This window comes from Chiroxiphia lanceolata, chromosome 3 (genome assembly GCF_009829145.1).
Source record: "Chiroxiphia lanceolata isolate bChiLan1 chromosome 3, bChiLan1.pri, whole genome shotgun sequence".
Lineage (NCBI taxonomy): Eukaryota > Metazoa > Chordata > Aves > Passeriformes > Pipridae > Chiroxiphia > Chiroxiphia lanceolata.
In genome coordinates, this window is record NC_045639.1 from 55,112,743 (window position 1) to 55,338,345 (window position 225,603).

Consider the following 225,603-nt stretch of genomic DNA (forward strand, 5'->3'; position numbering starts at 1 on the left):
ATGCCAGGGTTCCCTTTTGCAGAACTCCTTAGTTTTCCCATTCCTACTAAGCACAAGCTCTCCTTTACTACGATGGGCAGCATTCTGTTTTCCACATGACTGCTTAGGTATGTGCTTTCACAATGACATCACGGTTGGCTGAGGAGATGATGGAACAGTACCTAAGTTCATTGCTCCCTAAATTCAGGGAGGGGGCCTGGGAAGCAAGGGCAGGCGGTCTGCACCCAGATTTATTCTATTTTGTTTGGAAGTCAGCAGGAGCTAATGACACCCCGTAATGGCTCAGGCTGAACTGTTGCTATTTCAGAAGGTAGAAAGTGCCATGCAATGTGCGACATTATCTTCATTATTAAGGCGGAACATTTCCATGATATGCTAAACAGCATTCCAAGATGATCTTACTTTGCAGATGACAATTTTTTGGGGATGTTTGGTTTTAAATCAGTAATTTTTTTGAAAAAATAGGTGTTAAAGTTACATGGAAAGTAGTTTTAGGCCCCTCTGACACCAAAGGCAGTCACATACTCTCATTTCAGAGCAGGGACGTGACTTGTATTAAACAGAAACAGCCCTTAGGAAAACTTGAATAACACAGTCCTTTTAATTAGATTGGTAACCCCACAGAGGTACTTCTCTGAATTAACTTCTGTAAGGACTTCTCATTTAACTGTTCCTTACCTGCTCTTGTTAAAACAAAAGAAATCCTTGTCTTGCTAAAGCAGATGAGTGACTGCTTTTGTTTCTTACCTTTTCCTTAGGACTTTAACATACTCTAAGGCACAGAGTTAACGTTCTTACAGTGTTTCATTGATTACAAGAGCAGAGGAACAAAGTAATTCTATAACTTTCAAACAAAGGCAATAGAAAAAGTAAAAAATTTCTTTCCCCTTTTGTTCCAAATCAACAGCTGTGTCTGTCTTCCTCTGGCTCCCCCACCTCTTTATTCTTTCTCATCCCCTCAAGGTTTTGACTGATAGAGGAGCTTTTTTTTTTTTAGAAAAAAAGGACTTTGGGTACAAGCACAGTATCATTGAATCAGCAATGAGAAATCTAGCAAAGAACACACGCATCGTCCTTTTTGGTAAATCAGAAAATCACATTCCACCCAAACAACTGAACAGCATCTGTTACTCACTTGTTCCATTTAACTTCTTTCCTCGTATCTGATTCATCTCAACAGAATTGCTTCTCCATTTCCTTTTCTGTGTTGTTGTCAGGAGTCACGAGCACTAGGTGGTCAGTATTCGTTACTCAAAAGCTCACCATCCAAGTTACCACACAATCAGCTATTACATTAGCAATTACAACATAGGCAGACCCTGCTCGAGCTTGTGCAACACATGAAAACTAGTACAGGTAAGGGAAACCAGCTAAAGGAAAACTCTGAAACTTTTTCCTAATCTTACAGATGATTTCTACTGATTCAGTTAACACAGACAATTCTAGAAAACAAAGGCTTAATCTAGATGTGCATACTGCATTGAAACTTTAGTTTTCTGAGAAGTGATCAAGAGACTTGTAGATTCAAATACCTCTTTATTCCCTTCTCCAAAATCATCTTACTTTACCAATTAGAATGTATTATAAAAGTCTCCCTCCAGTAAAACCAAGTACATTGAATTGTTTCTGTACAATAAACAGCCTCATCAGTCCCTCCACAAGTTTGTCTCCATTTAGTATTCACAAAACTGTTTAAGGAATATTTCAGATGCTTTGAATTCAACAGTAGTCAGGCCACTCCACTGATGCGTTGGTTCCTTACAGTAAAACGGTTAACTTTTCACCTAAAGGCAGAAGACTGCTCAGTCTGTAGCCCAAGGACCTAAACCTGAGGGTTTCTTATTAATACATAAGGATTTATGACTGACTACAAATACTATTCATTTTGTTCACACATAATGGACTGGTCACTACCAAGATAACTCATGTGCACAGTACAAACATTTAAGATCATACCGAGCCTCGATTCTGGGCGTCTGCTCATCTTCAAAAATTTGTATTGGGTCTTAAGCTTGTATTTCAATGAAACCAAACTGAATGCAAGACCTGAGGAATAGTATTTCAGGAAAATCAAGACCCTGACTATACAACATTTTCTAATTATCTACAACATTTTTCTAATTATCTCCTGTTTTGTTTGCCACACTACTCAGAGTGAATACTTTCAGCAAAGCCAATTCCAATAGCAACTGTAAGGGGTCACTGACTACTGTAACTGCAACACTTGTTGAAACAGATTTTATTTGCCATGAAACATAGAAGTCAGGTTAGGTAACAAGGATGTCTAGCTTACACAAGGGCTTTTCAGACACCTCTGCTTAGGAAAGGTTGTTCTACAGCTTTTGTAATAGTACCAAACCAACAAATAACCTACCCAGAAAAGAACCAAGGGGGAGTGGCTGAAAAATCCTTGACTTACAAAACTGTGCTATATCAAGGCACTATATTCAACCATCAGTATAAGGGAGAGAAGACATAAATGAAAATATTGCTATGTAAAATGAAATAATTTAATAGAAGAATCTAATCAGATCAAATCTGTAGGATTCAGCTGATTTGCTGAATATATTCAACAAATATATATATATAAAAAACTCCGTTCAGCGTGTAACAAAAATATTTTTAATTATTTTAATACATTTATACTGTAATGAAACTTTGCAACAGTTGCCTTGTCATTCATGACAGAATAAACATCCCTAACACATTGTTTTATGTAGAATTTCATTTCAGAAAGAATAACAAGTTACTGTGGTCTTGTTACAGTGAGATCTGAACAACTCCCTTTAAGCAGGACTGGCAAGGTTCTCCAGTTGGCAGTTCCCTTCTCAATACAAATCAGAACTTAGGGATGTTTCCACAATAAGCTTTTCAGTTTCATCAAGACAGTTTCAGTCCTTGAACGTTTTGTTTCAGATTGAGCAATTCTTTTTCTTGCCTCGTTTTCTCCAATTTGAAGGCAAGTTTGTTGGCTTTCTTCTCCATTCTGCGTTCCTATGCACATGAATAATTAGAAATTTACAAAATAGGAATTAACATGCAAAATCAAACAATTCTAATTAACTGTTCTAGATCATGAGAACAAGAGCAATCAGGACAATATTATCATTTATGGCACTAATTAGTAGAAGTCAAATTAATATGTGTACCACCAGGATTAACATCTTAAGTTACCTGAAGCTTCTAATATGCTGGCTATTTCTGTTTCTAAGAAAAACAGCTAGTATTTAATTGTGGGCAATTAGATTTTCCATTTTTTTTCCACTATTCCATAGTTGCTTTCAGATACTTTTCACTTTATGTAATCCGAAACATCATAAATGTTTCCTTTGCTACTCTAGATTGTAAGGAAATCTGAAGTTCCTTCCGCAGTTTTATCTGCAGTAGTGGCTACAATAACAAACCCAAAGTTTTGACATTGGAAACCAGGATGACAAAATTATCTTAACTTTCTCTCTAGTAGATTTTTTTTTTTAAGGAACAGTAATTAGTCCTTTGAGACCAGCAAGTTTTTTCCCATTACTTCCAGACATGAAAACAAGTGAGCTTTAAATAAAGTTCATAAGACAGATAATACAACATGGTTTTGCAAGGTCTTACTTAAAATAATAAGTACCTTTCGCTCCTCTTTTATTGCCTGTTTTCTAGCCTTGCGATCCTCTTTGCTCTCATCTTTGGAACGAGGTTGTGTTGATGCTTTTGGCAGGTCACTGCCATTAATCATTTGCATGCGTTCAACCTGCTTAGCGGTAAGACCTTTCTGAGGCAAGATATGTAGTGGAATTCCAGTCTTCTGAGAAATTTTTATTGGCTTGGGCTAAAATAGAGAGTGCATATGTATTAATGGTCCCTACTTTTCTCTACAAGAAGTGCACATCGCACTGCGTTAGCAGTATAAAAACATTAGATTCAGATTTGACAGTAATAAACATGTGAGTTTCCCCCATACTATTTTGTTCCTCCAGAAAAATGCACATTAATCCCAAAGTAAGAAATCAAATACATCTGTGAACAGAATCTAGCCTCCCAGAACATGAAAAACAATTTTCCCTTTTATTTAAATATTACTGAAAAGAAAAAAAAGAAAAGAACTTCAGTAGGCACTTAGTATTCCTTTATAAGCTTGCAAGAAAAAGGTTTCCTTTCAAACTTTGGAATATTGAGCTGTGCTCTAATGATGGGGAACATCTGGAAGGCCAAAGAACTAGAATAAACTGTTTCAAACTGCAGAAAAAAATCCGAACTAATACGTAGTTGTGAGACATGCATTATGCAAAGCTATATCATAGATAACAAAAAAGTGAATTCCTTGCTCTGTACGTTTCTGCCTAGCTATTACAGACATTTTGAACTGACTCAATTTTCCTTCTAATAGAAAAAAATATATCCAAACCCTTCTTTAGTGAAGAAATAATACCAGAGGCTAACACCCTCCCCAACTCTCTTTTCTGCTCCTTCTTTTAAAGCAGATACCCATTGAGAAAAAAATGCACATTTGTGTCAAGTTTTCCCAGTGTTATTCATTAGAATAAGTTTAATAATTTTACCTTTGATGGCTCCTTAATAAGGGTCGGATGATTATATAAGTTTGAATATGTACCTAGGGCACAAAGGAAAAAGAAAGCAGTGAAGGAGGGTTTGGAAAGAGAAATGAGGTAAGTTTATTATGAGTTGTATTACTACTTAGGCTTTGGAAATTCCTGCTGTTGTGCTCAGAGCATAAACTGTTTTACCTAAAGCACTGCTAGAAAAGTTCTGAGATCACCTATCATTTACTTTGAAGTCCTAGGAACAAACAAGCAAACTCCAAAATACTTACTCAAGATGGATTCACAATCCCATTTCTCTTTTGGTTCCTCAATAACTACAGATATTATTTCTTCCTTTTCTTCCTCACTTTCTTCATTTGCAGGAGAGTCCAAATCTTCACAGGGTTCAAGAGCATCCAATTTCACACAACTTTGAAGAAGTCCAGAGAAGAAAAAAATACAATTTATCTTTTCTTGAAAATGTGTAATTATGTAAAACCAGACTCCCTTCAGTAAAACTCCAAACCCAAGAAAGCTATTCCTAATGAAACTGGCACAAAAAATTAAGTTTCCTATGTAAGCCGCCTCAAAATAAACTAAAAACATTAGGACAACAGACACAGTCAACAAAAGAAATAATTCTGCATTTCAAAAGTATGTGGCACACAATACTTGTGACTGTAGGGCAGAAAGACAAGAGTTTGTAAGCAAGGCAGCAGAAGGGATTACCATGTCTTTCAATCAGGAAACACAAGACTAATGTGAGAACATTTAGACATTTATCTTTGGGACAATATCACCTGCTTTAAGACAAAGAGAACATACCATGGAAATGCAGTCTTACATTGACACAGAGTTGCTTTATAAGCACTGATTTTTGCAGGGCTACAAATACTGGTACGCATGCAACAGTTGCCCATGAGTCTATTATCATGTAACTAAGCATAAAGAAGAATCAGCTGCATACCAGAAGGACAGAATATACTTGGCTAAAGAGTCTGTTACAAACAAAAGTAAAGGTATAAGGAGAAAAATAAGTTACACTAAAAAGGGAAAGGAAGAATGCCTCTAGATACTACTTACACTAAGTTCAATACAATTGTAAAAAAAAAAGCATAAACTCACTAAAACAAACAAAATTCCTCCACTTAATTTTATCACAAAAATGGATAATACTCATATGCAGCTGCTTTTGTTGTGGGATGTAATCTTTGAGTACATGAACTTGGAACAACATACCCAAAATTTCAATATAAACACAGGATTACTTAATGACTTATGTGAAGCAGTACTTCTGGGAATACATACTTCTTTGCTTTTTCTTTGTAGTAATCATTCAGGACTTCTTGCAACCGAGCATTGTCTGTGTTAATATAGCCTTCTAACTCCACATTATCTAAGGCTCCAATTTCATCTTCATCAAATTGTTCATAAAACTAAAATAAAGAAGTGGATATCTGTAATTAGATCACATCTGTTGTGCAACTTCTTGACAGTTTAAATAAGATCCACACATTTCTTTTTATTTGCCCATTTTTCCTCTCCCCTCTCATTAGCTGAACAACTGCCAAACCCATCCGCAGTAGGATTTCCTCCTTACTGTCCTTAAAGCATGGGAGCCACAAAGTTATCTTATGATGTTAATTTATAAATCAGATTCTGGAAATGGTTCTTATTCATATCTATTATTTCAACCTGTACCTTAAGAAGCCTGTCACTGCTCAGTTCATGAATGTGTACTTTACCAGGCACCTGTACATGATTTGCTGTGTTGAGTCCTGAGATTAGCTCAGCTGGTTAGAGCATGGTGCTAATAACACCAAGGCTAGGGGTGTGACCCCCTATGGGCCATGTACTTAAGAGCTGGACCCTGTAATCCTTGTGGGTCCCTTCCAAGTTTGAATATTCTGTGATTCTATGAACTGAGCTTCTCAGACAAAGTGTAACACTAACTGTGAATGCTCATATAGCAACTGGAGTAATTTTGTTTAATTCTATCAGTGTTAGACCTTTCAAGAGCAATAACCCAGGTAACACAAGCCTCAGTACACAGTATTAAATGCGGAATAGACGCAAAGAACAGATGTTTGATGCCCTGACTATTGAAGGCAGCAAAAATTTGCATGAGACACCACCTGATGGAATGAATCAACAGACAAAGAAGCATTTAACACCCTTAACAGTTACACTCTTGAGCTGCCTCACCTTCTCAAATCTGTCATCCAAAAGGGTTAACTGCTCATTCCGTCTTATTACTGAAGATGTCATAGAATATTCTGTGAAACGACTCCTGGTTTCTTCTTGCATAAAAAGAAATTCTTTTGCCTGTCCATTAACCCCATCATCTGATAAAGGACCTTCTGAATCATAGTCTTTATCACTACTGCAACTATCCTTCTCATCACTATCATCCTCCATATCTTCCCATTCATCTTCATCCTCAGCATCTGATCCCCTTGAACAAAAGTACAAAACAGTTTTAGAATAATACATGGACCTTTCCATAGCTCTGACCAATGCTGAGTTACCTGAAACAATTTGGCAATAACAAATTCAAACGCTGAGAGGGAAAGATAAAAAGTGATTATCTTGAAGCCAGTAAAAGAAAAACAAGTTTAGCAGAAACTGTGTTGCCAAAGTCAGCATTACACTACTTTTTTCTGAAAGCTGAAAACATTTCTGGTAACTGCTGGATCACAGATTTGTGTACTATGAGTGGAGTTACGCTTACATTCAGCTGTACTTTTTGAAGCAGAATAATATTAGCTGCACTCTTGAATACTAAAATGAGAAAAATTTCTCATTGTTCATAAAATTATGAGATGATATCTAAACCTAAACAAATAAAATGCAAAATCTGTAAGGTTCCAGAAACAACAGATAGCCTTTATCCATACTATTACTGATGTATTTTACATGTGATAGATGGCAATGTTTAAGTAGTTTAAGAATACTATTATTACAAACATTGCATGTAAACAATGAGCTCAAAGTAACAAATGAAACCCATCTCCTGGATAACATAAGAAAATTTGGTTTTTTAAGCTACCATTCACATAATACAAGGTAATGCTTTTATTCTTTTAATACACCAAGTATTCAAATTTGAAATCTGAAACCATTCTGGTTTCCTATACCACCACATGAAATAGCAAATAGCATCTTTCCTATTTACATATGTCAAACAGTTCAACAAAGTTCTATCTACCGCTTCTGTGGTTCATTTGCTTGTAGAACAAAATCATCTTCCAGGATATTTTCAGGATTGTCAAAGTCAAAATCATCATCAAGAGCTGCAACAATATCTGGGTCAAAATCTAGTCGTGGTCCTAGAGAGTTAAAAAAACAGAACAATACATAAGTATGTAAGTTTTTCTGCCATTACAAAACCAATCCAGCTAGACTGTTAATTTGCAATAAGGAAGGCTCAAACGAAAGAATCACAAAATTCCTCATGAATATTTGTAGATTTGATACAAGCCAGGGCAAGTCACCATCCTCTTGTCAATTTTTACCATTCAGAAAAAACATTCCTCAGAGATCTTAAGCTTCCATAAATGCATTTTAATATAGAATATTATAGTAGAAAAAATATCCAAGTTAAAGTACCACATGATCAATTAGCAACCCTAGTTCCCAATCCTACAATTCTAAAAGGTTAGAAAGTGTTTCTCTACTGCAATTAACAGATGTGTCTTTAGCACCCTTCTGTCAGGACGAGAGAGAACTGCCGCAAATCCTTTCTGTTATAAAATATGAAGACAGCTGTAGACTACAAAAGTGTATTCACAGTCTGTTAACTGAAATAATACTAAGGAAGGAATGTAAACAGTCCTCAGCATTTGAAAAGAAATTTTGAGTGAAAATCCAGTTCCAGACTTGAATTCAAACAGTTGGAGTAATAAATTAATAGTATTATCTACAGTTTTCCCCTTTTATTAGCTTATATTTTGCTACACAATAGTAAGTGCTCATAGATTCTGCCCTCTCCAAGCAAAGTTAAAAAGTTCTTACTAGTGTATCACAGAAATAGTCTCAAATTGTAACACAGGTCTCTCATAGATCATTCTTTATGTCTCCTATTCAGCCTGCTCTAAACTAACAAGTATGACACCACAATCAAAGCCATAATTATCACCTATTTCCTACATGGCAACTCACATAACAAAAAGGTAAACGATACCTGAAACAGGAGCAGCTTTATTTAACAAGCCCACATCCTCTTCAAACTCTGTGGCAAATACTGAGGAAGGTAACTTAATAGATGGAGCCTTAGAAAAGGAAACAAAATAACATCATCACAATATATTTGTTCTCAGCTTCTCCTTTGAGCTCATGTTAAAAAAAAGGTGCAGATACTCATGTGACCCAAAGAAAGTCTGTGAGTACTACTTAAATATTAAGACAAGCGTTACTTGATCAGTGGCAAATTTTCAAAGTTATGCAATGAAAGCTAGGTAAAGTGTTGGTAGCTTTAATTCTCACGTCAATATTCTCCAGGTATAGAGACAGTATTTTTTGCTGTACATCAGGCACATTGAAATTTGTATTTTTTTTTGTTTTGGAAAATACTAACAAACATTTGGAATCACCCCTTTATTGAAAGGCTTATTAAAAGCTTCATAACATATCCATCTAATCTAACTTTAAATCTTATGTAGTATCACCAAACTGTACCTGAAAGGTATTTCTGACTAAGAACATTGGTTTTGACTAAAATTACAGTATTTGGTTAAATTAAACTCCCTCAATTAAACTGTCAATGGCACAGATCATTCCTTCAAAGTAATTACTGATTTTCCATTCCAATGTGATTCAGCATCATGAAATTCTACACGTTATTCCAGCAACTGAAACGTTTGTTTTTTATTCCCTCTGGGTTTTGCTGCATTCCGCTTTAAAAACATGGTGTGCTGGTAATGTAACCTGGCATATTCATAACTCCCAGAGCATTCAAAAGTTCTAAAAACCTTAAAAACAAACACCCACCCCAGAAAAACACGTGACTTGTTCAAACAAATACCTTTGTAAGCCATCTCTGTAAAGAAAAGTTTGTCAGGGGTACATGAAGTGTTTAACACTGCACTAGCAAAATAATGTTCATCAATAAACTCTGGCTTGTCAACTTTTGGTTTTATTTGTAGGAAAGTCTGATCGTGGGTCAAAGGGATCTTTTTATATAGAGGGAGATCACAGTCACAGTAACGTTTGCTGAATACGGTTATTGTGTCTGCAGGATACTAAACTCCAAAGAACAGCATAATCATTAGCAAAAATACTACTTACTGAAATTCTCTGAATTTCATCTTCTATGTGCCCCTCATTTGTAACAATGATTCTGCTTTGCTGTCCACGCACAGAAGGGACCAGCTCAGAGGGACCAGAGGCTTCTTTCAGATGCTGCAAATAGTCATAGTCATCATCAAAGAAGACGCCGTACTTCCGCTGCTCTTCCCTTCTTTGCTCCTCATGCCCCTTGGAAGGAGGGCAAAAAGAAAATAGAAAAAAGAAATACATCTAGTTAATGTATAATTAATAAATAAATGTATAAAAAATAATAAAAATAAATACATTACTTAAGTTCATTTAAAACTAATTAGCAAAAAGAAGAGTAACATCAATTGAGAATGCCTGAATTCTAAAGTCCTGGTAGTCCTCTCTCCACTCATTACCTGCACAAAAACTAATTAGAATCTTGTAATCAGCTGGTTCAGTGTTTGGGTGCTGTCTGAGCAGGACCTTAGACAACTTTTTCCACCAGCAATAAAACTTACAAAGCCTGTTTTACCAAAGTGGGTCAGGTAAGTTTTGTTGTTGTTTTTAAAATATATTTATATCCCTAATGCCAGTTAGTCATCCTTCAACCACCATGTAGTAACTCACAACTATCAAACTCCCTACAACATCCTTTTCTTTTTAATAAGCTGGACTAAATATTACCTTCTGTCAGAGTATGTTTTTATATTGTACGACTGCAAAACAACTTTTTTCTCCACAGCATTTCTTATCTGAATGAACCTCAATATTAAAAGTCAGTATTTACTTTCTGTGTAGGCAGCAGAACCCTCTGGGGAGCAGTATCATCAGCAGCAAGTGGATCCCTCTGACTTCTGTGCACTAAGTGAAACGTTACTGCCCTCTTCTTCTCTATGAAGGGTTTCTTCTTCTTGTGAGGCTGCAAAAGGGTATTTGGTTAACCATTAATACAAAATGAAAAATTAAATGCACCTACAAAGAATATTTTGTCTAGAGTGTGCTATTCATTTTAAAACAATACTTTACAAACATATGTTTGGAGACAAAGCAAAAGAGACTAGTGGTGGCTTAACTCATCTCACCAAATGCACAACAGATATTTCATAGGTTCCAACAGCACATGCCGCTTATTCAGCTGACAAAAGGCAGGTACAATAAATATTTGCTAGTACCCTAAACAGTTTAACATATAACCCTAGAAAGGAATTCTTAAGTAACTACAACAAATTTCATCCAGGAAACACAGGAAACCGACATGAGGAAATTCATCGAGACACACCTAGCTTCTGGAAAATTGTCTGGACAGTGTTCCTACGCCAGCAATTCAACACCAGCCAGGAGGACTAGAAACAGACATGGTTCTAACATCGAAAATATAAGCCTTTTCTACAGGCTAGCACATCTGACTCGGGGAAATGCTTTTATGAAGGTTTCTGGCTTTACTTACCCACCAAAACGCGTTATAGCAGATATATGCAATCTAGGGGCTGCTCTAACCTGCCTTCCTCACCCGGTAGCTCCGAGCACACAACACGACCCACTCACCATGGCGCTGCCCCCCGGTCGCGGGGACCGTTCCCGCCACTCCCGGTGCCCCCAACCCCGCTCGCTCCACGCAGTCCAGGCCTCAGCTCCGCCAAGCCCCGGCCGCCATCTTGGAATAGACCACTCAAAACGGGGGAAACGCGATAGGCAGCCGCTCCGGGTAGGTTTGGGGCTTTTTCTTCTTCACTGTAAAAAAAAAAAAAACGACGGCGTTTTCTCAGACTAAAATAGTATTTTATTAAAAGAGAGGTTCTGAGAACGCAAGGGAGGTTGCTTTTTCCCGCCCGCCAGAGACACATTTTCCCGTTTCTCCCCCCAAACTAGTGGTTCCGCCCGCCAGCGGCCTCTCTGGCAGAGCCGTGTGCGGGAGCCAAGGGACAACGCGCATGCGCAGAGGCCGTGCCGCCGCTCGCAGGAAGAGGCGGGGGAGGGCGGGGCTTGGTTAGAGGAAAGTGTGGGGAGTGGGGTCTGAATTTGAAGGGTGAGAAATAAGTAACACGTAGTCATATTGAGAGTGTTTTGCCATATTTGAGTTCTTATTTCTTACGAGGAAAGGCTGAGGGAGCTGGGCCTGTTCAGAGAAGAGACGACCCAGCAGGGGACCTCATCAATGTCCATAAGTATCTGAAGGGAGGGTGTCAGGAGGATGGAGTCTGGCTCTTTTCGGTGGTGCCGAGCAATAGGACAGGAGGCAATGGGCAGAAACTGATGCACAGGAAGTTCCACCTGCGCATGAGGAAGAACCTCCTTACTGTGTGGATGACTGAGCACTGGAACAGATTGTCCAGTCTCCCTCCCTGGAGATACTCAAGAGCCGTCTGGACACAATCCTGTGCCGTGTGCTCCAGGGTGATCCTGCTTGAGCAGGGAGGTTGGACCAGGTGACCCACTGTGGTCCCTTCCAACCTGACCCATTCTGTGGTTCTGTGATATGACACATTAGCTGTAGAAATTTTACCTATGCTGCACAGTGCACAGACAGTGCTGTGCACAGACACAGGCACGCACATACAGGCTCCTTGCTGAGAAAGAGAAAAGTATGCTTGGTATTTTAGGAATAGGATGTAAACCTGTTTTGTTACATTTCAAAAAGAAAGTGTAAAACAGAAGGGACAGGGTTTTTTCCTATGTTCATACAAGCAAATAACAACAGCTAAGAAGAGCTTGTTACTGATAATTCAGAAAAATTATCCAAATTATGCGTGTATATGTATACAACTAAATATATATGCATATGTGTACCTTAAAATATTAGCTTCAGTCATATTTGAGTGGATTTCACTGGCTCTCAGTAGGTGTCACTAAAGCTCCGAAAGAACCCAAATTTTCACTGTTCTGGTTGTTATTTTCTGAAGTTTTGCATCTTTACCATCAGGTTTCATCACATCACTCTTAAGGAAGTGCACAAACTAATCTGATCAGCTCCATCAGTTGAAATTAGCTCTGGATTTATCAATGCAAAGGCTAGAGTTTCCTCTTGCAAAAAGTACATGGTGAGCATCTTGTTGCCATCTGAAGGTTGTAGTAGGCACTCAGGATACAAAAAGGTGTCCTTTGACTGCATGCTGCAAATTTACAGGTTTTTCAGGACTGCACCTCACTGCAGAAACTCCTCCCTATAGTGTGTCTGTACTGTAAACCCAGTGACAGGTAGAATAGCAGAGCTGGCTTTTCAGAAGGTAATTAAGACCAGAATCACTCAGCTGTTGAAAACACGGTGCTTAGCATTTATCTGTGGGGTAATGATGTAGATTAGATTAGTCCTTATTGCTTCCAGGTCCCAGACATAGCTCTGGCATACACAGAAGTGCAAAATACTTGTACATAGACTTGGTGACAGGATTACACTTCACAGTCCCATAAATCTGGTGACCTCCCTATCTAATAATGGCAGTACTGTCATTCCATATACCCCAAATCTGGTCTAGAAGCATTGTATCAGTTTGGAAGTGGGAAAAATGAGCTTTTGCTCTCAACTGTGTGGCTAATCAGCTGTTTCATATGTGTAAGTTAAGTTTACCTGTTTCATTAAGTCTGAGGGTTTTCTGTCTTGCTTTCATTCGCATCCCCACCCTGAATTTCCTGGTTGGATTCTAAGCATTTAGGGGGAAGGATATGTTTTATATGTTCACACAGAGAATAAAACAACAGGCTCCCTCCCATATCACAGAAGATTGATAATGTATACAAACAGTAATACATCTGGAAATCAGTTTTAAGATTAAGGATTAACAATAATAAGCATCACGTTGCCTCCTTTGTTGATCCCTAAGGGTGAGTCATCTCCTTCCAACTGATTTATGATACATCAAAATTCAAAATTTAGTATCACATGTATTTGAAATGTATATGAGAGAGTCTCTTGGAGACTCTGCTTAAGCTTCTCATTTCATCCAAGCCTTACAGGGTCATCCATCCGACTGTATTCTCTCACTGGCTTCTTTGCAGAGACTCTTCACACTTTAAACTCAGCAAAGAGCATCTACAGAGACTAAGGGGAAAAGTGCTCAGGTTACTAACCATTTCTTTTATGCTTGCAGAAGAAGAATGGTCAATATTGAAATGGTCTATCAAGGCAGACACTTAAAAAATAATATGCTGGAAGCATATCCTTAACATGATCATCAACTTGCCTTCCGTGTGAGGAAATTTATGATAATATTTTTGTCTTAGTTCTTGCAAAGCAGAAATTATTGCAAAGTATTGTCAGTCACTTTGTAATGTTAAAAAATTGGCAGACACACTGCAGACTAGGTTGATCCCTCAGCTATGCAGATCAGTTTTGTCCATGTGCAGTGAGTGTAATTCTGTTGCAAATCTACTGTCAATGACACTTGAACTAGTGAAAACCACTTCTTGATGATAAAAAAAAATTGGGAAACTGGAACATGGATTAGGTCTCTGAACCACTGAGCTATCACTCTTTATTTTTATACCAAGTATCACTTCACTGAACACACCACTACACAATACACCATTCACGAGGGAGCTACCAGATATGTTTGAAGGACCTCAGAAATCCAAAGGAAGATTTTAGGAACCTTTCTTCATCTCAATTCCATGAAGAGGGGTTTTTAATTTAATTTGGTCTCTTAGTTTAAGTCTTTTATATATGTCCATGTACATGCTAAAGATTCAAGAACAAAATATTTTCTGTAAAGATTTTCTGAACAATTTTATTGAGGCAATTTTCTTAATTTTCTATTTGTATATATTAATTCATATATATCTATCATTCAAAGAGCTAAACAGTTGTCTAGGGCACTTGGAACTGTGCACAAGCAGACTATCCTATAGTTGTGTACAACTGATTAGCACGCTTTTTTTTCTTGTTAAATAAAAACACCATAATGCAAGCCTAATATATGTACTGTATAAAAATCCCAATACATATTTTATATTTTTCAGATGATGATATTGGAATATATTTGTGTGCATGTATATATATATATATATAAAATAGTGTATGTATATATATACACTACATTACAGATAAAACCTCAAGAAGCAGCTATCATTAATTTGTAATAATTCCAGTATTCCAGTTACTTATATTCTCAGATATCAATACACCTGTGTAAAATGTAGTATCAGATCAGCCAATTCTTTATAGTTACCATAATCAATCACACTGAGTCAAGTTGCCAAAGTATAGGTAGATGCATCCTTTTTACAGTTATGTGAAATATGCCCTCCATAAGCTGAAAAGTTATTGGTATTGATTCTCCACAGCTTTACATGTTTTGAAAGTAATGAAATGTGGAAAGTACACTTTAAAGAGACAGGAATTCTAAGCTGAAAATGTTTCAGATACATTTTGTGTAGTTACCAGTAACTATCTAGCATGCCAGGCAATGGGGAACCAAGGCTTGAATTTTGTTTGCCTTAGCTTACTTGTAAATAGGAACATTTAATGAAATTCAAGCAAGTTACTTTGAGCATAGTTTGTTTCTATTTCCAAGCAAACTAATAGAAACAATAAAGTCTAAGAACTGTCCCAGTGCATATTAATAGGTGATACTCTCCATTACATGCTGCAAAATTTTAATTCCAATGAATTCACGTGAAAATTTCATTTTAGGTGATTGTGCTGCCTTACAGTATATTCAACTCATAAGAATCTTCTGGTTTTACTGGACCCTCCAAAGACACTACTGGAACACTGATGTGGAGGGGTTATCAACCTTCCTTACTGGAGTCGTCTCTCAGAGGTGTCCATGCGGACTTGATTGGAAGAGACATGTGTACAACAATTCCTACTACTGAGTAGTACCTTGCCCTGGCAAATTGCAGCTCTACCAAAGGCATACATGTTCTTGAATGGTCCGTGTTTAAGGTACATTTGGATCTACAAAGCATGGCATACTAATAATGTCTTTATTTACTGTTTGAGCTATTCTGTAAAATCCTGGGAGAGGACGCAATTTATTAGCTCCTGAGCGTAAAGCAATGTGGTCTACAGCATTCTTGTGCCTCTCTCAGATTTACAGTTTGGTTGTAAATGGAATTCTATTTCTCTTTTAGGGAAAAAAAAGAAGTCTTAAAAGCTATTTAAATGGTTGCAGGCAATTAAGCACGTGCCATCTCCACACCCTTCCCACCTTGCGTACGCAGTCCCATTCAAACAAGTCATTTATATATTTTTGTTTGAAATCACACCCGCTAAAATAATAATCCAAAACACAGTATTTCTTTAATTCCAAAATTTATGCAAGTTTACAAATCAGTATACCACCACACAAAGTAGTGAAAGAAGAGAAGATTTGTTCAGCAACATTTTACTATATCATAACAATGTTCAAATATTGTTGAATTTGACATAGTATTGAAAGACTTTTTTAATATAAAGAATTAATGACTGAACAAGGAGATACAGGGAATAACATTACTTTCTTCAGTTCTATCCAATGCAATATTTACCTCCTAGAAAATATTGGTGATATGCTGTATCTAGTTCATATGAGCTCTATTGCCATTAAAAACCTGAAACAAGGTGGGAACTGACAAAGTGAAACAAGAACTTATTAATTATTAAAGTTAATAAATAGAAACATTACAGCAAAATATGTTCATTTCACTCCTTTTCTCCCTTTCTCTCTATACATATGCTTCCATGAGTTTTGGTGGGGTTTTTTTTTCCAGATTTCTGTTAAACAGAAGCTTTAAGCTATTCTGGAGAATTTACTTTTTTTCTTTTTTTTAAATTTGATCCTCAAAATATTTTTGCCTCAAGCTAATAAAAGCTTTCAGAATCACTTTTTCTATTAAAATCTAGGTCCCAGCAGTGAGCATTGCACTGAGCTTTGTACAGTAAGAATACGGAGAGAAACAATAATGGAACTAAATGTGGCCCGTAAAGGCAGGAGGCAAGTTTATCCTTTTTTTTCCCCCTGAGTATGTTTTTATTTTAGTTTGCAGCAGTGGCACAGGTCTTAACTCCTTAAGAAATGACCAAAAAGAGATGATGTGAAAGCATTAAAAGATGCAGTTCAGGTGTGCCTGACAGTTTCATGCAAACGTAGGCTTTTAGCTTGGTTTGCTTTATCATTAAAGCATTAACAGACATTAAAACATGGGTGGATATTCTAGTCCCTGCTTAGTATGCCAGCAGTGTTCACACAGAACACTACCTGTCCTGCTAGGTAGCCAGGTGACAGTGTGGCTCTTCCTACCCTGGCTCCAACCCCTGCCGGCTGCAGCCGATGAGGGGATTTCAGCTGATTCCCAGGCTGCCAGACTAGATTAGACATTTTTAGGCTGTGCTGGCTGGATCTTCCACTTTATGATGATACAAAATTAGGGCTCAGATTAAATTTATAGTCAGGTTAATTGACTGCTGTTTTGAAACAAATTCTCTGATGTAGCTGTAGCAGTACTTGTTACAGCTCTGAGTTTGAAGCATTTCTGCAGGAAACAAAGCACTAATCTCACCTGGAAGGAGTGGTCTAATGGTCTAATTTCTTAATATCAGGGATACTTTAATGCCTTTGTTTCACAGCTTTCATTTCGTTTTCAAGTTAAAAAATAAGAAGTGGTCACCTGATAAGGTTTTTACATATCAACACTGAGGCTATGGTGCTCCTCTAAGAGGTACTTAGTGTGGCCAGAGCAGGTGGTGGGTATGCCCTGCCCCGCACCACATCAGAGGTCAGGAAAGGCCACCACAGCAAGGGACATGGACAACTGTAGGTAAATGATAAACTCAACAGATAAATGCAGTCTTGTAGACCTACAAACAGCTGTGAATACTTTCAGTGATTTTGAAAAGATGGTGCTCCTGGTCCTAACGTTTCAAATCACCAGATGAAATGGTATTTAGCTTAAGTAATCATTAGCATTTAATTTTTTTTTGTACTTGTTGAGTCAACATATATATTACAATTTGAGAAAATTCATGTAGACTGTATTTCAGCTAAAAAGACTAATACGTATTACCTGAAAGGAGAGAGACAAGAGACATTGTAGAATCATTTACATTTTTTATGTGAAGAAGAAATTAGGATTTGATTAAGCATCCATTCTTTTGCACCCACAGCAACATGGTATGATGCATGATTCTACTGATAAATGTGATATATGAGGTAATTTCAGAAACCACTACTTCAAGCTACTAATTTTCTCTTTGTATGGCTGTAGACATCTGAGTTCATATATGACTCTGTGGAACATTAGGTATAATACGTGTAAGGTTTGTCATATGTTGTGGATGACATTTAAATGATTTGTCCAGTTTGATAAAAATTAACATACTGCTCCCCATTAACCAGCTGGACTGTACTATGTGTCGCATGGAAAGTGTTATTTTTATTTTGCCTTTTCAGCATATTTTTATTTTTTCCTCAAGGATTACTCACTTATTAATTTCTCAGGACTTATCCTGATTTTTATCTTCTAACAGGCATGCGGCCCCATAGACAAGTATATGGCATATTATTTCCAATGGGCTGTTGATGCAACTTGAAGACATTTCAAATCACCGATACGGAGGGCTAGGAAATGCAGCAGAAACAGACTTCAGACAGCTCAATAAGGTAAAGCAAACATGCTTCACTTCTCATAGTGACATACCAAATTCTCATTATTTTTTATTGCATGGATAACACTTTCCAGCTGTTGTTTTTCTGCCAGTTGATCTTTAGAATATAAAAATAGTATATACAATTCTATGTCTGTGTGTGGGTATAATACAAAATGGATAGTTTATAGTTCTAATTCTGCAAGCATACTAAATTTTTACATAAGTTTCAATAAAGGCAAATCCTTTTGTCCACTTACATAAATTTGCTTAATTAGTTTGCTGAATTGTGGGTCAAAGAATGCATCTGATTATCATAAAAATAAAAAGAAATTAAAAATTAACTCAGCATCTCCATCGAGGCTAGTGTTCTGCCTCTAGCAATGGCTTGTAGTGAATACTTTAAAAAAACCTCCAACCCCAGAAGGAGGATAGGAAAAGCCTAAGTGATACCTCACCTAAGTATCCTCATTTCTTATGACATATTGCAGCTTGAAGAAGACTAAGCCAGAAGTGGTATCCTCACCTTTGCATTTTAACTATTAAAATGAAAAGGCAGCACATAACTTTCCATCCATGCTCCAGGCCTAGAATAGAGGAATACGTTCTTGCAAAGTCAAGTATTTAACTTCATCCTAAGAGTTTAACAAGTTTTACTTTGCTTGTGTAACCCATATGTACCCTGGCATGTGAGAGGAGCTACTGTCTTATATAAAGTATATATAATCTTACCTTACTTTGTTCAAGTTATTCTGCCTGTGCAACAGCTATCCTTCTGCCTTTAGTATCATGGCTGCTTTCAAGTGTTTTGATGGGATTAAGGCAACACTGAGGTCTATTTAATTGCTTCACTTGTTTCCTTTGAAGTGAAATACTGTGTTTTATACTTCAAAGTCAACATAGTAGACCTTTATATGATTTTGGACACACATTTCTAAATTTGGCAACATCAGCAAAAAAAAAAAAAAGTTTAAGCAGAACTATTCCAGTGTAAGTTTTAAGTTTACTCATCAAATTCTAAAAATAAAAATTAGCATTGTACCAGAATTGCTGACAAACCTTAACTCTAATGGCTTGATAATTCCTGCAGGATTTAGTGCCAAAGAATACATTTGCACTGCTTCCTTGATGTCAAAATAGTGTTTCTATATTTTTAAACTGATGGGCCTCCCAGAAGCTAAACTGTTTTCTGCAAATGGAATCCTAATGGCTCTTATTGATTCCATTAAAAAAGGAAGGTGCTGCTTGCTTTTCTTTGCTACAAGCATGTAGATGGTTATTTTATTTGGTTATTGATATTTTGGGCCTTGTACCTCATTAGATTTTTTACTAAAATGTAAGGGATCCTAACGTCATAAAAATCTTCTTTAAAAATGGTTTACCAATCTCTTTAAAAAGAATAGAGTGATGGCTGTTGGAATGCACTCTCCTGTTATTAGAAGTGCTCTTTGCTAAAATAATCCACCCCATTTATGCAAACCTGGTCTTGTTGTAAATAGCACTGAAGAGGGATATCTAATTTTAGCCACCAAATCGCCTTTCTGCCTTTAGGCTGACATCTAAAACAACAACCTTCAATTTTATAAACTAAAAACATTCCACAAGAATCTATTGCAGATTTACTGAGGTAAAAATCACATCTACACAGATCTTTTATTGCCAGAAAGGAAATACTTACACTTCATAATTAAAAACTGAACAGGGCACATAAAAGACAAAAATAAATTGTAATATGTACACACATTAGAAAGGATAAATAGCAAATATACTGTAATACTGCATTAAAAGTATGCATATGTGAATTCCAGACCCACCCCCCAAATGTTGTGTACATTAATCAAAGGATAAATAAGTGCTAATATAGGACAGAAAATTTCTTAGTGTAAACAATGCCACGGGCTTTTTAATGGGCCTTTGGGCCAACTTAGAAAAATCATGTATTGCCTTTCACACTCCATACCACTTAATTTTAATAGTACTGTATTCACATATACTATTTCAAGATCGTATAAAAAATTACAAATCTAAGAAGCATTCTTCACACTGAACAAAAGCAGGCTGCAGACACTCCAAGGATTTTCCTTCACTTTTACAGGACCACTGGCTGAAGACATACTGATCATCTGGGAGTTCTTCCTCAAAGCAATGCAAGAGTCCTTAAATGGAAAAAGTCACATTAGTAATCACTCCTCAAGCATACTAGCAAAGACTTCTGTGCCTAATTTTATTCTGCTTTTGGATTCACGCCGGCATGATGTCGAAGTCACCACTGCCTGCCATGATGAGAAAGATAATGATCCCTCTGGTTTGAATGGCAAGTGACAGAGAGTGTTTCTAAACATGAAGCATTTCACTGAATGTTATCAAACTTCAAATCCTCTTTATGTCTTTCTGAGGATCCAGAGTATGTTAACATTAAAAACCAAAAAATATGTGGCTTGTTCAATGTATTTTCCTGAAGCATGCACACTGGGATTTTAAAAAAGACAGATGAGTTATACTAGGACTAATTTCTGGCAACTGTATTTACTGGCACCAAAGAAAATTACAGTTCTTCACTAAAGTACTGATAACATGAGGTCTTATGGCTTGCTGTCTTTTTAAGACAGGCTGCAGCCACTAAAAAAACCCAAAAAAACATGCACAGTTGCTCACACACTCTTTTTTTTTTCTTTTAAATAATTCTCCCCACTGTGCATCATTAGGCAGTTCCATCCATTCCACTTTTCTCTGTGGACTGACAAGCGAAGACTCTCTTCCCCCAGCTCTCAGTCCTTTTCACACACCCCCTCCCTCGTAGTTACCCTCAGTCACAACCCTATGAAATCTGATGAGTTCCTGGTAGCAGGCTCTCAAGCGATTGTCTTCAGCACTTCCTGACTTGTGGAGCTCTGATGAAGAAGTCCACCAAGTTGTCTGTGTGGGGTAGCCACAGACTGTGGTCTGGCTGAACACGGACAAATGCTTCACGTGAGTTCTCCTCCTAGACAAATCATTTGTCCATTGATAAAGACGAGGGCCACTTTCTTCATTAACATGAGGGTAAACTGTAGCACACACTCATACTTAAGTTCCAGTGCAATATCAGGTCTTCAGGATGCGATGATTTCCCAAAAGAAAATTGTTACATGAAATATGGGATGTGGTCAAACTGTTATGGACGATGAAACCTGAAAAGATAAATTAAAAAACCTGGAATTATATTATTTCAACTGAAAATGAACCTGATCCTCATCCTGCTCTCATAGCTGTTTACTTTTTTTGCCCAAACAGAATTATTCCTGATTTTCCTGGTCTATGTGGGTTTAGAGGCACACCTATTATCACTTGCTGTCCATCTCTCTCTACTTATAAAACCAAACAGGGATTTGGTGTGGCTCAAGCACTGGTGTATCACTGTCTGTCCATACCATTAACCTGTCACTGTGGTCTCTGGCATGGTTTGGCTTGGGTCAACCAGCTCTTTCAGGTACTGCCTGGGCATGTTTGGCATCAGCACAGGACAACAGGCAAGCTGGGTATGGGGGGATGTTGCCCTGTTTTGGGGTGAGAGGGATAGGTTAATTGTATGAATTCAAGCTATGCCAAGCCTGCCTCAGGGCCAGAGAACAGTGTCCAGTCTGTTTTGTTTGCCAGTACAGATTTAGCCATAATTGCATCCACTACTTGGATGACAGTAGCTACTATGGGAAAAGCTTTGATAAACCATAAGACTTAAATTTCTGGGTTTTAATCCTTGTGCAAAATAAGGCTAAAAAAGGTGGCATTTTTTTAAAGTACGCAACAACTTTTATAGCACTGCAGATGCTTTCTTCCTATTATCAGCTGAAGGCCCAAATATATCCAACTGTTTTTTAGGCTTTTAGGTAGAGCATGTACATTGCTCCAGATTGCCTGTATGATGGCTAGAGAGATGGATTGCTCCAAAAGGTGTCACCAACCTTTTCTACAATAAGTTAGGAACCTACAGCAGTTGAAATTCTAACTCATCTTAAATGTAATGAATCCAAGCAAAAGGGTAAGAAGGACACCAGTATCAGGTCTCAATGTATCTATCACCAGACATAAATATCTCTTTAAATGGCTTATAAAATGTATCTGTCCATGAAGTAGTAAAATATGCAACAGCTTGAAAAAAGGCAAAGGTAATGATGCACGTAATACAATGGATTTACCTAAATTTTTGTTTGACACATTTTCTCTTAACAGTTCCAGAGAAGAGAAAACAAGCCACACATTACCCCACATTACAAGCTGATTCAGTATAATACAGGGATGCATTTCTCAAATAAAGGAGGTGCACACAAAAGCTGACATTCACAAGTATGCAGCTCATCTGCTAAGTGAAGGTACAGCGGATTGCAATAAAGACATAGGGGTTTTGTATTTGTGTTGAACGATATAGTGGACTACATATAGCATTTCCATTAGAAACACTTCATTAACTAATATCCTCTTTCCAAACTTCTATGTATTTATTTTTAGAAACTTGGTTTCTTGGATTCTCTCATGAAATAACAGAAAGGATCAGTCTAAATTACTAGAAGTAGAAAAACAGTTAAACTGACAGTCATTGCTGTAAATGATGAACAATTTTAATTTTCTATGTTTAAAATAAAATTTTAACAATTCAAATATGTTGTAAGTACTGATTAGAATATTAAAGCATCTTATATTTAATCTGTAATAATATAGGAAACCATATCCTATAAACTATTTTTTGTTTAGTAAGCAGCTTCGTTGTCTCATTCTATCACAGAACTTTATGAATAAGGCTTTGTTAACCAGCTGCCAGTGCAAGTGCCTTTTGGTTTGCATTATTTCAGTGATCTTCTTGGAAAGAATCAATCTCTCTAGCTAGAGGCTTCTGTCTATGGTTTTCTTAAATCACTTTTTTTATCAATCCAAATGTAGCAGAAACTACATAATTTTTAATGAGAGGTCCCAGAGGAAATGGGATCTCTTTTTATTTTCAAAATTGCAATTGACTTAAAACATCTGCACCTTATTTTGCTCTTAATTAGCTTTTTCTAGTGTTACTCTTCTGACTTCCGTGCAGTGACTCCACAAAATGATCAGTGAAACAAAAGAGGGTGGAGAGGGAACAGAGAACCTGATTTCTCTCATGTTGAAATTCTTTTGGGACCCTATGGAACCACTGCCTATATTTACCATTATTTGGCTGTGTCTATTTTTTGCTCCATTTTCCAAGGCCCTCCTCGAAAAAAATAATTCACTTTTTAACTGGTTTGTCAGTCCACTGGATTTCTGGTTCAGCTTTCAAAAATCCAATTGTAATAAGTCTCAACTGTTTTCGAACCTCCTGAAAAAATATCCAATTATTTTTGTATGACTCATGCCTATCTGTTACTTATGCGTCGATATTGCAGTGCAACTCAGGAAACACAACAATGTAAGCAGGGAGTTGGTTTCTATACCTGCTATTTTTATTCTCTCCCTTGGGATGTCCTTTTTTTAAAAAGCAGTATTTTTATATATTCTGAAAAAGATACACTACCTAGTAGCTGAAGAGACAATTACATCAGAAGCCAAATGAAAATATACATCTTCATGTTTGAAAAGAACATTTTCTAATGGTCAGAATGTGACACTAAATTAAAACCTTGCCTCCTGGTTCATCTCCTGGCTTAGGTTTGCTGCCTGTGAAACTGGTTTGATTTTCTGAAAATGAATTTGTTCATGTTGTATCTACAAAGAAGTAACTTTACATTATTATTAAAAAAAATATCCATGTTTTGGTGAGAAAGGAATCACTGAAGGTGTGAAATCAGGCAATGAAGCAGATGAGGCATGAAACATCCATATCCCATTTTGAATTTTCCTGTTACACACTCTTAAATTAGAAGGTTCACACTAGGATCCCTAGCTTGGATCCTGAGTTTGGTTGAAACAGTAACAGGAAACAGAAAGGATGCAGTCTTCGGCAATTATTTTTATTTGACTTAATTCTCTGTAGAAGCAAAGGCAACAATACTGTGTACACAATGTTGGTTGATCCTAACATCAAGTTTTGCTTGCTGGTATCCGTTTTCAGCCTTTGTAACTTCCAAGAAGCATGAACACATGCCACGGGGATGACAGGAAATGTCTCCCTCCCCCTAGGAATAACTGCCAAATTTTAAGGCCTGCTAAAAACTATGGACACTTCAGAGCTCTTGAAAACAATAATGCTTCAGACAACAATTTGGTGTTATCCAAAGCAGAGAACAAAACAAATCCAGATTAACAGATAAGAAGTGGCAAAAAGGGAATCTATCTTGTTCCCCAGAAACTGCTGCCAGGTGCCCAGGTGACCCTTAGAAAGCTTGCCAAAACACTGGCGAGCTTTTCTGAAGTTCAACACATCATCTAGTTTTCACTTAGCAAATGCATCTACAAAAATATATACTTTCATGAGCAAGGGAGCGCTGCCACAGAAGGAAATGCCTTTATTTTTGTGCGCTTGAGGACTACTAACTTTATCTGTGAGAACCACCGAGTTCTTTCAAAGGACTATTTTTTAGATGCCCCAAACAATCTTTTTCTGTGCAACCAATCCATTGCAGTCACCTTCACTGCTGTACCAACTAGAGATGGCATCAGCAGCACTGGGAATTCTAACAGAATCACTGGGAATTCTAACAGAATCACTGATGAGATTCAAGGGGACTCATGGTAGGAATCCATACAAATCATGACACAACTGCAGAGGACTTGCAGAAAGGCAGAGGGTTGCTGTCATGTCCATGTCTCACACTTATGCAAGAAGAGGGATTCACCCACCTGGTAAATTGCCGACTTTCCTCGTGTACTTCCATTTCTGTGCTTTTAAATTCATTCAGCTCTTTCCGTATTGCTGCCTAATAAACAATAATGATATATGCAACTGTAAGAAATATGAATTTTAAGGAAAGTAATGAATATGAAAGGAACCTTTTGCACTTTCCTTACAGTTCCCATTTCAAGTCTCCCTTACTATAATCCACAGCTCTCACACATTTCTGATCATCAACAGGAATTACTTTTCTCAATTACAGCTGTTTGAAGCAGTCTTACATTACAAAGAAACCCAAAGCATCAAGCACCAACAATAAACAAAGAAACACCAAATCTACTTCAACGGGTGAACCAAGCCCCCACCGAAATACGAAATACGGCACTTCCTAAAGACAAAAATGGGCAAGGGATTGGGTTACTTTGCAATCACTTGATGAATATGCAGCCAGGAGGGGGTTGTATCTCCAGGCACAGCCCCTGAGGAGCTGGTGAGTCACTCCACCTGCACAGGCACCGTGCACACAGCAGGGGCCTTGTCTCTGTCTCCCCACTGGAGACAGGTCTTCAGGAATGCAAGATGAACAGCAATTTTTTTTTAAGTGGAATTAGTCATTTAGTTTGATTAGTTTTATGTAAAATGACATGAAATATTTGGACATTTCAGGTTTGTGGTTTCAGTTGGCAGATACTGAGGAACAGCAAAAATTCAGTGCATTTGTAAATGCTTTGTTGCTTATGTTAAGAGATTGATAAGCAATTTACTTCATCAAGTAATAAATATAATTTCTGAAATATTCTAATATACTACAAGGGGTTTTATTTCTATGCCACATGCCTTCCTACCTTTACTGTGAAAGGAAATGGCAGTTTATTCTTACTCTTTTCTTTCACTATTTTAAATAAAGACACTATCATTTCATTAAGCTCTAAAGAAATGTCATCTGGTGTGTATCTTTTCAATGCAGAACAGGCAAGCAGCATGATAGAATTATAGCATCACCAGACTGCAGTCTCATAAATGAGAAACTTCATTTTAAGCAGGGGATGGTTCTGTTTAGCCACAACAGCATGCTTACATGAAACTGCTGTTATAGCTAGGAAAGGGGCAGCAATTTCTGAGCACCAAATCAGCAGGAAAGACATTAGAGCTCCAGCTTCTTAATATAGTTACAGTACAATTTTCTGCTCCCGCTGGAATTAGAAGAATGACTTCCCTGGGAAAAAAAAAAAGGGTGAGGGAGTTTCCAGGCAACCCTGGGTATGCCTTTCTGCTAAGGCCAACAAACATGGGGCTCACAGAACCAGCCCTGGGCACCTGTTCATTACAAAGTTAATTGAAATTAAAAACTGCTCTACTGAAGTAGGTAGAAAACTCCATTGTTTTTAATAGTTCAGTGTACGCTGGCTGGACTCAGGTCAAAGTGGAGGAGCTGGGTGCTCTAATCTCCCACACACTATGTGAGGATTAGAGAGTGCTCAGCACCTCCCAGAAACAACACATACAAACACTTCTGGCTACATTTTTAATGTCTCCACCTTGACTTGATACGAGATTCTCATTTGATTGTCAGATGAGCTGGCAGTTTTTTAATATTAATATTAAAAAATGCAAGCTGAAATAAAATTAGTGCTTCACCATGTTGAGCTAAAAGACAGTGAGTGCTTGCACATATCGCTTTTCATGTCAAGCACATCTCATTGGACTTCCATAAAAGTAGGTTCAGATCCATTGCTAAAAGGGCCAGTACTTTTTGCTACCTAAATCCTACAGCTTTCCTTTTTAAGTTCCTTTCCTATTAAGTGGTATAGGATGGAAATGGAAGAGTATTTTATGGTAATCTTTGATCTCTTTTTAAATGAGAGTCACAGTATCTTTTGTCTCATTCTTTGTAGTTAGGTAGAGGAACTATAAGCTGTACATTTTAGGGGCAAATTTCCCATGAAGTTGCACTGCATGCACACAGTCAGCTCCTGCACTGGTTGTTGTGGCCAAGATCCCTGAGGATCCCTGAGGATGAGACAGCTTCTACCTTTTTGCACTCAAACAAGTTGCAAAAGTAACTCTCAGTGGCAGAATTCGCCTGAATTCCACAAGTCAGGGCCACCTTTGCTAAGCATTTTTCTGGCTTAGCAAGGATTTAAAAATTAGAAAAATTAGGAAAAAAGATTAGAAATTCTAGGCTGAACTGTCATAACAGAGGTGGCAAATATGCTCTTAGTGGGCACCTGAGTGGGTTTTCTTATCTGCAAGCAATAGTACCATGACAATCTCGCTGTCTCCAGCAGATGTCATTTGTGATGCCGGCATCAAGAGAATGTAAATCAGAGGAAAGCTCCACAGAAGTAACAGATGCAAGCATTTTCTTATAATCTACATTTGTCTCTTGCCTTGTCTGCAGGAGTTAACCTGGCCCAAGGCTTGTCAGCACGACGGTCATAATCCGGAGAATCTGTGACTTCCACATACTCGTTAAATCGAAGGATTCTTCTTGCTTGAAGTTCAGCCACTGTAGGCCTCAGACTGAGCTGTAAGCAAGAGGCAGAAAATAATACACTTAATAAGATGAAATAAAGTAAAATAAAAGCCGAGGGTATGATGTAATCTCAAGAGAACTTTAATGGTATTTCTAAATAGGGTCACTTTCAGGTGTCTATAAAAAGGCACCATCCCGGGAGTGCTGCACAGGAATGGAGAGGCAGCACAACCTAATTTTTTCAATTATAAAAATAGTCTTCGTCAGGCAGGTCACAGGGAATCATGACAGTTATCCCTGGAATATTAATTGTGACTTTGCAACTGTCACAGCATTTACTCCACTAGGCCATTTGCATCAATGATTATACAGTTTGCTGTGTTAAACTGTAGTACTGAAATAAGCAGGATTAGGAACTACCTGCCTAACTAAAAAAATTGGTTTTGACCATCTGGGGGTCGTTATGATGCCAAATTGTTTCACTCCCCTCAAACAATATTCACTTTAATTAACTAAAGATGATCATATTCAGGAAACTATTTTTGCAGAGAAGAGCAGACTAGAGATACTTATGAAAACTCCCCACATCCTGTCCCAGAACAGCAGACCCATAACTGCTCCATTTCCAGGGACAATGAGCATGATCCCACCTGCAGAAGCTTGGACCACCAATGTGGTTAGAAGATCGGTGAAGGGATTTTGTAGAGCTTACATTGCTTTGCTGCCCCCTTCACTGCTCTAAGATCTACAGGTGTGGCTGCCCTCCAACATATGTGACAGCTCACAGAGGAAACGTGTCACTTATTTCCCCTGCTTACACAGACAAATATTAAGCATGGCCAGACTCTATATGCTTTTCCAGGTGTGGGAAACTGGACAGGATGGAGTTTGCCCCAAGATGGATTTGGCTTGTACTGCTTTTTAAGCAGATTTCTAATCTGGGGACATGACTGATGGACATCTGCAGTAATGTCTACACAATGATTTTTAGACTCTTATAAAACATAATTCTATGTGCACGAATACATAATACAAAAAACACATCATCACCTTTCTACTGAGTCTACGTTTTATTTCTCTTTTGGCTTCCTGTTCCTCTTCTTCATTCTTCTCTGTTTTCAGAAGAGATAAAAAGGAGTGAATATTTAAGTATTATAACTGCACATAATGTATATCTGTTGGTTGAAAGCTTCAGAACTTTAAGTCCTTGGTCATATTTCCTCATATTTCTGGATAGTGCTGCATGTGTTGTCTGCTTTTTGGCTTTTGTTTGCTCTCATTCTTTTCCCTATCCGCATTTCCCCTGATTCTGTAGACATCTCAAGTCAACTGTGGATCACGAGCACAGCAAAGAGGAGGTGCCTGTCATTTCCTTTCTGTGCATCAGCAAGCACGTACCCTGAAAGAGCTGCCTAATGTTTCAGTTAATTATTCTAACAAATAATTGTTAGAATTGTTGCTTTTACTTCCAACATGCCATCTCTTGACTTTAGAGTGAGAGTCTAGTTATTCATAAGTGTCAAGAAAAAAGTTTGCTCTGACTATTTAAATCAGACAAGTGTCTTCTACTGCTACAGGACACAATGAATCAATGAGATTTGTTTCACTGTCATTTGTTAGGGCAAATTGGTTTTATTACTTAAATTTTTTTTCTGGTTTTATAATGGGGGCATAAGATTCAGCACCCAAGCCCTCTTGGTTAAGGGCCACTGGCTATACCAGATGAATGAGTACAGCACAAATATACACGTGCATTTTTGGAATGTATTTGGGCATGTGACTAAAATGTGGTTTTAACAAATTTCTGTGCTAACCAAACTTGATTTCTTGATTGTCAGTGAAAAGCACACTTACAAAGACATGTTCATATGGGCTTAGCATGTTTCTAGATTGATGTACAGTTTGCAGAATATTATTTGCCCTTTCAGTCCACCTCTGATGGTTATATTCTGAAATATCCTATCTAGAGACATCCCTAAAATTTTGATCCTGTTTTAATTCACGGTTTAGGATTACGGACACCACATTATAGTTCAAGGGTAACTATAAATTTAAAGGAATCAATTTGCTCTGGATACAGCCAACCTTTATAGATGAAAAGGCAGTTTTAAATCCTAGTGTAGTCGTATTTGCCCTGTTTCCCATGTCCAGCTTGCTATGTTACTATAGGTAACCTGGCTACAGAAGAGTTTGTGTATCATGACTTACACACTGAAGGAAATGCTACAACAGGATACCTTGTGGTACTTGCAGATTTCCTTTGCTAACTCAAAGGCTTTCATAGAAGAAAAATACAAGGGAAAGGAGAAGAGGACAAATTATTAAAATGAAAAAGAAGAAAGATACAGTAGGAAAAAGGCAACGCCAGCCCAAGATCTGCTCTGTGAGAAGCGTCCAACACCAACCCCAGGTTTCCAAGAGCAAGATGCAATCTCACAGTCTTGCTGTCAGGATTAGGCTGGATCTCATACTGGTGGTGATTTTACTGAGATACTGAAACATGGATGTAATTTATGGTTTATTAATAACTTTTCTCTTAAATGGAAAAGAAATTGATGGCCTGTTTCCATAGAGGAACTGTAAATGGACTAAACCTGAAGAATGAAGAGTTATAGATTAATCTACATTTTAATTTTTTAATTAATATATCTATCAATAAACAAATTGGGTGTATTTAAGGACTTTGTACTCTTTTCATAAAATCCTCACCTAAAAAAAAAATCGAAAGCTCTCTAGCTGTTTTAGGACAGATAAATCATCTGCAGGCTTTTGTTTAAACATCCTGTCTTTGCAATCAGTAGACATTGTAGCTGAGGTAATTAAACACAAACTATTAATTTGGGGTTCCATTCACCTGGGAATCATCTGACGTAAAAAATTTTGTCCCTTCATGAATGGTCTACCTTGGAAACTCTCCAGTAGCAGACATAGCAAAAAAAAAAGCAGCTGAATATATACATCACTGTACTGTCCTTTCCTTAACTTAATTCATAAAATAAATTGTGCCTTATTCATATCTTGACATTTCTTTGCTATCTAAACCACAGTGTCTCCTCAGAAGCAGCAACAAGCTGCTTCACGTAAGAAATAGGGGCTCAGACTGCTTAATGCATACCTTAAGGAACTACCAACAGCATGGTCACCTGAAATACTGTTTTTCTATATTTTGAGGGAGGATACAATACCGTAAAAGAGTTAGTCTGGACATTTAGGAAGGTTGAAGGTTAGCTGCCTATCCCAAGCTGTAAAGCTACCTCCCTGTGGGTACCAGATGACTGCACAAAGGGACAACTGAACAAGGGAAAACACCCAAAAATAGGCAACACGCAAGGCCGTCATTATAGCTGCTGGGCAGAGGTCGAGGCAGGTCCTGGAACAGGCTGTCAAGAGAGCTGGCAGCCCATCTTTTGGAGGACAATACCAGCAGGAGGCATCAGGCCCTTCCTTCACTCCTGATGCAAAGCAGGAGGGATAAAACCCATGGGGAACAGATAGTCTTCTGTGTGAGAGGTCCGGGGACAGGATGTATTTTATACATTCAAGTTGGTTTACTTCTAGGAATAAAACTCAAGAGCTAAAGGAAATGGACTGAAATCTGATGGTTGCTGCTAATCTACTGAATCTGTTGTTTGGCAAACAAGCCTCTGTCTCTGGCACTGACTCATGCCTAAAGCACCAATTTCCCACCTCTGGCCCGCTGGGCAGAGCGTTGCTTTAAGCCTGGTGCTACAGAAACACTGCCTGGATACAAATTCCTACAAACAGTAAAATCTACAGTGTATTTTTGGTCTTTTAGGGTAAAAATTTTGAAAGTTGCTGTAATGAGTTAAGAAGATATGTGACGCTAAAAATAATGGGTCTGGTGCTCCTGGTTCCTTCAGGTATTGTGGAAAATTCCAGCCAGAGGGCCAAGATCTGGCTGCAGGTGACTCACTTGCCCAAACAGGAACACATTAATGCACAGAAACACACTTCTGCTTTCCACCTTAAAAGCAGATCTAATCTGTGTAGCGTGGAGAAAGAAAATATAAACACAGCATTCCCAGCTGCAAGTCCCCTCCTCAGATGTCCCGCTGCTGCCTTATTGGCAAAGGACCAGCCTAGCAAGCGCCCTTTGCTTCCAGAAGTCTCTGGTTAGATCCCAGCAAAACTATGGCTTCCCTCCTTCCCTGCCTGCACCTCCTAAGAGGTCAAACTGGGTTCTGAATCCTAACTGAAACAGTTTTGTTTATCATCACTTATTGTGGCCATCAAGTTAAACAATCCACTCTCCAAAGTCAAACCAGCAGCCTCCCTGGCATCTATACCTTATTGCTCGTGCAACTTTTGCCATATTAAATTTGGTCACCTTTTGTTCTTGGGGACATTTGTTTTGCAGCAGAAGGGGAAAAGAGAAAACAGAATTTTTCCTGCCCGAGGACTGTTCTGTTCTTGACCAGAAAGTACTCCTGGAGTACTGAACTTTCCATTGTGTCCCTATGGGATTAGCTATGTTTAGACTTCTCCGTGGGCTTGCTAGGGAAAGAGAAAGAAAAGACAAACAAAGCACTTGCTCCTCGCAGTGCTCTGAAACACACACAGTGGTTTCTCTTTCCTGATTTTACATTAATATTTCTTAACTAGCACTGAGAGCTAAAGCCAGTTTTCTAAAAGCCAAACCCTGTCTTCTACAAAGCCACTACTGGCAGGCATGCAGATGCACTGCACATGAAGTTCACTGTCCTTTACCAATACAGGAAAAAAATACAGTTATCTTAATCTGAAATTCTTGGAAGACTAGAAAGTTTCTTTGCCATACTGCAATACTATAAATACTGTTGGTTCAAAGCCAGTACACAAGAAACCTGTCTTTATAAAAAACACAGGGCTTTATGTATTCCTTCAAGTGGACTCTTGAGTTATCATAACTTTGTTTTAGTATGGGAAGTCTCAGAAGTCTGGATAGTTTTATTCAAACACTTTTTATAGAAATACGCCTGCAATGCCTTGTGATCATACTTGGAAACAGGATTTTCAGTAACTGGTTTATCTGGTAATATTATCAAAACAAAACTTCTTGCAAAACAGACTTCCTCACTAACTGGATATACAAAAAAAGAGAAAAAAATACGGATTTTTTTTTTAACCTCTTAGAGGATTTGGGCTGAACTTAATTCTGAAGTAAACATTTGGACCTTTACCACTTAATGTAACCTCAAAGTCTATGATAAATATTACTCAAAACAATACTTCCCCTTAGCTGCAATTTATATACATGCAATAATATAACCCCTCCTCCCCATCCACTGCTTAAAAATAGGAAGAAGGAAACTTTATGAAAGAAATCCCAACTTACTCACAAAAGCTGACTACACCAACAAAGGCATTTAAGACATGTAAACATTTTCAAATGATCCACAGGAAGGGAATGCAATAATTTTGATTTAAAATATGAGTGCCTTAGGGCTGAGAGAGAACTTGCACCCTGAAAGGGCTCTGAGTCAGACTGTCACCACAAATCCTGGCTTGCTTTGGTTCACTTTGCTTTTTACAGATCATTTTCAACTTGAAATATTTTGTATCTCAGAGATGAGCAAAAAGCAGTTTTGTATTCTCCATGTGCTCGCCAAGGACTCTGTGACTTTTTGTGATTTATCATTCTGCTCCCCAGCCTGTATTTTTTGCTCTCCCTTGCCTATTTAAGACAGCCCCTCGGCAGCAGCAGGGGAGGACAGCGGGAGGCACTGAGTGTAACGCTTGGTACACTGCCAAAAGCTTAAAGTAAACAAGTTGAAACAGGAGAAGAAATCTATTAACTGCTTTCAGGTCTTGAGCTACTTATTGCAAAATCAGTGAATAGAAAAAACATTGGCAAAAGTGATATTAAATACATTGCAGGTTCGCTACTAGGTTAGCTACCTTAAGGTAAACGAGACCGAAAGGGCAATAAGGGAGCCCAGCTGGTGCTCCCAGCTCAGTGGCCGTATCTTGGCCCACCAAAGATGTTTTGGAATTACCTTTCTCACATAGTCTAGCATGAGCAATCTGTGATATAAAAAAATATTCCTATTTCAAATTTTATCTTTATTTATCTATGCAATCTATAGGTTCAGAAATTACAGTTTTAGGAAGTCTATTCACATTATGTGCTGGATGGGAGTCCCATGACCCCTTTTTTGTGCACACATGAACTGTAGCTTCCCTCTTCAATAAGACATGGAGCTATTTGGCATCTGAGAGCTTGTACAACAGCAGTAAGATTTTATTAGCACGGATGGTTGCCTGAAAGCCAATAATTGCTGACTCCTCTGATTTGCTGGCTTGATAAAGTGACCGAGTCATCAGTCCATGGATGTTGTCAGGCAAACAGCCCATTTTCTTTCCCTCCATTACCATGCTGCACATCAGGGTTGCACAACTCTTCTGAATGATTGTTGGAAATAACAGCATTATTCCTTCTCTTTCAGGAGGTGTGAAAAGTTCTCATGTGCTAAGAATAGATGAATTTTTTTATTTTTTTGGTATGTGTGAAAGCCTTGCATGTGCATTTTCTTCATTTATTTCTTCTACTTAACCATCAAATACTAGCTACTCCCGTAGAATGAATACAGGGCTAGATGGAGCTGGGCATGGCAACTGCTACACTATGTGTTTAGGTAACACCCATATTATGGAAAGATTCATAAAGGAAGACAAAAACTTCCTGTTCTGAAGAGTCTGCCAGCCTAAGAACAAAACCAATATAAGTAAATGGAAGAATAGGTATAAACACCTAATGTACTTCATTCCTCTGCCCTTGACTATTTGAATTAAAGACTTTTTTTTCAGCAGGGATATTGAGGAAGGATTTAATAAATGGGAAGATATTTGGTGAGAATGTCTCATGAAGGTTTCAGTACAGAAGACATTTATGTCAAAAGTGAATATGAAGGCAAGCATGCTGAAGTACTCGGCACATACCTATTGTCTTTCCTCTGAACACTTTGCCTTACCTCTTTCTACTCCTCCTTCCAACCTCTGCCCTTACATCCCACCTTTGCCTCCTACTGATATTCCCTCCTCCTCCTCCTCATAAAAATTAGGTGGAAAGTCAACCAGCCTAGAACTACTTCTAAGGGGTATCTAAATCATTCCTGGTCTTTTGGGACCACCTTCAAGAAGTGGGATTGTGACAAGCAAAATTTGGCATATTGAATATATGTTCTTTTCACGGCCACAGTTACAGGTTAGTATATAAATCTAGTGTTGACACATTATTTTCTAGAACATAATTTCTCTCCGGTCATGGATCTAATACTGCAGCAACAGTTATGGGCTTCCATATGAATCCAACACATGCTCATTTCCTAAGTAAATACTAGCTGAAGCCTGAATAAAATACTTACGCTTCAGGATATTTCTTTGCTCTAGCTCTTCAGTTGTAGGCCTCTGGCTAAGTCTCCTGTGAGAACAAAGTAAATGACTGATTTAAAACCAGATTCAAATAATAAATTCCAATTTGTAATACAGAACACATTTTGTAATGTCAAAAGGTATTTCTCATATGGCTGTGCTGTCCTTTGCCAGCACAGGTAATTTCCAGACAGTTACAATAACTGCTCATGTAACCATAGTGGTGAGTGGCTGTTTGTTTTAAAAGGTGTACTGCTGCCACTTGAACACATAAATAACTGATAATTGAATAATACTACAGAAATTGCACCACAAATTAAAATTCCTCACAGATGTAATTTTATGAAAGAATTCATAAATCTTCTTTTGTTCCCAAGCACCATCTTTATGATAAGTAGTGCAATTGTAAGACTATTATCAGATATTCTGAATGCAAATCTTATTACTTTTTAAAAAGAAGAAACAACAACAAAACCCGTAAGCTGTTCATTTGTCACTGAATTGTACATACAGTACAATTGGGAGCTTTAACTGAAACTTAATTTTATTTAGTTACCTGTATATAACAACTGCTCTTACAAAAAAAAACAAATTGAGATTTTAATTTTCTGGTTTGTATAGTAAAGAACATGGTTGATGTTGCCTCTATGTTTACTAAACAAGTTCACTTGCTCACTTGAGAAAAGGAGCATGAAAAATTCCAGCAGTAAAACTTATTTTGCAGATTTGTCAAAGATAGGTGCTCCTCTGTCCAGCAACACTCACACAGTTCACTACAAACTGTCTTCAGCCTCGTGAACCTCATCCAGTTCAAATCATGCCTGGACTTCCAGATGTGTCCCAAAGGAATGGCAGACCCTGACCCTGGCTGAGCTGTGGAAAGAGATTTCCCACCAGACCTTGATGCTGCCAAGTGTTGATCACCACGCTGGGAATTTTTAAGGAACTCGGTGTCAAACTTCGTTGTGATTTTGGGTATGAGCACAGCCCTGACACACACAGACATTGTCTCCTGCCACCAAAGCAGAGCTGTATGGGGAGCATGTCAGCTCTCCAGCAGAACCCACCATGTCCCTGTGCACGGCGATCAGGGGAGGAACCAAAGCAGCTTCTGCAGTTCTAGCCCCCGAGGGAGCACTGACAAGCAGGATCACCAGAGCTGGGATTTGGTTAGGAAAGTGGTGATAACAACCACACCAATTTATTAGCAAAAGAAAAGTGACCCTCGGGTTCTACACAATAGATGTATCACTCTTACTGTTAAGTAATTAAATAGGTGCCTTATCCAGCCTCCCAGTTCACACACAAACTCAGCTTCTAAATGTTAATGCAGAGCTGCTTTACTCTCTACTGGAGCAGTACCAACAGGACTATCCTATATCTGTAAATGTCCAACCAACACAAGACATCCTCCAGATCTGTCTGGACAACATTCCTGAGCCCAAGAGAAACAAGGACAGATCTGGCAAAATACAGACATGCTGTAGTCTATTCTCAGAGACCACAAAAGCCAAAATTAACATGAAGATTTTAAAAAAAAAAGCTTGTAAAAAGGCAAGTGAAATATTTTCATGCAATGTTCTGAGGTCCAGAAAGAGAAAGTAACATATATCCCATAGCAGTTTAACAGCATGAGAAAGGCATGCCTCAGAGGTGGGCACAGTAAAACAACAGACACTGACCTGCAAAGTCAGCCTCCTTCCACTTCTTTTGCTGGAACCAACACACGAATAATGAAGGAATTAGAGAGCAGGAGGAGGATAGGGAGACTCAGAAGGGACAAACATGCACAGGCATGCTCTGTATGTCAGGAACTATGACACTGTCTGAGATGGGTGTACATACAAGTGAAAGTTCCTGCCAACCAATTTGAGAAAAAACCTGAACCATAGCACTGATTATTGTGGACTCATTGTTACCCTCTTCTTCTTTCCTTTTTTTTAACCCAACAACCCAAAAACCCAGGACCTCTCACATTTGTTCCTTGCAGGACAAAAAATGAATTATTGACATTTTAAAGTTCTGTGAAAAATAAAGCTACTGTTTTCCAGACAGTTATACCACAAAGATCCTGTAGTGCATATTGGGCTGCATTTAAAACATGAACCCAATGTTCTTAATTCTCTTCCTCCACCTCCACCCAGTCAAATCACATTTACCCTGAGACTGATACCTCACTAGCTTCGTTCCAATCTGATGTCTGATCTCCTGCCTTTCCTCTTCAGATGTACGCTGCAAGATGTTTTTGTCCTCTAATTCTTTCTTAGATGGTCTGTTGCCAAGTTTGATAGCAAGAGTATCCCTACGACGGATTTTACTTGCCAAAGAGCCTGAGGAAAGGAAGAGTAGGGTAGATTTAGTTCATTTATGCTTAGGTTACAGATGCAAACTCTGAGTAAAAACTTTAATACCTCCTCAAAGCGACCTTGTTCCCACATGCAGAAGAGGAATTTTAATTAACATCAAAAGAAAAATTTTAGCTCAGTTCACAAAAATAAAAAGCTAAAAGGCTTGGAGGAAAAAGCTACCAGCCAAATTGATACAAACATCACTTGTCATCTGTGAAGTGATAGGATAAAAATGACAAATCTACACTTAAGTGTCTTTGAAGTCTAATACATTACAGATTGGCTTATTTATCTACTTAGTATATTTAGCAACCTGCTGCTCTTTCTTCAGCCTTAAATGGTTTAGTCTCATTCAATCATCATTTCCCTCATTCTTTCAATTTTTTTTTTCCAATCAATTACCACTGTCATCTTAAACTTATTTATAAATTAAAACAAAAAATACAGCTTAGAGAAGTGCTCTGAGTGCTTGTAAAGTAACCTAGGCAGGAACCCCAACACATTGAAGCAACCTGTTTATCCATAAAACTGACACAGTACGGACAAGGGCCATGCAGCTTGGTCAGCATTAGCTCCAGCCAGCTCTGGAAGAAAGGGTATTTTTCACACCCTTAATAGTCTTTCCCTTGTGTCTTGACATTCTGACCAAGGTGAGCTACATATGTCCTAGGCTGGCAGATTTTCACCATGTAAGGCAGTTTGGTAAGACCACAGGCTCTCAGCTCACTTCTCATAAGACATCATGCTGCTGCCTGAATACATGAATTTTTGGTTTCTATCACACTGGATTTTATTCAAACCCAACACAGAACTGCAGAAGACTTCAGCCTCTTGAGCTACCTGGCACTTCGCCTTCTGCCGCACCCATGGCCAAGATAAAAAACATACGTTCATTTTCGTTCACCCCACTTTGCTACACAGCACTTTGGTGTTCAGGACTTCTTCCCTGAGCACAGAGAAGCACCTCCTCTGGAACACCTGTGGGGAAGGCTCTCAAGCAATGGTTCAGTAGTGATTTTATACTGACATATGGCCACCCTGTAGGGAGTAGAGGTAGGGCTGCCTTCCTCTCCATCCCAACAGCCTGCTGCTGCCACCTCTTTGCCCAAGCAAAGGAGCAGCCATTGGGTGAGCTGGATCAGGGAACCACCAGTTATATTGAAAATCAGCTCAACAACAGCCACTGTTGCAAACATGAATTTGAGTGCTGGCCTAAGGGAAGAGCAAACAGCTGGGAGCAGGGATTAGGGAGAATGGGGGTAGGACAACTCCTTCAGCAGCTGCAGGGCTTCTGCCCAATTAGGGTGATGATAGAGTCATGAGCTCAGATGAAATTTCAAAGCTGTAAAACTTAGATGTAAACTACTGTGATCTGCTCTGTCTGCTAAGGTCGCTCCAATGCTTAAAACATCCTGATCAAAGAGGAACAAATGACTTTCAGATAGTGAAGCTGACAACTGATGGGCTTCCTCTGTCATCCACCACACATGTAACTCACACAAGGAATTTGTGACAGAGGTGAGCCAAATCAATGGCTTGTGATGCCCTAACATGGAGGCCTTGTTCCACCCTCATGTTCTTCTGAACCTTCTCCTCCCACCTCTACTCCCATCTGTGCACTGCTCTCATCCATGCACAGGCCCCAGCAGGTTTCTGATCACAACTGTCTGTGAGAAGCAGGACACTCATTTCTCAGTAATGACAAAATACTAAATGCCCTAAAACCAGCCCCTGCAGTCATCTCTCTCTTTGCTTCACACTAGCATGGGTCAGGCATGCTCACATAACGCAATGCAAAAGGTAGCCTGCAGCTAAGAAGCTAAGCAGGATGCTTACTTTCAGCACTTGCATTCTCATCATCGTCGTCATCATCATCATCTGTGTACAGTATCGGCCCGTCTGAGTCTGAGTCACTGCCATGGCTCTCTCTGCCACTTTCACTCTCATGAGGGGCACCAGTGTCAGCAGCCTCCTCCACTGGTTCAGAGTGTGCCTGGTCTGGAGCCTCCACTTCTTGGTCTCCTTTCATAGCCAAGCTGTTAATTTGTAAGCAGACACAGTGATACATTAATGCAAGCAGAACAGAACACAAATGGGAGATTGTATAAGCAAGTATGAAAAGTTCTGTTATTCAAACTAATACCTTTCTAAAAAATGTACATATGTAAAACATTTATAAAGTATGCAGATGTGTGTATGTACCTATGTATGTATGTTAGGAAAAAGGATTCAAATAATCTGGAATCATGTGCTGCAAAGACTATATAAAGACAAATCCTAATTGTTTTTTATTTCTTGTGGGATGGGACCAACAGTGCATAATAAAGAGAGAAAAACAGTTCATAAAGTTGGGGGTGAGAGGAGCGAGTTGGAGAGCAGATGGGAGTGCAAAGCTTCCTTTTCTGGAAGCCTAACCCTATTTATTGTAAATACAGTTTCACTGCAGTTGAGTCCAAAATGTTCATGACCATCACTGACAACCATGGAAATTGGCAGCAGACTGCCCTTTGCCTCGGGAAAATCTTTGTGTAAAAGAAGGGTAGAGCAAGGGGAGATGTAGCACAGGAATGTAATGCTGACATGTACTAACAAGAATTCAAAGGAAGGTCTCTAGGCTACTGGCATCTAGACTAAACTCTCTCAGGTTTATATAAAAGATGCTGGTTCTTGAGGCAGGGAAAAGATAAATCATTAAGCCAGTTCCATTTTGCTGCCAACTATTTTGCTTAAAAAGTGTAATTATGACCTTTCTCTTGACTAGTTTTTACAGTACCTGAGATTTATACAAGCCACTACGCAGTGACAGACCAAAGACCCACTAATTGGAGCCTGAAACTCTCGTTTTTCAAGTGTGCAAGTAAATTCAGCCATTGAATTAGAGCTTTAGCAATGAGATATTTAATGACATCCACCAAAAAAAAAAAAAGTAAACCCCCTTATAATTCAGCATAATTTCTTGTTTGCCTTTATGAGAGAGAAATAGAAGTGTCACCAGCTACTAGCTGAACTGCTGACAGCAGTGTCAGCCAAACGATGTAAGAGGCAGGTTGTGAGTAATGACCTTCTGGGGAAACATGAGGTACTGCAGGTGAATGGCTCAAAGGCACTGGAAAGGAACAAATTGTGCTGGGATGCAACACAAACTATTATCGGTCAGCAGAAGAAACAGAAGAGATTCCTGTGTGCCTACAGCATCCCTTGCAAAGAAACGTGGCTTCCTTGTCTGTGGGTCTTACCACTCACCCAGGACAGCAATACTGTCTTACCTTTCTGTGTCTTCTCCACTAGCATCTGGACCTCTGCCTAGGGCCGTACTGCTCAGACTCTCATCTGTGCCATGCTCAGTCTGGAGAAGAGTTTTAGTATCTGATCCAGGGCTGCATGGCCCTGCCACACAGCTGTCTGACACATCCTGGGCATCTGAGGAGACAGCAGGCTGACCAGCTGCAGCAGGGAAAGGAGGTGGAAGTGGAGGTGGAGGAGGGGCAGCAGTGGGAGGAGGGGGGACAACAAGCTTGCTCGATTGGTCTGTGTCCTCCATTTCAAAAGTTACTATGGAAGGTTGCTCAGCCTTGGTTTTTTCTGTCTTCACTTCCAAACTGTTGGCTGTGGCACCTGAGGGGGAAGAAGCAGCCCCATCTGGTGCTGTTCGTGGGGTCGACTGTTTCCCGGGTTTTTTCTTGCCCCTGGGAGTCCCTGATGTGCCCAATTTGCTGGAAGTCTCCTTAGAGGCTTTGGGGTGAGATGATGCGGACAAAGGAGATGGTGATGAAGAAGACTTGGAGTCTGGTGGTTTTTTTGCATGAGAGGAACCAGCTAAATAAGAAAAGAAAAAGGATTTTACAGTCTTGCAATTGTATCATTTTTGCATTGTATTTCCTGCATGGATTGACTTGTGCTGGTATTTAAAAAATGAAAAAATTACACTTGATACTTCTACAGTCCTTCATCTAAGTGCTTGAGATAAGTAAATGTTGCAGTTCCAATTTCACCTTTGCAGTGGGAAAAACTGAAATGATGAACAGCTGAAAAAATCAGCCTTACAAACCGGTGAGAGTTTGTTTCGAGCAGTCTGCGTTGGCTCACTACAACTTCCCTGGACATCATCTAAAAAGTCCACTACCTATTCCAAAATTGTGTGGTGTCCCATTTAAAAAAAAACACTCCCTGACAGAGAAAACTGCCTGACCTTTTCTAGCACATGAATTTTGGGTCTGAACAGCGGGGAAACCCTATGATTTTCCTTATGCTTTTCAATGGACATCTGAGGACTGTTACGGGTATCAATTAATTACCCTTCACAATATTATTGCAACTGGTGTGCTCCTACTTAATGGCAAACAGCAGAGGGACAGCAAAATGATGTACTTTCAAGTCCAGCTGGATATATGCATAAAACAGAGGTAGAAACCACCAATCTCACTCTTCACAGATGACCTTCAGAAGGCAGGAGCCACTGAAGGCCTCCTGTAGGTACTGGAGGTCTTTGTCTTACCAGTGATCAGCTTGGGCAGTATTGAAAATGTTGTGAAACAAGGTTTTGACACTAGCTGTACAAGCTGGCCAGTGATGCTGCTGTTTAACCCTGTGATACTTACCATACTGAAGCATATATGTATAATGCCCAAGTTCACAAGAGATTTCAGCTAGCCTGCTTGCTCATGTGTATTCCATCCTCTGAGCTGGGAGCTTCAAACTTCTGAATTTCATTTAAAAAGCAATAAAAATGACAACCATCTTATGGTTCAGTCCTTTTCATCAAATTGCATCCAACTCAAACACTTCTGCAGTAGTAAAAATGCATTAACCTCCAGAGAACAAATGAAAACATTATAAAGCTACACAGCAGCCTTGCAGCTAAGCTTACTGAGTAAAAGAGAAAGCCGTAACAGAAATCTGCTGGAAGGCCTACTTTACTTACAAGCATTTAAATAAAAACAAAACCCTGGCAGATTAGGAGAGAATCAAAATACAGATACTGGCCATAGTAAGTTCATGATATAAAAATAGCTTTCACAGTGAGACTGTTCTCAATCTCCAAGATGGAAAGTAATTCAAAAGACACATTATACCATTCTCTTTTGTAGCTGAGTGTTATGGTTTATAAACACTTAGCGTGCTTTAAGGCTTTCAGTACATCTGGAAAAATCCATAAAAACTTCAAGCAAATCACTGTTCCTCTTCCTGCTGCAAGGTGACTGCAAAGGGCAGCATCCCGAATCTACTGATACTGCACTAATCTTCCACATCAGGTACAAATCACTGACTTAACATACAAGCAAAACAAAATGAAGCAGAGAAATTGTATAGGCAGTAGTTCATAATTGCAGTGGAAAGAGATGTTGGTTCCAACCTGCATATTATTCAGCAGAAACCTTACTGAGAAAGTGGATGGTTGCAAGAAAAGGCTCTGGTTCTGATCCAGCAAAGCACTTCAGTGCAGGCTGGAGGTCAACAGAACCATTTACATGCTTACACTTAAAAACTGCAGCATAATACAAATATACAGCCACACAATTGTTGCTGGAAAATGTCAAAAGATGTTTCCATTGTAAAAATCCTTACATTATTCTCAGAACCTTTCTGGACCTGCAATTAGATACAGAAACTTGAAAGATTTCTCCCACTGAAAACCCCCCTACGTTTCCACATGGGTCAAAAGTGCTATTGCCATTGTTGCTTTTGTCTGGGCTGGCTGACAATTTTCTGTCATGCTTCTTTTTAAGTAGAAGGTTTGAATTTTGATTAAATGAAAAATTTCATGGCTTTTATTTGCCTTTTGGCACATGTCCATGCCTGCATTTAAGTCCCATTCTCCCAGTTCCACTATTGCAGTTTGGAAACCTACTGTGTTGCCCTCAGGAGAGCCATGGCTCAGGTTGTTACTCATATTCCTCCTCTCCTTCACAGGACTGGATCACTGGCTGCATCATATGGTCACTTTCACAGGGATCTGACAAACCTCTTCTACTAATACTGTTCCAAATCAGGTATACTTATTAAGTATTGCCCCATTTTGAATGAACACAATATTTTTAATGTCAGAAGAAACTATCAGTAGAATAAGGGATATGTGGATATATTTTACATCTGTACGGTCTCAAGCATTGCATGACATTTCAGCAGGGCTACTAAAAGACAAATCTGTAATCTGTATGCATTTTAATTTAAAAAGTCAGATACCTGACAGCTTGTTACCACCCATTTGTATACACATTGCTTTATGCGATGGATTGTTTTATTTCTGAAAGGTCTGCTGTTCATTCACTTAGGAAGAGCTGAGTTTTCCAGCTGCATGTGAAATAAAAGCAGCAAGTTCTGGATTTTCAAACTGTTTATTCTTGTAGTCATCTGATGTAGAAGGGACAGTTAATACCAAGTTAATGGATATTTTATGGAAAAGTTATTATTGCAACTCTAGAAGTCTTGCAATGTTTTCAAACAGTCCTCTTCTGTATGCTTCAAATACAAAATGTGCCAAAATGCACAAGCTATGAAGCAGCATATTTGCAGAGAAAACTAGAGGGACCGAAGGACTTTCAAAGATGAACAGAGGATTGAAAACACAAGGCTTGTATAACTTTGCCAATGCGTATATGGAGTCCATTTATCACAATACCACTTGTGTTCAAATTACATCTGGATGTTTTCATTTTGGTTATTGTCTACATTGCAACCATTCAAACTCTAGATCAGTACCTTAAGAACACCTACCTATAATCTTTAATCTAGCATTACTGCCGACTTTTAGTTCAAAAGTGTGATGGTAAATACATGTGGGATGTGGCTGATGATTGACATTTTCCATTTCCAGTGTGTATTTAGAATCACAGCAAGCCATCAGCTAGCTCAGGGAGACCTGTTCATTTCTAATGGTTATAATTCTTTTCTTTTTCCTTTTTTTTTTTTTTGAGCTAAACCGATTGCTACTTTACAGTCTTTTAAGATGTCTTAATGGTTTTGTCCTTTACCTCTTTGTGATCTTGTAATATTGTCAAATTAATTGGAATAGTTGATATGTCCAGCAGAAAGTTATAGCAACACCAAAGTAGTTTTACTTTAGAGCAACTCATGTGACAAAGAAGTCACCTTTTTTCTACTTGCTCTTCAGCAGTTCTCTGCGTCATTTTGTTGCCAGCTTTCCTGAAAATTCAATATTGTCCCTGATATGCTTGGTGTTGTGCATACATTCATTAAACAGTGCAGTGATCTGTCTGGGGTTGTCTGGGGTGTTTGTAGACAGCAGAACAGAGCTCAGTGGGAAGCTAGCTAAACATCCGTGGCACGCTCTTTAGTAACATAACAAAGGCAGGAGTTATCATAAGACCAAGCCAAGCATCCCCATGCACATGCACCCACCATAACTGGCACTGCATGGGCAGTACTCACCAGCTTCTTGATTTGCCCTGTGACCTGTTGGCTTGGGCGGCGGGAGAGGAGGCTGCTTAGCAGGACCCTTTCCCTTTTTTTTTAGCATGAGGTGCTTCATTACCCTTATGGCTGGTGGTTGTGGAAGCAGCAATGGCATTTTTTGGTGGCAGTAGAGCTTTTTTAGATTTAGGCTTAGGCTTGGGTAGTGGTGGAGCATGGGATGTTGGTATTTCTGGGCAGTGACCAGTAGTGCTCTCTAAGGATAAGAAAGTGAACAGAAGCCAACTGACACAGACATACACCACGTAAATTCAACAGCAAGCCCCCAAACAGTGACTACTTTTGCTGCTTGAGCTCTTGGGAATCAGGAGAGACTTAATCTTCTGCCTCTTAAGGAAGTATTACCTCAGAAAAAAAAATACTGTCTGTCTCAGTTCAAGTCCTTCTCACAGAAGATATTTACCTGGAACTTCTTTCAGTCTCATTTATTCTAGACCTCCAAGGATCATCTTTACATCCATTATCCTAAACCAGACTGCTGGCTGCAAACTAAACATGGGAAATGCCATTTACTCCTCTAACAAATTTCCTTGGCTTCTTTCCAACCCTACCCACCCCAAGATCAACAGGCTATAAAACTCAGATTCCTGTGAATCTGAATGTGAACATGGCCATTCTGTCAGCCATGGGTTCAAATATGGCTACACAGCTGAAATTTTCCCCTGAATCAACCCATTCTTCTAAGCTGCAGATTGCTTGCTGTTAGCAACTTATTTTGGGTAACTTCTTCAGGGTATTTCTACTCTTCAGAAACAGATGAAGCTAAATCAGACAGGATATCATTTGGCATGGGAATGCTCTCCTCTCCTGCAAGTTCTTTGGGTACTGTTACATGACTGCACTTTCAAGAATCAACAGTTCATTAGTCAACAGGAATTTGGACTTTATCTACATTGTGTTGTGCAATAGGAATGGCTCTGTAGAGTGAAAGAGGTAGCACTCAGGACTCAATGTCCACAATGTGCATTCCAAGAGACTTGACTTTGTACTGTCTTCAGGCTAGTTCTGTAGATTGCATGACTGGTGGTGGTGGGAGCAAAAATTCCTGAGTGCATCTTTTGGCTTAGTTTCATCCAAAAGGAACCTGGTTTATGTGCCCTGCAAACCAAAGAAGGGTAAGTGGGGATGACTAGGAAATTCACTTCAAAATGCATGCCTAATGCCAGCTGTAATGTTAATGTACATAAGCCATTTATAGTCAAACATAAAATTTTGGAAACATAATCATTGTGGTTGTAAGACTAGGTGTCCCCACATGGGAATCTTTATCTATTCAATTACACCAATTCTGTGCCCATTCAGTCTCAAGATAGCCTTCCCAAACCTTTATGAAAAGGTATGTTATAAAAGCAAGAGCATACCATCAGAATCATATGCGATTTATTTGTTACTAAAACCTAAAATGGTTGGGGAAGAAAGGAGACAAAATAAATGGACATTCCCATCTCTCTTCCTTCCCATGTAAAAGATTCCCAAGAGATAAGCAGCACATTTTAATTTTAAGATTAGTAGATGAAAAACAAATAATGTGTTGGACAACAAAGACATTTCTTCATCCAGAAACAAAGCCTTTCCAACCTCTAGCTTAAGGCTTGTTAACACGAACTCAGTGCATTGCCTGCATTATTAGTAGCAACTTGCATGTCTCTTCATGAACTGAAGGAATTAACATTAACTGTCCAGTGTCTTCCTCCTTTATTTCCAGCCTGTTATAGACTAATATGTTTTTGCTAAAGTTTTGAAAGAACCATTTCACAGTGACCTTTTACAGCTTTCAAACAAATTCTTTCAAGCACAGATTCTTATACTGTCTCTTAGTTTTTCAGAGAAAGACTCTGGATGGAGAAAGAAACATGCTTATTTGTTACATTTTGGTCTCTTCTTTTATAGCAAAAATGTCTCCTTGTGAAATTCTACCTACCTTCATTTGAAGTTGAAAAGTTGATTTAATTCTGAAAAAGCAGGACATTTTAAAATTTGAATTCCATTAATAAGATACATCTTTGTATTTTGAAGATCTTGAAGGACATGATGATCCAAAATAATTTTAAGTGTAAACAATTCTTTGATATACCTTTTACTTATGGATCCAGAATGCTGTAATTTTACCTACTAATATGAAAAAATTTAAAACTTGTGTACTTGTACACTATTACCATGTTTTGTGTCCAGACATAGTAGTAGAGAAAATATGAAAAACAGATTTATAACCCAGTAAAAGGTAATACTCTATGCACCATATTCTAAAGTAATACAGTCAATCTACACTAAACTATATAACTGATTACATAATGTATATCAGAATTTATCTTCTGATTCAGGAAAAAAAGTACAAAAATATAACAAAATATAAGGCTAAAGCTTTACTTAGTTGCAAATACACACATCTTAGTGACAACCATCTGATAATTTTGGATTTTTCTTTAAAGAAATAACTAAGAACTACAAATGAAAACAAAAATTAGAACAGTTAATTCCCATCAAAGTACTTGCTTGCAGACTTCAGTTGTGATTAAAATTGGCAATTTATATAACACTGATTTTAACAGAAATGCATTGCCATCACTGGGATATCATCTTTACCTAGGACAGTTCTTTTCATACTGTTATGTACATTGTACTGAAAACTGGCAGACTCCGGCACAGCAGCATCCTATCTCCTCAGATAGTTAGAGCTCTCATGAGTCTTGACTGTCCCTTGATTAAGTAATGCCCTGTCTTGGCCTTGACAAGTGAATCTTCTTTTTGCTCATAGCCAGGATGAAAGCTGTGGTGAAGACGATTGCCTTTGACCATATCATTCCTCTCGGCATCTTATTAGCTTTACTGTGTTTATCTTTGTTAGCTTCATCTTTTTTTCTCAGTGTCACTGTGATTTTGACCAAACTACTGTTTCTCGTTTACTTGAGATACAGATTTCCAGTTCCTACCTGACCAGTCCATTACACCAGCTTTTGCCAATGACAAGCTAAGTTTTGAAGCAGACACTTTTCACTCTTTTTCTTCTCTTGCCCCTCAGGCTCTTGTGAATATTCACTGACTGTCCTCCCTCAAACTCCCCTCTACTGTGATGCCAAAGCTGACAATGTTTAGGCTGCCAGTACTGTGCTTGTTTTCCTGGTCTGGTGTCCTCTGGTTTTTCAGTGCCTAACCATAGTGTCCTTTCTTTTACTGCAAGTCCATTGGAAACTTTTGTGGTTTCCTGCATCTATTTAAGACACTATAATAAATTTCTGGTATATACAGAAACAAATAGTAATACAAATAACTCATAACAACAACAGTGGCTTGATCTTGAACAGTGACAGGGATGGTCTGATGTCTGTAAATGGCTCCAGACACAATTATGTTGTAATTGTACCTCCGTAACATGATTCTGCTTGAATATGGACCCTTGGTCTTCATGCCTGCTCTTTCTTTTGCCAAAATAAGGAGGCATCTGAATCAGTTCAGATCTCACTATTTGTTCAATCCAATCCCCCAGATACCTCAGTACCAGCTGCAATGTATTTTTATTGCTGTTTCATTTCTCAGTGTAGACATCTGTTCATTAAGAACTGACCTTTTAAGAAAAGGTCTCCAAAACACATCAAAGAGGATTTCTGCACTGCTGTCTTGATCAAGACATCTGCTGTAAAAGCAACCCACCTATAATTTACTCTTTTATCAGGAAAGCAAAGCAAATGTTAGTATCTCATTAAACATTTGGATCAATAATATGTTTATGTTTAGAATAAATTTTCCAAAGGTCAGATTTTTAAGAGACTCATTTGGAGACCAGATTTTCTTGATCCCAGAAATTGTGATTTGGGCCAGACTCTTAAGAAAGCTCTATTCTCATGTGAACACTTAAATGATGGTCAGAGTTACAAAGTTCTCAGTATATAACAGCTCTTGTGGGGACTCACCACGTCTCAATGACTTTCAGAGAGATGTCATATGCACTGGAAAATCAGATTTTTGCAAACTAGAAGTGGGACCTTTTGCAAACTCTGGACCAAGTGGACCAATGAAGATCCTGGGCATAGTTTCAGAAGCTAGGTTGTAAAATACAAGACTTTTTTCTTTACTTTTTTGAACTTCTAAGGAACAGAAGGCCAAAGCTTTTCTACCTGAGGATTTTGTCATACAGTACTGGTATTTTTGTTTCTCCAGCTAGAGCAGTGTCATGAAGCTACCTCACAGCAAACCCGTAGTGCTGAAGCACAAGCATATCATCTACATCAACCGCAAAGCACCCTTCTCCTGGAAGAGGAACAGAACTCAGTGGAGCAAAACTATGTAGAATGAAAATTGGAAATAATGTATGATTTGTTGTCTTTCACAGGATGACTCCCTGCACAATGAAACTCAGTAAGAATTTTGCAAATCATGATTTTCCTTTCCAGACTATGCAGGGAGCTGTGTTTTGATTCACCAAAACCCAGGAGCTGTCATTCAGAAACACAGGACACAGAGCAAGACAAGGTGTCTTTTGTCACTTTTTTGGACTCATTGATTGTGCTGATGCAGGTGGTCAGCTCAGACAAATTTTTCATAAACTTAGATTCAACCAGCTCCATTTTTTGTTCCTATTACTGCTACTAAAATTCTGTTCAAGAAAAGACCCATTCTAATTGTTAGAAAGCTTCCTTTAATTTCCAGTCTAACTGTATTTCAAGCCACAGTTTATTCCTTTCTACTTGTGCCAGCATTGTCCTTTAGCCATGTTCTCTCCTGGCTATATACCAGCTTGCTACATTCATCAAATGCACTCAGGCTCTCTCAGGCTCCGTTTTGCTAGACTGAACAAGAACAGCTGTCTCATGATGCTGTTTGTAGTTCTCTCTGCAGTTTTGAATTCATCTTTCTTGAAGATGGATGAGCAGATCTGCACGTCTACAAACTTCTAGAACTTACTAACTGTTTTCAACAGCACTGTGCACAAGAGGCCTTGTAACAGAGACAGTGTAGAAAACAGGAGAGGGGAGAAAGGGACAGGTATAACAGCTGACCTAAAGCCACCATGTTTAGGTGTTTTGCATTGGTTTCTAAATAAAATAGGGAAAGAACCCAACTGACTGTCATTTTACAGTGTTAACTACCCAACCTGTGTGTTAGAAGTAAGCTGTTAAAAAAAGAGAGAACACCTAAAATGTATTCACTGTCAGCTGCATACTTATATCATTTCTTGATCAATGGGAGACTTGGAAGGTGAGAGGTATGTATATTTCTATATTCCCTTATACTTTCTGTAAAGATATGCCCAAATAATTGAATAGTTAGTTCATTAACATAATGTATATAGTCTTAATTCTGGAGACATATAAGGATATCTTTCTCATAAAAAAAAAAGTTGCTTTACAAGTCAAGAGCTTCCTCTGGCACTCAACTTTTGTGGGTGAAAGCCCATGCCTCTCACATCAGCCTACTGGCATGAGCCAACCCAGCTGACTTAACAGATAGGCTCTGCCCAAATACAGCTTTATATAGAGTAGCTTTCCTTTTAGAAGACTTGGATTCAACCTCATTTACATAGTTCAGGTGATGAGTCGAAGATATACTATTCTTAGAAGAACTGGTTTTAGCCAGCAAATAACTCTGCTGGAGTGAGAGATTCTTAGGGAGTCAGGCAAAAAACCCTATAACCTTTTATGTATGCTGCTTATATCAATGATCTACAGAGCTCAGGAGTGTAGGAAGCCAGCTAGGCACACAAGGGAGGAAAGTCTGCCTCATCTCTCACAGTGACTGGTTTGCAGGATTAATCTGAGACAAAGCAGGCTCTTGACTGAGACCCTGGGAGATAAGGGTTACTATCTTAAATTCAACAAGTTTGGTCTCCTTTGGGGAAAAAAAGAAAAGACCTCTGAGAAAAAGAATCTAAAAAATTTGACTTTCAAGACCATTCCTTGGTAGACAAACTAAAGTGTAGTCAGCAATGATACATGCTCATAAGACCAGAGTTTGTACCTCCAACCTTCTTTTTTGGTTACCCATAAGAAAAAGAAAAGTTTAAGATTTAAGGAGAGCAAACAAAAATATAGAGAAAGGAACCTCTGAGCCCAACATACTGGAACATTTGCCAGCTCTCATGAGAGTTCTCCTGTTGGGAAAAAAATTATGTGCAGGTAGCCCACTAATTCATTTGGAAACAGGACTACAAACTGTTTCCTTCCCTTAAAGACATGAGAAAACCTGAGGGGATCAATTTGCTATAAACAGTCCAGAACATTCCAGACGCTTATGCTCCATGTCACCCACAACACCTGCAACACAGCTCTGGCTTCCTGAAATGCAATTATTTAGCAAAGCAGTACCTAATACACCTGACTGATGGTATGCAAAACAAAACTTACTACTTTTTTCCAACCATCTTGCTAAAGGTTACTGAACCTTTCACTTCTTCAAGCCCAAGTTAACAATGCAATGTGGAAGCATCTACCAGAATCGTTAAAAGAGCTAGCTTGCTGTGATAAAAATGAGTAAGACACAAGTTTAAAAACTGAACTCAGCTACAAATCCAGGGTTCTCTAGTACGTCTGTGTTCCAGAGACATCCTGGGAGGGCAGAAAGGAAAAAAGCAGCTCTGACATAGTGTCAGGAGGCTTTACAAGGAACATGCTGCATCACCGTGCTATGCCTCCCTATACCAAGGGAGGCAAACATTGAATATTTTGACACCTATTCTACTGATGTGGCTTTTGGTCTTCTCCAACACTGCTGTAGGGGGCAGGAGGCAAAGAGACTCCTTGGATCCCCTTTGTGATGCTTATATCACACCTGGAACCTGGAGCTCTGGGGACTGCTGGGGCTGCTGCAGACTGGTGCCATGGGTCAGGAGCCCTGACACAGTGGTACAGTTCAGACTGCTGCCCAGACAACCAGGGTGTTCTTTGATATGCTACCTGTCTACTTGCTGCTCTGTATCCCTTGCAAGACTCACAGATAATAGCTACAGTTTAGCTCTTTATTTTCTGCAAAAGATGCTAGCAATTTTTCTTAGTCAAAACAAAAGAATTCAGAAGTCAGCCTAGCACAAACATAATGTGAATAAATGATCTCAGAAAAAAATTTCTCTGATTTCTCATCGACAAAGCTTTACCAATCAATTACCTGTTTTCTGTAAAAACTGTCACTAGTTTCTTATCATTCTGCAATAAAGGAAAAAATTTCTTTTAAACACCCTCCTTGGATGACTGTCATCATTACTATAAATAGTAACAGTTACACTATTAAATTGCCAAAGGGAATTTTTCACCAAATACAAAAGGGACCTGTGAGCTGAAAGGCAGCAGATGGGGTACACAGTTATAGAACTGCCTAGCAGCAGAGGGAACAGCGTTCAGGGGTTGTCTTCTTACTTGCTTCTGCTTAACTCATTTTTATATTGCATGGCTGAGCCTATTGTTTGCCCTGTTGATACTGTATCCCATAGCTCATGCTGAAATACTTTGTTCCTTTAACTTCTTTTAATTCCTAACATATTCCACATTGTACAGCATGTTGCTGCCAATTCTCACCATATTATCACAATTTGCCTATATTGCTTGCTCTTTTTAAGATTCTGGCTCCAGCAGTCATCATATATAGCAGAAGCCATTTTCAAGACCCACTTGAACAAGAGAGCATGTAAAGAGCACCATCATTTCATAAGACCATTATAAAATAACTTCCTAAATTTCAGGGGCTGAGATGAATTTTGGAACCCTTTGATTCGTCAGAGTTGGAACAGCAGCACAGTGTGCTACTAAAAGGCAGGAATTAATCCTGTTTTCAGGTCTTACAAACGTGTATATATCTTACTTCAAGATTTACACATTAGAGTTGATGACTTTAAGAAGCCTAACATTAGGCTTACTAAAGATGAAGTCCTTGCAGCCACTACTCCTGATTGTCAGCTAGTATTCACTCCTATCTCAGTTCTCATGATGGAGGGTTGTGATCTGAAGTACCAGCATGTTTTATGGTCTTAGCAGAAGACAGTGAGTTAGGTATGTGTGTTTCAGCTCTGATTTTGATGCCCTGTGAGCATAAGCAAACCTGTACCTGCCATTGGGTGTGTGTATAATGCATACCTACTGCATCTGCCATAAAAAAATCACCCAGGACTAATCTGCAGGTGAGACAGCTGTGAGATGGAGTGGGCCTTACTCTTACACTGAGTTTAACAGGCTGGCTCACCTTCTTGCTTAATGTGCTATAAAGTAAAGAATAACTGAAGTGTATTCATAATGACTACCTGCTGAGTTGTACTGGGTCTCCACAGTGTAACACGGTTTCTGATGTGTGGAATTGCTCCTTAAACACGAAAGTATACTTGAAGTGTTTTGCATCTTCTGTATGCTCAGATTGACATTCTATGAAGCCTAGAATACCAGGTTGGCTCATTTGTTGTTTTCCTTCTCCCTCCTCCATATATTCTTCATTTTCTGAGAGGGACTGGAGTGATTGCTACACATTCTTCTGTACTGAGTCTAATCCTGTACAGCAATCATTTTTAATTTCTCTCTGTAAGGTCAACACAATGTATAAGGAGTGCAGAGTCTAATTTGAAATAGATATTGAACCTTTCCTGCTTCACTGGAGTTCTGCAGTCTGCAAAGTCAGCTAGGGGGGATTTCAAACATAGTTAAAAACGTGTATTTCTCTAATAAATAGTACCTTAGAAAATTTCCAAAACTGAACATTCCAAAAGGCTGTATTTAATGGTGCATAAAATAAGAGTGGTCTGATCTAACCTCAAAGTTAAATTGAACCATTTTAAAGGAGTTTTCCATGGCTTTTATAACTCTTTTCCCCGACCCAATACACATCTGGTTCTAGTTGGCACCAAAAGATAGATGCATTCAAATGTCATGACAAAGGCTAATCTTGTATTTCTGTCTTTTTGGGAGACAGAAGTACGAGAAATCTCATAAGAAAGGCTGTCTCCTTGGACATCTAGCCACTTTTACATAGTCAAGTGATTTACGTAGCTCAGAGAGGAATTCAAATTTCTATGTTAGCCTAACCGATCCTCTCAACTCCAGAGGCTCATTCATCACTAGGTAGAGTTTAACAGAAGACATTGGAAAGGCTGCTCAGTCTAACAGCCAGCCAAGAAGGTCTTGATCTTTTGCATCCTTGCTCTTTCCTCGAGAAAAATCCAATAAATCGAATAGTATTTAAAAACACTTTTGACAGGGAAAATAAGTGGTGCATTATTCAAGATGTTAGAGAAAGAAAATAAAAGTGGTCCAAAAACTATGATTCTGCACTTATCTTTACATTTCCTTTATGAGTCAAACTCTTGTTACCAAAGTAGATCTGAGTAAAGGTAACAAAATTAACATGGACCCTGGACTTCTAAACATTTAGCAGTATTTAACACATTCAATCCACAGAAAACCGTGTAGTTATAAAATACATTTTCCCATAAATAGCCTAGGTTCAGTCTGAGGTAGTGATATAGCCCCTTGAATGTTTCTGCTGGACTGCAGGTGTTTAGATTCAATGAAAACCAACAGGAACGAGTTGCAGAAGTTGCTTACAAAATTATACATGGTTTTCAAATGGGTTAAACACCTTTGAACGTTAAACCATGAGCCACTTCTACAATGATAGTGCAAGGTGATGCATATTCACTTAGTGTGTTCTTTCATAAGAGGAAAATTTGAAATCAAAGTTTGCCCATGGCTACAAGGAAAGGCTCACACTGAATTTAGAAATCAAACATCCCTGCATGCATTTTCATGCTCAGACCATGCTTCTCTTTATGACCTTGCTATAGGTACGTAAAAGACACGCCTACCAAGTCTTATTCTCTCAGCAGATTCTGCTGGCATCCTTGAGGTAGAACAGAACTCATAGCATGTATTGGTGCTAATGAAGAACACATTAATATTAAAGCAGCCCCCCCCAAAAAACAATCTGTGAAGAATGCATTAATTTACCTTTTTGATCTTCTTTTTTCCTTCCAATGACGTTGTTTTCTCTGATAAAATACCATTATTTCCACTAGCTTTTACCACATTTTCTTCCTGTATGGTTTCTTCACCAATGGCTATGGTGTGTCCATTTGAAGTTTCAAAATTTACTGTTACATCACCATCTGAAATGAAAATTAAAAAGCTATTGCCTAACTGCTTACTTAGCACCCACTGACAACATACGGCATACCTCTGCTTTCAAGATCCCGTGGAAGCAAAGCAGAAAGACTTACTGAAATGTGAAAGGCTGTAGATCTGCTCTAAAAAGTAACTGTAAAGAAACTCTGTAAGCTTCCATGTTCTTTGGGTGGACATCTCTGCAGTAGTGGGCTTGCAAGTCCATGTCGGTTTTTAGGTACAGCTTCATGGCTGTACACATAAGCATCCTGTTCTCTCCCTTCCAACATGTCCCAAAAATGGACAATTAGGGGGCAGATTTGCAGGACTACAATGGTGCATCCCAGTAGGTAAATCAGCCAGGAATTCAGACAGAAGTTCTCAGAACGTATATGCCCAGTTAATTAACAAAATAGTTCACAAAGACATTATCCACTCTTAAGAATCCAAGTGAAGTCTTTCTGTATCACATATCATACCATTATTAAATTCTGCAAGTTAAGTTCTTTCCTTGATGATACTTTACTCACTTACCCAGACTACCTCGGTTTGAGGGGGTTTTTTAATCCTGAAAAAAAGTTCTTTCTCTTCCCTATTTGTCTTTATATTCCTGAAAAGTGCTACATACATACCCTTGCTGGCTTATAGCTTTCTCTGTTCCATGCATTTTGAAGTTGCTGCTGATTTTCTTCTCTGGTAATTTCTTTCTACAGGATTCTCTTGCTGTCAATCCAAAAATTACGCAAATCTACAGGGCATCTCTTCTGATTTCTCCATTGATTCTTCACTAACTGTGGTGATTCCACTCCTCTTCCTTGCTGGGTCTTATCAGACTTGGATGTTTGGCACTTCCCTGGTTTGAACAAAATTATGCAGCCCCTTTTCTATCACCTTGGGTGCTCCATGGGTTAAGATGATTGTTTCACTGTAATCCACACACTAACAGCAACCTGATGTGTAAAAGGTAAGTTCTTCCTTCCTAACCTTCTCTTTCACTAGATCTGACAGTTGCACTTACCTTACTGCAACATTCAGTTTCTTCAGCTTCTCTCTTCCAAATATTCTTAAATTCACTCTCTCCTCTCTGTCTCCACATGTGACACTGCCGCCTCTTATTCATGTTTTGGTTCTGCAAACACCTCCTGCCTCCAAGTGGCACTTGCCACTTTCCAATTCTTTTTCATCCCATGTGACACACTGTCACTTCTTCACACTTCTTACCTCTCACATTTCAAGACTCCATGTAATTTCCTCATTTAGTTTTCATCTCCATAGTCATTACCTCTAACTACCTTCACACTTCTCAACCACCTTCTTTCCTACCCCTCCATTTTTAGCACCTTAAAACCAATCCCATATTCTTTCAAAATGGTCCTTAAAAATTATAATTTTCATCAGACATTAAGCACAATGTAATGAAGGGAACACAGATCAGATCGATATAGGAGGAAGAGGATAAAATTGTTCATCTTTACATCCTTTTCTCACTTCGCTCAATCCCTGTAAGGAAATCCAGAGTCCCATCCCCTTTTAAGGATGGAAGAGAGAGCCAAGGACACCTGTGACAAAAGTACTCATACTTTTGGTACAAATTATAGGATTTAAGTTCAGACTGTAACCCATCTGAGAAGTTAACACATTTCACTAAGTGAAATGCAATTTACAACCTTGCAATTTATTCCCAATAAATGCAATTTACAACCTTCAATGGACAAAGTCACGCAGCTCCCCAGTAAAGCATGTAGCAAAAACCACAACAAATTCTCAGATGGACAAATTGAGGTATGGAGAGTTTACATGTCTTGTTTTAAGACAAAGACAGCAGAGACAAGTGCAGAAGCCAGCTATGCTTAATGTCATAGTCTGGTAATTAGCCAAACACTGTACAGGCAAGTGATGCCACATGTCAACAAACAAGCCCTTTACTTCTAAGTATCTATGTGCACAATACAAACCATACACATTGATACTTTCCTGATTCTTCAGATCAGACAGAATAACAGAATTTCTAGGAGAAAAATATTTTGGGAAAACATGGAGTTCTTAGACTCCTTGATAAAATGACAAATGGTTTAATTTTAAGCTACAGAAGATTATTTTACTCACTTGACTTTTATTTAATCTAGATTTATAGAAGATGAAGAATATTGGAAAGAATACCACTAGAAACACAATCGGATGTAGCACAGAGGTATTAACTTGGCTTACTCATGTTTTTCAAAATACAGATTCTGTCTAATACTGGTTACTAAACTTAGAGCATTTTGATACAAGTGATGTTTTCCCCCATGGTTTTATGCTTGTGCCATTGTGAATATGGTCTGTGTGATAGTGGTGGGATCCATATGATCCCAACACTGGTACTTTTGATACCTGAAGTGGATTAAAATGGATTATACTGATTTGTTTGGGGTCCAAAGCCTCTAATTTTTCAGCCAAAATTTCTCATTTTATATTTCAGTGGCTTTAGACAGCAGACTTTGACTCAAAAAATAGGTTTATCATCACTTCAAAAGAATTCTGGTAAACTAGGAACCACAAAAGTCACATTATTCACAGGGAGCATTAAAATACTTCAGGATATGACAGAAGTCAGCTGCTGTAGTTCTTTGTCAGCTGGCCCAAATCACCTCTCACACTCCTCAGTTTGTCTCCTCATACCTATTTATACTACATGGAAACAATGCAATAGTGGCTTTATCATACGTGTTTAGTGCTTAGTAGCTAAATTCTAGTTAATGTGTTATCATATCACCTTGCTCAGGCATTTCCTTCAGCACTCCCCTTCTTATCAGCTCCTCTCTGCTTTGTCTTGTCGAAATCTTCCTTTCCAACACTAAAGAAAAAAGCACAGTTAAGAATAGATTTATTCTCATACTGCTGATGCTTGTGAAAAAAATTAGGAAAATATTTTTATTTTACAGAAACCCTGAGAAATCTGTTTCCTCTGATTCTGCAGGAGAAGTGGCCTGGGTTTTCACGGATGATCTCTGAAAATATCATCCCACAATTTCAGGCACAGAAAGTGGGGACTCGTTTGATCAAATATCTTCAACTGAGCAAGGCTCCTTGAGGCTTCTTTTACAGTCAACGGAAAAAGGTACTTCCAGACTGAAATTGAACTCATCCTAGAATAGCCATTTAACATGTAAAAGCACCTCTTTCCCACTGACTGGGCAGACCAGCTCAGCTAGAGATACCTCCATCTGCTTTGTAGAACTTTTGAGTTGGGAGAGACAAATCCTGCTCAGAACAAGCAGCTCTGAGTAGCCTTTGTGACATGCAAATGTTTTAAAGGAAAAAAAAAACAACAAACAACAAAAACAATCTTTAACAGAAGTCAGAAAGTTGTGTTCTAAAAGGAAATAACATCCTCATCAATGCTGGTGGGCTTTCATGGAAAAAAATGCAGCATCCTGTTTTTAGGTTAAAAAAGAAAAAGTAGCATACAACACACACACACACACACACAAAAGACTGTGACATGAAGTATTTTAATTATTATGTTTATTTCCCATGGGAAAAAATGCTAAATAGTTTTACAGGGAAAAGAATTTATAGATGTCAAAATAGAATAGCTCCACACTGCAGCCCAGCCCCAAACCAATACAGTGATCTGGGAGATCATTGTAAAGATCCATGGGACCATGGCACATGGCCTATAAAATGTGAGCATCACTTGTAAAATCTCATCTTTGCTGTTAGGAAAAGCTAGTCTCCCATCCTGATTCTGTTTACATTTGGACATCAAAATCCAAGTGACATTTGCAGCTCAAGCTGAGGGCATGTGGCAAAGCTTCAGCCGTGCTGGACTTTATCCTATTAATGCTATGGGATAGGGTTATTTATCTCATCAACTAATTCAAACACTCTCTAGGGTCAGTCTAATTGCCGTATGCAGATTAAATACTGCAAGAAGTATTATCAATCTCATTTGGGCCAGGCCAGTTGGAGTGAATCAGCCATACAGTGAAGTGACGGCTCTCGAGAAAGCAAGGAGAGAGCAGTTCAGGTCTTCTAAGAAAGCCACCCTCCACACATGGCAAAACATCTTTCCCAGCAGCAGGTAACTCAGGCTGCTGACACAACCAGGCTGGTTGACCTCACACACCTGCAGGCATCCCTGCTCGCAGCTTCCCACTCCCCTTCTCTGCCAGGGAAGGGGATGGTTGAACAGAATCACAGAATCGTTTGGGTTGGAAAGAACCTAGTTCCAATCCTCTTACCATGGGGAACGCCACCTTCCACTAGACCAGGCTGCTCAGAGCCCCATCCAACCTGGCCTTGAACAGCTGCAGGGATGGGGCATTCACAACTTCTTTGGGCAATCTGTTTCAGCACCTCATCACCCTCACAGTAAAGATTTTCTTCCTAATATCTAATCTAAACCTGCCTTTCAGTTTAAAGCCATTACCCTTGTCCTACCATTACATGCACTTGTAAAAAGTTACTCAGATTCTGCACTTCCCAAATTTATAGCACCAGGTTTATTTTTCACACTACAAAGTTCAGGGATGCAGCAACCGCTCAACATTTCTGTGTCAAAATAGCACCAATTCCTGGCAAAAGAGCTGGAGGCAGTAAACATTTTGACCAGCCCAGTTCAAGCTACTCATGCCTGTGAGATCAAGAGCTCACAAATGCAAACAGTACTGGTTCAAGAACATGTAAGTTGGCATTAAGTCTGTGTCTATATACTCAGGTACTTTGTGAGATCTGCCCATTAAAGGTCAAACCTCTGCCGCATTCAAACTGCATTTGACAATATAAAGGAGCCCTTGAGTGTGGCTATAAACTTTTGCAATATAAGCCAGCCTACTTGGGGAGAGTGTGGTAGCAGGAACTCTGATCAGGTTAGACTGCCTGGGGTCCCAAACCTAAATTACTCACAAGTTCTTCCAGTTTTTCCCCACTATTTTTTAAGGTTTATGCTTTGCAACTGTGTGTCACACATTGGCACAGGAGCATGCCCTAGTCTTGCAAAGAGTTTTTTTCATGTCAGGGAACGCTCAGTCCCACAAAGACTCTTTTAAAAGAGATTGGAAGTCATGAAGACAGAGGACTACATGGGCAGGTATGGATGGAGTGTCTTAGTCTTTCTAGAAAGCAGATGTATTCACAAGCAGAATGAAATCTCCTTAGACAGAGCCCCCAAGGAGGAACACTTTATGCATATACTTTACACTTGTTTTCTTGCTGGCAATATAAAAATTCTTTTATTATTCTTTCAGCATTACAAGTATAATTTAATTACTACTATTTTTTCTCTCTGCTTCCTTTTTAGAACTGTTTTTTGGTGACAATGAAGTTATCTCTCATATACTAATTTGTGGGACAATCGAATGACTCTTGAAAACAATAATTCTTCTTCCATGAATCTTAAGAACATCGAATCAGACACCCCCCCCCATCAATGTGTCTCTCTAGTTTTCAGGATTTTTTTTTGGTTCTACAACACTGAATTAACAACTGTATTGAATTAATTATCAAGGAAAATGTCAATCAGCATTAAAAGACATGAACTCCTCATACTTTTACTGAAAGACCTCAAAGCATTTTATAAATTACGTAGGTTTCATAACATCCCTGAGACATAACTATCTCCATTTCACAAATTAGAAAATTTGTGAACAGATAAGAAGCTTAAGCCCCAGTCCTCCATCATCTAAAATGCTAGCCATGAGTGGTATTTTTATTTAAACTGATTAAGCTCAATTAATTCAGCTTGAAAAGGTAATTTATTTTAAACATTATTTGGCCCATGGAAAAAAAAAATAAATTAGAAATTATGCTAGTATTCACTACGAGTATCATAATTTTAATTCCTACAAAGAAAAAGGCAGAATTTTAATTTAAATCAAAATCGCCAAAAGTATGTGCTCCTGTCTAAGAGGAATGAGTAGCCTGTCAACTTAGGAACTTATACTGGGTGCTATTTAGCCAGCATGGACTCATTGTTATAATTTATTGATGATTACAGACTTTAGATTAGGCAATATATTTCACATTTATACAGTTAAGTGTATTGTACCATCTGCACACCCAGCAACCATCATTCAAACATTTCCTTCCCTCCCTTCCCATCCCCTCAAAAGAGTCTGCTTAGTGATGCTCAGCAGCTACAAACCTCAGGCAGTCTTAAAACCCGTTCTCTGACTCAAAGAATACTGTGAGATTCTGGATATTTTCCAGTATTTAGTTTTGTTCTTCTAAGAGAAGCTTGAGATAATTCCACTTATTAATTTTTCTCTGACCTAGCAATAGCTAAAATTGCCTTCTGCTCCCTGTCTGCATATACTCTTGCAGCGAAGCTTTGAAGTGGCATCTACTTTGTGCCAAGACACAAACTGATGCTTTCCTTTCCTTCACAACAAAACACTGCAGAGAGGAGAAACCCTTGATATGATACCATTTTCTGTTTAGTTTTACTTAATTTTGAAAGCCCTCTAGGCAAAAAGCATACAACCAGTGCCCAGAGAACAGACTTTCTGAGATGGAGCATGGAAAATATGTTGATAAAGGAAAAAAATTCCAACCATCGTTCCCACAGCAGCACAGATACTAACATCTAACATCTAAACCTCCATTATTTTTTTTATTTTTGTGGTATTTGCTGTTTATGAACATCTTTCAGTTGCTCATAAGACAAAAAGCACTCCAAGATATATGGCCTGGCAAGGCTGTAGCAAGAACCTATTTTAAAAAGCCTATTGAAAACCCAGAGAAAGCTATAAGAGTTCTTTCCAACAGCCTACATTCTGTCTTAGAAGAAAACTCATTCTTCAGCTGCATACAGACTTATCAAGTTGTAGCCCTGTTAAGAGAACAGGCAATAAATGAGGATCATCATGCTCTCTCCCACAGTCTCAGGCCAGGAAATCGGCTTCCTGCATATAAGATGCACATACACATACACACAGCCCCCGTTTGGTAATGTAAATACATCTCTGATGGAGTAGTCTGAGGAAGAGGATATCCTGTAGAATTTTTATTTTGTATGGATGTCTTCCCATTTCTCTCTCAAGTCAAATAAGCAAGTTTCTTCTCCTGTGTCAGTAAGCACGCAACAAGGGGCAACTTGCCACGTAAACGTGTCATCGCAGCCTCCACTGGTCTATTTCCTCAAGAAATACAGGGAAAACTAATTTTTTCCTCCCTGAAATTACCATCTGAGGCAGGATGAATGCAATCCAAACTACTTTTCATTTTAAATTCCAGCCTCACATGAAGCACATACACAATCATAGGTGACCTCACACACAGTTTAAAAGCAAATTGCTATCTTGAGGGATCACATCATCATAAACAAGATCAGCAAATTAAGTACTAGCAAGTAACTAAGGAGGCATTTTTGAAAAAGCTGATCTTAATTTCTTTGTGCTTAATTTCCTCCTTCTGTAAAAGAAACAGGAACACATATTTTGCCTTGGTATTATAAGAATTAATGTGTCATTCTTGTAAGACTGCCAAGGATCAAACTGTTCTTTTACATGTAAAATATCATGCCTAAATAATCCCTGCCACCTAACAAGCTCAAAGAGCTCTGCAAAACCATCATAGCATTTCCTACTATTTGCCACCAAAGGGCCATAGACATACCTGCTGACGTTTCCCTGAATTTGTCACTTGTCTTCTTCTTCCGCCATTTCCAAGGTTTAAAGATTTTGCCAATGTTGGAGAGTTTGCCCTTCCTCTTGAAGGGGGGAGTTTGGGATCCTGGGGCTGGTCCTTCTGAGTTAGCAATTGAAGCCTTGTCCAAACCATCAACTGTATAAAGAAGAAAAGTAAGGGTAACTGAAAGATGGAAAACAAAATGGTACCCATAAACTAAACACCTCCACTGTCAGATTGCAACAAGCTGTGTGTGTATCTGTGTGGCTTTTTTCCTGTTCCAGAAGTGAGCCAAGGGGCATCTGATCTCAGCCTGTGGTCACCAGCCAGTCCCCACCCCAGCTTGCCCTGGGCTTCACTGCTTCTCAGGATCTCAAGTGCAGCTGTCCAGAACTTGCTTCTTGTGATCTGGCACATTTGCACAGTCCTGTGGTTTTCCATCACTACTGGAGAATTTCTTTCAACATATATTTGGGTGACTTTCTCCCTATCCTTGGTAAAGTTGAATAACTAGCTATCATCATACAGAAAACAGAACCCTTGTAATGTGAAAACATAAACTATTTTTGGGATGAAATGATTCCTTTCTTAAACAAGCTCTAAAGTTAGCTGTTCTGGCAGTGGAATGGAAACAGGTCTGTTCGATATCCCTGGTAATCAGTCATTCACAGTGCAGCCTGCCATGAGTCAGGCTTCTTATTAACAAAATGTATTTAACAATAAGCTTTTGAACTGTACATAGAATTTAAAGAAGGATTACTTTTCTGCAAAAACATACTGATTGATATGAAAGCCAATTTTATCATCAATGGTTGTAACATCAAGTTTTGTGAACCAAATTAAGGCTCATTGCACAATATGCCATAGCATACAGTTAAAATAAATTTCCTGGATATTTTTGAGACATCTACTATCATTTATTTCTATTTAAGAACTAGGGTTTCTTAGAGTGTTCCACTTGTAGTCCTGCAAACACTTCAAATGTCCTGAATTTTACTCATGTGAGCACTGAAGTAACTGCAATTACTCACAGACATTAAATTAATAATGGGCTTAACTGTTTGTGGCATACAGGCACTGTAATTGCTTTCATTCATTTAAACATTCTCATTATAGTCAATTCAGAACAGAGTTGATGCTACTCTGAACAGTAGTAATGATAATCAGAGATCATTAAATCAGAAATTCTATTGAAAGAAAGAAGTATCACTGTTCCCATTTTACAGATGGAAAATATGAGGCACAGAATTGCTAAGTGCTTAATTCTGTGTTTGCCAAATGGCTTCCTGAATCCTGGTCCTGTGTCCTAGCTGCTAAAAAGATATATATTCAGCCACATAACATCATGGTGCAATCAAATTCTGTTTCTCAGACAAATGGCATTTAATGAGTCCTATATTTGTCCTAGGCTTTAGATTGATCCAGGATGCTAGAAAAAAAAAATCTTTTCTATGAGAAAGCTGATGTAATGCAAACAGAGTCCAAGGAACTTTATTTCCAGTGTTTTGAAACAAAGTATGGGAAGAAAGATCCATTGTATAACCTCACTGAAGTCTATGAAGTTAAAATCAGAGATAAATTTGTATGAGAACAATAGCATTTAAATCAATAAATATGAACAAGTTATGCCATAAAATTTAACAAATTTTGTACTGCCTGAGAGATGAAAAACTTCCCCAGGATAAATTACTGTTAGTCAGATACAACAGGGTTTAAAGCTTTTCTTACCCAGCTTAGGGTATTTTCTGGTCCATAACACGAAGAAAAGATAGAAGGAAGGCATGCAAATGGATTTCGAATGTAAACTAGCAAGATTTTGCTAAGGACTCGGCTATGTTTACCCCTTGCAGGAGTACAAAATCCCAGCTTCCTCACTTGTGTGCCCTAGACAACAAGTCAATCTTTAGGGCGGTTTGAGCTAAAACTCCTTTAAAATGAACCAGCTGCCCCCCTACACACCCTGAGAAGCCAGGAGAGAGGTGAGGGATGAGGAGAACACCAAAGGTAGTGAGCAGCTCTGTAGAAAGAGAGAAGCATAAGACACCAGAAGGAGCCCTGCAGGGATGCCTTGCCTGAAATGAGGGATTGCACTTTTGTCTGGGCTTACAGACACTGCCTATGGAGTGCAGTCCCCTGTGGAATACAGAAGCCTCTGCTGGAAACTATGGATCTAAGGGAGAAGTACATTTACTTGAAGGGTACTTACAAAAGACAAGAGAGCAAAATTTGTCCCGGCAATTCCAGTTGACATAAGAAGGAACGAGGGCCACAGCTTGCAACCAGGAAGAGTCAGGTGAGAGGTAAGAAAAACACTTCCAGGAGGTGGGTGGTACAGAACTGGAACAGGTCCTGGGAGGCTTTGGAGGCTCAACCAGGCAAGCCTCGAAAGCTCTTTCTGGGGCTGACCTCACCTACTCTTTGGAACAGTCCTGCTCTGAGTGAGGGCCTGGACCAAGTGACCTCCTGAGGTCCCTCCCAGTCAAGATTCCTATGGGTGCTAAGGGATGCGGACAGACATGGTTTCTCTGTGAAATCCACACTAGTAAACCCAAACAATCAGAAGTGAAGTGGTGAAGAAAAGAGACTAGGATCAGCTGGCTGTAGAGTTCTGTCCTGGGACAGCAGCCAAGCATTATCTCACTGGTAGAAGCAGTCTATCAGCTCAAAACCCATGTTCTTGCCTCTGATGGCTTAAAAAGGCTGGGCTATTGGTGTGAAGAGCCTGCATCCCAGTGATAGACAGCACAGTCTTACAAACACTATAACACCAATATTTTCAAATCCTTCTGAGTCATGGAGTGTAGTGTATTGCAGGCAACCACTTCCACAAAAGCCTCATCTAGATTTCTTCCTCCTGTGTCTACCAGCAGAAATGGAGGAGGATTAGGGCTCCAACAGCTCCCCACAGAGACATATGGATTTGCATCAGTCCCTGCTCTGCCCTCTGCTGAAAACATAACTCCAAAATAATGACCCTAGCTACAGAAATCTGTCTGCTTCAAATGAGCTAAGACGTGAAACTCATGGGGAATAATTCTGCTCAGAAAGACTGAAACTTCTGAAAACAGACTTCAACATTAATTACTTCTGACAATAAAAGATGAGGAGTTGATTTATAAAGCAAGTTCAACAAATGCTCACAATTGGGAATTTACTAATCTACTGGCACCTTGTAGCAGTTCCTTCATTTGAAAAAAGGACCCAAATATGTATCTAGCAAGGAGGAATAAGCATAGCCAAGTATCACAGACTGATTTCAGAAATAATGTAAGATAAAGTAACATTTCCAGGAAAAAGAACTTATTTATATTCAAAAGCACATATATTACATATATTACAAGTATATTCATAAGGTAGTACATTTTACCAATTAATAAACTACTTAGAAAAAAACACGCAATTTCAACAATAATGTTTCAGAGCATTTATGGAAAAATCTGTACAAAAGCTATTGCTCTTCTTCCTTGAAACATTCAGCAGGAAATTGATGTTTAAGATTTACACTATTTGCTTTATAGGTCATGTACTACTTAAGAATAAAGCAGTGTATTTTTCACCTCAGATTTTTCACCTCAGAGAGCTTATCTACATTCTATTAATCATTATAAATGTTACACATATTCATTGAGATGAAAAGAAACAACTTCTCACCACAAGGAGCCTGGTCACTTGTGTTATTCTTTATTTTTACAGTGTCTTGAAGTCATTCTTTCTTCCCACCATCTCCAAAAAGCCAATGAGTCCTTCATTGCCTTCATTAAACTTCATTATTAAGTTAGACAGTAGGACTTTTGACTGTACTACCTACATTGTTTATCCAGTCCTTTGCCCTAAGTGAAGATTTTACAGCTGAAGGATAAAACGCGTACACAAGGATAAGAAGAAGTCCATGAATCGTGTATGTTGATGTAACACAAAGAGGAGATCTTGTTGTAAAAGACCAACAGCAATGGCAACGGAGACGCCGAAAAGCCAAATCATGCCGCATGAGCCATGAGTTAGATGATTAGTTTAATTATATTATTCTTGTCATAGAGACTCTGGAGATCCTGGAGTAAAAAACACTTAGGATTACATAGAAGAAAAGAAATAAGGCAGAATTTAGGTGCGTATGTCAAAGTTTTGCTATTAGGAGCCTGAGAAATTCTCATCAGATGCTCCCTGACTCTGAAGGTACAGGTGCCATTAAAACTATCTGAAGTCTCTGCTTTTCTGTATGCAAACTGCATCCTATACTGAAATTTCACAGCAGAGTGGTTCTGGTGATGAAGGCAGTCTGGGAAGTTTCTTCCTCTGCACCTTTCTTCCTGATCCTAAAAAAATTTGCCATCCCTTCAGTTGTAAAAATACAGCTGTTCATTGGGCTTCATTGCAAGTAGATCTCTGACTGATCCAGACCAAAAAGGCCTCCCCCTTTCCCTTTTTAAAAAGTTATTTTAAATCTGAGCTTTTTTAGTGATCAAGTCTTCAGCACAGTCCTACAAACACTTGCAGTGTCACGGTTGGGCGAGGAGCTGCTGCACAGGGCAGGAGCTGGGGACTGAACTGGGGAGACAGCATAAAGAAGCTCTGCAGTTGCAGCCAGGGTAGCAGGACATTCCAGCCATGGACCCAACAGTGCTGCACAGCCAGGCATGTGCCTGAACCTGGATGAGCCCACAAAATAAAGCATGCTTTTGCCTAGAGCATTCACAGGGTAGGTGGAAGACTTGGGGGTTTCCCCCTTCCTGAATAAATAGTGTTGAAAGGTATTACCCTTCACTTGAATCTGACACTAAAAAAGAAGTATTACAGGATTGTAATGCTATTAAACCTTATGAACAGTTACTCAGAAGTGTTTTTTCAGAAGTATTCCTTTCTTCTGTCTTTCCACTCACCAGCACCCTTCTACAGAACTGATCTAACCCTGCTGGAGCACTGGGATATACGCTTAAGGGATTCTTCTACCATCAGGGTTGCTAAGTACAAGACGGTACCAGCAGAGCTACAAGTTCTCTTTCCCCTCTGTACTGCACCTTTCATGCTGCATTTCCTTCTCCCACCCACATCTCCCAAGGCTCACCCACCTGCACTGCAATTCTGCTCTGGATCCTTGTCATACAGCAAGGTGTAGAATGGCCAGATGAAGGAAAGGTCTGCCTCCAGCCCCTCCTCCTCCTCATCGCTGGACAATACAACCAAGAGGGAAAAAGGCACAGAGTCAAGCGCTCCACTGATATCAAGGCACTAAGGTAGCATTGGCACCTAATACTTTCACTAGCACTGGTTCTCTTGCAGTATTACCATGGTATCACCACACTACCCTTAAAGCGTGTGAGAAAAACCTTTTTGTCCTGTGAGAATACAGGTGACTCAGGGTATTGCCACATCTAACCATACATGAATTGAGAAATGCAACAGAAGATGCCATGGCCCCAGTTAAAAGCTACCTTATATGTGGATTTGGATCTGATTTCTGTGCTTATTAACTACCAGTTAGCTAGGACAGTTATTTTTTTCTTTTCCTTTCAATGCACCTTGCTGCCTTGCAGAGATGTGCTGCAAAAGTCATCTTGGTTTACTGAGACCTCAAAACCTCTTCTTAAAGTGCTATGAAATTCTATACTGTCTTGCCAAAGGGCACAGAGTTGGAAGTCATGGTTTTTATGCCAGCAAAATCAACATGTTTATGCAGCTGCATATTATCCCCAGTTAGCAACAAGAACAATAAGTCATCAACTTGCTAGAGAGTATGATAAGCTGCTTATTGTTAGAACTTATTGGCAAAATTCAAGATACTGCATGGTAAAATGTTTGATGTGGTCATTAAAAATCGGAAGTCATTCTGACACTAAAAATGTCATTTTCAGTATGGATCTCAAATTCTGTAATGTTCTATCTGTTTTTCCTGACCAGAAACAGATAGAAAGATGGGTCTTTTTTCTTTTTCCCATTTTTGTTTTGTGGTTTGGGGTTTTTTTTCGTTTTGTGTTTTGGTTTGGTTTTTTTTAAATCTACTTGGAAGGGGAAAAGTGCAGCTAATCCCCAGTGGATAAACTGGCAAATGGAAGAGCTATAATCTACCTCCAAGCAGCACAATGACTTGGCATCTGCATGCTTGTGCCTTGCCATACATCTGGAGTTTAACTTTGGAGAAGCTGTCATGAGCTAATTGACTTGATTGTGTTTTAATTAAATGAAAGGAAAAAGCTGAAGTTCAAATGTAGGCAGCTGAAACGTAGTTTCCATATGGAACTGACAATATCGCAAAATGTTAATTGGACCTCCTGCTGGCAATGAGCTAAACAGGCTGGATAGAGGCTACTTCATAGGGAGGATAGCTGCTGCCCTGAAACAGCCAGAGGGAATCCTCCTGGAAAAACTACAGCAGGGATGAATATGACTGCCTGCATACCTCCAGGTTTCTACAAGGATACACACACAAATGCCTTTTGGGTTGTTGGAGTCATACTTGGATCAGCAGTGCCAAATATTCCAGAAAGGGCTTTGGGAGCCCAAACCCTGTAACTCCCATATCTCCACAAGCAAAATTACCTCGCTGCGGAAAGTCAATCACCACAAGGGTGAAAAATTCATCTCAAAAGGCCATATTCTGTTCTGCCCCTGTGATGAGCCACTACCTAAGCTTTGAAAAAAAATTAAAAAAAAAGGTACTTACAAGGGAATGAGGGAAACCTGTGCTTCTCCTGAAAGCAATAGCATGGATGCCCAGGGGTCCATGTTTCAGACAAAAACCACGTGGCTCAGAGGGATGCTCAGTCACACTGTCCTCTTCTACAGTGTGCAGAGGAGGAATATGACCAGAATCCCAAACAATGATGCATTTATTCTAGTTCTCACTCTCTCACCTGCACACCTGGGATTAACTGGCTGAGGGCCTGGAAAAGCTTATTTAGCTATCTGTCTCTCAGGCAGGCTGCCCCAGCCCTGCAAGACATTGATCCCCAGCAAGCAAGGGGGGATCTTACCTTGGCCTCCCACTACCTTTCACAAGACACATGACCTAAACCAGAGTTAACTTTAGGGCTTGAGACATGCTTGCTGCATCACTAGGGTAAAGCACAAAGAAACTCTTTGCTTTAGAGTTATCTTAAGTGTTGCTCTTTTTTTTTTTTTTTCCTAATATAATACCCACATCAGCTTAAGTGCAGTTGGGCAGTTTGTCGAGTTACAGGCTATCACATTAGTTACCACATGTTGTCTCTTGCTAATGCAACCCAAATGCAGATAACACACTTGTAACCTGCAGCTTCACTGTTACTTCACAGTACACTGTTACTTCACAGTTTTCACTCCCACTGGGTTAATTCTAAAGAAAATAAAAAAAGGAAAGTTATGGTTGTAGAGCACTCTGTAGAGACACTGGAAATGCCACAGGCAATACAGCCAGTCAGGGCTATCCAGCCTTACTAAATTACACTTCTCATGCAGGAACCTGCACAGAGCTCTTTTCTGCTACACCTACACTGGCACATGAGCTGGGCGGGTTCTACAGCACAGTAAGCACTGCAGTTATACCACCTCTCTTCTCATCTATTTTTTGACTCAGAACACATTAGGGATTCGCTTCAGGTCTGAATAAAATTAAGGGTATTACCTTATGTCTGCAATATGCCCAAAAGCATGTGTTTGTAAATTAATTATTTAGACTTTGGCATCATGCAGTCCTTATTAGAACACCTACACAACTTCTTCCTTCTCTTCAATGAAATGTTAACTTCCATCCTTTTAGCTTTCTACAGAAGTAAGCAAATGCTCAGCCATTCTGTTACAGAAGTTTGAAAGTGATCTGGCTGAAAACCTTGCTACCTCCTCTGTAACCCTGAACACAGGCCCAACCAGAGGGAAAAGGATCACAGGTTTAATGCAGGCTGTTTATTCCTTCTTTTCTCAACCTCAATACTTGAGCAAAAAGTAGCAAATGGAAAGTTTCCAGACAGTTACATTTTCCAGATATATGAAACATCAGGTCAAAGGTCAAAGCAACTCCTCCACAAAAACAGGGAAAAAAAAAATCCAGGCACAGTAACAGACGTGGGACAAAAAACAGCTAAAAGCAGTATAAATAAAAAAGCAACCAAACTACTTTGAACAGTTGAACACTGAAAATGAACACTTCTTCTGTTATTAAGGGATATTGTAATATTAAGAGATATATCTCCTTGGAGGTCAAATAGTACGTATTTCCATTTATAGTTTAATTATTTAATTTTTTTTTTATAATTTTGTAATTTCGTGTAAAAGTAAGATGCATGTACATATCTTATTAAGTTCTGTAATGATATATTCACTGGCTAAAGGACCCAGTTGCTGATCCTTCTCTGATGCCTTTCAGACACCCCTCCAATACAGCTGGAAACATGGGAGGCATTTCCCTGCAGGTCCCTGGCTATGTCTCCAGAAGCCATTGCGACTACCGGCGGAGGCAGCATGGAGGTATAGTTTTATAGAGATGCTGCCCATACAAGTGGGCTTCCAGTCATCTCAGCATGTGTTTTCACACCACCATGGTGGAAATATCAGCTGAACAACCAACCATGCTGGTAACCATTTGTAAGGCTGCACCTTATCACCACAGGGAGACAAAAGAAAAACCACCTTTTGCCTGGGCTTTTAAAACTGAGTTAGGTCCTACTACTGACATCAGAGGGCCAGGCAAATGAATTTGCTGACCAGACTGGGCTGGATAGTGTGCCACTGAGCTGGGGCAGGAAGAGAACAGAAGTGAATGGGAGAGAAGTCTGAGAAGAGAGGGAGACTTCTGCTAGGAAGCGATTACCCGAGCTCACCACCAGTGGGTGCAAAAGATGCTCTGACCCCTTCACCATATCCAGTCCTAAAGTAAAGACCACATGAAGTGCTAACATCATCAGCTATTCTCCTCTTCAACAGGAAGGGAAGGAGGTACACATCTCCCTATTCCATCCTATCCCACTCTATCTCATTCCAGACTACCCAGCACCCTTGCTAAATACAAGGGTTCATTCTGTATGAACATTACACGGTTTTACCTTTATTATTACTATCTTGAACCAAATCTTTCACAATTAACATTGTGTTTACACATCTGAAAGCAGGTTTAGTTTTGTGGACTCCCATCCCAGTGCTTCCCTGCTCTTAAGTATTATGACAAGGAGCTTCTGATCTACAAATAACAGAATGTTTATTTGCCCAAAGCCTTAGGAGCAATTTGATCAGTCATGTAATTAAATCCCTGGGACGGGACAGCCCAGAGCTCACTGTGCTGCCTTTGAAGAGCAACGTTTTCTTCTGTACTGGCACCACTTCAACACCTTTTTTCTAGTACAGGAAACAGCATATTGCACTTGTCCAAATGCGTGTAAGGCAAACCCAAAGCAAACAGTCTCTGTTTATGACCTTGCTGGCCCCAGAACCCCACCAGGGAGGTCAAGGCTTTTTAAACCCAACTAGCAAATTTCTGATTGTTGCTGTCATTGCAAATGTTTGTACAGGCTTTTAACTCTGCCGCCTTTGTAGAGAAAACTGTTTATTTTTAAGTTCAGTTTTTAGCTGTCTTTAAAATGTTTGTCTTTGTTGCTAGATACCAGCTTGGATAAACAATAATAATAAAACTCCAAAATGCTCAGAAGAACCTATTAATGATTACATACAGTTCCTCTCAGTCAAAATGCCAACTTGCCAACTCTAAAACCACAGCCTGTAAAAATCATTCATATCATTCTATGCCTACAATATCACAATTCTGAATACAACCTAAGTCATCTTCTCTGCTATGAGGAAATGGGAGTTGCCAAGTTGCAGCTGACTTTTATTCCGCATCATGTTTCATCGCTCTCTGCGTCCCCAGCCACACTGCAAACAGCTGTTCTATTCCCTGAATCTTGTTCTTTACTAGCAACAAGGTGGGGAAAATCAGGCGCAAGCTGACATATTTGTCAGTCTAGTTGCCCTTCCTTTGCCAATTTAAACTTGGATGCTCAGGGGCAAGTAAAAGGACAGATCTGTGTGAATCCCAAAGATAGGATTCAGTTATACTGAAAAGGAGAGTGTGGTCCTTTTCCTACACAATCAAGAAACAGTAATTCTGTCATGCAAGCTGATGGCACCACAAATCACTACAGCAAAACCCAGTGGAATTGTAGTACCATCTTCATGTAGGCTTGAAGGTTGTATTCATACATATTTTGGACTTCAATTTTTCCATGGAATCAGTGTTTATGGAAGTGATGCACTGGTAAACAAAAAACTTTAGTTGGAACAAATTACAAATGAGAAAATTGTTGCCCTTCAGCTCACTGCACTGGGATGCTGTGTTGGAGCCTGCCTGTTCACAGTGCACCCCAAGGGTGCAGATGCTTGTGGAGGTAGGGTTTGAAACCAGGATCCTACCTCCATGTGGGAGAGCCAGCAGTGCTCTCCCTTTAGGTCCAGGCACCAGCCCAGGACTAACCAAAGCTCGAAGTCCTCCTGGAAGGGAAAAGGGCTAATAAAAAAGGGGCTTGTTGAAGCTTCCAATGGGCAGTTGTCATCTTGTTATCAGACAAGGCACTGAGAACACGTTCCGCTCTCCCAGCAGATTCCTTCCCTAGGGGAAAACATCTACTCTGTAAGAGCATCGTCAACATGACAGGTACATAATTGATACCTTCATTTCCCCACTTGCTTGTTTCATGCTGTATTTGAGGTTCCTACTTCTCCTTGCTTTCTGTTAATAATGAATGACTGTATTATCCTGCTGCTTAAGAGGGCTGGCCATAGATCAAGACCTCTTCGTAACAAGAGCAGTACCAAAAAAAACCAGAAAGACCATTCCTGCTTCAGTTCTAAGTATAAAATGGAAGAGAACAGCTTGAACAACAGATTTCTGATTTTCATTGCCACCTGTTCAGCTGTTGCATTTTTTAAATTTTTTAGCTATCCACAAGTTCCTGTGATTTTGTTTGCATGTCCCTTCCTAACTTCCTCTCATTCAGACACTGACATTAAGCAATAATAAAACATATCTTTGTTGTCTGTAGGCTAAAATAAAGCACCAACTTGAACTTTTATGTGCCAGTTTAAACTGAATTGCTTTAGCTGGAGTTGGATGAACACCCCTTAAGCTGGAAAGCAATAAACAACAGAAAAAATACCAGACTCCATCTCCTCCCCACCAATGTGTTTCAGTGCTACACTATCACAGGGCCTAACAATACTCATACAGTACTTCAGCACACATGTAAGAGTTCACATACAATAAGAGTTTCAAAAGGTGCCAGAGGAGATGCCTGTTTGCATGATGGGGGAAATCCAAGACCACCCAGTTATGCCAGCACACACCACTGCACTGCTGACCATTGTGGTTCTAAGGACAGTTAAGAGTTAACAGTCACTGTAGACCAGTGAGAAATTTTAAGCCTTCCAGCTACCATTAAGATGCTTTCAGGCTGATTGTCAATCAGACAATATATTGATTTGTTTACTTTGTACAAAACCCAATACAGACAACAAGAATAATTTAGCCTATTTTAGCCAAATTAATGCTGACATCGGTCACTCCCACAGTATGGAATGACACACTTCACTGTATTTTGTGTTTCCTTTAAGACTGTCTTTAAACCCTTAAAAAATTTAGTTTTCATTTTAAAAATCTTTTTATTATTCCTTTTTACTTTAGAGGTAAACCAGGCTATATGACTCTTGAGTAACTACAAGCCAGCATACAAACGTGTTTACAAATGTAAACACGGACATGAATTACTTTAAAAACTGAATGAAATTGAAGCCATTCTCGCAATTGTTAGGATTTCATTAATTTTACTATTACTAAATTCTGTGGTATTTTTATGAGTGCCATCACCATGTTGATGCAGGTGAATTGAACATGAAAGCTTAATATTTAGCCATGTGCTTAAAAGTATATAATAACCTGATTAAAATAAAAAAGGTGGTGCAAAAAACCTGAATATGACTGGCAAGCCCTGGAACTATTGCTAGCAACTCCAAGCAGCACTGGAAATTCAAAATTCTCCTAAGTAAAGTGTGTACAGCATCAGTTTTCACCAAATTCATCTTTGGCATTATTTAAGCTCTGTAAAGCTTTCTTTTTTAAACTACTACCAAATGTTTTCCTAGAGAGGGAACATTATGTGACTGAGTGCTCCCATGCTTCCAGCAGTCCCTGGGAAAGCGAGCCATTTCTTAGGAAAGCCCACAGGAATACTTCAGAAATTCCTGCTGGCAGTTTCTGCCTGTCTCAACTGTTTCTCATCCTCTCATCCCAGGCCTTCTGCAAATTGCACAGCAACTGATGCACCCAACAAGGGAGACAAAGGGATATTTATATGTTTATTTAATAATGAATCAATGTGTGGACATAGTCTCCCACAAAGTAACGAGCAAACACTGCTTCCACTGGTGATATTTCTACAGGGGTCTTTCTCTGAGGATTTGCCCAGAAGTGGGCAGCCCATCCTGGCAGCCAGGGCTTGCTTGGGTCTCTGCTCTTTCCACTCAGCGCCCCTCAAAATGGCATCGCTGCAGGGATCCGAGGAGGAAAAGGAAAGCAGAGATCTCACAGATGATGGATGATCTTGTCTGCATGCTGGTGGGTGCAGAGGGAATACTGGAGCCCTGGGTAAGCAAACAGGAGTCAAACTCAGTCCCCGTGCCCTTCTGCAAGGCACATGCCAGTGCTACTCTGACATTATGGTTTGAAGCCTGTTCAGCTCCAATCAAAGAAGCAGAGTGCCCTCCTGCAATCCCCACCAATTTACCTCCCCCAGAAAATACCTCCTGAAAAATTCTCCTTGTCATACTGAACAAAGGTTAATAATTATTCTTTCAAAGAGTGCCTTCAAGCAGCTCACAAACAAATGACGGCAACTTTGCCAAGCTTAGGGGAGCGGTTTTGACATTTTGTAAATGAAAAGAAGTGATAAAGGGTTCAGTCATTTTTCTTGACTTGAAAAAGGTTTGTAATTTCCCTTAAACCTCCCTCCCACTCCTGCTAACATTCAACTACTTGGCACACATATTAAACATTTTTAGACCCTATGCTCACTTTTCACTCCAGCTGGATGCTGAAGTCTGGGAGAGAGTGGTAATTCTCACCCCAGGAGAGACCCAAAAAGGGACTGGTGCATTACACCACAGCTCCTTGCCCTGGGCAGGCATTGCCTTTCACTGGCTGTGCTCATACGAGGAAAAAACCTGAAATCATGATGAAACATAGAGAGGACACAATAAGCAAAACAGAAGATTTCCATAATCGGTAGGAGATTTTCTGCATAATAATACAAAAGCATAATACAAGGAATGTAGGTAAGCACAACAGCACAGCCTGACTCAGGTTTAAAAAAAATTGCTAGAAGAGAAACACTAACCTTCACTGAGTATTTTCTTGTTCTAGAAGGAATAAAATTAAACTAAATCAAGTGTTAACTGGCTCTTTTTTTTAAAACTCCTGTATAGGATTAGGAATAACATACTAAACTTGAACAGCATAGGTATGCAAGATGTATCCAACTCAGTTTTTTTGATAAACCTTATGACATTTTATGTATTTAGGAACAGTGGTCACTGGGAACCAGTTGTATAAGAATTTTCACTTAAACCACAACTCTTCAGTGTCCTGTTTGTGAACACATATATAGCCCATATCAAAAGGGCTGCAAGCAGCCTTGGCATTTTCAAGGCTGCCTTATAGTGTTCAGATGGGCATCAGCATGAAGAGGAGCAGCCTGGCCAAGCATCCAGCTGGTGATCCACTGCAAATTAGCCCTTACCAAAGCGGTTCAGCAATGCTGGACCAGTCAACTAAAGGGACAGGTCCACGGATTATGTCAAGGTCCCAGGGGAAATGTGATCCTATTTCTGGTAACACCAGCTCTGAAGAGAATGAAGATTGTTCTGATGTCATCTCAAAGCTTCCAATCCAAACAGCTCCATTACCAACACTGCCTTCTCACTTCAGTCAACCTCTACACTAACTTCAAACTTCTGTCTTTTAAACCACTTGGGAAGCAAAGGTTTGAGTGGACTTTTAATTATCTTTCATCCCAACACAGACTTCTAAAGTATAATTGAATTTTGTGGGAAGTATAGCTTTGAGAAAAACTAAGGAAAAAAAATAATTAATAACAAGGAAATAAAAAAAAGGATTACTATAGCACATACATTTTCTTCATGCTCAGAGCAAAACAAAAGACTATATGTTAATTTGCTCGTGTGCTAGAAATACCATGGTTTATCACTAATACTACACACTTCTACACAGACCAGTGCTGGAGCAAGGGCCAGCATAAGAACAGGAGCCAGTGGCTAGGAATGTCCCCTGGCAGGAGCGTAGAACTCACCCGGATGCACAGTTCCCTGCCTCAGCAGTGGCAGCATCCTGGGCTGAGCACCTGCTCCCCAGGGAGGCAAATAAGCACAGAAAAACACAAATACAAAATATTAAGTGGCTCTTGTTATTTGTGCAGAGGAAAGTGCCTCATTACTGTAATACTCTGGAGTACACATCCCTACATGCTGGATTAGAAAGGACCTTTGACTCCATATAATGTTTTAATAAACTCACCTATTTCCCAACTAAAACAAGCCAGAGCTTAAAACCCAGAGCTAAATGTATAGTGCTAGAATACTGTCCTCCTTGGTGTGCTTTGGTCAAGCTGTTGAAAAGAATGTAATCTTGATTTTATATGAAGTCATAGTACTTTTTTTGGGCATATCTGGATGTTGTTTTTATAAGTACAAAGCTACTTGCTGGTAGGAACAGGTGAGTAATTAGTGAAAATGCTGGAAGGACTATAACTAAAAAACATTATGTATGTTTTTCTGCAAGGAAAAGTTCTCATCAGTAATTTCACTGACATGCACTTGAATGCAGGTGGCTCTCATTTCAGGCAAATACCAAAACACTGGAGGAAGTCTACAAAACTGAAGGATCCTGTTTACTTCTTATGGCACCTACTCAGAACTAGGGAGGCCCAGAGCAAGTCCCTGCTCTTGAAGGGACTCAACCTACCCCAGACCCTAAACGTACCTTATTCTACTACCAGAGAGCTCTGGGGAGCATTGATCCACCTCTCATCTTCTCTGATGTCCAATGACTTCATGTACTCCAACTGCAAATAGTTGCTACTACCAGAGCTCTGCCTTCTCTATTTTAACTGACACAACAAATATTTTGAAAAATTGTCACAGTTTTCTTGTGCTACAGAAATTTACAGCAAAATGTAACATAAACCATAATCTGACACTAAAAATTTTTGCAAGTATATGTGACTCCACACATACGTGTTTGTCTCAGTGGGACCTCAGCCATAATTCTTGGGTTAGAAAAAAAACCCCATACCTGTAAATTTGTCAGAAAAAAAGCCACCAATATGATACCAACAGTAATTGCATTGAGATAAACTAATGGTTGGCTTTCTCACCTAACCTCATAGCAAGCTACTGGGCTAGAGAGGGCTACTGAAAGTCCTCGTAGAAGACTTTTCACTTTGCTACCCATCTCCTTGAAGGGTCATCTCTTGCACAATGTCAGCATTATCTCAATTTCCCTCCCTTCTCTCTCACCCTGCAAGAAGGACATTTTTTGGTTTGCCTCAAAGCTTCTTCTACCACTCCATATGTTAAAAAAATAAATTAGAAAAAGCCAAAGAAATAAAGAAATACACAAACTAATACAAAATAAACCTCTCTACATTTATAGTTTCCCCTGCATTGACATCTGGATGTGCAAGTAATCACTCAAATCAGAAAGAATGGGCTCCATGCTGGTATTTTTTTAATGAGATTGAACTGCCTAGTCTTTGCTTTTAGGAAATGCCTAATTTAATTAGCAGTGTTGCATCTGTTCTTCCTTTCCTCTCCCCTCAATCTTATGTGGAATTTCCTGCATAAAGAATAAAAAAATTAAACTGAAAGAAAGAAACCTCTGGGCCCATATATACAGAGAATGTAAAAATTCTTAGGGGATTAAAAAAACCTCACCTGTGCCACTAGACACCTCCCTGCTGACAAATGGACACTGGTCTCAGTTCTGCCCTGCTGGTATACATTCCCAAAACAAGCCTTGAGGGAAAAAACCAGGTTGCCAAATATGCTAACCAGTAATGATGTTATCTGCTAAACCACAGGCAGACAGGGGCTGAGGAGGCTGCTCCTCTGCAAAACCAAAAAAAAACTGCTGTGGCAGTGGGATAACTCACTAGCTGTCTTCAGCTGATTCCTTGACTACGGTGAACTCACTTAACAAAACATTTTAATTGTTTTTTTTGGTTCATCTCATCTTCTGGTGATATTTCTCTTCTGTGGTTGAGGAAACCCTGAATGCACTGCAAGCTGAGCAACAGAGAGAGAGATGTTTTCTCTACAAACAGATCCCCTAAGGATGGTTGGTGGAAAGGTACAAACACAAAGATTCTCAGTTTGACTTCGATCATTTGTGCTCCTTTAAGTCCTTGGTCTGTGGCTTTCAGGTCTGACATGCTTCATCTGTAGCAAGGTGGGGGAATAACAATATTTAATTATCACACAAGACCCATCTTCAGGGCTGATTAATGCTCATGGAATAATTCAGAGTTGGGAGACACAAGCCCCTTCCAGAACATGCCAGAGTGATTATCTGTGGCCTTTATTCTTTCATGCCAACAGATTTTGCCGATTTTGTGCTGAAAGGCTGGGAAAGGCTCACACGTTAGCAGGGCTGAGCTGAGGTGGGGTAACTTCTGTCCAAGGGAAGGTGTGCATTTTCAGCCACTGCAGTAATTTCCAAACTAATAATTGATCTATGCAATAGATATCTAGCATGCAGTGCTAGATATCAAATTTTGTGTCCAGCTTCTCCTCATAACTAGAGAAACCTGCTAAGTCCCAAATTTCTGTTAATGGTTTAAAATGTATTGAAAATAATATTTAGCTTTTGGATACCTTCTACTGGCCTAAACCTGTATTCTCACATTTTTTTCATCATTCACAGATGTCAACTACAAAGGTACACTCTTTTTTCCTCTTCTCCTTCAAAAATACACAGTCCTAGAGATCCAATACTGACATTAAATACTTTTTTCTTCAACACATTTTTTATTATACATTTCAAACTAAGCTACAGAGTTTCCAGGTGCATTAAATGTTTCAGAAATATGTCATTTGTCTTGCTGGATCTGGCTGAAATATACCCTCCTCCTCTTCTCCCCCCTTGCCTCTGGTAGCAGGAGGAGAAGTGCAGGGAAGGAAGTTAAGAGAGAGGTGTTGCTGTAAGTGTCCAAGATACTTGTGTTTTCAGTTTCAGGTTTCTCTGAATTCCCCTGTGCTTTTCCAACAAAAACTTTCTTCCTCTCTTCAGAATCATGTTCTCTCCGTAACACGACACAGTTACATGACAGTATTGTCCAACAAAATGTTTTAAAAGCAGAGTGTCACAGTCGCACAATTTCTGCAATGCTTTGTAGTTAACATCTCTTTTTTTTTTCCCCCACTGGCTCATTACTTTCTCCTCCAACTAAAGTATACACTATTTCTGCTTGGTCCTTGTTCTGGCTCTTGGGAAGCTGACTTTATCCACGGTCTTAGTTGTCTACTTTATTGTTCACTCTCTTGCACAGACACAGTCTCATTCATGTCTCACCATCAGGCCTTACGTATTTCTTCCATACCCTATTTTTATGTGTCAAAAGCAGCAATATTTAAGTAAGAATCAATAACAGCATCATTTTTCCAAGAAATTAAATTTGGTGTCTTCTTATAAGAGTCAGACTAGCCTTCTAAAACTTTTCTTCAAGAATGTAAGCACAGGAACTAGTCTGCAATTAGTGCAATTGTTTTAAATCACATATGGATTGTTAACATTAATTATCAATACTAATATTTTCCTTCTATCAATTACTTGAACAATTCATGAGAATAGGAGAATCATGCACGGTGGTATAATGTGTAGGGCAGGAAAACCACTACACCCTTCTCTGTATCAACATAAAAGAGGCCAGATTAGCAGTGCACTAGAACACTGCTTCACATTTTCAGAACAAGAATTTTCTTAGCATCTGTGCCAAAACCAACACTTCCTTCCCTTCAGAAATGCAATAGATCTATAAAACTCCAAGAAACAAACCAGTAATCTTCAGACACATTGAATGAACTTACAGGGAAGGAAATGCACAGACAGTTTTGAATTATTAAGAATGAAATAAATTATAAAACATTATAAATGTGTAATTTAAACATGCCAAATTTCTTGGCAATTGACTGTTTGGGGTTTTTTTTCTTCTCATAAGGACTGCTAGTATCTAAAAATCATTTTCCACCAGCTTGCAGTGACTTTAGGTTGTAATGTGACTCAAATTACTTGATTGTATCCCACTAAATCTGTTCCATAAGCACACAATAAAAGTGTCATTTCTTTGTTGACTCATCCAGGATCTTGGGAAAAAAAGACAGAAAAGAAAGCCCACAGAAGGTTAGTTTTCAGCCTGGGTGACTTTATCTTGCTTGTTGTGACATAAATGCTTCAGGTAAGTTGATCTCTGGGGGTTATAAGCAAGGAAAGCAATTGGGAGAAGAGTCACAAACAGGACCCTCTCTTGCTATTCACAGTCACACCACATTTTTAACTCAGGATGCTACTGTTTGAGTAAACTTCACTGGCTTGGTGTCCAAGCACTAGGAATCTCTGTGTGCCCCTTCAACAGTAGAGGTGAGAGATCTCCAAGCCATGCTGAGGCTCATGAGGCCCTCATAGGCAAACACTGGCTAGGAGTATGTGGGCATCACACTCCCTGTAGTATTTGCAAAAGCTGACTTGGGGCACAGACAGATGTAACCTAGGGCTACATGACTGGGCTCTTCCATGAACTGCTATTCCTTTAGGCATCCGTGCAACAACACACATTGACTTATATTGGTAACTGGGATACATCAGCAGAGGCTGCAGTCTGCTGAGGATGAAGACACAAACACTGGCACATGGTGCTGGCTTCCCAGCTCCTGGTTTGAGAAGGAAGATCAGTGGGGCTCCTGACTGCAGCAGGCTGTGCTGAACTGCAAAGCCTGGCTCCTACAATCACAGAATGTTTTGGTTTGGAAGGGACCTTAAAGATCATCTAGTTCTAACCCCTCTGCCATGGGCAAGAAACCTTCCACATTCTGGCTTCCAGGCTCCCCCTGCTGTAGTTTGTCTCTTCAGCACACCATCCTCTCCAGTGACAGGCTGTCTTCTCATGAAGTTTCCTGGGTATTCAGACCAAATTTCTCTCAAGACAATGCTATTTTAACTTAGTTCATCTGACTACTAAACAGAAGCTGTTACTTTCTGTTGCCTGTCCTTGCTCTACAGCCATGGAGGCAGAAAGCACGAAGAGCCTTGTCTTCCTCATCAGAAAGGGTCAAGCAAAAAACCAATAATTTTAGTGGGCATCAACCATATTGCAAACCCCAGAAATAAAACCAGGGGTGATAAATCCCCAGTCGAGAGTTAACTTTCTGACCTGAGGCTTCAAGCAATAAAGAAAAATTCTTAAGCTTGAAAAACAGTCCCCGTGGGTCTCTGAGTCTTGTCAGCAACGTTTTAAGCTGAAAATGCATATCATAGCAGTGACAACATCAAGTTTCATGGTGTATCACAGTTATTCTTACAGTGCAAATCACCTAGCTAGCTTAAATCAATTAGAGATTGTCATTATTTTTCATGAATTATCTCTAGACTATAAACTATGTGATTTGTTTGCATGAGGAGTAATAGCCCAGGCTTTAAAGCCCAATCAACATCTAAGGCCTCTGCACCATTCTTGGATTTTTACTGGGCAATACATTAAAACATTCAGATTCAGAAAATACAAAAAGAATTAAATAACACTGAAATTATGATGGTCCATCTACCTGACGAGGATTTGCCAACAGTTTGGGCAGAGTGAAGACATCTTGGAACACTAATAAAAAAAGCACATTCTCAGGGGCGAGGAATGCAGGTTGATTTGGAAATAGAACTGGTTTTGCTCACATGGGTTCAAATGTTAGGACAGCTGTATCACAATCTAACTCCACTAAGTAAAACATCACTACAATTCATACGAAACCAATGCGGGAATGAGAGAAGAGAAAGGCAACATAGCCCTTATCTTTTCATATAAAACTTCATTTTCACAAAGATACCATTGACATACGTGTGATATTAACACTCTGATCTGTCAATTAACAAGTGTTATCACAGTTTGATAGTATTATTATAATATTGTATTATACAGTCTCATTTTACTTGCATGCAATCTGACAGCATACCCTAGACTTCCATACAATGATGGATCAGCCACAGATCCTCATTTCTCCCTAGCTTTTCCCCACTTACACTGATCATCACAGCTGTACAAAGCACTGAGAGAACACAAAGATAAATAAGACTTTCCCTTTGGACAGAGACTTTCTTTCCAAGGGTCCAAAAACCAAGTCAAAGACAGAAGAAATTCATATTCCTATGCAGTGGCCTTGTATCAAGCCTTGCAAGAAACTCAAGTCTTAAGTCAAACTTCCTAATAATGAGCCACCATAAGATTAACAGAGGTAATTGCATGGTCTGTGCTGACTGATAGTCCAAAGAACTCTGTGGACTGCAAACAGGCAAGGTTAAATTGATTCACATATTGTAATATTTAAATCCAGAAAAAAGGGGGAAAAACCCCCAAAACCGAGAAGAGAGGATATGCAGTACTGTCACCCATGTGATTTTGGTCAAAGACAGTGAGAAGAAAAAACAGTCCATCTTCACACCCTGCATCACCTGGATGTTCACTGTGACCTTCCCACCTCATTCCTCCTGAACCATTTTGATCATAAGACACTGTAGGAAATGGCACACTCTGGACCCCACTGTGATTTTACATTTACCCAAAAATACACTTGACAGTCTAGGGGTTGTAGAGTTCACATACAAGGCAATATAAATTATTCCATGTCATGCTTTGCCTTAGATTTTATTTTGGGGGCATGAAATAAAATAACAAACCAACCCCCTCACTTATCTGCCTATGTTCCCTGCTCATGGTTTGTACTCGCAGTTTCTTTTTCAGTTTTGCACATATTTTATACGTCAATATTTTCATGTGGCTTGAACCCAGGCCTGACTGAAAGCTTCTCATCAGCCCTGGCGAAACTGAATACTGGCGGCTCAGGGACACAGACAAAACCAAACTGCCTCCTTCCCTGACACACACGTACATCCCGGCTGCTGTCTCAGCAGGAGCACCAGCAGCCAGCCTCACTCTCTGGGATCTGCTGGGGGCAAAATAGACCAGAGCCACTGTTGCCTGTTACTAGAGACATTCTATCATCACCAGCAAACTAACTCCTCTCTTTTTTTCCTATGCCTCGCACTAGCCCTACTAGAATGAAAATCCTTTTGTATCAGAAGAACAACAGGATCAGGAATTCCCCTTGTGCCAACTACAGAAGGCAATGAATGGACACTTCAGAAATTACTTCTCCATATGGGACTGAACGGCAGCTGGTTGGGGTATTTCTGTATATCAGAAATATCTTTCAAGCCACTGTTACAATTTAAATGCAATGGGCAGAAATAAGTTCTGGAAGCAGGCTATTTGCTGAAGTATTTTTAAAAATCTACCAGTGATTGACCCAAGACATTAAGTTCACTCGTTGTTATGTTTTAAAACAATAAACTAAAAAAACAAATCCATATCAGCACTGATTCACAAGTATTTTTCAGCAATGTTACATTTTTTTAAATCTCAAAAAGCATCAGTGTCCAAAATGAATAAAGGATAACTTTAAGGAAAAATATATAAAGAAAGATATAAATGTCTAAGTCTTTTCTATTTTTAACAGGCTGGACTGTGATATGGCTAAAACACTGATGAGGACTTGGGAGCTCTTTGATTTCCTCCTGGCTTTGTCTTAGGTGCTGTCCCACCTCCTTGTGACAAGTTTTCCCATTTAAAACAAGGAATAAGATAAAAAGGACTGGAAAGCATTTTGAAATATGTAACAGAAAACACCACCTAAGAACAAGGCCATATTACTCAGAAGCAGTAAGAAAGCCAAGAAAGAGGATCTGGAAAGGAAGGACAACTGATCCAAAGGGTGGCTCAGACCCAGTGGAGTGGGATCAGTTGTCAGTGGGGCTTAGCACACAGGGCTCAGCAGGAAACAAGATATTCCATGAGCTTTTCATCTGAGGGAAGTATCGGGGTGGTCATCTGAGAAGAGAACCCCCACACAAACCCAGGCAGCTGGCAGGACTCTGCCGCCCTGCCCATGATGACTCCCCAGGAGCCAACTCTGGTTCTCCTCATGGCAGATGAGGAAGCTGATGATTAACACTGCGAACAGGTGATTAACAGCTACCAAACATCAGCACATAAAGATACCTCAGCTGGCATGCCTGACATGAAAGGTCACATACCCTGGCAGCTAAACGAGGAGAATTTCTGGTCATCCTTGAAGTGGCATCAGAGTGAGAAGAGGTGAGACATTGACCTGGAACCTGTTGAGCACTACACCTTTATTTTCACACACATGCAGTCCCTGTGTCGTAGCTGGTCCCCTGTGTCCTTATGAGACCCGTGTTCTGGGCCATGCCTGGTGCAGGCTCAGGTTGCAGCCTTCCCTGCAGTGAGCTGTTGCCGCAGCTGAGGAGCTCTGGCTGGGCCAGCAGCAACTGCTGCAGCCGTGGGGGGCCCCGCTTTGCTCTGGCAGATCACAGAGTATGTGGCAGCACATACATTTTATATTTTATAAACATGCAATACTTAAAAGTGTGCACATTTTTTTCTCCATAAATAGTGATTCATTCTACACGCTCACACTCAGACCCTCATCAACAGCACAAATCAGATTTATGGTGTGGGGAGCTGAAACTTACACCTTCAGCAGTTGCCATTACTTTTCACAGAAACTTCTCAAGAAACACAAGCACCTACTTTTTAAGAGCTCTTGCAGTTCCCGCTGCAGGTAAATCCACAGCTACCCATTCTGTCTGAAAACATGGGCTTTTTATGCCTTTGACTAGGTATCCAAAATGTCCACTCTATCAGCCTGAAGTCTGAGGCAAACTGCATACTTACTTAACCCAAATTCTGGAGCTGTCACAATTGAAGCCCCATCTGACGATACTGGTAGGGTGAAGAAAGTGTTTCCCAAAAACTGAAAAGCCTTGGATGTAAATTTAGTAGCAAATGAAAACAATACACCTTTACATTATACTTATAACTCTTGCATAACTTACAAAAGCATAAAAAAGGGTAGAAAAAAGGAATAGGATTCCCCGTGAAATATTGCGAAGGTTCAGCCTCAAAGGCCCCAACCAAAATACGGAAGATGAAACTCTGCCCAGAATGTCCTTTGTGGCTGTGGACAAGTCATTTAGGGCTTCACATCAAATGGGACTTGACATTTCAGCTCAACAACTCTGCTTTCCATTCTTTCAAGTGCATCAAAACCTGAAATGACCAGCTGACAGGTGTGCTGGGAGTAGCTCACTGCACCTATAAATGCTTTGAAATGTCCTCCTGTAAAGTGCAATGATATCAAAGTTCTTCCACCTTTGAAAATAAAAGTAGCTGGAGGAGAAAAATCAATTTCCTTTTAAAAACTCTTTAGAATTATTACCGTAAGGGCTTTTCTGCACATTCAGATTCATAGTGTTCAGATTCATAGACTGAGTTAGAATGCGGATTCAAATCTATGGCTGAGTATCTCCATGTCCAGCTCTTCAGGAACAGAAGGGCTTGCCCCATAACAGCACCCTCAGTAAGGCTCACAAGTAGGTAGTAATGAAGAATACTACTGGAATAACTTCTCTTACTAGACAAGTCCTGAAATTGCTGAACTGCTAACCAATTAGTTTGTTTGCCAACACCTAGAACTGCTGAAACAAATATTAGTTTTCCACTTCACTACAGGATTACGACAAAGTTGCCTAGTTAAGGAAATGACAATTCCTCTGCACAGACACAGGTGAAGCTGCTATTTCCTTGTCCATGAGCAGGAAATCCCACAAAGCCAAGAGAGATGAAAAGGAGCAGTCTGAGAAACATGTTCACTTCTGACCTATGAGAATCATTTCACCCAGTGCCAAGGTCAACAAACAACAGGATCCTTCCACTGACTGCTTTCATCTCAAGGGGGGAGCTGAGCGGGAAATGGTTTTTCTGTGCTGTTGAAGTACATTTTCATGCCCATGAAAAATCTTTGGGTCTGTAGAAGGATTAGTTTGTGCTCTGTTTCTGCAAAACGTATATGACAGAAGGAACTCCCACCCACAGATTATGTTCTTGGCACAGGAGGTCAGCACAGGGATCTGACCCCAGTCTTCAACTGGCCCTGATGAGCATCTCGATCATCAGTGCAAGAGTTTCCTGAGACCTTCCCCTTTGCAACTTGTCCTTTCCCTCTGCTTGTGCTTCACACTTCATGCTGAGCTGTCTGACCTCTTCTCAGGAACACTACTAGGTCTGTTTTTACTGGAAATTTCTTTCTTGACAAGGCATCGCTATTCAAGAAACAACAAAAATCTTTCATCACCTAACTAGCTCTGCTTTGAAATGTTACCTTCCCAACACACTGGTCATGCCTCCACTTCAGGACTTTGCTGTTTCTCCGTACTGTGGCTGGTTCTGAACTACCCAAGAACAAATCCAAAAGGAAAAAAAAAAAGACTGAAAAAAGTGTACAGCTCTGCTGCCCTTTGATAAACTGTAGATGAGAAAACAGAAGTGATAGCTTTTGCACATGATTGCTGATAACCCCCAAAAGCACTGAACTCTAGTCAGTGAATGGAGAGAGAGCACAGTAATCAAGTCCTGCCAGGCATGGGAAAATCAGAGAAGAGGAAGGAAAAGGAACAAGGACAATACGTGCTCTTCCTTATCAACGTATCTATACTGTCTTTGCAAGCTCCTCTTGCAATTGCTGTTTGTTCACATTTTTAACCACGGCAAATAACAAACAAGCTTTAAAAAATTTAACTAAATTACTGAAAAGCTGTAACTGAAGAGAAGGAGCAAAAGCTGCCTGTGGACATCCAGGCAACTCCAAGACCTTCTTTGCTGTTCATCTACCACTCACAGTTATGGGAGATGTTAAAGCCCTGATCCTCCTGTCCAAAATATTTCAACACCTACTCACATGCAACTGATGGCAAAATCTAGCAAGACAGCATTGCTAAAGGAAGTTCCAATGGGCTACAAAAAACTGATTTTTCCTCTCTTTATAGGCATGCTAATCTATCTGGTATGAGTCTATGTTTCTCCAGTTGAGAAGGACTTCTGAATTTTATGGTTAGGCCTCAGTCCTGCCCTTAACCCAATGGGAAAGTGACACCAGTTTAACTACTTCAGTATATATTTCCCTTTCCAAGACTAAAACCTTTCATTTAAAGGAAATCTTAACAAAAACCCTGCAGGACACTGGCTGGGTTCCATCCCGAATATTGTATTATGCATATATTTTATCTCTTCTAACACATTATGACTTTCAGGAAAAATCTTTTACTTTAGTTTTGTACATCAAACCACGTTCACCTTACCAGTCCATACAAAGTCCCCACAGTGATTTAATAGTGGTGCCTTCCCCTGCATCCAGCTGAGGTCTGCAGGGATCACAGGGCAGGGTTTGAGCCCTTGCAGGCTGGCATGGCTGGGGGAAAAAAGGGAGCGAACAGGCAAGCAACTTCTCATAGCTGCTTTTGTGTGGCTCACTGAGGATCTGAATGCACTATTGATTCCTTAGCACTAAAACAGATTTGTAACCCCTGTGTGTGCAAGACAGATATCTCCTTCTACTCTAATCTCTAGCAGCTGTCAAAGACTTAAATGGCTTGTAGCTGGCTGGCATGCCAAAATCAACGAAGATTTTAGGCCTGCTTGCCTAAGGGGCAACCTATTAAACAGGAACCAATGGAAGTCATCCTCCTGCCCTGATCACAGTTGGACAGGGTTTCCTAAATTTTGCAACGTATCAAGTATACAGACCATACCAGCAAAACAGACTAGAGAAAACAAATGATTGCACCCCCAAGACTCCATGCCACCCAGAAACCCACCTGCCCCTATGGCTTCTTGTTGAGGATATACCCTCCCAACAATTTCAACGGGGCTCAAAGTTCTGTGGAACCTCCTGGAGGCACTACCACTGCCACTGTCTCATCATAAAGGGAAGTGCTGTTAAAACAGAGGTAACCAGAATTTACTTGGCAATACTGAGGTAGCATCATAGTAACTTACATCTTCAGATAGCAGCCTCTTACTGCTCCTGGTTGAAAAGTTTGGTTTCAGTTAGGAAAGAATTCAAGGGTGACTTTTTTCCCTTTTAGGTAAAGCTTATTGTTCATTAGCACTGAGCCAAGGGAACACAATCTATCCTTGGTCAAGATATGGGCTCCCCTAGGGCAAAATACTCTCACAGTAGATTTTTGTACATAACCATTTGCTCAACTTCCTGTACAAAAAAGTGATCAAAGATTTTTAACCAGTCCATCTGTTTCCCAGTGCCTACCTTGAAATAATCCTATCATGCTGGCTACTGGGTGAAACCTTCAACAGGATGGTGACATTTGTTGGAAATGGTCCAATTTCTCTTTCATGTAGTGTTTGACAGGTGAGGAAATAATCCAAGGTTTTGACTGGGATGGTGTGACTAGGAACATAATGGAGCTCTTCTGAAAATGTATGTGCTATTACAAAAACTATCCTTCAAAACACCCATGAAGGAAAAACAAGGGGAAAAAAGAAACTTTGTTGCACTGTCTCCTGTTTGACAAAACAGTCCCACATTAACAGCAATAAGCAAATTAAGGATAAAGTTCAGCCTCCAGAATTAAATTCCACAACAGGATTTTCTCATTTTTTTAACTGGATGCAAAGGAAACAAGCGTTGAGGAAAAACATGCATGCCAGTGACATTTTCGCAGGAAACTTCAAACCTCGCTGGAGTTAATTTAGATTATACATCCTATTATTGTGGCAAGAGACACACTCTGTTTTTCAGTAACTAAAACACACCGGGTTATCCTAACATGCCTCCAAACAGCATTCCCAAGTAGTCTGCACTACCTTCAAAAAGTTGCAAACAGTTAGGACTATTTTATTGAAGAGAAAAATGAAAAACAAAACAAAACAAAAAACAGTTCTACTCACACGCTATTTATTTATTTTCAGCAGTCTGCTTACACATAAAACGTCCTGGAACCAAAAGCAACCAGCTGGGCGGGTTACTAGCCGCGCTACTGGGAGCGGTGCCAGAGCTCCTTTCCTTCCCCTTTCTTTTTTTTCGCCTTCGTACTTATTTATTTAATAACGGGGGCAAAAAGTAACCTCGAAGCTCCAGGGAGGTGGGGGGGGCACGGCGGAGCCTCTCACCCCCCGGCGGCTGCCGAGCAGGACGGGGCAGCCTGGAAAGCGGCCCGTCCCTCGCGTCCCCGCTGCGGTCCGAAGGGGCGGGCGAGCGGCGGCGACCCGGGGACCGCGGGCACTGCTCTCCCAGGACCGTGGGATGCCCCCGCCGCCGCCACGGCCGCGCTCCCCGTTCCTCCCCGCCGGGCGCTCCTCGGTACTCACCGCCGGCCGGCTCGGGCAGCGTGGACACCGACGTCTGTCCCATGGCTGGGCCGGGAGGCGGTCACGCCGCCCGCCGGGCGCACAGCCTCCGCCGCGGCTGTTCCCGAGGGGCCATCCCAGTGCTGGCCGGGGCCGCGCTCCCCGCCGACGGGCGGGGGACGGCTGTTCCCGCGGCGGCTGCGGGCCGGCGGCTGCCTGTCATCGCCGCCGAGCCGCCCGGCCGCCGGCCGCGGACCCGGGACCCTCCGCCTCCACCCCCGCCCCGCTCCACCCCGCCCCCGGGCGCTTCGGCCCCACCCGGCCGGGGCTGCGCTCCGCTCCCAGCCCGGGTCCCTGCCCGGGGGGAGGAGCGCAGAAGTTTTTAATAAGTTTTAAAAAAAAAATTTAAAAAAAAAAAAAAAGAAAAAAGGAAAGGAAAACCACCTTAGTTACACGGAGATCGGAAAAGACGGTGCGTAACTGGCGAGGCTTCCCGCGCTGTTAGCGTGTCCCGGTGTCTGCCTACCACCCTCCCCTCTCCGAAGCCCATAGTGGCGAGTGGTTACCAGCCCTAGTCTGGCTGTAACGGAGGTCTGGAAAAGTGCCCGACCCTCACCTCACCCACAGGTGAGTAATCAAAGACAGGACTACTTTTAATTTTGAAAGAAAGAAGATAGTCAAAGACAGCAACATCCAGACAGAACTCTGCAATAACAAGTGACAAGAAGCGTCAGAATCAATGGGATACATTTATGGGGAAGATGGGAGGGAAATAGTGATTGTACATTATAGCACTAGGGCAAAAGGAATAATGGTTTGTTTTCTTTAATGCATAAGTATAATCTAAGCAGTGAAACAAGCTTAATGCTAAGCTCACTAGACCAAGCTTAATGCTAGAGCTAGCAACTGTTACCAGTGACAAAAAAAAAAAAAAGAAAAAGAAAAAGAAAATGTAACCCCCCCCAAAAAACTCGAGTGCTTAATAGGTATTACTATGCAGTATCTAGAAACAAGCAGGGAGATGCACATGCATCACAGAAGGACACTCAAGGCTCATCCAAAGAACACCTATGAGCAAACCATATGGTGAAATTACTATATTTCTCAGTGGTCTAGTGGAAATCCTAGAGGGAAATCCTAGAGGGGTTAAAGAGATGTCTGACCTGCTGTTCTTTGCATGTGTTGGCACTGTGGTGATGCTTCAGGAGATGGAGAATTGTATTAGTGTGGAGCCCACACTAAGGACACAAATGGAGCACCATAAGTAGCTGTGATTTGTGTGGTAGGCAGAAGACGTGATTGTCAGCTAATATATGGTGAACAGAAAAGAACACAACTAATGCTAGTCTTTACGGGTGTTTTATAGAAAATAGGTCCTGGTAAACAGACCTTTTATTTCCTTGTTTTATATGATTATGTGTTAAATTGCCAGAGGCTTGAGTGGAATAGACTTCTGCTAGGTACTTGATTTAGTAGGAGAGAAAAAAGTGAAGACAACACAAAATTAATAAAGCACAAACAGATGAAGACTAAATGAAAAGCAGATCAATTGTTCAAGGAGCAGTAGCATTTAATGAGGGTGTTTCTGTTGGGGAGCTATGGGGAGGCTTGTCAGTGTTTTTACCAGCAATCTAGAAAAGTGTTATGTCAAACAGCTTTAAAAGACTACATAAATCATCACCAACAGCAATTTTAGACAGAATAAATATTACCAGAGTGATAATGAGGACAAGGCAGTCACAGAGTTATCTGGATTATTTAATAAATTCAGCTCTTTCAAACAAGTAATTTTTAATAGGGTCAAAAAAACGCCAGACTTGCAGGATAGAGCAACACTACCTAAAAGGCCAAGGAAAGTATCTTAGAAAGTTTCTCCATGCAGTAGCTTGGCAAAATTCAACATGAGCTCCTAGTGAACTAGTGCTGATACAAAAGGGATCTGATATCCACATACAGATGTGTAAATAGGAAAGGGGCAGGTAGAAATCCCATTAGATAGTTGTGCTTTTTATCAGACAAAAAAGTGGTGTCCTATGTTTAGTGTCTTCTGCCCCTTAAAATACCACTGGATGATGGGAGACAGCTTGAAAGAGATGAGATGGAAATTACAGAAAGCACTCTTGAACAAAAGGTGTGAAGAAAGTTAGTGCCAGTGCATTCAGGAAAGACTGATGTGCTGCGTTTTAATCTAACAGTGCCTTTGCAAGGAGAGAATAGCATTGCAACAGTCCTGGATGTTCAAACACTGAAGGAAAGACTCTTTGCCTGACACCTCCAACTCCAGGCCCTGTACAAAGCATGGAGTTGAAGACAACTAAGTGGTACTCATACAGAGACACGAGGCTAAATTATGCAGTGGGAGCCAAGGGCAAGGTAGATGATTTAGTGGTGCCTTCGTCCAACCCAAGGAAAGGCTTTCAGAAGGGCAGCTTGTTGAACAGACAACTTCTGTCATTTATTTCTTGGGATTTTTTTGTTTTTTGCATGCAATTTGGCACATTTATTTTTCTTACCTTGAAAAATTATTTTTAAAGAGTTTGTTTTGAGAAACTCGAGTTACCTCTTTGGAGACACTTGTAAACAGGAACCTAAAAGTGTTCCTGTCTGCCTCTGGTGAATCTCATTAATTTTATCAAAGGAAATCATGTTCTCCTGCTGCGTAAAAGCCCAGTTTACAATGCAAAAGTATATATCATCTGTCTGCTATGATTCACATGAAGTAATAAACTCCCCAAGGTTGATTCATGAGCTGATAAAATGAGTTTAGTTGAATTAGTTGAATTAGTTGCCAATTTCTTTTGGTTCGGTTACTCTGTCTGTTTGGAGTTTGTTTCTTCCTAAGTTAATTGAAGGTAGTGACTTTCTTCTATATGTTTTCCCTACAGACACCTCCTTTTTAAGGGTTCTGTCTTCATACCTTAGCAATGCTCAGTGGTATGTTGTAGAACTAATCAGACATGGTTACAACTTTAGAAAGTAGGGGATGGAAGCTCTATTAGGGAACATCAGTGTTGATTTACAGCACTAACAGATTATAGGCATTATGCTGTATAGAATCAGAAAATGTAGCTTCTGCTTATAAAAATTTACCCAAAAGAGCAACCAGTAAACAAGAAACAATTTACTTGCATTTGAAAATTTAAAGTTCTTATTAAGGGGATTTTTATTCATGATGGACGAGATAATTGCCAGCATCCAATACCAGCACCATAGATTCTTTATTCAGCTTTCGTAAAGTGGGCAAAAATAAATACTTTATTTTGATCCTGAATTGGCAATACTAGTTGAATATATAAAATGGTACAGGTGCATACAACGGTTATGTCTCTTTCTGCTTTATTTCCTGCCTAAAGATGCAAAGGAGTCATTAAAGATCAAATTAGAAAAAACAATAGCGCTTTTCTGCTTAAATCCTGCCTTTTAAGCCATTTGATTAAAGAATTCAGCTTGTGACTCACTGATGGGAGGGAGTGAACCATGAATCCTCAAGACTGTACAAAAAGGTGTCTACCAATGTGACCTGTAAGAGAAATTGGGCTGCCGAAAGCCAAGATATGACATTTCTCATATGCAGAGCTATATTTATGTAATTGCCTCCACACAGAAGGGACTTTATTGCCCTGCTGACATTCCCATTTGAGCATCCACACAAAATACATAAACATTCAGTTGTCTGTGGACTTTTATTCTGCAGTATGATAGAGGTGTTCTCATCTGTGCATTACATTTCTTGCCATGTTGGCAGTTGGTGTTTAGGACAGTTAAAAGTTTAAGGGTATAATAGTGTTTGATAACAACTCATTCTAGCAGAGATTTGAGATTACAATTATGTAGATAAAATACACCTTTATTTGCTATAACTTCTTTTTTTTTTTTTTTAGGATTTAGATGGCTTTATCTATGATGTGTTAAGATGTATATTCCACTTTTCCTTTAAACAGCTAAAAGGATAAAACACACAAATGGACTGCCCAGCATTTTTTAGCTATTGTAGTCTTCTGGAGTTCCTGGAAATCCACAGTTGCAAGCAAAGCAAAAATGGGCAGGGCAGATGAAAGTGAGAATTTCAGGACCTTTTTATCCAGGGCTAGTCTTGTACTAATACTATAACAAGATGCTGAAACATCCCAAGAAAGGTGGGGAAGCTGATGGGTACAACAGTTCCCAGTAAGTCATGCCAGACTGTTCTGATACATCAGCATCAAATGGGTTCCTGGACCCACTCTCCCAGTTAGATTTGAAATTTCAGTGTCAGTAACAATACTGCAGTTATCTGATTGCCTCATGCTACACACACAGTCCTTCCCTTCTTGACCCAAGTTATTGTGTTGAGTACTAATAAATAAAACAGACACTCTGCTGACCCTCAAGAACTGAAATATTCCATCAAAAGAGGAAGAATAGCTTCTTCATGAATTTCAGAAGTGTTTGTAAAACAAGCATATTGCACTTATCTAAATGACTGATACGAGATCTCTTCATGGAAGATGATGTGAAACTTCCAATTTGTTCCAAAGTTAGAATGAAATAATACACACAATAATCTGTCTCACATATCAAAGACCAAATTCCTTCCCATCAATAAAGTTTCAAAGACAGCTCTATTTCAGTGTGTTTACTGTACTGGGATGATGGATAGCAATAGACGACCTACAACTTGTAGGATGCTGTTGCCCAGTCTTTAAAGGTCTGTAGGCTTGTACAAAAGTAAAGAGGCATTTTAGAAAGGTGAATTTGTATAACTATTCTTTCAGTCATTGAGATTAATTTATGGCATTAAATATAACAGAAGCTACAAGGACAGGCTATCACATTCAATCCCAGGATTCATAATGCAGGACTGGCAAACACATTCAGCCTTATAACAGGAAAAAATTTTAGCATTGAGTCTAGAACAAAAATGAACAGACAGGTGGTCCTCCCACCTCGCCCACCCACAACTCCTGTCAGTGTGCAGAACTGCTGGAAGATGAGCAGCACAGTGTCCAGTAGGCTGCAAAGCTGTATGATTCAATGAACAAAGCAAAGGTTATGGCATGAGCAAACACAAGCAAGAAGCCAGGTAATTTTTTTGTCATGGGTCACACTAAGGTTTATAATGATGACACTGAATTTGTACCTACCTGTAGAAAACCTGCATTTACAAAAGGGAAGAGTTTGGGGAGGGTATCACCAAAATCAGTTTGTGTGCTTAAGACTGAAACATCAGCTGTAGTTGAGCTAAAAATCTAGTTCTGTTTTCTGTGAAACTGAATGCAGTTTTGCACTGTCAAAATAAAATCACAGGCCATATTCATGGATTATGCTGGCATTGTATTGCGAATTTAGGCCATTTCCTTTTAATAACCAGGGACTTTTTTAATAACCCTACATTATTCTCTCATTTGAAAATATTTAAAAATATTTTTCTGTGTCCTTTTTTACTTTTATTTAGCAATGCTATGTTCTCATCAGTGTCATCTACCATTTTCAATGCCCACGTATTAGGCAAAAAAATGAACTTGAAATCTTCTTTAAAAAAGAGACTCTTGTCTTCGTCAGTGATTATCACCAGTCTTCCTTCCTCATAAAAACCTGTGGTACATAGTATCTACATAGCAGAATGGAAGGCAACTGTACAGCACTGAGAGGAGCTTCTGTGGTTCAGTCTCTAAATTTGGAAGCTAGAGGTTCAAAGCCTTGGATCAGAGGAGTTAATATGCAAATGAGGGCTATTCTGATTAAAATATGTAACAGAGATTTTTTGAATGAGATATGCTTGTTCACATTAAGACTGCATTGGGTGACAGGTAGCAAAGCCCTTACTTATGGAAGATCTGAAGGGCTCAGACTCGTTTTAGTATTCAGGTGATCTTGACTCCTGTTTCAATGTCTGTTCTTATTCATCCTTACCAGCTGTTTGCTGTCAAACACAGGAAAGACAGCACAGCTGGACAAACTCATTCCTGGTGATTTGGCACAGACAGGTTTTTTTTCTGCTCACAAATTATCTGCAAATAGGTTCTGCACTTGCAAAGCTGTTTGCTGCTCTAAATTATTCACCATAACGGTTTGCAAGTCAGTTTTAGACACTAGGAAGCAGGTAAACAATTCATGGCAACAGCACTTCAATAATTTATTATCTAGGTATGTGCTAGATGCCCTCAGCTGTGGGCCTTTCTTTGTGCTCTCTGACTCAGGAGTTTTACCTGTACCTAGAAGAAACTCGCACAACAGCACATCAAATTGATTTTAAATGGTTAGTAATGAATGCTTATGGATCTACTTGTGTGGGTTTATCATCTGATCTGTGACTTTCTTCTGTTGTACCCTTTAACTTAACATTGCTCTTGCCTATATTAAGTAACTGCCTTGAAAATTTTTGTAGGAAAGACTTCTACAGACTTGAACATTGCAAGTATGTTGAAAAATCTTCATTTGAATAATACTTTGCAGTTTCTTGTGGTACTGTATGCACTGAACTTTTGAAGTAATTTACATAATGTGTGCAGTTGAAACGCAGAAAATAGAAGGAAAATGGTCCCAACACAAACATTTTGGGAGTCATGGAGAGCAGATCTACTCATCTCCTGTGCATGCTCCTCAGCTTCAGAAGCTGCCCTAAACCCCCTCTGTACTTTCTTCCTACATTTCAATTTCTACATGCTTTATCCCCATTCCAGTTCTATTCCACAATATCTTTCAAACATGTTTTCCTTCCCTGTTGTTCCTTAAAGGCAAATTCTAAAACTTTATATCCTTCTGAGTTTTTTGACTTTTTTCTTCATCCTGCGGTTGTTGCTAATGTTTGCTTACTTTGCTTGTAATGATCTGAAGTCAGTTCCCTTGCTTTGTTTCATCAAGCCTGGCCTACACAGGAACCTTTGTTTTCTCACAGATCCAGAGTATTTCACTAATTATTTGGAGTATTTCACTAATTATTTGGAGTTTTCACTAATTATTTGGAGATTCAAAATCTCTGAAATCTCTGATTTCACAGATTTTGAAATCTACTGTTTCAAAAGTTATCAGCTGCCTGAAGACTTCCGATGTAAACAGTAGAAGCAGTGTAATGCAGATTTTGGAGAACATCTTGTGCAATATTATGAAAAGGGAGCAAATGAGAGATTCAGACCCTGATTAATCAGACCCTTCTGACACTAGGTGTTATGGGTTTTTAATTTGAATTTACTGAAAATTAATATGTCATAAGAAATGTGTGTTATTCGGGGCAAGGATCTTGTCTTCTTTCAAGAAGGGCTAAGCATCGTGCAGTTTATGCTGGAAAAATCTACCTCCTGTCTTTGTTTAAAGCACCAAGGGGAAGTGCCATACCAGATCACACCGTGTCCCTAATCCTAGACCATATATTCCTGAAAACAACATGAAGAACACCCTCGAAGTCTGTAAGGTCTCACCCTAATACTTAATAATTTAAATGCCATAGTCCTGGTTTAAAATTTAAACCTTAAATTTTCTAAAACTCTTCTACATGTTTCTGACTGTTAATAACAAAAACTCTCGATACTAATGTTGCTCATACATGATCATTTCCTTTGTGCCTCATACTGACTCCTGGATCCTAGCACCTCCTGTTGCATGGTGTCTCACTGTGCAGTGGCAGCTCTGTGAAAGCACAAGACAGCATTTCCTTTCCAGGCAGAAAATAACCATCAGACATTTTCCAATCAACAGTGGGTTTGTCACCAGATATCAATTTTGTCCAGGGTTACAGATTTATGATGAAAGACAAAAAGGACTACATTAAAAATTATAAATAGTATTCTGCCTGTCCTAGTTCAAGCCACTGGGGACAAAGGAAGCAATCGTGTAACAATGACATGCCGGAGTGTAGAGTTCCTCAACAGTCAGGTTTCTGCCAGGTTTTCAAAGGCTTTAGCTGCTTCAAGTTTGTATCACTAGCTATAGTAAACAGAGTGAACATGCCCCTTTACTGGTACAAGCTGGCATGTCCCCAGCAGAGAAAATGAAGTAGTGCAGCAAAAGGCAGCTGGAGGCCTGTTCTTACTGCAGGACACCACCTTTCCTCCTCCACCTCTTCTCTCAAGGCCTGTTGGACCTTGCATTTTGTTCACCAAAGAAGTGGTAATGGTACTGGAGTTCCCTAATTCATCATTTTAAGGAAAGTCTCCTACTGGCTGGAGTAGCTCCCCTTAGGCATTTTTTCTCTCTCATGACTGGGCTTAACAGCAGCCTCTGGCTGCCTTCCGGCTGCTGCTGCTGCAGTAAAGCCCAGTTATCTGGGAGAACTTCTGCGCTCTCCAGTCTGTCCAGCAGTGCCTCCTTGCTTCAGAGCAGTCTGCCATGATACTGGTCCAGCTGCACTGACCATTTTCCTTGGAAAAACACAGCTTTCTGCTCTTCAGGGTATGTGAGGTGGTTGCTGGCTGTGGCCTTACCTCTACATTTCCAAGCTCCTTAATGAATCACTGCTTTTTGGCACCAAAGCAAAATAAACACATCATTTTGGATGCCTTTGCCAAACATATGTACACTTGGAGCAGGTTTTGAAGGATAGAAAGCGAAAGGTTTAATGAAATGTGCAGGCTGTGTAGCTAAAAGTTGCAAAAGAGCCAGAAAATATGAAACTGAAGACCACAGCAGTATCATTAGCCCCCAAAACTGTTCAGATCTTGTATATTTTTTGGAACACATGGAGGACTTAATAGTAGTGTGTCCACTACAGCCTAACCAGGAAAAAACAGTAATAGAAAGCAGCATAGGGGTGCAGGATCACTCATCAGTGTGATGGTTAGATGCCTTCCCCTTTCCTTTCCCTCTCCCTTTTCTTTTTTTTTCCTCTTTCCTTTTCTCTTTCCTTTTCTCTTTCCTTTTCTCTTTCCCTTTCCTTTTCCCTTTCCTTTTCTCTCCTTTCCCCTCCTTTCCCCTCCTTTGTTTTTGCTTCTGTTTTTCTTTTCTGTTTAATAACTGATTCAGTGTAACTACACACAGCACAGCAGATTTTTACACTGATGCTTCCTAGCCTGTGTGAAGGGGAAAAGACATCAACAAAAAATTTAGCAGGCATACTGAATGAAGTTCCTCAGTTGCTCAAGCCAGTTGTGTGTACGCCCCCTGCCATGCACTTTGGCCCTTTGAAAGCACGTAAGCCTGTTCACAACTTCAACAACAGCCATTTGCTCTTGCTGACTAGAGTGAGACTTCTGCTCAAAACTTTTGAGAAAAAGTTTTGAAAATGTTTGGCACCACTGTTCATCTAGTTTCTCTCCATTCAATCAGATTTTAGAATGAATTTAAATGTATTGCTGGACTATAATTAGCTCTGAAGGGCAGAAGTCCACAGGAGACCAGCTCTTTCCTTTTTAAATGGGCAGCTGTAAAGACACTACCTTGAACAATATCCTGAATGACAGAAAAGTTTCAAACGTGGACCCCTGCCTGATTAACTCCCAAAAATCAGAATAATCTCTGCCTCTGGCAAATTGAAGTCCTTCCCTATGAAGCTGGCTTACTACAGAAGTATCTAGACCAAAATACAAGTTTCAGCCTTCAGTTTAATTTGCCTCCATATTTCTGTTATTATGAAAATGTGGACTTTTTTTGCTCTACTGGGAAAATGCATTTTTTCCACTCTCCCATGACTCAAAAACAACTGAAAGATTCTTCCTCCAAGCTTAAGAAAAAGAGGGGGGGAAAACTTCACCTTCTGGCAAAGAGACAGATGGAAATTTTTGACTCAAAAGAGGATTTTCAAAATAAAATAAAAGAAGCATGTGAAAACAAGGGGTTATAATGGAAACTATTTTCATAGCCAGCTCTAAAGTAAGAACTGCTGTTCCAGAGACACATGGTACTGCTGAAAACATTGGTTTGAAGCCAAAACCCCTACCATGCTAGTGGAATCCGGAAGCACTACAATATTAAATACACCTCAAAATATATGTCAGACATCTCCCTGTGCCTGTTCCACTTATTCTTCACAGCAAGATACTATACACTTAATTCATCAGTGTCTGCAGAGTAACAGAATAAAGGGCTGGTGGCAGACCTGCACCACACTTGCTGAACGGTCTTCTGGAAGACTGGGCTTATTATTCCCATTTTGCAAATATTGAGCCAACATCCACTTTCCATCTGCAGCACTTACACAGCATCTATTATTACAGCATGTGAGCACCTCTCACTGGTCCTAGGGAAGGGTTATTATCCCCAAGATATGATTTCCACATTTCATTTGCAGTGATGGGAGGAGAGAGCATGCTACTAAAAGTGTGAGGACATCCTGCTCAGCTGCACTCCTCCTTGGCAGACTCTTTCTTCTGCATTTGTCTGCTTCTTCCAGCTGCTCCAATGCAGTTGGCCTGGCCCTGAGCAGTTTTCTATCATGGAAAACTCTGCTCTGGTGAGACCCCACCTGGAGTACTGTCTCCAGTACTATGACTTACTCTGCAGTTCTCAGCACGTGAAAAGACACGGACCTGTTGGAGTGAGTCCAGAGGAAGGCCATGTAGATGATTAGAGGGATGGAGCACTTCTCCTATGAAGACATGCTAAGAGAGCTGGGGTTGTTCAGCCTAGAGAAGAGAAGGCCCAGGGGAGACCTTATAGCACCTTCCAGTACGTAAAGGGAGCCTAGAAGAGAGCTGGAGAGGGACTTTTTCCAAGGCCATGTGGAGATAGGACAAGGGGGAATGGCTTTAAGCTGAAATAGGGTAGCTTTAGACTACATATCAGGAAGAAATCCTTCACTATAAGGGTGGTGAGATACTGAACAGGTAGCCCAGAAAGTTGGTAGGTGTCTCATCCCTGGAAATATTTAAGGCTGGACAGATCTCTGAGCAACCCGATCTACTTGAAGATGGCCTTGCTCATTGCAGGGGAGTTGGACTAATAACTTTTCATAATTCCCTTCCAACCCAAGCTATTCTGTGATTCTTTTTGCTTCTACCACAATTACAGCTTGGCCTGCATCTTTGCTGATCCATAAGAAAGCCCACAGCTAGTTATAAGTGTCATAGTAGAACATGTAAAATGAATCTTCTGCTTTTGTGCAGACTGTGTTTCCTACAGATTTGAGGCTTTTGCTCACAGTTCTTGCCTCGCAATAACGTGCAAACACCAACTGACAGTTTTCCTGGGAGTGAGGCTGGTGGAGCACGCCCTTTTGCCACTTTTAAGTTCACAGAAGTTTAACAGAAAAGCTCACCCAGCTGGCTCTATCAGGGTCTGGCTGGCTGCAGAGACACACCAACACTAGCAGAGCACTGACTGAGGCTGCTTCTTCTCTGCCTGGTCTGGCCCAAGCTCCCCACAAGGCTGGTGGGTCAGTCCGGAGGGGGATCTGCAGGGCTCACAGACAGCAGTCACAGGCAAGCAAGGGGGACTGGCAAAGCACACAGCCTACTCTGCCAGGAAGAGCAGGCAGCCATGGGGTTCATTAACACCTCAGGAATGGGGATGTGTTCCATGGGTGTTGACTTTGGTGGCTGGACCCTTTAAGTGTTGCTGTCAAAAAGTGCTTTAAGTGGTAATGTCAAAAAGGTGTGATTGGTTCAAAGACACAGTTAGATCCAATTTCATCCTTCATGAACACCACCACTCCCCTGCCCCCCAAGCAATTGTTTGGGGTTTTGTTCCGAACACTCAGAGTCAGCTGCTTTCGTTCTCCAAACTGGAGGTAGTTGTCTTTGTAATAGGTTTTACATGCCATTAATTTCTACAGCTATCCTTGATGCTGGGAAACATATCATCCCTTTTTAACTTCCATATGTCCAAGTGTGCATGGGTGTGTATGGGGAGGGCTATAAAGGGTCAGGTTTTTCACCCTTGCCAGCATGCTGTAGCAGAATTCTGATCTAGTAACCTGCTAGCATTTTAACGAGGCAGAAAACCTGGTCAGCTTTGCCTCCAGCTCCTCCTATATGCGTGGCATTTGGTCTTCATATGGTGATTGTATAAATCAAGTGTCAATCTGTGAGCCTCATTTTGCTTTTTAAATTCTTGTGTGTTAATTCATTGACTTGCTGGTGAGGAGAGAAACCAGGATGCTTTAACTACACTAGTCCTGGGGGTCTTTTTTGTGCTGATCCAGATTATGTTTAGCTCAGGTTCATTCAGTTGCAAACCCTACACATAAGGAAACTAAAACAATTATATGAAGTAAGACAGGAATGCCAAAAGTGCTTTTACCAAGACTAAATATCAATATTACACTTTTTTTCTAACTACCTGTTTAATACAGCAGATCATTAATGCAGCACATTTAGTTAGTTCAAATGTACAAATTTCATTAAATTACAATTCAGCAACATTAAAGCCAGATGGGCTGCAGGGAGAAAAATGCAGACACTTTTAAAGCTAATGTAAATGAAATATTATTGTTTTCAGCTACAATCAAATTAAATTGAGTCGATAGAAGCTTTCACAGAAATGCTCAGGAAGATAGCTTCTCTGTAAGGAAAATCCATTTAAAAGAAAATAGTACTTCAGATATTTTCATGGTTCTGTGGCTCACTGAATTATATTCCCATATAGAAGCAGCAAAGCTCATGTGGGAGAGCCAGTAATAAGACCTTTACTGGTATGTCAATTACTAGGAGAAAAAGGTCTTAATTTTACAGTGCTTTTTGTAAGTATTTAACTGTAGAAAACATTAACCCAAGAAGAACCATTGTGAAACGAAGAAAATACACATTTCCAAAACCACGACTTGCTCAGGGAACCCTCACTGCCTCCTTCACAGTCCCTGGCACCACTGGGAGCCAGGCTGCAATGTCAAGCTCTCTCTAAAACCCTGTGTGGGTGGAAAGCACAGCCCCATGCCACATAGGAGTGCCTTCATGGGCACTGCAAATAGTATCCACTGGGTTCTCTGGATGAAAGGCAAATGCCTTTGGTTGTGGAGTATGAACCATAAAATCCAGCTTGGCATTATGCTTCAGTATTTTCTGTAAAGTCACTTAGACAACTGTGCTATCTGGTGAGAAAAAAAAAAAAGATACCCTACATGAGACACACCCACTTCATTTCTCATTTTAAACAGTTACCCTTTCTAGAAAAGCTGAGACATTTCCATTTATATTAGCTATGTGCCACAGTAAATAATTGTTTTCCCCCAAAACAGTAATTAAAAGTCTATATAAAGTCTCACCTACTCAGGTGATGTTGCAGGACGAGAGGTACTCCTAAGCATTCTCAAGCACAGATCCCACTCACTTAAACTACTAAAATACAACACAAGATGTCAGAGTCTTAGTTTTCCCATGAACTGCACAGTAATTATGAACCACAGCCATGATTCACACATGGTGATAAAACCCAGTGCCTGTAAATTTATGAATGTAGCTGGCAGTCATTAAGTAAATTATGTGGAGGTCAGGTCGATGGTCCTTTCTTTGTTTATTCCTCTTATTTAATGATCCATTGCTGAAGACAGACTGAAAACTTTCAGAATGTTTTACAACATATTTATGTGGCTAAGGGTGTCCTGTGCTTTCCATCCCCATTATCCTGACATGCTGAACATAAATCAGAGTGCAGTATGTAGAATTAAACTCTGAGGAAAGCACAGAGCAGCTTTTTTTTTTTTTTTTTTTTATAATGTACACAGAGAAAATACTTCTTCCTTTTCAGAGTAGCCTTTAAGAGAGATCACCTTTTGGTTAACGGATGAAATAAGACCACTTTAATTTTGTGCAGCTGAATTCCACAAAAGCCAAATATCCTAGCATGGGATATTACACCTGGATCCAGGGAGATTTCCATTCAATTAAAGACAAAGTGTGGTTAAAATCACATGACATTGTCAGGGTTCAGATCCTTACAGCTCAAGCTAATCAAAGTCAATTTTTTTTAAAGGTATGGAGACTTAACCCTTGCTTAGCACTCAGTACTAACTCCTGGCCTCACAAGGCAGGTCATGTCTATGGACAAGGGCTGGACCAGTTTAAGTAAAATCATTAATAAATGAATGTATGTATAATCATGCATATATCCATGTATAGATATGCTAAACTGATGCAAGTCAATTGAAAAGCTACAAATTTTCTTGTGTGGCCAGCCTCACTGAAAACTTTCTTTGTGCAAAGATGTTTGTGTTGAACCATCATATTAATCCTACAAAATTTTTAGAAGTCTGAATAGGAGTACCAGCAGAGAGACTTCCTGCAATTCAAACCCATGGACTGTAAGAGTTATGGAAAGGAAGAGGTCTATTTACCAATCTAATAGAAAGAAAATTAATTATCTGAATTTTAAGATATTTTGTTATTAAACTAGTAAGTGAAAAATTATGGTCATAGCAACCTATACACATTTGGCATTTCCTTATGTCATGGTTTTATAAGTAATTTGCCCCATCAAATTGACTAAACTAATATAAGTGGATACACAATTCATGCAAGGTATTTTTTGTTTGTATAAGTTGTCTAGCAACATTGGTTAACACTCTATAAAAGGAAAATCCATACCTTTTCTGAAGTTATTTTAGGCTTGTCTGTGTGTTAATTTTTACATCAAACATAATTGGTCTGACTGGAAGAGTCTGACTGCAAGCTGTTCCAAGTGACATGACATTACACACCTCCCAGGTTGAGTTCCCTAAAAGCTGAGCCAGTCTAAAGGACAAAAGACAACCCAGTATATGAGGAGCGTGACCTTTTTCACAGGCAGGACATTTACGTTCATATGTCATTAGTCTGCTGCTAATAGCCTGGTATTGAACTGCTAAAATGAGTCATCTTTCAGCTCCTCTTTGGTGCTGCTTCACGGAAGTCACTAAAACATACTTCACTGACAATCAGTTTTATACTTAGTATATTACAAATGCACTGGTGCGGTAAATGACTGTAACACTTCAGCACATGTGCAGTAAAGTGGCTGTGTAGGAGCTCCGAGACTCCTTGTTTTCCCTGGCAAGGTACTTGATCACTGTTTGTATCGTCTCACATACCATAGCCTTGGGCTGTATATTTTTTATACACATGAAAAATCCTACCCCCATTATAATTGCAATCAAGCCTTTATGAAAGCTGTACTACCACCATCAGACTATGCATTTTTAGAGATTAAATGTATCAGTATAATTGCCAAGTCATATAATAGCAGAAAAGAAAGCAAACATCATGTGTCCTTAGGTATAAAATTCATTTCTTCCTGGAAGATTCCAAGTTTTGAGAGTTACAACAATATTCCAGGTACTCCATCATATCCAATTCTTCTTCTTATGCAGTTTTGATTGGCCCTTAAAATGCTGGCACATTTTATTACGTTAGAACTCAATCTAAGAAACCTGAACACATGTTCATGCTTCACTGCTCACTGGTTATTAGGATAATCTGCAGGAATCAACATCACAATAGAGCATTGTTTGTGAATGTGAAAAAAAGGTTACAACGACAGCCTGAACCCAGACCTGACTCCTTGACTCCCCATTCCCTTTGCTGTGAAGAGTGCACATGTGTGTGGTAGCTATTTCCATCATGGTCAGTCTTTTCTGCCTTTTGTTGCACCCCAGGAGAGAAGAAGGTACAGCAGGAGCACATTTATCCTGAAAACACTGAGTAGCTGGAACAATGTGTTCCATGGGAGGTGACCAGCTATGCCATAAAGCAAACCTTAGGCTCCTTATCGTTGCAAGATTTGAGCACCCCACAGTACCCAGCAAACAGATCTCCTACGGGCATAATCTAGGGGGTAACAGGATAGTTCTGTGAGAAATTATTTCCTTTAACTGAAATGTGCTTGGATCCACAAACTCTGAGTTCCACAGTCCTGAACACCCTCCTTCACTGCTGCTCAGCCACACAGGCACTCAATTACCCGTACATTGAGCTTTCATCCTTGGTAACTAAACGTCCACTTAGGGTTACAACTACACCTGTCTGCATCACAGCAGTGCGCTATTAGCACCTACACTGTTGGAGAAATGGTGCCCAGTCCCTTTTAAAGAGTTCTGGACAGCAGTGTGAAGGCTGTGCTTTTTGAGGAGTCTTTTCAAGTGGTATTGGGTTGTCAAAAGAAGGCATGTTTGGGGAAAAACCTTATCCTCTCTCCTCAGGGTCCCCATTCCCAAGAGATGAGCTTAGACAACACAGTGCTGGGTAGCGAAATTGCCTGTCATCTGTGTTACAGGGGCTCTGTTTCCAGACCAAATCTCACACAGGACCAGCATTTAGACGGAGAGGACTCTTTCTGTCCATTCACACAGTAGCTTTAACAGGATGCATAACAGTTCGGGGGTTCTTGACTCTTTATTGCCTGAAGGGATTAATTCCTGCTTCTCTGACCTTCCAATAGTGGAATTAACCTGATCTGTTTGTTGGTATAATACCAGTATTTTGGGACTTTTGTCCTGCCAGCTGCAGGGGGGAAACACTGGTGATTCTTTGGCATAGGGAATAAAGAAGTGTTAGCACCTCTCTACAGCACTTAGGCATGGGGCTGGGCTGTTGTTTATAGTCCTCCTAGTCCTCCTTCCATAAAAAAGAAAGTACTTATGCATTTTAAGTAGGTATAGAGAAGGACAGGTGAGGGCCTTAATCAGTAGGCTGTATTATCATATACGTAGTCTATTTAAGGTCTTGTTATTTTAGACACAGTGGAGTTTGAAGACACTGTCCGCATGCTCCAGCAACAGCATTCACCCTCACCATAACATGATCTGCTGCCTCCAGCTCTTTTGTCCCAGGAGGCCTCTTCTGGCAGGAGGTGCCCTGTAATGCAGAATTCTTAGGTGCCACAGAAAGAATGACACCATAAACTGAAGGACAGGACTTAAAGGACTTAATAATTTTTTAAAAAATAAAATTTAGGAAAACACTGGAGCACAGAAGAGAAAGCCACACCACCTGCATAAAGCAATGGTAATAAGACTGTATAAAGTATTGCCTTGCAGTATGAAGAGCGGCAGTACTTTACCTCCTAAACAGCCAGATTTAGCCAGTGAAACCTTCCTATTAGGCATAACACCAAGGCAGTGTTTAACTATGGTCTTCACTGCAGGCCAGTATGAGTTCCAGCTACAGAGTCAGGCTAACAGCAACACTGAGGAATGAGAACGGTGCCTAATTTCAGAGATGCTGGAATAATGCCAAAATCTGCCCTCAATTGCTGTGAGTGGATATAAATTACTTAATTGCTTCTGGCTTACTCCCACCTGCCCCTCTCGCTAATACTTTACCACCTAAAAGAAACATGAGTTAATGTTTTGTACAGGAACTCTGGCTGGTGCTGACACTGGGGTGATGAGAAAGAACCAAACACTTTTCATTTAACTACATGTGCACTGAAAAATGGTGTATTATTTCAACACGCTTTTCTCCCACCAAGAAGTCAGGGTAGCCAAGGCTTGTACGTGTCAGCGATGCCGTTCCATTGTGTCCAACAGGTGGCAATTAAGGCAGATGCAGCTAGCTCCAGTGGAAACAAAGCCTTTAATAAAACTGGAAGAAGAAATTTGTCCTACTGGAGGCTTTCTAGCAGCTGGGACCCCTCATTTCCAGCCTTTTTAGCAGTCTGTCTGCTGTAAGTTGTGCAGTATTGTTTTTCCCTTGTGCTAGCTAATAGTCACCTTCTTTTTTCAAATCTGAAATATATTCATAATCACTCATTACCAATATTTAAATATAATATATATATACACACATGTTAATATATAAATGTATTATGGTTCCCAACAATGTACCTCTACAGATAGATGTTGGTGATATTTAGTCATAGGTGGGAACAAAGAGGTCCAAACTAGTATTTTCCAGTAAGAAACATTAACACAGTTTTCTTTGTAGGATTATTATAGTTAGAAAGCTGCAAAGGGATTTTAGGTTGACGTGCAAAGGAGGTTCAGAATATTAGGAAATTTGTTTTTACAGTAGCTCAGAGTGCATAGTTACAAGGCTTTCCTGAATCCTCCTCAGATTTTTGTGTTTCAAGGAAGACATGGTACACCAAAGATTACTCAATATCCCAGAAGCAGTCACTCTAGTGCTCCAACTAGAACAAGACAACGTCTTTCTATGTTGCAAATACATTTAAAGACTACATAAGCTCTCTGAGACAGAGCTCATCAGTTGAACATGTACTTCCAGAATAATGCTATTATTATACAACTATCTTTGAAAATGACTGCTTCTCAATACTGAGCCTCTCCATCTGTAACCAAGATCTAATTAATTTTCCCCTGATCATATGGCCTTTCCTTTGTCCATACTGAACACATTGGTTTCTTGCATAAAAATAGTTTTATACTTTCTTGCCAGTCAGTGCTAGTAGCATCATACAGCCTGGAGCAAGAACCTATATACCTCAGCTATATACCTCCTGAATCACACCTGATGTGTGACAACGATTCCCCAAATACACTTGTATTTTGAAGCTTGGGGTTTGGACACCAATTAAACCATTTGATACATAACATATTGGGTTTGTATCATTTTAGGTTCTACATACCAGAATCAAGCCAAGCATCTTCTAATGCAGCAAGACAGATGAAATAATCATCTTCTAATGCAGCTAGATAGATGAAATAATTCCCTCAAACCTGTTTTTCTCCAACCCATGTTAATTGGAATTATTTGTATTCAATCCCTTAATTCTTTCTGGCTCAGTCGCCGTATCATCTCTTTCACATTTTTGCCTGGGACCGATGTGAGATTCACTAGCTTTGCTTATGAGTCTACCTCATTTACTCCCTTTAAAAATTGTTGCAACACAGATTAATTCCTTCAAAAACATGACGTTCTCTCAGAATGGAGACCAAGGGGGGTACATTGTGGGCCCTACGTGGTTACCCTCAGAAGAGGAATGATTCTGAGCCCAGGTAACTCATTGCCTTCCCAGCCCACAAACGGAAGGCCAGAAAGCTCTGCCAGTTCCATCTCTGGGCTACAAAACAAACTGCAGCTCTGTGCCTTTTTGTGGCCAACTATTTGTGGCTCTTTTGTAGTGCTCTCTCTACCACTACCATATACTAACACATGTTGCAACAGGGTGGGACCTCCCTGCCTCCCTACCCTACCTGCATCCCTACTACACATATAGCAAAGGTCCACCTAGCCCAGCACTCCATTTCCAGCAGTGTCCCTAAGCATTCCCAGACTTTCCACAGGGCCTGTGCAGCGGCTGAACGCAAGTCAGTCCTCTATGTGCCAAGGAGTGCGCTTTCGTTCTTGGAAAACATTTCTGCTCTTGTGTGTTTGTGATGGCTCATGAACTGCATAAAGTACATGATGCAGCTGTCCATAAATACTATGAGAAGACAACTTGTTCTATAAATGAACACATAATGGAATTTGATTGAATATAATGAAATAGGAGGAAAAAATTGGGAGCAAAGTGGAAGTGTCGATATGCTTAAAGATGGTAAATATCTTGGACTAGTCACCTTTGACAGAGAAAAAGCTGAAATAACTTAGGGACCACTTCTCATCTGTAGGAAGTCCTTTTATACCAGTTCTAAAGAACCTCTAATTTCTGACATTTGGGTCTAGCCAGTGTCACCAGGGAGTTGGCAAGGAGGGAAATCATGAGGCATGTGAGAATCTTCTTTGCTTTTTCTCTCAGCTGAGAGGAAGCCCAGTTTGATACAGGTAAGCGTTTTTTTATCATTTTGTTTCTGTTTTTAGAAACAAAGCTGCTGTCAAGATCTCATCCACTCCCCCTTCCAAATAGTATGAGACAGCTAATGGATGATCCATGGTGGAAGCAGTCTGAACCAGAAACACATACGCTGTCTTACCAGGCCTAAAACTGTGCTGAGAAGACTCAGACAAAACCTGTATTTGAGCACAGCAACCTACTTTCATGACATCAGTTGCAGAACTGGAGCTCTGGTGCACAGTGCATAGCAGGATCAAGGGAAGCATGGAACATAAGTACTCCAAATTCCTCTGCAAAGCCATGGGAAAGCTTTATGGTTGCCAAGCTACTAATATCATCAAAATACATATTTTTCTTTTTCATTCTGCCCATAGTACACCGTGACTGTGAAAATGGGCAGAAGGAAAAAAATAAAATAAAATAAACCCCAGTGACGCAGTTTCACACTGAGAGTGCAGACTAGCACGGGAATGTGAAAATGAAGGGGGCCACAGGAGTCATCAGGACCAATCCAACATGATAGCAGGCAATAGATGCTTTGCTGTGGGAAGCATCACTTTTGCATCCTATGGAGGCTTAGGTGCTTCCTGACAAGCTAAAGGTAAAGACAAAGGTGTAAAAGACAAGTGTGGTATGCCGGAAGCAGAGAAAAGGAAAGTCTGAGGTCACACTCCATCAGCAATGTTCTGAGAAGTTTATTTGTGTCATTTCTCAGGCAAGAACATATTGGCTGCCTTCCACGTGGTGTCAACCCTCTTTTCCATTAGCAATCTGATCTACAGCTTGAGATAGCACTTCTTGGTCTGGAGGAAAAGCTTAAAGGCAGAGCACATGTAGAGGAGATCACCACAAGAGGCAACAATGCCACAAAAGTGTGGTTAAATGCTGATCTAGGAAGGATGCTAACTCCTGCCTTCCCCCTGACAGTAGTCCTCTAAAATGGCTGCACAACCTATCTGAATCTGAAGATGTATACAACCTTTAGCACTTGGGAGCCATCTGCTCTGCAAGATGAAAGAGTTGGGTCTGCCCTCAGAATTTCAAATTTTGCGTAAAAACCCCTGAAGAAATCTAGCTGTGATTGCAAGCAGCTATGAGGGAACTTATCTCAGGGTAAGTGATAACACTACTCTCAAAGTGCTCTTAAACTGTAGCTGCACAAACTGCCCCCTGTTCAAGTGACATATCATGAGCTTCTTCATCTGCAGTGCAGAATAATAGTTAGGCAGGCTACCACCTGAGAGAGAAAGGGGACCCCACAATCATCCTTATTCCTCCCTGGGAGAAGAGGACATTTCTGGGAAATAACACTATTGCTCCTTCAGCAATTCCAAATAAGACTCTAAATGGTGCTGAGGAGTACTTCTACTTTGCCAGTATTATGCTTTTCCATTCTTCTTTGCAGTCAAGTTTTCTGAACTACAGTATTAAAGAATATACCCAACACCTACAGAACTTGAGGCTTTGCGGACATGACAGAAATGTGTGAAAATGAAGAGCTATGTGTAGAACTACTCCATCCCCTCTAGTATTCATGTTGAAGAATCAACACCCTAAAACAATGATCATTAATAGATATTACATTATTTTGAGGACAAGAAAATAATAGAATGCAGTGCTCAGTACTTTCAGATGTCGAAAGTAAATTGTTCACCTTGAAGGACCTCAGAATCTTGATCAAGACTTCATTTAATTGGGCCCCAGAACCTCCCACATATAGATAAAAAAAAAAGGTATTTTTTCCCCACTATCTAGACTACCTAACTTTGGAAATTACAAAGATGCTCTCACATGGTGCTATGTAACCTTTAGTTCTAAATAAGACAGGTAATTCATCAGGGTGGGTGGCACCTCCAAAACCATAGGCAGGGTTAGGCTCTGAGGCCTGTTTGCATGAATTAATATCACAGTGTTCAAAGATCCTCCAGCTAGAACTAGAAACAGCTGTGCCCTGAACTGGATGCCATGTAGATGTAAGACACTGCATCACATCTAACCCCAGCTGACTAACCAGTCTGGGTGCTGCCACCAGTGCTGATGTGACTATGCTGTTTAGTGGTTCAGATTAATGTCTGCTGAGCAAAAGGCACTACACCACATAAATATGCTCAGAGCTCACTCAAGGACTTCTGGCACAGCCCTTGTTACACAGAGCAGACAAGGCATTCATGGGCTAAGAAAGGAAAAAACAAGCAAACAAAAAACCCCATTGCTGGGTTTTGTGGGAAAAGTGAGAAAAGCGGACTCTACCACTGCTTCCCATTTCCATTTTTAACCCAAAAGCCATCTTTATTCCTAAATTCTGTGATATTTTATGCCTCTTGAAGCCACTCATGCCAAAGTAAACAACTACTTCAACCTTTTGCGGGCACTGTTCAGAGCCTTAAGCTGTTGTGTAGGAAACACAAGTTTATGCCTTACAGAAGCCATATAATGTATTACAATCACTGTGCTGTATGATACAAGCTAGGGAATTTAAAAGTTACGTTTGGCAACCTGCCCTTACTGTGCTCTAATTATTTCATAATATCCCAATTTAAGGGCAGCATATTGGCCCCAATTATAAATTGTCTGGCTTTTATAAGTTTGTGTCACAGCATAAATGTTAAACAGTTTTCAGTTTCTTTATTGAAAACTGCTGATTGTGTGTTGCCTGACAAAGCAAAATGTTTCCATTAGAATAATGATTTATTGTAAATATGGTAGTATTAAGGCTGACTATTCCGGGTATTAAAAATGCATGGAAAAATCCATTGAAAAAAGCACTATGTGAGCTGTCATAATTTGTTAGTTTAATATCTTTGTCATTTGCATTTCTTTTTAAAATGCCAAGAGCAATTAAACCTTATCCCAACACTAGAAGATGCCAAATTTCACTTGAAATTAAAACAGAGTAATGCGTCATGTTAGTTACTTTAATAATATTAAACAATAAAAACAGAAACAGAAAGAAGAAAAAGGAGACATATAACAACTGCAGCTACAAACAAAGCAGCTAAAACATATAGCCTGTTTCTCTGATACAATCACACAGACAAACTCCATAGGGTTCCTCCATTAACAAACCATTTCCCTTGACAGTAAGGCCATAGAAAAGTATTGCTGGATTATGGTCTAAATAACCAGCTCACAGCAGCACAAATTTTATGCCAGTCTGAGATCTCCATATTTTCAGTTCATCTCTTCACATGGTTTCCATGCAAGCCTTCATAACGAAATACCCCTCGTTTTTTGGACTGACTCAAGTCCCAGTGAGAAAGACAGAAGGGACTTGTGAGTCAGCAGGAGCTGGAGCTAGGACGAATCAATCACAACTTTGTTTCCTGTGGAAATACCAGCTGCTGTCATATTTATATTGGAATTACATTGTGCAAGGCTTCTCCGAGCAATGGTCAAGCTGTGGACAAAAAGATTGTTTCTGGATCATCTCCCACTGTGTCTGCCTTTCTACAGAAACACAGGGTTGCCTTTACCATTATAAAATATCCTGTTGCTATTCAAAATACATTTAAGGGGATTTTCCCATACCATAAGTTCTGAAATAAGTAATCTTTGATAGTTACATTACAGGAAAGGTGCTGCTGAGCAAACCAAGATTAAGCAAATATTTGTCCCTGGCCCATTTATATTCTTCTGTGTCTTTTGCTTTATTTGAAAATTGAATATTAACAGGGACCTAATTCTTCACTCAAGTCCATGATTTGAGCCCTATGTTCCCAGCAACTCAATACCTCATTGCTGACAAGTCTGGGTCGAGTTTGTCTCCTCTGGGAGGAAAGTAGACAGCCATAAACATCATCCCTTCTTCTTTCCTTGCAAGAAGTCTTTCCACTGCTACCACTGCCCCCACGAGGTGCTTGGAGAGGATGCTTTTGTACAGGTATCAGTACAAACCACATTAGCTTCAGTCTCCCAGTATCTGCAGAAAAAGCGGTAGTTTTGTTCAAATGAATATGGCTACTTCTGTAATCTTTCATCTCCAGCAGCAAATGGGACATCCCTTCTAGTGCTGAGCTGTGCCCAGAGCCAGGCACAAATGGCTTCCTTAGGTGTGGGATAACAAATCCAGGTGACGAATCTCCTCCAACATCCTGCATCTCCACAGAGCACTGTTGGGGGACACTCACGTCGGCCCTGGGCTCCCCACACTCACCCAGGGGCTGCTGGGCCTCACTTGCCAGAAAGAGCAATTAGAGACAAATTCAGCAGCTTTATTCAGGATTTACTCCTGTCTGTGGGGAGAAGGTTGCTAGGATTCTTATAGTCCTAAGCTACTTATATTTTCCAATTATACTTTAGGAAGAAGTCTAATAAATGTTTTATGTGAAAATATAAAAAATGGTTAAACAGTGAGACAGAGGGGAAAAAAAGAGAAAGGGAGGATTTTTTTGGTAAAATTCCATCCAGTCTACTTTTTGAGCCCAAAGCAATACCCCTGCAAGTCACCCCATAATTAAGCATCAAATTTCCTAAGGACTCAGTTAGAGACAATGAATGATGACTAAACAGCAGCAGACTACATCCTTATTATCAGCCACCTGCTCTTTGGCCGTACAATTTTGCTTTCCTCCTCGCAGTTCATTTCCATTTGGGGTGTTCAAAGCTGCTGGAACACAGGCAGTTTTTCTTGGAATGATTTGTGCCTGTGCCTCTCAATACAACCTTTCCTCATCTGGACTGCTTTGGACTTTCAGAATGGTTGTCTCCTGCAGTTATGGTCTCACCCTCGCTAGAAGTATATGGGAAAGTGCTGCCTCTCAAATTTGGATTACTACTTCTGTACACAACATTTGCTTCTTCACCACAGGTGGCAGTGATAATCCAGAGCTCAGAACAGGGGTCTGAGGGCAGCTGGCCAAAAAGTGCCACACAATCAGCAGATGTAAACATAAGGCATGAGCTCAGCACCTGGTGGTTTGATGCTTGTTAGCTTTCATCAGAAAAAAAGAATCAGAAATTATTAGAAAATAAAAGCAGTGTTATACCATCTAGCGTTATACCAGCTAGAGTTCATGCCGCTTCTTTATAAGAAGTACTGCAGCAACAGGAATTGTTGCTTAAAATATGAATGTGTGTCACCACAGTGGGATCACAGCACTTCTAGCTAACAAGGGCCATTTGAAGTAGGGTGGGTGGTATATCTCTACATTTTGTACTACGCAGTATTTGGTTACTTCTAGTGCAAGTTCCTATATGGTTGTTTAAACACTTGTTTAAACATGTGTTTAAACACTTGAAAATAACATTGGGAGCAGCAGCATCACAAAGAAGTTTAATCCTCACAGAAATGTTTTCCAAGATCATGTCTTTATAAGCACACTGTTCTGGGTAAAGGGGCATAAGCCATAAATATTTTTCTAAAAATACAAGAAAGTCAACTTTCTAGCAGACAGTGACCTGTGATACACTGTTCACTTCAACTGAGGGCATAGGTGCAAAGAGGAGATAAGATAAGCAATGTAGTATAAAGGAGTTGATTATTGCTTTGTATTTTATTGTCCGTGTGCAAAGCACTTTGTGATCTAATAGAACATGGCATAAGAACCCAATAAAAGTCAACATGGCAGCATGGATAGCGCCATTTACATATACATGAGTGGGACAGAGAGAAAGGAGGTGCTGTCGTCTTTTCTAAAAGCATCTTCACCCTTCAGGAGAATATGAGCAAAGTACCATCAAAGATCAAAACAGAAGCTGCCAACAGGACATGACTGATTTTGCTGCTGGAGTTTGGAGTAGTCTCAAGGGCTGACAAACCTGCAGTTACACTGTCACTGTCTCCATTGCAAGGGTTTTTGTCTCAATGGCTTTCCAAATCAATAGGGACAATTCAGTCAAGCTTAAGCCTTAGATGTTTAAAGTATTTCAGAGCCCTTTATGGGTAACAAGTGAACCTTACAACACACTGAGATTGTTATCTAGCCTAAATCTGCACACAGATCAGCTGGGCTATATTAGAGGCTTTTGAACACTATGAGTTGACAAGAAACCTGGATCATAATCTGAAGTCCATCTCCCAGTTTTGCTCATCTAACTACCTGATTTTTTTTCTCCCCTATGTTTTAGAAAGATATACCCTATTTGCCTTGAAATAAGGTAAGACACTAAAAAGCATCTGTAAGGTCAAATCCTCAACCAGCACTCAATTTCAGTAGTCTTATATTTAAAGAATGCTAAATAAATCCTATTGAGTTACAGAAACAAAAAAATGACCAGTTACTTCAAAAGCAAGAGAATTTCCATCCACAGACAGTTTCCTGTGTCTCTTGCCCTTCCTGTGACACATGATATCACGCAAAAGAAGGCTAAATTGACACTTGCTATCCTCCCGTCCTGCAGTGTTTCAGGCCTCAAGGTAAAGTCTTGCTTCAATGGAAAGCTCTAAGTTTCACTTCAGGTCAAATATGAAGTTTGATGTTGCTACTGGATATTCTTCAGAGATAAGATATTCAATATACAAGACCTCCAGTCCCTTTAGAACAGATTTTTTACTTGGAGGCATAGCCTGCAGCCAGAGCTGCAGAGTCTACATAATTCAGGGTAACAATTAACCACCGCTAGCTCATTACTGCTAAAATAATATTCCAAGTGCAAAGAAGTCATATAAATCCCCAAGAAACATGAAACAAGGACTCCTGGTTTTGTTCATGACTGGTATGACACAGCACCTTGTTATGCTGCCATTCACCCTGATGAGATCCTTCCCCTAAGATTTTGGCACATCACACTGGTATGTTCCTTGGATAAGAATGAGTGTGTAAGACTTGTCTGTTTTAAGGAGAGACACCTCTCCGAGCAGGACACAGCTGACTAGGAGCTCTGGGTGAAGGGATGTTGCTGATCTCACTCCTTACAGGAAATCTCCCTCAAAAGGCATCACTTTGGAGCACATCTGTTTCCGCAGCTTCGCTCTTCCTACTACTGCAAGTTTCTTGCTACTTTCATATTCGCTTTTTTCCCCCATGAGTTATTTCCAGACCTTCCTGGGTTTTTTAAAACTAGTTTTATTACATCATTGCTGTTGCCAGGCATGATCTGTCTGGCCCAAAGTAGATTCATGCAGCAAAGCCGGATCCCAGGACCTGCCAGTGGAGGCAAGATGGGGACTGCTGGCTGCCCTCTCCTACCCAGAGCGTCAGGCAGCCTTGCAGCTGAATACCTGCAGCCAGCCCATCACAAACAGCTGATGCCAAAATAAGCAAAAAATACAACTAGAACTGTCCTGATGTGCCATACACAGACAGATGAATATTTTATTGTTATTCCAGGAAAGGCTTTTAAAAGAACACACGAGACAACAATTACGCAGAGCTGTCTCGGTACATGGATTAAAAATATAAGCAATCCAACATTTAAAGGACTTTCTTAATAAAAACATTGTTTCTAAACCCCACAAAATAGCTCAGACCATAACAGCTAAAAAGTGCACATAAGCTACACTGATCTTTTTAAATTACAGTTATGGCCAGAAAATTATTTTAATGATGGCAGAGAAGAAGAGTGATGAATTACAGAGATATTTCTGTTATGCAGAGCAGAAGATGGAGTTTTGCCCAACAATTATCCATGGTCTGACTTTGAAAGTCTCTTCGACAGCATGATGAGTTTAATAACAGAGGCCTGATTCACTGACACTGATACCAAATTGTTATTTCTAGCACTCACTGGCTCAAACCCACAGCTTTGCTAATATTCTGCAGTTCTTTATTGCCAGAAATAGCATCTCTTTAGGAAGAATTCAGGCAGGTATCCAGCCTGTATACATCAGCATGTTTACATTTCAGTTGGCAAACTGCTGAAGAACAAATTAATCAGGCAGTTATGTTTATGGCTTGCAAATGTCCTCCCCCTGTCTCTTTGGTCTTGTAAGTGCCCAGATTACACTGCATGGACCTTCAAAGGTGCACTCACAACCCTGTAGAAGTCAGAGGGCACAGGCAAGATATACAGAGGTATTCAGCTGCACAGTCCCCACATTGGCACCCAACTCCATTTGGTTGCAATTAGAGATCATGAGACCTAAAAGTAACTCTACAGACCTTGGCTGTGTTTACTCAGCACCCTGTAGGCTCTTTGGAAATGGATGTAATCCCTACTGTCCTCAAAGTATGGAAGTGACTGGAGTCATAGAAGAGCTGCCTGGAGAAGGGAGTGTGCCCATGCCACACATGGGGCTGAAGCTCGCTGACCAAGCTGAACACAGGCAGTGAGAAGATCGCTGGTAATGACAGTAGAAGCTGGATCAAAGCCATGCCCTCTGCCATGGCCCTCTGCCTAAGCCATGACATCTTCAATAAGGCTTAGTTCCATCTCTTGTTGGGTTGGTTTGGGGCTTTTTTCTATAACTAGTTTTTACTTCTCAACCAAAACTATTATTTTAACCGATTTCAATGGCATATAGTTTGTTTTCTAAAAAATGGAAAGTATCAGTCGCTGTTTCTGCACGAAAAAAGAAATATCTGGAATTATTCAGCAAACTGGTGTTATATGAGGCTTTGAGAGTAGTTGGTAAATTAATTGTGCAGAGAGCAAACCTTACTTACTTTAACTTTCAAATTTTGCAGAAAGGAACCAAACTGGAATCTTCCTTTGGCAAAAAAAAAAAACAACCACCAAACCAAAACAAACAAAAAAACCCACAAAACCCCAAACACCACACACAGGAAAATCTGTTTCTATGGTTTTCAGATACTAGCTTTCCCCTTTGCTCCCTCCCCCCCCAAAAAGAAAACCAACCCTGGCCTTTAAAAAAAAAATGTGACTCATTCCTGAACAGATTCTTATAGCTGGATTAAAGTGGTATCTCTGTCAAGACTTCAATAGTATTAGTTGTTGATGCTGAAAAGTGTAAAAACCTGGAGGAATTAGCAGCTCTGCCTGCCAGGGTATCTCTTACCCACAGGCATTCTGTGTTGGAGAGCAGGAATCCTTCTCCAGCAGAAAATTCTGCCTTGTCATGCAATATCAAACACAAGTTGTTATCATTTATTATGTTAAGGCTTCTTAAAGCTAGCCAAAGCACCAAGTGCAAAGAGTATTGTTAATCTTAATTATTTCTAAAAATGAACATTATACTAGGACTATGTCAGATTTTAAGTTCATAAGTGCTGACAATGTAATTTTCCATGATGCCTACATTTTAAATTCCAGGAAAACTTTCTTCTTTTTTTTTTTTTTTTGTCTTGGACTTCATAGAAATAAAAGCAGTAAGACCCTTCCATCTGTTTGTCATGGAAGTTGATAACAACACACGTGAAATGAGAATGACCTGGACAGCTTAGCAGACATAAGCAAGAGTTTTGCTTTTATTATTAAAAATCCAAAACACTCAAAAACCCCCACAAATTTAAACTACCTGTAGTATCATGACTGAAATCTACTGTAGAATAATCTTTTCACACATTGTAGAGGTGATCATCACTTTTAAGGTCAACATTAGACAAATCTGAAGATTTGAGCAGGTTTCAAAGGGCACTGAATCTACTGCAGATTATGTGTCCTAGTAGGTATTGCACTAGGACTAATAAATCAGAGAGACACTGACATGTTCAAGTTTCATAGCAGTCAAAGCAGCATGCAAAATACCCATCCCAAAGAGCTCTCTTTTTGCTCTGCCTTGTGATACAAGGTAATGCAAAAGGGAAATGCAAATAATGCATTTCATCACGGATGCAATGATGTGTGTGCCTCCTTAGAAACCGTGAAGTGCATTATTTTGGATGAAAATGCATGATCTAAAGTTGGAACATCAAAGAAAATAAAAAGTGCAAATATATGCAGTATTTTATGTGCTAAATATAAAAGAGAGTAAGGCATTATATAGGGAGAATAGAAGCAGCTTGAAATAAGACAGATGGGAGCTAAGCATTATCTACTTTTCATTAGCTTTATTAGTTACCTATCCACACCTATTGCAAACTATGAGAGATATTTCCCTACTAAAGTACATGCATTTTCCCTTCCTGCCACATTTCCTGCATATAGATTCCAAAATAACACCGAAAACCTCAAAAAGGCAGATCCCACATTACAGTTTAGGTTCACATTTCCAGGAAACAGACTTAAACCAGAAAAAATCAGACTATTAAAGGGTTAAAAACTTAAGTGTGTCACGTTTTACACACACACATAAAAATTTGCTTTAATAAAGGACATTTAAAAGGAAGAAGCCACACAAGCTAAAGAAACACATCTCCTGCAGCAAGTGAGACAGGATACAAACGAACCCCAGAGCTCCACTAAGAATGAAGATCTGTTTTATTTCACTTACCAGTATTATCCATTATTCCCTCTCGGTATTCAAAAAAGCACAGTTCCCCAGAAAAGCAGCCGGTATGCTCTCAGTCTCGCTCTCACTAATGAAGCTGGCTGCCCTTCTCCTGGTTATTAGACCTTGCTGGCAGTCAGAGCATACTTCATGTACTGACTGCAGTAGACATCACCAGGAAATTTATATCTCCAAGGATGACAAACAGCCATTAGCTCCATTATAGGCTGATTAAGACTGTGTGAGCCTATCAAGTAGATACTTAAATCCCCCAGGGTTTTACATCCTCGGGGAGAAAACAAAAGAACTCCTGCCTATAATATTGAATACACACTTCTGAAAAGTAAAAGTAATGCTGATGAGGAGAGGTTTAACGGGTAAGAAGGCAAAACCTTAAATAAGAAAGGGATATATTACAGAGCAAAGGGCTGTTATTTATCAGTGACGCAGCAGCAAAAGTTTTAAGGAGAAACAAAAAGGGGAGGAATCTATGGCTGAGAAAGTGTTAGGTTAGGTTACAGTTTGGAGCCATTACCTCTGGCTGTGCTTTAAATCCTACAAGTTCTGCACCTGATGTTCTCTACATCAAATGTTCTCCTGTTTGTGAGAAGCACAGTAGATGTGCTTATCTGTGAATGAATATCAATATATTAACAGCCTGGGGACAGGCATTATTGTACTGTTCGTAGCTGAATGTAAGGAAAGACTGAAAAGTAACTACAGAGCTTTACTTCTTTCAAAGTCAAAGTAAAAACACTGGATGCTGGAGGGATCAGACTCAACAAAATCTGAATGACATGTGCTGAAATAAACAGGTATTACTTCTGAATTTTCCATACTACCTGAGTCTCTGACACACAGGCTTTTCCCCCATAGAAGTAAACAAGCAAACAAACAAACGCAGTATAGACTAATAAACATTTCCTGGTACCAGGATATAAGGGTGCCATCCACCATTTTGGCACTGATTTGCTGTGTAACACTAAACCAAGCGTTTTCTGTTACAGTGTTTGCCCAGTGGTGACAGAGTAACCATTACACACATGCTCTATGGTAAAAAAGAATGTCATATAGTACTGACACTACATAAATGCCACAGAGTATTTTCTTAATATTTTTCCCTTCTATTAGACAATTCACTTAGCTACTCCAATCCTCTTTATTGCAATGGAAAAGAAATACAGATTTTTATATCTATATTATATTGACATGAACTCACAGCATCACATGAGCAAAAAAATATATTTTCTATTCATCACCCCTTTACTGCTCCTTTTATCTTATTTGTCTTTTTAAAATGTTAAAAAAAAAGACAGTTGCAGCACTGATCTATTTACACTGATTAAGAAGTGGAAAGCATCAATAGGTGAGAGCTAAAGTCATCAGCAAGAATGGAGAATATCTAGGGCATACTGGATATATTCTGTATTTCCAGAAAGGAAGCGCTTGGAGGGCTAAGGAGAGACTAAAGATTAGAGATCTGTCACACTTCATATTAAGCTTCTATTTATAAGTGGTTTATGAATAGCTTACAAAAAATAGAAGTTAGCATAAGCATGTTGCATTAGTACATGTCACGGATAGCTACAACCACACTAATACAAAGAGTTAAATATGACCAATAAGGAACTTATTCATTTGCTAGATTCTGCATCACTTAATGACAATTGATTAATGTGCCAATTTGGGTAATTGGTTAATGGCATTTGATGAAATCTAGCTGCAGAGGAGCACTAAACTGGAGGCTGTGAGATGGCCACCTGATAGAGGTCACCATTTTTCTTCAGCTTCTCTTTGGGAGATAGCTACCTGGAGATTGCCAGATTCCTGCAGAAAAGGAAGGAAAGCACAGGCCCTCGGTGTGTCTTTAAAGCCTGTCCTGGAGAGAGCTGGGAGATGTACTGCTGCACTGGCAGACTGCTTGGAAGAGAAGGGCAGAGACTGTGCCTTTGTGCTCAGATGCTATTACTCTACTATGGAGCCAAACCATGGGGACGGCAAGCTGCCTGTGTGAAAGGAAGAGATTCCCTGATTTTTGAGATGGGGCTTGAAGAACTGCAAAACCTACTGGTGCCTGAGCTCAAACAGCACTTAGGGATGGTGCCAAAGCCACCACAGGGCAGAAGGATATAAGCATATTTTAAATCTTAGCAAGTATGCAAATATCTTTTGCTGATTAAAACTAAGAGAGATTGGTTTTGAATCCAATTTGTTTGCTTTGAGTTTCACTGGGGGCCAGGAATGGGGAGCTCTGTGCCAGAGAGCCCAAGAAAGGTGCAAAGCTACACCTACTTAGATCTCAGGCAAGTGAAAAGCTCCAGACAGTGACTATTTCTGTGTGGCAGAGTGGTCCTAGTGTGCATGCCATGGCTGAACCTCAACTGCAGGGCAGACGGGCTTCATGGTGTACTTAGGGGTGCTGGTCCCCCAGTCACACAGATGAGAAGACCTACCGGAGAGTAACAGAGCTCCCTTCCTGCCCACTCCCACATGTAAAAGATGGTAATGTGTACCCACGTCCCACCATGACATCCAATTCAGATACAGTCACAGCTTCAAGTTAGCTGAGGATCAGGATTTTAAGGTGCTAACTAGAGTATGGAAAGTCTCAATTACAGCAGCTTGATAAGCATTGAGTTTGGATGCTTCATCAGGGCTGTGTGACAGGTAAACATTTATTAACTCTTGAAAGCTAACTATAAATGGAAATTTCTTATGGTATGTGATGTGAATCTCTACCATTTGAACAGAGAGTATCTCACCAGGAACCTTCAAAAAAAGAAAAAGCTTTACAAAATACATTACTTGGGTTTTTATTTTTAATTGTAGGTAATTAGAATTAATAGAAATTAAGAAATGTGTATGATCAGATGCCATTATAGCAGGATTAAAGCAATGTCAACCTGACTGAACACGCATGAAAAGAAAGATACAGATAATAGATGGAGTTCAACAGCAGACTGTGATTGTTATTTAAAAGTAAAATATACATATATTTCTGGCATAAACTTACTTAATTTGTGAGTACAGAGCAACCCCATCACAATCCATAGTTGCATGACACCAAAATGCATCAGTCTTTTGAAGGACAGTTTTGGGTAAGGATTAAGACCAGATCTGCACAGGTCCAAAGCTCTCTGTCCACCTTCCAAATATCTCATACTCCATCACACTGTATCCCAGTTTTCTTCAGCTTTGAGGTGATCCTGTCTAACAGTCCATTTTGGTCATAGGCACTTAAGACCTGGGCTCAATTTCATGTTCATCCAGAGACTTCCTGAACAATTTTGCACAAGCTCCTCCAACATCTGACCTAGAAACGACCTGTACCATGCTTGCTTCCCACACCTCAGCCGTATGAGTATAAACAGTCTGGAAGCTGTGCGATGTTAAGAGGCGATGAAGTAGGTAACTCAGATAACCAGTGCCACCTCTCAGAGAAGAAAGCATTACGGGGTACATTAGAAGCACTGCTAATGACACAGAACCCTAATGATCCTATTCTCCAGTATACCTGATGTACACTGCCTGCTGCAGTAATGACACTTCACTCTCACAAAAATCAGTGAGGATTCACAGAGGCACAGAAATCTGCCCAGGTAAGAAGCAAATAGAGAAATCAAGGCAAACAGAGACCTCAGCACCCAGCCATCGAAAACACTTTGAGTTGACAAACATGCAGAACCAATGTATAGCTTCAGCTGTGGTGTTTCTGATCATGACAAAGATGTTTAATAACACATTTAGAAAATGTGAAATCTGGCTCTGCTCGGTGCATATTTGTCACTGCAAAGATCTGACTCCATAAGATGCCATTTCGGGCAAAATGTTTCACTTCCCTTTCACTGTGTCTGTTTCTTCCCACACAGAACTCATCATGCAGGTGTCTCTGGGAGAAGCTATACTTGTTTTTAGATGCTGTGGGTTCGAATAGTTAACGTCAACACTCTAAATATACAGCTTCATGCAATTCTTCTAAGTATCCACCGATTCCCAGGGCAACAACCACGCTGAGTCAAGTGATCTGTAGCCCTCCAAAAGGTATTTCCTTCTGTGAAGTACACTTCTATTCACCAGTGGTGGGGTGGTTTCACAGGGAGGGAAGGAAGGACACACTGAAGGCATGGAAATGGCTGCAAATATCTGGGCTCTGCTACAGACAAATCCCAATCTTTCAGTTGGTAACAAAGATTGTCACTGCAAAAGGATGCTTTATAAACTGCACCAAAATCCTTGATTAGTAACATCTCTATAAATACAGAGTTGTTAGATGCACATTCTTCAGGCTTTAGGTATGTGAAAACCATCTCTGGCACATTCTTGAAAATTGCTAGGCAAAAGAGAGAGCCTCTTGAGGAAGTGCTCAGTAGTATGCATGGATAGGCTTCCCTGGGTAAGGGTAGAGGGTTCAGCACAATGCAAGACCAACCTCCAACAGACACCTTCCCTAAACCTCAGCAACTATCATCTCAGCATCACTGGGAGAAGGTTTTGCCAAGTATCTTTTCCCCACCTTACAGAGGCAGAAGAGTTTGAGAGCAGGACAGTAACAAGGATACACTTTTCCTGTGAAGAAGCTAGAGTTCAACCTGGAAATATTGTTAATACACTGCTACAAGTGCACAGGATACTTTATTTTGCCAAGCAAACAAGAGCCTTTTGTTCCCTGGGAAGACTTTATCCTTGAACAGCCTGGACAGATGCAGTGGATCTGACTCTTGCCAAAAGCCGTGAGGGGAGAAGCAACACCTCTGAAGTCAACAGATTTAAACTGATAGAAAACAAGAAGAGAGTGGGATCCAGACGGCAATATGTGGTCGTTGTAGGTTGGGAGTTTCACAGCACAGATGGGTTTTCAGAAGGAGCAGGAAGGGGCTGGGCATATATTGAGTTCAGTGCAGAAAAGTGTGGCAGGGCTGAGTGAGAGGAGGGACAGAGGAAGTGGGAGAGGAGAGCAGGGACATGGGGAGAGGTCAAGAAAGAGGTTTCAGCATATCATGAAGAGAGGTACTCAGCAGGAAACAAAAGCATTGGCAAGAAAAACATCTCTAAATGCTTGATTATTTAGGCAAATTGTACCTTTTTTTCTGAATCTCAGCTTTTAGTGAACTCATATCTACAAAGAGGCATCGTTATGTGTTTGGTTTGAAGTATCTGGAAAAATAAACACAAAGTTTTCATCTTTAGCTTTCTCACTGATCCCTTTATGGAGGTTTTGCATGTGCCCAACTGCTTACATAGCCCTGGAAATCTTTAGAGGATTTCGTGGATTTGGATGTGCTTGAACGAATTGTGCCATGCCCTGACATGACCAAAAGTAAATATATACTAATGATCTCCTTGTGTCCCCATGAGCACAGCTGCACAGCTGGCGATGGGAGCCTCAGAAACAAGACATCTAATGGTTTTAAGGATTTTTTACTACTGTTTAAACCAGCTCAGAACTATTAGCAGGCTGTCTGCCTTCAGAGAACAATTAAATCTACTCAGAGTCAGGTCTAATCGACATGCTGGTAAAAATGCCATAAGTCTCAATGTCTGCGCTCCATCCTCCCTCTTGGACAGCCTTTACTTCTGTATTGTTTCTATTTCTTCCCTCCTCTTGCCCTCGCATGAGGACATGTACAGATACAAACTAGGCTGTGGTTAGTCCTCCGTGTTCCGCTATTACTGGAAGTCAAACTCTTAGATCCTGTCATGTGCCAGCTTCTACAGAGCCAAGTGGGGCTGCAACAGGAGGAAGGTGTATAGATCAGAAATTGCCACACATCTTCCACTGAACTGCTAAGGATTTGCTCTCAGAAACAAAACATGCCCTTCTGTTTGCTCTTTACAGTCTCCCAAAATTGGAAATTACTTGGCAAAGCAAATGGCTACTAAAGGGATTAGGGCTATCATTTGGGAAAGTGCAGAAGAGATATTTTCCTCTCTGTCACAGAAAACTGGGTAAATGTTTTGGGAGAAAGGCTACAAGACCTGGACAGCCATTTATAATCCCTGGCATGGGTGTTCCTGCATTAATGTAACATATTGCTCACATAAGTGAATTTTGTCAGACAAACTGAAATAACCTCTCTCCTTTTCTCTTTAAATATCACAAACAAGTGCTTTGAAACAAGTTACTATTCCTATGGAAACAGATGAGCTCCATCCAAAACCTTTGCTCCATCCAAACCAAAGCATGGCCTTTGCTACCCAGAGCATCAGGCTAAATCAGATATAGGAAATAGAGAAAATCAGTTCAAAATAAGACTTTTGAGTGTAATTTTAAGGTAGCTGGCTCCTATAATCCTCAGTATTATATGATAATAACAAGGAATAGAAAGTTTGCATCCATATGTACACTGAAATAAAGTTCCGGACTCAAACCCCATTTTATGAGCTGTGGGCTTCCCACACCCGAGCTAGATAGTTATCGAGCCTGTTATAAAATGTTCTGGCTTTGAAAATCTATTAGCATCTTTGAACGTTCTGAAACCATCATGATATTTGGCTAGATGCAGTATTTGTATTAGAACAGGTTTTCTATAAAGAGGCCAAATCAAAGCTCTGCATACAAGGACAGCCAGTTTTGGATCCTCAGTTTATCTCTGGCTCAGTTGTACTGCAGCAACACCTCCACACTCAGTATTTGACTCCATCAGAATGGCTAATACAAGCAAAAATGCTTCAGACTTCTATTGCCACATAAGCAGTGAACACACATTGTAAGTCATAGGGGCCAAGGCACCAAGAAGAAACAAAAGGCCTTTTACTCTGTCAGTGAGAGTTACAATAAGAAACAATAGTTGAAAACTGAAAATAGGCATTTTCAAGGAAAAACAAGGTATCTATTGCAACACCAAATGTGATTAAGCTACCAAGGCTATCAGTGAATTTTCTGTCTCTGGAGGTCATCACATCAGGACTGGATGTCTTTCTCGATGACAACAATAAAACATAAGTTACTGAGCTCAATAAAAGGGTAAATGAGCTTGTATCACACAAGTCAGACCTAAGAACCCCTTTGGCATTAGTGCCATGAATCTGTGTAAAAAGGCCAGTCTTCATTATCCTTACTGAAGGGAAATGCCAGACCTTTATCATGCCTAAATGACTGCATACAATAGATTTATAGAACATTTTACCCTGTTCCTTATCTTGGGACCTTATTCTTACCTTCTGCCCACCACTCTTTTGTGTGTTCTGCAGATTCCTCTCTTGCAGTCTTATGTACAGGAAAAAGAGAGGCATAAACAAAGGTCTTTTTCTGTTTTTCCTTAAAATCTGCAAACAGATAATTCAGTAAAGAAAAAACAAGGAAAGACAATATATCCTGGTCTGAGGATCTGATGCGATACCCAATTTATGGTGAAACCAACAGCAAAACTTCTGCTTCAGTCTGGTCAGGACTTCATCTCTAGACATAAAACATGTGGCCAGGCTTATGTTAAGGATAGGGAAGATTCTGGATGCTTCAGTTTGTTTTAAGTACTATGAGTGAAAATACATGAAGAAAGTCTTCAGCTATGCAGCAGAAGAGTGTGCATTTGTCTTAACCCTCTCTCTCAGTTGAAGTAAAATTTAGACAAGTGAGAGCTAGATAATGTTCACTTAAATGACAAATGCCACCCTTAGAAAAATGATTAAATAAATACTGAAAAGCAAAAGCAGCTTTTCAAATTTTGAAGGCTGACAAATTACTGCTAGTGTGAAGTCATGCATGATACATGATGCACTGTATACTTAGCCAGACATACCTGACCACCTCGTTAGAGGTTACTGTTTTGCAACTTGATTCGTGATACAGAAATCTGACCATAGATAAACTAGAAACGACCAGAGGAGACACTTTACAAGATCCACTAAAGAGAGGAACAACTTCAGCTTGCTACCTTACTGTCTCTTCCCCTTAGGTACTGCCAGGTACTGTTATCATATCGATCTTTCCACTAACCAGTATTGCTTTTGAACCCCATAGTGCACATAATAAAGTAAAATCCATCAACCAGAAGTGACTATCAAATAAAGGAGCACTTCTAGGTGCTGCCAGGTGCTGCAATATTTGTAAAAGAGAATGGCAGGAGAGACTAACTAAAGCAGAGTTAAAGACACTGCTTGAGTGTGTTCTCCCAAATGACTTTTAAAAATACCTATTTATCTATAAATTTATTTCCTATTTTACCATACTGGGACTGAATTCTCAATTAATTCAGTTTCTGTTCCACATAGAAGGGATTTGCTTTACACACCTATAGTCCAAGTTATTTTATCCATATGAAAATCTGGTATCTGATGGAATTATGTCTCACCTCTTCAAGTTCAGGGTCATTACTACTTCAGTCCCTGAGTTTCTTTGGAGTTGCAAGGATTACTTTCCTCCTTCATGGGCAGGATATCAAGTTGAACGGACTGTGTAACAGTCCCATGTGCCTAAACGGGATCTGTCTATGCTGTGCTAGTAGAGACCCCTGAAATTAAACACTCATCTTTTTTTCCTGTATCTACTTCACCTCCTCTTTCCTGACCCAAAATGAGATATTTATGAATGAGAACTTTCTCTGCATGATCACCTGCTCAAGGGATCCAGCTAGACTAGAATCGCAGCTCCATATACTGTTAGCACAAGGTGCTTCATACTTCCACAAAAGGATATTTCTTTTTAATGACTATTAGTCAAAGATTGACTTCGCTTATTTAAGTGCAGAAAGTGTGGTGAATTGACTGTCTGTTAGTGTATGTGTAATTTGACTCTTTGTACCCTCATCAGTCACAGAAATGTCTGCTCACTTTTGACTTCTGCTAAACTCTTGTCCCTAACTGCTTTAGGTACCACATAAAGCATCACTTTACCTTGCACAGCTTGATGATATTCTAACAACAACAACAGAACAGATGTTCAAATGCACCTCAAAGGTAATGAAAGGACAGGTATATTTTAATTATTATAAAATATAAGTTTTCCCTGTAGAGGCTTGTTAAAAACAGTAGTCATTTTTATTCCAATTTGGTAGCTAATATGCTTGCCAGGAATTACTGTAAAATGCATGTGTCAAACACAGAGCCCAACTGATATCAGCAAAGTACACCAGATAAATTGGCAAGCTGGAGATGTGCCATATGCAGAGGTGGGAAAAATGCATTAGAAAGAGTTTGCTTTTGCTGAATGAATAGACAAGGTAAATATTTTTCAGCTCAGGATGAAACTGTGTCACCATAGGCTATACTTTCATGAGGCCACAGCTGGCCAGTATAGCAGAAGAAAAATGAAACCCCAGAATAATTTCAGGTAATAATGCCAATAGTTCAGCAGCCTGAACTTTTTCTTCTGAGTCAGAACTCCAACAGTGCTCCACTCCAGTATGGAGCCAGAGGGTGAACTACTGTTAATATAACATAAAAATTTCCAGTGCCGAGTGGTGTATTATGATGAACACAGCAACATGTTATAAATCTGGTACAAACTGCTTGGTTGCTTTGCACAGAATTATGCATATCTTGGGAAGAAGGGCAGAAAGACCAGAGAATTCGACTGAAGAGGAAATAAAGTAGCCAGGGAAACTCTGGAAAGACATCCTAAGGAAAACGTAAGACCACATGCCAGGTGAAAAAGACTGAGCTACAAGCAGTGAAATGATGCCCTTTTGTTTGACTCCCACTGTCTTTGGGGAAACAGAACTCAGCGTACAACCAGATGAAGAAATCAAAGACATTTCTGCTTCTATTATCAATTTCTCCTCATAAGTGAAACAGCACATCAGGTTGTGTGAAAGTTCAAAAAGCAGCCAAATGTGGATGGCAAATTGGTTTGTGCTATTTCTTTCCTTCCTTAGCTCTTACTCAAAGTAATCTGTTTATTGTAACACGCCTTTCACCTGGGCATCCATTCCCAGGATGTCATGCAAGGCAGTTTAATCCCTTTTGTGGCAAACAAGTCAGCACTCTTTTCCTGGGGCGGTAATCAGGCGCAAAAAGAACTCCAGAGCAACATTTTTATGGCATTGTTCCTTTTCTTTTGCCCTTACAATAGCAATCACTTGCAGTTGCAGTGCCTGTTTGGTGCAGTCTAGGATGCTGTAATTAACTTCTGAACAGTCTTTCTATTAAAGCATCAACAAAGGTGTAGGAGGGGAAATTATGTATCCTGCTTCATTTACTTCTAAAAATAATGACATTTCACCAAGAACATGCTGCTGAGAGAGCATATTTAGATACATGGGGAATGGTGCCCTCTTGAGAGCCATATTAAAAAACTCATTAAAGCTATTACAAAAGGGGATTGGGTATTTCAGAATTATGTTGTTCTCTTTACACTGCAGGGTGGTGAGAAGTATAAGTTTCTTTCCTTCAATGAGAAAGAGAATATTATAGAAAGACCCTGACAAAAATATATTTGAAATATTCTTTCTATTTGCATTATTAATAGGTTTGAATTATTAAAATGTGATTAATTTGAAATAGCTAATTATTTTACTGCTGGTATCTTTTTCTTTTGTCACTGAGGTCAGCCTGGACAATGGGATTACAACGAAGATTGTTCCCTCCTGGATTTCCCATTTTCCATCTTGGTTTTGAAGCACAGGTATGCTGTCTTTTGATAATTTCCTTCCTCTAATTTGTTTTCAGTCTACCAGCGTGGGTAAATGGCACAATCATATGCAGTCTTAACCTCCCAACCCTTCTGCTCTCTACTTGTCCTCTCAGGTCACATTCTTCAAGTCTAACAAACCCCCAAACTCCAAGCATTTTGGTGAAGTCTTGAAATGGTGTGTTTCTTGTGGTAGTTTCAGCATTTATCTAAAGCAGTTTTTCAAATATCTTTAAATTCTTACAAAACCTTAGCACTGAGCATAAATTACTTCACAGTGATTAACCTCTCAAGTGCTTTGGAATTTTACCTGGATTGTGATAATGCTTTCTTTGTGTGCCATAGAGTGGTGGGGGAAAAAAAAGTGGTTTTCCCCCTGGAATTAAAAAAAAAATGGTAACCCCCGAGGGGGTTGGTGTCTCTCTTGGTGTTGACCCAATCAGCGCCCCTGCAAAATTAAAACATATCACACCAGACTGGAAAAGAAGGGTGATGAGGTAGCTGGAGGAGAAGTGGCCATGTTCTGAAGCCATGAGGAGAAGGGGCAAGAGCCCGGCTGGGGGGCTGCAGGAACTTGGAACAGTGTTAAACTGGGCCAGGTACTGTAGCTAAGAGCTGGGGGAAGTTTCTCCACTGTGAGCAGCAGCAGAGCAGCAGTGAACAGAGAGACTATGGTAGAAAGCCAAGGAGATAAGAAACAAGCATGCAGCTAAGCAGAGAGACAGAGAGATGTCTGAAGGAGAGAGAGAGAGAGAGCAACAGAGCAAGACTAAGCTCTACAGAGAGAGTTTTGGGGTAAGAACTGAATCAAACCCCTGTGAGACCCCTCCTAGGAGGAGGCAGTGGACCCCTACTTGAGGGGAGTCTTGGAATGCAGCAGTACCAGAAAGAGGAGCTGAGAAGCTCAAGACATCCTGAAAGCTGGACCGGGATGGCCAGATGAAATGCAGAGGGGGTGACCTTGCCCCCCCACTGCTGCTGCCTGGCTGGCAGCCTGGTAGAACTCGAGGCAAAGACTTTCAACTGAAAGCTGCCCGAGACGTTCTGACTCAGGGGTAAACCCCCTGAGGAAAGGGACCATCACGAAGACCCCTGCGCTTCGTGATATGACGTGGTGAAGTGAGCCTGTCCCTGCTTTCGCAGTCCACGGGAGAGAGAGAGACCTTCAATTGGAGTTGAAGAGCCGAGAGGGGTGAGAGAAGACCCCCTGTGTGTAATGGAAAGAGATCCAGCTACAACTACAACTACAACTGTTGCATGGAAAAAGAGAGACTGCTGCTCTGAAAGTGGAAAGGATCTTTCCTTCTTCCCTTCTGAACTTTTATTGCAGGGAGAAGACATTTGATCCATTGTAAATATTGCTTTATCATAGGAGAGATAGTTAGGATTATGTATATAATGTATTATAATATTTGTGTAGTGATTGTAATATAATTCCCTTCCCCCCATATTGAGTCTTGTGTTTTGTCTGGAAAACCCCACTCACACTGGATTGAGTTGTGGGAGGGGGGCTTGGACTCGGGAATTGGATTTTGGGGGTCTCAAACTACAACACATAGTTATACGAAAAACAGACCAAAGGAGAAGTATGCAAATTGACAGAAAGCTGTACTACCTCTTTGCTTGAATTTGTGAAGACCATTTTGATTCACAGTGCAGTCCTCTCCAGTGCTTGCAACTTTCCTGGCTTGGTAATAGTTGCAAAATTTGCAAGGATATTCTCTAATCCTACATTCAAATCAAAACTGAACCATTGAGTACAACTGGGCCAGGGATTGCCCTGTGCAAGAGCCTGCAGGAGATGCCCTTTCAGACTGACAGAAAACTGCTGATAAATATTTTTGAGAGCAATTTATCAAACTGTTGTACACCCACTTCATGGAGATTACATCTAGGTCGTGTTACCATGGCTTACGTGTAAAACACAGTCCTGCGAACAGTCTCAAAATCTTTTTGATGTTGAGATGTACCAAATCAAGCCACACCTAGTGTTTTCCTTCACCAGGCAACTTAACTCTCCAAAGCAGAAAATCAAATGCATTTATCACACATTTTCTCTCAGCCAGGGATGGTGGAATGCCACAAACTAAGCTCAAGAATGCATAGAGAGGCCCAACAAATACATGGGCAGAAAACAATGTCACTGAAATATTTTTAAAGAGCAGAAATATAAATCAGTTAAGGAGGTACTTGCTCTCAAGCTGCTGACACATGGTTTACAAGATGAGATGAAAGAGATGAAGTTGATCTAAAAAGAAGATTGTGCTGGCCCCACATTTCAATGAGCCCAATTAAATTAAAGGAACAATCCTGTCAATGCCTATCTTTGCTAGAAATCAGCCGTGCAGCCCACTGATTGCACAGTTATACAAGTCCTATAACATTCTAGTAATTTAACATTTTTAGTGACTTTGTATCCATTTTGCCATGCCTCTTTTGGAAAAAGATGATGTTTAAAGATAACTAAGCAAATTACATCAATTTCTGAGCTAGACCAGTCCACAAAGACCCTCCTATGACAGGTTTAATGATCACATTTCTATTTTATGAAAGTCAAGTGCAACAGATAAACTTTTTCATATGCTCAGTCAGAACTTGCAAAATCTCTGCTATACATCTCTCACAGGTTTTTAAGTCCAAATCAAAAATTAAATCTCTTTGGAAGAAAGCTAAACAGTTAAACTAAATGAAGCATTCAGATACCGCATTGTCCTAAGGTTTCAATAAGCAATGAAGTAAGCCACCCTATTTATTGCATATTTAGGTCAATGTTGTATCTGAATACAAAAGGTTAGTGCATAATTTTCAAATTCATAAAAAACAAGCGAAACCAAAACAAGACAAACCAATCAACCAATAACAACAAAAAACAACAAACCAACTGCGCTTTTCATCCTGACATATTACCAATCACACATTTCAAGACCTGGATGGAACCACACCATGCTTCCTCCCCCAGAATCCAGGACATGAAGATCTTCTACCACCCTGCTCTAGCAACACAGCCTGACCCAAAGCTTTCAGAAAGCCTGCAGCAGCAGTCCTAGATATTCTTGAGCCACGGGGGCTGAAACACACCAAGCATTTCTTGTGGATGCAGTGGAGTGAGGGAGCTTTGGCTCCTTAGCCTTGCAGATGCTGCAATGGCTGCTTGGACATTGCTGGAAGAGTATGGCTGCTAGATGCTTGTACTTGGCTGGGACCAGGCTAATAAGGGCACTTTTTTTTTTTTTTTTTTTAGTTTCTCCTCCTCGTCCCCCATTCATCTGCACATATATGTGGGAGATGGCCAGAACTTACAGATATAATTTCCTGGACACGGATTACATTCTATAAAATGACACAGTCATTTTTCACTGAGTCACTTTTCATGGTCATTTCAGCAAGTACTGAATAAACAATAGAGAAATACTTTGATAAGTTAGTAAGAGTGTTCTTTTCATGTTTTATTTGGTGATACACCATGGGAAAACTGCTTTAACTTACTTTTAGTCATATATCTAGTGTCCATAGTTTTACTATTTCATGTAGAAGAAAATTCCTGTTGCAGACATACTGGCATACATGACCACTTTGGTGACATCTTTGATACTTATCAATTGCGTATGAGCCACTTAATGTTACTGTCAGTTTATTTCATGAAATATAGTCTAAAAGCAATAATCTAGCCAGGTCCTCTTCCTCAAAGAATAAAAGAAAAAAGAAAAAAAAAAAGAAAACAAAAGCTTTTTCCTGCCATAAAATTGTTTACAAGTTGGAATGAATGAGTGATTTCTCTCTTTCAGGCTTCTGGGGAAAGCCTTTTCCATGCTGAAGTAATCAAGCTGAAAGAAGGAATTACCGTTCAGACTAGTCAAGGATTCTGTATCTGCCATTAGAGCTACATACATCAAATCTAAATCTCTAGCAGGCCAGCAAAACATCAGGATAAACAACAACTACTTAAGTGCATAATGCCAATCAAGGTCTAGATGTGTATTTCTGAACACATTTTATAGATCCAATTGAGTTTTGTTTTAGAAAAGACTACTTCAAGTTCAGCACATACAAAAATTTTAGTCCAATTATTTTAATGATTTCTTTCTCAAAAGACTACATAATAAATGTACAGCTCAACCTGAGAGTCTGCTTTGTGAACTTGCTGTGGACCAGGGTCAAAGCACTCTGAGCAAATACTGGAAAACCTGGTACTAATTAAAGCCAGCTTCTCTCATAACAGATCAATGTCCAAGTGTGCAACAGGCTGCCGGCAAATAATAAGGGCTTCTGTTAGTTCCCAAACAACACAAACAACAGATCTTGCTCACTGACTCCTCAGCAGTTTGACAGATCAATACAAAACCCACAAGCCCCGACCTAAGTACATCAGAATCAATATGACAAGAAGATCCAATTTCACTAGCACAACCAATAATGCCAAGCTTGTAGCATTACCTTGGCTGAGGGAAGAGCAATGGCTGATAATAACATTTTGTGTTGTTTAAATGTACATTTTATGGATCAGAAAAAAAGGGGCGGGGCGACCTTCAAGAAATTTAAAAGGCTGACACACCATCCCATCCCACTGCAGCTTTGTGCCTTTAAACACAGCTGAGTTTGCATTTAAGGCACAGAAAGTAATGACGACCCTGCTGTGACTTCACCTGGGAAGGAGAAGAAACCGGGCGAAACCACCTCAGAGCAATCTATCAACTCTGCTGCAGGAGGGCTGATCACTCCCTATAAACAAGCCTGTATTTCCCGTCTTCTCGTCCTGCAAGCAGGAGCAGAAATCCAGCGCCAGAGAAAGGGTGTTTGCTGATCAGCATAACAACCACCCCATCTAGTGTATCAGCCTCACACGGCAGCACCTCGCTGACACACAGAATCTCTCACCCACACGAGATTTCCCCCAGCACTCCCCTGGTAGCCAGCTGGGCAGCTGGGAGATTAAGACACCTAAATAAGCGTATGGAGGCGATCGATTATGGGAGGCATGGCAAATGGGTCAGAAGATGGAGGAGGCAGTTGTGAGAATATGGTGTTGAGGCGTAGAAGGTGTATAGCTGGGCTTAGGGAAAACTGTTTTGGCGGTGACAAGGCCAGATGCCACACTAATTGTAAGGATGCTCTTAGCTCTGAAGTCTTACGAAAAATAACTGAAGAGGTAACAAAACAGGAGCTACGAGAGGGCTAATCCTACTTTATGGCTGGGCAATATATTTCCATTTCAACCTAAGCACCCTCACAAAACCCAAAAATCTTTGCTTTTCCAACTTTTTTCCATTTCCTTCCTCCTGCAGCAGGAAGATTATTGAAGCTGTTTGTCCTTGTAAATAGGTAATATCACTAACAGCAAAAGAAAGCTCCATTACCTTATACATTCATTATATAGAGAAAAAATAAAAAAGATTGCTCATATGAGTGAGGCTTTCTTCAAGCAATTACTATAGTGCAAACAAATTGTTTAAAGCCACCAACCTACTCATTTGTTGTTTTCTGTTGTATAGTCAGTGTTTTTAGGCTCCTTCACAGACCCGTTGGAAAATCTTGGTCTGTGGACAATTCTCCTCATATCCATGGCAGAGTAGACCTGGAGCTAGTAAGAGTCCAGCACATCAGCTCTGTTGGCCACCACAGGCAGATGGACTCCTACAGTAATTGATATTAGATGGAGAGCATCCCCACTTCTCCCACACTTGGTAAGCATCGTAGTATAAAAGATCTGGAGAATAAAGGTTTTTCCACTGAACAGGAATCAAAAATGTGCTGATCCAAAACATAGTTTGCTGGATGTAAACTGAAAGAAACAGAGCAGAATCAGTGGATTTTTACAGACAAAAAAATCATTTGCTCTGTTTGTGAATGTAATGGTTGGACTAACCAAAAAGAAGTATCAGAAATTTGAATGAAGTAATTTCTTTTGTTCCTGACAGGGATCTTTCACATTTTAAACTTTTTCCATTTTCCTTTGCTATCTAAGTCAGTATTTTCTTCCTCCTCCCTGGCCCTTCCTACTCCTTTTGATACTATAATAAAAGGACTAGTGGAGGGAGATAATATCTCTCATATCAGAGAAGAAGGCCTAACACACTCCTCACTCCCACTCATAGGCAGCAGAGGTTGGAAGAACTCATGATAATCCCCACCTCTTCCTGTCCTTACCCAAGTAATACAGAGTCCAGGCAGGGCTTTCATCCCCAGAGGAGATCCCCTTCCATGAAGGTAGGCTGCCTGGAGACACCCACATTGTCAAGTGTACCTTCACAGGGCTTTTACATCATAAAGGTAGAAGTTGCTCTATAATGTTGCCTACTATGGCATTGTTCTAGATGTTTTCTACTTGCTCGTTGTTTAATTTCCTTTGGAAAACAATCTCACATTAATTTTGATCATTATTGAACCTGGGCAATCACAAAACGTGTTAATGCATCTCATGCCTGCTTACATTAGGACTTTATTAAGAGGCTGGAACTGAAAAAAATCCAGTCTTCTCCCAAAGTTTTCAACACCAAAGTCCAGCAGCCATTGAAAATAAAAAAACACAGCTGAGAATGTGACTGTAAGAGCCGAACCAAAACAATGTTAAGCAGTGGAAAGTCACAATGAAATCATAATCCCAGAGACACTGCAGTAGACTTAATTGGCAGTACACTGCTACATTTCAAAGAACAGGGCTGCACAGCAGCTGAAGGTGAAACTTTGGTGGGATGCAGTCACAGCGATGGCTTGGCTGGACCACACTGGCTTAGCCTGAGTGGCCTGTTCCATCGAAAAATGCTTGGCCTACTGGAAGTGCTGGGTCTCCTCCCTTTTCTTAAAGCCAGTGCATTTCCAGAGAGATCATAACATCTGTATTACCCCAAATCATTGAATTGGGAGGAAAAATGACAGCACAGACAGGAAGGGGAAAGAAACGGGGTGCCCAGCTCTTTCTCCATCCATGGCAACCTCAAAGTGCAGTGACTGAAGTCTGTTTCTCTGTTCAGAGCAAGGATCCATATGCCCAGCCTTCAACCTTCAGCATTCCTCTTGAAGATACCCAATAGCTACCAACTGGTTCCTTCCTTCCCTGTGGCTGTGTACCTGTATTTTTTAGGAGAGAAAGCAAGGTTCCACCAGTCTGATAGCTAGATGCTTATATTTCAGTGGTTTAGAAAAATGTCATTTAAATGAACTGGACTGAATTGAAGGTGGGTAGTTATTTTTTCATATATACCCACATCATTGTACCCAAGAGCCCTTCAGTGCCTATGTACATGGTGTACTTGACATGCTCTTATTCCCTGTGTTCCATGAACTCTCAACAGAAGAACTCGTACTGCAATTTTACAGAAAAAAAATATGCACCCTTTCTAAAAACTGCCCTGCAGTTCTTTGGCAGTATTTATTTCAATGCCCACTGTCCACACAATTCAGCCAATGTTCAGCACTCTTACAGAAATTCCAGGGCTCAGAGCAATCCACTTTGGGACATTACATCCCTCAGAGCATCACAGAAGAGAAAGTATTGCATTAGAATATTATTGCAAAGAAGAAATTTTGGTTCCTTGAAAAACACCAGCCTTTACTATAGGAGTCTTCAACATCAGGTGAGTCCCACAGACATGTGGCATCTATCAAATACCACTGAACTTGGCTTCTGATTTTTCCTTGGTATAATGATTACACTGACCGAATCACTTTCACAGTGATCCCAAATTGCTGCAAAAAAGTCACTCTTATAACTCTATTTCTGAAAGATTAAGCTCACATTAACAGATGCAGATTAGGGCTACTGAAAAGTGCACATATTTTGATAGTTTTCATTGACATGTAAAAGGATGAGAATCAGAAATCATGTGAATGTATTTTTAGAACTTGGGCTCTTCTTACAAATGTGCATAATTTGAGGCATCTAATCCTAAATTTGAGAGAGATGCATACTGCCATTTGTAGAGGTCTTTCTGCATTTTTTTCCCTCTCTTCCATTATTATGCTAATCAATGTCTGTACAAAAACAATTTTGAACAATTCTCATTTACTTCAGACATGATATGCATGAAGTTTAGTTTTCTGGGATTTATTTTCTCTGTGGGGTATGTATAACTGAAACAAATTCACTGAAGCAGAAGTATGGAGTTCCAATAAATATTAGAATTCACTTCACTAATTAGTGCCTGAATTAAAATCTCCTTCATATAATTCTTTTAAAAGGGCGATTGTCTTAGAAGGCAGACAAAACTTGCTTATTCGATGCACTTCTCACTGTCAAAACCCAGCTGATTAGAATTCATCTAAATATTCTAAATATTCACCTAAAATCATCTAAATATATACCTATCTTAAGCATAGGATAAAAGGGCATGTAACAGAACTCATCTTCAAGATACTAAGGGATTTGGGTTTGCCCTTTCATTTCGCTTACCCTATTGTCAGTTATTTATTTGCTGCTTAGGAGAATTCCTTCCCATCTCTTTTGCTTCTCTCTACTTTTGAAGGACATAAAGAGGACACCTTGCCACAGATAGAAGGTCATAGATGTGGCTCTTCCAACCAGTCAAAAAGCAAAATGCATCTTCATCTCCTTAGCCCAGTGAGTCTGATGCACGTGGATGGCTTGCATGCTCAGTCCTCTGTCCCCCTCCTGTCATTCTTGACTTGACCTAAACACAAAGCAATTAAAACAAAAAAAAACCTAAACCAAAACAAAAAACTCCACATCTGCAAAAGACCCTGCTCACTGCTGCAAAAAAGAGTTTCTTTTGACACAATTTTTAGTGCACTTCCATATCTGGTTTCTTGCACGGTCTGGTGATCATCAGGAGAGCTATTTGACACAGAGCCAAAAAAGGGACAGGCAGCACATCTGAAGCTCTCCCTGAAGTCTTTCACCCCTGTAGCTGAAAGAAAGTCATTTGCTCTGCTGCTTCCCTCCCACTCTGGCAGGTCCTGCAGTGCAAGGGTGTAGCTTTCAGAGGCTATTTCAGATAGACCACTAAATGCACAAGCATGTACAATGCACTCATTTACCACGTGTGCAGTGATAAACATCTGTACCACAGAGCAGCTCTTGGCTTGTGAGCCACAATCGTCTACAAAATTACATATATATTCACCATTTACCATAGGAAGATCCCATTAGACAAATCCCAAGATGACTTTCTAAATATGAGAAAGCTCTGAAAATTACTGCATTGATTTTTGGAAATCTTCCCCCAAAATGATTTTTGCTATTTGTAGATCAAAAGACATTGTTTATCTCAACTTCCAAAGAATAAGGCAAAATTCATAGCAGATGTGCCTCCAAATACTTAAATAGCTGGGTTGCAGACTATTTTTTTTGGATTTGCTATTCACTAAAATGAATTGTTGTGAAATATGCCATTCAGTTTTGTTTGCAAGAAGGCATAACAGGAAGATACCATTATTTTTTTTTATTAAATGTTAAGGGCTCAAAAGTCAAACGGCTGGAAGAAAGATGCCATGCCTCTGGGGAGGTGTAACTCTCCCTTCTTGGCTCACTTCTAAGGACATAGAGTCAACAGTCTACTCAGAGAAACACAGGCAGAGGTGGCTATAAGCCTAATTAATAAAGGCAGCGTTACCATGCTTCATCCTTGGGTCTAGCGCACTTCATATCATGGTTTGGGATGTCCACTGGTCCCTGATGAATTACACTGGCTCTGTCTGTGTAAGTGAAATAACTTATTTCAAATCCAACCATTCTGAGATAGCCCAAACTGCCTTAAATGAGAATAACATTCAGAAATATGTCTTGCAGATGCCGTCTTTTTGTGCTGCGCTTTGGTAGCACTCATCTTTTGCAGATAAAAAGGTCACAGTTTCATTGGTGGTTTAAACCATTAGCATTTACTGGCAGCCCTGACACAGGGTAACAGAGAAATTAAATTAAAAGGTGGCAAGCAGATGACTGCTAATTATCTTTTCACTCATAAAGTTTAAATATAGCTGCTTGTGTTTAAACACAAAGAAGGCCTGCAATTACGACACATTCAACTGCAAATGCACCACAACCCCCTCTTTGCTGTGCTTGTAGATGACACAAAACAATACCTCAATACTAATTCTACTTGGTGCCTATAATTTTCTTCAGTACTGTGTATGTTAGTCACAGATATAACTTAAAAGCTGTGATTCTCCCCCCAGAAACAGGAAAAGCAAATACACATGCTCTGAAGTTAGAACTTTGCTCAATGTGCTCCTTGTGCTCTGGTTCTATTCTATACTGAACACCCTTATTCTTTCAAGAAGGCATTTTAACCTCTGATTTAGCCATAAGAAAGGAAAGTGGCAGTGGTTACACTTGCCTTGTATAGGTGGACAGGGTCCCTTAGGATAATAACATTTCTGTGGTAAGGAAATTCTGACACTTCTTTGCTGTCTTTATTTCTGTTCCTGCTCCCTAAACTAGATGAAAAAACCTCCTATGCCAGATTTCTATATGATGAAAAATTATAAAAACATCAGATTAATTTTTTGAAGTGACAATTTACCATTTTTAGATTTTGTCATATATTTTTCCTGAAAATGCAAAAATGTGCCTGAAATCAGGACTGTTTCTACAAAAAAAATTTATTTTCACAAAACTTTTATTTTATGGGGAAAAATTAGTATTCTAAGAAACTGAAGATAACTTGATAACTTTAAATAAAGTAAGGATTGTGCCAGAGTTCATCTGTTTCCTGATCCTTGCCACTGCGTCAAGCTTTATCTTAGCCTTTATCTTAGCAACGCTCTGAAGCATTTCTCCTTCATTCCTAATATTTAGCAACTCTTTCTTTTAAAATTTTTAGGAGATATTTTAGCCTTTTGCAATGAATTCGTAAAATTGAATGAATCTCTGCTCAAACTGTACAAATTCTGACCTTTATCTCCCTGCAACAATCAGAAAATAGACAATGTTTATTTACTTGATGTTATTAATTGTAGATAATTGCATTATTAGTTTATAAACTTAATGTTATTAATTGTAGGTTTGTAGTCCCTTCACATCTCAGTGCATCAGACTTGAATGGGCAGGATGAAACCTGACATATACCCAACCAGACCTACACAGAGAATCACCAAACATCTAGGCTATCAACACAATATAAATGACATTTACTGGAAGCTATGGAGAATACAGAAAAGAAGCTAGTAGAGAAGAGGGGAGTGAAAGACTGCGAAGAAGGTGACAGGAAGAAAGCGATAGATGAGTGTCTCTTATTTCCAATATAGTTTGAATAGGAACAACTTGGGTAAAGATGCCAAAACTGAGCTATCAACTGATCCAGCTAATGGAAATAGTGTGTGGCATTGTGCAACTGGGCAAATTTCCCAAGCCGTAGCCAACACAATTTGTGTGTGAGACAGAAATCACATCTGAAGTTGAAAGGAATCAAAAAGCAGCTCCTTTTAATAGGAAGCCACTCTCTCTGAACAAGTTTTTCTTCTAGATACTGCAAACCACACAAATGTTAAAAAAATTAGATCAAGCTGTAAAATACATATTTAATTAAAAATAACTAATAAATGCTACATTTCCTAAAAAGAAATTAGGACATTTGGTAAAAATATGATCATTATTTTAAAAAGAAGCCATTTACACACAGTATTTTAGCATGTGAAGTGTCGCCACGTTGCCCATCTCTGGTAGAATGCTTACTCTTCCACATTTCCTTCCCAGCCCCATACTGTTTGGCCCTGTATTTCTCCAAATACACCCAAGTGGTTTTAACAACGACATGAGAAAGAGGAAGGGCAATGCAGAATGTGCCAGATATATATAAATAAAATGAGAGGGATGAGAGCGGGTAGAAAAGTGTCTCACCACCTAAGCGTGCAGTGGTTTAAGTTGCTCTTCAGCTCTTCTTCTCTACAAAGCTCTCCCTCCACCTGATAGCACAGCCAACCTGCAAAGCGCAGTGGCTTTAAAGCTTCAGGCTGTATTAAAGCAGTGCAAACACCTCTGAGCCCTTTATACTACTTGATACTGATAAAATTTACTAATATTTCACTGCTTCAGCCTTTCAAGTTCAAAAATTGTAACAACATCAAAGGCACTTACAGAATTTATACACAACATCTTAAAAGTCCAATTCTGCATCAAAACTGCATGATGGGCAACAAGTTTTCTCAGCTCACCACCAAGGGAAGTGTTAACTGCCTAAAACCTCTGCTTGTATTTCAGAAAGATCACAGTGCTTTCCACATGAATGAAGAGCAAGAGTAACCCTTGTTGTAGTGGGATTTAAAAACTACAATCTCAAAAATAAAGTGAGAAGCGGCTGAACTTGGAACACTGAAGTCAAGATTTTCTATTTTCTTCTATATATCTTTCCTTTTGTGCCAATTGATTGTACCTGAGAAAAACTAATTTTACCTGCAACGTGCCAGGTAAAATACTAGGGGAAAAGAAAAGAAAAGGAAAATTTATAACTGAAGATAGGTTTGCCTTATAATAAAGCATATTCTATAAGAACCACTAAAAATTCAGAAACAAGACTAAGACTGGGTTTATTGAAAACTGAAATCCTACAGGATTTCTGGCACTGAAAAGATTCTGACTTCAAAACCAAAAACAAATAAAAATTTAAATTCTTCATCAAACTTTAAAAAATCTGCCAACCGTCCCCAGTCTTTTGACCTTAAATTGTGTCTGCTTTTTCAGGAAATAATGGCAAAAAGAGAAGGACATGAGGAATGGGGTAGGGAAGAAAGATAAATTATTTCTGCAAATGATGGATTTGACTAATGATATGTTTAGGTTTTAAAACCAAAACAAATGCTTTTTTTTTTAACAAGTTGCTTACATTCAGTAAGAGAAGGAGCAAATTTTTTCTTCAGCTACTCTTAAGATCAATTCTTCAGCCTTCATACCTGACATGTGGTCTGATATTAAATGGTTACTTACTAGAAGCCACACAGCAGCAGGAAGTGCTAAATGCCAAAGGGCCTTGAGAAACTAAAACACACACAGCAGCAAAACACTGAACAGATCCCCCCATACAGCTACTGATTAGCTGCTGCAAAACACACATTAAAGCTTATGCTGCAAATGTTTGCAGCTCAATTTCTACTTAGCCAACCATGAAGATTATCATCACATTTAGAAATTTATTTTTTTCAAGCCTGAGCCCAAGTCTGAATATCTGACTGTAAAGTTTTTGTCTCAGAAACTGGGTCATGTGTAAATGACATATAGAATACATGGTTTGTATTTGTAAACCATAGTGTGCCCAGGGTTTCCCCTTTCACACTTAATCAGGCTAGGCTAATAACAAGAACCTACTCCAGTTATTCTGCAAGAGTTGGTGTGGAATAATATCTTTTAGTCCAACATAGAACAGGCAGGTTCTTATTTAGCACACATTATGGTATAAACTCATATTAGAAATGGCTGACTATATTCTGACACACGCTTCTTCCCTGCATGCACATCTATTTTATAAATTAACCTGGTTTTCAAGCAGACTTAAACTTTGTCAATGTATGCAGTACAAAATGTTCTAAGATTCCTGGATTTTTCCTCAGCATCGGTCTGAAGTTACATATAAGGTTGACCAGGATGGAATTTAACATTATGGGACGATGGTCTAAGCAAATTATTATAAAGAAATAAATGCTTTAATTCTATAAGCATATGTCAAATTTCATACGGTTATGTTTGCTGCCTCTTCTTGATACTTCAAATTTGCAAATTGATGAAAAATAATAAAGTGGGCTTAGAGACAGGATGCAGAGTCTCTTGGAAATGATGAGTCTAGTTTCCAAATCGCTCAAAATTATTACTTGTTTTAATTTCTACTATAGTTTTCTACCTCAGATTATCTGCCTTAGTCTTCTTGTAAAATTCTATACTTCAATTTACATTGTAAACAAGTCTTGCTTGATACGATGGAGAATGATATTTTCCCATAACTCCCATATTTTCACACAATGTACCAAAATCAGCTGCTTCAGTAATGGTATTCTCTCACAGCACCAATCTTCTCCCTCATCAATTCCATCTTAGAACTGAGAAACACTATCTTTCTCACCGCCCTCACAATGCACATCTGATGTCTTCTTCACAAATGCTGAATTCAACTCCCATAGACCTTGGTAGGACTTGGTGAATAAGGAAATTGGAATCTGTAGCCATTTGGGGAAATACGAGTACAAGTACAGTGGGAAATACAGGCAAAGGTTAACAGCTACCTACCTACTCATGCAAAATTTACTTTTTTCCCTAGATTCCATGCCCCCAGATAATCAGGCCAATGTCTAGATTAAGAGTATTTTGGATTTCACCATTTCTAGATTGTCAAATACCCTCAGCTGTCAAAAATGTTTCCTTTGCATCAACCAGAAAGTTTGTCCATTAAGAAGAGTATCTGACATCTGTTAAGTTTGCAACGTGGAGCACCCTAACAATGAAAAGCTAAAATAAGTCCAAAAATCCTCAATTTTTTTCTCATCTAATATCAGCCAGTTTGATGCCCTGATCACTACATGAAAGCTTCCCCAGTTCTTCACTTAATTGGGGGATTTTAAGCCATCTTTTTGCTCACTCTATTCTGGAGTCAGCAGCAGATGGCTTCGTAACTGTTACTCATTATCATTTTGAATAAATTAACCCGTAAAAATTCCCAAAATAATCCTGGCATGTACAAGTTTTGAGGCAGGACTGTCATTTGCACTCTGGCTCTCACTCTGTTTTGCAACCCAACATCTGGGGTATAGCCTGAGGCATTGATGAATTGCTGTCTGAATTCTCAGGTAGGTTTTTTTTGTCTGACATCAGAAAGGCTCAAAAAAACCAGTGAAAGGAACGGAAACATACGTGAGGAGCTCACCTCTCTATCTGAAAGGTGCATTTCTTACTAATGGAACAAATTATCTGAAACTTCTCTTTCTTGCTAAAGAGCAAGACCTCAAGAGGAACTGCAACAATATGACAATGTCAATCCCAGAGTAGAGATGGGTGGTTTTTTGACTTCTGGTCTGAGCAGTAAAGTTCCTTTTTCACCAAGATGTACCTCAACACAGACCTCACTGCCTTCGGAACAAAATGCAAGGCTGTACAGCAAAACCCACAACACTAAAAAGAGAGCAAACTCAAAACTGTCTAGGCGGACATGGAGATAAAGAATGGGCACCACAGCAGCTGAGGTTGGTGCCTGAGGGCTGTCACAAAGAGAACCGCTGTCTCTGCTTCACAACCGGAGCACAGAGGTGGCTGATATGAAACAGCACACCTCCTCCACCCTGCACCCCAGAACTCACCACTCATGCTGAGAGCTACCTTCAGCCCCATAACCACATAATCTAGAGTTTGGAAGAGCTCTGGGAAAGCATCTGAGCAGGGTCTTTGTTTCAATTGCAGTTCAGTCCCCATCTATGCTGGGCAAATCAAGAAAATTTACTAACTTGATCCACCTTTAAAGTGGGTTTAAATCCAGTCCCTAAACATGGAAGACTGCTTAAAGGTATGTAATTCAAGCAGCTTTCTTCAAGTGCCTCTGGTGTTGCTCTGAAATTTAGGAGAGTAAGTTTTTCTTCACCAGTCTCCTTTAGATGCTCTGGCCAGGCAGTTGTCAGGTGGGGCGTACCACGACATCGAAGTGATGCACAGGCTATGCCTACCACAACAAACTAGAGGTATGCCGCCTCTGAACTTTGCTGACATTGCACTTTTTCAGGGTCTAAATCAAAATTCCAGGTCATGCCACTTTTACTCATGATGAGGTTCACCTTATTCTTCCTAGGGGTTACGAGAAATAAAAAAAGAGTTGGAAGGTAAAGCTCTCACAAAATAACAGGTAAGGTGAGAGCCCAGAGAGTGAAATTAAGTAATCTTCTACTACTAACACTAAAAGAAAAGGCCAGATTTCAGAAGAAAATCCTGAAAATATATTGTCCTCACATACTTGATGGCAGCTAATAAAATGAGATGCTGTAAAGTGAAACCAGGAAGTTGCTTCTGTCAGTGTGTAAGAATTGCAGAAGAAGAACTGGTGGTAAGAAAGCACAGACAGCATAAACGTGGGGACCACCTGACCAGCCTCACTGCACTATCAAGATACATATAGTACTGACCTAGAATAACAAACAGATGAATTTTATGAGCTGCTGCCAAAATTGCTTTAAAAAATCTATTATATTTCTGTTAGCTAAAAGAGTCTCTAAAAATATTGCCTCTTCACAGATCCTGCATTGAGAATGGTGAATTAGGAGGTGGTAAAATAAATGACAGTGTGAACCACCTATGGGGTAGCAACCTATCACTGATGGTGTGAGAGGAAACAACGTCTTCTCAGTAGAACTGGTGTCAGGATCTAGAAAATGAAGACAAATATGCAACAGAAACTGCAGCTTGTGACTTCAACAGTTGCAAGTGATTCAGCCCAGGAACAGGCGGCAAGCAAACATTTTGCAGGTTATTTAAAATGCAAATTGTTCTATAAATGCAGCAGCTGGAGCACAGGTAACATCTGATGTAAATGAGTGATCTGCTTTAATCAAATGGTATGGTTAGAGAAAAAGGTAGAAGAAAAAAAAATACTGCCTCTTTTTGTTTCTCTAAATGCTTCACATTTCCGTCCCCATTACAGTTGTTCTCTAGGTTAGTGGGGGAATGAAAAAGCAGGTTATTTTAATGGCACCTCAGTATAAAACCAGTTCTCTAACCACCACATTAAAAATTAAACAGTTTTGCATCTTTAATGCATACTTTCCTTTTTAAAGAGGGAATCAACACTTGTGTGGCAGAATGTGTTTTTGCTGCATCCAATGAGCAGCTGGAAAAAGATACAGGAAGCAGCAATGGAGAAAATACAGAATGAAAGAAAATACGTTAAAAAAATAAAAACCAGAGAAAACAGCATTTGTCACTTACCGGCAGGAAGTGACAAATCCTCAAAAACCAAGAAGGGCAACAGGGAGGCCTAAATGTTGTGTGTAAGAAACTACAAATAACAACACATCTTTGAAAACACCATCATTTTACTTCCATTGGATTTGCCAGTTTCTCATCATGAACTCAGCTCATTGTTAGTAGTCTTTGTAGTTAAGCCAATAAAAAACATAGTATAACATTGATATGGTCTCAATCCTGCCAAACTCTGTGACAATCCTTCTGTGTCAATCCCTCTGGATCCAGGGGTGTACACATCAAGTCATAGGGTGTTGTTCATGCAATATTATTCCAGGCAGTGCTGTTGTTCATGCAATATTATTCCAGGCAGTGCTGAAATACACCTTACACCAAAAAGTAGCCCTTTCTGATTTGGACAAATCACTGGAATCTCCTCCCTCCTCCCTGTCCCAAATGTCCTTCACTGGACTAACTTTTAAGTAGACACAGAAAAAGACAGAGCAAAAAATTATACAGAAACTGGCACATACAGTTGTTTTTGCTTGCAGCCTCTGGCCCCACAAGTTGAATCTACTTGCTCCTATGTGACTAAGCAAGTTTTCACTCCCACTCTTCTCATCAGGCAGGCATAGCCTGTATACTTGAGCCTCCCCAAGCACACGGTCTGCTTTATCTTAAGACTCCCTGAGGAGCAAACATAAGAGGACATTGTGGTCCATTTTAGACTCAAACATGCACTGCAGTGCCTTATTTGTGCTGCAGCAGAAGAGGTCTCTCAGTGCATTCTGGAGCTTCCCTGATGGTGGTGTAGTTCTGTGCAGTAGTGTGAGAATGCATTCAAAGTATCTACATCACCAGGGATGTATATGCCTACAGCCTCGTTCTAGTCAATACAGGGTTGATTTGCAACCAGGCAAGCACACATTTTCAAAATGTACTCAGCCCTGTGGAGACCAGAATTTCATTTTCCTTAATGCCTTACCTCAGGAAACAGACTGAGTAAAGCACAGCCCAGAGACTTTGGCCACTTTCAAATATCTGCACTGTAAACTAGGGTCCTCACTTCCTCTCATTTAACACAGCAAAGCTACTCTGAATCCTGCAGGAAGCCTACTCTGTCCCAAACGTCCAGCTTCCACCCCCATATCATCCCATGGGCACTTGCAGTGGTTACCTCCCAAAGGAAGATGGTGGAATACTGACTTACCCATTTTTTTTGCCTCACCTACTAATGAAAATCAAGAAACAGATAAAAGTGCATGGGGTAAAATTCTAACATGCAGCTGAAGTGTAATGTGTGAAGCAGTGGGACGAGAAGTTATGATGTCCTGGCAATACACCCAGAAGCTTTCCTGGAACTCTTCTGCCCTTGCAGTCAAAGATGCTTTGTCAAACGGGTGGGTACCCATGGCATTACCAGGATTCATTTAGGTGTGAGAACACGGGTATGATAAGACAGGAACTTTCTGAACATCATCTTAAGGAGTAAATTAAGCACGTAAAACAGAGACACACACTTTGGCCACCGTGTCCTGGGTCTGGGAGAGCTGGGCAGGGTGTGGAGTAGGATGGTTTTTCCCAAATTCTTTAGTTCAGCTAGGCTCAGAGGTCTCTCCCTCCCTCCCTCCCCCTTACCTGAGCCGCCCACGATGGACCGCAGCAGACAGGTTCTCCGGGAGGAGGAGAAGGAGGAGATGTCGCTTTGGGAGCGGCCGCGGGGACCGGGCAAGGACCAGACGGGCAGCAGTGCTGCCCCGTTGCTCCCCGGCCTCTCAGCCATCGCCGACCGGGAGCCTAGAGTTGCAGGGAGGCAGGGAGGAGAGAAGAGGAGAGAGAGAGGCGGCGAGGGAGGGGACAGGGAAAGTTTGTAGAGGAAGAGCCGCCTCCCTCCTCTGACCGCCCCGCAGGGACGCCGTCGACCTTTTGGGTCTCTGGGAACATAAAATTTGCGTTTGCAGAGGAGCAAAGCGAAGTGGAGGGGTAGGTGCGCGGATGCCCCCATTCCCCGGGGTGTCCTCATGCTCCTCGCTCCCGTCATTTCCAACTCTCGGGGGAAAAAAAAAAAAAAAGAAAAAGAGAGTCAGTTAAAAAGAGCCAAGCAAACCACATTGCCAGTTCTGTTTTGTGTAATAGGGTGCCCTCCCCCCTCGCCCCGCAAAACCAGGAGGTTGCACAAGGCATCGCACCCCTGCAAAAGAGCGAGGAGAGCTCTTTTGATGAGTCAAACATCTCCCCCCTATCTTTCTTAAAGGTTGGGTTGCACGCAAGAGGCTTTACTCCACTAACTCATGGAGGAAGGTACTCTCCTGCCTTTCAAATCAGTCACACAGACTTAAGCAGAAGGAAAATCAAGTTCTGTGCTTTCATTTTCTGGTATTTTACAGAAACACTTTTACAACAAGATGCATCTTTAAAAAGATATTTAATGTTTATACTGCTTTTTACAGGTAAATCATATTATATTCTACCTTGAATAAAATCCTTGCTGTCCTGAAGCCACAATGGCAAAGACAGACAGGACTGCACCCCATATTTTTAATGCATCCAGTGCTGTATTATCCAGCTATCTAACATGAAAGTTGCATTCAGGCTGTATTAAACTACCACAACTACCAACTACCACTCCCCGTGTCTGAATCAAAATCTATCAAGTCTGAAACGTGTCCATGTGAAATTCAGTTTCTGGTTTCTGCTTCCACCCAGGCAAGCAAGTGCCTTCCTCTCAATGCCGAGTCCCACACAGCTCCCCAGGCACAGTGGTTTTGCAGTCTTCCCAGCAGTCACACGATGCAGGCACCCTTCCCTTTGTCCAAGCAATCGATCCAGTACAGGAGTCTCGTATGTCAGCCATTAGTCAGGTCAAAAGGTCTCTTCTGCTCAGCATCTCCCAGAGAATTGCCTTCATTATTCCCTCTCCTTCCCCCTGCTGACAGACTAGCCTGCTCCTTCCTTAGCCACAGAACTTTCCCAGCAGGACTGTGCTATGAGAGGGAGAGGCAGGGGTTTCTCCTGGAAGGGCACAGCAGTGAGCTCCCTGCTTACAGATGCTCCCATGGGAGCCCAGAGGCTCCAGCATCACACAGGTAGGCACACTGTACCCAGGCTTAGAGAGCTTTTTGCAGCTGCTGACACCAGTCTTGTGTTATTCACAAAATCTTACAATGTGCTATTTTTATTATTTACCCTGTGCAGCTTGCATCATTACAGATGTGATTGTACGCTGAAGACTTTCCCCCACTGGAGATTTCAGTGGCTGGGCATGTGTGGGCTAATGACATTTTCTGAACCTGTCTAAGCCTTAATTAGAAGTGTACTCATGACTGCTATATACTGTTTTCCACATTTATTTTTTTTTTAAGTTTAGAAGATGTGATTAAGTTCATTATTGAAATACACAGTTCCTGCTCCAAACCTCATCAAAGTTGATGGCAGGTCAGTGAGCTTTGGGTCAGACACCTGAGGTTTTTTTAAATCATTTTTCCTCCAAACATTTTGAGCCACAGAGCACCTGTAACTTTGTTGTGCTGTTCAGAATGTATGCTTGAAAATTCCCACATTAAGGAGGTGCTCAGTGTCTGCAATCCTTTGGTGTGATCAAAAAGGAGAACATGAAGAAACAGAAAGATAAACTAGAAAAGATACCATAGCAAGTGGTCAAGGCATCTAAAGATTCCTTTTGAGGAGCAAAGTGACATCTAAACGGGTGAAGGCAAAAGAAGACATAAAGTCGGTCAACACTGAATGTAAAAGAGATATGAAGAGGCTCCTATTGTAATATCAAAGTGCTTTTGTAAATCAGAGAAATGTGAACAGTCAGTCAGAAAGAATAATAGCATGGAAGTCACAATGGTTTTTACTTGCCTGTGACTTAATATATTCATCAAGGTATATAAATGAAAATATTACAAAATCATACACATCCTATTTTCACAGCCCTTTAAACATTTTTTGAATTAGATATAACAACTGTGGTTAATAGCTCTGGAAACTGAAGCTCTGTTTCCATAGAACAGCAGTAAAGTATACATCCTTCCCAGCTGGAGAGAGATTAATTCAGTTGCCTCGTCATTCATTTTCAGCTATTCTGATGACATTGCCAAAGACATTTCCATTCGTATTTGCTGATTAAACCAAATTATTTTACAAAGGCTGTCCCATGATGTCTGGTGGCTGAAGCAAAAACACAGAATTCGGGCATCAGGAAGACTAGACAAGCACCACCTCTGGCAACAAATTTGCTGGAAGATGCATCTTTTAACGTACGTGCCTGCCACCCGTTATCCGCATCACAAACGCCAAGTCTCATCTACTGAATCGAGACCACTTCAGCACAGGCCAGTCTAATGATCAAAGAAATATCTCCTTGACAGGCTTTGGGGCACCTCTCTACCCTGGAAGCCACCACGTACAAGTCGGCTGGAAGGAGCTGCAGAGCGATGAATGCTACATGCTGTCCTTCCTGGGAAGGGCAGGGAAACTGAGCCTGTGGACGGAAGCAGGCGGGAAGGGCAAAACCAGCAAGCTGCCGAGGCGGCCTTTGGAGCAGTCTCTGGCTGCAGATCCAAGGCTCAGCCCTGGATCCGGCTGTAGATCCAGCAGACCTCGGCAGGAACTTTCGAGCGAGCGCTGCGGGGAGGCCGGTGCTCCCAGGGGAGGAGCCGCGGGGGCCCGAGGGAAGTACGGCGGGATGCTGGCCGACGGCAGAAGCCAGTTACTTCATTTTCTTAAAACCCTTAAAATCCAGAGGGCAGTCTGTGATCGAGCAGGCAGATAAAGCGGCACCGACGAGGACAAGACCCCGGGCGGCAGGCAGGGAGAGGGAGGTGCACAGGGGCGGCGGTGCCGGCTGAGCGCCGGGCGGGGCACAGCCAGGGCCCGGCACCCGGGGCCGTGCGGACCGGCTGCACTCCGGCCGGCGGGCCACGGGCCCGGCGGGGCGGACGCTGGGGCGGGGACAGCCCGCCTAGCCCCGCCCGTGTCCCCCTTCCACCGGCCTGGCCCGGCCCGGCCGAGCAGCGCCGCGACCCCCGCCCTGCGGAGCCGCCTTTTTCCCGCGGCCGCGCCTCCGCCATGTCGTGGGTGCCCGGCCCCGCCGCGCTGCTGCCGCCGCTGCTGCTGCTGGGGCTGCCCGCGCTCCTGCCGGCGCGGCCCCGCTACGAGCCCACCTGGGGCTCGCTGGACGCGCGGCCGCTGCCCGCCTGGTTTGACGAGGCGAAGTTCGGCGTCTTCATCCACTGGGGCGTGTTCTCGGTGCCCAGCTTCGGCAGCGAGTGGTTCTGGTGAGCTGCGGCGAGCGGTGTCCGGTCGCACCGGAACAGCTGCCGCGGACGGGTCGTGCCAGCGGTCCGAGGGGTTTGCTTCGAAAGCAGCTCCTAGGGCAGGCGGGGATGGATGGGTGTGTCCACCCCAGTACAGCGGAGGTTTGGGTTAGAGCCCCTCTGCAGGCTGACCCTGGAGCTCAGGTGTGTGGGAAGAGGTTTGTGTCCGGCCAAGACCAAGGACTCCATGGCGCCTTTTCGAAGGAAGCACAGTTTGATGTGTTTCTCGTGTGTCCGACCTTCTGCCTGCCCCTGAAACTTGAATACCTTGACTGACGAAACTAAATTAAGGAGAGATCTCACAGAGCTGAGAGATGTGATTTGCTGTTGGTGAAAGAGGTGGTTGGTTGAGTGGCAGGAGATCTCTCCAGGACCACCTTGAAGGGATGGATGAAGGGGTTTTCCCCTGGAGCAGCCTGGTACAGCTGCTGGAGTACTGCGGGGAGTGCAGGAGCCCATTGCTGCCCTTACTTAGCAAGGAGCCTGCCGTTTTCTTGTGCACATTTTGTGCTGTTGATAGTTTTCTTCTCCTTTATTATTGCTATTATTCAGGACTGCTTTCTGCTTAAAAGAGTCCAAGGCTCTGATCCTTCAAGTAATTTTAGTTCAGAGGCTCAGTAAAACCTTTATTTTGTGAGTGTTCACTGTTTCAGGTCCTTTGGCTGTAAGCATATTTCTGCTCTCATCTTTCCATGCTCTACCAAGTACTTCCTGTGTGACTTCAAGTGAGTCACATTATCATTTAAAATATGAAGATAGCAGCTCTGTGGCAGAGCTGTGGTGAACCTTAAATGCAATATTCACAAAACAAACCAATATAGATCTAAACAAACAACTGTTTTCTGACAATATTTGGTTTGTTCAGAGTTATATTCAAGGATTTCAGCAGTTTTTTAAGGCAGACTCCATTTACTAAGAAATTACTTTTGGGGGGGGGGGGGTTGATAGAGCTAGGTTTGGGTTCAAGCCTCAGTCTGAGTGCTGTGATCTGATAGTGGTGCACAGATTCAGGATCAAGCATTTGGTCTTCGTTGTTGTTCTAAAAAGACCTCAAAACTCTCTAATGTAGTTGATGAAGTTGCTTTTTATATTCCTGGAGTCTCTGATCCTTAGGCAAGTGTGGGTGTAGAGCTGCTTCAGGCCTTCTAGCAGCATGTGCAGTCAGACGACTGAGGTCCTTTGTCAGCAGCTGCATGGCATTGGTAAGGATGTTTCTAGAATCTAATCATGTCAGCATGGAAGTGCTCATGTTAGCAAACCACATGACAAAGGAAGAGAAGCAAGGATGTTACCATTTGTTTATGCAATTAGATACTTTGAAATCAGAGGTTGGTTGGGTTTTTTTGGCGGGGTGTTCGTTTGTTTTTGTTTTGTTATTTTCCCTTTTCCTCGTATTCCTTCCCCTCTTCCCCTCCCTTTACCCCTCCATTCTTTCAGTGAGAAAAGCTGTCTTGGCCTCTTTCTTCTGAGTTTTTTCCCTGTTGGCTGTCAGAGGTTGTGTCAGTTTATGATGAAGTCTGGGAAGGTTACAACAATATCTAGACAGTTACTATGTCTTAAAGAACTGAGGTCAGAGTCCAGCTCATGATAGGAGAGAGAAACATACTTCAAATATTTAGATTCTGGCCTGTTTTATTCCTTCACTTACTATCTGTTTTCATGTATGTTCTTGCTAGAACAGGATCTTTGGTGTTTGGCTTCATTCACAGAAAGGTGAATGGTTCCAGACCCTTTTCTCTGTATGTGTTAGCAGTCCCATGGTATGTTGTTCTTAGAAGGTGTCCGGCAATAAGGCTGTTTATGCAGTAAGGGCTGTTGTGTGGTGTTTCTGAAGCTCCTCTTTCATTGCTCCAGTAGGGAAGGGAGCAAGTTGAAAATAAATATTGCTCTATTGGTAATTTATGATCTCTGCTCATGATGAGGGCAAGAGACCAACCTTGAACACAGAGCAGAGCTCCAAGCCCTGCTGTGGACTAGCCCAGTTGGAATAGAGACAATACCAGTCACTGTCTTGGGGAAGCACAGGATAGAAACTGTCCCTGGTTTTGCCAGGTGGAAGGCAAAAAGAGATCATCAGCTTATTTTTCCTTCTAGTTGCTAAATCCAAGTGCCCTGGTAGGTAGATGTGTGCCTGCATGTTAGAGACTGTGACAGAGGTGTATTTTTTTAAGTGTGTGTCAGGTTTTTGTTGCAGGACGTGGCTTCTAGTAGGGTGCCTTTGGTTCAGAGCCTCACCTGTGCAGTGGCTGTAGCGCACTGGTCACAGCTCTCTCCTGCCCTGGGACTGTGGGCATCTGGTCAATCAACTGCATTTGGTTTAGAGGACTTGGGACTGTCAGAAAGGTAAAGCTGCTGGTCCACATGTTTGTAGGTGGGAGGAATTGCAATGTGGGTGGCAGAGCAGAGGTGCCTGATGGCTGAGGTATGAGACCTGAGGAGGATGAGTCATATTTTTTCAGAAAAAGGGCATTTCTCATGCCACATGGGCTGCTTACACGGACTGTCTATGCATGCTCTCTAGTATGGTTTTGGGATTTGGGTACTGACCAAGACTGTCATTTTTCCATTCTCAAAGTGTAGCCGCTTTTTTCATTGCTTCAAATGAAATCCTGGGACCTTTTCAAAGTGGAGTGCTTCAAAGATGTAGAGCATGAACAAATAGGATAGAGAAAAGCAAATCTTTGGTAATTAATACTGTTCTGGAGCAATTTTGTCCTATTGCTAGTGTTGTGTACTTCCGATGCCTCTGCCTCTCAGTGTTAACTCAAATAGGAGCTGATGATTTCAACTCTCTTTTCTTTGTCTAAAAATACATTAGCAGACATGTTTTGTTCTGTATTTTGTAGGTGGTACTGGCAGAAGGAAAAGAGAGAGCCCTATGTGAAATTTATGGAGGCCAATTACCCACCTGGCTTCCGTTATGAAGATTTTGGGCCACTGTTTACAGCAGAATTCTTTGATCCTAACCAGTGGGCAGATATTCTGAAGGCTTCGGGTGCAAAATATGTTGTCTTAACTTCAAAACATCATGAAGGTAAGTGGAAGCTTTGTGAATGTTAGTAATTGTTGCATTTCTGTCAACAGAAGAAAAAAGCAGGTGACTTTCCTGCTTGCTAAGATAGATAGAGAAAGTCAGGCAAGCTTACCTGTCCTACTGCAGCCAAAGAGGAAAAAAACTACCCAAGAAATGTGCAGTCGTTTTCCTGACTGAGGTCATGGGGCTTGCATAGGAGGAACAATAAATTGTGCCACTGTTTTTTTGCTGTGGGTGAGACAGCCTGAAGTGGTGGTGGCAGCTGAGCTTCCTGCAGTAGCCACAGTGCAATTTATTGCTGAAAGAACCATAAAAGTGAACTCTGCACTCTTTAACATATGGAGAGCTGCTGTATGCAGGCACTTAATGAGCTCTATAGGTTTCTGTAAGGAATTTAGGGGTATGTTCTGGGAGTCAACTTCAGAGTTAGGAAGGTTCACAAGGTATAGCTTTTCCTGATATAGCTCACAGAGGCCAAAACCTTGAACTGGGTCTGTAGCTTTACAGGCACAATTGATTTTTAGCACTGTAGTTGTAAGGTGCTTTGCAGAGAAAAATAAAGAGAAAGAAAGTGGCTGGAAGGAAATCTGGTATCAAATAAAGTATAATAGGATGCAATATGACAAGTACAGCTAATGAATGTTTTTGGTGTTTGGGGAGATGTGGGTTCAAGACTGGCAACTTGTGACTTGTAAATTTTTATCTCAGCTCTGATACACATAAATTTTGATTTTGATGATGCCTGTGGTGAAATTCCCAAGAATCTTCAAAAGAATAGTGATTCATTTAGTCTGTCCTGTAGCCTTGGGCATGAATTTTTAGCTTGTTTGTCTAGTCGATACAATTGTGTATATTCAGTTCACAAAAATGTCACAAGATTTATTAGGCAGTGAGTCTAAAGCAGTTTGAAGGTGAGAGTGTAGCTTGTCTGGCAGTGGTCTGAGTCTGCAGTGCAGTAGTATTTTAAGTGCTTGTGCTAGGATTGCTGGATGTCTGAAATGTCAAATCCCTCCTGACTCCTGATATTTAATGTTGATATTTTAAAATCTGTTTCAGGAGTTTTTGCACTCTGCTTATATGCGTGTACTGAGTAGTTGATTGAGCTGCTATAAATACCAAGACAAATGAAAAGTGAACATTTGCATAAGAGGGAAACAGAAGAGAGAAGAGTCTTTGAATGCAAATGATAGCTTGTGCTTACTGCAGCTGAGAGTTTTATCTTCCAGTAGTTGTGTATTTACAGTTCACATTGATACTTTCTTCAAAAACGTATATGCCTCAAAAGCTGCTGTATTTTTGGTTAATTTCATAGAATTATAGAATAGTTTGTGTTGGAAGGGGCCTTAAAGATCATCTAGTTAATTTAATTGGGACATATGAATGAAGTGAATAACTAAAGAGAGGGAATAATTATCCTAAGCAGTACAGAACTGCTTAGGATACGTGTTTGTACAGAAAAATACATAAACATATCTGGCATGGTATTCTGATGTCATGACTATTATAATCTGTTTATGCACAATGATAGGCACAGTTTATACCACAATAACAATATTATTACAAATATAATTTTTATTATTTTTTGCAACACACTTCCAAACCACTTTCCAGAAAGAGGAACTATAACTTCCCCTCTTCTTCTTCTCCTTCTTATCCTTCAATTTTTCTCTTTTCAGGCTTTACTTTGTGGGGGTCCAAATATTCTTGGAACTGGAATGCTGTTGATGTGGGACCGAAGCGGGATCTTGTTGCTGAACTAGCAGCATCTGTTAGAAACAGGACTGACTTGCATTTCGGGTTATACCATTCCCTGTTTGAATGGTTTAATCCTCTCTTCCTTGAGGATGCCACCAATGTCTTTAAGACAAGAAAGTTTCCAACCAGTAAATCATTACCAGAACTCTATGAAATTGTGACCAAGTACCAGCCAGAAATAATTTGGTCTGATGGGAATGGAAATGCTCCAGATACTTACTGGAACAGCACTGGTTTCTTGGCTTGGCTGTATAATGACAGGTACATAATAATACTGCCTTAGCACCCTATCTAAAATTCTGCTCTCTGTCTATAGTTTGTTTCACTTTATTTTATGGAATCTGTTACCTCTGCTTTAGAGGACTTAACAAAATATTCATTTTCCTGAAATACAGAATTCAGATCTTCCCTCAAATTATCAAAGCTTGCTTTAGAAAAAGACTGTTACATATTTTTGGAACACATTTGCAAATTAATCAGTTAAGGTGGTATTGTATAATCACAGCCTTTCCTAAATATTTTCTGCTGCACAGAAACAGAATAGAAGGACAGTTTGAGAATATGGGTACATCGTTTTCGTTGTAGACTGAACATCTGGCAGTGGATGTGAAATGCAGGTTGTTTTCTGGCAGAGCTCCTACAAAAGCCTGCAGCATATTTCTTAAGAAATGCCCATCTGGACCTTTTATTAGGAAAGGATGAGAACAGAATTCCTCACATTGCACTTAATCTGTAAATGAGTAGTACAGAAGTCATCCAAAATGTTAGTGTCTGGGAGGGGTGCGTGTGGGAAGGGCTGGCTGTGACTGCGTTTTACAGAACAAAAATAATAAAATCTCTCTCTTTCCAGCCCAGTCCGAGACACAGTTGTAACCAATGACCGCTGGGGAGTTGGCAGCATCTGTACCCACGGCGGCTACTACACCTGCAGTGACCGGTACAACCCCGGTCACCTCCTGCCTCACAAGTGGGAGAACTGTATGACCATCGACAGGAGGTCCTGGGGGTACCGCAGGGATGCGCAGCTCAGCGACTACCTCACCATCGAGGACTTGGTGAAGGTACAGTGGGGCAGAGGAGTTGCCCGCAACTTCCGATTCTCTCTCCTAGTTTTTATATCAAGCAGTGTGACATTTCTGTCGTGTACTTGTCTCTATCTAAAAAGTATTCTTTTAACTGAATAATGAATCGATGAAATAATAAACCATTTTGTTCATTTGCAGCCTAACACTGACAGGATGGAATGTCCTTGTAATTCTTACTGATTTTATAGAAATTACTAAGGGAAAGGTTTATCTAGTAGAAATTCAGTGAGTTTCTTAGAAACCATTTCTGCTATGAGTATCTGGCCGAGGATTGATCTGGACAGTCTCATAATTACCTTTTCCACTAAGTTTTTCTGGTAACTGCACCTTTAAGTTGATGAGAAGCAGACAGTTGCAGTTTCACAGCTCCTGGTTAGGAACTCCTGATTGAAGGCTACATCTTTTCCCCTTTACAGCTAGTTTATGACTCAATAGTCATTTTACCTTGTAGCAAGAAACTTTCTGTACAGACATACAGGTAAACATTAGCTGGTCATAGTAGAATATTGATTCCCTTTGTTAGTCTAATATATTAAAAAAGATGTGAAGCTTAGGAAAACTGAATGAAAGAAAGATGATCAGCCTTTCAGAAAAATGCATTTAATTGCAAAATTCAGCTAGCGAGGGGGAGATTGATTGTTATTGTTGCTTGATCTAAATCTGTTTCTAGTACTGTCCTTGCAAAAGACAATTACAAACCGAAGTAACCTCTTTTCAGAAGCAAAAGGTTTGAATTCATTCAGCAACTTGTCTCCAGCTGTGTTTCTCTGATTTGTGCATCTCAGTCCATGATCTCTGGAGGGCAGTGTGGATGTGAACACAAATTTTACAGACTCTGTAGAAGGCTTCCTGGTGTTTTACAGATGTGTCTGTAAAATAGGGAGAGCATCAAACAGAGGAAGAACAGAAGAAGTTGCTTCTCTAAGCTTCAGTAAAGATGAAGTGGCAATTGTTAGCCTTACTCTACTTTGGTGCAAAGAAATCATCTGTCTGTTCTATCAGTAAAACCCTCATGACATTCTTGCAGCAGTAAAAATGTTAAAAATGTGTAGGATCTGATTCTAATGTAGATTCAGCCAGATATATTGGTGCAAGAACATATTTTGGGCTTTTTTCTGATGTAAAGCTTGTCATCAGAGCTTTGTTTTACAGGAGCTTAAATTTTATTTTGACTGTTGGGATGAACCCCGTAAGTCTCAACGTGCAGCAGTAACATAACTCATTTGGTTCATAGTTCTGAAGCAGCGTGGCAGACTTTAGAAAGTACTTCAGATGTGTGATTTCATTAGTCATAATCATATGCTCTGTGTGTTGAAAAACATTTCAGCAACTTGTAGAAACAGTGGCTTGTGGGGGAAATCTCTTGATGAATATCGGGCCCACTCACGATGGTCGCATCGCTGTTATATTCGAGGAGCGCCTGAGGCAGATGGGTGCTTGGCTGGAGGTCAATGGAGAGGCCATCTATGGAACAAAACCATGGAGAGCACAGAACGACTCGGTCACACCAGAAGTGTGGTAAGGTTACTGAATCAAAGTGTAAAGCAGCACCAATGTATGTGAAACTTTGAAATTCCTAATGACTTGATGCTACAGAAGTCACCATCTTAGTTTGTATGTGGTGAAGAAATTAATCCCTTTGTCAGTTTAAGTAACTGCACACAGAAGTATGTATAAAGCTGTAGGTAGAGACTGTAGTTTGGGGATGATGCTAAGGCTGAAGGGAAGACTGCAAACATTTCCTTAGTGATCTTGTGCTTCTTAGTATAGTTGGCAACAGAAACAAAGAATATACAAATCTGGAAATATAAAATTGCTATGAAGTGTCAATCTGTAGAAAGGAATACTTGATGTCACTTGATGATTAAAGAGAAAAAAGGGAGAGGAAGAAACTAGAAACCAGTCTAGCACATTCTGCATTTTTTTAAGGTAAAAATGCATGGGAAAATAACAGCAATTGTTTGGTCACTAAATACAGCCGGTCTCTGGACTCCTCAGCCTTTGTGACTTGTAGCTGCTGTAATGCCTTAATGATCCATCAGGGTTTTGGTCTTGTCCCTTTTCTCTGTCTCAGTGGGCCTTTTTACTCCTGTTCCCAGTAAAATTTGGCCATCTGGCTCTAGCCAGGAGATGCTGAACTGCTGACTGTTTAGTAAAATCACTTTCAAGAGCAATAAAAAGATGTAACTAAATGAAGGAAGGAGGAAGGTATGTTTCGGGGGTATGCCATAAGATTTCCAATGGCAATAGTGCAGATAGTATATGCTGAAAATAATATTTTCAAAAACTAGCTATGCAAGGTGGAAGCTCTATTGTTGCACATACTTGTTAAATTTTTTTAGTCTGTATGTCGGTTTATAGATGTGAATTAGCACGTTTTTCTGAATATAACCTACAATTCTCTGTTAAGGATTCCCCTTCTGCAAGTATCTCCTTCCTATATGGCTGAGCAGCAGAGAGTTACATGTGTACTAAAGTTACTACAGATGTTTACCTCTGAATTCAGCTAATAGTTTTCATTACCTCTAGTTTGTTGGAACACGTTTTCAAGGAGCAGTACTTTATTAAAGGGTTTAAATCATCTGAAAAGGTGGTTATGTGCGTGAAAATGTAACTAATGCTGACTTTTCAAATCTGTTTTTCTAATCTTGAAACACTCTTATGTAGCACTTCAGAAAATTTACCTGGAAAAACTGACGTGCATTTCTGTTCCCCATTTCCAACCAGGTACACTTTCAGCCCTAAAGAAGGGACAGTCAGTGCTGTCTTCCTGAACTGGCCAGTCTCTGGGATTCTGGAACTTGGTGAGCCACAGGCTAAGCTTGGAGAAACACAGGTAAAAGACAGCACACACACACATACACATGCCCTTCCCTCTAGGATTTGTCATGTTCCATCATGTTTATTTAAGTTTCTGGCATCTTTAGGAATGCATAGCTCTTAGGACAGAGTATGTTGGAAGAGATCCAGCAAAATATTTGTTTTAGTTCTCAGACCTCCTTGTTGTAGTGCTTCCAGTGGGATGTTTCTTCTCCAGCTAACCAAGTTAGACTGAGATGTTGCTGGGATATGTTTTAGCTTGCAAACTAAGAATCATGAAGAGGCCAAGTAGCAGGGAGAAAACTGTGCTGCTTCTCCTGTTTCCTGTGTAGAGACTAACTTGGCATGACTTTGCTTTATAAGTAGCTGTCCTCACTTTGGTGACTTTGGTGATACTGGTGCAGTTGTTTCAAGTTGAAGCCTTGCACAGAGGGAATGCACACAGTGTTTTTTTGTTGGCCAGGGAGGCTAAAAATAAGTCAGTGTGACCCTAGATGTTCATCTTACACCAAGTGGAGGTCAGAAATTGAGGACACTGATGCCACACCTACTCTAGAAAGAAGTATGGCACAATGGAAGCAGAAGTTGGTATCAACTCTATGCATTTAAGAGGGAGATTCACTTTGGCTTAGCTCTGTTCTGGTCTCATGCACTTCATGTCCATTAGCTGCTGAAATGCATTAGAACTGCTTCTGGTCTAGTTCCATATGAAAATAGTCTAATAGGTGCCAAGATAGCTCTGTGATAAGGAAGAAAGAGTAATTTCAAAAGTAATGGAGATGCATCTTGACTTTTGGAGATGCAGCTAGACTCCACGTGCACAAGAGAGTACTGTTCCTCAGTGGTAGAGACTGGGCTTCAGCTGCTCCAGCATGCCACCAGCTGCCTAAGAAGGAGTGTCACCATAAACCTGTTTGTGTGTTTTTAGTGGGAGGGGGTTATTCAGGTCAGCTTTTTTGAGGTACCTGGCTGCACTCTGTAAGAAACAGTGATACTCTTTCAAGACTACAAGTTCCACCATGGGAAGCAGGCATTTCAGAAATAGGTGATACAAAGCTCTGTACTGTAGCACCTAGATCCCTTCTTAGACCTCAGTCCCATCCCAAATACTTCTGAAAGGTGCTTGTTTACCTTCTACAGCCGTAAGTACCTCTCAAGACCCAACATGACTGGCTTTATTACTTGTACTTCCATTTCTACATTGCAAGTATTTTTCCATTACCTTTAATAATTATCACTCATTTGGTTGGTAAGTGGCATTTAAGGATAATTGGTTAGAAAGGTAGCTATAGATCAATATTTATTTTGTCAATATTGCAATTATATGCACTTTGAAAAGGCATTGTTTTAATCATAGTGTATGTTTCTATCTTAGGTAAAGCTGGCTGGCTACAAGGAACTGCTGAAATGGGTTGCACTGGGAGAAAAGGGACTGATTGTAGCTCTACCTCAATTAACTCCTAAGCAATTGCCGTGCCAGTGGGGCTGGACTTTACAACTGACTGCCATAAAATGAGCCATACTCTGCTGGAGCCCTGGCTAGCAGGGAATGCTGATGTTTTGCTGTTTCTCATCACTGGTTTTGAACTTACTTGCCTGTAAAAACACCAATAAATTCACTTTTTTTATGAAAGGTAGGCTGTTATAAAGGAATGGAACAAACTTCACATGAAGTCTACCATTAGACAGTTGATCCTCTGAATATATTTTTGCTTCTCTGAACTTGTGTGAAAAACTGAGCAGCCACCTTGACCTCTCTACTCGTTTTAGTCAGTTGCTGGCCCAGTTATGTGAAGAATGGGGGGGGGGAAGGGGGTGGTGGAGGGAGAAACAGGCAAAGCTCAAAAAACAAAGCTCAAGCCAGTGTTCAGGTGCACGTAAGTCAGCTGTACACCTTCTTTAATGCAAGAACTCCAACTTCCACAAAACTGCACAGTAAAAGCTGAGTTTTGGAGAAAAGAATAAACTTTTTCCAGGTGTGTACAACAACTGATAGCTAGCAATTTCAACTGAGTAGGGTAACATTGGGAAGAACAGGCCTGTAATGGTTAGGAATTCATCACAAATGCATGGAGATAATGCATATGTACATCATCATTTCTCATCATGGAAGTCATTCATTTTACATGTTCCTACTCTTGAGTAATTCTATCCATTATTGGGACATAGCTAAACTGGGAAGGGTTTTTTTTCTGTTTTGTATAATTTTACATGGGTAAAGCTTGACTTTTGTTTACAGCCATTGTTTTTACACAGTTACCAGGGTGCCTTCTGCAGACTACTAAACAAAACATATACTTCAATGACTTAACTCTTGAAAAAAAGAGAAATAATCAGGAGTTGCTAGGGATCTTTAACTTTGGCAAGGACAACATTTTAAGCAGAGGGTAGACTGCATCCAACTTGAAAAATTTCCAAATTCATCATGTGTCACCATTTCTAGGGACAGACACACAATGTGAAGTTTGCAAAGAGGAGGAGATAAAGCACAACAAAAGGCATTAATTGTTTCTGCTTCAGTGTAGAGATTTAAGGTTTATTTTTCCTGACTAATGTTGCTGAGTGCAAAATTATTACTAGGTAATTTAAATTTATTCTTTCAACTATGTCAGAATTTTGAGTGGTGTGCCAAATTTGGTTATTCCCTTTCCTGCTAGTAATGTTAATACACGCACAAATTTTACATTAAAATATTTTATTACAATACAGACAATTGGGCTCAAAATTAATACAAATTAAGATAAAATATTTACAAGTTAATGTGTACAGTGTAGCTGTTTGAACAGCATAAACAAGAGAACATCTAAAAACCCACATTCCTTTAGTATTAAGTAACAGAGAGCATGCCCCCAGCTCATTCAAGAGGAACGTGCATCTGTTGGCAAAGGCCTTCTGAAGAACAAGAGACTTTGGAATAATGTTTGTAAAGTTAAGTGAAATAAATTTCCTTTATAAAAAGAAAAATTTGAGGGGAGAAGAAGCAAAAAGCATTACTTCATTCTGCTACTCTGTGCTATTCTTAGATCACTATCATTAGTTCTTTCCAAAACTTACACACTCCAGGGCAAACAAATGGGTTTTTTAGTAACCTGCTGTAATACTGCCACCAGATGCCTTTTAGATGCAATAAAAATAATCAAATTAAATACAGAGGAATTTAACGACTTTTTTAATAGAAAAGTCTTTACATACAATGATTCTTTCAACAAGAATACTTTTAATGGGTGCTTGAAACATAATTCTATTAGAACAAATATGGGCTCACTCCCACTTTTCTCAGTGTTCTTTCTGCTGGTCTGCCACTCCTACACCATTAAAAAATTAACCCAAGTCTCACCAGTAGTTGCAAAGGATTTGTTATAAATACACCATCTATTCCTAAAAGTGTGCGAGTCATTTCTCCAGTTGCTGAGGGGTACTAAAAGCTTCATAAACATTAGCAGCAAAATCTTTCACTTGTTCCATCATCAACAGGTCCTGGAAGAAATGTAAAAAATAAATTTGCTTAATTGAACACATCCAACGCCATTCTGGTTTTGCTGCAGTACAGAATTCATCATGAGAAAAACACCTGGTGCCTCCACAGACACATTACTCAAATTTCTTGCTTTAGAAAGGTTTGTGGGCAGAACTGCAAGTCGAACCAAGTTAAAAGACCTGTCTGTGCATCTGCACAGTTCAACAGAAGGAAGAGGTTCTAGAAAAACAGCATATTTTTGGAAGATATAAATGTACAAAAAGCTTTTTATGCCAATTGTTTCCCATTTTTTAAAAGCCAGTGAAAGTAAAAAGAATGAATTTATTAAAAAGAAATATACAACATTAATTTTGAAATTTTACTTGGAATACTGTAAATAAGGAAGATCCTTACCTGAACAAAGTGACTGGGCGTTTCACTGCATACTGAATGGATCTGCCCATTTATTATTGGAATTATCTTGGCTAAAGGAAGACTGACACTGGAAAGACTAGAAAAAACCAAAAAATATTGACCCAGAACTGCTCTGACATTGGTAAAACCACTAAACTGTGATTATTAGAATTCTAAGTAATTACTACTTAAAAAGTAAGAATTGCAAGACTGCAAACTAAAACGTACAGATGAAGGTTTTTTTATCCCTGTCAAGCCTTTCATTTCATATAGAGGAGTACCAAAGTTAATTTCAGTTGGTCTTCCTATTACACAACGTTTCATACTTGCTTCTCATGCAAGCAAATTATGGTTTAGCCAGAACCTTTACACGTGTGCGTATGTAGACAGGTGATAGAAGTGCCAGTCTACAGTCTCACACTATTTCAAACTAAACCAGGCTTAGGACAGACAGCCAAACTACACTCTTTGGGGTATTTTAAGTGATGTAAATAGTATATATTTAAATAAAAATAAGACCCTCTGAAAGCCATCAGTTACTAAAATAAACACACATAAAACATTCAAGGTTTTAATTTTAATACTTCAGAAATAATATTTCAAGGATTTGAACTCAGCTTTTGAATTTGTAACAGTCTCACCTCACTGTTTAAAACCAAAGCTAACTTCGAAATAAAAGCTATTTTTAAGCTGTCTTCTAGGAATATGTAGAAAATCCTGAGTGTTACTATATTTTATCAGCATACCAGCAAAGAACCTAGAGCTCTGTGGATGCTTTGGCTCCCTGTGTTTGGAGGGTCACAGCAATGCCCACCCAGCTTCCCTGAAAACCAGAGTGACAGAGACTGGGGCACACAGGGCTCATGAGCTGCACGGGAAGGCTCTTCCTCATGGCCTCACAGGGAGGTACTGCAGCACATCTGCCAGTAGTCACCACCAGTGGGGTAAACCCTCCCTAGCCCAAAAAAAGGCAGTCTGCCAGTGCAGTGTTGAGGCAAACAGTGGAAGGTATAGGTCATTGATTTCTGCTTCTAGATCTGCAAGTAATGGTGGGAAAGATACCTCACCTATACTCTTGCATGTTTTTTTCCACCCATGAAATCCTCCTAGCTGTCTACCTGAACAAAACAAGGAGAATGCAGTGATTCTTGAAGAGCAAGAAGCAGAATAATACTTCCAGCATGAGAGCTTCAAGAAGGCAGGAAAATCAAGAGGCTTTCTGGAATTCACTATGAACGCAAAACACTAGTGATATGAGAACCACAACAGAAGGAAATAGTTACCTATTTACAGAGCCATTCTGAGAGAGGTCCTTTTCAGTAGGTCTAAAAAACTCTGCCATATTGTCCAGCAGTCGACTGAATCCTCTGTTTAAACATGTGCTCAAAACCGTACTGAAGTCCGGACTGAAAATAAATAATAATAATTATGATGATGATAATAGTAATAACAATAATAATAATAAAAGGTTTGACTCCTGGGTTTTATGTTTTCCAACTAAAAAACCTTGCAAGTATTCAGTGCCTCAGATGTGCCTCCCCTAAGGGGGGCATGTACAACCCAGATAAATGCCATTAGTATTGCCACCTCACCAAAGACCAGCTCCTTCAACAACCCAGACTCTACCCTAAAACCGAGTTAAGCCTAAAGCATTTCTCACTTCTGTTTCTTACTAAGTAATAACATAGAAGGGACTTACCCTTAAAATGCCCCAGATCCCTAGCAGCTAAATGGTAAGAATAGTTTAGCATTTGCCTCAATTCCCTCATATCCTGTGTTTATTCTAGAAGCCTCACTTTGATAGCTTTCTCTGGTAAAAGTACACATACAACCACTCTCAAAACCATGCACTAAAAATAAATTCCAGTAAGCCAATACTGGTGTTCACTTTATCAAATCAAATAAATCCAATAAAATTACTCTCAATTTATCCTGCTTTGGCAGAAAAGAAGTACTCTTCTTTTCCTGCACAACTACAGAACAGGTGAGGAACAGATAAGAGATCTGACTGGGAAGGACATCCTGGTTTATCTCATTAAGGCAGGATTATTTCTTACAAATAAGTTTCAGAGCTCCCAGATTTTTGAAAATCCCAGCCTACAATTAGTGAACGTAAAAATTTAATGCAGAACGCTCACATTTCACAAATGAAAAGTTGAGAACTTTTTATATGAAAGTAATTGTCTTACATAAACAATAGTTGTGAGGAGTTTAATGTGAATACAGGTTATTTCTCTATACCTTTCTAGCATATCTCTAGTTTCATTCAGTAATTTAATTGTAGCAATATCTCTTTCTGTGAGTCCACAAGCCTAGAAAAAGCAAAGACGGACACTGTTTAGTAAGTTTAATCAGCAACCACGAGGATAAGAGTAGAAATAAAAAAGTTGTGTATCACAGAATAAAGTCAAGATGTACAAGTCAAATCTAAAAGAAAATATTGTCATAAATCAGATTCTTTATAATTTGTGTTTTAAATCGTCACTGTAGGATTTTTTTTTTAACTAAAAACAATACTAGCAGGAAGTACCAGACTAATTGGGCAAAGCATTTTTCCACTTTTGACCTTCAAAATTGAAATACACCCAGCATATCAGCTTAAGCTAAAGTGGTAAGTACATGCAGTCACACGTTGAAGCCCATGTCTCATCTTTACATGAGTGTAAAACCAAGTGAAGAGTGAGTTTTCTCCAACCTGTGGTGACAGTGGAGACAAACACCTTCACAAAATGTAGGAAATTAATATTACAGTTGCGATTAGATACACCCTTCTCTTGGCTTCCTGTTCATTTTCCAGCCCAAAGCAACAAAGGACCGCAGCACACCATCAACCCGTGCATCGGTCAAGATGCTACAATGCTCCATGAACTCTGCCAGTACAGCAGCACAAGCTGTACAACGTAGCTTAGGGTTGAGTTAAGCTGCACTGTGTCACAACTTCGGCCACAGGCTAAAAGCAGTAACTGGGCAGTGCTTCTGTGCACAAAGCTGACTTTTTGAGGATGACACTTGTTTTCAGTCAAATCTGCAGAAAATGTAACTTTGCCTAAATTAAAGAGATAAGGACACTTTAATAAATGGTGGAACCTCTTCCATCATAAATCACAGACACCATGGCACAATAGAGGACTATTACGCACCCTTCCCTCACCCCCAAAAAGAAACAAAAATGCAGAATGAAAAAAGGTAGATGAAAGAAACTGAAACAAGTACCTGGCTAGCCAAGGGGTTTTCTTCATCAGGCATCAGATAATGACATAAGGGAGAGTAAGATGCAATCTGATCTGAATCTTTATGTTCCACTACTTTCCTGATATCTTTAAGTTTCTGTTCCAGGTCCAGAAGAGACAGGGTGTGCTTAAGGGAAATACTGGAAAGGAAAAAGGCTACAGTGTTGATTGCAAAATGAATAATGATTTTTTCTCTTCTTACCAATAACATGTTCAGAAGTAACAGGACCCCAATCTACTGCCTTGGTTTGGAATGGCACACACAGCCTGCTATAATAAAAACATGGTTTTGAAAAAGTCGATATAACCCCTTTTTTATTTATTCTCATAAAACTCATTGCTTTGGGAACAGTCATCACAATAAAACTTAAAAGCTAACCACAGAGAAACACAGGCTCTTACCTTCCAAAAACTTTATGCACAGCTTGTTTAACAATAGTTATTAACTCAGTCAGTCCTAGAAGGAAGAAAGTGTCAAAGTTATTCTAATGATTTGTTCAAGTCTAGAAAAAAGTAGAATTTTGTAAGTGTTGTTAGCTCATAATAAGCACCATACCATCTCCTAAAAGGTGCTGAATGCTCGATAAATATTGCTGCTGAACTTCAGGGGGAGCTAATGGTGTCTGTAGGGAAAAAAACAACAGTTCTGTAACATGTCAATAGAGAACAATGCAGAAATCATTTCAAACCAGCTGCCACCGATTTCCTTAATCTTTATAATACCCTGCAGCAGATGGATTCCCCCATTCTGGTGCAACTGTAGCTTCTGACTGTTCCTGCTGTCAACCCCTGGATCTTTCATAACTCCTCTTGCATTATTTTCTTCAATCCTATACAGATCTCTCTTCCATCTTCAGTGGCACAGAAAACTTTCATTTTCATTCATATAAAGGTAAGTCTCTTAAAAACCTGCATTGTACGTGCAAATAGACCCTCCACCATCCCAGAAATCAAAACTAGTGGAGTATGTTATTTATGCTGAAACCTAACAAAAGCTTATCTGACAGAAAAGAAGCTTTCAGTAACTGAGAGACAGGATCTCAATTTGCTCCGGTGGAGTGCCTCAGATTGGCCCTGTCAACCCACTTCTGTATTGAAAAAAATAACAGAAAGGAAACATGTTTCCAGTCCAAACTCATCTTGCCCTTCTAAAAAAGCTTTTTCAGGTTTTACAAAATGAAGCATGACCTTAGTCAACCCTGGCCTCCCTAATGAAAGGTTTTCTCAGACCTGCCTTGACATGCTGTTCCTTGACTCTCAGCAGGAGCTATCACAGGGGGGCATATGAGAACTAATCAAAGTTTGTATCCATTACTTTTAGACAAGCCATCCAACAATTTGCAGATCTCACTCTCTACAATGCGTACTTGCTTACTGTGGGATCGATCTGTTTTTATTGAGCAGTGATAGATATCCTACACAAACAAAAAACAAGTCTTCTACCTTGCTTGGCCCCACCAACAGACATTTAGATGGCCTTTTGTAGTTAAACAAAATAGTCAAAATTTGAAAGACAACATCTATTTTCTTTAATCCTAGAAAAATTAAACTGGGGGAATTAATGTATGTGCTAGAAAGACCTAAGCATTTATATAAATTTGCATACATATCTTGGATCGTTCATACAGTATTACCGTTCCACAAAAAAATTAAAGCAAACATGTCATGTTGGTGTTTAGACATGATTAAGGAAGAGAAATGCAGACAAAAAGCATTCTTCAATATGGCTAGTATTCAGTTAAGCAACAGCATCACCAAATCATCCAAATTTAGAGGGTATTAAAAAGTCATCAATATATCTTACTTGCAGTAATGCTTCCACATTTCCCACTCTTGTAAGAACTCTCAGTTTCATTCTGATACTCCTAAGCTATGCCCTTTTTATCTCTCACCAAATAATCCTTTCACTTCCTAGAAATTATACCTCTGAAACAAACCAAGAAACTTACTATGCCATTTTTGCAGAGTGCAGCATTATCTAGGTAGATGTAACCACCAATAATATTCAACTGGACTCGCAAGAGAACTACCAGCATACAGGTACTATACACAGCTACGATGCTCCTTGTGAAACCTTGAAAAGAGAAAACAAAGTAACTTCAAGGTCAAAGAAATAAGGGTGAGTCAAGGAGAGAGCATGCTCTCCAAGACTCAAGAAGTGCTGATGATTTTTAAATACACAGTCACATTTCTCTCACTGGTTGTCATAACACATATTTTCACAATACATACCCAATATGGTCATGAGTCTAATGTGCTGGAGCTACATCTAGAGTATCCCATTTGAAGTCCTGTATTAATATAATTTTGCACACTACTCAAGTTATTTTGAGAAAAATAAAATTTATACAACTTGCTTCAGAAGAAAAATATTTACTGTCAAATGATTTCTCTTCATTAGACCAGGAAATACACAGTCTATGGTAGCCCTCATCAGGCAGTTAAGACACAGAAGGCACAACTGCAGCTTGAGAAAAAAGTTACCTAAGGCAGGAGCAGCTAGGATCTAGTGAAAGAAAATTAAAATAAACATCAGCTACCAGTCAGAAGGCTAGGAGGATGTGCAGAATAAATAAATATGGATGAGTGCAAAGACACAGAAAGAAAGGAGTCAGATCAAAAGTAGGATCTGTAGGATCTGTAAAGGCCTTGTGAAAAGGAGAAACAAAACCAAAAGCTGTGGTATTTCACAGCATAATTATCTGAACCCACTATTTTTCCTTCCCTTCCACTGCTTCCATCAGACAATAAAAAAGAAGATGAACCAAAAGGTTCATGACCACTGCTATGGTGGTTCTCTCCAACAGGCTCAAGAAGAGGAAACCAATGACCATGTAAGGGCTGGCCTACATTTCTGATTAACATTTTCCATTAGATTCAACGCAGAATTTCAGAAAAACTAGTTTGATTTTTCCTGTGATGACACAGAAAGGTCTCACAAAGTTTTCTTGAGCAGAGTAACAGGAAGGGCAATAACATTCTTCACCTTGGTGTCCAAGCTTCTAACTTCCCTTGGGGCTAAGAAAAAGTTCCATCATGAGAAGCCTTTGGGAGGAGGGGCAGGGAGGAGGTTTGCCATGTAGTGTGTTACACTGTTTTCATACCTACTGAAACAACAACCCAGTTTAAAGTGTGCCTTTTAAATGGTGTGAAAGACATTTTAAATTTAAGCTAAATAATTATGCAGATGTAATCTCTTATTTCCACTTACTTATTATCTTTAAATCCTCCCATATTTCTAACTTGTTTGCTGGCCTGTGGGAAAAATAAATGGAAATATTAAACACTAAGAAGTATATTTTCCGTGGAAATTAATAAATATGCTAAATGAAATAACAGTGCTCTAAGGCAAGCTCATTTAGCTACCACAATTATTCAGATCAAATTCAGGTCTATATCCATTTGCTTCATTCAAGAAGGCACTATATAAACAACACATAAAAAAAGATATCCCAAATGTAATGTATAAATGTAGCCTTTAGTCATGTCAATTACACACTTATATGATCAATTCTGAACTACTACAATAAGCAATCAGAAAAAGCCCACTGATGGCACAAAGTGGTCTTTTCTGGGGCCTTGATTCTCTATATATTTAAAGCAAACTCAGTTCAGCAGGGCTTCCTCTATCTGCCTCTGCATAATAAGTGCAGGATCACCCTACTTTCTTGCAAGAATTACCATTGCCTGACGTGGGTCTAAAGTTTATATTTGATCATCAAAAAACAAAGAGATCATGACCATCTGTGGAAAAAAAATCTTGTGCCACCCACACAAACGTATGCTAATCTCTTTTCTTTGGTTGAGGTTCACCTTTTGACCTGACCAATACCTAAAATTTTATATATTCTGCAGTCAAAATAGTAAGACTGTAGATTGGGCAGACACACCTGAACTGCCTAAGGTACATGTCATATTTGTAACTACTATCCAGAGGTAATCTTAGCAAGCAGCAGTAGCAGGGATAAGAGTCAGCTAATCATCCAAAACTCATCAGCCATTCTCACCTGTTAAGCACTGTCAGTAAAGAATGGTTACTGTGTATCTATCATGGAAGATATATATATTGTAAAAGTCACTTAGGGAAACATTTGATAATTTCTTAGCATCAGAATTAACGTTTAAATATTTAGGACTGAGAGTTCAAATTAACCTAGACTTTACAGTAACCTAGTTTACAAAAAGAAAAATACACTTTTCACCAGAAATCATTTCTCTTTACAGGCACAACATCTGCACTCTGGCATCAGTTTGACCCCTATATCACTTACATAAACAATGTATTTTTAATTTCACTACTATCAAATAATGCAGGTGAACTGGTAGAACAAACTATTAGGTCTACAACTCCAAATAATAGACAGGTTATATAAACGATAGCTGGAAGAGACACAATGATCCATGGCACATCCGTGCTTACAGAATATTCCATGTAACAAGAATTTAAAAAAAATATTTGTTTTCAAAAATGCATAATAACAAAGAAGTCTAATATCTATTTTCACTGGGATTGTTGGAATTGAGAGGTGTGTCAATGTACCCATAAACTGCTTCAGCTAGTCAAACGAGTTAGAGAAACGGTATATTTTGATAAAAGAATGCTTGCTACAGAGAACAAACTAAGGCATTATATTTCTTCACCACTGAATAAAGGATTACAAACTGTTGTAGACTATTTTGCTGCACAGTCCGGATGACATATGTGGTGATCCACAAGCTCTTTTGTTCATTCAGTCTAATTTTTTCCTTGAGTAAGACTCTTATTACGATAAACACATTTTTTCCATAAAAATTAATTTTTCCTAATTTCTTGTTATTTCAGGTAAATAATATTCAATTACAGTTCCAAATTCTCAGATAATTTATTATAAAAACATCGTTCAGGCTGCAATTCCCCCTTTAAATATCTCATTCTGTTGCCCTGTTGTGGAAGTTTTTTGACTGAAAAAAAGTGATTGAATTGGTAACCTATTAAATGCTGGACAGTTGAAGTTATAGCTACATAAATAAACTAGTGGGAGGTAAACTAGAAAGACAGTCTCGAGTGAGTCAGAAGCCCTGTGTTAACTGCCTACATAACACTTTTACTCTGTGCCAGATGACAAGCAGTTTACATTTAAGGTATGCTATAATGCCCTTTATGTATTTAAAAATAGGCAATTTATTCCTGCAGTAATAAGGAAATCCAGGGGGGGGTTTCTGACAGGGCAGCATTTCTCTTAATGTATGACGTGCCCCTATTTGTTCTACTTCAAAAAAAAAGGAGGGAAGAAAATTACTTCTCTTTGCTTACATCCATTTCCAATCTCATCTTGGATACTTTCCACTTCTACTCACTTCTGAACTTGATAAGATTACAAAAACATCTTTACAAACACAACATCAACAATTCACTCACTCCTGTTTGAGAGAAGACTAGATCCTCTAAGCTCTGCAACGTTTAACATCCTGCTTTGCAGATGCTGCTGAGCTCTTTGGGCTGGAAGTCAGCCTAAAGAAGACAGAAGTTCTCCATCAACCTGCACCTCAGGAAGTCTTCCATCATCCCCATATCACCATTGGTGAATCAGAGCTCAAATCAGTCCAGCAGTTTAATTACCTAGGTAGCCTCATCTCCTCGGATGGTAAGACTGACGGGGAGATAGACAACAGGTTGGCAAAGGCATACAGTGCTTTCGGAAAACTCCACAAAAGAGTATGGCGTAATAAACACTTGAAGAAAAGCACAAAGATCAGTGTTTACAAAGCCATAGTGTTGTCTACTCTCTTGTATGGTTCCGAATCATGGGTCATCTACCGCCACCACCTGCGTCTCCTAGAACGCTTCCATCAGCGCTGCCTCCGTACAATCTTAAACATCCACTGGTCAGATTTTGTGACCAATACATCTGTTCTTGAGCAAACAGCAGTCACAAGTGTAGAGGCCATGCTGATGAGAACACAGCTGCGATGGGCAGGGCACGTCTCCAGGATGAAGGACCACCGCCTCCCTAAGATCTTGCTCTATGGTGAACTTGCCACTGGCTGCCGCAAGAGAGGAGCCCCGAAGAAAAGATTCAAGGACTCCCTGAAACAACATCTCAGCCTTGGCCTTATTGATCACCATAATTGGTCCACTCTGGCCTCAAATCGGGAGGCCTGGAGACACAGCATCCATAACGCTGCGGAAGCCTTTGAGAACACACGCAGGATCTCTCTCGAGGAGAAAAGGCAACGCAGGAAGAACCGTGTCCTGCGGAATACACCATCTAAGGAGTCTTTCTGTTGTGCCTTTTGCAACCGGATATGTCTGTCACGTATTGGCCTCATAAGTCACCAACGTGCCTGTAACAAATGTGGATAAAGCCTTCCCAAATCTTCGTTCGCGAAGCTCAGCCATGAGATCCTCTAAGTATTTTTATCTATGTACCTTAAAAGCATTCCAACAAAAAACATGCCTCTCACTGCAACATCTTAAAGGAATAATAAATTCTTGTAATGTTTGCAAAACGCCAGCCATACCTATCAAAACACATCTAACACGACGCAGAATATTTACACAGTGATTTTGAAATACTTTAAGACTAGTGACCTCATGGGGCAGAGAACCAAAATCCTGCATGCTCTCTACACAATATAATTTGACAAAAACTTGTGATCAAAACAAATGCAGTTTAACACAATTAAAATAGTCTTACCTATTTTTAAGAAGAGATGTGAGACTCTCAGAATTTAACTGATGCATTAAGGCATCCCTCAGTGTTGGAAGCATTGACAGTACTGTTGTTAAAAGAAAAAAAAAAAAGCAAACAAATAAAACCCATCAACATAAAAAAACTCCAAACATCATAAACCTATCCCCACCTCACACTCAATAGGTGCTATACAATGTATGTCCCATTGCTCAACAGGCAAAGCTGGGAGGACAAGCAAAATAGGAAACCCTGGGAGTACTCAGAGGTGCAATAACCTGTGTGCCTCTTACGAGCTCAGGGACAATGCTGCCCTTATTGTCACTACACGTTTTTATTGGCTCTAGCTGCAAATGTCCACTCACATCCTACATATACATCATCCTGACTCCAACTCCCCAAAAGAAAATCTGGTGAAAATCTACACTGCTGCATTTCTCCAAGCGAGAAGAAAAGTATCTGAGGTTTGTTTTTTTCCAACAAGAGAACCAGAGAAAGGTATGTTTCAAATGAAAGAAACCTGATGTGAAAAAAATCCTTTACTTTCAGAGCAATGTCTGATCTGCTGTTATATGATGGGAACAGGAAACAGAAAACATAATAGACACTAAGAACAAAGTATGAAACATCTCGTCAGGAATGCATGCTGCCAGAGAGAAGATACTTCATACAAAGAAGGGCATAGAAAAACTTAGCTCTTGCAGCAAAATCAATCCCAGCAGTACAAACCAGAAAAGATGAAAATGAAATACCAACTGGTCAGGGTAAACAAAGTGCACAGAAAGCACTTACAGCCACCCAAGAAGCCATTAAAAATTTCAACAGAAAAAGAAAATGCTGTCCAATTTGTTTTATAAAAATAGCCTGCACTTACAAGAACGACAAGGACCTTGCTAAACTCCACTCTGCCATCTCCTCTCCAAAAATCCTAAGACTGGTGCTGTAAGAAAAATACTTTTGTTTTTTGCTCCCCACCTAGTCAGGTACCTTTTAACTGTGTAGGAAACTAATGGGCTGATGTGCCTCTTACTTGTAAATAACATTTACCCACAAGTTCTCTATGCAGCTATAACGTGCTATAACAATGTGTTATAATGAACACAATCATCCTGATGTAAATTCAGTATTGTTTGAATCTGGATGTTGTTTCATACCTCAGTACCACATGCAGTTTAAGGAAAAAGGATCTTGACATGAAAAAAAATTGTAACCTGCATGTATACTTGTATGATTATAGATGGATAAGGGTTCAGATGTCCCCTAAAACGCCTTCAATCCTCTGTTCTTCAGAGTCTTTTTATTATGCAAAACAACTCTATTTATGGAGCACTACATTTCTATTTTTCTTCTATCCTGACAATATGTAGTATGTACCCCCAAGTAATCCTACCTATCAAGAACAGCAGCTATTTCCTTTTCTTACCTGTCATATTGCATGTCCTCTGATTACTTTCAAAATGATACTGCCTTCGTGCTTGGGCAATGTATTCAGCTGCCTCTCGTTCTTGGATTTCTCTGATTTTCTTCTGCCCATATTTTCCCAGTAAATAGACTCCTACAGAGAAATACTCATATTAAAAGGTGCTTTAAAAAAGTGAGAAAGGTCCCTTCAGCCCTTTTCTTTGATTTTAAACCATAAGAGTGCATAGAGGGGTTTTTTTGGATATGTGGGTCTTGGGTATTTAAATAATGATCGACAAAGTAATATCAGAAATAATGTTTTCAAAATTAATTAAAATTTCAGGGGTAACGACTTGAAGCAGTATAAGAAACTTTGCCAAGAAGAGGTATCTTGCCATTCACAGAAGACATTTCTGGTACTACTGCAACGTGACCAACTATACTGAAGAGACTGAAACAAAAAAGAAAAAAAAATGTAGAGTAACAAAAAAAGAATAGAGGAAAAAACAAGAATGCATAGGTCTGGAGATTAAAAATTACCATGAGGGAGAGATAAAACTCAACTCTTAAGAATCACATAGGAGAAAAATGCTACAGACCAACACTTCCTTCAGCTGGTCCTGAAACTTCCATAGGAAGCACCTTAGCTCCAATGGGGCTTGACTGTTGCTCTTCTTTTTTACCAAGTTCCTAGTTTCCAACTTCAGTCTTGAGGACCTGACCATCCCTTATCACTTTCACTATAAATCTCCACTTCCACAAAGACCAACCAAAAATCTTCACTCTACGTTATCTCCTCTCCCAACATACATCCCCTTGAAGTTTTCCCCAACTACTTGTCCCACACCACCAGAGGTTTGGAGATCTGTCCAGGCTGCCCACAGCCCTCTTCTCATCCTTCCTCATCTTTGCCCTGCTTTCCAAGCCATTTCTCAAGATACCACTACATCTTCCAGGCTTATCCTCAGCACCTTTGCCCACTGTAAGCTGCTTTGCATTGATTTCTGACCCTCCCCCTGGGGCTTCTTACAACACCTTCTGTGTATCCAGTTCATCTGCTGCCTCCTGTATGCACTGGCAGCAGCAGTTACCTATTTAGGTGTAAAAAGCGCTTCCCATGGTCTCTCATGAGAGAATTGGAGGGGGGACAGAGATAAGGGAGGAACCAACACAAGCAGAAAAGACTATTGTACAAGTTGATCATCTTCTGTCTGCTTTATAGCAATTCACTTAAGTACTGAAACTCCTCTACAGAGAGTCAGCTCCAAATCTGTCAGGTCAATAATGATACACAGAAGAAACTCAAATAACAAATCCAGTCTTTACTTATTTTTTTTCCACAAAGTACTTTCTAAACACACAGTCACAAAGCTTTCTTCAATTTTCACATTTAGAAGTTAATATTTGAACATTCAAACAGTTGAATACTAAAAGGTTCAAAATTAATTTTATAAACCAAATCTACAAAACCTAAAAAATAATAATAATAATAAAAAAACAACCAACAAAAAAACCCAAGCCCAAACTCTCCAAGATTTTGAATTCAGCTACATTTTTTAGGTCATCAAAACCTTTCAAAATGTTCTCCAAAACTATCATCAGTATTTCAAAAGGCTTTTCAACTTTGTCCTCCAATGTTCATGGTTGCAAAAAAATCCAGCTACTCATACTGGCATTATGTTTCCTAATAGGACATTACAAGCCAGACCAGTTTAGAACAACCACAGTCATTTCCATTTATTTCCCAAAAGCCTCATAAAATAGAAATTGATAAGTCTCTCTCTTGCTTCAGTGTTTAGGCAGACTGACCATTTGTCACATGGGATATTCACTCCATCAGATGCTAACTTTAATATTATGAGTCCATTTACAAAAAATGCTATTTGACCAGTAAATTGTTAACCAATATGAGACTTCATAAATAACAATCAGATTATTTTTCTCTAAAAAATTACCAATTCCTGCCAAGAATATCTATTTAGAACACAACTGCCAGGGTACTGATTTTTTTTTCAGCTAACATACTGAAATAGAAACAATTTTTTAGCATTAGCAAATGATTTTTGAACACACGATTTTTCCAATCATTTTACCCCACCACATTTTTCACATTACATTAACACAGAGTCATCTGTCTAAATGACTACTTTTGCTTACTTTCCCCCACCCCAAAACAAATCCTTTTACACCTCCAGGTTTTGTGGTAGAAAAGTCAGAAGTATAAAAAAACACCCTTCCTGAATATAGACAGGACATAGGTAGGCATGCAAACAGTTCAAGAAGAATCATATGCATACCCTTGAGTGATATGCTGGAGCAGTAGCTTTAAGATTTAGACAGCTAATTTCTTAATACTTGATTGTTAAAGCTGAGTGACTACTCTGTACTAAGAACTGCTGTGACTCGTGAGGGTACAAAGTTGCAGTAACAGTCATACAGGTTTAAAGGAGTTTCCAGAAAAAACACTTGTCTAAAACAATGCAACACCAGCTACTAATCATCTTATTTCTCCCTCCCTCCCCTGAACTAAGCCATAACTTTAACCCACTGCTAACAGATGTTGCTCATCTGGTATCATCCTCATCTTTGGGAATGCAATGCATTAGAGGTTAACCAAGGTAAAAGTTGCACCATCCACACAGCTGAAGCAAAACCAACAAACAACAATAAGTTCGGAGTTTGGTCGTCAGCAGCAGACTGACAGACTCTGTTACCTGCATGGCTTGTAGGTGCCTCTAAGTTGCCTGGAGGACACAGCACCTCACTTGGGAAATTCAAGTCTTAGTTATGACAATGACCTTCTGCCCACTAGTCACTCGTGCCTGAAAACAGCAGTGGAGCCTCTGCAAATCTCTGACTTACAGGATATTTCAAGAAGCTGCCAACCTGGCCATTGGTCTCATGTGTGTTCACAATTTACTTTAAAACAACCATGTGCATCTATGTTCATACATGTAGCAATTATTTAGAAGATTTGAAAATAACAAAATAACACAGACTTCTAAGAAGTCCAGAATGAACGCATCCCATGAAAACATCATCACCTGGAGTTGGAAGCAGGACCAGAGAAAGCTCTGTCCTAAGAACTGCCATAATGTCAAATCAGCTAACAAACCTGTCAGAAACTAAACTGACATTTTGAAAGTCTCTCTTATTACAAACAAGCAAAGCGAACACCAACTTTTTACAACAGCTAATATAATTTGGTTTTACCTCTTAGTATGGGATAGGACGTCTGCAAAAAGTGGCAGCAACAAGATTTATAATTAGCTAAATTGTTGTATACATGGAATGTCATATTGACTCTTTCCCATATGTTTCATACAAAACCAGGAATTAAGAAAATTCAGAAATAATGAAACTGCCCAAAGATCATTCCTCCATAAACCATTTTCTACCTTCATCAAAATGGGAACTATACAAAAGACTATAGTGTCAATGCTTCTGATTTGGAGAGTTCAGAAACAGATGAGTGGTACAAACTAGGATTACATCACCTGATGTTAAGTACAGGAACCTCAGTAAGGATCTCAAACTACAATTTATACTGCTTTAAAACTGATCTACGAAGTGAAATTTATTTACATTTGTACTGGCTGTCTGTGTTGGATTTGATTAGGATGGAATTAATTTTCTCCATAGTAGCTGGTACAGGGCTGTGTTTTGGATTTGTGCTGGGAACAGTGTTGATAATAGAGAACGTTTCCGTTATTGATGAGCAGCACTTCCACAGTGTCAAGGCCTTTTCTGCCTCTCACAGCGCCCCACCAGGGTGCAGGCTGGGGGTGCACAAGGAGTTGGGAGGGACACAACTGATCCTAGCAGATCAAAGGGATACCCTACATCACAGGATGTCCTGTTCAGCAATAAAACAAGGGGGAAGGCTAAGGGGGAAGGCATTGCCCAGGGACTGTTGGGCATCGGTCAGTTCTGATTCTCTCCCTCATCCCACCGGGAAGGTTGCGGAGGGGGTGAGCAAGTGGCTCTGTGGCGCTTTAGTTGCCGGCTGGGGTTAAACCACAGCACTGTCCTACAACACTGGGAGTACCCTGGGGTCTACAGTACCTATATCCTATGGAAGCAACACTTAGATTTCAGATAAATGTGGCCTAATCTGTCTCTGTAGCCCTCTTTGGCTGTAGCACTGTATAGTCTCTTCCCATCTAAATTTAAGTAACGCAAGTAGTTTACAAAATCTGCAGGCTCTTACATGTTTCTGCTAGTAGCCTCAAAGATATTTCTCACATCACCTAAGTTATGACTTCCCTCCCCCTCAGCCCTTTCCTTTCTTCACAGCAGAAGGGTGGGAAGGTAACCAGGAGCCATCGAATGTTCAGGAAACCTATTTACAACCCTATGTAACCTTTGCCCTCACCGTCATATTTACCTCAGAAAAAAACAAAAAAAAAAGGGGGAAATTTTCAGTTTTAAGAGTTTTATGTAGAAATTGTGCTGACACGTGTAAGCCTGCATCCTTCCAGGACACGGACAGCTCCATAAGTTGTGGTTTATCCTTATGTTCAAGGAAGCTGTGCATCAACTGACATACAACTGTCCCCTTATGGTTGAAAACCATCTTTAAACTATGCAGGCACTAAAGCCTTATTCTCTTGACAGCACTGAGTCCCACCAAAACATATTTAATGCCCCTGTACTCACTCACAAACCAAGCCAACTTTCTCTGCTAAGCAGACAGACTTCTGAACTGAAATGCTCTTTCTGCAACCCAAAGGTTGCAACACATGAAATTCAGCGATAATTAATTCACCACTGAAATCTGAACCATACATTGCAGACACACCCTGAACTTGTTCTTCTACTGCAGCAATAGAATTTCAATGGTGAATCATTTTGTAATATCCACTGAAATCTACCTTGAATTCTGAGCGCCAAGATAAAAACTACTTTAACCTACCCATCCAACAAGAACTACTGTAACGAATGTGTCCTTGCGGCTCCATCATGCTAGCTCACGCGCTCTCTACTTTACATATTTCTAGTGGGTTTGATTCCAGACCACTAGATTTCACTTGACTGAAGAGATAAAAGTCTTTTTAGTGTGCAATTTATTTTATATTGTTAAAAGAACAACTTCTGAAGAAAGGGTTTGTACAGAGTCTTTTCAACCCCACTCTATGATTAAGGAAAAGTTACACCTATTTTTCAGTTGCTTTTCCCCCTCAATTTGAGCTCTTATTTTGTGAGGTTTACATCTTCATAAGCAGAAGAATCTGTTGTAGTGTTGGGATTGACAGCTGTAGTTGTTGTGTTGGGATTACACTAAGAATGACAGCCACTGATAACACATAAGGAATTCACCTCGGTAAAAAGAGGAAAAGCTTCCAACCAACTCAGACTTTGGTGCAACAATGCTTCAGTAATACAACACTGATACAACTCTGTATCAGTAATAACACAGAGACTCTGCTGTAGTGTCCAATGAATCATTAAATATTCACATTAATCTTTGACCATGTGCCAGCAAAAGACTCAAAATCATTAAAATCTTCTGATGTTCCATTTTCCTTGTTACATCCTCCTTCCCAGATAATGCACCTTGCAGCTTTCAAAAAAACCCAAACACCAGACAGCTGTAGCTTCCAAGCTCTGGTATTAAATCAGCAGATCTGGATGCTTTTCTTAAACCAGTGAGCCACTTCTGTCCTCAAGTCAAAGCAGCATGTAAATTTGCATTCTACCTTTCAAGATTTGGCAATATTTTCTGGAGGAGAGTCCACTGCAGATCTCAGAGTTCTGACTATTGGTGGTGACATTACCATAGCTCCTGGAGTTATTTTAAGGTCTGATCCATAACTAATAGGTAGGTGGCCAAAGCACTCTAGATTCAGCCACTGAGCAACTGTAATGCAGCACTCCACAGGACATCACACCATCTCCCAGGATGCCTTAATATACCATGGTGCAAGCTGCAGCTGCTGGCAGCTAATGATGTTCACCTGCTTGCAGAAGCCCCGATTTACTTCAGCCTCAAACACAAAAAAAGCAATTCTCTACAAGAGTCCTCAAATACTACATGGGCTGAGGAAATAGGTACTTGATCCATGCTGCAGAAAATGACAGCATAGTTCAGTATTTTCAGTCAGAAGCTGAAATGCTTGTTAGAGGAGGAGCATCTTGGGGGTTTATGGATTGGTCATTCTTTAAATGACTTTATTTTAGTCCATGATTATTATTTTTTTAAGTGCACTTCATCCAATCAGCAGCACTTCAGTGAAAGTGACACTGAACTGTACATAAACAACACCAAACATTAGGAAAAAACTGCAAATTCAGGGATTTTAGGTTGTTTTGCAGGCTGACAGAAGGCTGTTTATACATGAGGAATTTAGGATTTCAGGCTACTATTTTCAGGACTACTAAGAGCCACAAGCTCCCCAATACCTGCTTTACCTCTTGGACATTGATCCATGTTTACTAATTGAAACTGGGACAACTGATGTTTTTACTACTCCCATTTGTCCACCCACCACTCTCACGCAGACAGTTAAAGACAGGGGGAACAGGTTTTGGGTTACAGCCAGATGTATTTAAGTAAATCTGTTTATTAATATGGTGGACTGTAAGTGCAGTGGTGTGCTGTACTTGAGGAGTCACAAAACCTGCAGGTGATGGGGTCAACTGGAGAAGCAGTCTGACCAGTACTGTAGTAACCATCATCTAACCTATTATCATCTAACCTATTATCATGTATTAATTGGCAGTCTTTGGAAAAACACAGGAAGAATTAATGATGAAAGGATGTAGAGGACACAAGAAACAAGGCAAGCCAGACATCTGAATATATGACAAAACATATTACAAAAACCCCACAGCTCTCAGAATATTTAACTGTTCAGGCAAGTTCTAGTGGGTATAAACAAACACAAACTTTCCTTAGCATCTCTGTAAAATGTAATTCTGTGTCGTTTATGTCAGATACAAGTACATCTGATGACTGAGTGTGCAGAGACATGGCTGTACCTTTTGAGAAGCATCTAATCTCCAGCTGTACAGCTATGCACTTTATCATTAACAGAAAGATCCAATGTGCTCTTTTAAATCCAACTAAAACCAATCCCATAATAACTCCAAGGAAAGGTGAAGCTTACTAGATCAGGACGACACAATGGGTTAGACAAAAGCCTTAAGGGAGAAAAAACTGCTTGAAAAATTAACACAAATCCTCTCCATGAAAGTTTTGTGTCTGCAGCCAGTCTACATTTGTCCAGAGAGGGGCAACAAAACTGATGAAGGGTTTGGAGTGTATGTTCTACAAGGAGCAGTTGAGGGAGCTGGGGTTGTTTAGCCTAAGAAGAGGAGGCTCAGGGAAGACCTCATCACTCTCTACAACTACCTGAAAGGAGGTTGTAGCCAGACGGGGATTGGCCTCTTCTCCCAAGGAACCAGCAATAAAACAAGAGGACATGGTCATAAGCTGTGCCAGGGAGGTCTAGGTTAGACACTAGGAGGAATTTCTTCACAGAAGGAGTCATTAAACATTGGAATGGCTTGCCCAGGGAGGCGGTGGAGTCACACTGTCACTGGAGGTGTTTAAGGAAAGACTGGATATGGCACTGAGTGCCATGGTCTAGTTGACATGGTGGTGCCAAGAGATCTTTTCCAATCTAATCGATTCTGTGAATCTGTGACATTTTAACAATTCATCTCAACGCACAAGTCACATATGAAGGTTGAGACTTTCAGCCTCCATCCTAAAAGCACAAGTAACACAGTAAGCAACACGAATGTCACCCACGCTTTGCGTGGTTAATCGCTGTTTCAAAGCAACGCGATCACCCGCCGTAAGAGCGCCCAGGCACCTCGAGCCCCGTCTTTTGGGGCTTAAGTGACGACGAGCTGATTCCCCTCTCTACCTGGGGGGAAAGTCCTGCTGCCCCCCGGGCTCTCCCCACGGCGGTCGGTGGGAGCGTTTCTGTGTCACAGCGCCTCCCGGAGCTCCCCGCTCCCGTGGCCCGGGGGCACAGAGCTTTTCCAGCCAGCGGGGAACCCGCCTGGCCACGGGGGGCTCGCCGGGCCCAGCGCAGGCTCCGAGTGGGCCTCCCCGGCGGGATCCAGGAGCGCTCAGCGGGGAGGCCCCACGTCCCCAATGCCAAGCCCCGCGCCCGCCTCCCCCTCGCACGTATTATCGCCGCCGTCCCTCGGCCCGGCTGCCGGGCACTCACCGCCGAGGAAGGTGCCGAGGACGAGGCATTTCTTCTTGTGCCGCTTCAGGAAACTCCAGAGGGACCGGAGCATCCTGCGCGCCCGGCCCGGCCGCCCGTCGGCTCCCGCGGCGGCGGCGGAAGGGGCGGTGGCGGCAGCGGCACCGCCTGCGGTGCCCCGGAAACACCGCCCGGGCCCGGCATGGCGGAGGAGGGACTGGGGCAGGGACAGGGAGAGGGGGAGGCGGCCACGCTGGCCTGGATGGACCAGGCGCTCGACGTGGTCAGTGCGGGCGGGGGCTCCTTCTGTCCGGGCAGCGGGGAGGGGGCGGGAGAGCGGGGGCCGGTGAAAGCCCGTCCGTGCCCCCCGCCGCTGTAACGCGATCCCGTGCCCCCCGCGTGTCTGTCTGTCTGTCTGTCCCGCAGGCTAAAGAGGCGCTGGAGAAAGGGGAGGTTCCCGTGGGCTGCCTGCTGGTGTACGACGGCGAGGTCATAGGCAGGGGTAGGAACGAAGTCAACGAGACGAAGAACGTGAGTTGGGGTCCCCCCGGGGACGCCGTGTCTGGGGCATTGCTGTCCCGCCCTGCCCTGCCATGCTCTTGTCCCTTTACTGAGTCTCAAACGTGCTCTCTGGAGGCCTTTGAAGTCACCCGGGGGTTAAGAGTGAGAAAAGCGTGACTCGTGCAGCCTTTTCTGCTGAACTTCTTTCCATAGACGCTCCAGAAACAGTTCATTTTGTTAGTAGACTGATGTTTTTATGTGATGTGGTGCGGCCGTTTGAAAAGTACTGAACTCTAAATTGGAAACCCAACTCTCTTGCTTTTCTAGGAAAAATTCCATACAAATAAAGGAATAAGTAATGAAGATGCAGAGGAAGACAAGCAGTTGGGATGTTGTGTAGACTTACAGAATACGTAGAGTAACCACATGTCGCATTTAGTTTACAAAAGTTCTTCCTTTTGACCAAATTCTGCTTTCTAAAAGATATTGCCTGTAAACTTTAGACATGTTGCAACTTTAAGCATCAAATTAGATCTTATACCTGCTGAGAGACCCATTAAAGCCAACAGGGATTTTGTACAACTGGAAGTTTTGTATAAATGAATCTGTTTGTAGGATCTGGCTGTAATTTATATTAGATGTCTCAAATCTTAAAATATAATGTAAAGTGAAAATTAGTCTTTTAAGCTCAAAAATGTAACAGTAAAGATGAATCATTATACTAATTTGTGATACAGGACAATTGTATTAAGATGATTCTAATACTACTTAAGAAAACCAGATAACTGAGAAGCTAGGTATCTCATATTACACTGTTGTAAACACTGTGGGAAGCAGACACTTTGTGGGAAAAATCATACCTGAGATATTAATACTGTGTAAAAATCATATGTTAATAGAACATAACTGACAACACTGCTAACAAAATCATAATCAATTTAAAAATACCAGGAAACTTTCAGGCTTTTTTGATATCAGGATGTCTGAATACATACTAAAATGCAAGTAGCCTGATTTTAAAAGATTCAGCTGCATTTTGGAAACAGTAATCTGCTAATATCTTTGAAAGCCAAGCCTTTATTGAACTGCTGTTTAGCTCAAGTTTCAGTTCTTTTGTGGCTTCATTTTCATAAATGTTTATATTACAGTGAATGGAAATGCTGGGTACTTAGTGCTTCTAAATTTTTTATCGGATACTTAATTGCTCCCTATAGTCTACAAGAAAATATAAGCTTGCAAGAAGTACTTGCTAGGAAATGTGAATGCAGAAAATTGTTTTCAGTTTTCTTCTAAGGGTTTCTGGCATTATTTAGGGACAATCCTTGGGAAAAAACAACCCTCTTGAACCATCGAGGCAGTTCCAGCAGACATCATAAATGTCAAGGTTTGTTTTAAAACTAATTTCTTGTCCCACCTTATATTGAAGGATTTCTCCAGAACATCATTCCTCAGATGGGTAAAAAACATCTGATTTCCAGTTTTAAACTTTTTATGTTCTGTTTATAGCTCTCTGTTCTTGTGCCAGCATCATCCATTATTTTACATAGCTTGGATGTATTTAAAGTCTTATTCCCCTTTGGCTTTTGTTTTTCCCAAGCCAACTGTTTAATTTCCTTTCAGAAGACAGGCTTTCTTTCTGTGTTCATTTTAATAATGCTTTTATATAGCCATTCCAGCTTTGATTCATCTTTCTTGAATTCACTTAACCAGAACTCTATACTTTATTCCAGATGGAGTTTCTCTTGTGCTTTGTTTGATGACAATAATACCTCCCATTCTCCCTGGAAGAAAGTCCACTGATCTTGTCCAGAGCTTCTTTGATCTTTTATGTTGCTGGTTTGTTATTCTTGATTTGTTACCTTGAATCTTTTTTTACTCCTATCCAGAAGACCATTCAACTCTTGAGTGACATCTGACCCTGTCACTTCTCATGAAGTCTCTCATCATATGAAAGAGATCACAGCTGTAGGTGTTTCTCCAGTTAATGCCGATGTCACAACTGAAAACATTTAAGCAAAATGATCTTTGAGTGTCTTCGCTAATTGGTTCCCTCTGGACAAATATTTTCCCTGTCAATGCAACATCTCTTCTTGCTCACCTTACCTTTCTTGCACTAGGCCGTTTTCCCCAAACTCACAATAATTTCACAGGTTGTATCAGATGCATTGTAGAAGTCCAGAGAGGTGAGACTGCTCTTTCTCTTGCCTAGAAAAAACATTTGTCAAAGAAAGTACTAGGTCAGTTTAGTGTCAGGTATCTTACTGATTTTTTGGTTTCATTTGCCTTTTATAAGGATTAGTTGGTTAGCTTGTTGTTCAAAGTTTGTTATCTTGCCTGTTTTGCTATTGAGTCTCTCATGGATCTCCAGGTGTCAGGACTGTGCATCCTTCTTATTTTTCAATACAGTGACTCTGTTTGCTTTGACAGGTTTCAGCCATGCAATACTCTCCCTTGATGTATTAAAACATGGCTATGATACTGGCAGCCTGATGCACAAGTTCCTGAGCATTTTTTGATGGCAGTGCTTTATCAACTTGGGGGTTTGCTCCTCATCCCTATTCTATGCCCTAGGCAATTTCTTAATTTTAAAGACCTAATTCTGTGTCTCATACACTGTAATTTGTGCTTTCATACTCTTATTCTGCCTTCTGACCACATTCTCTGCATCATTTTTATTGAAAACGCAAATTATTCATTTTGTTTTGGAGTAGTACTATAATTATATTTGAGCCTCATCTCAAGGTCACTGTAGTAGTGCTAACTCCTTTTTGACGTGTTTTCTCTCAAGGTATTTTTACTTCTCTCAAGTGATTTTTCCTTTAGCCTTTTCTTTCTGACCTCCAAAATGTAGCTTTATAATATATTGACTTTTTTAACTTATTGAAAACTTTCTTCCTGATTTTAAAAAATGATCATTTATCCAGTTAGATCTGCAGTCCTTCCCTATAATTCTGCCCTTGCTCAGGAATCAACTTGCCTCTAGCCCTTGTGTCAAATAAATTCTGCCTTCTCCTTAAGTAGGTCCCTGCACCCTCAGATCTAACAGACTGAAGTTAGGAGCAGATAGCATCATCTTTATGCCCTCTTTCATTCTGTTCCTAAACTGCTCATTTTGGTAAGAAGATTTAGTTACTGAAGACTCTCCATTATTTTCAGTTTGTCTCCTGTCACCCTACGTACTTTCTTTCTGCCCTGTACGTCCATAGTAGGACATGTTAATGTCAGAGGTACTGCCGCTTACTCTGTGGAAGTTATTTGCAAAATTATTGATCATCCCATTCTTCTGGGAAAAGTTGCTTTTGGAAGAAGGGAGTTTATATACAGCTGTGTTTGTTTTATTTTATTTTTAAAGAGCATGGCTGTGGCATCAGCATTTCAAAATAGTTAGGCGTGCCATTGCTTGTCTTCATTGGGCAATAGTGTAACAATTGCCTGTGTAAGACACTGGTTTTCAACAGCCTGGCGATTCATTCACGGGCTTGTGCCAGTACTCTGGCAGCTCCCATACTTGCTTGTTCACAGTCTTGTCTCAGACCAACCTGAAAATTTTCTTCCTTATAGCATATGTGACCCTTCCCAGCTAGAAACATTTTTTTGGCGTCTTTATTCCCATGTGTGACGCAATCATTCACTTCCCAGTAGAATGCTCTCTGTCTTAGTTCCTTAGTCAATAAAAAAGGCTATCTAGTCATAGCTTAATACAAAATAAAATCTTAAGACAGACCTAGAAGGTGTTTTTTCCCCATATTTTGTCTTTAAGGGGTATCTTCAACAGATATGTAAGGAAGGAGCTCAAGAAACAAGAAGAGAGTAGTGTAAACCTTCCCCTTGCATATCCTTTCCAGTTCTGAAAGTGAATAGGTTAGGGACTTCCAGAGCCCAAGACTGTAGCTGGATCATTGTTTCTGATAGCTGTCTGTGCACATATCCTCCATGAATTTGTCTAAACCTGTCTTGAACTCATTTATGTTTTTGGCTTCCATAGCATCCTGTGGCACTGAGTTTCAGAATTTAATTATGTGCTTTGTGAAAGAGTACTTCCTTTTATTTGTTTTATATCTGCTGCCTGATAATTTCATTGGGTGCCCACTTGTTATGAGAAGTAATAAATCACAATTATAACTGTGATTTTCCACATTTTTCTTGATTTTTTAAAAACCTCTACTGTAGTCCTCTTAACTTGGAAAACTAATTACTGTATCTGGTGAGTTAAGAGCCATAGTCTAATTAGTCTCTGAACAGTCTCTTTACTGTTCTGTAACTTGGATAATTCTTTCTCACTGTGAGGTGAATTTGTCCTGGTGTTCCCATGTCTTCATGATGTGAGATGACTAAACCAGGGTGTATTACTTAAAATCTGGGTGCAGTAGGATGTAATAATATTCCATATTAGGGTAATCTCTTTTGTGGAGCTGTCTTGTATTACTGCAGAAGCTGATACGACCTGCAGCATGGCTTTTCTTAACTCGTACTCCCAAGATCAGCAGAGGCCTGAAAGCTGCTAGGTGTATGCAGTATAAAGCGGTGTCTGAGGATAGAGGCATGTTTTCCTCTGGTAAAGAAGGCTTATTGCTTACAGATTTTCAGTTGGTGCTCAGGAGGTGAAAACCCAATGTGGTGTTCATGTCTCTTTTAATCTGAGGGGCACAAAAATAGAATAGCCGCCACTTACATGTTTGAGTTACAGTAGCAGTGGTAGTTCTGAGGTATCTTCTGGAGGGCATTGTGCTTTGTGTCTCCATAAAGTGTGTACACTGAGATTCCAGCTGATGTGATCTCATTTAGTCAACTAGGGAACCTTCATGGCAACATTTCACTAGTAGGTATGGAAAGATCATGTCTGCATATTGATTCAGGTCCGTGTTCTTACTCTGAGTGGGTTCATTACTAAGTTAGTTCAAATTACAAGTGCACTCCCAGAATAAATTTCTTGATTGTGTCTGCTTACCGTTTGTGCTTCCTGCTTTGGTTTGTGTCTCTCAGATGGCAAGCTGTCTTCCTGGCAGATGAAATTATGCTGAGAAGATGCACTGGGGGAGCATCCCTAATGCACTCCAGCTGTTGCCACAAATACACCGTCTGTGGGACTAAACTGGATGTAGGCCACTGTGAACATCCCTGAATTGGTGCTGAGTCCTCAGCAGTGTTTTGCTGTACAGATGCACTCCTCTTGGCACTGCACTGTTTGTTAATGTAGGCATAGGCAACATAGATCTCTGTAGAAGTTTTAAAATGTTTTTAAACAGTATTAAACTTAGCAATAAGTTACAAGTCCTCTGCCATTTATTGTAGAGCATCTCACTGTTATCACTACAGATCTTCACTGTGCTAAAACGTTAACCTAAGTTTACGTATTGAGGGAAAGTTATCTAAGGTCACATGAAGCAGAGGTACAAGTATAATTGGGATTGATTAAATATTAGTCTAATGCCTGTGTCGAAAACATCCTTTTTTCAGAATAGAAAAAAAGAAGGAAAACACTAGCAGTCAATTCAAATAAGCATCAGACTCTGTAACTGGAGAGTCCCTTTATAACTAGTACTTTATGGTATTTTTGCTCTGATGTTTGATTGGCATAACAGTGCTGCAGACATTTCAGAGCGATACTGGGAGATTACTAATTGTTTTTGTCTCTCTGCAATTAAAGTCGACACTTCTGTTTAGGTTTTTGTGCCATAGGTACTGAGATACTAATCATTCAGTTATATTAGATTAAAAAAAAGAGAAATTAATATTATTCTGCCTTTTTGTAATCGGGCATATGCTCAATCCCTCCCTTGAGGGACTTACTGTACTTGTATGTATTCCCAGGCAGCAGTAAACCTGATGCAAACTGAAAATGCTGTGTCTACACAGCATGCCAAGCTTTTCCAGAGACATACTGAAGTTATTGCATATTCACAGTGCATTCAGTCCGTGAGGGCACAGTAACATTGTCAGAGGGAGGAAAAGGTACCAGCTAGGAGCACTTTTCTAACATTTCCAGAGAAAGTAACCCAGTCTGCATTCTTGCTCTTGAAAGCACAGTGGACTATGGACTAGATCAGGTGTTCTAGTGGGCTTTGTATGTCCCTTAAGCTTCAAGTAGAGCTTTCGGCTTACTATGCTGACATGACTGGGAGAGGAGAACTTCTAAGGAGGTTACTCTGCCTAGGAACAGGTAGAAGAACAAAACGGTTTGCACTTGTGAATCTTGTGTGCTGCACACTAGCGACTGAGGTTGAGGTTGGATATGTTCTTTCTTGGGCTGAGTATTTCTTCTGCAGTTTGGGCAGCATGAAATTTCTTTTGCAACTTGAACCAGCAAAGAGCATTACATTACTTCTGTAACAAAAGTGAATAAATGCAAACTTTCAGAAAAGATTTATTTTTATCTCCTAGGCTACTCGACATGCAGAAATGGTAGCGATCGATCAGGTCCTTGACTGGTGCAAGCAACACAGCAGAGATTATACGGAAGTGTTTCCACAATTGGTATTGTATGTAACTGTAGAGCCCTGTATCATGTGTGCAGCTGCTGTGCGCTTGATGAGTATCCTTTCATGCTTATTCACACTGGGAAACCGTATGTCAAGGCATTACTCTTTTGGCAGTGAGCCCACAGAGAAGGGCTTGATGCTATCAGGGAAAGCCAAAAGGGGTGGTCTGAGGGTTTGCACCCACCTCCATTTACTGCATGGTGAATAGCAGGAGACTCAAGAATGAAAGAGAAATGGTGCAATTACGACAAACAACTGTTTCTCTTGGAGATTAAAAATATGGTTTAGAGATATCTATTAGTACATAAAATGAGCAATGCTCAGTTCAGTGTTCAGTTTTTAATGTTAACGATTGGTAAACTGTGTATTTTTATGCCTCTGCTTTATGATTCATGCTTCTCCTTTTCCAGGGAAGGCTGGATGTGCACCTTCAGCAATACATCTTACATTACTCAGAAGTAAGTTCTGATTTTATGAGGCAAGAATTGTAGCTCAAACTAATTTAGTTTGAAAAGTACAAGCACATCTTAGTGAAATTTAATGACTACTTAAATCAGGCTACTGTACTTCCTACTTGCTTTTCACTTTAACTTAATACCTTGACTCATTCCCATAAATTCCACGAGTTGTATATGGCTGTCGAAATGAGCGATTTGGAGGCTGTGGCTCAGTTTTGAGCATCTCATCTGATGATATGGTGGACACAGGAGACCCATTTGAAGTAAGCTGTGAAATGTTTCCCTTTGTTTTTCAGCTAGGGTGCTGTGTCTGGCTTTGTTACCAGGCTTTGAGAATGTTATGCGTCATGTTAAGAGGACTCAGATGGAAGATGATCAAAGTCAAGTAAACTTGACTTAATAAGAAAGTAATGTAAAAAACATTAGGTCCCTAAATAAAAGAAAAGCCTGATGACAGTCTTAAATTATTAAAAAGAATGTATCAAAAGGGAAGGGAATTATATTCGTGGAACAAGGTAAGAATTAAATAATCTAAAATATGTGTAATACTTAGAACAGTAAGTGTAGATTGCAGGAAGAGAGGAGGGAAAATTGTTTTAAAATGCAGAATGTATAAACACATAATCAATAAAGATCAAGTAACAGCAGCTTACCAAGTTACTGTTTTTTAGCTGAGCCATTGGAAGTGATTATGTTTTTGTTTACAGTTTGTCTGTATATGAGGTAAAATGCATTAGCTTAGACTTACTTCATATAGTTTAAATCTCAAAATAAATCTGGACTGCACAAGTAGCAGAGGAGATTTAGTTTAGGTATCAGGAAACTTTCTGAACGGTAAGGATACTGGAGGACTGGAACAGTCTGGGAAGAAGGAGGCATCTTTGCCATGTGAGAAAGGCTGGACAAGCATTCAGTGGACGTACAGTATACATAAATCTAGATGCTTTACGGCATTGTACTACTATACCTATATAGCCACACATACATATAGAGAGTATTTATAGCATTATCTTTATTACAGTTGTTGATGATCCTGCCTTATACAATGATACTGATTAGGGTTCTTGGAGTTGTTTTCCACACTTCATATTTATGATTTATTGAATGTAAAACAGGTAATATATTTCAGCATTTTAAGTAAGCACTGAAAACTCAAGGCTCAAAAGAGTTTAATTCAGCCAGACAATACTGTTTGGCACTCCAGTGTACACGTATTAGGCGTCTTTCCCTCAGGGTCTTAGTGAGACTAGCATCTGAATTAATTTGTATAGTCAGTACTGGAAGAGTGTTCATTTGCTAACACTGGCATGTGGTATTTAATTTTTTTATATGTTCAGAAGAAAGAAAGGAGAAGGTTCTTGCTGCTACAAATCCTTCCTTTGTTTCTGTAGGCTACTGCAGTGGAATGTATGGGAGTAACTAATTACTTTCTGTGCCGGTGAAGATTCGTTTAGTGTGAATGACATTTAAATGCTTTGTCATTAGTGTTCGTGGCCTGGAAAAGTATTTTGGCAGGACCAAAAAGGTCTGAGAGATGACTGTTTGGTAAAGAATAGGTGCGTGGATGAATGTTTTCTGGCAGGAATCTCATTTACAAATACCTAGCTGTATGTCTCTTATTTCCAAGTGCCTGAGGAGTATATGTTTGAAATACATTAATAAGAAAGAAATTGTAGATTGCATACAAATTTTATATAAGTTACTAAGAAAGTTTGTTTTAGGGAAATTATTTACTCTGCTAAGCCTCAACTTCGTATTTTTCAAACATATGAGGTATTTAACCTGAAAAGGAGATTTTTCTGACCCGTAAGTTGACGGTACAGTTGCTTAAAATTATTGTGTACTTGAGGCATTATTTTGAAGTATGGAATATGTTATTCTCAGATATGCTCACTAACATCATTCTAATTTGAACAGTGCACTTCTGGCTATCGTGCCGAAGAAGCGGTAGAGTTGTTAAGAGCTTTCTACAGACAAGAAAATCCCAATGGTAGGTTTTACATTAATTTTGTATCCATTTTGATCCCTACCTAATTTAAAAGAATGATGGCACTGGTATTACTGTAATTCACTTCTGGTAATTTTTCTCCCTTTCTGTTTCTTCTTGGCAGCACCAAAATCAAAAGTAAGGAAAAAGGATCGTCGTAAGTAGCCATACATGGGAGGGAGAAAGAAACTTACCAAAAAATTATATGTGAAGGTTTCTTCAGCATCCTTGTTTAAAATGTACAGTTCAATCAAATTATGTCTGATTTTCTGTACAGAGTTTTTACTAATAGGATACTTACTACTTCCTGTGTTTCTATGTATGTGATTTCTTGCTATCATAATGATCAAAAAAAAGAATAAATGGTCGTTTTTTAGAAAGAGGAAAATTTGTGGTCCAAGTTCACTTGTTTACAGACAGATGGATCCATTAAAATGATGGCATTTTGTAGAGCACGTTTGCTTAGGCAAGTAAGTAAATCTCTTTAAATCTCTTGGAAGGTTACGTTTGTAAGTCCTTTGTAATCCATATGTGTGTATTGAATCAAGAGGCATATAAAGGAATTGTACAGTCCTTGAAGACTGGAGATAAGACCATTGTAAATGTTTCTTCATTGTTTTTTACACCCCTTCTAGCACAAGCCAGATTTTCAGACGTGATTTCTGAAAGTCACATACCTATGCAGACAGGTACATATGGATGATCACGTCTCTGTGTGTGCTGTTGCTTAATAAGGTGAGCAAACATCACTTGGCTCCACAGCATCTTCATACAAAGTTGTGGAGAAACTCTCTACAACTCTCTTTAGACCGTCCACTCTGCCTGTGAATATTAGTTTAAGAAATGCTTTATTTTTAACAATCCGCTAAGAACTTGAAGCTGTTGTCAGCTACTAAATTATAGTAATTGAGACAGGCAGATACAAATGAAAACCAGGAAATTGGCAATAGCATGAATAAAAAATATTTAAGATGATTATCTTTTCGTGGTGTTGGTTGGCTTTGTCAGTTCCGTGTACATTCCTTAGCAGTGCAGTAATTTATAATCCAGAAGAGGGCCTTCAAGTTCCACTAATGAATTAAGAATATAAGTACAGTTCAATCTTGATTTTGTACCTCTTAGTGGGTAATTATATTAAGCATGAAACTGTTTGTAGTTTATTTGCCTGTTATTCAGAAATTTGAGAAATGCCCTAGCTTTTATTTTGAATGCAAAAGAGTGGCTAAAATTTTATTATTATAAGAAGTGAATACAATTAAACCTTTTAGATATTTCAAATAAATACTTTCAAAAGTTTGGGGGGTTTTTTAAATATTAAAAGCATTACCTTGTCACATTATTTTTCCTAATAACTTACAATTTGTATTTTGTGTATTTACTTATTGTTTACAAAGTAACATGGGGAAAGAAATGTTTTTACAATAATAGCTATTCTCAGAGTTTAAAAATAATATTCCTTTAACTTGAGCCCTTTAACTGACATCAGTGGCGTATCCTATTCTCCTGACCATTACTTACAGCACTCTTTGAGTCTTTCCCTTTCCGTAAACAAAATAAGTTATGACTGTGTTTATAGATTTCATCTGCTTCAGAGCTCCAAGGCCTCATGAACCAGACAGCTAAGCTGGAAAAACTATTTAGGAAAAGACCATTTTTAGTGACTATGATGGCTTTATTGAAAAGAAATGGGCATGCCTGTGCTTGCAGTATTTGGCTGTGATAGAAGATAGCATTCAGTTCTCAACCGGACCCTAATTTTCTTATACCTTCAAGTCATCGAAGTCCAAATTAAAGGAAGGCTTGTGGCTTGTTACTGACATTAGTGACAGTAGGAATTGGAGCCTTCATACTGTTTTGGACTAGGACCTAAATCTCAACACTTCTTCAGAGGGGCTAAGAACACTTTTCTTTCCAGCTGCCTTCTTTCAAAGAAGGATGTTGTTAGCATTTGGATAGTGTGACAGTAGGAGCCATGTAAGTAAGTAGAAAGATTACTGGTAGTAGGACAAAACACACTTTAAAAGCTGTGTCCAATTTTTCAACCCTTAAATTGAAACAGAATTTTTTTGTAATAGCAGTCAGTGGTAACCTGTCACTTAAAAAACAGTTCAAGTCTTGTACAAAATTAAAAGAGACTGAAGAGGGTGACAAAAATAAAAATTTCTCTTAAGAGTGATCAAGGATAATAATGTGCATCTTGGAACAGAGGCATGACAGATGAATAGCATAGCAAGATAAAAGCTGTTGTTTTACAGAAAGGTTATAAAAGATACTTCTGTTTACTGTAATGTGTAAGCAAAAAACCACAATGGTCTAATATTAAGAGGCAAATTTGGATGTATAGAACTGGGGTTTTTTTGGTTTGGTTGGTTGGGGGTTTTTTTTTTTGTTGTTTGGTGGGTTTGGTTTTTTTTGGGGGGGGGGGGTGTTTGTTTGTTTTGTTTTTTTTTGGTTGGGGGGGGGGTTTGAGTATAATAATTAGCTTAGGGAACAAACTGCTGAAAGATTACCCTGAAAACAAAAATGTAACCCATTCACCTGAAAATCCTATTATGTATGCGAGTAAGAACAAATGCAGATACTTTTATAAAAGAAATAAATCAACTCTTCTTGTGAACACAAGGTGCTCATCAGAGCCATGGCATGATGTCTTGACAACCATCAGGGGTGCAGCTGTCTCCTCCTCGCTCCCCCCAGTCAGTGCTCTCCTTCCTGCCTGCAAATGGCCATCCCACCACGGTAGCAGGAGCCCAAGGAGGCTAGTCTTGTGCCACTGCCCTCAGACATGTGCCTCAAGCAGGTGTTGCAGCCTGATGTGCCACAGCTCTTCCTAACCATGAGTTTTGAGTTTGTCAGCGTTTTTTACAGTCAGATTGAAAAACCTGAGTGTTCCACAAGAACTTACAGAGATTCTGGGTAGAATATTCTAAGTTCAGTCTCAGAGAAACCTCTCCATGACTAAGCTCAATGCAGGGACTGGAAGAAGGCAGGAGGCAGCCACAGCAATTATGACCTGATGAGTCAACTGGTTTCAGTGCTCCAGGTCAGAAAATGAACTTAAAAATCAAGAGAATTAGAGAATACAGAAAAAAGAATGTCAGAAAAAGAACTGAACCATTCTTGGAAGCTTATTCAGTGAGAAGATGCTTGCTCATGGCTGTGGAAACATAGGCTTGGTTTGTAACTGCTGCTGCCAAGTAAAATCCTGCAGCAAACTGGGTTACATAGCCTGGAAGAAGCGTTGCTGTCTGTTTGCTGGGGACCTAGTGTCAGGTTTTGGCTCTAGCCCTGGAAAAGTGTCAAGAGCAACAACTTTAATTGTTCCTGACACCTGGAAAAGTCAGAGCAGCAGCTTATAAATAACACTTTTCATTTCACAGTGCTTTTACCTATTTTTATCTATTTGTTTCTAGGTTGCCACATAGCAGGCCTCAAGAGCAGCAGTATTCAACTGGTTTATTTAAAGAAGTTTAAATTCTTCACCGTTTTTCCTTTGCTGCTTGATAAACAAACACTTAGGCTTCAGGGTTACATTTACCTTGGACTGCATTTTTACCAGTTCATCACAGGTAAACATGATTTTATTTCAGCCTTCGGTTTGCTTGTCAATAGCTTGACATCAAAATATATTGAACTAGCTAGGAGGGCAGGAAGCAAAACAACATGTCTTTGTCTCTGCTAAACCGATTACAATTGACAATCTAAGGCTATAATAAATACGTCTTGTGACTTGCACATTAGAGGAGAGCCTGAATTTAAATTATAGCTTTGGGTTTTGAAATGCTCACTGATCCATTCCATTCCCATTAAGAGCGCCTTCCGCTCTGCAAAATTAAATGATCTCTTTACATGACAGTTTAATTTAATTAATTTATTTTTCGATATGTACATTTATGGAGTTTCTCCATTAAGCTTTTGAAATGTCTGTAGGTCCTATGCATTAATGTAAATGCACTATGGCCCATAATTACCTTTGGCAGGCTTAGGGCACTGATAAAAAGATTATATTTTTAAAAACTAAAGTCTTCAAACTTTCTCGGTGCTTGGCAGGAAATCCATTTCTGTGTTTTATTTGGAGCAAGGCTTGGGAGCCTGCAGCCAACAACTCCAGTGTAGGCAGTGACTGTTACATTTTAGAAGAAAATACATTTGAGGCTAAATGAGAGAAGGGGAGAGGAAGAGAATTAGTGCAAGAGTACTAGAAGCAGCTGTTTGTTTTGCTTTGTGACTGCCAATATGTACTCTTATCATTAAAGTGCATCTAGAGACAAGGTATTTTCTATGAAATTACTTTGCAAAACATGGATCTTTGTCTTTTTAAGGGGCTGCCCCAAAGGGGTTCATCTTCCTTTTTCACAATAGCTTTGCACTAGCCAAGAATACTGGATTCTCCCTTTGCTTCCTCCTCCCTCCTTTCTAAAAATGAACTTTTCAGGGAAATATGGAATTCAGAGAAGTTTGAAGGAGAGCAGATGGTCAAGAGTGATCCAATAGGATGTAAAACTTCAGTTAGGTAGTTGCTTGGCAGGCAAGGACAAGTGAGCCTGTGATGTTTCCATAGTGATGTTTTTACATGGTGCCTTCCTTTTGTCTTTTAAAAATCTAAGTGATTTAAAAAAAGAAAAGGGGGGTGGGGTGTGAGGGTAAAATAATATGAAGGGCTCCACCAGGGTCAGAGACTCTGATTTCTGCATGAACAGTGATGCACTGTCCTCAGCTACAGTCGCACACATCAGCCTCAGTTGCTGTGGTGCTTGTCTTGCTGGATAAGGCAGGGACAGCTTCTGAAATTAAGATATATCTCAGAATGTAGTGCTCTAGGAGGGGCAACTGTTTAGGCACTGATTTTTGTGGTGTCAGGATTTCACATTTACCTGTGGAGGAAGGTTTGCTGTGGCACTTCTCTAACCTTCAGAGCTTTCTCTACATGCAAGAGGCAGTGCAATAAAAATTAATGCTTCCTGTGACTTTGATTCCTACTTTCTCCTTTCAAGCCTTAGAGGTAGCCATCACACTCATATTAATTTGTGAGGATATAAACAACAGCCATTATCTGTATGACCACACTGCGCAAGAGAAACAAGGTTTGTAGGGAGAGGCAATATCTTATTAAGCCAAATGACAATTGGAAAAAAACAGGCAAGCTTTTCAGCAACCAGCTGTAGGGAGGCCAAGTTCAAAAGCTTACCAACTTTTTCCACACACTTAATGAAAGTAAAACGAAGATTAGTAACTATGTACCATCTCCTTGCAAAACCTCCTTTTCTTGGAGGAAAAAAAAAAGGACAGATTTGACTATCAGCTCGTTTGAGCAGGAAAAGAGGTTTGTTAGGAGACTGGACTCATGGTAAACTCTGCTTCTAACTCTCCAGCAGAACCTCCAGTGCCTCTGTACAGATGTGTCAGCACGTACGCCAGCACTTTGTGAGAACCCAATGCAATTTTCCCTTCTCGAAAGCTTCCCAGCAAGGTGCTGAATGCAGCAGCTCATTTACTGACCCCCTCACCCTAGAGCAGGGATACTCTGCTGAGGAGAAGCAGGTTCCTATCGGGGGGTGCTGTGGGACAGCAAGAGTGGTTCACGGTACCTGTGGTTTAGGAATCCCAGGATGAAGTGCCCTGAATGCTATGGTACAAGCAAATGAAGTCAGTTTATCCTGTGAACAAAGTTACCTGGCTGCCCTTCTGTGCTATGGCCTCACTCTTATATTACTAAATCTGTCCCTGGAGACAGCAAATACTTCCTTCTTAAAGAAATTAATTTTCTTGCCCTCTGCAACTTTTTTGCAGTCATGCTGTGCAGCACTTGTACCAGCAGCAGCCTGAATGAATAATTCAAAACGATACCTCTTTAGTACACTTTTAAATATCTAACTGTGTTAATCCCATCAGGGTGCTCTATCGGGATGCTCGAGCTGCCAGGGACAAGGCTGAAAGCTCTCAGCCATGATTACTCTCAGCCACAAAACCTTGATTACTTACAACACAGGATATTTCAGAAGCATTTCCACCACGGGGAAAATCTGACAACTTCAGTGTGGGCAACTGCTGCTCAGGGAGATTCAACCTATGGATTTACCTATAGATGTACAGGGTCCTTGCAGTGCTGCTGTACCACAGAGGACAATTAGGGAATGGCATTACAGTGGGTTGGGGCTGGCAAAGTGGAATGGCTCAGACTATTGTCCCTCTTTACCTTACACTCTGCCATGGATGCTTCCTCAGCACTCACTCACTTTAACATATTGTACTGAAAGTTTATTCTGTTCATTCCTGTGAGCCTTTGATCTTCCTTTATACTCTGTGGCAGAGTTACAGAGTGCTCCGATTTGGAACCACCTGCCTATTCATTTCAGATTTCAGACCACCCTGAGGCAGTGCTACTCAGCAGCCAGCAGCACTTGCCTGTGTGCCGAGCACATTTTCATTTTGCACCCTCTTTTCTCTCCTGCTGCCCTCAAGAGCAGCAGCAGCTGCACAGTGTAGCTGAGAAGCAGCAGCGGTGAGAAGCCTCTGCCCTCCTGCTGCTGCTTCAGCTAGAATAATGCCAGCTACCAAGAAGGAATAACCAACAAGGAGCCTAATGAAACAGCAATCTGGCATCAAGATGTGTATATAGTTGCCATTTGTTAAATTGACAGATGACATTTGGAACATGCAGCCCCTATTCATTTTTTGAAGCTAAATACTGTCTTGAAATATAGTCTTTGCCATTAGTGTTAAAGCTGATTCGCAGCCCAGACAGGTCCAGCTGTGCTTTTACACATTTCTGGGCATGAGGTCAGATTCCTAGCAGCTATAAGACTTTTTTTGTGATGAACTGGACAATTAATGAACAATAAGGAATTACCTGCCCTCCCGATTACCTTGAATGCTACCTTTATTTTTCCCCTGCTACTTTTTCATGTAGAATCCCTTATACTTGGGAAAAAACATAGGTTTTGACAAACAGTTTTTAATCAACTGAAATTTCATCATCTGCTACTTAGTCCCACTCGTTTACATTTTTATGTATCTACAATAACAAGGTGCCAAAGGAAAGTTCCAAACACCTTCAGCAATAGTTCAAAATTTATTCATAAGCAACAAAACCTCATCTTTCTTGGAGACAAATACCTCAGACATTATATTTTAGGAACAGTTAAAAGTGTGAAGGGACCCAGCTCATCCAATTCAAAAGCATAGAAATCATGGTGAAGATGCAATATTCCTTTACACCTTCAAATTGCTGTCAACACTTTCATGATAACTTCCATTTCCAACTCCAGAAATACTCAGAAGAATAAGGTGCCCAAACTTTATCAAAGGATTTTAGACAAGTACTTGGCTGTTACCTCATATGCTGCTTCATCAGTTTTATTGATAAAGGCCCAGAGAAGTCATCTGACTTGTTTATTTAATGTGTTTTCAAAATCATTCAATTTTAACACTAGGAGGTCATTCCACTGCTATGACATCTACTTATTTTTGCATATAAAAGAGCAAAAATTAAGCCTTCCAATATGCAGAAAAATTGGTAACGAAATGGCTACTAATGACTGAAGGGAGTGAAGCATCTTCCATGGGTGTATGCCAGGCACAAAAGCGTAGAATATAGCATAGCTTCGTCTCATGTTCCTTCAATGACTGAACCAAAGTTGGAAAATGGTAAAGTCTCTTGACAAATGCTTTCTCCAGCAGCTAAGGTAAGAGAAGGCAAGAGCATGGCCAGCAACCCTCTCACTGTGATTTGCCATGAGGCACAGGTTTGCCAGGAGTCACAGACCCGCAGGAGCCACAAGAGGAGCAAGAGCCTGCAGAATGTTTGAGTCACAGGAACATTTTCTTTCTTTAAGTTAAAAAAAAAAAATCTTAAATGATTTACATATGAATTGCTTCTAATGAGGACACACAAGCTCAGTTTTCCAGCAGACTTTTAACAAGGCCAAAATTAAGGATACAATTACATGGCAGAATACTAGACTGAGATCTTCATGGTTTTTATGTCAACAGTGAAGTCAGCCACTGCTGGTGGGTGGGAAGCAGCTCTCTTTGGGGATGTTGAGCTAGTTGATTTTCTGATTACTTCAGAGAATTTTAAAAATAGAAAATTATAATAACAGGCCTACAAGACTCTGTAGCAGCTTTCTGATTAATGTGAACCTCAAGTTACATGCTAAGTTCTTGTCCATAAGGTATGCTGTTCAGACATTTTCTAGATGCTATTTAACGTGTGTCTTCTGAGTCACATTAGTCAAAAGAATGGGTCTGTAATTTAATTATTGAAAATGGTGCATCAGTGACTTATTTCCCAGGAAAGAGAGTTAAAAACCCCAACACTGCAATTAATGCTGAAATGGAACCCTTTTGCTTTGGCCTTTCAAAAAATTTTCCATATGGCAGGAGCCAAGTGAGACTGAAAGAGCTTAGAAAATTCTATTAGAAAGTCATCTTCACCCAGAGCTTTCCCAGAGACCAGAGGTTTTATGACTCCTTTTTATTTCTTCCTCTGCTTTGGGACTACCTAACTGTTCCCTAATTTCCTGCAGAATTATAGGTATTTCAAATTTACTTCAGAGACCTTCAGTCTGCTCAGCATTGCAAATGACTCAGATTAGTTAAGGATTTTAGAACTCAAAAGAGATGTCCTTCAGGTCCACAGTGGTTGTAGCTTGTATGACAGATGACCATCACAGGAATAACATAACACACTGTGCTTGCTTTCCTTCATGAACAGTACAGCCAGCAGTTCACAGACCTTTCCTCATGGCTCTTATTTTCTTTTTTTCCACTATTTTCTAAGCAAAAGATTCTCCATTTTTGATTCCCATAGAAATGTAAGTAACTATCTGAGTCCCATTGAGCAAGAGACCCTCACTCTATGACTTCTTCATAACCAGGCAGTTTGAAAATTTAGAACAGAAACTTTTAGAACCTGAGCAGATTAATCAACAAAATCAGCAGCATAGAGGATTCTCAGTGGGGTTCAGACACTCTCCCAAACTGAAGCAAGAAGCCTGGAAAGGTTTTTAAGCACTGTTATGTCCAAAAGTACCATGAAGCGAAAGTTCCGTGATCCAGCTCTCCAGCCTTCTATTTACACCACCATCTTCCAACTTCACTGAGTATCTTCTGTGTACTTTGGGCCATCCACACTCTTCAGAGGAAGAACAGGCCTTGCTGCACCTACTAGTGGGCTGAAATATACTGATTGTGCCTGACTCATCCAGACAGTCTTGAACACACACTATGGTGACAAGCATGCCTGAACTTCCTTTCAGAGATCTCCAGAACACTGCCTGAAGCTGTGCAGTGTAGGTGCCATAAGTTGTGCATATGGCACATAAAGTTTGAACATGAATGAAGTCAAGACCCCTCTGATAGACAGCTGAGCTGAACTGTGTGTGAGGACTCTGCCTCTTAGCAGTTTGGCTGAACTGGGCTACCATTGCCTTAACTCTTTTTAATTAGTGCCCTCCGGGGATTTCATAAAATCCAAGTGATATTTCTTTTTGGCCTGTAGAGTGTGCTTATTTTCTGCCTGACAAAATAAAAGGATCAGAAATAGAAGGAATAAGAAAAAAAAAATGACAGAATGGAAAAATTCAAATAAACACAAAAGCTATGGCAAGTCCGAGTGCCACAAATGTAAAATGCTAATATGCAACATCATTGAAGCTTTGATCTGTGGAATGTGTAGGACACACATAGGAGCCTGTTTTACTTATGAGGAAAGAAAACAGTCCTGCTTCCAATACATTTATTTTCTAACTTCCTTTCACTAAAAACATGTTTGTTTTTAAATTAATTACTTTGGGAAAAGGAAAGAGAAATGTGTGCAGTGGACTTGGAGGAAAAATAAATACTAATTAAAAAAAAAAATTAACCAGGCACCCACAGAACATGTTGGAGACTGGGTTTCTGCTCTTCAGCTATTTCTGGAGGCTGAAGGAGAACAAATGGACTGAACTAGTTCTTCCCTTCATAGCTGTTGCACCAGAAGATCTGCACCCTTTGTCCTTCAAGGTACAGAGCAAGACACAAGGAGAAGCAAATATAATGAGCCACACAATCTACACACACCAGGTGTGTGTGTAGATCTTTTTTACTTGATCTTTAAAACATGCTCTATTTAGGAGACTCGAAGTCTGGCATGCCAAAGCTTGGGATTGGACTAGATGCAATCTTTCTGCTGTGGAGAGCTAGCTGTTAATACCTATTTCAAGTAGACTCTGCTCTCCACCACTTCTAGCCACTGCCTAGAAAATGGTGAACTGGTGTTTGTGCTGGTAAGTCGCTTCACTAGTCCAGGGGGACCAGCTATAAAAATCACTTCTCTCTGCCCACCCTCCCCTTCTCTCTCCCCCTAGAAGTCCTGCTGGCTCAATGTATTTATATTCCACTGGGGTCAGATGTATTTATTTGGTTGCACCCCCCAGCTCCCTCCAGTGAGTGCATAGCATTCAAGCTGGGCTTTTGGTGGTCACACTGCACTTGTTCTGCCCTGCATACACAAGCTCAGAGCCCAAAAGGTTCTGACCACCACGCGTGTGGTTAGTTTTAAGAGCAATTCAGACTTGTGCCTGACTGATAGAACAGTCGTACCTTTTGTTTCCAGGGTAGGTATTTTCAGTGTGTCCTACCTGGCCACAGTTTTCAGATCAGGCTGTTCCTGTGTTGCAGTGTAATAAGCAAAGGCAGATGATCCAGTTCGCAATGTCTTTGCCTGAAGAGATATAAATCACATTGTTGGTATTATTTCTTCACATGTTGTGTCATTTGCTGAACAATTAAGTGTGTGCTACTGAAGGATTAATAAGTGAGCCAAGGCTACAGAACATAATGCAACTTGGCAGCAAGAGATGACAATGCAATTCTTTAATACTGTAATATTATTTCATGTAAAACCAGCTGATGTAAAATCAATTCCATGCTAAACTGTGTTTTCCCCTTCAGTCCTCTTAAAACAAACAACCAAAAAAAAAGTGGGAAGGATACCAACAGCCCATAAATAGTCTCTAAATAATGTGTTACAGACTGATGGTAAGTGGCAGTCTCACAAACCCATATTTATATTAAAAAACCTCATATGTGTACACTATATAGACTATGAAAGTACAAAAAAAGTAATGAAGGTATATCTACCTTACTATTCATTACATTTCATCTTTGTGAGAAAATGCTATTCTTATTCCAAGCTATATACCTTACAAAGTTAACACAAACAAACTATATGCTTTAGCCATATCAAAATCTAAATACCTACATCCAAAACATGCACAATTACACATAAGTGTATTGTAAACTATACATAAATGAGTAAAACCCACTAGTTTTAGGCCTCTTCTCAGTGGAATTCTATTTATCATACTTTGGCAGGTAAATTGATAGATTCATCCTCGCAAAATTGCACTTCTTTCAATAAAGGTGAGCCTCTGGGATGTGATTTTGGACAGTGTGTCTAGGATAGCTCAACATTAAGATCACTGGGACCCAGAGTGGGTACAAAACCAGTCACACAGTTCAAAGGTTTTCACTTTTGGCTATCTTTTCAATAACTGCTTGAGGGGCAAAAGGTGCTGATCCCTTCCAGCTCCTGGGGTGGTGTCACAAAGAGCCCATCTCTGCAGCAACTGCTGGCTCTGGCAGCCATTGCTTGAGAGAACCAAATAAACATCTGGGTAAAATCTTTGTCGGTGACATGGAGAATGGGATCAAATGCCCCCTCAGCAAGTTTGCCAATGACACCAAGCTGAGCAGTGCAGTCAACATGTTGGAGGGAAGGGATGCCATCCAGAGGGACCTGGACAGGCTTGAGAGGTAGGTCTCTGCCAACCTCATGAAGTTCAACAAGACCAAGTGCAAGGTACTGCCCTTGGGTCAGAGTAATCCCAAGCACAGGTACAGGCTGAACAGGTAATGGATTGAGAGCAGCCCTGAGGAGCAGGACTTGGGGGTGTTGCTGGATGAGAAGCTCAACATGATCCGGCAATGTGCACTCTCATCCCAGAAAGTCAATCGTGTCCTGGGCTTCATCAAAAGGAGCGTGGCCAGCAGGTTGAGGGAGGTGATTCCCCACCTCTGCGCTACTCTTATGAAACCCCACCTGGCATCCCCAGCATAAGAAGGACATGGACCTGTTGGAGTGACTCCAGAAGAGTGTCGTGAAGAGGAGGGTCATCAGAGAGCTGGGCATCTCTGCTGTGAAAACAGGGTGAGAGAATTTGGGTTGTTCAGCCTGGAGAAGAAAGAGAAGGCTCTGGGGAGACGTTATAGCAGCCTTCCAGTACCTAAAGAGAGCTTATAAGACTGCTGGAGAGGGATTTTTTATAAGGGCATGTAGTGATTGGACAATGGGGAGTGGCTTAGGGTAGGTCTAGATCAAATACTAGGAAGAAATTCTTTACTTCGAGGGTGGTGAGGTACTGGAACAGGTTGTCTAGAGAAGTTGCGGGAACCCCGTCCCTGGAAGTGTTCAAGGCCAGGCTGGATGGAGCTCTGAGCAATCTGGTGTACTGGAAGGTGACCCTGCCTATGGCAGGGGGGTTGGAACTAAATGATCTTTAAAGGTCCCTTGCAACCCAAACCATTCTATGGTTCTGCGAAACGACCCTCCCCTCCTGGCAAAGTATATTTCTCTCATTCTCTGTGGAAAGTGCTTGGCTGTTGCTAGCACAACAATTACGCTGCAGGAAAATCTTTTCCAAATAATTTAGTCTTTATTTACTCAGAAGAAAATATAACAAAAGCTAAAAGGTGAAGGCTAATGAGATACTGACATGGGAATTATTTTACAGTAATAAAATGCTTTCCATGTTTCTAAGGGCACAGCATTATACACAGGTCCACAGAGAATCTTCCAGAGCAAGATTTCCTAAGGACCTTGCACCTGTTCACATAACTTCATAGTGGGAAAGATGCTGCTCCATCAGCCTGTCCCATCACACTAAGAAGGCAGGGTATAAGTTAATTGAAAAGACTAAGCACAGCATGGGCACAGGGGAAAGCAAGAAAGCAAAGAAAACAACTGCCCTTCCTTTCCACATTAAGTGTATCTGCAAAGTGGTTTTTGAAACTAAAGTTGAAACTACTCCATATTCCATCTCTACGGTCTCATTTATCTATTTATCTATTTATCTAGTTCACATATATGCATTTGGTTGCTTTTTTAATTAGTATCTTCTTATATAAAAAAGCTAAATTAGGCTATGCCTTACTGTATAACTGGAAAAACACAGTGGGGAATAAGAGTGTACCAGGAGCATGGATCAGGCTTCTGGTAATATAGAGGCTTTTGCTATTCACTGTGATAACAACTAGGAAAAGAATGATGCAATACAGAGCTCAAGGCTTCAAGTTTTGCCTCTGCCACAGACCCTCTTGGACAGGGTGAGAGCTACTCAGTGTCTTCATTTACTCCTCTAAATTACAACACGCTCAGTAATAGTAAGATCAACTGAGGGGTTTGAGGCTAAACTCTTGTAAACCAATTCTGAATCTCGTTTGATTCCTTCCATCATGTCTCTCATTAAGTGTAAAGTTCCTCCAGCAAAAGGCAGCTGATAAATGGATTCCTCAGTGACATAATGAATTTACAAAAGCCCTCCAATGTTACTGGGGATATTTGGGAAAAAATATCTTCAGCCACCAAGGGCAAAGTCTACTAAGAGGGAGAATCACTTCATTTCCTCTGCCTCAGGGCCTGACAAACATTCCCCATCCACCCCACAGCCTGAGAGGACATCCTTGTTGAGCACTGGAAGGGAAAGGAGAAGGGGCAGGGACACTGCTATCCATCCATCCATCCATCCATCCATCCATCCCACCAGCACAGCAGCCCACAGTCCCCACACTGAGGTGTGCGGGTCACAGCCTCCTTGCTTTCCTTGGCACTCATCACCCAGTCCAGCTCAGCTGATTTCCCCACAGCAAAGCTCTCCAAGGCAAGTTCTGCTCACAGACAGGTATTGGCTCTCGGCACAGGAAAGAAGTATGAAGGTTTTTCCAGCATTCAGATCCTGTTTTTAATGTGACTCAGCTCTGCAGAGTCCATAAGGATGACACGGGCTGTGCTTTATTAGCAGTTAGGTTAATGTTTGGAAATAACAAGACTGATGGTTTTATCTGTTTAATCATTTGGTGCTGCCAAGAGCGACCATAAGCACAGCCCAGTGGTGCATGAAGAGAGTACAGCCTGACATTAGTTTCCCACCACTAAAATCCAAACATTAGCATACAAGTTGTGTAGCAGGCTGGCAGGGGCAGACAGCCAGATCACTGCTATTGGAGTGACTCAATGATTTTAATTTTTCTTCATGGAGATCTTCAACCTCTCTGCAATGGAAGGAAATAGGGATGGATGAGGTGGGCTACTTTCAAAGTTAGGCTGTTCATTTGTGTTCGTCCAGCTTTCCTATGCCCTCAGTTGAACTAGGCTACAGAGCTAAGGACAGAAAGACTCCTCTAGTTTTCCCCCAATATTATTTCACTTGCGAGTGGGTCCTCCCTCTCTTTTTTCTTAAATCTCCTCTTTTCAGGTACACTCCTTAGCAAACAGTAACTGCAATGCAGATTCACCACATGTAACCAGGCAATTCTGAACTACCATATGCAGCCAGCAGCAGCTGTAGCAATTTATCACTAAAAAGCAATTGGATGGCTGGATCATGCAGTCAGCTGGCACACAGACAACACTGGATGTGGCAGATGCCATCAGTGTAAAGAGCAGAATAAGAGCCAACAGGAGTCAACAGATACAGGGATGTTGTCTTAGCAGACAATAGCTACCTCAGCTAGTGTTTATCACCGTTTATCACTAAGTGCAGCTGTTAGAGCCACTGATCCTTCAAAACTTATGTAGAGTAGAGTTTGGAGGATTTTGGCTTACTCAGAACACCTTTCCTTCTGTACAAGGAGGAGAAAAGCCACTGAAACAATCACAGATAGAGCTGCACTCCAAGCAAAGCTTCCTTGAACATGCAAACACATGCCTTACCCATTTCTGGGAAGGCATGTGGCTGTATCCATAATGGTTCGGCTGGCCCAGCAATTCCAATGAGCGAGTGCTGCACTGCAAAGCTTATAACCAGACACAGAAAATGTGTTTTGTAAAAGCTTCTTAGCAGCCACACAGGTGGGCTGTCACCTAGGGGACTGGCTAGGCACACACAAAAGAGGCAGGGCTTCTGCAGGGCTGGCAGATCTCAAACAGAAGGACTTGAGACTCTTAAAGCTTCCACAATTGCCCTGCATCTAATTTCTTTCTTCTATTTGTATTCTCTTGCTATCTACTCTTTTCCAGTCAAAAGCTGCAGTAGCAGCCCATGTTCTTGATCGCCTCATATGTCGGAAGATGCTGTCAGGAGCTGCCCATAGCTTTAGCATGTCAGATCAACACTTTAAATCCTTTTTTCTCTGCCAGAACTATGCTGTTTGCTAGCACAAAAATAAGCAGAGTGTGAGCTCTGCCTACTCTCACTGCCTTTCCTCAAATACTTACCAGAAAAATAGCTGAAGCACAACACCCACACACTGCACAAGATCCAGACTCAAGCAATCCTAAAACAGGCTTTTTCCCATCCCAAGTCTATGCTAGAACTAGTCAAAATTTAACACTTGCAAGATCATAACATCTTTAGAGCAGAGGAGGTAGGGGTGGGAAATCCAAATAAATCTGAACACACCCAAAACATGCTGCCAGTTCCATAACTAACAGAATTCCACAATGCTAAGCTAAACTAAAAATAGAATAAAAAACTGTCTTATCACCTCTTTTACCCTAACCTCAAGGCCACCTCTACTCCACAACTACATATTTTCCCTCCAGGTTCACATTTTCAGTCTTGCCATCTTAATGAGAAACTTTTGCCAGCTGGATCCAGCTCCCAAAGCAATATCTGTAATGAGGACAAGCACCTGGGGACCTACCTGTCTGTCTCGGGAGAAGAATGTGGTTTGTCTTTCCAATCCCCCACACTGCAGAGTCCTTTGAGGCTGTGATAAGGGAATGCCAGACCACCTGGCAGCAAAAGCAGATGAAGAGTTGAGATGTGGGTGGTAGCCAGGTTGGAGGAAAGAATTAGAATCACAGAATTCTTTATGTTAGAAAAGATCTCTGAGATCATCAAGTTAACACAGTACTGCCAAGTCCACTACTAAACCATGTTCCCAAGTGCCACATCTACAGGTCTTTTAAATACCCCCAGGGATGGAGACTCAACCACTTCCCTGGGCAGCCTGTCCCAATGTTTGACTACCATTTTAGTAAGAATTTTTTCTTAATATCCAACCTAAATCTCTCCAAGTGCAACTTGAGGCTATGTCCTCTTGTCCTGTCCCTTGTTACCTGAAAGAAGAGAACAACCCTCACCTTGCTACAACCTCCTTTCAGGTAGTTTTAGAGAGTGACAAGGTCTCCCCTAAGCCTCCTTCTCTTCAGGCTAAACACCCCCAGCTCCCTCTGCCACTCCTCATAGGACTTGTGCTCCAGACCATTCATTGTCCTTCTCTGGACATGCTCCAGCACCTCAGTTGTCTTTCTTGTAGTGAGGGGCCCAAAATCGAACACAGGATTCAAGGTGCAGCCTCACCAGTGTTGAGTACAGAGGGACAGTCACTTCCCTGATCCTGCTGGCCACACTATTGCTGATATAGGCCAGGATGCCATTGGCCTTCTTGGCCACCTGGGCACACTGCTGGCTCATGTACAGTCACTGTTGACCAGCACCTCCAGGTCCTTTTCCACTGAGCAGCTTTCTAGCCATTCTTTCTCAAACCCTGTAGCACTGCATGGGGTTGTTGTGACCCAAGGGCAGGACCCAGCACTTGTTGTTGTTGAACCTCATACAATTGGTCTCAGCCCATCAATCCAGCCTGTCCAGATCCCTTTGTAGAGCCTTCTTGCCCTTCAGCAGATCAACACTCCTGCCCAGTTTGGTGTCTCAATCCCCTCATCCAGATTATTGATTAAACTGGCAACAGTACTGATCCCTGGGGAACACCACTCATGACCCGCTGCCAGCTGGATGTAACTCCATTCACCACCACGTTCTGGGCCCAGCCATCCAGCCAGTTTTTTTACCCAGTGAACAGGGTACCTGTCCAAGCCATGAGCAGCCAGTTTCTCCAGGAGAATGCTGTAGGAAATGGTGTCAAAGTCTTTACCAAAGTCCAGGCGGACTACATACAGACGTTTTCCCTCATCCACTAAGTAGGCCACTTTGTCGTAGTTGGAGATCAGGTTTGGCCAAGCAGGACCTGCCTTTCATTAACCCACCCTTGGCTCGGCCTGATTTCCCAATTGTCCTGTATGTGCCACGTGATGGCACTCGAGATAATCTGCTCCATAACCTTCTCTAGTCCAAGGTCAGACTTACCAGCCTCTAGTTCCCCACCTCCTTCTTTCTTCCCTTCTAGTAGATGAGAGTCACTTTTGGTAACCTTCAGTCAACTGGGACATCCCCAGTGAGCCAGGACTGCTTGTAAAAGATGGACAGTGGCTAGGTGGGCACTTTTACCACCTCCCTCAGCACCCTTGGTGGGTCTCATCCAGCCCCATATACTTGTGTGTGCCTAAGTGGTGTTGCAGGTCACTGACCACTTCCCCTTGGATTATGGGGGCTTCATTCTGCTCCCCATCCCTGTCTTCCAGCTCAGGGCACTGGGTATGTCTAGAACAACTGGTCCTATTATTAAAGCTTAGGCAAAAGAGGTATTAAGTACTTTAATCCTTTCTTCATCCTTTGTCACTATGTTTCCCCCACAACCAATAAAGAGTGGGGATTTTCCTTAGCCCTCCTATTGTTGATGATGTATTTATAGAAACATTTTTTATTGTCTTTTATGGCAGTACCCAGAGTAAGTCCTATTTGGGTCTTAGTTCTTCTAATTTTCTCCCTGCATAATCTCACATCATCCTTGTAATCCTCTGTTACTTCTTCCAAAGGTCATAAACTCTCTTTTTATCCCTGAATTCGAGCCAAAGTGCTCTGTTCAGCCAAGCTGGTCTTCTTCCCCTCCGGTTCATCTTTCAGTACACTGGGACAACCTACTCCTCAGCCTTTAGGATTTCCTTCTTGAAGAATGTCCAGCCTTCACGGACTCCTTTGCCCTTCAGGACTGACTCCCAAGGGATTCTGTCAACCAGTCTCCTAGAAGGGACAAAGTCTGCCTTCCAAAAGTCCAGTGCTTTCTTGACCTTTCCCCTGATTCTTACCCATAAACATTCAATGTTACCATCATTAAACTTCAGACAATCAAAACACTCCCTAAGATATACTGGTACCCCACTGCCTCTCCTTCCTTGCCTATTCCTTCTGACCAGTGCCCTCAGACATGAGAACCCAGCTTTGATCCCAAGCCTGAGAAGAGGGCATAGGGTGCTGGTGGCCATTTGGCAAGACTGCCTTTTTGTTCTATAGTTTTGCTTATTTATTATACCTTTTCCCCCCCTTTTTTTTCCTCTCTTTTGCTTGTTGTATTTCAGTTACATATAGTTAAGAAAAGAAGGTTTCTCTTTCTCATGAAGTAACTGTTCAGTCAAAGCCCAACTTTAAAAATACATTTTCTAAATATGCACTATTCACTGTTGTCCTCAGTAATTTGATTGGCAGAAATAAGAACTGCAAAAGCGGATCTTGTCAGTCATTCTTAAGCCTTCCTAAACATGGAAACAATCATCTGCCATTTCAACCACCTTTTGCAAGGGACACAGTGTGCTTAATAAGATGCACACACCTGCAGTCTCAACCTCTATTCATTTCCTAATAAAAAATCATTTGTGGGGGTTGCATATGTGCACGGGCAAGATAAGAGATCCTTCCAAGTGGCACCTGAAAGCCCATCCTGGCCTATATTGTATCACTTTCTGTAAATGCTCTGCATATATGTGTACTGTCTATCCTGCAGATACCTACTGGCACAGCTCTGAGTGTCTGTCTCATGAAATCCAAAGGACAAACATGTGCTCATGTGCTGGGAAGGCACCATGTTGTACAGCATCTTGCAACTGTGAGAAGTGGGAGGCACCCATGTTTGCTCTGTAACAGGTCAGTTTGGCTCTATGGCACACCGTGGGCCTAAAAGTAGGAGATTACGCTGTTTGCTGTTTCCAGGCTCAGCTTTTTTCTTTAGGAAACACAGCAGCAGATTAGGGTTTATTCACTTACCACCTGCTTATTGGGATAAAGACCCTATGCCATGCAGTGCCCACTCATTTCAGAAGCAGTGAGTATCTGTGGCATTGTCTATAGCGAGAGACACAGAGAAACTCAGTAACTTTAAAAGAAGTCCAAGGAGGCCTGATACTTAGGTCCCAAACTGTGTTTACAGAATGGTTCTAGAACAAACGAAGCATTTATTTTTCATTAAAAGACTTCCTAAGGAAGAATTAAATTGGAAGTGTTCTACAGTAAATTTAGCTACAGCGTTTCTGGGACAGAATGTCCACAGAACAAGCATCCCTCATTTATCACCAGAACATCTCAATTCTGACCTGAAACACAAATTTGGTGCCAGGTGTAGTACTGTGTTTGTGGTCTGTTGCAAAAGCCAGTCCACAAGGGAATGTTCATTTAAGGCACAAAAGTAAAAAGGCACAGAGCTAAGTTCAGCTGCATTTGCCTTTGCTGGGAAAGGAAATAATTATTCTATTTGTTTTGCTTCCAAGATGGCAATAGCAAATGTATTTCTCACCTCACTGAGAGGAAAAAATCACACCCAATATGGTCAAGGTGCACTCCCTTTTACTGAGCAACGTGACAACCTTGCAACTTGAACACAATTATTTTTTCTTTTTTTTTTTTTTTAGCTGCTGCCTTCTGGTTTTTTTCTCTGTAATGTGGTTTATCCTTGAGAGATGCCTCATGCATGAACATCTTGGGCTGTTTCCTACAAAATAGCATAGCTCCTAAATAAAAGAAATGGGTAGAGCAGAAGTGAAGCTCGTTTCAAACATGCCTTTAGAGGAGCTGATTTTACTGCAATCTGGAGGCAAGTATTTGGCCATGGAGGAAAAACATCTTAAAATGAGCCACACTCCAGAGTGGGCAAATTGGTCACAGGATCACAGAATCATAGAATATGCTGAGCTGGAAGGGACCCACAAGGATCATCGAGTCCAACTCTTGGTTCTGCACGGGACCATTCCTAACAGTCACACCAACAATCACACCCATGAGTGTTGTCCAAATGCTTCTTGAACTCCATCAGGCTTGATGCTGTGACCACTTCCCTGGGGAGCCTGTTCCAGTGCCCAACCAACTTCTGGGTGAAGAACCTTTTCCTAGTAACTAAACTAAACCTTCCCTTCACAACTTCAGGCCATTCCCTCAGGTCCTGTCACTGATCACCACAGAGAAGAGATCAGTGCCTGCCCCTCCTCTTCCCCTCACGAGGAAGTTGTAGACTGCAATGAAGTCCCCCCCTCAGTCTCCTCTTCTCCAGCTGAACAGACTGAGTCACCACAGTTGCTCCTCATACAGTTTCCCCTCAAGGCCCTTCATCATCTTTGTTGCTCTCCTTCGGACACTCTCTAGTAACTTTTTATCTTTCTTAAACTGAGGTGCCCAAAACTGCACACAATATTCAATGTAAGGCCACACCAGTGCAGAGCAGAGCAGGACAATCCCCTCCCTTGTCCGGCTGGTGATGCTTTGCCTGATGCCTCCCAGACACACTCTGTAGTAATTCTTTTCTTGGAGGATGTGAACTGTGATTCTGCTGAGGCTGCTGCTTTTGTTTGTTTGCTTTTGCAGCGAACATGCTGCAGCTGAGATCACCTTCTCCAAAGCTCAGATGCACCTTCCAGAAAGTCAGGGACCAGATGAGCATTTTGATATTTGTGTACTGTGACCAAGGGCAGGGCTTTGGAAGAAAAACTGGAGCACAGCAGATGTTTGGACCAGGAATCCACCCAGAGCTGCTGCTTTTTGACCTACTGCATGACCATATTGGGGACACTCCTTCATTTTTCATCCACTGGATGCTATGACACAAATTTCCGGATATGCAGTATGGCTTCCCTTGACCAAAAACCCTTAGGCACAACTTCTGCACAAGTTCTCCCCACTCCCCCTCAGCTCATGACAGCAACTTGTGTCCTCACACTACTTCTTGGCCTCAGTTCCCTTGCAGTAAGGTGATCCACAAAGTGAACATTAGAAGGTGTTTTCTGGGCCAAGGATTTTCCCCCGGCAGATTTCAGAAAGGCCCGTCTGTTTCTCTTCAAACTGGCATTGCCTTCATCCAGTCTCCACAGCTGACTGCAGTTTTTGCTATGATCACAGTGATGTTGGTGACAGGGGAAAAAACCTGTGTCTCTAAATAGTGGTGCACAGAAAAAAAGTTGTATTAGACATAAGTTCTAAACCTTGTCTGACTGGACAAGGACTTCAAGGCACAAAGATGGATTGTGGCTCCCTGGGGGTGGTGGGACTGCAGTCGAGGTGCAGGGAGGAGAGTGTGGCTCAGCTGGAGGCAGCAGGGGCCAACATACTGCCCGAGCAGCCATATCAGGCACGTGGTGGGTGAGTTAAGGACATACTTTAGGCCTTAATTCTGAGTTTCCTAGGTTTTGTCAGTTTCAGCCAGATTCCTAATGTTATTTTAATGCAGTTGTTTTGTGTGTGAATAACATGCTTTCTATGCCAAACCACAAGCCCTGGAACTAATATCTCATAAAAATGCCTAGAGTCCAAAGCTAATAGCTGTAATTCAGCTGTTCGAATGATGCCTAAAAAGTTACAGATTAATGCTATTCCCCATGGGGAAGTAAAATTAAATTCGACTTCCTGTGGGGCTGGGTGCTATTGTGCACAGTGCCTGAGTCCAGGCTGAGGGATGCAACTTGCTGCAGATCCTGGGCACCCCATGGCAGGGCTAGGTGCCCTGTGGGCAGAGGTTGGTGTGTGTGTGAGGGATGTTCATAAATTTTCCCTTAAAAAAGCCCCCACCCATCCAGCAACACCCCACCCAGTTATGGGTCACTACAACTCATCTTCACACAGCCCTGCTGCTGTGGGCAGTGATTCAGAAGACACCAAAAAGGGCGGAGGGATGGTCCCCAGTCCGGTGGTGTCTGGACAAGTGGTGGCTGCAGTGACATCAGGTCCTGTGTCTGCCAGCCTGGCACAGTGGGCAGGAGACAGTGCTGGATCCAGCAATGGGGCAGGTGCCCCTTCACCTCCCAAAGGGTTTAGATGAGGCATGAGTGACCCACAGTGAGCAGAGAGGGGACATGGAGGAGACTGGCAACAGGGGCAAAGCTGTCCCTTCATGCTCTTTTCAGGTGGGGAAGTCATGCCACAGGATGTCAGTGCAGCCTGTGAGAACACCAAGCCTGCTGAAAGAAATGACTGTCTCCTCTTAAGAGCACACAGGAAGACCTCTTTCCCAGAACATCTTATTTAGGAAACTTGCTTCACAGCAGCAAAGCAGGATGCTTATTTGGGAATAAGAAAATGAGATATGGTCCCAAGTCAGTGCCTGCCTGTAGGCACTGTGGCAGAAAGCTTGAGGATACACCAGAGGCAGCTGCTGGCTCACAGTAACAAACACAGAGCTGGATGGGCTGCAGGCCCAGACAGCTGGTGTTTGCTGCCTGCGTCCTCCAATACTTGCTGTAGAGCTGTAAGGTATCAGTTATTTTCCTGTTACAACACAAAGGGATTAGTTAGATTAGTTTCTGCAGAGGTGAGAAAGAAATGTGTCATGTAGACTATTTATTTTGCTCTAATTGGATTCACACCCTCTTTCTGAATAAATCTTGTTTTACTCCAGCTCTTGTGGTTTCTTATGGCTGTGAATGCTGAAGAGCTCTTCCAGGGATGGGCAAGTGACTCTCGGCTTCAGTAGGGAAAGCAAAGAGATCATGCTGTGGTCACTAGAGGCAGACAGCCTGCAAACAGCACTGCTGAGGAAGCTCTCATGATCACACCCTAGACGATGTATCATGATCATGGACAACTTCTGGCAGCACAAGGTAAAAGCTGCTCTTTGACCAGGGAAATCTAAACTTTTCAGTCTTCCAGACACAACATCCACACTGGCTCTGGGTAAGCTGCAGCATGCACAACATTGTGACCTGGGGGCATGGCGATACTGCCTCGAAGAAAGCAGTGTATGCTGGCCCCCCTTCAGAAGGGTGAGCTGCACTGTCAGCAAATCTTCTCCTGCAGTTCATCATCCTTCTCTAGCTGGTGCAGAACACTGTAGGAAAATTATCTTTGCTGTTTTTCTTGGCCTGCTCACTCAGAAACATGGAAAGTACCTGGTTCGCCCTTTGAATCTCTGGAAACAAAATGAGCTCAGATGGAAAAGAAAGACCATAATTTAAGAATCCTAGATCTGGGTGGCTGCAAACTGCTAATTGACCTCTCTGTGTTAATCCCTTTAAACCAGTCAATGTTTTTCACTTCTGTGTCCTTCGCACTGTGGAAACTTTTGACGTCTCTGTACTGGCCACTGTGGTTTGAATCCCTGCCTCTGAGTCACATGGACATCAAAACCTCAGACCAGCTGGACTAAGCAATGCTCTCTTGATGAGCACAGCAGAAAACAGACATAAAATAAATCATTAAGTCAGTGACAGTTTGGGGGGATCTAAATTATACCTGCATACACATAACAGAGTCAAGGCTTGATTTTGAAATTCTTCTACTTATTTGTTGTTCCTACAGAGTACAAATGAATGCTACATCAGGAAGACACATTTTTCTGGGGAGCACCTGCTCCTGCAGTTTCCAAAGATGTCCTGTATTTGCAGATGCCTCTTCATGTACACCAACCTGTGACTTGTCTGAGAGAGTTTTGTTGGTCTTATTGGAATTTGACATAAAATTTCTCTTTTATTGCTCTTTCAGTCCTGTTTCTCCCCATGAAAGATTGTTATATTTTCTGTTGGCTTTGATACTCTATAACTGGATACTGAAGGATCAAATAAATCCATATGCTGGGTACATTTTCTCTTTGAGGTGGGTATTGGAGTGCTTCAATATATAGATTGCCATAGTTTTCAATGGTACTTTTTGCCTTGTTTATTTGCTCTTGCAGAACTCATTTGTTTTAGAACATTTAGAGCCCATGGGAGGTGCTAAATAAACATTACAAACTATAAAAAAAGTTACTGGCCAACTGTGAAGCAGTAAAATTAAATAACTTACCCAGCATCACATAGGTAAGCAGAGCAGCCACTTCTGCAGAATGACCTGCAGATTTCCCCTTTTTCTCTTCCTATGCTATCCTCCCTCATTTACAGCACATCAGATCAGGCTTTTACATCCTCCCTCTCCGAACAGTTCCCTAGAGCCCTATCCATCCTGACAAAAAAAAAAAAAAAAAAAAAAGCCCAAAATAAAAACAATGTGATAAATTTATTTAAAGGAACTTTTTTAATATGGACAATACAGTCTGCTTTTCCTTATCTTCACTTTTGGAGTGCCTGAGCCACCTTAGAAAATTTAGCCTGAATCAGACATGTAGAATTTTCCTAGCAGAGAATATTCCAATCTACAAAATGAAAATTAGGTAAAGGGAAAATAATCGATAATCGAAAATATGATACAACCTGGACAATGTAAAACACTGCAATGCATGAATCTACTGAAGTTTGCCATTGTTTTGGTTACACAAAGCAGTGCTATACAGATTTTTAGGGAAGTAAGCAAAACAGAGTACTATTTCTAAGGGAAATCAGTGGTGCAATTAGGAGAGCTGGCAGTAAAGGCATCACTTTTCCGTCACAGTTCCCACACAGCACAGTGGGAATGGCTTGGTACTACAAGCAAGGACAGGATGGGCTTTCAGGGTCACCCAGTGAGGAAGCTGGTGGGGGAATGAACAGGCTTCCAGTCCCTCTCTTGCTGTCCTGCCGGGGGAAGTGTAAATCACAACAGACTACTTCTCTGCAGATTAAAAATAAAGATTTATGAATTACTCAATCCAGAATTTTATAAACAAGATGACTTCTGGAAATGCAGAAAGACCCACCTGCTGTTGAAAATAGAAGGACCCTGTATAAGATGAGGGAAACCCCCAACATTCTTCAGCACAAAATTCAGTCAAATCTTTGCCTTCAGCAGCTTCCAAATCACAGAAACCTTAGGAATACTGGAGGGCTGGGGCACAGGGTCTTAAAAGGCCAGAGTAGAAAACAATGTTGTTTCCTTGCAGGAGAAACTATAAATAGTATTTAGCATCTTCAAGCAGGCAAGTTCATAAGTGAAGCTGCTTGACTGTTGCTTCTTTGATAACTTAGTATTCAGCAGAGGGAAGAATTGCCATAGCAACATTCCCATCTTCTGACATGTATCATGCAGATCATGTACTCAAGGCAGCGCAGCACCCTCTCACACATGTGCTCTGTGAACTTTTGTGTTCCTGACAATATTAAAAAGAAAACTATGTCTCATGATTGACACACTTGCCCGTGTGTCTTTATGATTCCTTAAAAAAATATATGGAAATGCTCCCCTTCCCCCATCTTCCTCCTTTGAACTGTTTTCTCTTTTCCATCCCACTGAAATGATGAGAACAGCTCCTGCCCCAGATCTGTAGATATATGTTCCTGACAGTAGTCCTACGCTATGCAAATGTGTAAACTGCAAAATGTAGAGGGCTTTAAAAAATTAAGTATACCCAGCAGAATCTAAATTCTGAGCGCTGAAAGGAACTAGAAATCTTCCAGAATGTGCATAATTAATGCTCTATTAAACAAAGCCTTACATATTTTCTTTGTTATATTTGTTTGTTTGTTTGTTTGAGGTTTCTGTTTGGTTTTGTTTGGTTTTTTTATTTGAATTAGTCTCCAGACACACACCCCGATACCTATGGCACATGCCAGTATATGTGTCACCCTTTGTGGGAGCTGAGTTCACAAGCAAAGCAGAACACATGTTTGCAGCCAAGGTGTAGCTAACCCCTGGGATGGCTTGGATTATGTGGAGTTCCCGCTGTAGGAAAAGCACTGCACCATTACACAGGGCTAAGCTGTGGGCCAGTACAAATGGGATGCTGCAACACTGTGCAACAAAATCATGTCTGCAACCCTGACAGCAGTGGCAGCCAGGTACTTCACTTTACAAGTGTTCTTGATTCAATTGTATGACAGGTCCACCCAGTGGATCCCTTTCTAAACTTACCACCTAGTCAGTATTGTGGCTCCTTTCAAAAATCCTGTAACACTAGAAACAGTTGGAATATACTACTACTACTACTATATACATACACACACACACACACGTCTCTAACTATGGCTATCCCACCAATGGCTCTGACATTGAAAGTACCACAATAAATTGTCATGTGCCTACGTACTTTTTCCTCAGACCACATTCCTGTCCTCTCCATCACCCCTCTCCAATGTTTAGGGTCTCTGTACAAAGCTTTGGTACCTTATCTGGTACCAAAAGGATCAGGAAGTTATCATACTCCTGGCAGGGTGAATGTAATGTTCTGGTCAGAATTGCTTAATAGTTCAGCTGGGATTACACCTCCAATGATCTCCTGAGCTCCACCTATGTTTGAGTGCCCTCACACTGCCTTGGTGTACTCCATAGCTGCCCATTCCAAGAAATGATTATTCAAGAAATTCCTTCTTTGTATCTTGTCTCATGGTAACTCTTGGCCAAACTATAAACAGGTAGTTTAAACAGTAGACCTCCATTATCATAAATTGTGGTGCCTCTCTAAGTATAGTGTGCTTAACTGCCTTTTTCTACTCTATGACTAATAGCACTTCTGTTAAGCCACCTCTAGAGAGAATGGTTTTGCAGCTTAATACCAGTCACAGAAGAGGGGTGACCTCCCCCTCTTTTATCCCATTACATCTGCCAGCTGTAAACTTAGGACCTAAACTGAGAATCACTATTAAATAAGAACAACTTATTTTATTTTACATAGCAAATAGCGAAGATGATCACAAGTAGGCAGCTATCCAGGCACTGCTCTGCCTGTAAAATTAACCGTTCAGAAATGCAGTGTTGCAGAGTATTGCAGCCGCAAACTGTCCCTATTGCTACAGGTAGGATGGCCAGCAGCTCACCAGCCTTATTCCCAGGAGAAAATTAGGAACACAGGGGGCTGTCAGTTTGGATTTATGGTGGAATTACTGCCCATGTCAAGAATGATACCTTTCACAGCACCTGATTTCTTTTCATGTTAAGTAAGTAACTGCCATTTAACATCTGACTGTCATTATTTGTTTCTACAGAAGATCACACTTGTATATGTGGATGTGTGTATGTATATTTGTATGCATGTGTGTGCTTAACTTTTATCTACACATAAAGAGGGGACTATCTGAACATTAAAAAGTAAAGAGATATTATTTCCTAGTACTGACTGTACCATAGCAATCTCTATATTTAGAACGCACACTGTGGAGATACTTCTCCAGCCTAATGGTAGATGTTTACTTTTTAATACACAAGCTATATATAAAATGCTGAACTTGAACACCGTAACTAGCTACAATAAGAATTGCATGAAAAAGATGCTATTTCATTTCTGTCTCATTTTACACAACTCTAGGGAACAGCAGATACCTTCTCCAGTGGGCCACAAAGTCTGTGGCCTATCTCTCAAATTTCCGTACAGGGGCATTTATTGTGTTGAGGTTCAAATTCCTTTACAGCTGTGGTCTGAACAACAAAGGGGCACTTAAGGGAATAAGACTGCAACTTGCTCCTCTGGGTTACATTAAAATCCATTGATTTCCATCAGTTACTTAAACAAAACAGAGTGCATTTTTGATAAAAATAAAATTGCTCATTTTGGAGAATATACACTGAATATATTTGATATTTGTGGTCTGCAAATTGGACAGTTCTGTTCTTCTTAGTTACTTAAATAACACAAGTAAGGGGAAGTCACTATGCTGAAAAGACCTATTTTCAGCCTAAGCCCAAACCCCTTTCATTACATCATTAGAAGCACTACAGAAAGCGCCCAACCTGCAAGTCCACTTGCTCCCTCATTCAACAAAGCCCCTGGAATCAGAAGTACCCTGTGCCATGTGCTTTGAGCTCAGCATGTGACCAAGGACTTTTCTCAACAGATGTCAACAGCTAGATCTTTTTACTTTCCAGGTTAGTTTCATTTTCCCTTTGTTCTTGCTTCAGAAAGAGGAGAGATACGTAGAGAATTGACCAGTCAAACTTTCAGGTGCTTTTTTTTTCCTATGACTTTGGCAATAGTTAGACCCCAGGTTTAATACTGCAGTCAGACATACTGAAGGCAATGGCACTTTTACAGCACATACGAACATGTGGGGCTGAACAGAAGGGCCCATATATGTAATAAAACGTCCAAGTTTCTTTCCTTCTCTGCAACACCTGTGATCCCAGTTTAAGCAGCTGGTTACAGTGGCAGATGAAGCTTTGAACCATAGGAGCAGAGCAGCTGGGATACCCTAGTGGAGATGACGTCGTCTACTAATAATGCACTATGTTTTGATTAGGAGATTTCTTTTGCTGCTGCAGATGCAAAATACCTGTCACCAACGTTTGACCCTATTTACATGAAAACAGGAGCATTAAAAGATAAGATTAATAGCATAACTTCTCCAAGGCTGCATTCGGAGGCGACCTCACCTACACATCTCCTATTGCTTGTTCCTTTACGCCCAGGGTAGGAACATCAAACACGCCTCTGTGATGTTAACCTTGGGATGATGGTCTCTTCAGGACTATACATCCACTCGAGTTTCAGATTATAAATCTTTTCAGTGTTCAGTCTAACAATATCCTAGTCTTCACAGGCTACTGAAGTGTATATCAGAGTAGAATGACCAATCTCTACAGAAAATAAAAGGCGAAGAATAAATTGTTGTTAGGATTTGAAATAAATCCAATAAGAAAAATGAATCAAGAAGTGCCTGCCTTATACACTGTCACCACAAACTGCCACCTGGGAGCCTGCAGAATGGTTTGCCATTTGTCAGTCTGCTCACAGTACCCAAATGTCTTTGATGTGCCCTGGAGATAATTTAGCTAATATTACTCCTGTGGGCAGAGAAGCAAAGAATCAACTTAAAATTAGGGAAAATATTTGTCATTTTCCTTTAAAATAAGGCAATGGTTGCTACAGAAAGACAGCAAACTAGTTTTATCCTACACAAGCTAAATCACAGACTAAAATAATTTAATTTTGAAATTGTGGCACAAGTTTGCAAATTATGACAACCTCTTTGTAACAGAATTACATGGGAACCATGTATACATGTTTTGAGGCAGCTACAGGCAGGTAGAAAGTATGGATGAGCTTTTTAAAGCCAAATAGGGGACACAGTCATACTGAAATTTATGACAACTGGGTGGCTAGACTTTCTAACCAGCCTTAAAAAAAATCCTTCCCCGCCCCTCCCCTTTTTGCATTCTATTACTAAGTCAATAGAATATTATTAAGACTGGAAAGCCGAGCACTGAAGAGTGAGGCAATGTCAGCATTTGAGCCGTCTGTTCAACCTTAATTTGGCCCCTTTTGAGTATGAATAATGACATTGCCTTTAATTAGATGATCCCACAATATTTTTTCCTGTGCCTCATTCATGACGGATGGTGCTCACTGAACGACGAAACTGTATTTTGTCTTTTCCTTGTGGTTCAAGGTGTGGCAGCCTGGCTTATTTACTGCACGCTATGCTCTTCTCTGACAACAAAACCAATGATTCCTTTGCACAGTTTTCTATTAATTTTATTGTAGTCCTCAAGGGAAAAGCTAGAGTTTTTCACTTAGTTTATCCATCTAAAACCTATTCTCATTGCTCAGGTTTTCATCAAAGCTTTGCTTCCCTCATATTTGGTCTAGGCAGCTTTATCTGCATCAGCTTTGCGGAGGTATTAACAGTACATGGGAAGCAAAGTTGGGGTCCCCATTTTGGTGTGTGTGTTGGGTAGTCAGGCATGGAGAGAGTCAACAGATCAGGGATGGTAGGGAAAATCCTATTCAGTGACAAGACAGATCATTCCTGAAGTTGATAAACACTCTAGAGAATTACCTGTGCAATACAGGGAAATGCAGGTTTGGGTTTTTTTTTTTCCCTAAAATTTGGACAAAGATGAACATATATTCCCCATAAGTTCAGAAACGCTACTAACATAAATGCTGTCCTTCTTCCAAAGACTCAGTTCCACAGCAAAAGTAGAGAAAAGTCTTTCAGACTTTTTTTTTTTTTCATAGACTTGCACTTGGAAATAGATGACTTATTCTGACAAAAAGTTTTCCACCAAAAAAATAGCTCCCCCAGGAGAAATACCTTTCAGGGACAATTTCAGCCAAGATGGTTGAAATTTGTTAAGTTTACAAGTGACTTTTACTTTAGTCATCATTCATCCATCATCTTTCTTAAGAATGATGGATTGTGTAATCCTAAAGGGAATGAACACAGCCTAGAAGAGTGCTCTCCGGGTACACAGGCCCTCAAGTTATTTATATCATGGTTCATACATCAGAGGCTGGATTTAATGTTTTAAAATGTTTTTGACTTTAAGCTTAAAGCTCACAGGAGGTAGAGAACTTTTTGAGATTTTAGAAGACAAACTGAATTTGAACCTTCTTGGAATACTATACATTTCCTTAAACCAAATGAAACCCACCACATTTTGTGTTGCATATATTGCCTTTGGCTAACATCAGGGGCTTAACTGAGCTTGGTAGTCTATTTTTTGAGGTGCTGAGTACTCACAAATTCACAGATACGAAGGATAACAACTTTAAGTGTCCCTATGCTGTACCTTTGAAAGGGTACCTTCACTTGGACCCCTACCTATGGATTCATCTAGGCAATTCTGATCTCTGACACTTCTGTTCTCTTTATATTCTTACGACATTTACAATATTGCATAAAATGACATGGTATTAGAAAAAAAATCTATCTTGAAAAGGTGCAAAACTTGCCGAGAAAGAGGAATCTTTCAATAAATGCCAGTTTTTGAGGGCTCAGACATTCAGTATTCAGTGGTAAAATATATACAGCAGACATGATCAGAGTGTGCTCTAGAAGAATGTGTACAGCTGTGTGGCATTTTGGCACTTCTGATTTTTATTTAACACATTCTTTCCACTAGAATGAATTCTTGAATTCTGTGAAGGAAACAATTTCCCTGAAATAAAATTTGAAAAATAAAAATGTCCCAGATTAACAGCAGAACATACGTTATGCAAATTCTTCATATGACAAAAAAGTCAACAAGGTTTGTGCCTTGGGCTTCCCAGCCTAAGCTACAGTTACTGCTGCTGGAAAGTACAGCCAGATCCCCTAGCACATTCATTGTCCACCACTACTTTCATGTGCTACCACAGCTTTCAGAGGCAGTGACTTTAAACAGTTCCTAGCTCACTAAACATGACTGAATCCATGCCTTCTTTCCTTCCGGAGTTTTAAAAGCCTGTTGCAAATAACAGACATCTTACCGCCTCCAACCAATTATCTGTGGACCGAGCAATCATGCTGCAGTATTACTGTGCATATGTAATGCACAGCTCAGGAATAGCAGAACGTAATATCCCTGATGCAAGACCACATGGCTACAGCAAATTTGCTCCCAAATTCTGCTGGTTTTATGTGTCCTGTCGTCTCCCTCTGTAGGACCATCAGAGAAGCTCCTTTTTTATCTGGCCCCTTATTTCCATGAACTTTTAGTAACTTGCTTAGCTTTGAAATCTTTGCAACTTTGATCAACAAGTTGAAAATTATCGAGATAACAGACAGACAAAGA

The 225,603-nt window shown here is 40.3% G+C and overlaps 5 protein-coding genes and 1 long non-coding RNA gene across 12 annotated transcripts; 2 read left to right on the forward strand and 4 right to left on the reverse strand.

Moving 5' to 3' along the window:
* Positions 1 to 2,494: 2,494 nt before the first annotated feature.
* On the reverse strand, positions 2,495 to 11,485 carry LTV1 (LTV1 ribosome biogenesis factor). The gene is made up of 11 exons (XM_032682814.1): positions 11,331 to 11,485; positions 10,573 to 10,704; positions 9,816 to 10,004; positions 8,713 to 8,800; positions 7,738 to 7,858; positions 6,735 to 6,984; positions 5,838 to 5,965; positions 4,820 to 4,959; positions 4,548 to 4,600; positions 3,617 to 3,817; positions 2,495 to 2,994 (listed from the first exon to the last, which is right to left on the reverse strand). Exons 1-11 carry the CDS (start codon positions 11,331 to 11,333, stop codon positions 2,881 to 2,883), a joined length of 1,419 nt encoding a protein of 472 aa, XP_032538705.1. The 5' UTR covers positions 11,334 to 11,485; the 3' UTR covers positions 2,495 to 2,880.
* Positions 11,486 to 16,018: 4,533 nt separating this feature from the next.
* PHACTR2 (phosphatase and actin regulator 2) lies at positions 16,019 to 148,923 on the reverse strand. Of its 4 annotated transcripts, none has more exons than XM_032682591.1 (13): positions 148,776 to 148,923; positions 62,413 to 62,580; positions 57,569 to 57,649; positions 54,661 to 54,818; positions 44,705 to 44,942; positions 40,582 to 41,131; positions 39,152 to 39,351; positions 37,141 to 37,297; positions 34,961 to 35,016; positions 28,647 to 28,708; positions 27,511 to 27,648; positions 25,129 to 25,205; positions 16,019 to 21,515 (listed from the first exon to the last, which is right to left on the reverse strand). In XM_032682591.1, the coding sequence occupies exons 1-13, from the start codon at positions 148,918 to 148,920 to the stop codon at positions 21,500 to 21,502; spliced, it is 2,046 nt and encodes a 681-aa protein (XP_032538482.1). In that variant the 5' UTR covers positions 148,921 to 148,923; the 3' UTR covers positions 16,019 to 21,499. The 4 variants fall into 4 exon arrangements, with proteins under 4 accessions (XP_032538482.1, XP_032538484.1, XP_032538483.1 ...); XM_032682593.1 differs by lacking the exon at positions 148,776 to 148,923 and adding an exon at positions 119,758 to 119,924; XM_032682592.1 differs by lacking the exon at positions 148,776 to 148,923 and adding an exon at positions 89,955 to 90,059.
* LOC116784221 lies at positions 74,762 to 77,059 on the reverse strand. Of its 2 annotated transcripts, none has more exons than XR_004355997.1 (3): positions 76,967 to 77,059; positions 75,449 to 75,597; positions 74,762 to 75,018 (listed from the first exon to the last, which is right to left on the reverse strand). It is a non-coding gene; the product is annotated as an uncharacterized LOC116784221 (long non-coding RNA). The 2 variants fall into 2 exon arrangements; XR_004355998.1 differs by lacking the exon at positions 76,967 to 77,059 and adding an exon at positions 75,771 to 76,259.
* Positions 148,924 to 151,423: 2,500 nt separating the features above from the next.
* On the forward strand, positions 151,424 to 162,785 carry FUCA2 (alpha-L-fucosidase 2). 2 transcript variants are annotated; one of them, XM_032681806.1, is made up of 7 exons: positions 151,424 to 151,813; positions 155,305 to 155,492; positions 157,169 to 157,508; positions 158,098 to 158,308; positions 159,660 to 159,850; positions 161,060 to 161,168; positions 162,528 to 162,785. In XM_032681806.1, the coding sequence occupies exons 2-7, from the start codon at positions 155,348 to 155,350 to the stop codon at positions 162,666 to 162,668; spliced, it is 1,137 nt and encodes a 378-aa protein (XP_032537697.1). In that variant the 5' UTR covers positions 151,424 to 151,813; positions 155,305 to 155,347; the 3' UTR covers positions 162,669 to 162,785. The 2 variants fall into 2 exon arrangements, with proteins under 2 accessions (XP_032537697.1, XP_032537696.1); XM_032681805.1 differs by lacking the exon at positions 151,424 to 151,813 and adding an exon at positions 152,096 to 152,419.
* A 1,045-nt stretch (positions 162,786 to 163,830) lies between these two features.
* On the reverse strand, positions 163,831 to 184,625 carry PEX3 (peroxisomal biogenesis factor 3). The gene is made up of 12 exons (XM_032681807.1): positions 184,509 to 184,625; positions 176,348 to 176,479; positions 174,931 to 175,012; positions 171,465 to 171,508; positions 170,203 to 170,327; positions 168,810 to 168,876; positions 168,656 to 168,710; positions 168,237 to 168,393; positions 167,265 to 167,335; positions 166,307 to 166,429; positions 165,024 to 165,120; positions 163,831 to 164,629 (listed from the first exon to the last, which is right to left on the reverse strand). Exons 1-12 carry the CDS (start codon positions 184,579 to 184,581, stop codon positions 164,546 to 164,548), a joined length of 1,110 nt encoding a protein of 369 aa, XP_032537698.1. The 5' UTR covers positions 184,582 to 184,625; the 3' UTR covers positions 163,831 to 164,545.
* A 45-nt stretch (positions 184,626 to 184,670) lies between these two features.
* ADAT2 (adenosine deaminase tRNA specific 2) lies at positions 184,671 to 194,888 on the forward strand. 2 transcript variants are annotated; one of them, XR_004355873.1, is made up of 7 exons: positions 184,671 to 184,770; positions 184,914 to 185,018; positions 191,370 to 191,520; positions 192,082 to 192,188; positions 193,843 to 193,915; positions 194,037 to 194,167; positions 194,210 to 194,885. XR_004355873.1 is itself a non-coding variant. In XM_032681808.1 (6 exons), exons 1-6 carry the CDS (start codon positions 184,690 to 184,692, stop codon positions 194,075 to 194,077), a joined length of 558 nt encoding a protein of 185 aa, XP_032537699.1. In that variant the 5' UTR covers positions 184,671 to 184,689; the 3' UTR covers positions 194,078 to 194,888. The 2 variants fall into 2 exon arrangements, 1 of the variants encoding a protein (XP_032537699.1); XM_032681808.1 differs by having other exon boundaries at positions 194,037 to 194,888.
* The last annotated feature ends 30,715 nt before the right edge of the window (positions 194,889 to 225,603 follow it).

Excerpts from the sequence above, each read along its gene's own strand:
- LTV1 (XM_032682814.1), bottom strand. Across the intron at positions 5,966-6,734 it reads TGGATGACAGATTTGAGAAG|TTTTATGAACAATTTGATGA; the intron begins GTGAGGCAGCTC and ends TCTTTATTTTAG. Across the intron at positions 4,601-4,819 it reads GGATTGTGAATCCATCTTGA|GTACATATTCAAACTTATAT; the intron begins GTAAGTATTTTG and ends TTTGTGCCCTAG.
- PHACTR2 (XM_032682591.1), bottom strand. The coding sequence starts at position 148,920 with ATGGCTGAGAGGCCGGGGAGCAACGGGGCAGCACTGCTGCCCGTCTGG. Across the intron at positions 57,650-62,412 it reads ATTCAGGGAAACGTCAGCAG|TGTTGGAAAGGAAGATTTCG; the intron begins GTATGTCTATGG and ends TTTTTTCTTTAG. Across the intron at positions 35,017-37,140 it reads ATTGGAACGAAGCTAGTGAG|GAGACTTAGCCAGAGGCCTA; the intron begins GTATCAGTCTCA and ends TTGTTCTCACAG.
- FUCA2 (XM_032681805.1), top strand. The coding sequence starts at position 152,211 with ATGTCGTGGGTGCCCGGCCCCGCCGCGCTGCTGCCGCCGCTGCTGCTG. Across the intron at positions 155,493-157,168 it reads AACTTCAAAACATCATGAAG|GCTTTACTTTGTGGGGGTCC; the intron begins GTAAGTGGAAGC and ends TTCTCTTTTCAG. Across the intron at positions 157,509-158,097 it reads GCTTGGCTGTATAATGACAG|CCCAGTCCGAGACACAGTTG; the intron begins GTACATAATAAT and ends CTCTCTTTCCAG.
- PEX3 (XM_032681807.1), bottom strand. The coding sequence starts at position 184,581 with ATGCTCCGGTCCCTCTGGAGTTTCCTGAAGCGGCACAAGAAGAAATGC. Across the intron at positions 176,480-184,508 it reads CCTCGGCACCTTCCTCGGCG|GAGTCTATTTACTGGGAAAA; the intron begins GTGAGTGCCCGG and ends ATTTCTCTGTAG. Across the intron at positions 170,328-171,464 it reads GGAGGATTTAAAGATAATAA|GTTTCACAAGGAGCATCGTA; the intron begins GTAAGTGGAAAT and ends TCTCTTTTCAAG.
- ADAT2 (XM_032681808.1), top strand. The coding sequence starts at position 184,690 with ATGGCGGAGGAGGGACTGGGGCAGGGACAGGGAGAGGGGGAGGCGGCC. Across the intron at positions 184,771-184,913 it reads TGGACCAGGCGCTCGACGTG|GCTAAAGAGGCGCTGGAGAA; the intron begins GTCAGTGCGGGC and ends TCTGTCCCGCAG. Across the intron at positions 185,019-191,369 it reads AAGTCAACGAGACGAAGAAC|GCTACTCGACATGCAGAAAT; the intron begins GTGAGTTGGGGT and ends TTTATCTCCTAG.